Source organism: Panthera leo, chromosome D3, assembly GCF_018350215.1.
Source record: "Panthera leo isolate Ple1 chromosome D3, P.leo_Ple1_pat1.1, whole genome shotgun sequence".
Taxonomy (NCBI): domain Eukaryota; kingdom Metazoa; phylum Chordata; class Mammalia; order Carnivora; family Felidae; genus Panthera; species Panthera leo.
The window spans coordinates 79,283,343-79,571,700 of record NC_056690.1 but is presented as its reverse complement, the minus strand read 5'-3'; the positions used below and the strand labels follow the sequence as shown (position 1 = coordinate 79,571,700).

Genomic DNA, 288,358 nt, shown 5'->3' with positions numbered 1-288,358 from the left:
ACAGCTCATTCTGCCTCTTCTTTCTCCCTTTCAAGGAATTTCTACAGTGGCTTATACGTTCTGTGGGGTAGTAAACACAGGGCATGGTTCCTACCTCTGTGGAATTTAATCTTAAAGCAGAGACAAGTACTTAAAGTCCTTGTCTAGACGTATACACACGTGTGTGTTGTATATACACACACACACATGCACATATGTGCACATATACACACATAAACTACAAACTGTTATAAGTGTTAGGAAGAAAAAGAGAGACCTAATTTATATATTTATTTTTAAATGTTTTATGTATTTTGAGAGACCACGAGTGGGGGAGGGAAAGAGTGAGCGAGGGACAGAGGATCAGAAGCGGGCTCTACGCTGACAGCTGCAGGCCTGACATGGGGCTTGAGCTCACCAACTGGAGATGATGACCTGAGCCGAAGTCTGACACTGAACCAACTGAACCACCCAGGGGCCCCAAGAGAGACCTAATTTAAACTGGGGTGGTTGGGAACAGCCTTACCTAAAGAAGGCCACTTTGGAGCTAAGACCTGAGGTAGTTTGGACCTAGAAAGTAGGAAGGATGAATCCCAGGGAGCGGGAACAGGCTGTAGGAAGGCCCTCAGAGACTGGAAGAAGTCCAGGGTGTGTGTGTGTGTGTGTGTGTACACACACAGTTTGGGATAGGAGTGAGCAGGAGTCACACGGCCATGCAAGGACTCCAGGGTTTTTGCTAATAGAAGAGTTAAAGCAGTGTAGTGTGGTGAGATGGGTTCAGGTTTAAAGGGATCACTCCAGGGGCGCCTGGGTGGCTCAGTCAGTTAAGTGGCTGACTTCAACTCAGGTTATGATCGTGCGGTCCATGAGTTCGAGCCCTGCGTCAGACTCCCAACTGACAGCTCGGAGCCTGGAGCCTGCTTTGGGTTCTGTGTCTCCCTCTCTCTCTCTCTGCACACCCTCTCAAAAATAAACGCTAAAAAAAAAAACTTAAAAAATAAATAAAGGGATCATTCTAACAGGTGAATGGAGAATTGATTTGAAGGAACCAGGGGAGAGAAGTGTTTGCCATAAACATGGAGAAACAGAAGGTGGATGAGGGATTCGCATTCTGTCGGATGGGAGAATTAACAGGACCTGATGACAGATCGGATGTGGGTATCACAGAGAGGGAGGTATAAAAAAATGACTTTTCTCCCTCTAATTTAAGCCCCGACTGCTTAGTGAGTTTCACTTTAGGTGACCTTTCCCCTATGACTATTGAAAAGGGTTCGGAACAAGTCTCCCCAAAATATGCCACTGTAGCATGAGGATTATTTTGAGCTAAGAGCAGTCAAATCCAGCAGGTTCAGGAAAAAAATCCACCTTGATTGCCTAAATTTACACTAGAAAGGGAGCCTGTACCAGGAAGAGAGAAATAGCAGAGATTGTCCTTTACAGAAGAAATTTACTGACCTAAGAGGGCAATCTTTGTTTTTCAAACCTCTCCTCTCTCTTCCAGTGCATGACCTCCTCCCTACCCCCTCTATATCCTCAGCCCCTATCCCTCTCCTTAGCTCAAGATGTTATATAAGCCTCAATTACCTGGCTGCCTTTTGAGTCTACACATCTTTATGGGGGTCCTGATTGTACATGATTAAATTTGTTTTTCTCCTGTTAATCTGTCTTATGTCATTTTAATTGTTTGAACAGCCAAAGGACTTAGAAGGGAAGAAGGGAAAATTTTTCCACCCCTGCACTGTGCAACCTGTCTCCCTGCGAGTCAGAAATAAGCCGCCTAGCTAGTTTTCCCCCTCCGCTGTGGGACCCTGACTGGGAGAGGCAAGTCAGCTCCACAATCTCTGGCAGAATGAATACCTGTAGGGATTTTTAAACTCAAGATCTTGTGAAAATGATGACATAATTTGGAAGTGACTGAAATCACTGTCCGTAATAGCGACTATTCGCAGGTGTTATGTGTGAGGGCCTATTAGAGATATAAAAAGCTTTCTGTTACAAATGTCAATTCTTCCTCACTAAGGAACTGGCTTGAACTCTTAATTAGTGTCAACAAGGAAATGGTTCTGGCCTGGAATTTGTTTCTCCAGGTCTGGGGATATTTTTGTCTATTTGATTGTTTGCACCATATTGGCTTGCCCCAGGACATCTGGGGAGGAATATTCATTTCTTGGCTTTAGGACTCTCAGGAGTGACTCCTTTCTCTGCCTCTGCAAATATGTCAAGTGAACTTTGAAAAATGGGTCTTTGTCAATGGACCTCCACAGGAGGGTTTGTTTCTCTTCGAAATGCTTTGAAAATTTCATTGTATGTTTTAAGAAGTAATCATAGTTAATAAGTATAATAGCGATTACGTACTGAGTGCCAAGAAACTGTGCGAAGTTGTAGACATAATCTCGCAAGGTGGGTGTCCTCGTCCTTCAGTAAAGTCAAATGGCCCGTGAGTGGTGGACATGAAATCTGAAGCCTGGCTGGGCTGGTTTCAGAGTCAGAGCACTTGGCCGAGCACTTGGCCAATGCCTCAGGTAGTTGAGAGAAACCTGGTAACCGGAGCCCTCCAGGCTGATGTTCCCTGGAGTGGCCGCTCTCTGGTTGTGATCTGGGATCCCCGTGAGCTTTGGCAAGGGGAGGGATATTTTAAACCACCTGAAGAGGAAACAGCGACTTCCTCCTTGGCACTCCAACTGAATTTAATCACTTCTGGGCCCAACATCCTGTGGGTTACTACACATCCTCTTTGATTTTCTTTTCCTTTTCAGTATTCCCCTGTTACATTAAAAAACAAATCGTTTTCTCTAATTTCATCTTTATCATTCCCTTTCCAAGCCCAAAGGACAATTGAGTCATTGTGGCCGAAAAAGAGTCAGTGATGCAGTTTTATTGGGGGGGAAAAAAGTCCATTCTGGACTTGGTTCTGCCATGTGATGATTGTTTTCTAATTTCTAATTATGGGTATGATCTTAGATAAACCATTACCTGCTTCTTCACGTCAAAGCACAGTGCCTGGTACTAAACAGATGTATAATCTGTGCTAGTTGGTGTTGAATCCTAAGTAAGGAGGAGTTGTACATTCATTCATTTGGCAAGCATGTGTTGAGGGCCCTCTCTGTGCACGATGCCATTCCAGGAGTGGGGGTGCAAGGATGATGCCGAGATTTCGAACACCCGCAGGCACCTGACTTCGATTCAGTTCTTGCTCTGCTCCCCACACTAACTGTGATGCTGGCAAATTACTTATCTCCCTGAGCCTCCAATTTCTCATGGAACGATTAAGGCTTAATCAGAGGACCTATTTCTTGGGGAGGAGGGCTGAATGAGAGTGCCTACAAGGCCCTTAGCAGAGTGGAAGTGCTCAGTGTCTCCAGGATTATCATGGAAGGGAAGGTCAAGGGGAGGTGGACCGCATTTCCAGTGTAATTATACCAACAAACACACACATACACATCCATGCACGGGAGACAGTGATTTCTAACGTTGGGGAGGAGAAGGGCGAATATTCGATTTAAAATCACTTTTATAAAACTAAACAGTGCATCTTCTATATAACACAAACTGTGGAAAGTAAAGCTGAGCGATGTTGTTGATGTTGGAGATGTGCAGAAGAGAGCAGGGATCTTCAGGGTGAAAGCAGGAGGGGAGGACACATAGCAGAAGACAAATTCTGCAGAGTTCGATTTGGGATGATGGAGTAAAGAATAAGCTAGCTTGAGCTAAAGGCTCTCAGTGTCCCTTGATGTTTCCATGGTAAATGAATCTATGAAAAAAGGGCAGATTTCAGTTTTGATACAAGTGTAAACGGTGCCACAACCCAGCATTAACAGGATTTTCAGAGTGAAAACAGACGTGGCCCGGTGACGCGTGGACAGAGAAGGAGGCTGGACAGAGCCAGTCATGGGACTCGGCCACCATGGCCGTGTTGCCGCTTGGCAGTAACCCAGCAGCCGGTGTTGGGCTGAGGTTTGGTGTGGAGTCCAGGGCAGAGCCTCCGAAGGATACAAGTGCTGGCCAGAGTCCTGGTGCACTCAGCGTGGGGTGAGTGGGTAGGCCTGACCCCAGAGGTCAGAATGTTCCAATAAGCAAGCAGAGCATGACAGCAGAGAATCCGGTGGAGGCAGTTCTCAAAGTCCAGCAAGATTGGCAGCTGACCTCAAAGAAATGCATCAGCAAGGAGCAGGGTCCTAACCTCTGGGCTTGGGCTCAGAGAAGGAGACTGACCAGAGCAAGGCGGGCCTTGTTTACAGACCTTGAACGCCAATCCCTCCACAAGTCAGGTCTATATGGTGGGGTTTGGGACCCGGAACCTACCATGGGTACCTAGAAGTACCCAGACAGCCTCTATTTAAGAGCTTCCTAGATGGGGATGGGACTGGGCCTGTTCATAAGGGTCCGATGTCACTTGCTGTGAGGAATGGAGAGGAGCAGAGGCTGCAAAACACAGAATTCCCCCAGAATTGGCACAAACAAATGCTATGCGTGTTTAATCTTCCCCTTTTCTGGTTATATTTAATTACTACTAGTACACCACATTGCTTTACTTAGTTAAAAAAAAAAACCAAAAAATCCAAAATATGCTATTAAAACTATGTTCTGTATCTAACCAAATGATCTAAAATGTCTGGGATAACCCCAAGCTGCAGTCGATTTTACTGCTTTCAATACATGGAAGTCATAACACCAAGTTAATTTTTTAAAAATAATTTTTATACGTCATCTGCCACAAATTGACAGATTGAAGACGATCCTTTGCCCTTCACATTTTCCATTTTTGGTTTGGAAAGCCATCGCTGCATTGAGGAGTCTTCAAACAGAGCATAGTTGTTGGGTTGGAAAGTGGCCACCTTGGTGATGAGCTTTCCAGTGAACAGAATGCGTTCCAGATTTGAAACAGCCACATTGGAGGTTCCTTCCGGGCAAGATCTGTTTGGAATACACCACAGTCCTGTACGCAGAACCTTCTGTGAAAATGGTGTTCGGTAGAGTTCAAATGTGGTGGGGAGCGGGGTAGGCTTTTCCAGCAATGTCTCCCCCAAATCTGAAGCCACCGAAATAAAAACAGGACAACCACTACTAGCCTTAGACATTTAGCCCTTTATGCCTGCCCCATGTTAATCCCTCCTCTCCTTTGAACAGTGTTGCCTTAATACCATCAAATGTTTGCCCGTCGGGTGGGAGTGTTAGCTCCTGAAATGCGACCAAGTCCATTGGTCCTCCTCTCTTCCTTCCGTTCCTGGCCCCCCCTCCCTGCCTATGTTCCCTGTACGGCAAATGGTCACAACCATCCCCCCTGGGTGTCCAAGTCGGACATTGTCAGGGTCATCCTGCTGCAAGGAAGAATTTTGCTTCCGTGGAAGAGTGTGCATTGTCCAGAGGACACAGCTCTGAGTATTCTGATGGTGCGGTGGCCGGCTAGACAACTCTATAAATGGTACATAGCTGATACATTGCAGAAGAATTCTTCGCTGTAGACGCGCAGATCCCGTTCTGTCTCGCAGAGGGCGGCTGAATTCTCCTCACTGTGCCAGAAGCTAGTTTTGCCTCCATTTGTACATTCATTTCAATATTCCTCATCTATAAATGTGTCTATTTTTCAATTTCTCCCTGGAACCACTTATAACAGCTGCCTGGTTCCTTCTTTATGAGTAAAATAAAATCTTTAACATGTGTTCATTTTATATCCTTATGAGTCATGATTTTACCTCTCCCCACCCCCCCCCCCCCACAATTGTCTTTTAACACTGTCTTTTTCTCAGTCACAGCTTCTCCTTCATTTTATTCACTCGGCACTCTTTTCAAGTGTCTCTAATTTGTCTCTTTCCCTGCAACCAGCTGCTGGCCTCCCAGGTCGTTGGCTCACTGACATTTTTCACACGGATCTGCCATAGCCTCCTGACTGCTACCCTGTCTCCAGCCTGGTGCCACTTCCCCCCCCGCCCCACCCCCATTCTATTCCACACACTATCGTTCCCAAAACAGAGGTCCTAGCCTGTCCATTCCCGCTTAAAACTCCCTCAAAGACCTTGCACCACCTTAGACTCTCGGCTATGCTGTGTGGTCTAAATCCTGGGCCTTTAAGGTACATGGTGAACTGGCCCCTGCCCACATCTCTCTGTCCCCCACACTGTGTCCTCCTCAGCTAATAGGCTGACCACAATTTCCTTCTTTCTTTCTTTCTTTTTAATGTTTATCTCTGTTTTTGAGAGAGAGAGAGACAGAGACAGAGACAGACAGGCAGAGACAGAGTGAGTAGGGAAGGGGCAGAGAGAGAGAGGGAGACACAGAATTCAAAGCAGGGTCCAGGCTCTGAGCTGTCAGCACAGAGCCAGACATGGGGCTCGAACTCATGGACTGTGAAATCATGACCTGAGCGGAAGTCGGACGCTTAACCGATTACTTAACCACACCAACAACTATAGAAGGGGGCGCCCACTTTATTGGTATTGTAGGAAAGGTGAAAACAGTTAATATACACAAAGAGCTTTGAATAATGGCATTGGTTGGACCTGGACAAACGTTGGCTTTTGATAATACGACACCAGACCGAAGGGTAAGGCAAGTCACTGTGATGTCAGACACCCATCTGAAGGGTCAGCCCGCCAGGTGGTGCATGCTTGGGAAGCCAAAGCTTACAAATCCAGTTTGGAGGTTAATGTCAAGGGGTTTATTTTATTAATGTCCGCCCCTCCCCTCAGGAGAGATTGGTCTATTTGCAATTGTCTTTAAAGCAGGCTTTATGACTAGAGTGGGAGCACTTCCACGGCAAGACCAGGTCCCCCAGCCTTTCTGAGTCTTGCTCTACATGCAAATGTACAAGCTCCTGTGTTTCTTCCAGGTTGCTTTCAGTAAATTCCTCGTGCTCTCATGTCACCCGCTTCATCTCTCTTGGTATCCACCCTCTCTGTTGCCCCCTCTTTGGCCCCCATCAACCTTACCACTTGGTCTTTCAGTTCTGGGCCCTTCCTTGTGAACTGAGTCTTCAGGCCAGTGGGGGGGGTGGGGGTAGGGGGAGTGCGCCTGAGTGGTTCAGTCAGCTAAGCCTCCGATTTCGGATCAGGGCACGATCTCATGGTTCGTGGGTTTGAGCCTGGCGTCTGAATCTACGCTGACAGCTCGGAGCCCGGAGACTGCTTCGAATTCTGTGTCCCTCCCTCTCTCTCTGCCCCTCGCCTGCTCACACACACTCTCTCTCATTCTCTCTCTCTCACTCTTAAAAATAAATAAACATTAAAAAATTTAAAAAAAAGTCTTCAGGGACAGGCTGGTGGCCATTGCTGCAGCGGTGGTGAAGAGAAGCCGGACCAGACTTGGGTGGGAGTTTCTGCCCCTTACACTTTTGCCTTCCCTATTTTGCAGCTTGGTTCTGACAGTGAACTCAAGCTGAAGTTGCATCACGATAAAGCCATGTTAACCTCTGCAGCTGCGTGGAGTAGGGAAGTGTAAAGCCCCATTGTCTGCAGCAAAGCATTCGTCGAACACATGATGCCAGCCGCTGAGCTGGATCTGGGGAATACAGAGCTGGTGTCCCAGATCCTGGCTCTGAAGGGCTTGCTCCATTACCTGTGGGTTATGTCATGATCTGAGAGGCCTACAACAGGTTATTTTATGGAAAGTCTTATATCATAAAGTGAGATGAAAAAACCTGATAATTCCACCACTTAGTATCTTGGTCTGTCTCATTCTATTCTGCTGAATTCACACGTGATTATTCTATCACCCATTTGTCCATTTGCCTATCTCCATAATTTTTTTACGTAAATGGAATCCTTATGTATGTATCTCTTATTCTGCAATCTGATTCTTCCATGTAATAATATATCACAGGCATCCCGTAGGTCAGTACTTAGAATGACGCTTCATTCTTCTTGTATAGAACGTATGGTATAACGTACCGTAATTTATTTGATTATTCCCCTTGTATAAAAGTTTATGAGGCACTACAAAATTGGCTTCCAAAAAAATACTAATTTATATGTCTACTGACAGTATATAAAAGTTCCAGTGTGGGGGCGCCTGGGGCTCTGTTACACCTTTGAACTCTTGATTTTGGCTCAGGTCATGATCTCATGGTTCCTGGGATCAAGCCCTGCTTGGTATCCTCTCTCTCCCTCTCTCTTTGCCCATCTCCTGCTCGCATGCTCTCTCTCTTTCTCAAAATAAATAAACACTAAAAAAAAAAAAAGTTCCAGTGTGCCCTAAACACTTAAAATTTTTTCTCTTACTATGAGGAGGAAAGTATTGTACTTTCGATTTTTATTTCTTTAGTAAGTTGCCCATCTTTTCATATATTCTTTTGCCATTTGTATTTCCTCTATCAATTCCCTGTCCCTCTCTCTCACCTGCCCCCGACCCCTTTCTGGGGGGCCTTTTTTCAGGTTTGAAGAAGGTCTTTGAATAGTATGGCCATTGACCTGATGTCTAGTACATGATTCACTATCTCCTCTGGGTCTTTCTCTTGTCTCTTAATTTGCATTTGTTTGACTCATTTTTGTTGTTGCCAGGCAGAATCTTTAAAAAAAAATTGTTATTGTACACTCACATCTGCACATTTTCCTTTATGGCTTCTAAATTGTATGTCTCGTGGTGGAGTCCCCATCCCAAGATCATACAACCTAATACAGAACCTTAAATTTCATATAAATAGGGTGAATTTGTTTGGTTCATCAGTAATATTTTATTAAAAAAGGCCAAGGCCACTGAGTGCCTTGAATTACAGGCAATACTCGTTTGTTAAACGGTCGCATGCCATCCTTTACAGGGAGGGCTCTTTACCAAAACACATCGACTAGATTGAGTTCTCCAGTCTTGCAAGAGCTCTCAGCATTCCCAGCTATGTCATGGGATCTTTTTCAAGAGAGAACAGGCTAAAGAAAAAAGGAAGAAGAAGAAAAAATTTTACATCTTAATGTACAAAGGGTTTATAGATGGCATCTTGCCTTTTTCAGTGCGAAGTAAATGTTGAGCTTCTTGCGTGTAAGACTTCGTTTCTGGTCATCTCCCCACGCCATATCCACAGGTGGTTTGTCTAGGGAGTGTTCTCAAACACAGGAAATCCAGGTGCTGTGTGTTTGGGGATTCGTGGAGGGCAAGAGACCTCTCGGGGAAGGTACCATGAGAAAGCAAGGAGATAGCACAGTTTAGGGAAGTAAAAATTAATGATGGATGAAACTGGCCCATTTTAGAACCACATCTTGGGCAGAATCTAATTCTCCAGCGCCTGCTTCTGTAGCCCTGGTCCTGGCCACAGCTGCCACCTTCTTCCAAATGGCTTCGGCCTTTCTGCTCGACATCATATAGCTTTGGGAACAAAAGTGCCTTTTTGAAAAGCAAACAGCTTTTGTATATTTCATGGCCTTCCTCCTCGGATAGGAGGGTTCAAAATGAACCAGTACAGAAGAGGGAGTGCAGAAGACCTGACATGGCTTGCTGCATAAATTGTCCCCTGGGGCTCAGTACTGCTAGACCCCTGTGCATGGGCATTAGGCAAACTGCCAGCCTTATTGGAGGTGGGCACTGGGCGGCCTAAAGGACATTTGAGTCTAGTCCCCAAGGGGCTTGGGGACGCAGCTGACACTCACTCACTGGTCTTAGCCATAGGTGGGCAGGAGAGGTTTGGAAGTAAAGAGTTCAAGGCAATGAGGGGATCACACAGGATTCTCACTGTCTCCAGGCTGATCTTCCTCCAGCCCAGGACTGCCTTCCCACGTCCGTTTTGAGGCATCATCACAAAGCCTCCTGTACATACAGACTCGCTGTACAATTTTTTAAAATTACAACTTGTGTGTCTATAATTGTTTCAAAATTAAATTGAAAGTTCTTATATATCACATAGTGATCTATCTATCCATATATTCAGGTATATCACGAACTAATACCATCTTGCAAGAACACATACAAATAAAAAGATACACAATAAACAGATGGTTGCCTATCAATGGAAGTAAATAGAGTTTGGAGATAAAGAGAATAAATAAACAGGGGCACGTGGGTGGCTCAGTCAGTTGAGCATCCAGCTCTTGATTTCAGCTCAACTCATGATCTCACGGTTCATGAGATCGAGCCCCGCATCTGGCTTGATACTGAGAGCAGGGAGCCTGTTTGGGATTCTCTCTCTGTCCCTTCCCCCACTTGTGCACATGCGTGCTCTCTCTCGCGCGTGCGCGCGCTCTCTCTCTAATAAATATTTAAAAAAAGAATAAACAAAGCAACAAAGGGCCATTGAGAGGACAAAGATGATAATGTACCATGAACTGATGTGCATAATTAACCCTAACCTTTGCACTTTGAAGTCAAAAAGAAAAATAAAAAGGGAAGGCAGAGAAAACCCATTTTATTTTTTTTAATTTTTTTTAATGTTTATTTATTTTTGAGACAGAGAGAGACAGAGCATGAACGGGGGAGGGGCAGAGAGAGAGGGAGACACAGAGTCCGAAGCAGGGTCCAGGCTCTGAGCCATCAGCCCAGAGCCTGACGCGGGGCTCAAACTCAAGGACCGCGAGATCGTGACCCGAGCTGAAGACGGACGTTTAACCGACTGAGCCACCCAGGCGCCCCCAGAGAAAACCCATTTTAAAGCCCACAGTTGTTTCTGGTTGTGCCTGCCCTCTTCTCCCCTCCAGTGCTGGATGCTTTCTGGAAGAATGATTAGTCTTCCTTAACCATCAGGCCCCTTTCCCACTGTCCCTTCCTCCCCCCAGCAAAGAAATCCAAGCTGGGGAATTGGGGCCAGTGAGTCTCGGGGGTCAGGAAAAGAGTCGGCAAGAAGAAGCAACCACTTTGCTCCCCTTCCCCCAGTCAGCGAGCTCTGTGGCCTTTGGGCCTCAGCTTCCTCTTCTGGAAAGTGCAGGGATTCATCTTCTCCAGGGTTCCTTCCAGCTGTCACACTCTGACATTGAAATTCACTGTGCAACCCTAACTTCTTCAGCTCTCCCCAGGCCAGCAGAACACCCAGGCCCTGGAGCATTGCTGTCACCATTAGTAACGCGAGCCGCAGGGAGGAGCCACCCCCCACCCCCCGCCCCCCGTTTGCGGGTGGTAAGAGTGGACAGGTTGTTCTTTAAAAGGTGACCTCGATCCGTCTAAAACCCGAGGAGGAAACCAAGGGAGGTTAATTTTTCTCAGCAAGCGGCCACCTAGACAGCGTCAACCTTCTCCTTGGCATTTCGGCATTTCTAGGGCCAGTTGAGACCAGTTGGTACAGAAAGAGGGAATTTATTAAAGGGTGTTGTCAAGCTTTTGAAAATCCAAACAGAACCCAGAGGAGGTTGAGCCAAAGGTTGTAGGTTGGGGCTCACAGAGTGAAAGACCTGTTTGTTTTCACTCCATTGAAATACTTGGCTTCTTTTAAATGTACCACTAACAGCGCTTGCCCGAAATCAACTTTAATAGCACATATGTGTGAGTCTCAGCCCAAAGTGCTGGAAAGGCTGACAACAGTTTGAAGAGCAGTTTCCCTCACCAGGATGCGCCAGAGAAGGCTGATCTCCGTTATTTACATTACAGCAGGGGACGCTTACCGTTCTGCGTCACTTAGGAAATAAGGAGCTGGTGATGTTTGAATGAAACAACTTGGATTGTTTGGGGGGTTACTCTTGCCTCATGGAGGCTGCTCTGAGGCGAGGGGATGTCAGAGGGGGTCTCTGCGGGGCGGAATCCCGGCCAGGGGGCTCAGCCTTAGGCCTTGCCGACTTTACCTCTCTGGACCTGCAAAAATGGCCTTGGCTCCAAAGTCACCCCAAGGAAAGTCGATTTGCTCTGGAGGAAACCAATTCAGAGATTAGAGGCACAAGTTCCCATGGAAATTTACAGGTGATAAATGCCCTGCAGGAGGGCACCCTTTTTCTTTCTTAGCATCAACACTCAGATTCAGAATAACAAACAAGCGACATTAGCTGGAGGGGAAAATAAATAAATTAAGGAATTCAAACTGCATTTCTCTCCCAACTTACTTTTAGAAAGCCTGCTTTCAGTATATAAATCAGCACTTGTTGGTGTTTTTGCCATTTAAAAAATTGCAAAAGCAAAACGTGGAAGAAAATGAAAAGAAGTGTCACGTGAGAAAAAAAAGGAACCTGTCACATATGTGTGGCTTTGAACTAATCTCAAGTCAACAGTCTTTAACGCTGCTAGGAAACCTAAAACGGGCGTGTGTGATAGAACGTTTAAGCAAGAATGTGACAAAATTACCATTTGTTTACAATTACCTGAGGAAAATCCTACATCTGCTGGCACACCAGGGGGTGACCCCAGAACTATATTGGCTGGAATTTGCACAAACTGGACCCCACGAATTTTTTAAAAACTGTAAGAAGTCAAGCCCTTAGAGAGATTTTACATGGCCTTCCCCACGACAGTAGAGGTGCCACACGCAACCGGGTTCAGCTGCAAAGAACTGAGTAGGGCAGACTGTCCATAAGCGCACCCATACGTGCACGCACACACACATCCACACGCACGCACACACACATCCACACACACGCACACACACCTCTGCCCCCTGCTTGGCGTGGCTGAGCTGGCGCTGGGTCCACCTCAGTGAAATTCCTCTAGCATGCCATGTGATTTCTCCACGAAAAATAGTGCTTGGGTATCATTAGGAGAGAGCCCCAAACTCTTCAGGTGGAATCAAAGACTCCAGGGTGCTCTGCTCTTCAGAACACAGGTTCTGGAAGCTGTTCTCCTAACTGGCAGAAGAAAAGGGAGGAGAGTCTGTGGTTTCATGGCTTGGGAGGGGCTGCATCCTTTGCGTTCCGCTGGGAAGTGCATGGTGTTTGTTAGCATATCGCCTCGCTGGAAGTCCTGCTGCAAATAATCCTGTTTAACTTCGAGATGGTTTATAAGATAGACTTTCAGGAAATAGTTTGCAAAATGCTGTTGGGCGGTCAGGGGTGGGTGGGTGGGAGGGTTTCCCGGGTTTGCGAACATAACCCCTCCCTAACAAATGGTCAGGTGAGAGCCTGGAAAGAGCCCCGCCCTACTCCTCACTCCCATCTAGGCGAGGAAGCAGGACAGAACAGGAGGGGTCCTGGGAGATGGTATCACATCCGGAGTGATTCCTTTGTAATCGTCTTGAGTAATATAAACTGCCCACTTGAGACAGCAGGTGCCCAGAGAGGCCCGAACACCCGCCTTGGGTTCAGCCCTTGACTCAAGGTTGAGTCTGGAATCTTTGTCAGAAGGGTGGGAGGGGCAGGGCTGAGGCTCCTGGAGGGTGCCAGCTCTTCCCTCTTTGCGCTGGACTCTTCCAGTCTTAGCAGGGAGGGTTTCCCATCTCGGGATTCCCCTCTGTCCTGGACAAACCTGGACAAACCTGGACACTTGGTCACCTTAGCTGTCTCTGGAAAAAGCAAAGCATTCAATCTAGTTTTGAAAAGAAAACACTAACTAGGGGTTCTACTCCAGGGGCTATAAAAGATTGCCTTTATCTTGATAATTCCTTCTCTGCTTATTTTTGTTACCTCTTATCTGTTTCCTGGTAGTAATCTCTTAGAAAGAAAATGGACTGTGGGCTTGCTGGGGCTTGGTAGGGTGTGGTAGCTGGGACTCTGGGCTCACTCTGCAGTTGGTTCAGAGGAGAGGAAACCTCTAAGTCTGGAGTGGCTGATGGCAGCTCCCTGGCTATGTCCTGGGGCTGGTGGGAAGGAAGAACCAGGTGCAGAAGTTGCTGCTGGGGGGTGGGGGAGCCTTCCCGAGGAGCTCCGGGTGGGGCTCCAGTGTCACTGGCCTTTTACTTCTTCCTGGACATCAGACCATCTTCCCCTTTGTATGCTTGGGTGAATTAATTCCAGGCTTTGCTTCATGTCTAGAAGGGAACAATGACCTGGGCCAAAACACAATATGTCTTTAACTCTTCTTACACTGAGCCTCTATTCCTTCCTTCCTTTCTCTCTGTCCTTCCTTCCTTTCTTCCTCTTCTTCTCCTCCCCCTTCCTTCCTTGCCTTCCACCATTTCTATTTTCCTTTCTTTTTAGGGCTCTATTTTAAGAGCCACACCACCTTAAAGCCCGAGTGCTGCTACTGCCCCCTTGTGTTTTGTTGATGAAAAAACTCAGTCCACATACCTGGGGAGAACCAAAGACCTTGGGATGCACAGAGCTGTGAACGGAGCTGCAGAGCTGTTGACCACATCGTACTGGCAAAGAACATACATGCCAGCTGGGGAGACATTTCAGGTGGGGTGGCCCGAATGGCCTCGGGAAGCCATACAACTGTAGCTAACTGAGGAATTCCTTGAGAGAACACACCTTGATCTTGTCTAGCTACAATGAGCTTGTGTGGGTCCTTGTGGTGAGCTCTGGTACACACACGAGGGCAGGGCTATATCTGTATTGTTCAACATTGAATTTTAATGCTTTGCACAGCACCTGGCCCATATTTGTTAGGCTATATGGGAGTCAGATTCATATCACAGTTACATGCATATCATAATTACATATGCACCTATGACAATATTTATTACATTTTTACTACATGCTAGGAACTGTTCTAAGTCCTTTATATGTATTATTTTCTGTATTTGTCACAAACACCTTCTAAATTATTACCCCCATTTTATAAACGAGGAAACGAAAGCACAGGGTGGTACCTTGCCCGGGTAGGCAGCAGCATCAGGATTTGTATCCAGGCTATCTGGTTCCAGGGCACTCTTGTGGACCCTTATGTAACACGTTTTCCTTTTATATATGCATCTACATTTCATCATGGTGCAAGAGTATCTGCCGTTAGCACGATAAAATGCACTTGTTAATCTAGAAAAACGATACATTACGGTATCCTTTTTCAGTACTATAAACTATTCCAGGATTCCTTAATATTCTTAACTACTGAACACCCCCCATCAAATGGCGTGTACATACATGGCAAAGGGGAATGTTCTGAAAGGTATTAATGTGCATTTCTCTGTTGCCTTTCTGAGCGCCAGGCTTTGGCCTAGTTGGGTCTAAGCATCTACTCACCTTGGCTCAAGGAAGGGGGGCCGTGTATGGGACAAGGAGATTCAGCATATTCTAGTGTGATGCAGGAAAAATAACATTCAGCTCCTGACATGCAAATGAGAATGAAGAGACTTTTTTCAATTCATTCCACTTCCACCCTCCCCCCCGCTCTTTAACATAGCCCAATCCTGGATAACCCCACTCAGAGAGTTCTGCTAGGACGTAGACATATGATAGTGAGAAGTGGGATTTATTGCCAGGTAATGGAAGAGGAAAAAGCCTGATTCTTCCAGCCCCAGCGGATGGTGGAGAAGAGGTCTGTAGAACGAGGTAGGAGACCAAAAATGGGTTGTGTATGCCCAGATTTTTGCCTCATCTGGCTTTGGCTCAAGGAAGGAGAGAAAAAAGCCAAAGGCAGAGAAGGGCTCTGTCGAACCAAGATGCTCATGAGGACCCTGAAAATCTCTCCGGATCAATTCTCAGACCTGCCCAGCTCACCCTGGAAAGCAGTCCTGCCGGTAGCACCAGAGAGGGAGGCTCTGGATCGAACTACCTCAGGCTACCAGGATCCCTGCTGTGGGATGCTGAGCTGAGAGTGTGCACATTCCCGGGGGCCACAGTGGTAGGGTGAAAGAACATCAGCGCTGAGGCTGGGATTGCGGAGGTCTGTGGGAGCAGGGGACCACCGGGAGAGCACGCTGATTGCAGGAAAGGCCAGAGGTCTATAGCAGAGAGGGTTGAGTGAACTGGGGGGTTGGGGTGGGGTTAAGCCTGAGCAGTGCTCACACCAGGAAAGACCGGATCACAATTTACATGAGCTGCAATCACACTTCCCCTAAACGTCCAGGTGTCTACAGGGGACAAACTGGGGGAAGCTGAAGCGATCTGAGAGCTGAACACCTTTATCTAAAAGATACCGGACCCTTCCTAAAGCATTGTTTACATTATCAGATTGGATTTAGTTTTAAACCAGTTTGGACATTTACTTAAGATTGTTTAAATCATAGAAGTTGTGGGAGGCCAGATTACTTGTGAACAAAATGAAAATGTATATTTTCTGGGGTGCCTGGGTGGTCAGTTGAGTCTTCAGCTCTTGGCTTCTGTTCAGGTCATGATCCCAGGGTGGTGGGATTGAGCCCCGCATCAGGCTCTGCATGGAGCATGGAGCCTGTTTAAAATTCTCTCTCCCTCTGCCCCTTCCCCCAGTTGCACGCGCGCTCTCTCTCTCTCTCTCAAAAAAAAAGTTTATAAAAAGAAAATGTATATTTCCCTCTGTGCAGGTTAAAGTTTACAACCCCAATACAATACGTACACCCAGGCAAGAATATAAAGGACCAAGCCTCTATCGATTCTTCCGTTTTCACTGGGAGTCGTGTCTTTATTGTCTCAGTTATTGGCTTTGCTAGTATCTGTTGCTGAAGATACTCCACTTCCTGAAGGCAGTAGCTCCTATACTAAAGTAGGAAGCTGTAGTAAGGAGCCATTGGATTGACAGAATAGGCCAAGTCATGGCAATGCCCTTTGGCACAAAGATTATTTTGTGCTAAAGACAGTTGAAAACCAGCAAAAAAAGTTCTTTACTGCCCACTCCTGACTGCCTCAAAATATAAATTTCCCCTTTTGTAAAGGTGTTTCCAGAATAGGAAGAGAGCCGCTCTCAGAGACAACTCTTTTTTTCCCCTAAGTTTATTTATTTATTTTGGGAGAGAGAGAGAGAGAGAGAGAGAGAGAGCGCGCACCAGCAGGGGAGGAGCAGAGAGAGGGAGAGAGAGAGAATCCCAAGCAGTCTCCGAGATGTCAGCACAGAGCCTGATGCGGGGCTCATACATGCGGACAGTGAGATCATGACCTGACCCTAAATCAAGAGTCGGATGCTTAACCAACTGAGCCACCCAGGTGCCCCAGAGACAACCTTTATCGTCTGAGAGACTCTGATGTGCATAACAGGACAACCCTTATTTACCATTTATTTCCTCCCCTTCTTATAAGTTGTTCTCCCCCTACCTTTCCGGAAGCCTAAACCCCTTTTCCTTTGTGTAGCCTAAAATGGTACATAAGCCTCAATTGTCTGGCTGCCTCCGTGTGTCTCGTTTCTTGATGAAACTCTTGTGCCTACATACGTAATTGTTTTCCCTTTGGTTAATCCATCTTTCGTCAATATGATTTGTGGACCCAGACAATGAAAAGGGTTTTTCCTCCATTGCACCCCCATCTTCCAGCCCCCGGCAACCACTATTCTACTCTCTGCCTCTCCAGATTTACCTATTCTAGTCTTTTCGTCTCCATGGAATCATATGATGTGTGGCCTTTTGTGACTAGCTGCTTTCACTGAGCACATTTTTAAGATTCATCCAAGTTGTAGCAAAGGTTGCTGCTTTATTCCTTTCTTTGGCTGAATAATATTCTGTTGTATGGACATACCATAATTTATTTATCCATCCATCCATCAATGGACAGTTGTGTGGCTCTTACTTTTCGGCTATTATGAATAATGCTGCTGTGAACATTCATGTACACGTTTTTGTGTGGACATATGTGTTCAATCTTGAGTATATATCTGGCAGTGGAAATACTAGGTCATTTGAATACTTCTTGTTTAACTTTTTAGGACCTACCAAACTGTTTTCCAAGTGGCTGCACCAATCTTAACATTCTCATGGGCAGGAGTGAGGTTTTCTAACTTCTCTGTATCCTTGTCACCATTTGTTATTGTCCTTCCTTTTCATGACAAATGCCCTAGTGGATGTGAGCAATGTCTCATCGTGTCAAATGTCTTTTCCAAGGTTTCTAATAACTAACCTTTTGTGTAGTTTGCAGACATTTCTAGAAGGTTCTTATATTCTTGGCATTGCTTCATGATCCTTTTTTTCTTCTAGTTGAGGGGTTTACTGCTATATCTTTCATGACTCTAAAATAAACACCTCTATTTAGACTTTTTTTTGGCAAGTGACTACTCACGTGACCCTCTGTATGGAGTAATTTTAATTGCTTTATGGTAATTAAATAGAGAGCTATTTATCTTGAAAGCCCCAAATTAAAGTTACCGCAGGTTCCTAGGATTCCCTCTCTAGTAACATGGGGTAATTTTTGTGTCCTGTCACACTCTGACAGATGTGTGACCAAACCTTACTCTGTTAATAACTTTACTTTTTAATTGAACTTTTACCCGTCACGGGCTGAGGGGCAGGGTATATAGCTGGTTCTGAGTTAATTACAACTGTCATTATTTTTTATTTGCAGTGCCTGAGCAAGCAGTAAAACAGCAAGTTAAGTCACATTTGCAATGGGACCATGACTCAATTAGTGTTTTTGAATAATAGGCAATAGTAATTAAGGCCACGGCAATTGCAGGGACAGCATTATGTGGTCACCTGGCTCTGGCAAAGGCTAGTTTGTAACATGTATCCGGGGAGGGGGTGTGAAGGGAGACAGAATAAACCAGGTGGAGGTTCTCTCCTTCATGATTGTTGCAAACTGGGAATGGAGACTCTTGAGAAGATCTTCAGTAAGTTTTCAACATCCAGTTTATCAACTTCCATTTCAGAAGCTCAAAATTCAACATGAAACTCGTAAGTCCTACCAGGTAACATTTTCAGTCCAGTTAACAGTGGCTATGAAAAGCCAGGTTCCTGAGACTGAAAGCCATATGCAAGCATTAACATGTACTTGGATAACAGGGTGTGCAGGGGGAAGTTAATAGCCCTTTCAAATTGGCTTTGCAAAGCCAAGCCTATAAATTCTTTCTAGCCTAAGAGTGAATGTGCCCTTCGTAAGGGTAAGAAGATTGAGGCACGGCATGGTCATGTGACTTGGGTGTGACCCCTCCCCCCCCCCCTTCATGAAGGGTCCTGGGTAAGGCATCTCATTCTCATTTTAGATTTTAGCTGTTTAATTCACCACCTTCCAAGCTGCAGCTACTCAGACTATATGGACCCTTGCCTCTAGCCTGATATTTTATACTAGTGGTAGAACATCTCTTTATGGAATCAGGAAAAATTTAATCCAAAGGGTGAGACATTATGAATGTTCTGATCAAGAAGGGCTATAGGAAATTGGCCCAGATTAATGCTCTGAGTGCTATTAAAATGGACATCAAACCATCCTTGAAAATGAGGTCACTAGAGGAGAGAGACTAGGTTTGGAGACAGACTACTGTGTCTGAGGGTCATCTTCTTTCTCCCACACGCCTACTTCCTTGCAGTTCCGGTCATCCAGAAGCCCAGACCTTGTCCAAACTGAGGGCAATACAGTTGTTTCGCTAAGTATGCTTCTCTGGGCCATTTGGGGATACTTCCTCCCCCAATTTGCAGTGATTCTATCTGGAATCACTAGGCCAATGAAAACGTTTTGCGCCTCCTCAAAATCCATATGTTGAAACCCAAACCCCAAAGATGACAGTACTAAAAGGTGGGGCTTTTGATGGTGCTTAGGTCATAAGGATGGAGCCTCACGAATGAGATTAGTGCCCTTATAAAAGAGGCTCCTGAGAGGTCACTCACCCCTTTCACTGTGGAAGAACACAGCAGGATTGTGGCTGTGAACCAGGGAGAGGGCTCTCAGACTTCTGGTTCTTAGACTTCTTAGGCTTAGAACCAGGAAGAGGAGGCCTTAGACTTCCGGCCTCCAGAACCGTGAGAAGTAAATTTTTGTCATTTGTAAGCTACCTAGTATGTGGTATTTGGTTATAGAAACCCGGATGGACTAAGCCAGCCCAATGCTTAATACAGATGTGTTATAGGAAGTAAGAGGAAGGTCAGGCAAGGCTCAGCGAAGTGAGCTTTGTGTACAGAGAGTGAGCCAAAGTAGCTGGGGATGGAATCAGATGCCACTGTATGTAAAGATTTTGAGGCGTTAAAAAATTCCAGGCAAGAAAGGAACATGCAGAGAATGATTGGGAATAGAGAAGCCATGCAGGTTACAAAGAAGTTCTGAGTAGCTGCAGGCAAGGCACAGGTAGACCCAAATGACAGACAGAAGTTGAAAAATGGTGTAGGTTTGGTCAGCTTAGTTATTATTAAAAACAACAAAAAAAAAGATTTTATTTTTAAGTAATCTCTGCACCCAACACGAGGCTTGAACTCACAACCCTGAGATCAAGAACTGCACGCTCCACTGACTGAGCCAGCCAGGTATCCCTCAGCTTAGATACTTTTTAAGAAATGTGAACTTGCACTTACCCTTCCTTTATATCTTCCTAGAGTTCAAAAGATGATTGGTTTTTTGACTTTCTGGACTCCTACTTTCTTTTTTCTCTTTCCTTCTTTCTTTTTTTAATGTTTAATGTTTATTTATTGTTGAGAGAGAGAGACACACACAGAGTGTGAGTGGGGGAGAGGCAGAGAGAGAGACACAGAATTAGAATCAGGTTCCAGGCTCCAAGCTGTCAGCACAGAGCCCAACGCGGGGCTCAAACTCATGCACCGTGAGATCATGACCGGAGCCGAAGTCAGGTTGGATGCTCAACTGACTGAGCCACCCAGGTGCCCCTGGACTCCTACCTTCTAATTTGATGTTAGAAATCATTCAGGATTGGGGCGCCTGGGTGGCTCAGTCGGTTAAGCGTCCGACTTCAGCTCAGGTCACGGTCTCGCGGTCCGTGGGTTCGAGCCCCGCGTCGGGCTCTGGGCTGATGGCTCAGAGCCTGGAGCCTGCTTCCGATTCTGTGTCTCCATCTCTCTCTGCCCCTCCCCCATTCATGCTCTGTCTCTCTCTGTCTCAAAAATAAATAAAAACATTAAAAAAATTTAAAAAAAATTAAAAAAAGAAATCATTCAGGATGGAGTGGCTTTATAGTTACTAAAAGAAAGGTCACAAGTGTTTTGCACTGTGGGTTGGAAGGTGGGAGGATGAAGTGATTTTCATACATTTTTTTTGGAGATGGAAAGATCTCCCTGCGGAGGGTAGCAGAATAAACAACCACAAAATATGCCACGTTGACATGAGGGTTGTTTTGAGCTGAAGACAATTGAGAAGAAGGAGATATAAGAAAAGTTCTCCACCTTCCCCCTTTTTGCCTGAAAGTAGGACATAAGTTTGTAAAGGTGTCCTCCCTCCTCTCTGACAGAAAGGACAAAAGATAATCACCAGAGACAACTTTAGACCTTTATCTGCCGGGAGAGGGCACCAGAGGAATCCGCATAGCAAACCTCGCTAACCAGCCCTATCTTCCATTTATTTCCCCATATATTTGCCTTTCCACAGTTTGCCACGTTAGAAACTCAAAGTCCGTCTCCTTTGTCTGTCTTGTCACTTCTTTAAAAACTTACTGTTGTTTTATTAACATGCTATATAAGCCCAAGCTCTAGCCACCCCTTTGAGTTACTCACCTCTGGGTACTTCCATGTGTACGTGTGATGTACATGTTAATAAAACCTCTGCTCGGTTTTTCTCTCGTCAATCTGTCTTTTGTGAGTCTGATTTGCAGGGTCTCTGGTCATCAAATCCAAGATGGACAGAAGGAAGGTCAGAAGGAAAAGATGTTTTTTCCCCTTTCCTCTGCGTGACTTCTCATAGGGGATTTATTTCTCTCTTATGGGAAAGCATTCCTCAATATTCTCTTAGAGACCCTACCATCTTCCACTCTAACAGTTATTTTTTGACAATGGAGTTTAAATGGACAAGTAGATCAGTCTGCTCAGGCTGCCATAGCAAAATACCATAGACAAGGAGGCTTAAACAACAGAAATGTATTGTCTCACAGTTCTGGAGGCTTGAAGTTTAAGGTCAAGGTGCCTTCGGGGTGGTTTTCTGGTGAAGGCGCTCTTCCTGACTTGTGGATGGCCACCTGCTGTGTCCTCACGTGGCCTTTCCCCTGTGTTTGTGTATTGTAGGGGAAAAGGGGAGAGATAGCTGATATCTCTTCTTATAGGGACACCAGTCCTATAGGATTAGAGCCCCACCCTTAAGACCTCAGTTAACCTTAATTACTTCTCTAAAGTCCTTATCTCCAAATACAAGCACAGTGGAGATTAGGGAGTTGATGTACGGATTTTAGGGGAAACAATTTAGTCCATAACTCAATTCTAAGGGTCAACCAACTCTGACCATCTCAGAACCTACCTTTGCTTGTTCTCATTTTCATAATTCTTTCTAGTTGGTCCTAACCATTATTTTAGAGCCATTAAATCATTGAATAAGGGCAGAGGTGGCTCTTACCTTAGTGGTCCTTTGTGTTTTCTGGGAACGCAAAATGGCTGGAGAATTCCTCTATCACCCCTGCTTTCAGGGGATGCAGGGCTTAGTTAACATTCGACAGTATCACTAAAGAAAAGGCCCCTAAGTTGTTTTGGCTGGTCATCCTTATCATACATTTTTGAGCATACGCCCGGACATATTCATTCATTTGATTATAAATTATATACATATACTATAATCCTGCTACATTATATTGCAAAATATACACAAAATACTTAACAATAAACAATAAAATGGTTTTAAGTTAAAAATAAAGAAAAGTAACAGTTTGAATTATTGCTTCCTCCACATCACTCTGGAGAACACTACCCTCGGTTTAGGGTATAGTAGGGAAACCAACAATGAATTTGGAATGACTCATTTTAGATCCCGGTTTTTTTTTTTTTTTTTTTTTTTTTTTTTTTTTTTTTTTTTTTAATCCACTGTGTTGTCTCTTCTGAGTGGCTGGGTTTCAGCAAAAGACCCAGGAGCCTCCAGTTACCTCCAGCAGGCTGAGAATCTTGATGAGCATTGGTCTGCTTTGGTACCAAATACATTTTAGTGAAGATATAAAGAATACTTTCCCTTCCAGTAGAATGAGGGCAGGAGAGTGGTGGGGGAGAGGTTTGGAGGGGGTGGAAAGAAGGGCTGGGAAGTTGTATACTATAGGAAGAGGGCCAGTGCCTTTATTTTTATTTTTAAAGAACTTACTTAGCATTTAAAGCCAAAGCTTACACTTCAGTTATGAAAATTTTGCCATAGCTCCTTGTTGTCACTGACATTAAGGACTGTTAGAAAAGGAAAGTTAAATTTTATTTACTTGCAAATGAATCCAGGCTCCAGTGGATTGAGGATGCAGACTCAGCTTGAGTCCAGTCGCTTGGATGTGAATTAAAACACCCTCCCTGGGGCAATAGATTTTCACCTCTAAGGAACCCAGAGGGAAGAGAGGGAAAAAGCCTGAGCCTCCAGGGTGAAGCATCTATTGTTATGCTAATGTACCATGAACAGGTGTACAACTTCTACCAAGTTTTAGATGCTTGTGGCTGAATCACAGGGAAGGACCTGGGTAGGTTCTTACTAGAGGCTCTTAAAGAATACATATATTTTTAAGTTTATTTATTTGTTTTGAGAGAGAGTTGGTGGAGTGGGAGGAGGGTAACAGGCACAGAGAGAGGGAGACAGAGAATCCCAAGCAGGATCCTGATTTGGGGCTCAGTCTCATGAACCATGAAATCATGACCCGAACTGAAATCAAGAGTCAGACGCTTAACCTACTGACCCATCTGGGCGCCCCAAGAATATTTTTTTAAAAGGATAAAAATCACAACTCTCATGCATATATGAAAAAAAACACATGCTGAAGATTTTATTTAACTCAAACTGGTGAGGTGTTACAACCAGCCCAATGGAAAAGTTAAAAAAAAAAACAAAACACAAAAAACAACCTCTGGAGTACAAGAATATTAAAATGAACATGTACTCCAACCTAGCTTTTACATTAGAAGGGAAGTCAATGAAACCTCTAGGGATAGGACTTATTTTACATGTCTATGGCCAAGAATTATTTTGCATTTCTATCAGTCATAAAAGATTCACAGTTGGAAAATAGCTTCCACAGAATCCTATAACCCAGAAGAGTCCTCTAGAATCTAGATGATGCATAGTTTCCCATGAAAGCACAAATTTGTCCCCATTGCTTTAACTCCAGGGGCCATTGTGAATGGTGCCTACTGGGATTGTGCAGCACAGGGGCTGCTGGGACCACTTTGTCTTCCTGGTGCCTGTTCTCCCCTCCTGTCCCGTTCTTTGGTGTCAGCTGCATCCCCCAAACAGGGCATCCACACAAGAAGACACCCCCCCCACCCCCCTCACCCCCATTCCTGATTTGGATAATATTTTTACTTCTTTTAATTCCTACTACTTCTGTGATACCTGGAGAGAGATGGGAGAAGGAAGATGATGTCGTCTGTTATTTCTTTTCTGCTTCTGTTAATGACCTCTTCCTCTTTCAGAGCTCTATGAGGGGACTAGGGCAAAGAAAAGGAGGAGAATATGGTGCAAGTTTCTCTGTGATATTAGCAGTACTGTACTCATTGTAAACAGGCTGTAGCATATATGTTAGGAAAGTGGTTTCATTTCAGTAAATTAATTTTTATTGCAGTTTCTACCACATATTGGAAATGTGAGTGAGGGCAATTTGAATCTCTCTGAGCTTCAGTATCTAAAACTGATAAAATGAGATGGCTGCAGTAAAAATTTCAAGCTCACTTCCAGTTCTGAATATTTATGAATGTATTCCTATTGATTAAGTACCATGGATCATACATGCAAATATAGCAACTGATGTTCTTACTTTCATGGCTCTTTTCTTTACTGTTCTCATTGTTGAAAAATATTTAAATTAATTTATTTTATGAAATAGTGCATATGGTTGAGCTGCACTTGGGGAGAAGCTGAGCAGAAAGCAGAAAAGGGTTCATGTGTACCATTTTTACACCGAAAAAAGTTTTCAAATAAAATAGCCTAGTATAAAATTGGAAGGATGCTAGCCCTGTTAGCAGAAGTTTGATCGTTTGAACATTGCTGTCTTCTCTGCCCTTTCTCATCTCGACCCCATGTTTTAATGCATTAATATGGGTGTATTGTTTCGGATAACGTTACCACCATTTTGTGGCCAACCGGGACGACATCTTAATAGGGTGCCTGAGGGGGAGAGTGTGGAACTGGGGCAGCTGTGCTTGTGCATAGGCCTTGTATGATATACCATATGAAACTGTTTCAGTTACTTTTACTTCCTTAATAAAAGTTATTAGGAATTAATTAAAAACTTTTTTAATTCTGAAAACACAATAGAAGTTACCCTTTGGCAAGGAAAATTTACATTTATAAAGGGTGTCTTCCTCTCTGTATCAGGAACAGAAAAATGGCTCTAAATTACAAGAGAATTTTTTTTTGTCAATAAAGAAAGCATTGATTTAAATTTGAATAACAAACCTTATCCTTGTTTGCCATGCTTTTCCAAATAACCTCCCCATAACTGACCTCCTCCTCGACTATACTTTTCTTCTTTTGTCTTTAGCTGACCATGGTATTTAGCCTGGAGTTCTAAGCCACTTCTTAGAGTTACTCATTTTTCTCTGGGTATCTCCTATGTATACACGAATTATACGTGTTATCAAACTTCTGCTTTTTTCTTATTAATCTGTCTTTTGTTATAGGTACCCCAGCCAAGAACTAAGAAAGATAGAAATATATGTGTCATGAAACTTCTGCTTTTTTCTTATTAATCTGTCTTTTGTTATAGGGGCCCCAGCCAAGAACTAAGAAAGATAGAAGGGAGATTGTTTCCCTATCCTACACATCAACAACCCTGCTAGATTTATGTAGCCTTTAAGCAAGTCCAAACTCAGACTAGAGCATTTTCTCATGACAGTGCATTAAACTGATCCCCTGGCTGGGCCAGGCAAAGGACTTCAGGATTTCAGAGAAAATGTTGCTGCTTGTTCAAACCCCAGCCTTCCTGACATGGGCAGCATATTTCACATTTCTGATTCAAAATTAAACACTAGATCTCCTTAGGGCTCATTAGAATTGGTTGTCTCTGGGCATTACCTGTTCAGCATTTTGTCTGTGTTCAAAATTTCAGCTTAAGGGGAATTCTCCAAATTTCACAAGACATGATGGGGTTCATTGTTTCAGCAGCCATTTCTCACTGGTTTAGTGTTTTCCTGAGAAGGAAGCTAGCTTCCCTTTCTGTCATGTAATAAAGCATAAGATTTTCCCTATGGGTCTTAAAGCAAACCAGAAGCAAAATTACAATGAGAACAAATATTTGAGAACTCATCTAAGAATTTTTTAGGGAACAGAGGGCTCTGAGAAAAGAGATTCTAAACAACATAAATTGATTAAATGGAAAAAAATTGTTAATATTGTCCTCCTCCTTTATTTTGACATTAGATTCAACTCATGCCACAAGAGGCAGGACATGCTTTGATTTTCCCTAATTCAAGTCATGTTGGGAACAGAAAATAAGATTGGGCACTGACAAAGTGTCAATATCTTAATGGGTGAGAAATAAATAAGTTCTTACGTAGGTACCATGTCTTACCCATCTTTATGCCTGCTGAAATGACAAGCCCAGTCACTTGTACATGGTAAATGATTGATAAAGGTTTGCTGACATGAATTATTAAAGATTGGAGAGTTTTGGGATTAGATGAGTGCTCTTAATGTTTTGAGACAATTGTCAAGGACATCCATGAGGCATTTGGGGGAAAGTGTATTGATTCTTATTTTTAACTCTATTCCTGAAGGTTTGCACATGGTTATTTACTCATCATGGCATAACATCCAAAGACATAGTTCATTTGTCTACTGATTTATTTAAATGAGACTTAAGGAAAGCTTATTCAGTTTACTCCATTATTAATAGGGTAGACCTCTAACATTTTAATGAGTATCGAGTACTGCAAATACTTGGCATTAGCAAGTTATAGAGTAAGTTTTTGAAACAGCCCTGTCTTAAAGTAGTTGAATGGCCAGATCAGTGATTGCTTGTTTCTGTCTCCTATCCAGAATCATTTTTCCCCTCATTAAAGTTATGGCCAGTAAATAGCCGTGCTTCCTACAAAACTGGAAACAGCAGTGTGGGAGTCATGTTTGAGTGAAGTACGTAGCAATATAAGGTGGGTGGCACAGACTGAAATATAGTGGTCACTTCTCCATTCAGAATTTATTTTAATTGTTTTTAGGTGAGAAAACAGATGTGAAGATTTCTCAGACAAATACAGTTTCTTGGAAATACAAATAATCGCTCCCTCTGTTGTGCTCTGGATGTGCAGCGATATTTGCTGTGATAGATCCTGAGCTGACATTACGTTTCCAGGCTGGAGTGCTGGCCTTTTTCACAGCCTCAGAGGAGAAGGAGGCTGAGATTGAATGACTCTTTGAAAGAGCTGACCTTTGAGAATACCACCTTTGTATATAAATTTTAGGTTCTTTAATAACACGGAATGGTCTGTGTACATTAAAATTTGACATTATACATTTGCTGGATATTAGATACCCAAGCAAGGAAGAATGAAGGGATGAATAACACAAGTTAATTTACTTCCATATAGTTTGTAAGTTGCTTTGAGCCATACGAGATGCTCCAATTTACTTTGAAGATCATTCTTTGTGACTCTATTCCCTGCCTTGATTTAATATGTACAAAAGTATGCGCAGTTTTAAAAAATGAATCCCAAGTTTGTAGCACGATTTACTTTTCCTTTTTCCAAGACTCTTCATTCTGAAGAAAATGGGTAAGGCACAGAGAAGCCTACTGTGGAGTTGGAGGTGGGGAAGGCAGGGAAGTGAAAGGGAGTGTGTAGAGAGAGGAAAGATCCTGTAATAAAGAGGGCAAGGAAAATGTGGGGATGCACTGTCCAGAGATGAGAAAGCATGTTCAGGCATGAGGTCAAATTCAAAATGTGGGGCCAGGGCACTTGGATTTTCACATATCCCAGTGATTCTTGATCTTGGATGCAACCAAGAGCAGAGCATTGTTCCTTAAGCTTTCCCTCTAGGATTGTTTGGCAAATCCAGATTTCCATCATATTCATCTCTGCACTTGGAATCAGTCCTATGGATTTTCCTGGGGGCAAGGCAGATCACTTGGAAGTCTGGAGTGGAGTGACCCATGGCTGGGATCAATTTAAGTATTTTTGACAGGACAACAGATTCATTTGTTTTCACGTAGACAAGAGAAGGAAAGAAAATGCCATTTTAATGCAAGATGCATATGTAAAAAGTTGTTCTTGAAGCAGGAGGCAATTCTCAAGAGAAGCAAGTCCCAGTTGGATCTTTGTATAGGTCCTTATAATAATATAGGCCCTTATGATGATGATGATGATGATGATGATGATGATAATAATAATAATGATATAATCTACATTGAATCAGTGCTAATGTGGGCCAGGTACTGATCTAAGATGTTAACTCCTGACTCCTCTCCACAAATCTATAAAATCAGAAGGTATAAATAGGGAAAAAAAGTCAGGTAGTTGGGAAGCTCTGTTTTCTTCTTTAATTTGTTTTGCCTGGAAATTTGGAAGAATCCTTTTCCAAAAATCTGAGAACTCTCAGCTTTCTCAGAAGAGGTCCTGGCAAGGTCTAAATGGCACTCCTCTTTATGAACATTATAAAACATGGTATTTAATATATTAACTGACGTAGTGAACCTGCCAAAGATTTACTAATGTGCCAGAACATTTACCAGCAAGCCCTTAATTACTACTAACACCCCCTCTGGGTTCATGGTATCCTGAAGGCAACCCATCCTGTCCCTATTTGCTATCTCCATTCTCAACTAAGTGGGACACAGATTTTCTTTCCTTTTGCATTGGAAGGGATGGAGGGCTAGAAGATTCTCCAGGGGAGAATCCGTTCCTTGCCTCTTCTACCTTCTAGAGGCTGCAAGCATTTCTTGGCTTGTGGCTACATCACTCCAGGCTCTGTTGCTAACCTCACCTCCCCTTCTTCCTTTTATGTAGTCAAATATCCCTCTGTCTTCCTCTTATAAGGAAACTTATTATATTCAGGGCCCATGTAAAATTGTAGATAATGCAGGATAATCTCCTTAAGATGCTCAATTTAATCACATCTGCAGAAATGTGGTAATGTCCTTATATGGTAACATATATGTAACACTTTGCCATATATGGTAACATTTATAGGCTCCAGGGAATAAGATCTGGATATCATTGAGGGTCATTATTCAGGCTACCATTTTTTTGGTTAACCAAGACAGTTGAATCATCATGTACAGATAGCTACTTTATGACTGGGAGGGTCTAGAGGTCTTGGAGAAGAGTGTAGTAATACGTCCTTTCTTTTTAGAGGAAATCTGGCCAACCCTGAGGATCAGCTCCTGAGCTTTTCCCTAAGTGGACTTGATTCTATCTTTGGAGTCACCTGAGCCAAAAGCAACCCTCTTTTATTATGGTCTTGAACGTGAATAGGTTTCCATTACTATCTGGGGAAGATACACTTTTCCTCTACTCTCTTAAGTTCAGTGCTTGAGGGACTGCAAATTAATCTGACAAAGAGATTAGCAAGAGGAATAAACATATTTAATTACATATGCATGTATGGGAGTTCACAGAGAAATGTGACTCAAGGAGTCAGGCAGAATTTGGGGATTATATACCATCTTTTTCTTAAATGTTTATTTATTTATTTTGAGAGAGAGAGAGAAAAAGTGGGGGAGAGATGGAGAGAGAGGGAGACAGAGAATCCCAAGCAGGCTCTGCACCGTCAGCTCAGAGCCCCACTCGGGGCTTGATCTCGCAAACTGTGAGATCTTGACCTGAGCTGAAATCGAGAGTTGGCTGCTTAACCAACTGAGCCACCCAGGCATCCCAAGGGCTTATATACCATCTTAACAGGGAATGGGGAGAGACAGAGGCCCATGTCTTAGTGGGGAATGGAAACAGGGTACTTACAGAAAAACAAAGGAAGTTTTTAAAAGATAAATGGGCACTAAGGAAAATATTTGGAAGATAGGATAGTTTCGTGGCAATGCCTCTTTCGGTGTGATGCCAACTTCTATTCTCTAAGGAGAGAAAATTAGAGTCCCTCTGTGGAGGGGATTTATGACAATTCTTGGGGAGGCTCTGCTTTTAAGCAGATAAGGGATTTCAGGAACCCAGATGCCTTTGGCTCAAAATAATTTTTCTGCCATGGTGGCTTATTCTGGACCCCTTCAGAGCCTATAATCATGCAGGATTTGATCCAACTCAACGTTCTGCACTTTTGAGTCTTCTGCATGTACCAGATGTGTGTTCCTCATTAGCACACATTTATGTTACATGGAGAGAATGAGCACAATTTTGGGGCTAGTGTATCAGTAGGGCTATTTTTTTTTTTTTTTTTTTAGAATAAGGAAGATGTATAACAAATCAGATCCCAGAGGAGGAAAACCAGGGCAGAGCACAGATTATCTTGGGACTGAATCTGTAATCCATCCTCCAATGTTAGAGAGAGGCCCTTTGTGGGGAGAATCTCTACCAACCTCGTGGGCATTGGTCTTCGTTTGGAGCCTGGTTCCTGCTGCTATGTCCTTAGGCTGCGGTGAACCCTCCGTCATGTCCTACTTTACATCCCTGGTCTGGGTCCTGAGTTGCTTCCCAAACTTCTCTGCTTGGGCTCGCACATCTGATCAGCTCTCCTTGTACACTCTAGCAATTTGGGGGTTGGATTATTCTCGTCTAAAAGTGGACAGCCTTAGACACATAGTTCTCCCTTTTAAACCTTGAAAACATGATCTAGTCATCTTAGGAAAATCATCCATCTTCCTCTGGGAATACCCGACCAGTGAGTCACCAAAAAGCCTTCCAGGAAAGGGGTGGTGGCTGGGTCCCAGGGCTCATCATCCACTGGCACATCAGTTATCCATGCTCTACAAATGAACCAGGGTGGTCTTCAGACAGGAAATAGGATGTCTGTGGGTGGCCCTCAGGAGGGCACAAACTCTGAAGCAGGAAATGACAGAGCAGTGTGGAAGGGATCCAGGTGAGAGTGTTTCTGTGGTCGGGGCCACTGAACAGTCAAGTCTGGCTTCTTCATGCTGCCAGCCCTCCCCCACTGCTTCCCCCCCGCCTCGGTCTAAATTGCAGGCTGTGCCTGTTGCCTCTTTTACTTCATTTTCGGCTCTTGGTAGCTGGCTTCCATTACCACCACTTTATTGTAATGTTCACTCGTCAGCTCTCAAAATGACCCTCTCTCAGTCCCAGCTTCCTTAAAAGCATAGAATGCCAATCATTTTCTCCTTCTTTGAGGTTGCTAATTGTTACAGGTTGAATCGTGTCCCCCCAAAAAAGATATGTGAAATCCCAACCCCTACTACCTGTGAATGGGACCATATTTTGAAACAGGGTGTTTGCAGAGGTAATCAAGTTAAAATGAGATTAGGTTGGCCCCTAATCCAATATGGCCGGTGTCTTTATGAGAAAAGAGACAGAGACTCATAGGGAGAAGGCCACACGGTTTTATTCCCTGATGATGGAGGCAGAGATGGGAGGGCTGCAGATGTGAGCCCGGGAGCAGCACAGCTCACTGGCCACCACCAGAGGCAAGACGAGGAACAGGGCCTCATTCTGATGGCTCAGTTGGTTGATCACCCAACTGCAGCTCAAGTCATGATCTTGAGGTACATGAGTTTATGGGCTCGCTGCTGTCAGTGCATAGCCCGCTTCAGATCTTCTGTCCCCTTCTCTCTGCCCCTCCCTAGCTTGCACTCTCTCAAAAATAAATTAAAAAAAAATAAAAAATAAATTAAAAAAGAGGCAAGGAAGGATTCTCTCCTATAGGCTTCAGAGAGGCCATGGCCCTGCTGAGCCCTTGGGTTTGGACTTCTAGACCTTGGAACTGTGAAATGATAAACTTCTGTTGTTCGAAGCCATTCAGTTCATGACATTTTGTTACTGGGAAATAAACACACTCACATTTACAATATTATAATCCCATGGGGTCCTGGTTCTCTGTCCTTTCTTTCTGGCAAATTCTAACTCTTCCTCTTCCTCTTCCAGGTCCCTAAAGCTAAGTGTTGACCAGGATTTCATATTTGAGTTTCAATTCTCTATTTTGCATATCTGGCCCTCTCACTCATTTCTAACCTTTAGCTTTTATTTCAACACAAGTGAAATGAATTTCAAAATTTACCTTCTGGTCACGTCTGACATTTTTACTTTCTATAGAACATATTCATTCAGCCTGGATGTCCTGCTGCCTTCTTGAACCCATTACATCTAAAATTACGCTAATTTTCAATGACCTCCTCCCCAGTCCCAGCTCCTTCTCGTCCACCTGACTTCCTCATCTGCCCATAGCGCAATGACCCCCCCCGTCTAGTCATCCATATCTGAAATTGTGTATAGGCTTGCTTTGAGTCTTTTCCTCATCGTTTTTTTTTTTTAAGTTTATTTATTTTGAGAGAGAGAGAGAGAGAGAGAGAGAGACAGTGCAAGTTGGGGGAGGGGCAGAGAGAAAGGGAGAGAGAGAATCCTAAGCAGGCTCCATGCTGCCAGCACAGAGCCCAGCGTGGGGCTCGAACCCATGAAACCGCGAGATCAGGACTTAAGGTCAGACACTTAACCGACTGAGGCCACCCGGGCCTCCCCCCACCTCCCTTCTTTTTCTCATCCTTAACCAATTGCCAGGTGGAGGAGAACTTCCAACAACTTTCATCAGTGGAATAAGCACCCACTAAATTCTGCATAACAGACCACACCAAACAACCCTTGTTTACCATACTTTTACTTGTCCCTTTGCATAATTTGCCTCCCCGATCCAGAAGCCCCAAACCCCTTTTCCTTTGTTTAGCCTAAGTTGGTATATAAACCTCCGTGATGGAGGCTGTCTCCTTACATCTCATTTCTTTGTGAAATCCCAGTGCATACAAATGTAATTAAATATGGGTTCCCACCCCCCTCTTGTTAATCCGTCTTTTATCAGTATGATTCAGGGGCTTCAGCCAACCTCAGATGGGTAGAGGGAAAAATAATTTTTCCCTCCCCCCTGCAAAGCCTCTGAAAGTGGATTGCTTTTTCATCTCCATCTCTGTCTTGCACCTCAAGCTGCCAGCAGGTGAATGGGGAGTGGGAGAGCGGCCTCGATTGGCTGTGAGTAGGTGCTCAGCATGAGAAGGGGTAAGAAGGGGCAGGCCTAGAGCCCATGGGGAGGTGAGAGCTCTCGCACTCAGACTTCCTGAGGTTTGAAGGAGAAATCACAGGCGGCTCATCTCCGCAGCCAACCAGCCTGGGTGACATCTTGAAGAGCAGCACTCATAAATTCCTGCTGGGGCTGGAGCCGGTTTGACAAACTGGAGGTTTGGGGTGGCCTGTCTGTTCTTTGGGGGCAAGCTTGGGGAGCCGAAGAAATGAAATCAAGGCCTCAGGCCCTTTGCACAGTTTTTTCTCCACAACTCCGGAAATAGGTACTCAGCTGCTGATTTAAAAACCTGATGATGTCACATTAAAAATATCGTAATTCTCTTCCTTTGATAGTGGCTTCAATTAGCCTGTGACAGCATTGATCAAAAGGTTCTTTGTCCCGATTTTGAAATAAAAATGAGTATAATCTAAATGTATCACCTACTTATTTCTTAGGGGATGCTAATGGATTATTATTTTTAATGTAAACTGGATGTGTTTGTAGTAAGAACCACCCATGTACCTCTGTTCTCCGCTAAGGCAAATAAATGCAATGTTGCCATTGCTTTCTTTTCGTCCGCATGTTTCAGGTTGAGCTTTCTCACCCCAGGGGATGAGGGGTGTGGGCAGAGGTACATTTGGCAAAATTGTTTTGTAAATGTAGATGGGTGTGCTTTTGGACACGGGGATGTTTCCCAAGTTTTCTTTTTGTTACGGATTGGGAAGACTATGTTTCTGAACCTGGGCATCATTCCCACTTGCCAAATGAAAACACAAACAGGCAAACGGATAAACACAATTTTTTTTAAAGTTTAAAGGGAAACAATTGGAAAGTCAGAAGCAATCAAATTTCGGTAATATTTTCAATAAATTAATGGGCTGTGTTTGAGGCAGCAGACACTTGGAAAAGATTGAGCTGACAGATGGGCACAAATAAAGCCACAGGAAAACTGGGAAAGATGATAAATATTATCTGCAGGCCATTTTTAAGCCCCTTGTTAATTAGCCATGCTGCTCCCCTTACAATAGGTAAGCTTATTTTTCTTTTTGCTTTGAAGTTCTTTCATTTCATATTGTTTTCTTTGAAATTTTCTCACGTTTCCCTCCTGTGTTTTTTTTCCTACTCCAAATCTGCTTCAAATTTCAATCCTGTGTTCTGTCCCACATTTCCTGCAGTGAGGTTTTTGCAGGGGAGAAAGCAAGGACATTTCCTTTACCTCCTGTCATCTCCCTAACAATTTTCTTGCTATTAATGTCTAACAACTTCCCAGCCCCGGGGAATACAAATTCCTTTCCTTTTCTATAAATTGTTGTGTGCTGTTCTCACTGCCCATCACTAAAAATACAACACAGCATTATTGATCTTACTCTCCCTCCCTTTTGCCCCCTTAGAAGAATTTTACAAATGAATTGCTTCTGCCCTGTATCTTTTAATGGTTTATATTTTCTGATGTCCAGCCTGGCAGCCTGGCAGGGTCATTTAGCTGAAAGAGCATGGTCTTTGGAAACAGCCAGCCCGTGGTTCATAGTCTCGTTGCTCATATTCTGGTTTTGTCTCTTATTATCCGGATGACCTTGGGTAAGTTCTTTAGGTCCTCTGAACCAGTGTCTTCATTCCAGTGATTCCTACTATCTCATTTGCTGATGAGTCTCAAGGAAATGTGGTGCATATATAACCCAGCACCTCCCTTCACCTCTCCGACAGCAGGATGGCCAGTCACGTGATATCCTTGCTGTCCCTTTTACTTATAGCTCCCAGGTGGCTGTGGAGAGGACCATGGGATGATGCTGGACTCCTCATTCTGTGCAGCAGCTCAAGGGTGGTGGAAGGTCAAAGAGCTGAAATGGAACTCACTGAGGATTTGTCTAATTGGAATAATTTAGATCTCAGCCAATTGCCATCTTTTCAGAGAAGCCTTCCCTGACCATGTGGTCAAAAGTACTTCCCCTGGTCAACTCTCTAATCATCATTCTGCTTTATCATCATTACAACACTCTCCACTATCTGAAATTGCTTGCTAATTTGTATGTTTCCTCATTTATATTTTGTCTGTTTCCTCCACTGAAATGTAAACCCTATGACAGCTGGAAACCTACTTATCTTATTTTCTGTTATAGCCTCATTGCTTCGAGCAGTGTTTGACCAAACAAGGCCCCCAATAAATGCTTGTCACATGAAGATCTCTTGAATGTTGGAAATTGCTCCCCCCCTCCCCCCCCCCGGGATCTATCAATACACGAATGTAGCAAAAGATTTAGTTTTGGCTGGGCTAAAGTAATCTTAGCTGGTTTATTTTTGTGTCTGCATATATGGTGAGCATGGTGAGACAGGTTTCTTTATTAAATTCTAACTGGATCCTAGATTAGCACAGTGATATATCCAATAGTTTCATGGCTCCTTAAGAAATAGGTAGCAGTTAAAAAGTTTTGTTTAATGCATGTGGAGCAATCATTGCTCCACAACTGATCATTCCTCCCTTAAAACACTTTTGGGGCACCTGGTTGGCTCAGTCAGTTAAGCGTCTGACTCTTGATATCAGCTCAGGTCATGATCACACAGTTCATGGGATTGAGCCCTCCACTGGGCTCAGTGCTGGCAGTGCAGAGCCTGCTTGGGATTCTCTCTCTTCCTCTCCCTCTGCCCCTCTCCTGCTCATACATGCTCTCTCTCTCAAAATAAATAAATACACTTAAAAAAAATAAAATCTTAGAAAAAAACCCAAAACCTAAAAAACAAGACAAAACAAAACCCTTTCTTAGCTTGTCTTCTAGAATACTCTTGTCTCTTGACTATTCACCTTCCTTACGAGCACCTCATTTCAGGACTCGCTGTCCTGAATTGGGGGAATTTTATCTCCCAACCTTGAACTCTTCGTATCTATCAACATCACCCTTTTGGTGATTCATCTAGTCACATGACATCAAATACCTTCCTATTTTGACAACCCTCACACTTATTTCTTCAGCCCAGACCTTCAAATTCCACACACCCCATTTCCAACTGCCCTGTGATATCTCTAGTGGGATATTGAAGTTGATTGCATTAATATCCACAGCCTTTGCCCATGAGACTTTACCTTTTCTCTCACTAAAGAGGTAAGGTTTACCTTTCCTGTCACCCCTGCTCAATCTGGGCTGAGCCATGTCGCTTGCTTTGCCAAAAAGATGAGGTAGAATTCATGGTATGTAAGTTCCATGCTGACGCCTCAAGAGGATGTGTGTTTCTACTTATTGTCTCTTTTACTCTTGTGCTTCTGCTATCGCTATGAGAAATACAAGACCAGGCGAGCCAATGTGGTCGCAGAGGATGTAGGGGAGGAAAAATTATTTTCCTCTACCTTTCTGTGTTCTTTTCGCTGGTCTATTGATCATACTGACATAAAATAGATTAAAAGGAGGGGCACCTGGGTGACTCAGTCAGTTGAGCATTGAACTTTGGCTCAGGTCATGACCTTGTGGCTCACGAGTTCAAGCCCCACATCCGGCTTGCTATTGTCAGCACAGAACCTGCTTCAGATCCTCTGTCCCCTTCTCTCTGCCCCTTCCCCACTTAACGCTCTCTCAAAAATAAACATTAAAAAATAGATTAAAAGGAGAAAAGCAAACGTAAATACTTATGTGTGGAAGCCTCACGTGAAATATGAAACCGAAGGACAAGTTAGGCAATTGAAGTTTCTGCGCCACCCTGAGCTAAGCAACAGGATAGGAGTTTGGGGCTTCAAAGGGGAGAAGGATGATTCATGGGACAAGAAGAAAAGCAGAGTTTTGGTAATTAGATATTTGCCCTGCCGTACAGATTGGTCTTACAGATAAAAACACTATCTCTGGTAATAGCTCTTTTTCTGGGCCAGGCCCCTATCTAAATTCTTTCAGTAGCTCATGGAGAGGTAAAAGTTTTTCTTGGATCTGCTGGATCTTGATTGCCTTCAGTTCAAATTAACCCACATGGTAAAGTGGCATATATTGGAGTCACGTATTTTGCTCCCCCCTCAAGGAGGGACTTAGAGAAGAGATTCTCAGCTAAGGAGTCTACACTAAGCAAGACTAGAGCAGATCCCAGCTTACTGGTTATTTGTTTATCTTTTTTTGTGAGTGTCTATTTGAATTTTTTGCCCTTTATAAAATTGTGCGATTTGGTCTCATATTTTTGATTTATAAGAGTTCTTTATATATTCTAGATACAAGTTCTTTGTTAGACATGTGTGTTGTGAACATTTTCTCCTACCCTGCGGCTTGCCATTTTGATTTCTGAGCAGCAAAAAGTTTTAATTTTGATGAAGTCCAAGCTTAGCAATTGTTTTCTTTTCTGGATTTGTGGCCTGTGAGCTATTGAGCTATGAGGTGGTTTGGCATTCACACTATCTAGCTGAGGCAGAACCCTAACAGGTATCTCAAAATGAATGTGTCCAAAACTGGAGTCCTGATTCTCACCCTGTCAACCCTCTGTCAGTCCTGTTCCTTGGACAATTGTCCTCATCTCAGAAAATGCAATCCATTCTTCTGTTGTCAGGTGAAGAAAGCCTTTATTCTTCTCTTCCTATTCCACTCCACGTGCCACCATTAGCAAATCCTATCGGAATCCCTTTCAAAATATACCCAGAATCTGACCATGTTTCACCATCTCTAACCGCTGTCTTCCTGGTCCAAGTGGCCATGATTTGTGCCGTAGGTTTTTGCGATAGTCTCCTAACTGGCATCCCTTCTCTGCCCTTGTCTTGTCATAACTTATTCTCAACACAGTAACCAGAGTGATATTTAAAAAAATTTTAAGACTGGTCATGTCTATCAACTGCCCCAAATCTTTACAAGGCTTCATTGTCATTCACAGTAAAACTCAAAATCCTACAACTCAAAAGACCCTACGCAATCTTTCCCACTTCTGCTCTCTCTATGATAACATCCATGACCACTCTCTCCAGCTGTCATACTGTTGCTGCTGTTCCTGGCCTTCTTGTGGTTCCCTTAACACTCTAAGCAAACACCTGCCTCAGGGCCTTTGCATCTGCTCTCCTCTGTGCCTGTGGTAATTTCTTCTCACATATTTGTGCCTACAAATTCCTTCATTTTCCTCAGCTCTGTATTCAAATGTCTTTTGGGCACCTGGCATTGTATACCTACTTTCCCCCCCCCCCACCCATAATTCTTCCCATTACCTGATTTTTATACATTTGTTTGATATTTGTTTTTCTGTACCTCTTTTCCCTTTACCTTGGCAAACCTTTAGAATATAAATTTTCATAAAGGCAGAGATGTTATTTTGTTACTGTTGGATCATCAGGGCCTGAAAATCATAGGCAATTCAAGAACTTAGTATAGCATATTTTTTTAATGTTTACTTATTTATTTTGAGAGACAGCGCAAGTGGGGGAGGGGCAGAGAGAGAGGGAAAGAGAGAATCCCAAGCTGGGTTTGATCTCATGACTGTGAGATCATGACCTGAGCTGAAATCAAGAGTTGGATGCTTAACCAACTGAGCTGCCCAGGTGTCCCTTACTGATAGAGTATTAATCAGTATATAGCAAACTCTTTAATTTAAGAATTCAAAAATCATATTGTAAAATTTGAAAAATAAAAAAATTCTGAATGTTCTCTACACTTGGAGAATAGTATGTTTACAATGTTGGTTTTCTGGAACAGTCTAAATGCTCAGCAATAGAAGTCACGAGGCCAATGTTGGGTTAGAAATCAGGCATTCCAACTGCATTTTAGAAGGATTTGGTATAATGACATGAAAAATGGTTCCAAATAAGATTTTTTTTAAGTAGAATTAAAAAATGGTATATGTCATGGTAATAAGGGAAGAAATAAGGCATAAAAAAAGGGGAAAAAGTACACTATGATTTTAGAATGTGTATTTCTTAGTAGTGGAATAATAAATTATTTGTCTTCATGCTTTTTAGAATTTTTCACATTTCCTAGAAGTTTATTTTATTTTTTTTTTTTAAATTTTTTTTTTTACATTTATTTTTGAGACAGAGAGAGACAGAGCATGAACGGGGGAGGGGCAGACAGAGAGGGAGACACAGAATCGGAAGCAGGCTCCAGGCTCTGAGCTGTCAGCCCAGAGCCTGACGTGGGGCTCGAACCCACGGTCTATGAGACCACGACCTGAGCTGAAGTCAGACGCTCAACCGGCCAAGCCACCCAGGCGCCCCTAGAAGTTTATTTTAAAATAAGCAAGTCTAGGGGTGCCTGGGTGGCTCAGTCGATTAAGCATCTGACTTTGGCTCAGGTCATGATCTCACGGTTTGTGAGTTCGAGCCCCGCATGGGGTTCTGTGCTAACAGCTCAGAGCCTGGAGCCTGTTTCAGATTCTGTGTCTCCCTCTCTCTCTGTCCCTCCCCTGCGCGTGCTCTCTCTCTCTCTCTCTCTCTCTCTCTCTCTCTCTCTCAAAATAAATAAACATTAAAAAAATTAAAATAAGTCTATTTCCAGTTCTAGTGGCAACTCTATCTTTGCTTTTCCGCTTAAGAAAGAATAATGTATTTTTTTTTCCAAACCACAAAAGCCCCCTGATACCTAGGTTGGTGGTTCTGCTGCCCTCCACTGAGAATGACTATCATTTGTTCACCTGCTGTTCACAGCCACCTGAGCGGAGGAGGAGCGGGGTGGAGGTGACGGGTGTTCCCTGCAAACACAGACGCCCACAGAGGGGGCACAGAGGGAGGGACTTCACCCTCTCGGTGGGGCAACAGTGACCAAAACAGACACAGATCTCTTTTTCCACCCTAAATCCACGGGCCCTCTCAGAGCTGTAGGAGGAGGAAGGTGCTGGGGTAGACAGGGGTTCTGAGTGATCTTTATTCTCTGGGGAGTGTGGGTCCTGCAATTTCTGCTTTGTAGGCATGATACGAGATGAAATCTTCCTTCCATCTTCTGCCTCTGCTCATTGGCCACCCTGGGCTTCCATGCAATGCACCACTTTCCTTTGCTACCCCCAGGGGAAGCAGCCCCGGGGAGTATATAAACTTGAAAACATGAATATAAAAGTACCAATGAAATCTTGGTGGCTCAGTCGGTTAAGCATCTGACTCTCGATTTCGGCTCAGGTCGTGATCTCACAGTTGGGGAGTTCGGGCCCCACACCGGGCTTTGTGCTGACAGCCAGAGCCTGCTTGGAATTCTCTCTCTCTCTGCCTCCCCCCGCCCCCACCAATAAATAAATAAACTTAAACATTTAAAAAATACAAATGCCAATAAAATCTTAATTCATGTACTAAGATGAAAATGTGTCAATCCCATCAAATTAAAAAAATTGTCAATACTCACGTAATTTCAAAGCAAATGGGCAGACTGATTATTGCAAACCTTGTTTACGCTTTTATAACACGGCTTGCCGCTTTGGGTTGCAAACAGAAATTCTAGCCTGGCTTTGCAGTGTCCTCTAAAGCATGCTGTTTTTTTTATGTGCAATGGAACTTCTACAAGTGAGTTTTGTGTGTGTGTGTGTGTGTGTGTGTGTGTGTGTGTGTTTTAACTATGATGCTATTATTTTAGCATTCACTGTTATTATCATGTAAAATATTTTTATGACCCATAACAATGTCACTTAAGTATTCATAAAATAGCAATGCAAGGGCTCAAGCTGAAAAATGTGCCCCCAAATCAATAGCTTTGGAAGGGAAGTTATATGTGATAAGATGCCAAGAAGAAGGGCAAACAACCACAATGAAACATAGTGCCGTTAACACGGGAGACGACATTCTGAAATATTAGATATAATGTCAGGAGCAGGAAAAGCGGGTTTAAAGCAAAAATATGTTACAAGTTGTAAATGTGCTCTGAGAATACATCTGTCTTATTTTATATTTATTCCTTTGAGAAAATTGTTCTTGAATTATGCAGGTTCAAATTACACAAGGCCTTCTGAGATGCACCCTTTGTATGAAATAAGACCTCCCTGCATTTTTATAACCAGAAATAATCCAACTTAAAAAAAAAAAATTCAGCACGGTTTGCCACTTAAATAAACAAGTTCCAAGTTGTCTTTTTAATAGGAAAACTACATTTTTAGATTATATAATCCATCAGTTTGAATTGCTTAGAAAATCCCCATGTGCAAATAGGTGTAAAGAAAATGTGTTTTTGGTGGCAAGAATCAGGTAGTTAATATTTCCAAAGCATTTCGTTCAGACATATGAAGAGCTAAATTAATTTCCTTGAAACGTTGAGGAGAATGCACAGTTATTAATCTAATTCAGCCTCTTGTTAGTGCAAAACTCACTGGAATATTGCAGCGTAATGGTCAGCTGTCGAGATGATTTATGCCACTTATTAGTTTTTAAAGGAGGGATGTTTTGCATTTTTTTTTATTTCCATGTGATAACCTCAGCAGAATGAAATCCCATTTCTAGTTTCCACAGTGCAATAAAAACAGATTTGGCTTTTCAAGTTCAGCCCTGTGATTTGTGTGCGTAGTTTCAATTTGCGATGTGTCAGCCAATGAGCAGCTGATTTAATAACAGTTAAGAACCTCTACTACACAGGAATGACTGAAGGGATGTTTCTTTAGATCAATAGTCTTGCCTGCTTTTACCATGGAAATAAATCATTTTGCCACATGGTTGCCAAAAGGTGAGGGTTTTTTGGATCAATGACACAAACCTACGTTGTCTTTGGAGAGGCTGTGGGGTCTTAGCGCATCAATCAAATCAACTTTAATTAAATCTCATTTAATGGACTATTGCCTAATGAAAAGAACATTTCAAAGGAAGTCAGAGTTGAAGCACACAGGGCCTTTCCCTTCCCACAAACAGCTAACCCTCTAAAAACAAGGCAGCATCTCGCTAGAGCTGGTCTGCAGAGGAATTTCTGAGGCTCCTTTTTTTTCTATTCCTGCTCAATCCTCCCCCTTTTAATTTAGAAAAAAGAAGCTGCAGGCTGTAACCAGGAACCAAATTGATCTTTAATTAAATTTCAATGTTTAAAAATAGAGATCATCAAGAAACTTCTTCCCTTTCCCTATGCTCTTTCATGCAAACATATCTTTTTTTTTAATGTGGTAAAATATATAACTAATACAAACTTGCCATTTTATTTTATTTAAAAAAAATTTTTTTTTAACGTTTATTTATTTTTGAGACAGAGAGAGACAGAGCATGAACAGGAGAGGGTCAGAGAGAGAGGGAGACACAGAATCCGAAACAAGCTCCAGGCTCTGAGCCATCAGCACAGAGCCTGACGTGGGGCTTGAACTCAGGAACCGCGAGATCATGACCTGAGCCGAAGTCGGCCGCTTAACCGACTGAGCCACCCAGGCGCCCCCCCCAAAACTTTTTTTTAACGTTTATTTACTTTTGAGACAGAGAGCATGAATGGGGGGAGGGTCAGAGAGAGAGGGAGACACAGAATCGGAAGCAGGCTCCAGGCTCTGAGCTGTCAGCACACAGAGCCCGACGTGGGGCTTGAACTAGTGAACCACGAGATCATGACCTGAGCCAAAGTCGGACACTTAACCGACTGAGCCACCCAGGCGCCCCCCCCAAAATTTTTTTTTAACGTTTATTTACTTTTGAGACAGAGAGCATGAATGGGGGGAGGGTCAGAGAGAGAGGGAGACACAGAATCGGAAGCAGGCTCCAGGCTCTGAGCTGTCAGCACACAGAGCCCGACGTGGGGCTTGAACTAGTGAACCACGAGATCATGACCTGAGCCAAAGTCGGACACTTAACCGACTGAGCCACCCAGGCGCCCCAAAACTTCCCATTTTAAAGTATCTAAGTTAGCGGCATTAATTACATTCACAGTGTTGTGCAACCGTGGCCACTCCCTATTTTCATCATCCCCGACAGAACCTCTGTGCCCATTAAACAACAAATCCCCATTCTCTCTTTCCTAGACCCTAGTAACCTCGAATCTACTTTCTGTCTCTGAGCTTGCCTATTCTAGATCTTTTACGTAAGTGAAATCATACAATACTCGTCCTCTTGTGACTGGCTTATTTTACTGGGCACAATATTTCCGAGGTTCATCCGTGTTACAAGCGTGTGTCTGGATCTCCTTCCCTTTTAGGCTGAGTAATGTCCCTTCATATGTCTATACCACATTTTGTTTATTCATTCATCTGTTGATGGACACCTGGATTCTTTGTAGCTTTTTTTTTTTAAAGTTTATTTATTGAGAAAGAGACAGACAGAGACAGAGAGAGAGGGGAGAGAGAGAGAATCCCTAGCAGGCTCTGCATCGTCAGGGGAGAGCCCCAGGTGGGGCTCAAACTCAGGAACTGCGAGGTCATGATCTGAGCTGAAAACCAAGAGCTGGTTGCTTCACGGACTGAGCCACCCAGGTGTCCCAATTCTTTGCAGCTTTTTGATTCTTCACACAATTGTATCTTGACGGACATTTCACCCTCGATCTGGAATGCGCATCCTTCCCCTTTTATCTGTTCGACTTGAGCTTGAACGTTGCCTCCTAGGAGAATCCTTGTGCTACTCTGGGCAAAGGCAGACTCTGCTTCACCCATATGCCTGCAGGCCCTTATAAGCCTCCATTGTGGTGGGTTTCGTGCTGCCTTGTGGTTATATTGTAAAGTCCATCTTCCCCAGTGGATGGAGAGCTCATCAAAGCACTGGCATGTCCTGCTGTCCTTTGGTTTCACCACTTAGCCCTTTGGGGGGGGGTAGATGTTAATCAGGGTGTGTTCCTCCTGCAGAAAGCACCCTCCTCAGAAATGGCAAATATAGACCAGTGGCCCACTGAGCTCCTGTCCAAACTGGGCCTGGGCAGGGCTGGGCAGGTGCACTGGTGACTGGGTGGGAAAGAAGAGGCCAGGTTGCTGGTGACAGTCTGGGCGGGCACAAAGGGAACATGGCAGAGGCAGTCAGCCCAGCTGTCCTGCTCCCTCTCCTCAGCCAGTGGGAGGTGGGAGGTGGCTGCCCAGCGGGGGTCTGCATTCCCCAGCTCTCCCCGTTTCCAAGTGGGACCCCGGGACCAGTTGTCACCGGTGGGATAGGAGTGGAAGCGACGTGTGTCACTCCCATACTGACATGGGTGTCTTTAGCACCCTCTCTCTCTTTCTCTGTTATACTTGCTCAAAACAAAAATCTTGATGTCTAGAGGATGACGGATGGGTGCCACAGAGAGAGCCTGAGTCTCTACTTATCGTATGCAGATGGCTGCCTTCCAGATACCCAAGCCAACTTCAGAGCAGCGAGAAGTAAACCTTTATTGCCTTAAGCCGAGGTTTCAGGGTTTACATGTTACAGGAGCTAGTATTACCATAACTACAGACAAACTGTGAAAAACAAGTCCAAGCAAGTTGCTGGCAGCAGGCAGTCCAAAAAGTACAGTATTCCCCCAGAGAGGTAGCACATGATGAGTCATACTGGGATGAGCTTCGGATCCCCCTGCAGTAGGGGACTTGGTGCCCAGCCTTCAGCTGTCAGCCGCTTCGGACACTCGTGGCTGCAGAGAGCCATCCAGACCCTCATAGGAGGCAGAGCTCCAAAGGGGACCTCACGGATGCCCACTGCCCTGGCATGGGCAGGCCTGTGAATGGATAGGATCGTCTTTCTCTTGATTAGGTCATGTTATACCGCAGTGTGACAGGATATCTTGCTATAGCTGACTGGAGGGGAACTGGAAGTCATATACATGTGTCTTGGCTGGTCTGGAAGAAAACAAAGGTCCACAATGTGAGCTGCACGTGGGGCCACACGGCAAGAAAACCGATCTAGACCACATTGTCTAGTAAAGCCATGAGACCCTTCAGAGGTGTATCGGGGGCTATATGCTTGGAGGATGATTGCTAATGTATATCTGGGGGGTGGGGAGAGATAAAGGAAGCTTCCAAAGGGATTTTCATATGTTAAAGAAGACTTACAGGATCCTGGAGGTAGGGCTCATGGCAAGCTAAGGTTGCCTTTTGCCTTTAGCAAAGTATTCACACGAAGGCGGTTGAGTTCCTCGAGGAAGGTCACCCTGCCGGTCCCAAGTACTAGGCATGGGCTGCAAGTTGTCAGGAGTTTGAATTTCTTTCTCCATTTCTTTTGCCTTTGTTCTCCACATCTATTAGTATCAATGTATTTAAGTTTACCCAAAGATATTAGTTGCTAGGGCTGATGTAACACCGTCGCTAGGCTGATGTGTGGTTTGAACAAGTGAACTCATTATCTCACGGTTCTGGGTCCATAATTCTAAGATCAACATGCTGACAGTGTTGACGTCTTCTGAGGCCTCTCCCAGTGGCTTGTGGTGGTCTTCTCCCTGAGACTTCTTGGTCTTCTCTCTGTGTTTGGGTCCTAATTTTTCTTCCCTTCAGGGCACCAGTCATAGCGGATTAGGTTCCATCCTGCTGACCTTATTTTTACCTAATTACCACTTTAAAGACTTCATCTCCAGTCAACAGCTGAGGTGCCAGGGGTTAGGACTTCGACATATGAATTTTGGAAGGACACAATTCAGCCCAGGCTAGAAGCTTACCAGGAGTGTAAACTTTTAGATTGTTGAAATCATGAAAATGCAAACCATGTGGGGTTTGGGGGATGGATTTGGTATATATATACATATATATATATATATATATATACATATATATATATATATATATATATATATGTATATATATTTCAGAATTATTTCTGTCCTCAACGCACATCTTCATCAACTCCTGCAAAGGCACAGCATGGGCTGAGCAGAGCATCAAACTCATAGGGCGCTGTTGGGAGGCAGGCATTAGGGGACAGCGTAATGAGTGAGCGTTGATGGGAAAGTCTTGAGTCAATCAACTTTGGTATAAGCTCCAGACCCAGGTGAGCAGTGGAGATGTTCTCCACACGCCTTCCTTTCCTGTAAACTTTCGTTATAGTCTCTTCCGGTCTTGGACTGTAGAAATGTCCATCACAGCTCTGAGACATTAATGGGATATTTGGAACATTAACAGAATAGAACATCAGAACATTTACATTTTGGAAAATGTAAACTTTGGAAAGCATCCATAGTGTATAATTTTGTAAAGTTCAAGTTTTGTAGGTTCAAAGAGAATGCAGCCAAAAAACCTCAACCATTTTATTATAATAATAAGTCAAAAGTTATGTACAGTAAATGGTCAGGCCTCAGTTTTTGCTCTGTGACCCTGGAAACAATGCTATAAAGCAGATTATTGCAGAAGGAAGGGTCAGTCTTAAATGATTTGGAGGTTACATCCTTATTCCAAAGAAATTATGGACCAGACTAATACATGTAAAGCCACAACATCCATAAACCTTTACTATAATCATATAAGTAGTAAAATTATACTTGATGTCATAAAATAGACATAACTGTACTCTGTATATTGAGTATAAAATAGGCACAAATGTGTTATAGAATATATGTATGTTTTATTAAAAACATAACTTTAGAGGCACCCGGGTGGCTCAGTCGGTGGGTGACTGACTTTGGCTCTGATCATGATCTCACAATTCATGAGTTCGAGCCCTGTATCAGACTTTGTGCTGACAGCTCACAGCCCTCTTTGGGTCCTCTGTCCTCTTCTCTCTCTGCCTCTCTCCTGCTCGTGCGCTCTCTCTCTCTCTCTCTCTCAAAAAAAAAAATTAAAAAAATATATAACTTTACCATATCATAAATTTGACTCATTTCTGATGTGCTAACTGTACTAAACATACGTAACATTAAATTTTTATCTTATAATTCTGGGGTGACTTTGATTTGTGCTTTGGATAGCTCATTTCTCAAAATCTCTCAATAACACTGTTCAAGGCAGGTGGGACTGTCATTTACCGCCCCCCCCCCCCCCCCCCAAGAGATATCTCTTTGCAGGTAACTATGGACGTCTTATTCCCAGCATTGCTCTCAAACTCAACTCTTTTCACTTGGAGCATCTTTCTGTATGTAGAGATAGACTCTGTGAATTTTGATTTTGAGATCAGCTATCTGTGGAGTCCGTTCCTGTTGTCCCTCTTTGTTGCCTCTCAGTCTGACTTCCAACATCAACTGCCATCCAAGTGTGTTTTTTTTTTTTTTTTTTGAAGGTCCCAAACCATACCTACTTCCTATTTCTGGAGCCTCCTTTCACTGTGTGTCTTGTGGGGTCAGGGACGAGGTGCAGAAGGTCCTTCTCCTGCCACAGAGACTGAGGCTGGGCGAGTTCTCTCCCTGCCCTTTGACAGCCAGCCTGAGGGACAGGACTCAGCGTTGGGGTCTTGGTCCCACTCTGCTTAACTGCTGGATGTGGGTGGCCTCACATGGAAAGAGGCACATCCTGTTTTTCCTTGGGAGTCCTGCACCTAGCATGGAGTATCTGCTTACATCTTTTGTGGAATGAATGGATTCTTCCTTCCACCGTCTACGACCAGGAAATCAATGTCCTTAGTTATCAAATCTGGAGAGGTTTGGGAATAATGAGGTCTAACCAAGGCATTCACAGATTTCAATTCAGTGACACTTCTATTTATTAGGTTGTTTCAGAGTTGGGTCTTTGGCTCTATCACACTTGCAAAATTCATCAGAGTTGGAATTATACAGAACAAGATACATTTATTAATTTACAACATGCCTTTAGTACAGCTGTCTGCAAATGGCATTCCCTTCTTGGGCTTTTCCTGGGTAGCTAAATTCAGATCAGAACACCGCTGGGTGAATATATAATTAGACTCCAAAGGGAGCTGTGGGTCCCTAAGGGATATTTGTAACGAGCTATGGTAGCTTAACAGAAATACCTTTATTCTCTCTGGGGAGAAAGAATATTTCTGCAGTGTGAGAGAAGATAGTGCACAGCTGAAGCTTGATTTGGGGGCTTACAGTTTTTGTGTTTTAACTGTTTAATTTTGATGATGTCCTGCCCTCCCTGATTTCAGAAAGCCTATACTGCTCTATCAGATAATGGTTATTTTTACCCTGGCATGAATTCAAATCTACACATTATCTTTCTATGGGATGTCACATTTTGAAGCTCACCTAAAAATATGGACCCCAAAGTGTTGCTTCCTATGGAAGGAAACCCAAGGGTCGATGACCATGGGGGGCGGGGGCAGTGTTTCTTGGTCAGAGGGCAATTCATAAGTGTCACCGACACCATTTCATGTGAGCACATTCCTACCCTGTGTCTAAATGAGAGTCTGTTTCTGCTTTAAAGATCCAGGACTGTCTGTGTGGAGTTATGTAACTGTTGGGTGCGGTTTCCCGAAGAAACACTGACATTTTTCCCAGCTATGTTTTTCTAAACTCAATGAGGACAGTCACTCATATTTGTCTCTTGATTCTTCAACTTCCTAAATGTTTCCACACCAGGGGTCTTTCCTCTCCCTGGAAAACTCTTCCCCCAGGTACCCATATGGGTCTCTCACTTCCTTCAAATCTGTGCTCAGTGTCTCCTCAGAGAGACTTTCTCTCAGCATCAATTTAAAACGGCAGCCCGTCATTCTACTTACCCTGTTTTCCTTTATTTATAACATTTATTATGACCTGCCAGTACATTATACATTTAGCCACTTATTATCTATGTCTCTTGTGTATTAGCTTCTCAAGGGCAGGGGCTTTTGGTTTACCTCTGACTCTTAGCCTGGCACCTAGTAAGCTCTTCCTAAACATTTGTTAAACAAGTGGATGAATTAATGAATGTATTAACCCCAGGTTTGGAGGTTACTTCTCCAGCATTATTCTGGCAGCTGGGCCCATTCTTTTCTTTGTTTTTCACTTCCTCCTTCCTTCTTCCTTCTTAATTTTTTTTTTTCCTAATATAAGCTTTTCCTGGGTCATGGCAACCATTGGGTGGAAAAGGTTCTTTCTAGAATGATTTTCTATGGAACAATAGTATTCTTCATGAATTCTCAATGTCTTCCTTCCCAGATTGTGATCATTTCTTCTAGTGGGTTCTCTGTATTTTTAGGGTCTGCAGCTCTCAGTGTGTTGGTTACACCATCACTCTTCCTATCTGCCTTGAAGGATGACAATAGTGAATGGATTGAGTTCGTGGAGATGGCAGTTATCGGCTCTTATTCTTTTGTAGCCCCAGTGTCCAGCACAATGAAGGCATTTAGTTAAGTATCTCTCGAACGAGTGGATGTGAATGAATGATAGGACCCTGGATTAGAAGACATCTAGACCCGGCACTTTAGGGGTAGAATGCATGGAAAAGCCCAATGCCTAGCAAACTAGTTTTTAAAACGTTATAGATAAGAGTCATTTTCTTTCCTTAATTCAAGATCCTTTTTCTACTGCCCTTATTTAGACAGAAAGGGAAATGAGAACAAATGTACCAAATCATTGTTTTATATCTGATCATTAATTATCATTTATCCAACATATAAGCGTGGTAGTTTACTTTCAGAATTACTGTCGTTATAGCAAATCTGGAAATGTATATATAATAATTTCACTTTCTCCCCAAGTTTATTAATTTTAAAATAACTGATGTACATTTATATGTTAATTTTTTTTTTTTTTTTTTTTAAGATATTCAGTGGAACATTAACTCTCTCTCACCCTGTGTTCTAGTTCCTGGGTTATAATCCCTAGATAGAGCCACAATTTCCGGTTTCTTAGGTAGGCTCCTACTTGATCTCTACACAAACATATATTTAGCTTTTAATAAAAGAAAATGTAAGGGGCACTTGGGTGGCTCAGTCAGTTGAGCATCTGATTCTTGATTTCAGCTCAAGTCATGATCCCAGAGTCGTGGGATCAAGCCCCATGTCCAGCTCGGAACTGAGTGTGGAGCCTGCTTGGGGTTTTCTCTCTCCCTCTACCTCTCTCCCTCCCCCCACCCCATCTCTAAAATAAAAGAAGAAAATATAAATGGTAGCATACAATACTCATTGTCACTCGTCTTTATATTTTTACTTAACATACAATTTAGAGATTATTCCATTTTACGGCAGAGAGCTACCTCCTTTCTTTATCCTATTGTCTACATCTATGATGATTTAATCCTTGCTCCACTGATAGGACTTTGCTTCCAATTATCGCAATTACAAATAACATCATTTTATACATGAGCAAATATAACTGTCGGATAAAGTTCTAGATGGGAATGGTTGGGGTGAAGAGTGAATGTATCTGTAGTTTCTTAAATGTTTTTTTAACTTATTTATAACATTTTATGTTTATTTGTTTGGTTTTGAGAGAGAGAGAGAGAGAGAGAGCACAAGCAGGGGAGGGGCAGAGAGAGACACACAGAATGTGAAGCAGGCTCCAGGCTCTGAGCTGTCAGTGTGGAGCCCAGCGCAGGGCTTATCAGGAACCCTAAGATCCTGAGCTGAAATCGGATGCCCAACAGACTGAGCCACCCAGGTGCCCCAATATTTATTTATTTTTGAGAGAGAGAGAGAGAGTGAGCCTGTGAGTGGGGGAGGGGCAAAGAGAGAGAATCCCAAGTAGAGCCCAACACAGGGCTCAACCCCATGGACCGTGAGATCATGACCTGAGCTAAAAATTAAGAGCCAGATGCTTAACTGACTGAGCCACACAGGAGCCTGTCTTTAAAATTTGTTGTTTAATGTTTATTTATTTTTAAGAGAGAGACAGAGCATGAGTGGGGGAGGGGCAGAGAGAGAGGGAGACACAGAATCCGAAGCAGGCTTCAGGCTCTGAGCTGACAGCACAGATCCCAAGGCAGGACTCGAACTCACAAACTGCGAGATCGTCACCTGAGCCGAAGTCGGACGCTTAACCGACTGAGCCACCCAGGTGCCCTCAGGAGCCCCTCTTTAAAAAAAAATGTTTATTGGGGTGCCTGGGTGCTGTGTGTAAGATCATGTAAAATAGCATTACTAAAGGTCTTCACTGTTTTAATTTAGATAGCATAAAAATGAAAATAGATTCACTTGAAATCTGTATCAGCCAGGATTCTTCAGAGAAACAGTACCAATGGTATATACCAACATACACCACACACACACACACACACACACACACACACACACACACACAGAATTACTTTAAAAACTGGCTCCGTTGTGGGACCTAGCAAGTTTGAAATCTGTAGGGCAGCCCAGCATGCTGGAGACACAGTTTAAGTCTGGAGAGCTAACTGGCTTTACTAAACAATTCAAGAATTGGGCAGCATCCCAGGTAGCAAGAAGAGAGGAGCTCCCGAGATGGTGGAGTCTCAAGGCAGAATTCCTTCTACAGCAAACCTCGTGTTTGTTCGTAAGGCCTTCCACTGACTGGAGGACGCATGCTCCCTTCATCAGGAGTCATCCGCTTTACTCAAAGTCAACTGGTTGTACATCGTAATTACACCTACAAAATACCTTCACAGCAGCATCTAGACTAGTGTTTGCCCCAACAACTGGGTACCGTAACGTAGCCGAGTTGACACATGAAGTTAACCATCACATAATCTTTATTCTCTAGACTTACTTTCCTTAATGTTTCCAGTTTCAAATCTCCTTGAAGTGGGTGGTGATGGTGTGATTTCAGAAGCATAAACCTATGGCGAGAGTGCGGCCACTATAGAAAGCACATGAATCATTGTTTTTCCTGCCAGCCCATAACATCCATAGACATGTCTCCAGAAATAGATGCACTCAGCCCAGTTTTGCTCTGTTCCTCTTATGCTGTAATTCACATGTAATCCATAGTGCTCTGCTCTGGGGAAGGAACTGGAGAGAGGCTTTCTTTAGTCTCCACAGTAACACGGAGGCAATCCATGACCCAGCAAGCGTGCCAACATCAGGACTCAGGCTCAGCAAATAAAGGGGGAAAAGTTAGGGTTTAATGATGGCTTCTACCTGAGCCAGCCTCTGGCTAATAAACCACTTTATTCAATGATGATGACCCCCTCGTCTGACAGCACCTTTCTGTATATGCAGTATGTTTTAGGCATGTGTCTTGACAAATATTCTGGAGCGAGTAACGGGGTTTTAGCTCAAGCATTCCTCAGATTATTTAAGATCTATTTTTGGGTGTTAGTGTGCAGTTATTAGATTGTTTTAGAACTTTTTTATAAGCTGAGATTTTTTTTTCCCTTTATGAGAAGGGGTAATTTTAGTGTGCTGGACATTTTTGTTTTTACCCGCTGTGATGGTTTTGTTCATCTCAAAGTTTAGGAACGTTTAGGCTGTTTCTTTCTAATCCAGTGGTGACCCCCAAATCATGGAATTACTTACTCTTAGGCAAAACCAAACAAACAAAACAGTCCTCCATTAATTCTGAGGGGGAGTTTTGCGTGAAAGGCTCCTAATTGGCTGTCAGTGTTTCATCCGGCCTTATCTTAAAACCTTCTTTCTAATTCTTTGAGGTCAAATAACACAGGGTGGTGGTAAGGGGTGTGTTTACATGAGGGTGTGGAGAGAGCAAAGGAACTTTGGGGAACTGCCATGTTAGTGCAATTTAGGAATTCTTGCTTGGTACAGAGCCAGCCCAAAGAGCCTCCTTTCTTCAGATATCTTAACGATTAATTGCCCAAACAAAAATAAATGAAAGGTGGCTGCTTTCCCTTTCTGATCATGTCTGAGATCTGGAAGCACCTTTCTTCTCCTGTCAGCCCCCTTCACATCACACTGGATGTCCCTGGGAAGGGAAAGCGTCCTGCTATGTCAATTCGTTACCACCTTATTTTAAGCCTAGAACAGGGGAGACCTCTCTGCCAGGGCTGCAGAAACTATTTCCACCTCCTGATGAATCAGTTTCTTTCTTTCCTATAGACAGTGTTCCAACAGTGCTCCCTGAGAATTTTCTAGGGATTATTGTCTACATAATGTACATTGTTGATGGGAGAGTAATTGTTTTTTGAACATCTATCTCGGCTCGTTTAAAACAGATAACACGTTGGAAGTTGGGCATGCCTGTGACCCCGTCTTCCAGGCTCCCCAGCTGTTGGCGCACTGCTTCTAGGCTGCAGGTGTTGGAGACACAACCCCTGCCAGCCAGATGTAGCTGGGAAGCTGGGTGGCGCCGGCTGCGGAGAAGAAACCAGTAGAGGAGGAGAAGCGCCCTCCTGTGGCTGAAAGTAAGACTGTCCACAGAGAGGCCAGCCCAAGGTGCACAGAGGAAATGTTCTCTCTGTAAATATCCTTGCCCACAGGTATAAACCAAGCGAATCCAACCTTCCACTCTTCTGCTTTACCACCTTGACTTCACCTTTCTCAGAGGGAAGAATGACAGATGGTGGGGAAGAAAAAGAAGGGCCAAGGGTATATATTTTTTCCTGTTTTAGCTTTGGTATGCTGGCCTCCTCCCCACTTCACCGTCTTCCAGCTCACTGGCTCATCCAAAGCATCACTGCCTCTCCTCCCCACCTCCGCCTTTTGACCTTCTTGTCCATTATAATTCTTACTCCATTTTTTGCCTCCCAGTGAAATAAGTGGTTCATTCGTCTGCCTTCTCCACCAGACTTTTATTTCCTAAAGAAAAGTGGGTCATATCCTGGCTATGCCTGCATCCCACCTCCCATATTCCATACAGTACGTGCTGAAAACAGGTTCTTAGCGCACTGAATGGCAAGAGGAAATTTCTTGGTCAAGCGAGAAGAGTTCTGTATGATCTGTCTGATTGCAATTTAGGATTGTCATTGTAAGCCAAAAGCAGCAGGCTGATTTTAAATGTTGGTTCTATCAACTCCTTCAGTTGACTTAGATTTAGGCTAAATGTCCTCGCCCACATGGTTTCATTTGAAACACGCATTTTGTCTTTAAGACAGCTGAGTGAATTAGATGGGGTAGATGTTACTCTCCTCATTGTTTAAATAAGGAGAGTGTTCAGAAAGTGCAGGTGACATGCCCAAGGTTGCCCGGACAGTAACTCACAGCTCGCACTTTGTTCTTCTTCCTGCCTTTTGGCCCAGAGCTCTGACCTTCTCAAGTCACATTTCAGGACTCATGCTATCTGAGTAAGTCGATGACCTCCATGTACTTGCCCAGAGTCTTCAGTGAGTTGGGGTAGTTGGGGACCCATCGATTTTGGTCCTGTCCCCAGCCAGCTGGTGACTCACTGAGCACATGACATCAGGCAAATCATTAACCTATGCCTACATTTCAGTTCCTTCATCCTGAAAATAAAGACGACAATAGATGCCGGTGGCTTTGAATCGTGTGAAGATTAATGAGATGATGCAGGGAAGTGCCCTGAGCTCCTGGGATGAAAGGCTAAGCAGAAGCACAAAGTCTAATTATAACTTCTTACCAGTTTCAAAGGAGCCCCTGGGAGGGCTAGTTCTTGCTTCTAAATCTGGACAGGATGCCTGTCTGGGATGCATGCTTCTCTCTCCATGGCAGTCCGGGCAGCCTTCTGCTTCCGCTTGCTTTGACAACTCTCTGCCAAGAGTAGTGCTCAGTCTACCCTCAGATCTCATCAACAATAGAAGTTAAAACCTCTAAAGCCATTGCCCCTGTCTTCCATGCTCACAGGAAGGAGCAGGGGCAAGCGATTTTGGACAGGCTTCAGATAGGGAACTTTTAATTTTCAGGAATGTGGGCGCAGTCCCTAATCTAAGGGCAAGCATGTCATATTGAGCAACAAGAATATAAGGAATCTGCTGGGACCTTCCAGGAAAGATTTTTCCTACCTGGTAAGAGGAAGGTACAGAAGAGAACCCGACCTAGCCCTGTCCTAGGCTTCCTGCCTTCGAACACAGTGTGCAGTGTGAGATTTGCTCTGTTGCTGTCTTGTGAACTTCGGATTTCGGCAATGTTGGCCCTGACACCACTGAGTCACCGAAGCAACATGGAGTTCTTGTTTGTGAGAAAAATAAATCTTGGCTTAGGCCACCGTTAATACGCTTTTCTGTTACTTGGAGACGCTCTTAACTGATCCATGGCCACGTCCACCATAGCATGGGTAAGGTCCAGGGTAGAGTTGTGGATCTCTGACCTGGGATGTTAGTGTAGAGGTTTTGAAACAATGGATTTTACACAGAAAAGCCTTGGATTTACTCATTTCTGCGTTACTTTGACTTTTTTTCTGGTCACTCCCTGCCCCCCTCCCCACTCCCCCACTACTTGTCGATCTATCCTAAATGCAAGAAAAAAGTCAGGGCTAGTGCTGGCTTCCGAGCAATAAAAAAGCAAGCTTTGTCTTTGCTCTCCCCATTTCCCAGCTTTCTCAGCCAGATATTCAGAGCCCTCAAGGTCCCTGACTCTCTATTCTCCTTCTTACCCCCACCACCATGTCTCCTGGGCCCGGCACCCCTTCCCTCACGTCAACACCCCTCTCTCATGTCCTACCTCTTCAGAGCCATAATTGGTGTTGACTTAATGTGTCACCTTCACAGGTGACACTAGCATTTTCACATAGTGTAGAAAATTCTGGGCACAGTTATGAAGGAGCCAGCTAGGATTTGGCACCTTCCCACTGCCCTTCTTCGTTCTCTTCTAGTGTCTTCTTCCTGTTCGACAGGGTGCCATTCTTAAGTCTAAAGGACTCAGTTGCCTTATTTCTAAATTTCTAAATTTCCTATTTCTAAATTTCAGATCACAGATATTATCATCTACTCTTTGGATCCCCTCTCTAGCTCTGTGCCTACCCAGGCACTGTCAGACCCCTTTTCTCTCTAGCTCTACAAAAATCATCATCACCTCAGTGCCCTGATCAATGCTGCCATGGGAAAAAGATGTATTCATAAAGAGGATTTATCTCCCTCAGGTTTCTTGCATTTTTAGAGAGGATCTGGGGGTGGAGGGGAATGCTAAGAAGTTTGAGACCCTTTTGGGAACTCAAAGAGGATAGTTAGCTATTCTACCTTTGTGACCAGTCTGGTCCTAATATGGGTACAGGAACATCCACGATCTAGCTTTCAGTTGATTTTCCCTTGTTTCAGATTTACTGTGGATTAGGGCACGAAGAATTAGCTAAGGTCTTGAACATTTTTTTAAAAAAGCTCATTTATTTATTTTGGGAGAGAGAGAGAACACGAGCAGGGGAGAGGGAGAGAGAGAGAGGGAGGAAGGGAGGGAGAGAGAAAGAGAGGGAATCCCAAGCAGGCTCTGCACTGTCAGCACAGAGCCTAATACAGGGCTTGAATTCATGAACCGCAAGATCATGACCTGAGTCAAAACCAGGAGTCAGACAGGCACTTAACTGACTAAGCCACCGAGGTGCCCCAGGTTTGGAATATTTAGTAACCAGCAGTGGAAAGGAAATAAGAAGATGAACTGCTTGTCATAGAACTTTGAAAGCAAATATAGATTTCCTAACCTCCTCTAGGGAGGAGGGCCATTTTCCTGAGACCCGTAGGAAGCCAGCAGATACCTGGAGAGACTTAAGGGAATGATAAAGCAGCTGAGCTAATTAAAACATCCCCCAAATGCCACAAATTGGAAAGATTAATGGTGAAAGGGGTGCTTCAAGGATCATTTGTTTGCCTGTAAGGGATATGGTTTTGAATGATAAAGTTGACTGGAGATTCTCCCAGGCATTAAATGGTTTGGGGGGAGACCTTCGATTCGTTTTCTCTGTGTGTGAGACAGAACTCTGTGTGTTGGTGGCATTTTCACACAGTGAAACTCAGTCCTCTCAACATTGAAATGTGCTGGTTCTTAAGGTAATTAGGACTCCTTCCCAGCCAGAATGAGAAAACTGACTTTGCCTTATGCCTGGAAAGAAAGTCAAGTATATATGGAAGCCAGAATATATCTTACCTGTGAGCCAGCTCGTTAAGACGAATAACAAATGAATAAACAGAAATTCTGTTGAGAGATGAGGTATGTGTTACACAGTCTTTGATGACTGGCTTTATGCACATGGAATCCCATTTTTTTTTTTTTCAGATTAACTTTTCCTTTTGTTTCTTAAATCTTAGGTTTCTTGTTCTGCCCTCAGTGATTAATGATGTTCTGTTACTTCAAACACCCCAAGCCTGGCTCTGGTGATTGGCTGCTCCTTTGCTTGACTTGATATAATCATTGATGAAAATGGCATTAATGGACCATGGAATAGTTGGCACTGTATATACATGGACAGATTTAGATTGGCTACCAAAGTGACCCAGTTTATTGTTTAGTCATTGGCCATGAAGTGAGCCAACACTAACAGACAGGAATTCAGTCGTATTAAATCACTGTTTAGTATGGGATGAGGGGTGCCGTAAGGGGTAATGTCCAATATTTGTTCTGTGATTTTCTAAACAAATACTTTGGAGGGCCAGGTGCTGTGCTAGGTTCTGAGAAGGTCTTGGAAGAAGGAGTAAAGGATGAGCAAGACATTGCTTGATGGGGTTTATTTGGTGAAAGAGGGGTTTAGTCCTCATGCTCTATTTTACTCCACTCGGGAAGAGGCCTGGAAAGCATCAGGGTTTAAAATATAGGTTTGCGCAGAACTACTGTGTAAAGACTCATCATAAAAATGGCAAACAGGGGTGTCTGGGTGACTCGGTTAAGCATCCAACTTTGGCTCAGGTCATGATCTCACGGTTTGTGGGTTCGAGCCCCGTGTCAGGCTCAGTGCTGACAGCTCAGAGCCTGGAGCCAGCTTCAGGTTCTGTGTCTCCCTCTCTCTCTGCCTCTCCTCCTGCTTGTGCTCTCTCTCTAAAAAACAAACATTAAACAAAATTTTCTTTAAATGCCAAACAGACTGAGGAATGGTAGGAAGTACAGTCAAGGTCACTGTATTATTTTCTAGTGCTGCTATGACCAATTGCCTATTACTGGATGGCAGAAGACATCAGGAATTTATTCTTTGATAGCTCTCGATGCCAAGAAGTCCAAAAATCAAGGTATCGGCAGGATTGGTAACTTACTGGGGGTTCAGAGGGAGTATCTGTCCATGCTTCTCTCCTAGCATCCGGTGGTTGCCTGCAAACTTGGGCTTATAGCTGCGTCTTTCTAATCTGTGTCCACTGTCACATGGCCACACTGCCTCTGTGCCTGTCCATCTCGGGATGCAGTGCTACTCTATGTCTTTAAACATTTATTTATTTTGAGAGAGAGAGAACACACACACACACACACACACACACACACACACACACACACACGTACGCATGCAAGCAGGGGAGGGGCAGAGAGAGAGAGGGAGAGAGAGAATCCCAAGCAGGCTCCATGCTGTCAGCACAAAGCCCAATGCGGGGCTTGAAGTCATGAACTTTGAGATCATGACCTGAGCTGAAATCAGGAGTTGGACACTCAGCTGACCGAGCCACCCAGGCACCCCTAGTTTCTCTCTCTTTTTTAATGTTTATTTTTTGAGAGAGAGAGAGAGAGAGAGAGAGAGAGAGAGAGAGAGAGAGAGAGAATGAATATGAGTGGGAGAGGGGCAGAGGAAGAGGGAGACACAGTATCTGAAGCAGGCTCCAGGCTCTGAGCTGTCAGCACAGAGCCCGAGGTGGGGCTCAAACTCAGGAATTGTGAGATCACGACCTGAGCCAAAGTCAGAGGCTTAACCGAGTGAGCCACCCAGGCACCCTGCCCTAGTTTCTCTTCTTAGAGAAGTTAACAATTTTTGTTGTATTAGTCAGGATAGGCTAAGTTATACTGCACTGATAAGTAACTCCCAAATCTCAGTTGCTTAATACTACAAAAGTTGATGTCTCTGTCATAGGACAGCTCTCATTTCTATCTCGGGCTACAAGCCAGCAGGGGGACCCTACTTAACACAGCCACTCAGAGACCTAAGCAGACAGAGGCTCCACCTTAGAGTAGACTTTAAACATCACTGTAGCTGGGTCAGGGAATGTGGCAATTCCTACATTGACTGGTAAGGCTCCTGCCCATGTTTCATTAACTCAGTGCAGTCACACGGCCAGGTCTGACCATAGAAGGTAGGGAAGCGCAGACCTACTGTGTGCTTGTAAGGAGGAGAAGTGGAATATTTGTGAACAGCCCTAATGTCCACCACATTGAGATGCAGCTTTCTTTCAGCAGTGACTACACATTGACGTCACCATGCTTATTACTTTGGAGAGGCAGAATATACTCCCCCGTGGTGTGGCACTTGGATGAAACCACTAATATGATGCTGAGCAAACTCTTAGAACACGGCCGTGGGTAATAATGCCATTTATAAGCAAAGACTTAAAAACAGAAGGACAAAGGATATAGGGTCATCCCATGAATAGTCTTATGATTAGTATTCAATAATTTAGGCTCCCAAGTGTGCTAGTTAATATAGGAGATATAAAAATAACCTACTGACGTAAGCTTGCAATTTATCTCATCCATCCATTTGGGCCTTATTAGAAAACTTGGCCAAGGACAGTCAAGTAATACAATTAATGTGACCCTCATTTAGATGGTCACGTTTCTCCTGTGTTGGTGTTTTTGAGCCTAGTCTATGTTTGGTGAGGGGGAGCCCATTGAGACTTCTCCTGTGCTGTGAGTTCCTATTTCTGCAAACTGAAATTTCTTTTTGTATGTGTTTTTTTCTCTTTGAGATAAAATGGGAGAGTCCCATCATTTTCTTTTCCTTCACAAGAAAGTGTTTAGACAGGAGGGCAACAGACCAATTAAAGGGGCACTAAAGGGTGATCTCTTTTTTAAAAATGTTTTTAGTCTTTGAGAGAGAGAGAAAGAGAGTACATGGGGGGGGCAGAGAGGGGGGGGCAGAGCATCCAAAGTGGGCTCTGTACTGATAGGCTGACTGACAGCAGTGAGCCTGACATGGGGCTTGAACTCACGAACCACAAGATCACGACCTGAGCCGAAGTCGGACGCTCAACCGACTGAGCCACCCAGGCACGGCGGAAGGGTGCTCCCTAATCAAGGTCTGTTTTAATTGAGCCTCAGGTTTACCAGTGAACTCTAACAGTGAGGATGGCATGGAAATGGAATGAGGAGAAATAAGCACTCAGCTTCCATTTTGAGAAAAAAACTCTTTTTTCCCCCCAAATAAAGGGATTGTACTAGAGCGATTTCTGCTTGTGCTGGTGTATGTCTGCAACAAATAACAGCTTTGAATAATGAACGGTCTCCACGGTGGGAAACTGCCACAGAGAGGCCCTCGATAATGGTGTACTTAATAATTAGAAATATGAGCAGGAATTGACCTTCCAAGTTGGATGTATTATTATTCACTTTACCTGTTCGCTGTCACAGTGGGTGCCGTCACTGAGACTATGACTAAAAACCCTGCTAATGACTTCTCTGCCAAGTCCCATAAATAATCTGTTTCCCCAATGTGCCTGAGGTGTACATGGCATATGCTTAGATCCATGTGGAGTCTGGATGGGGTAAGTGGCTTTGAGTTTATAGAGGATTTGTACCCAGTTTGTAGGTACGGGACACGCTGTAGATATGGCGGCATGCCAGCGTCCTCCGGAAATAGCCTCCCACTCCTTTGAGAGGAGATTAACCTGGGTCCTTGATAATGAAGTCCTAGCCAATGACATCTATTTTTAAAGAACTCTTACATCTGTAGTGAAATCACGCTTTCAGGAAAGAACCCAAGACTGGAACTTCGAAAGCAGGATTGCTCAGTATTTCTCGGATGACTCACGTCAGCTGTCCTCACCTGGCTTCACCGTTCACTGTGAAGGCCAGCCTCCAACCCTCCAGGGCTCAAGGTGTACAAGGGGTGTCGGTAACCAATGGTAAAGAATGCGCGCAGAGCCTATTACGCGTTGCAATTCCCAGAGGGGCCAATGGCCTCAGCATCCGAGGTAAATGTGCCATACATGGCTCCATCTCCTTTTCTGATTCTGGGTCTGTACTTTGCATATATTTCAAGGTGTGTGAAATACTTGGCGTGAAAACACCTGGCACAGTACCTGCATTCAGTAGCTGCTCGATCGCCAGCTGTTTCCTGCTCCCTTCTCTTTCCTAAAGTCTGCAGCTCATCAGCAGTGATGTCGGGCAGCCCGGAGCATGCCGATGAGGGCCTCTGTCCCCTCTTGTGCCATGAATATTCATCCTCAGGTAGCGGCCCTCATTTGAGAATCTCATCTTGCACTGACCATTATGTAGTCCAACAGTCAGAGTCCCAAGAAGTCATCGGCAAACAATGAGGTTTGAGGTTGACGCAGCTAATCGTGGAGGTAAACACCAGGCTGGACAGCCAGTGTCCCTCAGGAGGCTAGTGAAGAATAGCAATTAGGGTGGCTGTCACTACATATGGGCCTGGCAGGGGAACACAGAGGACCGCAGCAGGGGGCCTGGGGTGGCCGGGGTGCGGCGTGAGGCACAGACGGAAACCACGCGGCCCGCTCTTTGAAGGTGAATTTTTCCGCTTCGCGGTACAGCTCTTCCCCTACGTGGCACATATGCTCCGTGTGACAGCGCAGTGGGGGACGCCACTCAGACCATCGTCCTTTTACTGTGGTGCCTGAGGACCGGCGGGCACTTAGTGCTGTTTTCGGCCAGCAGCATGCCTCTCTCCGTTGTGTGCAACCTCTCTGCACCGCTCACGTCGGTGGGGTCACACGAATGCAAGTGTCTCTTCCGAGCCATCTGGTGATTCATTCTTCCCTACCCCCCGCCTGGAACCATGAGAGCTGCTCACGCGCTGCCAAGTCAGCTGACGAGGGCCGCTGCTGCCCGCGGCCTGCCAGACAACGGGGCACCCTCACAGGCCTTCGCCATACACTCGAAACACGTGCAACGGCTGGGTGGAAATCACAAACATCCCACAAAGCAAACACGCAAATTAGTTAATTAATACAGAAGCTGGCGTGTGTGTGTGTGTGTGTGTGTGTGTGTGTGTGTGTGTGTATGTGTTGTAGATCCAGCCAAAATGACAGGATCCCGTAAAGGATGCATGCTTATTTTTTTTTTTTACGTTAAAATAGATCTTTTATTTATTTATTATGTTTTGTTAATGTTTATTTTTGAGAGGGAGAGAGAGCACAAGCGGGGGAGGAGCAGAGAGAGAGGGAGACGCAGAATCCGAAGCGGGCTCCAGGCTCTGAGCTGTCAGCATGGATCCCGATACGGGGCTTGAACCCACAAACCATGAGATCGTGACCTGAGCCGAAGCCCGACGCTCAACTGACTGAACCACCCAGGCACCCCCAAAATAGATCTTTTAAAATGTACTGCATGAGGCTAGTATTGGTTTTCTAGGGAAGCCATAGCTAATTCCTATAAGCTGGGTTGTTTAAAATGGTGGGCATTTATTCTCTCACAGTTCTGGAAGCCAAGAGTGTGAAATCAAGGTGTGGGCAGTGTTGGTTCCTTCTGAAAGTTCGGAGGGAGAATTTGTCCCAAGCTTCCCTCTTAGCTTTTGGTGGTTGAAAGCAATCCTCAATGCTTCTTGGTTTATGGACACATCACTCCAACTATGCCTGTTGTCATATGGTGCTACCCTCTCTGTGTCTCTGTTTCTTTGCCCAACTTTCTCTTCCATAGAGACAGCAGTCATTGGATAAGGGCCCACTCTAATCCAGTATGACCTCATCTCAACTTGATTACATCTGTAATCAAAGACCCTCTTTCCAAATAAGGTCATATTCACAGGTACTGAGGGTTAGGGCTTGAACATATCTTTTGGCAGACACAATTCAACTCACAACAAGGCTCAAACACAGTATAGTTAAAAAAAAAATAGCCCTTAGATAGTCCTTTAAAAATGGAGCTGGGGGTGCCTGGGTATCTCTGTTGGTTAAAGGTCTGACTTTGGCTCAGGTCATGATCTCATGGGTTCGTGAGTTCGAGCCCCACACTGGCTCTCTGCTGTCAGCACAGAGCCTGCTTTGGATCCTCTGTCCCTCTCTCTGCCCTTCCCTGGCTCACACTCTCTCTCTCTCTCTCAAAAATAAATAAACATTTAAAAACATGGAGCTATAATAATGGGACAAATGAGCTAGAACAATTGGATATTGATATGTGAAAAAAAGAAAAAAGAGAGTTTCAATTCAAACCTGCTAAACTATAAAAATAAACTCAAAATGAATCATAGACATTAAAACCAGAAACCATAAAAGTTCTAGAATAAAGCATGAAAGAAAATCTCTGTGACCTTGGGTAGGCAAAGATCTCTTAGAAATGACACCAAAGCACAATCTATAAGAGAATAATTGATGAATTGGGTTTCATTAAAATAAAAAACTCCTGTCCTTCAAAAGACATTGTTAAAGGAATGAACAGACAAGCCACAGACTGGGAGAAAATCTTTGCAAAGCATATACCCGATAAAGGACTTGTATGCAGAAAATACAAGGAAATCTCAAAACTCAACAATAATGAAACAAACAACTCAATTAAAAATGGGCAAATACATCTGGATGCGCCACTAGAGAAGATAAATGGAAAGCAAAAAAATGCAGAGAAATGTTCAACATTATGAATCACTAAGCTGTCAGACACAAGAACCACAGTGAGATACTATAATACTTCTATTGTAATGACCAAAATGAAAAAAAACTGACCATGCCAAGGGGTGATGAGGTTGTGGAGGAAATAGAGCTCTCATACACTGCTGGTGGGGATGTAAAATGATGAAAAGACTTTGGAAAACAGGTTGGCAGTTAAACAAAACAAAACATATATTCACCCTATGATTCCAGCCATTCCATTCCTATGTTTTTATCCAAGAGGAAAAAAAAAAAATATGTCTGTACAAAGACTCATATGCAAATACTCATAGCAGCTTAACTTGTATTGGCCGAAAGCTGCAAACAACATGGATGTCCATCAACATGTGAATTGCTATGGACTGTGTTTCTCCAAAATTCATATGCTGAAGCCCCAATGCTTAATGTGACTATGACTGGAGTAAAGAGGTAACTAAAATTGAATGAGGTCATGAGGATGGGACACTAATCTAAGAGCATTAGTGTCTTTATGGGAAGAAACACCAGAGAGCTCACTTGCTCTCTCTAGCATGTGAGGACACCATGAGAAAGCAGCCATTTGCAAACTAGAGAGACGGTCATCCTCAGCACCTAACCATGCTGGCACCCATGATTTTGTAATTCCAGATTCCAGAACTGTGAGAAAAGTAATTTCTGTTGTGTAAGCCACCCAGTTTATGGTATTTTGTTATGGCAGCCCAAGCAGACTGATGGATGAGTGGACCAACAAGTTGCAGTCTATCTATAATACAATACTGCTTGGCAATACAAAGCAATGGACTACTGACACACACAGTGATCTGGATGAATCTCAAACTAATGCTGAGTGAAAGAATCCAGATCTCCACCTCCACACACGAAAAAGCACACACTATATAATTTCATTTATATAAAACTCTAGAAAATGCAAGCTAGTCTATAGAAAGCACAACAGTGGTTGCTTAGAGTTGGGGGTGATAGGCAGGTGTAGAAAGGGTGTATCATAAAGGGGTGTGAGAAAACCTTTAGGGGTGACAGATATAGTTGATTGTGATTTGGCTTCATGATTGATCGTGGTAATGGCTTCATGGGTCTACATATTTGCCAAAACTTATTAAATTGGGGACATCTGTGTGGTTCAGTTGGTTAAGTGTCTGATCCTTGATTTTTGGCTCAGGTCATGATCTCATGGTCATGCTCTCAAGATTGAGACCTGTTTTGGACTCCATACTGGGTGAGGAGCCTGCTTAAGGTTCTCTCTCTCTTCTCTCTCTGCCCCTTCTCCAGTTGTGTGTGTGCATGCATTTGCACACCCTGCCCCCCTCTCTCAAAAAACCCTTATTGTCTACCTTAAATATGTGTAGTTTATTGTATGTTAATTACACCTCAATAAAAATATATGCTTGTCATACACATACACACACACACACACACACACACACACATGCTTGTTGGGTATTTTCCTGTTTTCTGGAAATATTAATTTACTTCTGAAAGTACTGTGTGGTAGGGATACAACTGAATTTCAGAGAAGAATAATATACCCCTAGGACAAGAATGTAGTCTTTGGAGAGAAGGAGGAGTGGAAGAGAGAAAGGAAATGGTGAATGGAACCAAGAATGATTCCTGGAATAGAGGGAGGAGGTAGGCAGAAAAGGGGAGAGATAATGTGGTTGATCATATTGTCCAACAATGGGCACATTGGTTCTTCTTACACTGTAGCTCTGACACTCTTCCCGTTGAGAGGTGGAGTCTAGGTTTCCTCATTTTCAATATGGGGAGGCTTGTGACTACTTCGGAAGTAATGTTATGTGACTTCCGAAGTCATAAAAGATGATTCAGCTTCCGCCTTTTCTTGTGACGTTCACTCCCGAAATCCAGTTCTGGTGTCGTGGGGAAGTCCAAGCAGCCACGAGGAGGCAACAAGTTGCCAGTTCCGTCAGGTCTGGATGGCCAGCACCAAGCCCAAGACATATGGAGGAGATGGATGAGTCACCCCCAGACCTTGATCACCCCAGCTAAGGTCCTGACATTGTGGAGCAGAGAGGAGGTGTCCTTGATGGATTCTTCCTGAATTCCCAACCCTCAGAATCTGTAAGCATGCTAAAGTCATTGTCCTTTTACACCACTAAGTTTGGAATGTCCTTTTATGCAGCAATGGTCACAAAATAAGTTATTAGGGCGGAAGGGGAAGACATAGAAATAGTACAAGAGAGCTAGGATCCAGCTCTTCTGAAAAATTAGAAAAGTAGTTTTACTGGCTTTTGAGAGTTGCTGCTCTTTTTAATTTTTTTTGTTTATTCATTTTTTTTTTGAGAGACAGGGAGAGACAGAGTGTGAGAAGTGGGGGGGGGGGGGAGAGAGAGAGAGAGAGAGAGAGAGAGAGAGAGAGAGAGAGAAAATGAATCTGAAGTCAGCTCCAGGATCTGAGCCATCAGTGCAGAGCCCGATGTGGGGCTCAAACTCATTAACTGTGAGATGATGACCTGAGCCGAGGTCAGCTGTTTAACCAACTGAGTCACCCAGGCACCCCAAGAGTTGATACTCTTGAGAAGTAGTCTAAGGCTTTCTGGGATGGGAAGTAGCCCTCATTATCATAGGTACCAGAAAAGTGGCCACAGTAGCATAAGTATTGGAGTGGAAGAAACTCCTTCATCGTCAGCCCCCTGACAATCCTTTCAAAACCAAAAATGTGGCCAAACACATGGGGTAGGATTTGTAAGTCTCTTGTCTCTGAAATTTATTTCAGATTTAAGAAAAATTTTGTTTGGGGTTAATGTTGTAGTTAATTGCACATACTATAATTAGTACTCATGATTTTTGCACAACATGAATCACAAGAGACAGATATGTCTCATTAGTAGATCATTTTGAAATTTTTTTCTTTTTTGCATTTATTTATTTTTGAGAGTCAGAGAGAGACAGAGCACAAGGCGGGCGGGCAGAGAGAGAGGGAGACACAGAATCCGAAGCAGGCTCCAGGCTCCAAGTTGTCAGCACAGAGCCCGACAAAGGGTTTGAACTCACCAACTGCAAGATCATGACCTGAGCCGAAGTTGAACGCCCAACGAACTGAGCCACCCAGGCGCCCCATTATTGGATAATTTTAAAAAGGATTCCTTGATGTACTTTTGTCCACTCCCTAGATCAGAACCTTGACCCTTAGAATCAGGCAAAAGCCTCCCAAATCCAGGTATTTATGCATAAAAATATTTAGAGTTCTTTAGCTCCATTACAAAGATGACGAATGGACTTGAGAATAAGCCCATCTGCAACAAGAGCTACTTGTAAAGTGTATCCTATGTTAATGTAGTCCCATGACTATAAATAATATATTATGAATTCTGACATCAAGGTCTAGTTCTGCATCACCAGTGAACTAGCAACAACCTGTAATCAGTGTGCCTGCACTGATTTTGTCTTGTCTGAATTTTGTGTTCAGGATTTACAGATTCTTCCTTGTGTGAACCACTCCATCTTTGTCTTTGCCATCTGTTATGTTGGGATTTTCTACTGTTTTTGATTCAGAAAATTCATTGATAATTTTTATCTGCTTGGGCTCTGGATCCAGAATAATTTCAGACAGTCTTATCAATGGATTTCTACGGACGCTCCTGTTTTCCCCCAACGTGTAAATTATAGGCTAGCTCCTTTACGTTTTAACAAAGAAATGGCTGGATATTTTTACAGCTCTTTTGCCTAACCTGATCACATCCTGCATTCTGTCTGGTGGTGATAATGTTTTCTTTTCAGAGGGGCCAGCATTTGTGGCAAACTGTGGCAGTGGAAAGAGAATTTTAAAACCCATTTGGAGGGAACATCTTTTTCAGCTTAAATTGTGAGCTGAAATGGATCTCTCATTCTGTGCTTCTCTCCCACTTCCTGTATCACACCATTAAACATCCTCCCAGGGACCAGAAGCTCCAGGAGATTGTTTAATCACTTCATGCCCAGTATCATGGGTACCACATTTGCAGGATGTGGGGCATGATAACCTCCCGTGGTTAGGAGAGCAGCTGTTCTCAGTTTTTAACACATGCAATACAAAGTGAAATAGTCACACAATTATCCTCATGGCTAGTGACAGAAAGGAAAAATGATATAGGGGTTAATTTGGCCACATTCAAATAACTGGTATGTTGTAGAGCCTAGTTTGAACACAAGTTCATGCTTTCTTTCTTTGCTAACTTTGTTTATTTTTATACCATTGACCCCGATAGAGGATTATGAGAGCTTTCATAGGAAGAAGGGGTTAGTATGCTGAAGGCTGATGATGCGAATTTACTTGGTTATTAGTGTACCATATAATAGACCATAAAGCACATCCTTCTGGCTCCTGGACCCTCATCAGCCCTCTCACACATTTCTGCCAAACTGTTCTTTATACCGGAAAAGAAATTCACACCATTTTATGGATGGGTTGGCTTCCAGAGCAAGTGGGCTGATAATCTAATCTTCTTATGTTTGAGAGAGAGAGGCCATACACCATAGGTTCTGAAAGTGTGATCTCTGGACCAGCAGCATTGGCACCACCTAGAAACTTGTGAGAAATGCAAATTTCCCCAGATCAACTAAATTCCAATCTGGGGTGGGGGTGGGGGGTGCAGGGAGGAGGTAAGGCCCAACAAGCTATCGTTTAACAAGTGTTCCAGGATGCTGATACCCATTAAAATTTGATATCCATTTCTATAAACAAGATCCACAGAAAACACTTTTGTTCACAATCAACTGCGGGGCAAAGAAAGAAGAATAAAAATATGGTCCCAGCCTTCCGTGAACTCATCCAGTGTTGGTGAGCTGTACCTATTTGCACACATGAATTTGTATATGTTTGATCGACCAACAGAACCAATAGAACAGTGGTAAAAGTAGCCTAGTGGCGTGCCTCCTTGGTGGCTATGTGTAAAACCCTCTCACAAAATGAAAAATACGGGCAAAATTCACCATTATATCATTGATGTTACCAAATCGTCCTTTACTCTTTCCAGAGATGGGGTAATGAAGAGTGTTCATGAAAAGCTTAACGGTAGGAACCACAACGTTCCTATGATCAGCGACTGAAAAGGGATGCATAGCCTCATACTTCTTTGCTGTTGCCTTTGCCTTATGAATCAGCTCCAGCCCCGGGAACCTAAGGCTAGGTCAAGATCACAAAGCCTCCTTTGGGCTCAGCAATTAAACAAATGTGCCATAGACTTTCCCTTCTATTTAGCTTTTATTAAAAGAAGCGCTAGGGTACTGAGATGCAGTACATCATATTTATTACCAAAATTATTAACAAATATACAAAACTTATACATGTAATTTTCTTACATCCATTTATTCTCTATAATACTGATTTTTGTTCAAGTAGGTTATCTACAGTATGTAAACATCCCTTGGATTGACCTCACACAGATTAGGAAAGCCCTCTAACCCATGCTTTTATCAGATACTTCTTTTTATTTGGCTTTCATTTGTAGCATCTAATCTTCACATTTGGCACATGGAAGAGACATCTACAGTGCAAAAGAGGCAGATTTTCTGGTTTCGTTCTGAACAATTTTGCAGGGGCACCGTTAAAGAGCCGAGAGAACAGGGCACTCTAACTTGATGGCGTTGGAGCCATCCTAATGCCAACAACTCTTGGTTCAGCCGTTAAACTTGAGCACAAAGTCAATGCCTCTTCCTTCTCCCATCCCCCACCCACCCATCATGCAAGGCCGATTCGCCTTAACCTTGTCTCAAAAGGGTTAAAAGAAATGCCATCCATCCCAGGACAAGTAGGTTAATTTCACCGAATAACAAGTTTTCAGTGTTCTTTTGTGTGGGTTGGTTTGTGCGGTTTGATGAACCAGCAAAACTCTTAAATGGAGACTAAAAGAAGATTTTTTTTTTTTTTTAAAAGGGAGGAAGAAAGACAAAGAAAAGGATATGAGGAGTCAGACTTTCTTTCACTCGCCACCTGTGTATGTAAGACCAGAAACTCTCAGCGGTGGCCAAGGGACCAAGGCCTTGGCGCGTGGCAGAGAAAAGCCAAGCTCGCCAGTACTTAACCTTGGGCTCCAAGCCCTGGCAGACAGTGTCACAAAAATTGAAACGAAAAAAGGAAAAAGAAAAGAAAGGTAATTGGAGTTACTGCCCCCCTCTTCCTGTGTTTCCTTTTGATTACTTAACTTAAGGTAACCAAGTAAAGCTGATCCAGAGAGAGCTCTCTTCGCCGCTCACCCCGTTCTCGCTCTCCAGCACAGTATTGCTCGTGCGGTCGGCGGCGCCCACGGCGAGCGTCCGCCGAGAACGTCTGGGTTTGGACGCGCGCCTGCCTCCCGGCTTCCGTCACCACAGGGGCGCGGGCCCCTCCGACGCCCCGTAGAGCTCCGCCAGCTTCCGGAAGCGGGGCCCCCAGTCCGTCAGGAAGTCGAAGCTCTGCTCCGAGTCCGACGTGGCCGACTGCAGGGAGCTCAGCGACCCGGCCACGGAGCCGTCCCCCTCGAACATGTACGTCTGGAGGGAGTCGAAGGGCGGGGCCCACAGGTCCATGTCGGCCTCGTAGAGCTTGGCCAGCACGTAGCTGTGGACCGTGCTGCTCACGGCGCACGTCTGAGGCACGTAGCGGGAGAGGCTCTCGATCTCGGGCAGCATGTCCTGCCGCGTCTTGGGGGCGCCTCCCCCCTGCGCCTCCCGCGGGTTCCACATGGCCGCGATGTCGAAGGCCTCGGTGTCTTCCTCGCCGCCGCCCTCGTCGTCGTAGCGGACGATGTTCTCGTGGATGTTCTCCTCGTCGTCGATGATGTACGGTTGTTTCCGGTGCCTCCTCATGGACAAAATGAGCAGCACCAGCACTGCCGGAAACAAAGACGACAGGATATTTACCCGGGAGACCTGGCCGTGTGTGCCGTGACTTGAAATATTCATGACTGACCACAGGTACCGGGAGAGTTCTTTGGGCTGTGAGCTCAGGGACCGCATTTGGATACGTTAAACCCCAGGGTCGGCCTCGTTCTCACCCGTTCTGTAGGGCAGGTTGTGTAGGCACACGAAGCCTTCTATTTTTTCCAAGCGGTCCACTTAGGAGAAGTTGTATATAAAGTCTCGTTGCATTAGCTTATTGCTTCGAAATTGTGTGTTGGGGGGGGGGGGTATGTGTCCAGCCAGCCACCCAAAATACAATCCCATTAACTAAGCACAGAGCCTTGTGGCCCGCCATAGAGTCTATGCCAGGGATCAGGACAGTATACATTTCTCCGATTATAACGTGGAAATCTTATTATGTAGGTGGAATACGGCTTTTTTTTTTTTTTTAACATTAGTATCTAAATAGGATCCTGCTGTGTAAATATCATACACTAATACGTATGCATGTAGACATAGGCTAAGTATGAATCGAAGTCTTAGTCTTTTTATACCTCTTTCAAAAACAAGTGTAAGGGAGCGCTGTTTTCCAATAAACTCTGATTCTTCAGACAGCCTTCCATTAAGGCAGTGGTGGGGACTCTGGCTCCAGGGATGTTCATGGAAGGGAGGGAATGAGCAGTGACATTTTATATAATCCATCATGTTCTCAAAGAAGCACCACGCTGTTAGATGTGCCCTTGCAGATTTGGATAAAATTTTATCCCAACAAACGTATTTTTTTCCAGGATGTGTTCCCTGGGGTTTAAAGGGGAGAGAGAGAGATAATCCCATTGAACTGTTTATCTCTGTGACTGAAAATGTTTTCCAGGAAGTGTGTTGAGGTTTTAGCCGTAGAACTGCTATTGATTTTTTTTTTCCCCCGATACGCTTTGTTGCAGCTTGTGAACAGTAACAGCTTGACAACATTGCAAAATAAAACTGCAGTTTACCAAGGGGGACAAAAGTGGAATTTGGTTGTATGCCCAGTAAGATTATGAACTGACAAAAAAATTTCACAGTAACGATTTAAAAAATTTGAATGTAGAAGGTGCTTTCCGTAAATTGCATTTAATAATGTTCGTACCTAATATATTCCCAAATAGCTTGGGTGACAGAATGCACACCCAGGAAACAATGATATATTCTCGTGTGTTTTCTCTGTGTGCCAGAATACAGCTCATGGACTACCGGATTGTGTGATTTCAGAGAAGTGGACTAACAAGGCCCTAAACAAGTAGGGGCTTAAACTGGGCGTGGGAGGCTGGGGCGTGATCTGGATGGATGCAGGCTGGATGAATGGGATTCTGTGTGAACATGCTCTGTTTGTGGGGTTCAGTAAACAGTTACTAAACTCAGATATTGTTTTAGGCACTGTGCAAAGCAAAAGAGAAACAACACTGATGATTTTTGCTCTTATAAGCTTGTAATCTAAGGAGGTTGTGGGCACTGATGGTTAATGCAAGTCAGGCAGTGATAGGGCCTATCAGAGGGTTCTAAGTGTTGCAAAGAGAATACGGAAGCAGGACCAAGTAATTCTTCCTAGGGGACTGGAAAACCTTCACATAGATTACATTGGGATGCTAGTGTGGTAGTTTAGAAAATGCTAGGAAGCAAAATTAGAAAAGTCTTTGAATATATTCTGGAAAGAATTCTGAAGATAGAGAATTAGGCAGCTTATAGACCTGGTCCATCTTGTATTTGTTGTACAGAAATCTTACTTATATCTTACAAAATAAGGTAAAATATCTTATTTTTTAGGTAATCTGATTTAAATAACAAGTATTGGATAATGCCCTGAAAATCAGATTCTGGGAAACATGGTCCTATTCAACTGAAAGGCTTCCCGGACAGAAGAGAGTCCGTTCTAGGGGTGTTTTTTTCTTTAAGTATTATAGGCACAGTCCAAAGGGCCTATGAGATTTTCTAGGAAGTAGATACATACTGGAGACATGAAAAAAATCCTGTGAAGTCAAAATTACATTTATTTAATTGTCCACAAAGTGTATTTTGTTGACAGATCCACTGCAATTGAATCTTACTCAGTTTTATGAATTATATTTAATTTAGGATGTGCATTCTTAGAAATAAAAGTGCCTAAAACTGTGAGGATTGTAAATAAAGTTGCATAGCTCTGCTCAGTTTAGCTCCTGAAAGCTGTCTATTTATTCCATACAATTCAAAAGGTAAGGCATAATGGGCTTGGGAAGCACAATATAAATTGCTCCTTGCCCACCATTTCTAGCTTGAGAGCCTCTTTGTGCCAGTCTTTTGAAATCAATCTTTCCGTAATGATGGCTTTTTCTACTCTTTGTGGGCAAGGGTGAACTTACAATGCAGACATTTTCCAAACATAGAAGTAGGGACAGCCAGTTTGGAAATTTCTCCTAGGAGCAAGTTCCTTCAAAGGCCTCTTGTAGTTTATCCTGTTCTGCACTCAAGGACTCCCAATGCCATCTTACGGACAATCAAGGAATTGCAGGAAGGTGTTATTTGTCAATGCAGACAGGGAGCGGAAACCAAACAGTTCTCTCTGATCCAGGGATCTGAGGACTTAGAAAAGTTAGTTATTTATATTACTTCTCCCTTCACATGGCACTGAACTAAAACAACACAATCAAACCACATGTTGTATTTGTAAATGTTTTGTGAGAAGCATATTCCATAGACTGACCTAGAAATTCAAACAGGTGCTGATATTTTGCCGTAGAACCTTCTTTCTCTGGTCTGACTCAGTCTCGTGGTGTATAGGTAAACCTGGGATCAAGGGGTTATGTGGATTTCTGAATGTCTATTCTCACTTAAATCCGCAGGGCTGTACTCTTTTTCCTCATAGAACGCTAGGAGTTCTTTCACGTTGAATAATATTACTCTCTTCTGTGTCTGCTTTTTTTCTAAGCAAAACATGTGTGCCGTGAAGTAATTCAATCAGAAGAGTTGGGATACATGCACAGATGCTTTTGTGGTTTCCAGAATTAGTTTAGGTGTTTTGTTGTTTGTTTTTGAGTGTTGAGTTAAAAAATAATTGCTCCAGTAGCCTGATACACAAGGGAGGTGGGTGGCAGCCTCACTGTATGATTTGAGAGGAGGAATAAAGGGTTCTGTCTCACTGGTGCACTCCCACTAGCCTGTCATTGCATCTTTGTATTTCAGCAGCAGTGGCACACCGGCCCCGTGGGCCCTGTGTAGTCTCTGCTCCCCCTTAGATGGCCGTGGTGCGTCGGAGGGGTGCTAATGCCCCCGGAGAGCTTGTTCTCCCAGACGCCCATGGGGTTCACTCTGTCCCTTCTTTCAGGTCTCCGCTCAAAGGTCTCCTTTACAGTGAGGCCCGCCCTGACCACCTTTTTTAAAGCTTATTTATTTTGAGAAGGAGAGAGAGAGAGAGAAAGCATGTGTGTGTGGTGGGGGGAGGAGCAGAGAGAGAGGGAGAGAGAGAATCCCCAGCAGGCTCTGCGCTGTCAGCGCAGAACGCCGTGTGGAACTCGAACCCATGAACCGTGAGATCCTGACCTGAGCTGAAATCACGAGTCTGACGCTTGACAGACTGAGCCATCCAGGCGCCCCTGACCACTTTGTTTAAAATGACGCCTACCCTTGTCTCCTGTCCCCTCAGGATACCCTGTCCCTCTTCTCTGTAACACCGCCTCCGGAAGTTGAGAATGAACATTTAGGAGAAGAGCCTTTACCGCTCAGATACAGAGATACACAGTGTAGGGTTGGGCTGCATTTCACTTCTTGCTCTGCCTCTGACAATTGGCCTTGGGCCCGTCACTATCCTTTTGTGATTTAGCTCCTACTTATTTGAAATGAAGGGGTTAGAAGAGGTGTTTCTTGTATCCCGCCCCAAATTGTCACGTTGATTTTGTGGTGTCAAAATGAGCTTGCTTTGTTCTGAAGTAAGCTTTGTGAAGACAGACATGTGTGTTTTATCAATCCCAGCACATGGAAAGGTATCCTGGCCCAGAGTAGATGCCAGAGAAACAGATGTGCTTTGATCCGGCCAAAGAGGCCACGTGTTCCTTGAAGGAAGGGACTATCTTTGGTCTCTTTCTTTTTTCCCAGCCTCCCTCTGTCACCTTTTCACCGAGCCTGGTGTAGAAGAGCGGGTCTGAACAGCTGTGTTAGGATGATGGCGAAGTAGGCACTTGCGGGACCCCACAGAATAGAAGGGAGCCACCTGCTCACCTAGGAGGACGAAGATGCAGGCCAGGATGGCGATGAGGGCACCCCGGCTCAAACTGACCGGGAGCATGTAGGCCTCGGGGCTGCAGGACAGGACATGGCCGTCGTCGTCACAGCCGCACACCTGGATGGTCAGCGTGCCCGTGCTGCTCAGTACCGGCTGCCCGCTGTCTGCTATCAGGATGGGCAGGTAAAACACACTCTGCTCCTGCTGCCGGAAGCCAGACCTCCTGGTGAGAATCCGGGCAGTGTTATCTGAAGAAGACAGGGATTCCAGGATTGAAAAATGGGGAGAGGGGTAATGGGAGGAAAGAAGCAAATGGAAGAACCGACGAGTGAATTAACTTCTTGGGTTGAGGAAAGCAAGAGCGCAGGGATGGGCTGTGGGATGGGCAGAGAGGGACGGTCGCACATTTGCTGGAGGCATTTAGCTGCAGCCACTCCTGGTTTGTGTGGATCAGCATTTGAATTCAGACACATTGGATTTTTGCTTGCTTCTAGGCAAAACCCTGAGGCCTAGGAGAGAAACCCTTTTTGAGAGTCTGTTTTACCCTTTGTGACATAAAGTGCCCAGGGCAAACTGTTAGACTTCAGATCTAACTGAAATGTTCCTGTGAAAGCTTGATATAAATGAACAATCATTGGCCACTTGTGGTCCCTGTTTGTTCCCGCTCAGCAGGTTTCCAAGGCCACAGGGCTGCTTCGTGCCTCCAGGAAAAGAACGCTGACGAGCCTTCTTGGCTGTGGCAGATTGCTTATTTTTGCCATTTTGGCTGGAATTCACGTCTTCTGCTATTTTCTTTTATGTCTCTGAAACACAGTCACCACCTCCTCCTGTGCTTTCTGAAGAACCTGCTCATTTAGCAGAAGCTTACTTGAAATCCCCTAATCACATGATTAATCACACCCTGTTATCTCCCCCCTTCTTGGTGGTCTGAGTTTACACAATATGAATGTGGTGAAAATTCGTACCTGGTCAGCAATACTAGTTTTTTTCCTCCAGTTTTAAAGGGATTAGAAAATTATTTGATGTGTTTCCACAAAGGTGGTGTGTGTGAGTGTGTGTATTTATATTTATATTTGCCTAATGTAGTGTTTTGGGATCTTTTATTTTTTTAATCTGTGTTTTCACGTTTCCTCGAGTGGGTTTGCATCGTAAGTCATGTATTTTTTGCAAAGTTCAGATCATTTTCCGTAGAAGAAAAGTTTGAGAGATGTGGTAGGACATGTAGGCAGTGACTCTCAAAGCTAATATCGACGTGGATGGTCCTCTGGATGTGTTTTACATTTCACCGGGAAGAGTCTAGAACTACACAAAAACTTCTGAGAGCCTGACCAAAGTGAACATTATTAATACCAATATTTCTGGTTCTCTTTCCCTTCTTGGACATAATGAAGGATTATATTTTTCTACCCTCTTAAATTTTGGCACGTCTACAGGATTTGCTTTTGATAACGATAAATGGGCGAAAGTGATTCCTGTCACTTCCAGGCAGAAGCACGTAGCAGGTGGTATGTGTGTGTCTGTGTTCTCTTGCCTTGGCGTGGCGTTATGCAAGAACGTTCAAGGTGGAGATCCAGGCAGCCTGGGACACCGAGCTACGTGGACAGCTGTCCTCGTTGCTCACACCCACGATCAGCCTTATGTGAGCAAGAAATTAACTTTAGTTGTGTTAAGCCACTGAAAGTTTGGTGTCATTTGTTGCTGCGGCATAGGCTAGCCTATTCTGATGAACACATTGTCCTTTGTTAGCTGTTTCACTTCCTCCTTGCCTTGCCTTTTCATGGTAGCAGTTATGGTTTACTGAGTGCTCATGTGCAAATACTTAGTCTTTATACCCAGTATCTCATTTAATTTTCAACTTTGATGAGATAGTGATAATCTGACCCTTTTGCAGTGGATGGGTTAAGGCCTAGAGAGATTATATAATTTGTTCAAAGTTACTTAGTAGCAGAGCTGGGATTTGAACTCTGGTCTCTCTGACTCCACATAAACATTTCTTCTATTGTGCTGTGTAACTACTAATTTAGTTTAGTGATACTAACTCTAGAAAATTATCCAGCCAGTGGAAATCCCTTCCTGCTTTGGTACAGGCCCCTTTCCTCTTTTATTTCCTTCTCAGTGGAGGAATGTAGCAACTCGTTGCCAACCTGAGGATTAATTAGTATCTCTATCTACTCTACAGCCCACCTACTTTTCTGTTTGTCCAGATTTTGTAGCTAAGTATTATTAATTCTTTTTCACAGTGTTAATTTTGTGTTTCCAGAAACCAAGTTTTTTTCAGACAGAATGCTGTTTTGTTTTTTATTTTTCAGTTTAATCAAGGCTAGGTTGTAAGACTTGTAGAAAGCTTGACCAGAGATGAATTTCATAAAAGTATTATATCATGCCTACTTACACAACATGCTTCTTGATCTTAGAATTATTTACAGTTAAATAAAAAAGATCAGAGCATTGTGTTGCTAAGTCTAGTCTTAGAAGGGGTCTGGCATATAGTAGCCACTTGTGAAGATTTTGTTGAACATGATAATTAGGGCTTTAGTAACCCATTTGGAAGCAATATTTGTTTCCAAGGTGACACAAAACATTTTTTTTTTCTGAAACCGTTCCCAAATTCTAGTTCTACTCTAAATGCTTACTTACTTCATTATTTTGTTTGTAACATAATTTATTGTCAAGTTGGCTGACATATAGTGTATGCAGTGTGGTCTTGGTTTTGGGGTAGATTCCCATGATTCGTCGCTTACATCAACACTCGGTGCTCATCCCAACAAGGGCCCTCCTCAATGCCCATCATCGATTTTTCCCTCTTCCCCCATCCCCCATCAACTCTTAGTTTGTTCTCTGTATTTAAGAGTCTCTCATGGTTTACCTCCCTCTCCCTCTGTCTGTAACTATTTTTTCCCCTTCCCTTCCTCCATGGTCTTCGGTTAAGTTTCTCAAGTTCCACATATGAGTAAAAACATACGATTTCTGTCTTTCTCTGACTCCAGGAAGATACACTTCACACCAGTGAAAGACACTTAGCCTACTCAGTTTCTAATCTTGGGCCATTTGCTTTCTTATCTATCAAATGAGACAATGAGAATCGGAGGGATTAGTAACTTCCTTGAAACCTTAGAAGATTATTAAAAATATCAAATAAAGCAAAGTATGGGAAAATACGTTTGAAACTGCAAATTGTTATACACACACAGTCCTCTTAATAATGCTTTGGGGATTAAAAAGGCGCTACTTGAGGTAGTGCCTGTTGTGTTTATAAAAGGATATCATGTGTAGGGCACGAGAGTTGGAGTCCTGACAGCGGATCCACCAAATCAGATGTTCAATTTTTCATGAGCCTTAGTAAAAGGTACTCATGGGATAATTGTTATGAGGAAATTAAGAGTTCGTTGTTTCTATTGAAGATGTGCTGACTTTCATTTTGGAAAACCTTCCAAGTAATGAGTCATTTCTTTTATAGTCATCATGTTCTAGTGGCTTTTCTTTTTAAAGTATTGGCTCCATGAATTGGTGGCCAAAGTCATCTTTAAGAAAGTTGCAGCATTTTGCTGCATGTTGTTTCCGTACTGAATCTGACAAATAGAGTGAAAGAACGGAGTGACATTTCACTGAAAATGTGGAGAAACGGTGTAATGTATCATCCTCCCAACCCCAGGGTTTCTGCTGTAAAACCAGTCCTAAGGGGGCTAAAATCACTTTTTGTAGGAAGGATTTCCCTGTGAAGCAGATAAATGAATACTTCAAACTTTGATCCAATAAAAATGTTGGGATGTGTAATTGTAGTACTTCTGTTGTTATGATTTATATTACCCTTCCTTCCAGAATTGTTAGAGTGATTTTATGATAGCATGTAGAAGGTTAAAGGAAAGACTTGGAGGAACATTTTCCACGTAAAAGAAAACAGGTTTAATAGTCTTAAGTTTTAATGGCAGAATATGATGGGGGGGTGGAATTAATACTTTAAGTCTCAAATAATTGGTGTTTGAGACTAAGACCAGGCAGGCCTAGTCATGACTTTTTGTTACCCTTTGTTTAGATTGTTATACAGTGACAATTAATATTTTATAATTGGAATAAAAATGAGGCTAGTAGAGCCCAGAGAAGTGACGATCTCTCTCCGCAAGCTCAGACAGAAAGTAGCAGAGTTAGTAACAGAAGGAGTTCACTTGACAGTTTAAAATTTTTTTTCTGATCTCCTTTGAAAATCATCTGGCTGGAGAACAGAAGCCCCTCCTTTTCCCACCTGTGCCCGATGAAGAATGTGCTAGGTTTACAAATTTCCTAGCTGATCAGAGTGCTTACTGGAAAAGAGGGGTCTACAATTCCATTCCAGCTAAGTTGTAGTGGGGAATGGTTTCTAGAATAGGAAACCCCACCTGACTCTTTCTTTTTAAAACCATTCTAAAGTAATAAAGTTGTTTCAGTGCTCAGACTACTCTTTGTGATCCTATATTTGTCCTTTGTTATCTTAGGCTTTGTCTCCCTTTTGTTCTGGGAGCTCTTTACTGTCATCCCCTTTGATGCTTGCCCAGACACGTTCCCTCAGGTTTCTCTCTTTGTCTAGTTCAATTTCTATCTTTCTCAGATTTCCCCCATAGTTATAGAACATACAGACATGGCTGTTATCTGTGGGAAAGAAGGAAGGCTTTTGCCTGTGTGCCTGGCACAGTGTCTCACACAGAGGCAGCTCTCAAACATTTGTCAACGAACTGAAAGTTTCGGAATCAGCAGAGGACATTCTTTTTTTCTTTGATGTTTTGAAACAAAACTTTAAAAGACACTGCAAATGAGCATTAATGTCTTTGCTGCTGCTAAAGAGCAGGTGACCTTTGGCGTGACACTGTTTGCATGGTAGAGTAAACAGAAGTCTCCAGCCCAAGCTAGAAGAGCATTGGTGGCCACCTATCCACCTGGTTACCTTGGTTGTCCCGAATGGTGAAGTTGGGGTTGTTAGCAGCCTCGGGAGCCAAGCTGTAGTAGAAGTGCTGACCGCTGTGTGGGTCGTCTAGGTCCACGGCACTCACTGTCTGGATCAGCTGAGGGGGTGACACGGAGTCATGTGAGTCAGAGTCAGAAGAAAAATCGTCAGGACCCCGTGAGATCCCAAGCCCTAAAATCCGATAGTGGATTGTTTTACCTAATGAGAAAGGCATCCTGAAACTTACCTGGAAACTCTCCATGGCATCACACCCCTCAAGATTGAATTTTGGTCTTTATTATTGGGCCTGAGTACATATTTGGCACATGGTGAATGTTACCTGAATACTTCAGGGGTTAGGCATCAGCGTAACAAATTCTCACACCAACACCAGTGTTTTTAAGCAGTCTAAAGAGAAGACTGGGTAAGAACACTGTGGGATGCCACAAGGCCCTGCTTGTTTCTGTTTTCCATTCTTCTACTTCACCTACTTAACCTCACCATTTGGGTTAATATTTCGGGGTCAGATTGCTATTTTTGAGAAGCCTCTATTGAAAAATGACCAGTACCTAGAAGAGAAATAGACACGTCAACATCTACTGTGTCAGGTTAATGGAACACAGCTGGGAGGGGATGGGTCACAGGGCAGTTGCTTTTGGTTGGCTGGAAGGGGAGCTAGGAAACGTGGAGAGCCCAAGATGTCGGGTGGGATATGTGGAACAGACTGGCGTCAGAAGCAGGGTTTGGGGGCGAGGAGAACAAAAGAAGGGATGGCTTTCTTTTGAGCTCTTTGGCCCAAACTTTGCCTTTTCCATAGTGCTTTTCAAAGTAGTACGTTGCTAGGAGGGTTATAAAGGGCATGGTAAAAAAGCTACTAAAGAAAGCAGTGCAGAATATGCGATTGAAAAAGCAGCAGGCCAACTGGGAGGGATATAGAAAAAGTGTTGAATGGATGGTCACCTTCCTATGTGTTTCCTCTACCAACCAATGCCACAGATACCTCCCACCCGTCTTGGGCCTGAACCTGTAGACTTGACCTTCCTGCTGTTTAAAACGGGTTATGCTTCTCTGCCAGGGTAGAAACCAGAGCATCAAGGGTCAGTTGGCGGGCCCAGGTCGGCTTGCTTATTAGTCTATATTTCTTCCTCTGTAAATTAAGGGGGGTAATGCTACCCCTCAGTATACCGAAGGTTAAATAACAAGAGAGGGAGGCTCCCAGCTGGGGGCCTTCTGGTGGACACTGCGTTGTTCAGATCCCCCTTCAGTGAAGGATTTGATGCCCCAGATTTGTCAGTCTCTTTGAGGATTGTCTCATTTGCTGAGAGTCACCTACTCACACTTACCACATCCTTCCAGGGAAGCCCGCGGCAAATGACTGATGTAGTAGTGTAAAAGCCTGACCATCCCATCTAAACTTGGGCAAGCTAGTTCTAGAGCTCTTTGAAGTCATGCAAGCCTTGTTAGTGGGTCTGCATCACAGCTGGACTTCTCATTTTGCCTAGTCCTGCAAAGTCGTCCTCTTCTACAGGCATTGGTCCCAAGGGCATTCCTTAATAAACATCTTATACCAGAACTCCACTTTTGGTTACGCCTCCTGCAAACCCAACTGGCAGCTGGCCTCTTTTGAACCTAAAGGTTGAAGGAATGGAGTTGCATAAAGGAGAGAGGTTGATTGAGCACTGAGAGATGAACTTGCCCCATGGCATAGCCTAGTGTCAGTTCTGCTCACATATGAGGGCCACCCTACCACCCTATCCCTACTGAGACAAATCCTGTATTTTCCATCTTTCCCACAGTGCCAAACACATAAAGACAGAATCTCCCTCTCTCTCTTTTTTAACAAAACCTACCTCTTACTGAATGTTATAAATGGTTGATTATATATAACTTGGCAAACATAGTTGGGTAAATCATTTCAGAATATCTGACCTGTGAAATCATAAATATATTGGTGAGATGAGGGCCCTGAGGTACAGGACTGGTCCATGATTGGGCTTTTAAAGAATGAGTGAGCAAAGACACTGCCTTGCTGGGTTAGTTTCTGGAGGCTAAATTTCTTTGGTGGCAAATTTGGTTATCTGTAGCAATTGGGAACATAGTGGCCTGCTCTCCTGCCCTCCACTATCCTGACGGGTCAGATTTCCTTCTCAGCCCCACTTGCCATGCAGTATTCTGCTTAGCTGGTTTCATTCTGCCTTTAGCCAGCATCAGGCATGTTGTCTGATTTCTTTGTGGGCCTCCTTCCTGGCTGCTTGCGAGGAGGAAAGCACATATCCCGCCTCGGCGGACACACAGCTGACAACTACCCGACGCCTCTAACCCAAGAAGGCCTGGTTCTTTATACGCCAGACATGCCTACCGAGCTGTGTGCTTTTGAAAAGTCTTCAAAACATGTCCCAGAGCCAAAATCAAGGGGTAGGACTTTCAGTATCTTGGGCTAAAGATGATAAATATGACAGACTTGTAGCTCATGACCTGAACTTGAAGTCACAAATAAATTGGGTTTCAGAGGACTAATAGGCCATTAAAAGATGTATTTAGAAATGTAGAAATGGGAGATGTACGTGTGTGCTCCAAAAATAAGAGAGGTAGTTGAAGTGCTATTGAGCTGTCAGAATACACCTTCTATTCTGAAGACCTTTAAGAAAGTCAGTACATCGTTTCCTGGGGGAGAAGAGGTTAATTTGCTGTGCTGCTAGTCACGTTCTTTATAATAGAGATTAGTAATTAGCTTTGTCGTGTATTATACATTTGTCATGGTAAAATTTTATACAATACAATTTTATATATTTTACTTCATAGGCTATATATGAAATTTTTATATTATAATATAAAAGAAATTATTAAAATCAAGGTCCACACCTTCTCACTCAAAACTCAATTACCACAGCACAGTAACTTGCTGTTTTTGTATCCTGCCTCCACCAGTCTTTGTTCACATGTAGTCATAACTTTATATAACTGCGAGCGGGAGAGCGTATACAGGTAGTTTTGATACTTTCTCTCTTTACTTATAATAACACAGATCATTTGTTACACTGTAAAGTCAGCATTGTAACTTTTATTAGCTGTGTAATGTTTCAAGTCTTCCTAGAAATTCAATATATGTGGAAGTAAAATTATCCTAGACTTGTTGAAAAAATTTTTAGAGGAGTGCTATAGACCATTACACTGAATTTTAAGCAACAGTGGATAAGATGATTTAGATGAGAATCATTGTAGGACATTTTTTTTCCCTGTGGAGAATGTGAATCACTTTTGAGTGAGAATGGTGGAGACGTGTGGACTCAATCTTTGGTGAGTACGGACGCCGATAGCAGTTTTGGTTGTACACACTCGTCAGTTTGTGCAGCAAGGTGCCACTTTCCAGGTGTAGAAGTGAAAGCAAAATCTGCATTTCAGCCAGAAGACCTGAAGTACCAAAGCATGAGTCCTTGCCTTGTAGATAGGTGCTTCATAGACTCATAAGTTTCATATTAAAACTATACTGACCCATTTGCCTCACCACCAGAATCCACAGGACCATAGAATATACTTTGGAAGAAGAAATTAGGACTATTGGGGGTCTGTTGGGTTATAGGTAGACAAGAAAGCATCTTACGGAAGCAGGGCCATGGCCTGTGCTCTGAGGTACAGAAGGGTGGGCACAGGGTGGGCAGTAGCCCATTGCACGCATGACTACATGGCTACTCCAGGCAGAGTTCTGGATGTTTCTCAGTTACACCACTTGGAGTTTGATCAACCAAATTATTCATTTACCTTTAAAAGCATATTTTAAAAGAAGGTACAAATATGTCTCTACAGATTATAGAACTATGGCTGTCTCAAATCGGTAGAAACTTGTTCCTTCAGATTCCTTTCCTCTCAAAATTTACGTGACATGAACAACATTAAGAAAATGGTGTTTTAATTGAGGGAGGAGAGAGAGTGTAGGTATTCTAGGTAACAAAGCATTCTGAGAATAGGGCAGGCAGTCCCCCAACAAGGTGCCCTTTGTCAGAAGTTAAGAAAGGGAGATGGAAAGATACAAGAATAAACCTTCCCTACTGCAGATATTTTCAGCTGTTAGTGCTCAACTGAGGAAAAGAGGACTCTTCTCCTGGTCTTCATGGTCCCTCGCTCCCAGGACCCAGAGCACATATTCCTGTAGTCGGTACTATACCGTTGAGTCACAAGATGGGTAGATAAGTTCAGGCCACCCTGTGAATCAGGCTACCATCAAAGCATTGTTTAGGTCATAAAATGCACGGGGGGCTCCACATGCTTTTCCTAACAGACTGTTGCGGCATGATGCACAGAAGTCGGGGACTCTTGTAAACTGCTAGTTTCTGGAGTCTCAATTTCTTTGAGGGCACATTTGGTTATCTGTAATGGCTCTTTTTTTTAAAAATTTTTTTAACGTTCATTTATTTTTGAGACAGAGAGAGACAGAGCATGAACAGGGGAGGGGCAGAGAGAGAGGGAGACACAGAATCTCTGAGCAGTCAGCACAGAGCCCGACGCAGGGCTCGAACTCACGGACCGTGAGATCATGACCTGAGCCGAAGTCGGACACTTAACTGACCGAGCCACCCAGGCGCCCCAGTAATGGTTCTTTTTATGTGTTGGAGATTAACCAACATACACACCACACAGACTGCCTTACCTGCCCTGCTTTGGCATTTTCACATACAAAAGCTTCATAGAATCTGGGGAATTCTGGAGCATTGTCATTCACATCTAAGACTTTGATTGTGACGGAAACACTTCCAACCTGGGAAGGGTTGTCTAAAGAGAACACAAAGAAGACCAAAGGTGAGGGGTCAGCAGTCCAAGAAGGTGGCTCTTTGCTGGAATGGGTTTTCACCTTGTCAGTCTGTCGTTTTAAAGGAATGGGTAAAGAACATGAAGATGGCAAGATAAATGCAGGGTGTGTGTGCTGCCTAGTAAGAGTGCGGTCAGAACGTAGGCACCTGGGCAAACAAGGGGTGTGTCTGAGAGAGTGTGTGACGTCAGGAGGTTGAGGAGAAGAGTCTGACTCCCAGGGGGTGGTGAGTATCGTAAAACGCGTCTAAAAAAGAGGCTCACGCTTCAGGTTCTGGAATTAAAGACAGGTGAGTTCTGTATTCTGGGCTTGAAAACAGCCCATTTCTAATTGGATGTATACTCTGTGGCATTGCTTGGCTTGATTCCTGTGGAGTAATCAGTTCCTATGGAATAATAATCGAATTATATTTCAGAAGGTTTCAAGCTATTTGTGGGAGTCCAGATAACACTGCACATTTATTTCCGCTTAGGGACTAAGGAGATATTTCAGGATCAAACACACACCAAATCTGTATCTTTAGCCGGGGCAGGAGAAGTTACTCATAATCACTCACGGGGGAGTGTGTCTTTTTGGTCTGTCTTTTGCTTGGCAATGGCACACAAGGACAATTTCACAGCCCCAGGAATGTTCCTGCTGTCCTTTTTTTGTTTTGGCCACATCCCAGGAAGACAAAATAGAAATTATAAGACACGTAAATTATTCTTCCTAAATAGTTTTATGAAATCTCAGAATGCCGTACTCTTTTTTCCTTTCTTTCCCCCAAAGACCTGTGCTCTGCTATATTTTCCCCTTAAATATTTCTATTGCCTATTTACCAAAAGTGCTGACATACTTAAATTTTTTTCCATTATAACCATGGTACTTGTTTATAGAAGGAATCATGAAAATACAAAAAAAAAATCAGGGTAGATAGGATCTACAACCCCACCACCGGCTGTATCCATTATATATGTAATGTTACATATGTGTCCGAAAGTATGGAAACATACACACACATGCATAGACTGCAATTAAGCAAAATTAAAAAGTTGGATTTAGAACTTTTAGGAAGTATTATCCTGTGTCATTGAAATATGCTTTGAAGACATGTATATTAATATCTGCTGATAATCTCATTTTACTGTGTGGTTATAACAATTTACTCAGACTCGTGTTATTAGACTTTTAGGTCATTCCCACTTTCCCCCTTATGTTAAAATAACACTGCGGTAGACATTTGGTGCATGGATTTTTGTTGGTATCTATGATTATTTCTTTAAGAGGGTTATTATAAGTAGAATTCTTGAGGAAAAAGACTGTGAATATTTTTGATAATCTTAATTCAAAACGTACTTGCCCATTTGCCTCTCTGAATGGCTGTACATAATTCTGCCAGTACCTCAGGGTCTGCATTTCCCTGAACTTTTACCATCACCAGGTGTTATGAAAAAAAATTGAGTATAGTAGTAAATACTCCACTTTTTTGTGAAGTTTATAATAAATGTTAATCTAGTTTTTAGTAGTTTTCCATTTTTACATTTATGTTCATAAATCTGTCTTTTATTACTTTCTTTAATGTTTATTTTTGCGGGTGAGCGAGCACGAGTGGGGGAAGGGGAGAGAGAGCATGAGAGAGAGAATCCCAAGCGGGCTCCGTGCTGTCAGCGCAGAGCCTGATGCAGGAATCGAACTCACGAACTGTGAGATCATGACCTGAGCCAAGATCAAGAGTCAGATGCCTAACTGAGCCACTCAGGCGCCCCATAAATCTGCCTTTTAGTGCAAGATGTCTCAAATTTTTGTGTCCATGTTTGTGTGTATGTGTGTGCATAGTAAGGGTGATATATTATAAATGCTGCCTTTCATCCAGTGATAATATTTTATACTTAAGGACAGCAACCCCCTTCCCCACCCCCCACCCATGTGCCACTCTTGCATGTGGATTATTTTGAGCTGAAGGACTTGAAGCCCTGTGGGTTCAAGACAGACTTTTGTCCCTCCCTTAACCCACAGAGAAGAATCTAAATTGGGAACTTTTCCCAGAATAAGGGTTATCAACAGATTTTATTTGAGGGACGCATCTGTATGGTCGGGCTAGCCTCTGATTACTAAACATTTGCTTTTCTTATAGTCCTGTAAAGTGCATTCCTTTCCTTTGAAATTCCAAACTCCTACCCCCTTCTCCGTAGTTCAGAATGACAGGTATAGCTCATTGTGCCTGTCTTTGGAATTTTTATGTCTGTGTGGATTCCCTGTATATACGCCTGTTAAATTAGATTTTCTCTTGTTAATCTGTCTCATGTCAATTTGATTCTTAGTCCAGCTGTACGGACGCTTGAAGGGGACAGGAATTCTTGCCCCCTGACCATACTATTTGTGTGCATTCCAGTCTTATTAAGGATTCAAAGCCTTTTAGGTTTCTCAGGAATTGTCCCTTTCTTCATATAGAAGTCTAGCTCCTTGATTTAAGGATGCTATTTTTGGTATTGCTTTTGTGTAGTGTCTTGTTTTTTATTTTTTATTTTTTATTTATTTAGTTTTTAATCTCTAGCACAGGACTAGGTATATCGGAGATACTCAGTAAGTATTTGAACTAAATGCATTCACTTGCTTGTATAAACCATAATTTCCGTCTCTTCCCATAAAGAATGTAATGCTTGTTCCAACAAGCTCTAGAAATGTCTACATTTTACAATGCTTATATTTTGTCACATTATGGAGAGCAATTTATTGTGTTACTTACTCATTTCCATAGCAAGGACAGTGATATTATGCCAAGAAAACTCCTCCCGATCAAGGGGTCTTGCAGTCATTAGGGCACCTGTTGTAATGTCAACATAGAAGAATCTTCCAGGGTCACTGCTTCTGTCAATGGAATATCTGCAAAAACACAGATTAAATGCGTTGCTTTATTTGGATAAATATACTACAGCATATTTCATGAGAGAACTGAGTGCATACTATGGGAAACATGGTGCAACGAGTTCTGAGTTATGGACACTTAGAAGACTGCATTTGCTGTTTTCATCATGTCCAGATACAATCCCCCACCAACACCCCCCCCCCAAAAAAAAACCCATAAAAAACCAACAACAAAGTATTACTGCTTGAATTTTCTCATTCATAAGTTGAAATAAAACAGGGTACCAAGGCTTAGGGCAGTTTTAAGCCAATTGAAGATCCATTTCAGCTTTTTAAATCTTAATACTGCCCCAAGGCTTTTGGGACATTCTGAGTATCAATCTCTGCATGTCTTTGTTCAAAATGAATTTTATTCACTTAAGTTTTTGAAATGCTGGATTGGAACTGGAAAAATTGTAGTTAGTGTTTCCAGTCCCTATAATTAGTATCACCTATTGAGAAGGAAAGATTTTGCATTAGGTCCTTTGTAAACATGCTAATGACTGATCTGACAAACACAGTAATAGTGTTTAATAGCTAGAGAGTCCTTATTCATGCAATATTTTTAGTAGGGCGAACGAGGTTTGACTGGGTTGCATCATGTAAATAAACTTGGAATTTATGAATTTATGGGGCACAACTTGTTAGAAAATATCATGTAAGTTATATAATGAATGGGATATACAAAGCAGATGTTCCATAACCCAAATGGCTACATTCTTGTTCAGGCAGTGCGCTTCATTGCATTTATCTTTCATGTTCAGTGTCGAGCAAAATTCATCCTTACACAGGAAAAGAAGGATATTTACCTGACGGTTTTAGACCTCTGTAAGGACAGAATGCTTGCCTCATAGTTTGCTATTGTCTGTATCCTTTGAATTATTATTTACCTGGGTACTCCATAATTCCTGTTGAACCTGATTTGGCAGTCTGACCCTTTGTGTTCTTTCACGTGGTCCTTATTTTGGGAGATTCAGTTAGTGTGGAGGGAGATTCAGACATCTGTACGTTTAAAACCCTCCATAATATGTCACCATGATTGAGAACCATTCTTGAGAATCTATGTAGTCCTTGGTAATGGTGAATAATTATAATAGCTGCCATTTATGGAATACCAGATATTTTATAGCTTCTTTTAAAATTCTTATAAAATCTCTAGGAGGTAGGTATTCTCTCAATTAGCAGAAAAGAAAACTAAGAGAAGTTAAGTCACTTTCATACAGTTAAACAGCTAATAATTTGCAAAGGTAGCACATATATATTTATATATGTACATGTAAAAACTACTGTAATATATTGGGTTCAGAATTCTATTTAGAGTTCTCAGCGATTACAGTGTATATCTTAAAGTTGTGGAAACTGGGAAACTGCCATTTTGATGGGACTGATAAGTTTCTCTAGTGCATTGTTTTTCAGACTAGCGTTGAAGAAAATGAAATAGAACATACGCATGCCAGACTGCTGTGAGGGTAAATATTGATGGTAAAACTCCTGTTTCAAATATGTACAAGGGTGTAGATATGTATATATGCACACACACATACACACATATGTATGTATGTATTATGTCATGTATATGTATTATTTGGTAAAATGTTTTCTTCCAAAGACGTATTTTTTTTTTTTTTTCTGTAGGAATTCAGAATGGCTGTTCAGAGATTATGAATTAAAGGGAAAGGTGACCACTAAGGGCTGGAGAAGTTGGAATCATTTCAGTTATAATTCTCCAAGAGTTGGGAAATTTAAGGAAGTACATTAATGCCTTTCTCTGCTTCTGACCCTATTTAATGAACACTTACTGTAGCCAGGCACTGCTTTATACACCTTACATATATTGGCTCATTTAATACTTACAGTATCCCTAAGAGGTAGGTACAGTGTCTTGATTTTATAGGTAGGGAAACTGAGGCTTGGATTGGTTAAGTCACTTGCTCAAGATTGAAATCAAGCCTGGGCAGTTTGGTTTCCGGTTCCTGCTAACCACCACACCATTCCGCCTTACTGCACATGGAAAGTAGGAAATTCTTTAAGGGAACACGGCCTTCTCTCTTCTTGAAGATAGATTAAGCCATGATAGCAAACTATTGGCTTCTTAATAAAGAACCAACAATGCCTAAAAATTTCACTTAAAATTAATTGGAGCGTTTCTTTTCTAGGTGTAATTAGTGATGTAGTTTTAAAGTTCACTATTTGAAGAGTTGAATTTGTCTTTGGAAAAAAGTACTGGTTGGCTCATGACAGTCTTTTCTTCAGTCAGCCATTCAGCCCACAGAGCCATAACCCTGGTGGCGGCTCTCCAAGCGGTAGGCACAGTGCCGAGGCAGCCCCCGGCCTCTATGATGCGCCAGCTTTCTACACTCAGACCTACAGCGCCACAGCAAATGTCACAGACAGTGTAGGAGATGGAGCGACAGAAGTAACTGACAGAACCCTGATGGTACTGCCTGGTGACATACCGAGCAGAAGCACCGCACGCTCGCCTCAGAGAAGCCTTCCTCAGCAGGTGGAACCCCCCCTCCGATTTCCCAAAGCAGAAGCTACTGAATTGCGGCAGCAGTAGCATTCCCTGCCCTGGATGGGACGCTGGGCCAGTTTTCAGGAGGCAGGAGAACAAATTAAAGGTGTAGGTACAGATGGAAAATGGGACATTGGGACACACTAGTGAATTATGTAGGTGGTTTTCCTTTCTCTAACCATAATATTCTCACCTATTATGGGCAGAATAGGCATAATATACACAGACAAAACAGCCTTCAGTGAACAATAACTAGTGTTTGTTGGGCTCCCTGCTTAATGGCTTGGCTGAGGACACACTCGGAATTTGGGAGCAATTTGAAGGTAGGGCGTCAACGAGCAGGCTTGCTAAATCCACACACACACACACACACACACATACACACACACACACACACACACACACACACACACACACCGTAGGAGAGCACAGGAGGGCAGGCTGTTTCCATACCAGCAGAAGTCTATTTCAGTTGCCAAATGGTTCAGTTTCCTGTTTGCCAGAAGTGCCTGTAGCATTTATTAAAAAATTTAGGAGATCCTAAATTGTTTAGGAGATACTAAACATTATATTTTTCATGTATATGTAACTAAATATTGAGATTTAGTTTTGGGGTTTACTAGTAAATCACGACCAGTTTGTATGCCTGAACGTGCCATAGACTTTCTAGAAAGGAGATTATAAAAGTCCTAACAATCTTTTTAAAAAATTAAATGGCCTTTTATCTATAACATTTTAACTTCAGGTGATATATTGATTTTAGGGCAATTTAATATGTGTTTGCTTTTTAGGACTATAAATCTCATTAATTTTAATAAAAATGTAGAAGATGAAGTAGCCAAGGTGCATATAACATGCAAATTATTTTAAAAGAAAATAACTTCTATAGGAAAAAATAAGGATAAAATGAACAATTTGGGGAAAGATAACAGGACAGTAATTTCCAAGTGGGATTATTAAATTATCTCCAGAGATTTGATTTTAAGTGTTTTTGCTTCTGAGAATCCAGGACCCCTGATGTTCTACTTGGGTTTAGGGACCATTCTTTATTGCTGTGAGGCTGTACAAAGAGTCAGGGACCCTAAAGCTAGCAATATGAATTCTCCTTTGCACCCAAAATGCAGAGGGAAAATTACCCCCAGTTCTGATAAGTGGAATCCCTTGCCCTCTCTGCCTGAATGCTTATCTGTTGTCTCCAGGCCTGTGGCCGTCAGGCTGTTCTTGCCAGTTTCTCTCTCAGGACCTAGAGTGCTGCCCCGGAATACGTCCAGTGGACCCTGCTCTCTGCCTCTGGCCGAGTCATTCACTCGTGGATTCCTCCTGACTGGGATCTATTGGAATAGAAAGCCTCTTCATTATCTACCTTCCTGATGCTGACCCACTGATGGTTTTCTTTTTCTTTTTCTTTTCTTTTTTTTTTTTTTTTTAACGTTTATTTATTATTGAGAGACAGAGAGAGACAGAGCATGAGCAGAGGAGGGGCAGAGAGCGAAGGAGACACAGAATTTGAAACAGGCTCCAGGCTCTGAGCTGTTAGCACAGAGCCTGATGCGGGGCTTGAACCCACAAACCGCGAGATCATGACCTGAGCTGAAGTCGGATGCTTAACCGACTGAGCCACACAGGCCCCCCTACTGATGGTTTTCAAAGGCCAGTCATCTGAAGCAGCATTTTCTGTTAGCCAGACAGGGTTTCTTAATTGTGTGTGCCTTACTGCTCCATGGCAGTAGTGGATGTAGGCCTGTTGGTATCTTGCTTTCATTCTACATATGTCTTGAGATCATGACTTCAGTCTTGAATACTGCACATACACTCTAGGGTGTGTGTTTTCTGACTCCATTCAGTCCCTTTTGCTTGTCATTTAGCAGTGTGACTCGTCTAACAGTCATATTTCCAGTGCTAACCATGTGGAAGTCCAGAGTTAGAATCCAAAAAGAAGATGCAGAAGTATCCACTGGGTCTTCTGATTGACTGTTTTAGACATGGGCTCTGATATTTTCAAGCTTGTGTTTGTTTTACTTCTCTCTTCCCCCCATAAAGTTTTATTCTCTGAAGCTTTCCTCACAGTATCTTCCCTAACATGAGTAGGTTAACTAATTGATTAGAAGATACATATATTATATCTATGATATGTTATTTTATCTCTAATATATGATAGATATAATATATATGTGTGTGTGTTTTCTTGCCTTCTGAAAGTATGAATTTACAGAATTTGTTTCATTTATGTTATGGTTATTATGTATCATTTCTGTTGGGGATAATTTAGTTTCACTAACTTTTTCCTTCCTATCATACATTTAAAAAGTTTAAGGTTGAAATATCACTTCTATAAAGTTGGTATAATTTATACTAGAAAGATTAGTTGGCTTCTAACAATCAGAGATCAGAATTCAAGCAAAATCATTTTAGCCGTTTCTGTAATGCCTGAAAATGTGAAATGTTTACTAATTGGTTAGACGAAGCAGATTTCCCCCTCTATAGTTATTCTCAGGAGAGAACTGTCCTCGTTGAACTGAAGAAGCACATTTTAAATACAAAATAGCACTAGGTGAAGGAAGTACCCATGATAGAAAAGGCATTTGATAAATTGGGTGCATTTAAAATGTATTGTCTGCATGCACCAAAGCCCCAGATCCGTTTTACCATGTGGCTTCCACAATGAATGTGACAGATGGCCTCAAACAGCCTTGGAATCCTGATCTTTTGTGTTGAGCTTCAGAGGCTTGGCAGTTGCTCTGGAAGGTTGAGGTGTCAACCTGTCCACCAGCTGTTTGCACTTTGGTTCCAGAACTGATGGGAGGAAATGCCCATGGCTGTAGGAGCCGCTCTCCTCTGCCCCTTGATGGGGAAGCATCTTGATTGGAATCTTTAAGTTCAGAACATACTTTGGAGAGACTGATCTGAAGGCTTGAAATAGAAAGCCCTGTCTGGCCATTCTACATGGGATTGAAGCCTTGGACAGGAGTAGTTTCTATGTTTTTTTCTATAGTGTATGGAAATACATATAGTATACTTTTTTTCTAATCTTTTTAAAGTAGAAAAATGTTCCTAAAAATTGAAAGAGTGTGCCATGATCACTTTTGTATTCCTCACTAAGATTTGACAATTAAAGAACTGTTTTTTAATGTTTATTTTTGAGACAGAGAGAGAGAGAGACAGAGAGAGAGAGAGAATGAGCAGGGAGGGCAAAAAAAGAGCGAGACACAGAATCTGAAACAGGCCCTAGGCTCTGAGTTGTCTGCATAGAGCCTGATGTGGGGCTCAAACTCACGAGCTGTGGGATTATGACCTGAGCTGAAGTCAGATCTTAACCAACTGAGCCACTCAGGTGCCCTAAGATTTGACAGGTTTTTTTTTTTTTTTTTTTAATGTTTTGGTAATATATGTGTCTGTCTGTGCTTTATGTGAATTGGTAGTTCTCAACTGGGGATGCTTTTGACCTCCCCACCCCTTCCTCCTGGGACATTGGTAAACGTGGGGACATTTTAGGTTGTTGCAACTCAGGGGTGCTACTGGCATTTAGTGGGTAGAGGCCAGAGATGTTGCTAAACATTGTACCATGCACAGAACAGCCCATGACAACAAAGAATCCATCTCAAAATGTCACTAGGGCCATGATTGAAAACTAAGGTGTGTGTGTGTGCACACGTGTGCTTTTTGCTAAACCAGTTGACAGTGAGTTGCCGACATAATACTTCTAAATAACGTGAAAAGGCCGTGTTATTTAAACAGGAAGAACTAAGGAGAGTCTTCAGAAGAAGCAAAAGGGAAAAAGTGCTAGAAAATGTAGGAAAGGTGAAATCTGTGGAAAAACCTGATTGAGTTGTTGGTCACATCTGGGTCCTTGGCAGAAATGATCTGTATGGTTGTTCCAATTGCCACATCCTCAGGAACCTCCACAAAATAAAAGCCAGGTTCAAATATGGGGGGCTCATCCACATCTTCCACACTGATGTGCACTGTTGTTGTGTCCTGAAATGGGCCTAGGTTCAGAAAACGCATCTCTAGGTGAGGATTGGCTCCTTCCACTTTCAAGGTGTAACTTTTCTTGCTTTCAAAACTCAGGGGCTGAAAAGTAACAGTAACAGGAAAATTGATTAGCCGTGAGCATGTATGTCAAGGTTCTAAAGGATGGCCAAGATTGACGGCTAGGGGTGGGTTTCCATCCTCATTAAAATGGTGGGAAAGAGGCAAAGGGAAAAACAAGGGAATTTTTCCCTTGTTCTGTATTTCTTGTTCTTAAGGTCATTTTCCACAAATCGGGTAAAGAAGGTAAGGAAGATGCTAGACACCTCAGAGAGTGAAGGCAGCCAGTGTCCTGATCAGGACATCCACTGTACTCTGGGCAGGCTCAACTCTACTGTGCCTCCTCTTTAATCAGCCTCGTTACCTTATCTTTAGAGATACTCCTTTGTCTGAAAAGATGGGATAATTAAGAGAGATTTTGAGGCCAGTTTCAGAATATACATATAACTGAGGCCTAAGTCTTTTCCATTTTCTTCTTAAAAAAATTCTTAAGTACAGAGGCAATAGTGAATTTTACCCCCAAGGAGCTACCATAAGCACCTTACAAGGGTTCTCAGAGCACTGTGTTAGATCAGTGTTTGTGTATTAAGTTTACCATAGCTGTTCTCCTGTAAAATCTCTTTTAAGAACCTAAGTCCATGGCCTCATTTTACAGTTGGAGAGACTGAGACACAGGAAGCTCAGAATACTGGGCTAAGCAGACATGGTTACGTAGTGTCAGAGTGGAAATGCTGGTCTAGATTTTTTTTGAATGTTTGTTTATTTTTGAGAGAGAGAGACAGAGCACAAGTGGGGTGGGGCAGAGAGGGTGAGGGAGACACATAATCCGAAGCAGTTTCCAGGCTTTGAGCTGTCAGCACAGAGCCTGATGCGAGGCTCGAACTCATGAACTGTGAGATCATGACCTGAGATAAAGTTGGATACTTAACACACTGAGCCACCCAGGTGCCCTGCTGGTCTAGATTTTTAAATTCCTCATTCAGAGGCCATCCACAAAACTTTAACTTTGTCTGGTAACATTCCATGTCATACATATAATATTTTTGATGGTTCCTTTTTTTAAAATCTATTCATACCATAAGAATATTTTCTGTCAAAAAAAAAATACAACATTTTAGGGTAGAAAGTGAACTTGAATGGTATCCCTTAAGAACGATCCGTTTATTTTTATGTTAAAAAAAAGAATGATCCATTTATTTTTTTTTAAAAAATATCAAAATGTTTTGAGCAATAATTACCTCAAAACATCACCAATAATAAAAAAAAATCATGGCAAGTCCAACCTTTAAAATAATTACAGTGGGTAGCGAAGCAGTAACTAAAGCTTCAAAGTCACCTGTCCACTTGGCAGTGACTTAAATTTTTCTAACTAAATATTCACTGGCACTTTTTTTCATAAAATATGCTGCATGTCAGCACATTTGATGTTAGAAAGAGGCATGTGTCCATTTAATTAAGTGCTTAGCTTTTGAGAAACAGCAGAAGTGGCTTTAATTAAATTGGGTATTTTCAAATTCTAACAAAACATTGTTTTGTTGTTGTTCCCTTACTACTTGTTTTGCATTTACTTACAACGTACACGTTGTATTCCTTGTGTCCTGCTGTCAGCCATTCCCATTTAAAACCAGGCACCATTTTCACCAGCTTGCCTGTCTCCTTAGTTCTTAGTCAAAAGGCAAGGCTTCAGGGGTGCCTGGCTGGCTCAGTCAGTAGAGCATGCAACTCTTAATCTTGGGGTTTTGAGTTTGAGCCCCATGTTGGGTTTAGAGATAACTTAGTGAATAAGTAAATAAATAAAATGGTTTTAAACAAGGCAAAGTTTTATTAACAGGGAAATCTACCACTCAGATTATATGATAGGAAGGAGTAGTTTTACTTGAAGGAATAGTTTTACCAATTATTTATCTGTGTATTTAAAGTTTATTGATTTATCTTGAGAGGTACAGGGACAGCGTGACTGGGGCAGGGGCAGAAGAGAGAGACCAAAAACCCCAAGCAGGCTGTGCACTGTCAGTGCAGAGCCCAACAAGGGGCTTGAATACACCGAAGTGTGTGATCATGACCTAAGCCAGATGCTTAACTCACTGAGCCACCCAAGTGCCCTACGAACTCATTTTATTTATACTTACTCTCAAAATTTAGATATTCATCTATTCCTGTTAGATTACATTATGTTCTCTTAGAATTCTTGCTTATTGGTAACCCAAAGTAGGCACTGTTGTTTATGGTAGGTTTGAGCTAGGTAAAGTTTGTTTTCCTTAATTTTAAGTCATTTTGTAATTTGGTATAAATTTGTATTATTATTTTTTTAATGTTTATTTTTGACAGAGAGACAGCGTGAGCAGGAGAAGGGCAGAGAGGGAGACAGAGAATCCAAAATAGGCTCCAGGCTCCAAACTGTCTGCACAGAGCCCAATTTAGGGCTCGAGCTCACAAACTGTGAGATCATGACCTGAGCTGAAGTTGGATGCTCAATTGACTGAGCCACTCAGGCACCCCATTTTGTATTTTCTTTTTAATTAAGGTCTAATTTATATACATTCAAATTCGTCTTTTTTTAGTATAAAGTTTTGTAAGTTTTAACACATAGTTATGTTTCCACCGTGATAAGATATGGAACAGTTCCATCACTGTCATTACTCCACCATTGCTCCTTGTCCAGTGGCTCCTTTGTGGTCAGTCCCTCCTACTGGCAACCACTGATCCATGTTGTGTCTCTATTATAAGAACGTAGTAGGGGCACCTGGGTGGTTGAGCACCTAACTTTGGCTCACGTCATGACCTTGTGGTTTACGAGTTCCAGCCCCGGGTCGGGCTCTGTGCTGTCAGCCCAGAGCCTGGAGCCTGCTTCAGATTGTGTCTCCCTCTCTCTCTGCCCCTCCCCCACTCACCATCTGTCTCTCTTTCTCTCTGTCACTCTCTCTCAAAAATAAAAATTAAAAAAAAACATAAAAATTAAAAAAAATGTATAAATGGAGCTGTTCAGGAAATACTTTTTTGAATCTGTTCTTTCACTAGGCATGATGCGTTTGAAATTCATCCATGTTATTTTGTGAATGAATAGTCTGTCCCTTTTTATTACTATTTACTGTATGGATATGGGTGTACCAGTTTATTTATATCTTCTCTACTCGAGGTACATTTGGGTTGTTTCCAGTTTCTGATGGTTATGAATAAAGCTGCCATGAACATTTGCATACAGGTTTTTGTGTGAACATAGATTTTTATTTAATTTGGGTAAAAACCTAGGAGTTGGATTGTAGGATTATATGGTTAAGTATATTTTTAACTTTATAAGAAACTTCCAGACCAATTTTTATTTATATATTTTTGTAAGTTTTTTTTGTTTGTTTTGGTTTTTTTTTTAGTCTTTGTGAGAGAGAGAGTGTGAGTGGGGGAGTGGCAGAGAGAGAGGGAGACAGAGGATCCGAAGCGCCCAGGTGGCTTTGCACTGACCACAGCAAGCCTGATGTGAGGCTCGAACCCACAAATTGTGAGATCATGACCTGAGCTGAAGTCGGATACTTAACTGACTGAGCCACCCTGGCACCCCTCCACACCAGTTTTTAAGTTGTTTTTTTTTTTTTTTTTTTTTTTCACATTTATTTATTTTTGAGAAATAGAGTGAGAGACACAGTGTGAGTGGGGAGGGGCAGAGAGGGAAGGAGACACAGAATCTGAAGCAGGCTCCAGGCTCTGAGCAAATGGTCAGCATAGAGCCTGATGCAGGGCTCGAACCCATGAACTGTGAGATCATGACCTGAGCTGAAGTCAGATGCTCAACCGACTGAGCAACCCAGGTGCCCCTCCACACCAGTTTTTAAAGTGACTGTATCATTTTGAATTCCCTCCAGGAATGTATGAAAGTTCTAGCTGCTCAACATCCTTGTCATTACTTGATTTTATCAGTTTTTCTGATTTTAGCCATCCTAGTGGATATGAAGTATCTCATTGTGGTTTTGATTTCTATTTCCCTAATGTCTAATGTTTAGCAGTTTTTTATATCTTCTTGAAGAGTTCTTTATATATTCTGTATTCAAGTCCTTTATCTGACAAGTGTTGGCAAATATTTATTCCCAACCTGTGATTAGTTGTAACAGTGCTTTTGAAGGGAAGAAACTTTTTTTTTTTTTTAAGAGAGAAAGAGAGAGCATGTATGGGTGCTTGTGGAGGAGGGGCTGAGTGAGAGAAAAAGAGAATTTTAAACAGGCTCCATGACCAGCACAGAGCTCGATATGGGGCTCAATCTCATGACCATGAGATCAAGACCTGAGCCGATATCATGAGTTGGACACTTAACTGACTGAGCCACCCAGGTGCCCTGAAGAAAAGAAACTCTTAATTTTAATAAAGTCTTGTTTATCACTTTCTTATTGGGATTTTGGTGTCATATCTAAGAAATCTTTGCCTGATAAGGGTCAGAAAGATTTTCTTCCATGTTTCCTTTTAGAAATTTTATAGTTTTAGTTTATTACGTTTAGGTAAGTATATGATCCATTTTGAATTTGTTTTTGTGAGGTAGTAAAGTGGTTTCTCTTGCATATGGATATCCAGTTGTTCCAATACTATCTGTTGAAAGGACTAAAGTGAGTTTTTAGTTATTGCTAAAATTTTTTTGGAAATAAATTACCCAGTGATGATTACATTAAGATTGTCTCCTCACTTAAGTAATTTTATGATTTAAAATTGAAAGAAAGCATTGCCCGAAATACCCTAAGCTTTAAGTTGCTCACAATTGATATAGGAATTTGACTTTTGTCCTGAAAAGTTTTTGTACTTATTTTTTAACATCAAAGAATTGTTTATTTCCATAGTCATAATAGTAAATCAAAGAAGAATAATCTTAGAACCCAAGTTCCAAATTCAAGAAATTTCCTAGACTTAGAGCACATAAGAAGAGCCATTATATTCTTGCAAATTGAACCACAAAAATTGGGCACAAAATAGTGATGTACTTTCCTTCAGCAGAATTAATTATTCCTTCCTCTGTTCCTATAGTACTTTGTCATGTTTTGTGGTTCTTTTATTATGGTTCTTCTTTCTTTGTTTTACAAATGTGACCCTGTTGGTTCTTTTCACCAAACTCAAGGGCAAAGGCTAAGAATTAGATTTTTATTCCCCAGTGCCTAGCAAGGGCCTAAAACCTGAAAGGCAGCAAAAAATGTTACATTGAATAGTGCAAAAAAGTTTTTCAGTTCAAGTATTGACGAGTATTGACAAGTACCAGTTGGGTGATAATATACACAGATTTTATGTTACAATATTTCAGTGATTTTAAGGCGTGCATCTTTTCATATTTTGACATTTTGGAAATAGAGTTGTTTCTCCAATTGATGGCATCTTACAGTTGCTTTAGGCCCAGCAGGAGATAGCATGCATGTATTTCAGCTGAGTTCTGCACATTGTTGGGACTACATGTGTTGAACTTTATTACCTTCTAAAATGTCTCCAGAATGATTATACTATGATTTGACAATGAAACAAAAATTGTTGTGTGGGCAGAATGGCCTGGAAACAACAGCAGGGAGTAACTCTGATATTAGTGAAGCACATGTATCTGTGTCAATAAGAGCTTTTTACAAAAAAAAACCGTAAGGAAGAAGAAAGCATTGTATCATTTGAATTGCAAGAGTTTTTTTTTCTTTTTTAAAGTGCAAGAGTTTTTTTTTCTTTTATAAAACAATGATGTGATTTACATTTCATGAGCACCTTAGATTTGACGAAATATGGAAGTTTTGCTTTTTGTGGCCTGCCTAAGAGAAAAATGGACTCCAAACAATTGCTTGTTGTATGCTGGCAGATAGAAGACATGCTGAAGACTGGAGTAGGGTATAACGGCACGCTCGTCTAGAATAAAGAGAAATCTGAAAAATACGTGTTTCAAGTTATCTTTCAAGCATTTGAGTTAAGAGACTGGAAATCAATTGATTGATTACTTAAAAGCCAAAAAGACCCAAGATACTGGGTAGTAATCAGTGTGGTTTTATGAAGACCCAATTCTATCAATTCAACTTAATTTTTCTTTTTGAAAAAGTATGTGCTTTTTAGACAAATAATAGGGCTTATGGAAATAAATCAAAAGCAGAACTTCTGTTTCACTTTTATATGACATTATTAATGACAAAGTAGGAAGATGGGTGTGGGTCAGGCATCTGAGTGAATGTTGTTCCAAAAGTACAGACTGAGCATTCAATAGCCTCTAAAGTATTTATTATATTTGACTTGTCCATCTACCCAACTTATTGACCTCTTTTTTAATTCTATTTTCTATCACTTCCTAAGTTCAGAAGAGAAATCCAAATGACCTTGGCAAAACTGATGCCTATTTTGATTAAATATGGATATAGTTTTAGTAATGACAGTGAAAGATAGTGGTCTATCTTAGAAGGTTTAATCTTTTCTCCACATAAGGGAGCTGGAGAAACAATATTGTGGGGTTCCCTTCAGATACAAAATTGTAATAGTTAGTATTTTTTTAAATAAATGGCCTATAATAAGGTCTAAGCCATATTCTAATAATTTAAAATACACTGATATATTATTATTTTGAATTATCTTATATATTATTTTTTTTTCAACGTTTTTTTATTTATTTTTGGGACAGAGAGAGACAGAGCATGAACGGGGGAGGGGCAGAGAGAGAGGGAGACACAGAATTGGAAACAGGCTCCAGGCTCCGAGCCATCAGCCCAGAGCCCGACGCGGGGCTCGAACTCACGGACCGCGAGATCGTGACCTGGCTGAAGTCGGACGCTTAACCGACTGCGCCACCCAGGCGCCCCAGTCTTATATATTATTTTAAGATACAAAATGAAATTTAAAATATATGGGGAATGCCAAAAGTTCTTTTTCTGATTTAATTTTTTTAAAGAAAATTTTTGCATTAAAGAAACAATAATTCTCCAAATCTTTGAGCATTTACCTTGTGTACAGTTACCAGTCATGGTAGGCAGTGTATTATTAACTCTTTACTTGAGGCATGCCACATCATAGGGGAGTGTTCTTAATCTTATGTCATATACCAAATTGGTATTACCATTTTTAGTCATCTTTTATAATTCTAATGTGTTATGAGCTCAAAGGATGAGAATAAAATACAAAATTGTAATATTTAAATTACATCCAGGTTCATTTGATTATTCTGAAGTTACTACCAGCACTTTACACTGTTTTGAGGTCATCGTGTGCTGGTTTATAAAGATTTCTGGTTGGTGGAATGCTGAATACATCTGTTCTTTTGCTGTGTTTGTATATTGCTTATGTAAATACAGGACAAACGTGAACTTTTCCCTTCTAAATCAGTGTTAATTCAACTCTGGAATAGCGTGTAGTGAAGTTGTCATTAAAGACATTATTAACTTGTGCTCCATTCTAAGTTATGACTTTGATGCTTTTGTCAAGGTCATCGATGATCTCCCTGTGGTCGGCTTTCAATGTTCTCACATGATCTTCAACAGCATTTGTCTTTCCCTTCTCCTGGAAACAGTTTTTAATACCTTCCAGGGTACCACACTCCCTCGATTTTCCTCCTGTTTCCCTGATCTCTCCTTCTAAGTCTCCTTGCTTATCCTTGCCCTTCTCTCTGACCTCTTCATGCTGGGGTGCTATAGGGCTCATTTCACTGTCTTCTCCGTATGTGCCCAGTCCCTTGGAATGTCATTCTGTTGGATTTGCTTTAAGCAGCATTGATATGCTTGTGACTCCCAAATTTATATTTCCAGCCCAGAACTCTTCTCTAGACTCCATATTCCTATAACCAGTAGCTACTACACATCTCCATCTGGGTAAGATGTCCACACTTAATCCCAGTATTTGTCACCACCTGCCTGCCGCCTTCTCTACCTGCAGATTCTCCCATCTCAGTTAGAGGAAGCTCTGTTGTTGCTCAGTTGGTTCTTCTCTTTCTTTCTCATCCTCATTCAGGCTGTTAGGAAATCCCGTTAGCTCTACTTTCAGATTATATCCAGATTCTGACCTTATCTCACCACCTCCATTCCTACTACCCTAGGCCAAGCCACCATCATCTCCTACCTGGATTATTGCTTCTCTGTTATGGTCTTTTTTCCACACAGCCTACAGAGTAATTATCTTATAATGAAAGTCCAGTTACGTCATACATGTTTTGAAGTCCTCCAGGTGTTCCTTGCTTTACTCAGAGGAAGAAGTACTTAGAGTAGCCTGTAAGATCCTATAGGATAAGGAGTATAGGATCCTATACTCTTTATAGGATCCTATACTCTTTATAGGATCCTATAAGTCAGACTGTATAGGTCTGACTTTTTTCGTCTACTAGTCTTCCCCTGTACTCAGCCTTATCAACCCCTTTGTTGCTTTTGAAACAGACTAGACAGAGCCCATCTCTGGGCCTTGGCACTGGTTTTGCCTGGAACAACATTTCCATGCCCATTCCCTGTCTGCAGGGCTCTGTGTGTAGTTCTCACTGAAGTCATTTGTAAGGCACCTCCCAGGGGTGTGCATTGTCAACCTGCCCAGCTCTGTGCTGTAATCTACCCACTTTAAATCTTTGTATAAATGTTGCTTGTCTGTGAAGCCAGTCCCAAACACCCAATTTAAATTTGAAGTCATGTTGGCTTTTCTGATCTCACTTTTGTTCTGTTTTACCCCTCCCCACCGTGGCATTTGTCACTTCCTAGTACTATATTACTTTGTTGATTTATTTGGTATTTCAACTATCTTCTTCCCCTTTTTAGAATGTAAGCTCCACAAAGGCAGATATTTTCAGTTATTTTACTTACTGTCTACATCATGCGTGTAGAGTGATACCTGGCACATAGGTAGATGCTCGACAAATATTTGTTGAATAAATAAGATATCTTAGATGTATTTAAAGTAGAGGAGATGGAAGATTAAATCAATGAGTTTTTGAATTTATCACATATAGAGCTACTAGGACGATAAAATTTCAATTTTTTAAGGTTTTATTTTCCACCCAGATATATCCATATGTGTTTTATGTCACAGAAAAAATTGATTTTCAGAAAACTTATATTCAGAAAACTTGGTAATTTGTGAAGCAAAGGAATTTCAAGTGATAATACCACTCAGTACCTATGTTTGATAAAACTTTTCCAAGACTAATTAGCATCTGTGGATCTTCGAGTAGCAATTAAAAAATCTCTGCATGTTATTTATTGACTCATAAATAATATTATAGCTTGCTTTATTATTTATGGTGTAAAATAGTGAAGTCTGAGTGTTATTCAACTGTAAACATTGATCAAGTCATTAACATCATTAGTGAATTAAGCTACCACAGTTTTTTAAGTGATTAAGTAATGACTTAGGAGAAATGACATAATTATATTTTTATCATCACATGGTACCCTCTCTGTAAAATGATGACACAGCCAGTGTTTACATGTAAGTGAAAGGAGGTTTTTTTTTTTTTAACAAGTGGAAAGAACATTTGTCCGAGGATTTAAAACATTACATACCTCTAGTGTAACAGCCCTTACTGACCTCATATGTATTCCCAGCCTCCATTAACATGATTTGAAAAGAGGGGTTGCCTTACCTTCTTCACAGTTATGATGCCAACTTGGAAATTGGGATCTGTGTTAATGTCAAAGGCATCTGCACCGTCTCCATCCACGATGGTGTATTTCATCTCTGCATTGATTCCCTCATCCAAGTCCTTGGCAAATACTCTACCCACAGTGGAGCTAACTGGAGCTGATTCCAACACACTCATCTGATAATGTTCTGTGAAGAAAGGTCAGAACATGCATTCGTGTAATCTGTTGCTATAAAAAATGCCTCAATAGTGTCAAATCATATCAGACATGCTGGGCAAAATGCCTTCCTCCTGGTTTAAGAATTAAAACTTGAGTTTTACAGAGGAAAAACTGAAATCCATACAGGCTGAGCAAACATTATGAGGTCATAGTCTATACTGGATGTTTGATAAGGAGGGACCAAAATAGCTTGACCTAATCCTAAGAATAGGACAGGATGAGGGGTGCCTGGGCAGCTCAGTTGGTTGAGCGTCCAACTTCAGCTCAGGTCATGATCTCATGGTTCATGAGTTCAAGCCCCACATCAGGCTTGCTGCTGTCTGAGCAGAGCCTGCTTCGGATCCTCTGTCCCCCTCTCTCTCTGTGTCCCTACCCCACTCATGCTCTCTCTGAAAAATAAATGAATATTAAAAAAAAAGAATAGGACAAGATGAAAACAAAAATATTTCTTCTCCACCCCCCTTGTTAAAGTTTCTATATTTTTGAGAGTGGGGGAAGGGTAGAGAGAGGGACAGAGAATCCCATGCAGGCATCACACTGTCAGTGTAGAGTCCAACACAGGGCCTGAACCCATGAACTGTGGGATTATGATCTGAGCCAAAATCACGAGTCAGACGCTTAACCGACCGAGCCACCCAGGTGTCCCCAAAATATTTCTTCTCTCAGTGACTCTACCTTCAGAGTGGAAGGAATTATCTTGCTTTCCAATCTTTCGGTCCCTCCTAATGAACTGTTTCCCCAAATGTTAATTCCTTCTGACAAAGGAAAAAATATTATGATTGCAAAGTATGTATTTATTCTGTTCACACTTGAAATGCCCACATTTTCCTTCGTGGCCTGGCCAGCATATGGAGTTTCTAGCTCTGTCCACTTGCCCATATTTAGTGGGGATCAGTGAGCTCTAAATGAGGAACAGCCACAAAGAGCAGCTCCAGCTACTCTACGACCAGCTTCCAGCTCCGTGTGTTGTCCATCAGTGCGTCCTTGCCCTCAGCCCTGCCCACTGCAGACCTCTGTTGTGTCTTGTTCTCTTGTTCCAGGTTAGAATATCCCAGAAGCCGTCACATCTGTGAGAATCTCAGAGTTGGAAATGTTCTCCTTTTCAACTTGATATTTTGAATTCACAATTAAATTTAGTTCATTTTCATTTTCAAAGAGTTGTGTCTTCACTAACTTACCTTCTCTGGGGCTCAACTTTTTGACGTTCTTCATTATTTTGTCAATCAAAATGTGACTGACTAAATAACAAAGAAAATCACACAATCACATTTTCAGTATGTTCATGGTCTCTTATTCTAATAGGTATTGGCAAGCTGCAGGGAAGCCTGGGATGTAAGGGCTTGAGTTTCACAAAGATTTGGGGAGGTTGATAGCACCCAACCAGCTCACAGCACCCTCCCTTGTACAGGAAAAGAAATAAAGCCTGTTCTTTGCAAATATGAGCCAGGAAATTGCTAAGTTCTGTACTAAGCTGGCAGGCACTTGGATTTCATGATCTCTTTCCATTCTCTTCCACAGTTGTTGAGGATTATTGCAGAACTTTTGGGAAAAACTAACAAGTATTATTCCCACACCAGGAAAGCTACGTGTTCTGTGTTTAAACAAGCGTATACGTAAGATTTCTACACATGATGGATTGTATTAGAAATAAATAGCCTAAGATCTCGATATTCCTTTGTATTTGGTTCAGTTAAAGGTAACTGAGCTTGCTCAGTGTAAAATAATAGTTGTGTCATTTGGTCAACATCCCATGATCAAATTATGGTAATATTTATAAGAAAGAAGGAAAATTGAATTTTTAAAATGAGCAGTCAAGGGGTGCCTGGGTGGCTCAGTCGGCTGAGCATCCAGCTCTTGATTTCATCCCAGGTCATGACCTTGGGGTCGTGGGATCAAGCCCTATGTCAGACTCCATGCTCAGTGTGGAGGGAGAGAGGGAGAGAGAAAATCTCAAGCAGGCCCTGTGCTGACAGTGCAGAGCCTGACATGGGGCTCAAACCCAGGAACTGTGAGATCATGACTTGAGCTGAGATCAAGAGTTGGATGCTTAACTGACTAGGCCACCCAGGCTCCCTAACGACGATTACTTTTATGTATTTACATTTCATCTTCTGTGCAACATAGTCCATGCTTTTACTCTACGCTGGATTCTCCATTATTTTGAAAAAGTGACAACTCAAAATGTTTGCTTTAGAATGGGTGTTAAGATGTTGGCTTGCGGGGCAGGACTAAAACCCTGGTTCGTTCTTGTTGTGTTGTGTGATGCCGTTGTGAAGTTGGCAGGTTTGGGGTGATAGGAGTTTCCTGCGGTTTGTCCAAATTCACACACTTAGGAGCTACATAATAACATGGTTTTTTGCCCTGTTTTCATTGGAGATACCCTCTAGTGTCAAATTTAAAAGCCAAATAGGGTAGTTTAAGGATGTTCAAGAATCTATAGTATATATAGTATATATGTATAGTATAAATAGTATCTATAGTGTACATATATATAGTGTATATAATCTATAGCGTGCAATATGAAACATTCGTGAAGTAATAAAGATAGAACCCACAGAATCAGCAAAGCAGTAAGAAACCAATCCATATGGCATTTCACAAACTGTTCCACGATGCACTGCTCTTCAGTATGGTAGAGCCGATTAGCTTCTCAGCCTACTTGCTTGTGCCATTCGTGAAATTCTTACCTAGTATTCTGCCTTTCTGTTTCATAAAATCTCATGGGGGTCTTTGTGTACACCAGTTGTATGTGAGTATTTGAACTTCTTCTATCTTTCAGAGATAAAGGAGATGGCTCACTTGGTCTGTCTGGTTCAGAATATAGCTACTCAGCTACTAGTCTGGTTTGACTCTGGTTTTAGTTTAGTTTTTTTTTTTTTAACCTGATTTCCCTGGTCAAGTCTTTCACCTGGAATTGTGGGTGCTTTCACCTGGAATTCTCATTTCTCCAACGGCTCCCTTTAGGCATCTGATTCTCAAATTCCCTTCTCCATTGCTGGGCTCCATTCCACAGTTACAGCTCTGTATTTCCACCTTCCTTAAGGACATTCAATCAGATTGTCCTGCTGTCACTTCATATTCAAATCCGTATTTGTCTTCCTCCTCCCCTGCCACTGGTTCCATTATGCATCCTCTATTTCCATCAGTACTACGATTCTTCTCCCTGTCACCCAGACTTAAAACATCGTAGTCATCTTTGACTCCACCCTCTGCCATGTTTCCTTCAGCCAGGAAATCAGGGGACAGAAATCCATGTTTTCTTGTTAGTCCCACTCCACTCCTTCTGCTGTTTCTTTAAGTCCTTATTAGGTCAAATCTTGACCATTGTAAAAGCCCCCTGACAGGTTCCCCAGCTTCTAGCCTCCACTTTTGCCAACCCCTCCTGTACCTGGCTGTCAGATTAGCCTTCTTTTATGTCTCTGTCTTGCTCGAAAACTTTTCAGTGACTTCCTTTAGAAATATAACACATTTGAAACACTGAAGAGCACGTCTCCACTTTTAGGCGGTCTTTGAACATAAAATTCCGTTCGCTACTTTATTTCCAGGTCTTTCTGTTGTAGATATATAGATATATATAGATATATATATAGATATATATCTAGATATTTATCTATATATATATATTTCTTTTTCCTTACATTTCGATTCTACTCGAATGAGTTGTAGGAAAGCAGAGATTTTGTTTGTTTTGTAAACCACTCTATGTCCCATACCTAGATGGTGCCCAAAACAAATATTTTTTTTGAATGACTGAATGGCTTCCCCCTTCTGGAATGTCCTTTCTTTCTGTTTAAATCTTTTATATGTTTCAGTCCCCTGTTGAGGTATCATCCTTCTGTGAAGGCTTCTTAGTTCATTGTGAAAGTTTCATTCTGCACTACTCAACTGGCATGGCAAATCTACTTGTTGGTTAACTTCCTATGAGTTTAGAATATGTACTCCCCAGCTGAATTTTAAGCTTCATGGGGGCAGCAACTGGATCTCAGGTATCTTGTATCCCTCATGGCCGGTGCCATTGCAAAGCAGGTACTTGGTACTCTTATGAGTTGACTGGTTAAATAGTTAGGCTGCTATGTGTTCACCTACAGTTTTGGCTTAGTTTCTCTGTGTGCATTCTCAACAGGGCAGTATTGTCTCCTAGGGGACAAACATTGGTTCGGGGAAGGGGGAGATCTGAAAAAAAAAAATCTTAGACGCTACAGTGGTTTGTAGCTTTCTAAAGTTCACCCCTATCCAACAAAATCTTATTCCTTACTATTTAATTTTATGGGGCAGGGTGCAGGGCATGACGATCAAGGAAAAAAAAAAGTTTAGAAGAGCTTCAGAGAGAGGTGATAATGAAAAAAGTGAGAAACACTGGTATAGTGCCATGGGATGTTGGGACCCAGAAGGGAAATGTTTATGTGAGAATTGCACAATAAATGTATGAAGGGAACCCATGGATAATTGAACTTAAGGAGGAACTCAGACTGCCCTTTTTCTTTCATTTCTGTAATAGGTGCATCCCTCTGGCCTGAGATCTGTATTCTCATTGGTTAGGTACTCACTCTGGGGAAAGCGGGGTGGGTTATCATTGACATCTGAGAGGGTGATGTTGACCGTTGTGGTCCCAGCTAACCCTCCAAGCTGCCCTCCCATGTCCTTGGCTTGGATAATCACTTCATAGTATTCTTTGGCTTCTCGGTCCATGTTCATGAGAGCTGTCCTAATGACACCTGCAGGGCAGAAAAGATTTTGTTTTCATTTTTATTTTTTTTTAAAGTTTTGTTTATTTATTTTTTGAGAGAGAGTGCTCTTGTGCGCGTGCACACACGAGTGGGGGTGGGGGCAGAGAGAGAGAGGGAGAGAGAGAATCCCAAGCAGGCTCTGCACTGTCAATGGGAACAGGCTCAGTCCCACGAACCAAACTGTGCGATCATGACCTGAGGTGAAACCGAGTCAGATACTTAAGCGACTGAGCCACCCAGGTGCCCTAAGATTTTGTTTTTAAAAATAAAACCACAAATGCAGTGTTTAAGATGGGCTTCTAGGTTTCTCCCTTGTGCATTGTTAATATCTAGAGTCGAGATGCAAATCATCTGTGTTTTATTAAACTTGAGGTCAGGAGTCTAGCTTCAAAAAAATGCTGTGCTTAATTAAACAATTGGTGAGTAGGCCCCGTTCCCTCAGGAAGAGCTCAGAGCCCATTTCCTTTGGCAGCATTACCGGGAGAGAACAGGAGGTGGCAGCAGTGTTCTCCAACAGAGTTAGGGACTTGCAGTCTGGGCGGATTTCAAGGGTCTCTGTCTTACCAGAGAAAACTGGGGCTTTGCGTCTGGAAAACAAAGCCTCATATGTCTGCAAATCTGTGATTTTAGATTTCCCTCTTTCAGCTTGCTCTTTCTTCAGCCCCTAGAGCCTTTGTAGTGTGAATGACTTTTCTTTAGGCAGCTCACTCCTAGTCTGCTTTTCCCTGCCTCCCCTATACCTGTAAGCAGGTTTGGAATTCTGATACGCTTTCTTTTCTTATATATCCATTTGGTTTTGTTACATTCTGCTTACCTCTGTGCTTCACTGATTTCCGTGAGCTGGGACATGAAAGATGCTCTGTTGGGTTGTTCATTTTTAACATGCGTAAGGGACGAACTTCCCCAGACAGTGAGGAGCAGCATCACATTGTGATGATACAGTGCCATTTAAGAAGAGGGGTCTAAATCAAAATCCAGTGAAATGTGTTGTTTTGATCCTGCGGAGGATGTGCTGTAATGTTTTATCTCCTTTTTAGCCCTGCTACTTAGAAAAGTTGACTTCTCTAGCACTCTAGGCAAAGATTAAAGGCTTGTTTACTGCAAGTTTACAGCATGACCCTGGGCTAAATAGACCTTTTGCATGCAAACAGAAGACATTGGGAACCACAAACCTGTCTCCAGTTTACTCCTGTAGTGTATATATTGCATTATAGTAACACCATTCTTAAGTGAAATATGCAGCATTTTCCTTTTTTAAAATGCCCAATGGGCACAGCAATAACTATCTTTTCATGTATTTTTGACCTTAACACTAAAGATACCCCCTGGGAGCTGTCAAAATAATGTAAGGTTCCTCTTAGGATATAAAGGACACATTACCCTCTTCTTCTGTATTTTTCTTCCCTGTGGGCATCTCCTCACTACCCCCCCCCCCCATCCATTTGTAGAATTGTTAAAGTTACTGTTTTATAGAAGTCCCTCACTGCAACCTTTTTTCTTTCCTCCTACTAATTTATACTCCTTCACTTTCTACTTTTATGATATAAGTTTCTGAATGCCTGGTTCCCCTTAGGACTTCTGGGAAAAAAAATTCTATCAGGTTGCTAATGGAAATGTATTTTTTCTCTTTCAAATGGAGAGGTGACTTTGAGTGTTCACCATTTACTCTACCTCTGTGACTGTAAGTTTCTTCACTCAAGTTCCTTGCTAATTACTCTTAGGTCTTCAATTTTCTGGTTTGTAAAATGGGAACAGTGGCGCACTCATGTGTTTCATGAGTTCACAAGAATAATGGGAGGCTCAAATATGGTAATGTCTGTGACAGTGTTTCAAAAGGAAGAAAGATTGGCACAAGTGCAAGATAATGAGAGTAGTCAAAACTGTCAGGTAGAACTGAAACAAAACAGAAAAACAAAACCAAACTTCTGTCTTTTCTGCCACATTCCTCCTTACCCATCCAGTTCTTTATGCTGTCCCCCCTGCTAGAGCTTCCCACTCAGTACCTGCCTTTTGGGGGGCCACATCTCATGCTCTGTGCCGTTTCCCCCGCCTCAACAAAACCTGTGTGTCCCAGCATCCATTTATTCTGGCTGTGTTTTCTGCTTAGTGCAGGGTGGCTCAGTGGGAAGAACATCAAACCACATGTCAGGGGACATATCTATAAATAGAAGTACTTTGTTAGGTCTCAGTTCTCAATTTCCTTATCTGTTAAGTGACCAGTGATGGACTGGATGATTCCCCTAAGGCTCTTCATAGTTTCAAAATCAATGATCCTAGTTCTCTAGCAAGCCCAGGTTAATGTGTCAATCCTCTCAGGTCTTTCTGGAGAGATAAAAGATATTCCCTGGGGATAAATTCAGCTGTAGGAGTTATTGAAGGCTAGTGAGGATATACCTTTGTGTAGGCAGGCTTTCTGGCCTCTCCAGTCACATTTGGTACACTGTCTCTACGTAGCCCTGCTCTTACCCACCGGGGCAGTGCTGGTTTCCTGTCTTAATCCTAAAGCTTGTAACAATCTCCTTTGTTTTATACGGTCCCTAGAGAGTCCTTGAAAAGGAGAGTTGAGTTTGCCGTAAGCAGCAGTTATAAATTAATAGGGAATAAAGCAACCACCTCCCACAACTTGCATCAGATACCTGTTTTGGAGTCCACAGAAAAATATGGCTGGCCCTGGAGAATGCTGTATACTACCCGGGCACTGTTGCCGTAGGTTGGATCATCAGCGTCTGTGGCTGTCACCTGGATGACAGAGGTCCCTGAGGAAGAGAGATGATGGAAACCTGTTCAAGTTGAATTGCTAAAGGCCGGATGCAGTCCTGAATGGGCATTTGGAATTGTTACGTTTGTTTCCTTGGGAGCATCCCTTTTGAGGTCAGGTTTCCATAACTCCTATCTGGTGCCTCTCTAGTGGGACAAGAGTTATTTGTGTTTTAAATTCTTAGTAACCAGCAAGAGGAACACAGCCTTTGGGTTCTTCATTGCTCTTTTGATAATACCAAAATGCTTCTTCCTCATGAACCAAACATGTATCCGTCTATCATCTGTCTTTTAAGAATCAGAACCAAATAACCATGCTAGGCTTATTATTACTATTATTTTTTAATATGACTGATTTCAGTGTCTGTGTAGTTTCCTGCCTAAGGACTTGGTTATCATTTTTGGTCCAGTTTTATACTTTGTGAGCTGTTCTGCACATTCTCTCTTTCTGGGTATAAAGAGGGCGATCTTCTGTAGAACTGCTTTTTGTGAGAATCAGTGACTCTCCACCTTACCCACTGGTGACATTTCTGGCACAGTGGCGACATAAGGTCCATCCAGGAACTTGGGCTCATTGTCATTGATGTCTTGGATTTTGATGATGAACTCAGACTCCGGCTCCATAGGCCTGCCTGTTCTCCTGTCTAGGGCTTGAGCCCTTAAAGTGTACTGGGCCCTTTCCTCTCGATCAAGCCTCTGAATGGCGTGGATGTCTCCAGTGGTATCGTCGATGGTAAACACGATGCCTGCACCTTCTCCTGAGAGGATGTATTTGATGGATCCATCCCCTCTGTCCATGTCTGAATGGAGCTGGGGAAACAAACAGAGAAACTTGGAATCTCATTATGGATATGAACAGGTGTTGGAAATAAATTGATTGTCAGTTTGGTCCAAACTTATGACCTCCTTTCAAACAGGAGTAATTTTTTTTTTCACTCAAGTGTTTAAAATGTTGATCTACAGAGAATTATCATACGTTGAACATGATTGTATCAAGGAGCAAATACAGACTGATGAGTAAGTAAAGTTTTTCCATATCACGTTCAGTATCCTAGACTTACCACTATATCTTTAGGTTCTTTTCCCTGAGAAGTCTAGAAAACAGGAGTTCTGGGAAGTATAGGCCCCCAGCATGAGAATAGAAACAAGTATCATAAGGAGGAACCTAGCTTTTCCACTTAAGAAAAAAATGAACAAGCCTAATATTTAAAAGTAAAGTTTTTGACATAAATTACGTTTTTGAGTTTCAAAAACCTGCTGATGATTCAAGTTGCCTGAAAAACTGATGAACTGATTTAAAAATAGGCTGCGGCCACTGTACTGGAAATTGTAAGTGACTTCCAGGGACTCTTGAAACTCTCTGATGCTGTGGTCCTAATCCAGTAATTGCATTCGGTAGGACTATGAGTGCTTGTGTTTCAGGTGTCAACATGGGTTTACCGGAGGTTGTTATTATTTGCATGAATGTATCTCTCTTTGGTGGGACCGTTTCCTGGGCTTGTCATTGAACCACTCAAATCTGTATGTGGATGGGGACATGCTTTTATCTGCCCATCCAAATGTGTTTTCTACTGGATTACTCTGTCTGTAATGACTGATGCACTCTCAAAAGGAGTCCGGGGCCCTATTTTCATAGTAGGCCTAGAAAGACGTTTCTTCTGCATCTGTAATTATAGATATATAGTTCTATGGCAAGAATCCTGGAATTTTGTGTTATCATATAATAAGAGTTTCTCTCTAAAGGGGGCCGCCACTAGGTCTGTGGTTGCCTGGGTTTTAGCACTTTGCACAGTTCAGAGATTTAGTTTATAAATCAGGCAACCCGGTGTTACGCTTAAGCTAGTGGGGCAGATAAATGGGGTCTAAAACACGAAGGCGGTTATAAATTGAGGGCCCTTGACAAAGTACTGGATGTTTGTTAGTCTCAAATTTCTGATATTATAAATGTGGAGAACATCATTAATACTTACTTTGAAGGGTTGTTGGGATCATTAGAAATTAATGGATGTAAAGCACCTGGCACACTGTCTTTCCCATAATAGGAACGCTACAAATGGGGCCGATTATGATGAGGATAGTAATGGTGATGTGCAAAGAGAAAAGGGTCTTAACAGCCCCAATCTTCTCTGCTTCCTTCAAATCTTCAAGAGTTTAGCAGAGATGGCCGAAACCACCTGTTGGCTTTTTTATTATGCACAGTCTAACAGTAAAAGCTGCAGAAGACTGCCTGAAGCATTGCTGGGACAGTGTTACTCTGAGGATTAGGTGGCACAGATACCAGGAGAACACCTGAAAAATGGATTCACGGCATCCTAAGACAAGGGTGGGTTTGGAGGTTGTGGCTGGCTCTGAGGTGATCTCAGATTGACTCACGCCAAATCATGCAGGCAACTGTTTTGCCGCCTAGAGGAATTCAGCTGTGTCTTATCTAGAGAAGAGAAATAAGAGAATAAAATTGACTGAAAAAATAGCTGTGGATTTTTTTTCTACTTCAAGAATTCGATATAGAATATACAATTCTCACGTTTCCTCATACCGTATGCAGTATTATTATTTTTTGCAATCCGAATCTTCTAATGCAGTTAAAAAAAAAAAAAAGCAGAGGTGGCCAGCTCTTATTGTGTAGAATAGAAAGCCATTTTGTTGGGACCTGGCCACAAAGAAATGAAAATCCATTCCATCGGGAGCTGTGTTTCCAGGCAAAGGGATGGAATTGGGCGAAGGAGGACAAGGACCTCAGGATGTTTTTTAACTTAAAAAAAGTTGCTCAGTATTTATATATGTTGTAAGACATGTAATCTTAAGGCATGTGACATAGAACATTTACTTAGAATGAGATAGGTTCATTTAGGGCATGGCAGATTATTTAGGGGGAAGAGAAAAGAATATCTGACATGAAGTACACAGGACTGTTTTGAGGTGTTCTGCGTATTATCTAAAAAGTTTTATCTTATGGTCCTTGAAAAAACTAAGCATGCTCTCTATCATTATAGGCCAAACATAAGTGTTCTGCCTGTGGGGAGAGCTTAATAAATAACAGAAGACTAACATCATTGCTCCTGCAGGGGGTTCTAGTTCCTTAGGAGCCATCCGGCTGGCTGAGGTCAGTATAATCTGGGCTGAACCTCAGATCTGTTCTCTGTTTTTGTCAGTGCTGGGAGAAGAATTTGAGGAACTCTGTATGGTAGGTTCCTTGAAGGCGGGAACCATGTGGCTTTCATCGCAGTGTGGGTTCTCACATGCAGCGAATGCTCAGTACAAGTGTATCGAATGGGGCACGTAGGGTACAGAGTTAGGTTTAAAACATTTTGTGGGATCTTGTTCCCTTTGTCTCAGAAGAGCTAGCAAGCATCTTGCAGGTAGCTTCTGTGTGTGTGTGTGAGCCCGTGTGCAAGAGGGAGAGGAGAGAGGGAGGGAGGAAGGAACAAGAGGCATGATGAGCCTCTCGTGAACAGGAAGAGATGGGGACCAGCGATGAAAGGGACCAGAATCTGCTTACACAGAACTGTTTTCTGAGGAATATCATTGTATCAGTTCAGGATCCAGTCAGGGAACAAAACCTGAACGAGTTATGTTCGCAGAGTGAATTTAATATGGAGGATTGAAAAGGCAAAAAGGGAACATGGAAGTATTGGAGAGAGAGAGAGAGAGAGAGAGAGAGAGATTCCAGGAAACAGCTAGCGTCCCTCTGGCTGGGGGAACAGAGGGCAGCAGTTGGCGCTTCTGGAATCTAGATGTTTGGAGGAGGCTGGGCCTGAGGCATCAGAGGAGGGAGCGCGGCCGCCTGGGGCTGGGGCTTCAGGAGCTCAGTGGACGTGCCCCTATCACGCACATCTCTCAGACTTCAGACTCTGATTTCTGAGAAGGGTGTGCCATCCGGTCGTGCTGCTATTGTTGAGGGGGTGTGGCGAGGCTGGTGCTGTGCTGGGGGTGGGGGAAGCATCCAGGAACTGGAGCCATTTGCTGGCTTCCAGGAACAAGTCCCTTCTCCCTCTTCCTGCCTCTGGTTCTCCCTCTAGTACATTGTACAGTCAGAACCCAAGGGGGAGCTGGTCGGGAAAAGTCTGCGTCCTGACATCACCGTGTGGAGTGTGGTAAGGTGAACACAGAGCCGAGAGACCCCAGCTTCCGGAGCAGCTTGGTAGTGGGCATTCAGTATTAGGGTTTACCAGCCGTAGAAGACACGTTTGGTTGCGACCGTTGCAAACATGAGACGTTGACGGCTTTCCCCGAAGTCACTCAGCAGATTGGCAGTGTACTAAAAATGTGTTTTCCGTTTCACCGTATCTAATTCAACTAACACTGACTGAGTGCCAGCTCTTCTGAAGAAGGTAAGGAGCTTCTGGAATGGAGTTGGCAGCACATGCTCATGCACATCTTGGGAGAACATTCTTCTCCCCCAAATCCAGGCAGAATAAGACAGGTGGATATCCTACTTACCCTCGTAATGCTTCAGTTCAGCTAAAGGAGTAGTGAATGATGGGCAGTCCATGTAGATTATGACAAATCTTGGTTGATATAGGATTTTAAAATCAAGGGTGATTTTCACTCTTTTTTGGTCATCTTTCATAGTGCCTCGTACAATTCCAGGAATGCAGTAGTGCTTCCACTTTGTGGTCAGACAGATGCCGTGGAGCTGTGGACCTCGGCATGCCTTGGAACCGCAGCGTCGTGCCCAGGCACAGGCTCTCTGCATCCCCCTCTTTGCATATGTCAATATAATCTAGCTTTAACTCGACACTGCCTTGTCCCTGGAAAGCCCAGTGTGGGTTTTATAAGGCCATACCAATTACAGCCGGTAATTGTTGCCATACTCCTTCTGAAATAGGCAAATACTCAGGCAGGCTCTCTAAACAGACATCTTCCAGAGCTCAAGGTGACAAACTGAATGCCCCTGGGGGGAGAGGGAGTGAAAGTGGATGCATTCTCTTTCATACCAAAGTGAGGGCGGAGGGAAGTGCCTGGGTAAGTGAATATAAAATGTGGAGGTCACACCCCACTTCAGTGGCTGCGCAGTGTTGGTTGAACAAGGTGGCTGTAGAGATGCACGCAGGGTGTTCTGTGTCCTGGGTTGGGGTAGTTAGGAAAGGGTGGGCACTAATCATGAGTACTCGAGGGTGCTACACAGCCAAGTATTCCCAACGTCAGGAAGCAGTCAGGCTTGCTTGGATTCCCGGTGTCACCCTAACGCCATCGACTCTTGTGTGTATTTCTTAGGGCCAAGTCTCAGGGCAATGAAAAGGAAAACCCGTGGCTTCAGTGTCAGAATTCCTGTTACCTTCTTTGTAACTGGGGGCAGTAAGCATAACCTCTCTGAGCCGTGTTCGGTCGGCTGATTATCGGAAAGTGGTGAATCATACTCGCCTCACAGCGTTGTTCTGATGGTTAAGTGACCTGCTCTGTGTGACTGTGCCTGGCACGTGGTCCTGTGGAAGCCCGGTAAAACGTTAGGTGCCCTCGTCTTTCTGTAGTTTTATATGTCCAGCTCTGTGCTGGGTGCTCAGGGTTGGAGAAGCGTAGGGAAGGCTACAGATGGCATCTCAGTTTCCACCCACGGGAGAAGGGAAGGGGGCTCTAGACTGTACATGCACACAAAGCAACTACTGAATACAAATGTATTTTCCAAAACTTACTTTAGCAGTAGCCATGTATGTCTAGTTGGAAGAAATATTTTACAAATAATGAGTAGCTAGAAGCCTTTGGAATTCTGAATAGATAGAAGATGTGTCCATGATGGCAGTGGCTTTTAAGCTAGGGCCCTGAGAAATCTGGACGTGATTCAGCAGAGAGCTGGTGATTGTGTGTCCTGGGCAGGGAAGTAGCCTGAGTACATGTCTGAGGTAGGGACAGATGCCCTAGGTGTGTGTGTCAGGGTCAGTAAGGAGACCAGCGTGACTGGGATGGGGACTAGATTTGAGAAATCATGGGGGAGGGCCGGGTAAGGGAGAAGGACTCATTTTCTGCAAGCCCTTGAACTATATGCTAAGAGCTCTGATAAGCACTGGAGCCACAACGCTTTCTTAATCAGAGGAGTGACATGATGGAAAGGGTGCTTCAAGGAGATGAATGTCCTGAGTCCTGGGGGGAGGAATGGGAAGATCCTCTCTACAGGGAGATGGGCAGTGGCTGCTTAGTTAATCTAATCATGAGGAGCAGAGGGACCACAGTAATGACAGAGCCTGGAGAGGATGAGGTGACTCTGAGAGAAACTGGCAAGGAGATGCTGACAGGATGTGGTGACTGGTTGTGCATGAGGGATGGAGAGAAAGAAAGTCAAAGCCACAGATTTTGAGGCTAAGAGATTTGCAGCTGCACTAGGCGTGTGCATCCTGAGCTACTGAGTTCCTGTGACGAAATCCCTGCCCACCACTGTTACCACCACTATCCTTACCACTACCGCTACAGAGTAATGGTTGTGAAGATCTTACTCTGGACCAAGTACTGTGCTGAGCACTTTGCATGTATTAGCTTATTTAACCCTTACTGTACCATGAGGTATTCACTTATTAAATGTCTTTTTGAGTACCTTCTATGTGACAGGTGCTGTGTTAGGCCTTGGGGATAAAATGGGAGCAATGTCCTTGCCCTTATTAGAGTCTAGTCCAAAGGCTTCAGACAATGCTCCTGTCAATAAACACATGAATGAGATATTGTGGGTTGTGATTAGAGGTCTGAAGAAAATAATGGTAGTGAGAGAGCCTGACCAAGGGGCCTGCCTTAGAGAATGGTCAAGAAAGACCTAGATTCAAAATGAGCCCTAAAGAGCTAGGAGAAGCCAACCACCGAAGAAGCCAGAGGAAGAATTTTTATTATGGAACAATAAGGCAAAGCTTGGCAAGTTGTAGGAAGTACCAGGAAGCTATGTCTCTGGAACATGAGAGCAAGGGAAAGAAAGAGTGGCCTGCAGTGTGGCAGGAGGCCAGGAGGCAGGCTGGGTCAGAGAGGAATAGCCATGGCAGCCGTGGGGAGGAGTCTGGATGATTCAGAGTACAATGGGAGGACATTGAAGGATGGAAGAAGAGGGACACGGTCTGACTCTCATGTGTGGAGATTGGATTGGAAGAAAGTGTGGGTGGAGGTGCGGAAACTGGTTGGGAGTCTAGGCGTTTGCAAAGGTGAGAGCCGACAGGGGAAGCGGAGGGAGGAGAAATGAAGGATTTGGGGATATGTTTTGGCAAGGGACTGACAGTTTGCCGGTGGAGAGCATGTGGGGGGCAAGAGAAAGGTTTTACAAACTGCGTGATGGCAGTGCGAACATAGGGAAGACGCCGGGGGTGGGCAGACTCGATTTGGGAAGAAAACCAAGAATTCCTTAGCGGATATGCCGTGTTTGGGAGGGCTTTGAGCCATAAATGGGGAGCTATCACGTGTGCAGTGGGGTTTATGAGTCTGAAGCCCAGACGAGCGGTCTGAGCCAGAGATAGAGGTTTTGGATTCATCGGTTTAGAGGTGGTGTTGAAAATCATAGGGCGTGGCAGATCCATCCAGAGCATGAATGTGGGTAGAGAAGAGACCCCAGGCAAAGCTGATGAGATGGACCACTAATTGGAGGGGGTCAGGTGAAGGGAGAAGACCAGCAAAGAGGCTGAGGAGGAAGGAAGGAAAATGGGATTGTGACAATCATGAGGCAGAGAGAGAAAAGTGAGTCAAGTAGGAAGGACTAGTGGGCAGCATCTGAGGCTGTGTTGGGCAGTTCCATAATATGAAACCACAGGATTTGGTAGTAGGGAGGTCCTTGGGGGCACTGAAAACACAACTTTAATGCAGCAGACAGAAGTCAGATCTGAATCCACAAGTGGGTGGGAGTTGAGGAAAGAGACAACTCTTGGGAAGTAGTAGTTCTTTTATTATCCCCATTTGATGTTTGAGGAAACAGAGGCTAATGGGGCTTTGTGTCCTGTCCAGAGTCACTCCGGAAGCAGTTGGTAAAGCTGGGTTTTGAACCCACATGTGTTTGACTCTGAAGCCCATCCACATTCTTAGCCTCTGTGCTAAACAAGTGTTTAAGTTATGATTTGAATGAATTATTTATTTTCTAATTAGGTCCTTGTTTCCCCTTTTCTCTCACTTGGTTGCTTTCACAAAATGGTCTCTGATTAGCATCCAAATAAAGTAAACACAGGAGAAAGCCTGGATTAAAAATGAAATGATGATAGATAAATCAAGGGAATTCGAGTGTAAAGTTTATAAATATATTCATTGATTGTCTCCAACTATTCTAAAGCGCATGCTAGGATCTTCTGAAATGAAGAATGTTTTATTCTTTTTTTTTTTCCATTAAATTTAGGCCCCAGGCAATACCTGTGGAAATGCTTTGGAAAAAAAAAAAACAAAAACAAAAAACCAAAACAAAGCAAAGTAAAAAAAACCCTCCCTCCACTCCTCCCTTTGCATTTCCCAGTTTCTTCCCCATCCTGTTATTCCCCAGGCTGCTGCTGCCTCTTTTGGGACTCGAATGTTTCTCGCAGAGTCCCAGGCTTTTCCTCCAAAATCCAATTCCTTGTTTTTTCCCACTTAGAACAGACATATGAACAAGGAGAGAAATCTTTCCTTTCCTGACTGGTATCTGACAAAGCAAAAATTAGATTTCAACTAGCTGTCAAGTAACATACCGCTAGGTAAAATTGTTCTCAGGACCCAAACATGGGCTCGGTGACCTTTTCATATTCAGTTCATATTCATATTCTCTTTCAATATTCAGAACCCTGATAATGTGTCTATGTGGCCATTCTTACCTTGCCGACATACAAAGGGTCAGTTCCAGTGTACTCTTCCAGAACAAAAAACTGATTCCAAACCCAGCTCCTCTTTGTCCGCGAGTGTGTCTGTGGCTTATCTGACAGGAGCGCTTCTAATTTGCCTGGTGGTGTTGGCGTGCCAGAGAGAACGGTGGTCGTAAGGTCCATCAGTCCCCAGAAGTACAAGGACATGCCAAGTCCCAGCCAGCTCTTTGCATTGCTCATTCTACCAGAAGTCCACATGGGATTGCCAGGTTTTCAGAAAGTAAAGTACAGGATGATAAAGCCACTGGAACTTGAGGGTTTTCCAAATAAAAAATAACTACTACAGTTTACCGGACACTTAGGCTTCTCAAATGAGATCCCGATTCAGGTCAATCTGCTTGAAGTTGACTTCCTGTCAAGTGAAGGAGAACACACTGTGATGATGTCAGTTCTTTCCTGTGGGCTTATAGCAAGTTTTCAAGAAATGTCAGTAAATATTCCGTTCTCTACTCCACGAATTAAAGAGTCATAACATGTTATTGCTTTAGAAATGTTTGAGTAACAAATAATATTTTAATAAAAAGAAGACAACCTATCTAGCTATAATCAGTCGCAAGCCTTTGGATATGGATTTCAGTGGGAATAAAACTGGTGAATAAATTTCTTCTCATTGATATCATAGTTGGAGGGTTATGCTGTATTATTGATTGGCTTGAATTAATAGTGCACTCTTTGAAATATTTATGATCAGGCAGCCTCCTAAACTTTTAAAAATAGCGTTCGCTTCCAAAATTTACAGCTAATAACTAATATTTTCATTAGCCCAACTGCTTTTCTTGGCTCATTAAAAAACCAAAAGCAAATCTAACTATCTTTTTTTGCCACCCACAATTATCTTGTGTCTACCCCATGTTATCGATAATATTAGGAATCTTGGACTTCATTTACAGGCAGCTACAGATCCCTTTCTGACTCTAATCATTCTCTGACCCCCTGGTGGAATCTGAGTTTCACACTCTACTGCTTTGGCTCTGAAGCACTGAGAGGGGCTGCTAATGTGACCTTTCTAGGATTTGAACGGCCAGTTAATCATTATATCACTCACACCAGACTTTAAAAGTGCCATTAGTCACATGCCTCTGTGGGCATGTGAAGAGAGGCTAGCCAACACATTTTTTTCCTGATCTGAAAGAGTCATTTAGACAAAGGGATGTTGACTTCTACCCTGGGGACACCTTTTCATCAGTCAAACTTCTTTTGTTGCTATGAAGTCAGATTAGCTGGTGACCTCACTCCTGGGCTATGACCTCATCAACCTTTTCTTCCTTGACTTTCGCTGGGTGTCATGAAATGGCATAGCCCTTCCACCACTCTGTCAGCACAACCAAAGTAACTTCTGAGGGCTTAATGTTTTCACTGTTGATGTGGCGAACTGCTGTCATCATCTCAGAACAAATGTGTGTATTTGGGGATTTCCGACCCATGTAGCTAAACAATGCTCCATTTCTGCAAGTGGTTTAAAATGTACGCATTGATGCCATCTCAGTTACCACCTTCTACCTGTCATCAGAACTCATTTTAGTGACCTCTCAAATACTCACTGTTGAAATGAACAAAAGAATTAAAAAGATATCTTATAATCACACAATATGCCATTTCATTTCTGGGTAAGAAATCACTTCAGAGAGAACTGATAAAGAGGACAAGCTGGGGGAGACCAGGGAATTTCTGTAATAGAATGGGAGGCTATGGCTCAAGTTCTAGCTTGAAAGGCAGATTGACTGTTAAGTAAAAGCAAGCTAGGTGTACCTTATTTAAGGTGACGTGTTTGTTAATAAAGAACAGTCGTGTGCTAGAAGGTTGCTCACCAAGTATTAGCGGTTTCCTCTTTGGACAGATAGGCAGAAACCCAGTTCCAGGGAAGAAGGAGTCTTGTTCTGGAAGAAGGAGTCTTAACCCGAGGAGATGGATTAATGAACAAAGATTGGTGAGAAACAGCTATGCTGTTTTAGGGGCTTAAAAGATGGACCAAAGGGCATGACCCCAAAAAGCTATCGCCAGAACACTGTGATGCGTCATCACGAGGGGATTATTCCATGTGTTGTGAAGCACAAACCCATGTGTAACTTCCCCAGAGAGCACTAGATTAAGCGTCCGATACTTCAGCCCCTGGTGGTATTTTCATTACCTCTGACTTATTCACTCTGTAAACTTCCGTTCCTCCTATTAAGTAGGGAGGCATAATTGTACCTACTCCACAGGACTACCCTGAGGATCTATCAGCTGAGAGAATGTAGGCGAACGTACTCTGTAAATGGCTGGGGAGCCAGCTGACATTTGAACGACCAAGTGTGTAAAAACGACGAAACTGAGCCTGAACCATATTTCATGGGCACTTTTTGGACTATAATTTTGAAAGGACTTAATGTATATATATTATTTCAGATTTCTATATCTGGGATAAGTGCTATGGGGTAGTAGATTCTGACCCAGCCTAATTCTCTAATAAACAACATTATTTTTTTTTCCATATAAGGGAGCCTAATGAAGGACCAGCTAGCTATTTGAAAATTCTGTAGAACAGAGAAAAATTCTTTTCTGGGATTGCATTTATCAAAGTTAGACTAAACTCAATACACACATACACGCGCACACACACACACATACACACACACATATACACACACACACACTTTATTTAATATATTTCCTTTAATATCTGTGTTTCACATGTATACATTTTGCCTAAGCATTATTTTTGACGATTTTGTATTTTCTCTGGCTAGTTTTAACATCTTGCTTTTGAATTCTAAGTGCCCAAGTGCATACGCGTTTGTGTGTGGGGTTTGTAGATGCCCCCTTGCCTGCTTGGACTGGCTGAATTTTCTGGACAGAATGAGATTTGAGGAAATTTTGAGGGATTTTAAATACTGTCCCTTATATTTTCTCATCTCTTACAGACTACGCATGCATACATTCTTGCCAGTTAACCCCCCCCTGTCTTTCCCTCCGTGTGCTCTGAAGAGCTCAAGGAGAGAAAAAAAAAAGGTGTTCTTTGGAATCTTTGTGATGAATATTTTGTAGGCGGTTCAGCTGCCTCAGCTTTCATCTGTCTCTCCTGCCCACTTTGGCCTCCTACACACGAGTGCAAAGGCCTCACGTTCTTCCCTTTTGCCGAACACGGCCGAGGGTGGATGTTGAGGACCTGTGGAGCCCCCTCGGTGGTCCTGTGAAAGCTCTGGTGGTCCGGGTGCCCCTCTCACGCTCCCCGTCACAGACATGAAATATCAAAGCCCGCTGTGCCTGTAAACTCTTTTGTGTTAAACAACTCGATAGCTGCAGTTGATGGAAAGCACTTTATTCCTGCTTCCTCGGGGGCAGAATACATGAAAAATACTCCCTGCCTAACTTTTCAGAAAGTACAGTCTGGGTTATACAAAAGTTCCATTATCTTTTCATAATTAGGGCTGTTTATACACGTGAAGGGAAATCGGTTCTATCAGAAATACTAACCCATTTTCACTTTTTATAAAAAATACGGTTCTCCTGTTCATGTTTTTCCTACGGGATAATAACAGCAATGGCATGTTTGAAGGTGGGCTGATTTCTGTTGTTCGTATAAAGGAAGAGACTAATATATGTATATTTGTATGTATGGATTTGCTTTGGAAGACCACATATGCCACACCGAGAATACATTAGTGGAAATTGACTTCTGTGTTAAATGAGTCTTTTAAAAGTTTTTCCCCCATCCTGCCTGAAGAAAGCAAACAGCTTGGTAATGAACACAGTAGGAAGAAATTAAAGTTGTAGATAAAGTGTGCTCTTGGTGAATTGTTTATTTCATTACTTAAATTCGTTGTGATATTTAAGATGGAGGGGGAAGGGATGGTTACTGCTTTCTCCTTGAAGTGAACTGGGCTTTTATGGTCTCCCTCTGATGTCTTTCTTCATTATTCCAGTTTTCCTGAGCCTTTCATGGTTAATGGAAGTACTACTCAGTAAAGCTCAAATGACATCTCTGTAGAAGCAGAAAGTCACTTGCCTCTGCCACAGACTCTTTCTATAAAGGGAAGGTGTTTTAATTTTCTAACGTAGCCTCATGCCTTTAAGAGGTAAACATAGATGATGATATTGTGGTTTTGGGGAACTAAACTTCTTAAGCTATCGCTTTTAAGGAAAGAGCCTTAAAAATGTACTTAAAAAGAAAAAAAAGAAACCTGTGAAGATCCTAAATATTACAGTGAGCTGTGACAGTGTACTATGACGTGCATCGACATTGAATCGAAACGCATCTCAGTGTCACAATGCCATCCTGCCTCAATCAGGTGTCTCGCTTGAGAAATATGAGCAAAAATACTGTACTTTATAGGAGTCACAATTCTTCAGAATAGGATATAGGACCCAGAGAGAACAGAGCAGGTGGTTGTGAGTATAAATTGGAGTGAAAAATTCATATGATGATGATATCTTTGAATATGTACAGTTCACAAACAGCAAGATTCCCGTTGTGGAATTCTGTAAAGAAATTACTTCCATTGCTTGTGTCAATGAACTTGTAGCATTCCTGAATCTGGGTGTGTGTGTGTGTGCTACAGACCAAAGTCTACCACTGGGGATGTGTTTTGGAGAAGGTGTGTACTGTGGTTTTGTGTGCTGAAAGATGAGACACTTCTCTGACCAGAAGTCTTTTTTATTTGCTACAGACGTGCCATCTTGTTTCTTCCTGGGCAGTCTTGAATGATAGAAGATTCCTCCCTCTCTTGTGGCCATCAGCATACCAGCTTCCACAAAGCTACCCATCTCCGGAGGCGATCGACCCTCAGCACAGCCAGAAGAGGTTGTCCAGGTACTAGATTTCCCGGATTTGGGTTGCGTTCTCACTTCTATTCTGCTACTCCATGCCTGACTTTCCTCGTGACACTGTCCCCATCCCCAAAGTTAGCATTTCTGAAACAGATACGGCTTAGTGTCAGTGTATACATTTAATGTGGTCATGTTTCCTTCCTTTACCGCTCCAAGAGGCTGTTAATAGATTGATGGTGTGTCTAGAATTGAGGAATTTTGGTAGACCTTTGTTTTTTTTAATAGACCAGAAGTAGAAAAACAAAGAATACTTTAATTTCCATGGATACTTCTTAGAGAAGGTGGTTATCACTCTTGCTTGTTCTAACTTCGCTGACGTGTATCTCGATGAATTCCCATTTCTCCAAGTTCCTCAGAAACTGGAAATCCCGAACCTAACGGTTCAGCAGTTACAGTGTTCACTCAAGCTGTTATCGCCTCTGACATCTTCCTTTTCTCACCGCTGGTTCTTTCTACTCTCATTTTCTTCCCCACAACCAGACTGGTTTATGAGAGGGAGTGCTTTTAAGAAGTTCAAAAATGGAAGCATGGGGCTGACGTGGCTGAGGGGGAGGCACAGGGTAGCTGAACCGAAGAGTTTAGGAACAGTATCTGGTTTTATATGAGGGTGTGTGTGTGTGTGTGTGTGTGTGTGTGTGTGTGTGTCCCCATGTGTGGGTGAGAAGAGTAGAACAAAAAAATGGGAGAAGGCATGAATTATGTAATTAGAAACTGGCTTTGAAAAACCTGATGAGGCCCATAATAAATCCCGCTGTGTGCATCCCGGGTATCTGCTGATGTCCCTAGCTGTAAACTCCCTAGCTCGGGTCACAAAAAAGGCATATACACTTTAGAAGTCCTTTCACAAGAGTTCCTGCCCAATTCCTCCTTGCTTTCGTTCCCATTAGAATCAGTTTTCCATTTGAGGTTGCCCTGTCTTTTCTTTCTGTATCTTCCAAGAATGGCAAATGGATTCTTGCGAGTTCCTTTCACGCATACTTAGTATCTAGTCCATGTTTTAATCCTAAAGGAGTCAGGAAGTTTTTGACCTACTTTATGCTTCCTCCAGTTTTCACTTTTAATCAAGCTAATGAAAGTACAGTTCAGTCCACGGGCAATTTTTTTGACTACTGTTAGACAAGAATGATCAATTTTGATTTTTCAGAGTTGTCTCACATGCTCACTAATTTGTAGCCTTATGTGGCCTTTATAATTGCTTTAATTTGTGCTTGTTCATTTTAAAGAAAGCATGTGTTTGAAATGTAATTCTTCGGCTAAAGTTCTTTGAAAGAAGTTGCAGATAATTGCTGCTTAGTATTTTCTCTTATAACTTCGCTTTTGTACAGAACTTTAGGAAAACAGGACAGTTCTTTCCTGGACCACAGTCTTTCCTGAACTATAAAGATTAATCCATAGGAAGAAGAGTTTTTGGCAGAAGTCAGTGTGCCAAAGTTAAGACTTAATTTCTCAGTTTGGTAAATATTGGATCCTCAAATGTGCTTAGTCGATAGTGGTTTGTGAAGCCAGACAGAACGGAGTTTCAGTTTTAGCCCTACTACTTCTGATCTGTGTGGTCTTGAGCAAGTGGCTTAAACTTTTTCAGTCTGTCTGTCGTCTACAAACTGGAGATCATTGTAGACTCTTAGAGGGTGATTGGCAGCATTAAGCGAGAAAATACATGCAAAGCTCTTAGCACAGTATTTGGCAGATGGTCAAAGCCTTGTGTTTGAAAAACAGTAGGTGCTTAATAAATGTTCTTTTTCCCTCCTTCAAGGAGTTTACAGTTTAGTAGGGGAGATACTGCCGTTAATGCTGGTGGTAGAAATAGTGGTAGGAGTGGGCGTAGGCGTGACAGCATCGCTAGTGACAGGGATGACAGTGTTGTAGCAGCAGGAATAACAGAAGCAGGAACAGCAGAAGTATTAGCGTGGAGTGTTCACTTTATGCCAGCCTGTGTTAAGTCCTTTACCTTCACTTTACCATTTGGTCTTTGCAAGAATTCCACAAAAAGGTATTCTTTTCCTGTTTTACACAGAGACAGAGCATTGTGCTGGGATGGCTCGTAGGCTCCCACCTGCTCTCACAAGAGCTGGTTTGCACATCCCTTTGCAGCTCCTTAAACTGGTCATGGCGAGAGTGTTGACACCGCAGCTCTTGGCAAGTGCGACGGAGAGCGTGAACGGATGCACCTGGGTTCTTCTCAGGAGCGGCTGTCGCACGCGCTTTGTGCATGACTGACTGTGACACAGATCTGTTTGTGAGAAGGCCCGCCAGAGCCCTGGAAACAGCGCTAGGCCAGGGCAGGGGAGGGGGAAATGATGTGCGTCAGTGAGGAAAAGTTTAAGGTAGCATGTGAACTAGACCTTGAAGGAAAGAGAGGAGGGCATTCCAAGTGAAAGAAAATGCAAGTGGCAAGGTGCGGACGCAGGGTGCGGAGGCCCGGCAGGAGAAGAACACTTGAATTTGCATGGAGAATGGGGCCCATTCAAGAGCTGATGAGAGATGAGCAGGAGAGACAAGGCAGAAACCAGTAGCTAGGAGCTGTGGACATTGCTGGGCCGAAGTGTTTTGAGTATCTGTAGTTGTTCACAGTGAGCGATGAAAGGTTTCTGAGTGTGCAGGCGGGCCACTCCGGTCACTGTTTAGTGGGGTCACTGAGTGTGGGGGGGCCCGTGGGCCAGGCGGTTGAGAGTCCAGGGAAACCTGCGAGGAGAACTTCAACCAGGAATCCCGGGTCAGAAAAGGATTGGTGAGGAGTCCAAACCATTGAGGAGGCAGAGTCTCCATCGCTTGTACACTGAATGGATGTGAAGGAATGTGGGTATGGGGGTGGGGAACGGGGCGGGGAGGGGGTCTGAACCAATGGCAGGAAACTTCTGTGCTTCGGCTACAGCTGGAAGTTGGGAGGAGGCATTCGTTAGAGGCAAGGTAATAAAATTGGCTTTAGATTTAGGGATAAAAAATTCATCCTTCTATGCCTGGTTATTTAAACAGGAAGAACTTTCCTTCTCTTTTTAGTCCAAAACTTCAAAGCAGCTTTGGGCATAAAGAACGTGAGCTCCTTCCTCTCCTTTAGAGTGCTTCTCGCTGCTTCCAGAGCTCACCCTGCATCCAGCCCCCTGCTCATGACCCAGGTTGAGGCCTGCTCCAAGTGGCTTCCTGTGGCCGACTTGGTGAAACTGATCTGAAGCTTCATCTCAGCTAGGGACTTTTTGACCTGTCAGCTCCCAGACATTGTTCCCTTTACGTAATATCCACTGTCACATTGGAGTCATGTGTATTGTATCTTTCATTTCTCCAGTGTGGAAGGAATGTATGCAAAAAGGCCAACTGGCTACTCTGCTCAAGGGAAGGAGAAACTTACAGAACAAAAGAAAACAAAATCTCACTGATGTTTATTATTTATTCTGTTAAAGGAAAAGAGAAACTTCTCTTCTAATACAAAACCTCCCTCTCTTTTGGAAAATGATGAATAATTTGGACTCTGTGGACATCTTGGCTAAAGACTCTTTCTAGCTCAGCCTCTCAATGGGTGGTGCTGGGTGTTTGCTTAACCTTTTTGAGGCTCAAATATCTTTTTTAAGGGGTTTAAAGGGTTGTCAAAGATTATCACGATCTAATACTATAGATTAAGTTCTATTTTTATTTTATTTTTTAAAACTTCCTCTGTGTTTCCCATCTCATCTCTTCTCAGAGTGCCTCATGCATCTCCTGTTGGCTCTTCATTATTCAGTCTGGTAATTATTTACTTGCCTCTCCCTTCCCCATGTTGAAAGCTCCTTGAAGATACAGGTAATGTCTTTTATCCCTAGATACTTGATGCCTAGTGCAGTATTTGACACATCCCAGGTGTTGAGTAAATATTAACTGATGCTGATGTGGTTTTTTAAAAGCTGTAAACAAGTATTTAACAGTTTGGTATTATTATTCTTTCTGCTTTCAGTCTTTTAATTAATAGTTCTTCATACTTATCTTAATATCTATTCTTACACCAATGTATTAAGAGGCATGCATAACCAAACAGTATAAAGGCAGAAAAGTCCAGAAAACAGTGAGTTTTTATGCATGATATTTTTGTTCTTGGAGAGCAAATACAGTAAGCCCTGACACGTCAGAAGTGCTCTAGACCTTGGCATCATTTGTTGTAATGCAAAGTTAAGGAATTCTTTGTAGAGATGCTCAGAAACCTTATGAGGGAATTGGGGTTTGAAAAATTATGGTGACCTAAAATTCTGGGATGTTTTTTAGTTATCTGGTTAAAGGGATATGACCACGAAGTTATCTCTGGTGGTTTGGCTTTTTAACCTCTTTATTTTGGGGGAAAGGGGCTGATATGAGAAGATCTTTATTCTCTAATTCTTTTCAAGGTCATCCCCTACCTGTTGGTTTGACAGTCGCCTCTTTCTTGAACCTAGAGTCTCTAGTAGTCCAGTCTTCGCTGTATTTACATTTCCTTTCAAAATGTTTTTATTGTATCTAGTTTGGCTGTGCATAGAGGTCTATGATGAAAATTTCTTCACTGTCTTTTAGAACTGAGTCTTACCATTGAGAAATTTAATGCATTTTAGCAAAATGATAGAGGAAATTAAGAAAAAGATACGGGATTCCAGAGAAAAGAGATCCAACATAGGGGACTAACAAGGAGAAGCCCTAATTAACAGGTGTATCCTAGGTCTAGACACAGAAGCCAGGCCAGGAGAGGGAGGGTACCAGGGGAAAAAATGAAACTGGTATTAGAGGGTTTGAGAAATTCTTGAAGTATTTGGAAAAATTGTTGATGGGCAGGAGACAGATCTTAGGAACATTTGAAAAAAGTGACATGCACATAAAGAAGAAGGGAAAAGAAAATGTTAGGCAGTTTTTAATCCAGAAAAACAAAACTGTTCTAGAAAGAAGGAATTAGAATCTTAATGTACAACTTGATAGGAAACAACATTCATTCATAATAAGGTAAATATTGACTATTCTTTTAATGGAAATTGAAATAGAACTGTGTTAAGAAGGTGAGGGAGAGGAGAATGGGTGGGAATATACTTACTTTTATTTATTTTTATTGTATTTAAATGCTTTTTATTTAAAGTTTATATATTTATTTCAAGAGCGAGAGAAAGAGAGAGCATGAGCAGGGGAGAGGCAGAGAGAGAGAGAAAGGATCCCAAGCAAGCCTCTGCACTGGCAGTGCGGAGCCTGACATGGGGCTCAAACCTACAAACCATGAGATCATGACTTGAGCTGAAATCAAGAGTTGGACCCTCAACCAACTGAGCCACCCAGGTGCCCCAGGAATATGTTTAAAGAGAACTAAATTCTCACCTATTCTACTGGGAAGTCAGGTGCTGATATGTAAAATAGATCTTTCAGGAAATACCTGTGTAAGCATATCACTTAGAAATACATGGGCAAGTATTTGAAGAAACAGCTTCTGGGGTTGCGTTTGGGGATTGGGTTTTGGGATTGGGGCAAGGAACTGCTTTTTCTTTTATCATTAGCCTTCCAGTGCCATCTTGTTTTGTTTTTGACCAATGAAAATAGTTTACTTTTAATAAAATAAAAACTGATTAAAAATTTAAAAGCATTAATAAGCAAAATAGATATTGAATAGAAAAGAAAGCATCCAAACAGATCTTATGGATATATTTTGTATTTTTTAGGACTTAAAAAAAAACCTTTAAGTATTTCTGATATCAGAATGCATCTTCTAACTATGAAGGTTATTAGTACTTACATTATTAGCACTTAGGTGTAAGTGCGTTTCTCCCCCAACCAAAACTTGCAACTATTATATTTCTGGTACCTTTTAATTGTGGTTTCATAGGATCACAGAAGTGGAAATCCTTTAGTACAGGATTTTTCAGAGCTCTGCTCTTCTGGGCACTAGGAGTTCTGGAGCTTTTTCAGGGTGAAATTGCTAGACTCTGCCTCCCTCATCTTTTTCCTTGTCTTTACTACTATATCCTCTTTTCTAGGCTCCATATTAATCTATATTATATGTCTGGCAAGGCAGACTTCTTAAGTAAGTTGGTTAATTGTGGTTGGAAAAGCTATGTCCTGTCCTTCACCATCCACCGTCCACCGTCCACTCTTCATTCACTGGACAGTCAAATGGGAAAAATTAAACCACGCAGGTTCATAGAACACATTAAAAAAAACAAAAAATACTAAGAGAAGATATAGGTGAATATTGCTTTTAGAATACTGGGTTGAAGAAGCCTTCCAAAGGATTAGCTAAGGTCGTGAAGGAAAATGTTAATAGAGTGAACTAAATTATTAGAAATTGTTGTATATTTAATATAAAAATTAGGCAACATGCATGAGAAAACACAGACTTATTATCCTTAACATATTAAAGAGTCTTTATGTTCATTGTTAAAAATGATAATCATTCCAGTAGAAAATGATCAAATGACAACAAGAGAAATTCATAAAACAGCAAATAAAATGACCTATAATATATGAGAAACATTTTACTTTTACAGTTAGCTGAGGAAAATGAGTTATTTTCAGCCTATTAACTTGGAAAACATTAAAAAACAAGCTAACCAATGTTGCTGGGAATGTGAGAAACTAGACATATTGAAAATATACTTCAGATAGAAGTGTAAGTTGACAAAAGTTTTTTTGAAAGCAGTTTTGCAATATGTGTCATGTCTTTAAAATGAATACGTAATTGATCCTAAGGAAATAATTATGATACACATTTTATTTGAATTTAAATATATTTGTATTTATTATGATATTTCTACTGTAGCAGAAAGTGAGATTCATCCAGATTTCTAACAATAGATGATTTTGAAAACTAGGATATATCCACGCAAAGGGTTATCATGCAACTCTGTCTTTGAAGGACAATCGAGAATTGGTATTAAAGCTGTTCTCAAGGGGCGCGTGGGTGACTTAGTCAGTTAAGCATCTGACTTCGGCTCAGGTCTTGATCTTATGGTTTGTGAGTTCGAGCCCCACATTGGGGTATGCGCTGCCAGTGCTTGGGATTCTCTCTCCCTCGCTCTCTACCCCTCTCCAACTTGTGCTCTCTCTCTCTCTCTCAAAATAATAAACTTAAACCAAAAAAATAAAAAGTTCTCAGAAACAGCATTTATTGTCACCTGCTTAACACAATGTTGCCATGTGTGCTTCAATTGGAGAAACAGAATTTGGACATTTCATAATTTTATCAGAAAGTGGGAAATCTACTCCAGAAATACCTCAAAATGAATTAATACCGTGAGTCAAGTTATGTTAGAATTAGCTGATCCAAGACTGGTATTGTCCATTATGTATAGATCTCAGTTACCTTCATAGAAGGTAGTTACAGAAGGCATTGTCTTTAAGCCTGAGCTTCAGTATTCTGTACTCCTCCTCGATACTGCCGTGCCTTGGCTGTCCTCAACAGACCATGCCCAGCCTTGCACACATAGCCACGTGCATGTGACAGGAGTGGTTATTTGATCTGCAGGCTGCAGCAGCAACCTCCCTCTAATTACATGATAGTGATATGATCTTGGGGTGGAGATTGATTCAGCATCCTCATTTTTCTGGGCTAGTTTATCCCCTGATGGTTCTTTGGTAGTGTTCTCTGCTCAGTAATGGAACTACCTTCCAAGCAAATGTGTGAGATGGTCTTAATTTGAACTCTTGAATGAACTCCTTCTGCTCCCCCCAAATCTGATCCAATTAGCCTCTGATAGAATCATTGAATATATACTAAGTTTGTGTTCTTAGGGACATTTTACCATGTTAACAGGGGATATATAAAAAAGGAGATTCCCAAATGGCCCAAGCAAAACTGGTCCAAAGAGCCATCCATCATGGGTTCCGGAAGTGACCAGTGGAGTCATGAGGAATGAGAACTGTTCTCAGTCTAGGATCTTTTGGTCATTTCAGGCTCATCAGAGTCCAGTCTGGTTTTGGCATCAGGGTCACCGACTGGCCTTAGGTCTAGATCAAAAGGCACAAGTATAGCCTCATATAATGAGGTAAGGGAGATCTTATCCCCTGACCCTTCATCGTTTGACCCTGCACTGGATCATTTTGGCACTAATTCCTGTTCTGGCTAGCTATTACTATGAAACAAATCATCTCAAAATGTAGTAGCTTACAACCAGTTGTTTTTGTTAATTTTTGTGGTTTCTGTGAGTCAGGGATTTGGATGTATCTTGGCTGGATGGCTCTGGCATGGGGTTTCTCAGGCATCTGCAGTCAGATGGTGGCTATACTGGGACACAGGGGTCTGGTGCAGCTGGAGGCTGTTGGTGCATCTCTGACTCTTCACACATGTGAAGTCCGTGTCTTCCACATGGACTAGTTTGGGTTTCCTAATGGCATGGTGGCTTCCATGAGAGCATTTGGACTATGTAATGTGGTCAGGGCTCCCATGTGAGGATGTCTGTTCTCAAAGCAGAAGAGGCATTATCTTTTATGGCCCAACCTTAGAATCTTCTCAACTTTACTTCTGCTGCATTCTGTTGGTTATCAGCCACTTCCAGGTCCGTACTCTGGAGGGAAGGGAATTGGACTCCACCTCCTGAAGAGGAGTGGCAAGGCTCCAGAAGAGCCTGTGGGATGAGACATATTATTGTGACCACCTTTAGAAAATATACTTTGCCATGCCTGGAACATGAGACAAGCCATCCAGGGCCACTGAGGTCAGTGTGGAAGAACTTTTGTGATCTCAGATAAGCAAAAGCAGGGTTTTGTATTTGGAAGAGGATTTGGAGGGGGTGGGGGAAAGTCATTCTTTGTCTAACTAAACATATCCATATCCATATTCATATCTAATACACAGGCATCTGGGTGGCTCAGTCGGTTAAATATCTGACTCTTGATCTTGGCTTAAGTCATGATCTCACGGTCGTGAGATTGAGCCCCTCGTCAGGCTCCTCTCTGGAGATGGAACCTGCTTAAGATTCTCTTTCTCCCTCTCCTTTTGTCCCTCCCTGGCTTGCGCACACATACTTGTGTGTGTATGCTCGATCTCTCTCTCTGTCTCTCTCTCTCTCAAAAACAAAAAAACCCCAAAACAAAACAAAACAGAAAGCCGAAAACCAAAACCAAAACCAAAAAACATGTATATAGAGAGCAGGTCTTGTTCGAATGGCCTAGTTACCATGTATGTTGTGATAGAGATGGGTGTATCTAAAGGATGGGTGTATCTATATGAGCTATACATACACAACTTTTGATTATGCCTGCTCAGGCATAACAAATAAGGAAATATGGTTCTGACTCCTTAGTACCGAGTGGCTGGAGAATTGTTATCAATTGATTATTCTCAACTTTAGTACAATGACAAGTAGTATTTTAAAGGAGTAAGTTCTGTATAGAGTGTTTAATATTCATTTGTATTGTAAGGATATCTAAAGTCATGATCACTAAGCACTGAGATTTTACCAAAGTGGAACAAATTAAAGAGATGGTGGAAAAGGACGTGTCTTGGCTTTAGGCATGTGGCTCTTTGAAGAAGTATTAGAATATAAACAGAACAATAATGAATAAAATAAAATCTGGTAATATCTGGAAGTAAGAGCTCAAAGAACAAACATAAGATTGATAGGTCATAGTGGATACCATTTCCTCCCAGTTTGACTCCTAATTGTTTCCTCTCTTGGGTCTCTTGCTCTGCTTACTCCAGTCTGTGGAACGAATGGCACTTCCAGCCATCCAAGTAGGAATCCAGAAGCTATGGTAAGATTCCTTCTGTCTCCTCTCCAACTACCCCAGTAAACTTTCAAGCTTTCACCACTGTAGCAGCCTCCTAACTGGTGTCCCTGTTCTAATCTGTTCTCTTACTAGCCAGAGGGATCTTACCAGGTCACTCACCTGCTAAAAGATCTCTAATGGCTCCTCATTTCTTAACTGATAAAATCTGAACTTCTTGAGGAGGTACTCAAGGACGTAAATGATCTGACTCCTTCTACCATTCTAGCCTCTTTTCCTGTCCCTTCTCCCCTCACATTCGCCCATTAAAATAAACTACAGACCCTATAGTTTAACACCTTTATGATTTTGTTCAAACAAAAGTGCTTTTTCCAGGCCCTTTGTTTGGCACCCTCTCTTCCAGGAAGTATTTGTTCATTATGAGGCCTGTCTTTTGTGCCCCCATACCACTCTACTCTGTCCATTTCACTGGCACAGCCCACATCAGTCTGCTTTCGCCACTAGCCCATGAATCTCTGAGGGCAGCGGCTGTCACCCCTGTGTCTTCAGAATTAGCATGTGTCAGCACCAAGCAGAAATTTAATAAAACTTGGAACTGAATGAAATTAAACAAAAAGTGAAAGATTCAGCAATGTAGCATTCTCATTTCAGTGAGAATTGTGGCACTTGTATGGCAATATTAACAGGGAAGGGTTCTGAGGATCCACCAGGTGGGACTAGGATCCTCACCAGAACTTTCTCAGTTTCTGACAGGGACAACCCGAAGGAGACTGTGGAGTGAGGCTGGAAGCTTGGATCAGATTCACCAGAGTCCACAAGGCTCTAAAGATGAAGCCTACAGTGTCCAAGGAAAGGACAGCTTTAAGGCTAGAGGAGAGAATGTCAAGGTGCTGCTTAATTAACCACATCCACATTTTAGAAACTCATTTCCACTGAAGATGGGATCTCCTAGGAATCAGGAGCAGGGAACATGGCCTTAATCAGTAGAGGAAGAGATTTAAACAAAGATTTCCAGACAGTGAAGCTTATGAGCTGGGACAGATTGCTTATGGAAATTGAGAAGTCTGCCCTTTTCCAGGCGGGGGGAGAAGGCAGGGGCAGGACACTGCAGGCACAGAGGCTTTCACAGACTCGAGTAGGTCTGCCAGAGGTGGGGATGGAACCAAAGGGCCTTAAGGCCTTTTACAAATCCCACAAATCAGGGATGTTTTCAAATGCTGACTTTACATCATAGTAAGCATTTATAACATTTCACTCATGTTCGCCTAGAAGAAATGGTGAATTTGTGAGCATGCAGTGAAAAGAATTAGTGGTCTTTCTCTAAAGTGTAGTTGGTTGGTGATGATGCTTGATACTAGCTATTTCTACTTTTACTTGCTTTAAAGTAACTGTTAAAAAAAAAAGTTTTTTTCCTTTTTTATAAATAACTCGCTGATTGATCTCTGGTAACACTTGTTGCAGGATAGGATTGTTAGCCCTGCTGCCTGGAAAAATTGTGTGTCTCCTTTGCTTTTATGCTGGCACTTTTCTGCCTTTCTGATATTTAAATACCATATAGCAGTGCCACAAAGATGTTCAAATGTTACCAGTGGAAACTGCATTAGCAGTTGAAATTCCTGTCTATTCCTTCTCTGTGTCGGTAAAGGAATTGGGTTTCTTTGGAATGGAAAATGCTCTTATATATCTCTTGCAGAATTTAATTTATTCTTTCTTTCTCTTATAATCCCTTTCATTTGTTTCTTCTATGTAGTAAAGAAACATTCAAAGAAACCCATATAAACTCTACAAGGTTTTGTTCTCCTACCATAAGGCTAAGAATAGCTTAACAAGAAGCAATCCACATGCTTTAATCCACATGAGGGAAAAAGATTTTGTAAATGTTTCTCTTCAAAGCACCAAAACTAAATGAAGGTTAAGGGAGGAGGCTCAAAAGAAAGCCTTATTAATGGAAAATACATTTTGATAAATCAAATTGATTTTAATCTTAATAGTACATTTAAATAATGGAATTGGTTAATAGTATCAAATTAGGATTAAAGAAAGGGATAAAAATCTCTTTCCACAAGTTGCTTCAAAACAAGGCATTCACTGGCTGATGCCATATGATATCAATCTGATTATACTGTACACAATAAAGCATCATGCCCTGTGCTAAAATCCTGCTGGGAGATGTATTTAATCAGATGCCTTTGATATGACTTGAGGAATAGTTACTGTGGACTCAAAAGAATCCGAACAAAATCTTTAGCTCCTGCAGTCAATCTTAATCCAGTGTGGATGCTAGGTGTCTATACATACCCTGTCGTAATGCACTCTCAAACATAAGCACGAGCTAACTGGTTGGACTTTCAGATTTGTCTTTTCAGAAGCCACAGGCAGAAGTTTGTTTTGCTTAATAACATGTTCTACAACTGACTGTTCATTCCCAAGCTTATCACAAATCAAGTCAAGATAAAGATTTTCTGCTGGCAGGAATTTTAGTGGACCCTGGTGAGTACAATTAACAGCCACCCGATAATAATTTAAAATTACTATCTTAGCTCGCTTTGTTTGGCTCCCACAGGAACTAAATCAACACTTTCACTTCCCAAGACAATCTTTCTGTGTCACTGGCCAAATTTAAACCAGATTTTGTGAAGCTATGTCATGGAAATCACAGACGGCATGAAGTTTTACAACTTACTTTTCTCCTTCTTCCTCGGAGCGCACTATTTTTGCGTTTTCCTGAGCTCGTCACTTTAGTTGTGGAGTTCGCGTCACGCTGCCAGCTCCCACTCTGTGTCAGAACACCTTAAAGTGGTCTTCCTTCTGCCGTTTGAAATTGGTCTTTAAATTATAATCAGCTCTGAAGGAGGCTGTTGGAGGTAGGGAATTCAGTCCAGCAACTTGGAGGGCAGAAGGCAGCTCCCGGCTAGAGCTTTCTTTCCCCCTCTGCCAGTGCCATGGGGTCGGAAGGCGTCTCTGGGGGAGGAAGGCCCAGCCAGCCACAAGTTGCTAACGCACCCCACACCACAGCTCCTTGGGACGGGAAGGAGAACAAAAGGCATCACTTATGTTAGGTGATCAGCGGCAAATGATGTGTGGGGGTGGGAGGGAGCCTGGTGTACACAGGGGAGGGGGGCGGCAGTTGCCCTTGTCTAGATGGGGGAAGGACAAAGAATGCTGTCCCTGAACATTTGAGGCCCTGGGGGATTTCTTCACGGAATCAAACTGCAGAGGACGATTAGCAGCCTTGTACAGTAAGAGCTAAAGTTTTTTGGACATGTTGGCCTCAGCTGAAAATACCTAGTGGCTACTTACGTATAACACCTATCAGCGACTTACGTATTTCAGAAAGATAATGGGAAGGCTAACACATTGCACGTCTTTTCCACTACCGTTGCTCAGTGTTTCCAGTAAGTACATGCAGTGTGTCTCAGCCGAGCTGCTCTTTCACATTATTGTTAATTAAATAATACTCCCTAAGAAATCTGTCATTACCGGCAGCCAGGACCGGGTTTGTTTAGTTTGCCTGGGGCTATTAATGTTCTAACAAACGGGCTCTTAATTGCCAGAAGAGGTAATTTCTTTGGGGGTTGTAGTTCACTTTTCCCAACAATTTTATGGTATATTTTCTATCTGAAACTTTTTCCTTTTTGTTTCTCTGTCTGGAGTTCCACAAGGCCAGAGGGATCTTTCTCTAATGACTCATCCATTGAATTAGCCATTCTCCGTAATGGAAAAAATGCATGTTATTGAATCTGTAATTCCTCCCCCCCCATTTCCATTATGACTAAAGAGAAGCAACTAATAACGGATTTTAAAATTAACTTAATTTTCCCTTGCTCATTTCATTACTTATTCTTTGAAATAAGTGACTTTTGCTGGGAGAAATGATTTCTGGTATGTCGCAGGCGCAACTCTGACATTATTTCTTGTCAACTGTTTTTCTAGTAGACAGGAGTGGTGGATGGGTAGAACAATTATCATTAGATGTAGTTGAAAGGGGGAAAGAGGAGGGCATTCGGCCCCAGAGAGGAACATGTGCCGTGGCCTAGAATTTAAAGTGACCTTATCTTCAAACATTTTCTTTCTGTTCATAAGCAGAGAATAAGGACAAATATTAAGAAAAAGTCACCTTTTTTTGAGTGTTATAAAAGCCTCCATATGCCATTTCAAAAAGAAGTGCTATTTCAGCCTTTTCTTAAATGACCTCTTTTTCATCATAATATAATACATTTTTTTCACCTTTTGACCGGTACTTTGGTTTTCTAATAAAGCTACATACTTATTTCAGAGGAATTGCACTTTAGAATGCATCTTGGTGGTACTTCATCCAGCAGTTTCATTTGGCTGAATTAATGTGCGAGCGAGAGAGGGAGAGGGAGAGGGGGAGAGAGAGAGAGAGAAAGAGGAGAGAGAAAATAGAAGAAGCAAGAGACTCATGTAATCCAACCTCTAAGCATAACTTTCTTCAATTTCACATTGCAGTATCATTATAGTAACCTTTATGTGTGATAAAAGCATAATTTGGCTGGATAGTACTAAAACATATATATCCACATTTTATCAGTGATTTACTGTCCTGTGATCAAAATAGTTTCCTTTCTTCCTCTTCGCCAAGTTCACATTTTGTTGTCTGGTGTCACTTGATAATCTTTCATTCGCCTTCTCCCCCAACCCCCCTGGCTCTTGTCTCTCTCTTTTTCCCATTAAGATGTGAATGGGTAGGCATCTCAGCCAATATGTCTATACATGGCTGAATACACTTGGAGAAAAGCAGGGTCTCCCTTTGTCTGGACCCTGGATGGCTGCGTGTCATTCCGCACCAATGGGCAAGGCCTCCCTCACAGTAGGAACTTTGCAATAATTGCCAGAACAAATTGAGCTCAAGCTTATCGGTTCCTTTCCTTTTTCATTTGGAAAATGGAGGGACTGGGAGAACAAGGCCATTTTTGACCAGTGACAATACAGTGTTGAAATAGATTGGATACAGCCAGTGCCCAGTCGTATTGCAGACAACTGTCATGGGATATATTGTATACAGGGACGATAAGATGTGACCCCACAATTATCAAGCTGAGCTGTGTTTTCCCACACACTCTGGGCATTCCACTCTGTACGATCGGCATATACAGCAGTTGGCAGGGGAGTGAGTGGAACTTCTATATGGACAGTTGGCAGAGGCGAGCAAACACAGATGCGACTGGTTGGTGCTCGCGTTCTTTCTGCATGTAGTGTAGACCAGCAGGGGCAATACTCAGCTTGCTCTGCACTAGGGAGCAATGAGAAAAACGGTCTTTGGTAAGAAAGTTGAATACAGGGGAAAGAAATTCATTTAAAAGTCGATTACATATTTTTTTCCTATGCAGATTTTTAAATCAGAATCTCCGTGAACTATAAATGATATATGATTTTCATTGTATTTAGATACATTGATATCTGATATCATATATCATATATGTTGTCTGTAGTGTATCTAGATCCTGCTCTGTGTTTGGTATATATTTGTGTGTATGTGTGTTTGTGACTACATGTTTTTATGCATTCATTAAGTCCACAATACATGGATGTGGTTGGAAACTATAATGTGCCTATGTAAATGCAAATGCAAACATGCAATAGCCGAGGTGATTTTCATTTATATATACATATATATGTATATATATATATATAATATGTGCATATAATGTATACATACATATACATGCACATATGTATATGTGTATACACACACACACACACACACATATATATATGTATATTCATACTCCAAGGCTTGATTCTAAATCTATAAAGTACCACATGTTCCCTTCCAGAAATCTTTCCACCTTAACGACAGACTATGGTTGGGCTTGTACAACCAGGACTGTGTACTGTGTTGTTATTACAGGTCAGTTGGGAGGCAGGGCCTTTGGCAAACTGGGCGGCCAGCCTGGTGTATCAGAACTGCCAAAGCAGTCAGGCCACCTGTCTATGTGACAGCCCAGCCTATATTTTTAAAAATATTGTTATTTAAATACGTTGGAAGTGTGTGTGTGTGTGTGTGTGTGTGTGTGTGTGTGAGAGAGAGAGAGAGAGAGAGAGAGAGAGAGAGAGAGAGAGAATTCCTATTCAGTGGGGTTAAGCTTTGCTCAGCTGCTTTCAGAGCAACTGGAGGAAGACAAGACAAGGCGCTACGGCCAACTGGATGGCTTTCCATCTGCCCTCTGCTTTGCTTGGAAGTAACCAGCCAGACCAACGGTTTTCTCTTTGTTCAGCTTTTTTTCTGATCGGAAGCAGAGGCTGACATGAAACAAACATGGCATTTCTTTTTGAAAATTGGATTCTGAAATTGGCCTCATCTTTCCAGAAGCACAGCGCTATTGCAGTTTCTTCCCGGTTTTGTAAATGTCATAAACAGTTTGCATATAAAACTCCAGATTTGGAGGCAGTTACCACACTAGGTTTTTGCAAGTTTTTTTTGGGGAGGTGTTTGGTTTTTGGTCATGAAGGGATGTGCTGTAGTATAATGAATGGAAGTGGTTTCCCTGTACAGAGATGAAGAAAATGGGGCAACAGATTAATGATAAAGAACACGTTTGCCAGCTTTTTATTATCACTTTTAAAGGAGACACAGTAAAATGTGAAGTCATGCAAATGTGGTTTCTTGAAGAACTTCATTAGCATCACCCAGAAGCTATAGTTTACAATAAATGGCCACCAGGGCCCCCATAGGTCATGGCTTGTGGCCAGCTCAGTGCAATTGAAGTGATGCTTACTGTAAGGCGCGTCCCCTGGACACGATGTATGAGGTACAGATGACAGTACATTATCTAAGCCAGTTGCACTGTAGTGATTTGAATTCGGAAGACTTTTAATGGAGCAAGCAGGGGGAAAAAACCTACTAGAGGAATGCAGTCCATTAAGGTCACCTGGCAGAGAGACCAGATATGCTTACGTTTAAAAGGAGAGGTAAGAAAAGAACATTTTGAGAAGAGAGCTCCCAGTATTCTTTATACTGTGCTCTCCTCCCCCAAACACACACACACACACGCGCGCACACACACACACGTGTGTGCACACACCTGTGCACACACCCCCACACACAGGCGTGAAGAGAGTCCCTTCACTCATAACACCTTTAACATGTCTTGGTGTCTTGAATCTTTAGGAGATACAAGGAAAAAGAGCTGTGTTTGGGTGAAATAAACATTGGAGAATCCTGGCAACTGAGACCGCCCTTTCTGTTCTCCACGCATGCAGTGAAAAGGCGAGCCATGTGATTTTAACTCTGGTTTACTTTGAATTTGGGATGGAATTGTGGCTATTCTCACAGACACCGTTAGGGCATATTGACTTAATAATGAGAGTGATCACTGAGAAGAGCCACGTGCTATGGACAGGCTCAGATTCTCCAGAGGAGGCAACCTGACGTGACGTGCAGCAGGATCACTTGGGTGCTAATTTACAGAAGTAAATCTAAACCCAGTTCTGCCTGATCCCACAGCCCGTAGTGTTTCTCCTGCTAGTACTAATAGCTAGTATTTATTTAGGACTTACAGTGAGCTGAAGCCATTCCCAGTGTTTCACTTACCATGACTTCGTATTTGTATTTATTTCAAAAAGTAATTCATTACTCTTCAAATGGTGAAAAGAACTGCTTGTTTGCTCAAGGGGACATGGCTTTATTCAGCTTTGTATTGTCTAGGTGATGAGGATGCCTGCTTTTTAGGTCAGATCATCATGTATCTGGGTGGGTTACTGAGCTTTTCTGTAGAATTAGAAAGAGGATAGTTTTTATTGATTTCACACTCACAAACATCCCCTTCCATCTGTTTTCTGGATGCTTTGATCTCCTATGCCATTCAAACTTCGTTTCATTTCAGTGTTAATTTTTAAAATGAGCTCTTAAAATTCACCTGATTTGATAACAAAATTCAAGGCCATTAATTCTTTAATTCTTTCTGAACATTAAGAATCATTTTACTTCCCAAATACGAAAATTTAAAATTTTGTTTTAAATAAATGTCATTATTTAAGACATAAATGTCTTAAATTTATAAATTGTCATTTCTGTTCTGCAAATCTGGTAAATCTAAACAAATCTAGGATTCTTATTGCCATTTCTGTTTTGTTTTCTTCATCGTGAGAGGAAGTAATGTGTGTTACTGGTGAAAGGTCCGCACAGAAGATGGGGGTGGTGCCATTCTTTGTAATAAAATGGTGGCTCTAAGTATCAGATGCCAAGTTATGGTTGAGGGAAGCCAGCAGGCTAGAGGATGGCTCCAGTCAGTAGATTTGATGCTGTTCTTTAATGTTTATGCTTGTTTTCAGTAGCCATAGGAGGACACGTGGGGGGAGTAATGAGTGCCAGTGCCTGTTGACAGTGACCCTATTTTCAATTTCAGGTTTTTTTTCAAATTCTCTTTTATTTTCGTGTTTAAAAAATTTTTTTTGAGAGGGAGGGCGGAGAAGGGGTAGAGGGAGGGAGGGAGAGAGAGGATGGGGGAGGGGTGGAGGGAAGGAAGGAGGGGGAGAGAGGGAGAGAGAGACAGAGAATCTTAAGCAGGCTCTGCGCCCAGCAGAGAGCTTGATGCAGGGTTCAGTCCCACGACTGTGGGATCATGACCTCAGCCCAAACCAAGAGTTGGATGCTTAACTGACTGAACAACCCAGGCACCCGTCAGTTTCAATTTTAAAAAATATCCGGTGATGTTTTTGGGTAACCAGGCCAGTGAGCATCATCGTGAAATATTCTGTAGGGTTTACTTTGGAATTGAAGTTGTTTGCTATTAGAAGGCTTATTTTGAAATGATCGATTCCATCTGTGGCTGTGATCAGTTCCTAAGTTAATTACAAATGGGACTTATTACTATACAGAGATAAATACTGTTGAGGATTTCCTAAATAGGTTCAGTGGTTCCACAGACTTTTTAGGAAGAATAATTCACATCCAGACCCTGATGGAGATTCCAAGTGGCTTCTCCACAAGCTCAGCTTTGACTTCCTTCAGCTCTGTGCTTGGGTTATTAGTGTCTTCTTTCATGTTGTAGGGGTCTGGCTCTTCTTCACTCTGATGCTAACGTTTCCTCCTCGTCTCAGATAATTGATAAATGGGTGTGGTTGTTTCCAGCTCCCAGGTGGCATCAAGCCACTGCTCATGTTCACTCTCCACCAGTGTTTTGATCAGGGACCCTAGTGAGGGTGGGTGCCTGTCAGCTCCCGTGGCGTGCTCTGGCTGGTGTTCCCAAACTGCTAGGGTTACACAGCGTATGAGTCAAAGCATCTAGAACATGGATAGAAGGGCATATTCCTGGAGGTCGCCTGGTCTTTGGTGCAGTGTAACAAGGACAGAGGGAGGGGGTGTTGTGTGGAGGTTGGTGGGGCATATTAGGGTTGAGGGGTGTGCCTGGTGTTAGCACAGGAAGAACAGTGAGGAAAGTGGTATTCTGCACTGCAGGAAGGCGTTAAACCTTTTTTTTTTTTTTTTTTTTTTTTTTTTTTTACCTTGTGAAACCACTAAACTGTTCTTCTCTCAGATGTTCCTTTGCATGTTTTTGGAAAGTTAGGAAGAAGAGTTGCCCATGCTGCATAAGCAGAAAAACTCTGAGCTTATATAAAGCATATAATGATGTTATCAATAAAATAAAAAAAAAAACCCGAAATTACCATAGTGGTACATATTTAATTACGCACGCTTCTCACTGTGCTATATGGTAATAACGGCAAGCAAATCACATAAACAGTGTAGCTGGTGTTACTTTTAATAGGGAAGGGAACTAATATTTATTGAATTCCTAATATCTGCTGGGCTCCATGCTGGGTGCTTTACATATGTTATCTCATTTAATGTGTAGCTAAACAAGGCATTTCCAGGGTCCGGCGTAGTTGGAGGAGGGAGAGGTTACACTTCTCGGCCCTTGGGAAGACTCGGGGTTCTCTTTTCTTTGGCAAGGCACATGCTGTCCCAGTGGTTCAGGGTCCTTTGCCCTCTCCCCAGTTTGGGAGTTTGGACTTTCTGGGCCCTAGAATCTTAGCCACAGTTGGATGCAATGAGGACACAACTCCTTCTCCCTATGCCCTATCTTACCTTCAAGTGTCACCAAGGGCCAAGAGTTGACCCGGCAGCCTGTGCTCCAGCCTCCAGGTGGAAGTTCTGTTTGAGTGCAAGGAAGCAGAACCTAAAGCGACTCCTTCTCTGAGTTTGAGGCAATGTGAATAGGAAACCTGCTGCCCATCCCCAACTCTTGCCATCTCCTTCTCCCCCATCAACAGCCTGATGGAGGGAAAGGAAGAAAGCCAAGCGGTGTGCTTTAAGAGGAGACCCTTCCACCTTTACCTCTCTACGCCCTTTGACATATGTTTACTGGCAGTACCTGATATGTTACTACTTAAAGTATGCTTTTTTATTTTTTAATCTTTTGGGGTTAGGGAATTCTTCGAAAGTCTGATAACATTCTTGACTCTACTCCCTAGAAAAATGTACCAGTGTTTACACTTCAAGTGAAAAGTATTTGATTCAGAGAGTCACACAAGCTGCCAAGGAAGACCTCTGGGAGGATGGGAAGGAGAGGGGTGGTAGGAAGCATGGATCAACCACTTATTCTTCAGCAGGGCTGTTTTGTTCCTTTGCCTACCTGAGATGTGCTTAAGGTGACAGGAGCTGACGGGAGGAGGCAGCTAGCAGTGGTAAGAGATCATTTTTAAGTATGAGCTCCTGTGGGAGAAGGGAGGCCCAACTGGGGAAGGTAGCGGGGCTTATAGTGAAGGCCTCGGAGGGCCGACCATCAGCATGTGCAGCCTTGCTGTGCGAAGTGTGGCCCATGGGCCAGTGGCATGGTCATCACACAAGGGTATGGTCATCAGCCAGACGCTTGTCAGAAACACAGACCCCTCCCTGACATACTGAATCAGAATCTGCATTTTGACAAGATTCCATGTTCAAGTTTGAGAAGCATGAGTGCGTATTGAAGGCACGAGGATAGGACTAGGGAGCGGGGGTTGAGATTAGAGGAAGCTGGCAGGCAGGACAGGTGCCCATAAGTACACCTTCGCAGGAATAGAAAAAGAGCTCACACAGGGGAAGAGACCATGGCAAGGGCCCTTAAGTGGTACTCCAAGGGGGAATGTGGGAATATTCAAAGTCTGGGGAGGAAGTGATGTATTTAAATACAGGGACAGAACTGTAACAACAAAAAGTTGTTTACTACAATATGTTGTATCACAATTTAGTGTGAATTATGTTTTCTAAGCATCCAACAGGTATCGAAGATTTGTCATGCTAAGTGATTTATGGTATTCATGGAGTAAATGACTTTAGGCAGACTGCTATCTCTTCCCCTTGATGAATCTTTTGAACTTATCATTACCTTGTTTTCTTAAAACCTATGCCACCCAGGCAGATGAGCTTCTGAAAAATCTCAAGGGTCTTAAGTCGTTAGTTCCTATCATTGGCACAACCATCTCTGACATGCTCTGGATGCCCTTTTCTCTTTTCTCAGAGAACCTTTACCAAATACTTGTTGGACACATTACATTAGCATCTGTTGCTTGATTTCTAACTGTTCCTTTGTTTTGTGAAGGCAAGTGTAAAGCAGTTATAATTTTTGGAGCAAGGAGAGAGAATAAGGCTATGATTTTGGTAAAGTTAGAGGGAATATTCCCTGAGAAAATGCTAACCACATGTTCTGGGTTGAATTGTGTCCTCTCCGAAAGATAGGTTGAAGTCCTAGCCCCTGGCACCTATAAAGTGGCTTTATTTGGGAATAGGGTCTTTACAGATAGAATCAAGTTAAGATGGGGCCATTAGGGTGGGCCCTTAATCCAGCAAGACTGATGTCTCTATAGGAAGAGGGAAGGTGGTCCTGAGAATGTGGAGGCTGTTGCCAAGAACTCCTAGGACTGCCAGAAGCTGGAAAAGGCAAGGAAGGATCCTCCTGTAGTGGTGTGCAAGGAGCACAGCCCTGCCAGAACCTTGATTCTGGACTTCTAGCTTCCAGAACTGCCAGACACAACATTTCTGTTGTTGTAAGCCAGCCAGTCTGTGGTTCTTTGTTATGGCAGCCTAGGAAGCTAATATACCATGCTTAACTATTTTTCTATAATGAATGATCATTTTTATCTAATTTTGAATGAGGTCATTTAGTTTTGTCTACTACTATTTGAGATGGAATAATCATTACAGTCATTAAAGAAACTAAAACATGTTCTCAATTAATACTAAATTCAAACCCCCTACTTGTATAGAGGCACCTGTATAGTTTTTATATAATCTGTGTGTGCTGTGGTTGAATTTACCTTTTCATGAAATGCCAAAATGGCTATTTTACTTTTTTTAAGTAATTTTTTTAATGTTTATTTATTTCTGAGCTAGAGACAGAGCGCAAGCAGGGGAGGGGCAGAGAGAGAGGGAGACACAGAATCTGAAGCCGGCTCCAGGCTCTGAGCTGTCAGCACAGAGCCTGTCGCGGAGCTCAAACTCACAGACCACAAGACCACAACCGGAAAGTCTGAAGTTAACTGAGTCACCCAGGCTCCCTGGCTATTTTTCTTTTAGATTTAAAAAAACTTAATTGTGTTATCTTAGTGGAAAAAATGTAAGTAACAGTGTCTTACAACTTGTCAGCACTTACTATCTGAGATACTCTAAATAATTTTGATTAAAAAATACTGAAAATATATTTACTCCTAAATCAGTAAATTGTTTGAAAAAATGAAAAACAAGTACTTAAGTATTGTCTGATGTCAGCAGCTGATGGTATCTAAGATGTCTCCTCATTTAAAGAAGTGGCAAAAACATGAGAAAAACACAAATGGCTAAGGAAACTCAGCAAAGCAGCTAATGCAGTAATAGACTGTATGGCCAGGGGGGTGTCCAAAATCTCAAATTTATTTTGAGACCAGAGGCAGGTAATCTGACCCTGCAGATTACCTTCAGGGAAGGATGGTGTGGCTGCCCATGTCACTCCCATGGATGACTGTCAAGTGTGAAGGCCAGGACTGTGTCAGACCCAAAGAGGGCAGCCGATCCTGAGACCCCATTAGCTGGGTGAGCACAGCCCTTTTGGTGGTGGCTGCGTTTATGTTACAACTTCCCTGAACCGCAGGGGGTTTCTGTGACTGGCTCGTCCACTGAAATTAGATGTGTTTGGGATCCTGCGACACCTCCCACTTTTTGTCACTTGTCTGAGGGAAATTTAGCATATGTCTGTTGTTTTGAACTCAGCGCCAAGAAGACTAGTTATAAAGGTGCTCAGGGGGTTTCTTGCAAGACAGCTCTGCGATGTGAGTATCGTTGCAGAATTATATCAAGGTCACTTGTATTTATTTTTTTTCTAAACAGTTTCTTGACTTTAAAATGCCTTTGGAATTTCCAACTCAAAATTCTAATCCCTTTCAGTGAGCTCAGTCTCTATGCAAAAGTTGCTTCCCGCCTGCCAAATTGAAAGCATCTGGATGGAATACTGAATTTAGGTCATTTTTTTTTTCTTTCCAATTTGTCCTTCTCTAGAAGAAAGGAAATCAAATCCAATACCATCACGTAGAGGGGAGGGTAAAATAGTTCCAACAAGAGCTTTTTCTTTCAACAGTTGGTTGGACTTAAGTGTGTGACACTTTCCCGCCTCCCCATCTCTACCTCTTCTGCCACTGGATCTCAATGGCTCATTTGATTTTTAAAGACCTGCAGCTTTTTACTTTCCATTATCTCTATAGCACCATTCTCCACTGAGGGGAATGACTAGAGTGTTCCTAGTTAGTTCCTGAGGGCAAGTCAACGAGGACTCGCCCATCTTCCCAGTGGAGGCTCTGGTCCAGGTACAGACGAGGCTTCTCAGACTTGAAAGTACATTGGACGCACAGGAGTCCTTTAGGGTCTGGCTAAGGTGCAGATGTTGTTAGGTCGGCCTGGGATGGGGCCTGGGCTTCTGCATTGCTGAAAAGCCTGGAGGTGCTGTGAACAGATGCTAGTTGGTGGACTGCATCTGGAGTAGCTAGGGGTGGCTCCCTCTGGGGGTATCTAGCTTTACTTGGCCCTGTCTCTCTCCCAACACTTAGAAATTTCTGGGCTTGATACGTTGAGTGCATTAGGATTTAGCACATGGATGTAATTCCACCATTTCCCCTTTCTGCTTCATTTCGTTTCTCTCTCTCACTAAAAGCACAAATTGTGTTTGAAAAATTAGTGCACACAGAAACTTGCCATTATAGAGAAAACATTTTTGACTGTGTAGAGAGAGGAGAAACAAGGAAAGATGTCTATCTCCAGTGAACCTATATTCTATCATGAAAGAATTTAGAAAATAGTTGTATCAGAGGTGATAGTTTCATTAGTATTTACTTAGCACTAAGGTAAGTAATAGAATGATAGCAGATTGAGGCATATTTAATTTTCAGCTTTCCAAGTGCTCTAAATAAAAGAGATTATAATAATATGACCAAAGCTGTTATATCCACAGCAGCACTTAAGACTGATAGATATAATGTTCCACTTAGGAGCTATCATGGTACAATTAACTGAATGGTATTAAAAAGAAGTTTCTTAAAACACTTAAAGTTGTGAAGCAATTCTGAAATAGATCTGTGCTTCTCAAGTAAATACAAACAAGGACTGAGTCATTTTAGTGGATAATAAAAGAAATCAACAAGCCCAATTCTAGCTCCCTGTGGATGAGATTTAAAGCAACAAATCTATGCTACTTTATGCAATTAACATAAAATATACTTAAATTTGGAAGATTTACCCTGCCATCACCTTCCCACACAGCAAACACAAATCCCAGGCTAATTTGCCTTCATTAATTCACATACCATTGCAGGGCTGACTTCTGCTCTCAGATGCTTATGCACAATCTACCTTCAAGTTAAGTTACTGCATATGGGCCCTTTAGCTTCTGTTCAGATCCTGAAGGAATCACAGGTTACAGACATCATGAGCCTTTCAGCCCGATTCTGCAACCCTGAGGGAGTCTCTATTGATGGAAGCAGAATCAAAGAGGTTTGTGGAGGACAGTTTTTTTGCCTTTCGTCTGGCAGAGCTCAGACCCAGATGCTTTGCTCTGAAAGGGAGGGGGCTGTGGCAGGCCTCGTGTGGGAAGAGATACTTTCCAAGATGTCTCTTTGACAGACTACTTTCCTGGCCGTCTCTTCCCCAAATATTGCAGGAATGGGCCTAATAAATTAGGATCGAGGGCCAAATAAATCATGAATAACCTAAGGTATTTCAGAATTCTTTTTGAAAATGGGTATTTAGAATATTTTGCCATTCTCCTTAACTAAGGAAAACCCTACTCCAAAATAGAGTAAATAATAGGTGATATATTGGTTCAGTATTTTACCACAGTAAACTAAGAGGTGGCATGGGGCAGAGGGAGGAGATGGTAGAGAATGAGAAGGCAACCAGACGGAGAGGGTCTCATACCAACAAGGGAGACAGAAGAAGAAAGAAACAAACATGGAGAAGAGATGCAGAGGCAGAGGAAACACCACAGAGCAGAAAGACATTCTATTGTTTATTGAAACACTTATGCTCTTTGTGTGTTTTCTTTAAAGTGTTCAAAGCAAGTCTCATTCCTTTGTTCACAAAAAGAGTAGACTGAGAACCAAGGTGGTTCATTGGAGAATCTGCATTTTAAAACTCCATGTATCATACAGAAGAGAGGCAGCAGTGGGAGGCCAACCAGGAAATGGCAGTGGATGGCTATGCATTGGGGACTCTGGGCCTGACTGGATGGAGAGGGGGAAGGACATGAAAGGACTGAAGAATCCTCAACTTACTGTTTTCAGTGTGGTTTGGCTCTAGAAAGAACTCAATTTTCACCCAAATACTTAAGATCTTGCCACATATGTTACATATTCTGTATTCAGTATTTTTAATAATAGCCCCAAAGGAAAAAAAAAAACACCAAACACATTACTTTGTCATCATATTTGATCCTTCCAACAAGTCTGTGAAGTTGATGATACAGGTATTAATTCTGAGACCATCTAGTCAAAAGGCAGGTAAGGAAACAGACTGGGGATTTAATTGCTTGGGAAAAGTGACCTAGCTAGGAAGGAAATGAGTAATAATATTTATACTGGCTGAACATGGGCATTATGATATTTTGGGTAAGTAATTTAACCTTTCTGTGTCTAAATTTCCTCATCTGTAAAATAGGGAGGATAATAAGAGTACCCGACTTTCAAGATTCTTGTCAAGAGGAAATGAAATAGTACAACAAGCACTCAGAACAGTGTCTGACAAACTCTTTAAGTTCTAGATAAATGCTAACTGTTATTAATATAATTATTATAATTTTCCGGTAATTACTAATAGCATTAATAATTATTAATAATCAACAAGCTGTTCCGACCAGGCTTTCTGGATATACAGCTACCACTCATTTCAGTAAGCTATGGGTAGGCAACTGCTAGAGCATCAGTTGATAATCAGAGGTCACCATCTCTCTCCAGTTTCTGGGAATGCTTCAGAGACAAGATTGCTGTTGTTTACAGGGGAAGAAAGAACAATTTCAGGCAGACCAAGGGTCTGTTTTGGAATACGTTCTACCAGAAATAGCTTTATTAATCAAGGTTTTTTGTTTTTGTTTTTAATGAGAATGTACATGATAGCTTTTTTTGTTGTTGTTTGTGTTTGTTTTTTTTTTAATTTTTTTTAATGTACTTATTTTTGAGAGAGGGAGAGAGAGAGAGAGACAAAGCATGAGCGGGGGATGCACAGAGAGAGAGAGGGAGACACAGAATCTGAAGCAGGCTCCAGGCTCTGAGCTGTCAGCACAGAGCCCGATGTGGGGCTCAAACCCATGAGCAGTGAGATAAATAGTTGAGCCGCAGTGACATAAATAGTTGAGCCGAAGTCTGACGTTTAACCAACTGAGCCACCCAGGCGCCCTTGTTTGTTTATTTTTTGATGATTACTTGATGCTTTAATGTCACGTTAAGAGCATTTTCTGACAGGCCTGAAGGTCACCTAACTCTCTAAGTCTAGAAAATTACAATTTAGCACAAAATTAGTCATTTTACAAATCTGTGAAACCAATAAAATGAAACAATGTATATCCACCTAAACAAGACAGCATGATTTTGGTTTGTACTGCCTTGTAGGATCTTTTTTTAAAAAATTAATTAACTAATTAATTTTTAAATTCACATCCAAGTTAGCATATAGTGCAACAGTGATTTCAGGAGTAGATTCCTTAATGCCCTCAAGTGGTCTTTTTTGTAAAGACAGACTGTTTTTATTGCAAAATGTCTCCCACCCAAACCTTGTGGCTAAAATTGTGTTGCTCTCAAGACATGTCCTCCCAAACCTTGGTTTTTGTTTTTTAAAAAGTTATGTTATTACACATTTCTGTTTAGCCATGAATAGTTTTCATATTAAAAAAATTTTTTTTAAATATTTACTCATTTTTGAGAGAGAGAGGGAGAGACAACACGTGAACAGGGGAGAGGCAAAGAGAGGGAGACACAAAATCCGAAGCAGGCTCTAGGCTCTGAGCTGTCTGCACAGAACCGGACGTGGGGCTCAAACCCAACAACCGTGAGACCATGACCTGAGCTGAAGTTGGACGCTCAACTGACTGAGCCACCCAGGCGCCCCTAGTTTTTATATTTTAAACATATAAACAGCTCTGTTAAAATAGATTAGAAGTTTTTCAAGCATTGAAAGAGATTTGGTTTGTAGATGCATGAGAAGTGCATCTAGTGGTATTACCCATGAATAACAAATAAAGACAGGAATAGGTCTGGAAAAAACTCAGAGAGGTATCCACCAAATCCCATGGAGAACACAGAATACCTGGGCCAAGTCATGCTTTGCACCTGATGACCTGAAAGAAGGGAAGAAAAAGTTTGCGCTTACTACCATCAAATGCACTGAAATCTATTATCTTGCAACTATGTGGATTCCACACCCACCAGGGACCAAATATGAGGGATGGGGCTGCCCAAACTATAGGTTAGAGGGTTGAGGTTAGCAACTTCCTGTGGGATGAGGCCAGTCCAAGCTTATTAAATAATAGGGTCACAGGAATTCATTTTTGAGAACTCTGTGGGGGTAAATTCTGTAGTGAAAAAGGGTCCAGAATTTACACTTATGTCTTCCTGTTTAAACATTTTCCAGTAATTTATGAAAAACTCTTTCTAAAAGGGATGCTCATCATTGAGATGATGTTAACTGTGCGAATTATGTAACAAGTAGTAATTTGAGATAAAATGAAAATTAAAAATAAAATTCAGTGGCATATTTTTGATGCCATTTAGCATGGAACTGTGATTGTTGTTCTTATGGGTAAAATTGTGGGGTTGGTTGGTTTGTTTGCTTGTTTAGCTCAAGTTCTCATTACTACATTCCCACATTTGACACATAATTGTATACTTGTAGAATCTCTTAGAAGATGACTACGTGGCCAAAAAAATATTAAGGGGATAATAGAACCTTCCATTGATTTTATAATTAACCATATTGAAGGAACCCCAAACATGGAATAAATTACTCAAAAGCTGTGCCATTTTAAGATGATTTAAATATGTATATTCACATTTAAAAAGAAGAGTTGACCTCTTTTCCGAAAAATAATTTCATTAATGGCTCCAGAACCTTTATCTTGCAAACTGTCCTATTAAAAGTTTTACCCATATCAATCATACTTTTTAATTAACTACAGACTTTATTTAGGTTTCCCCAATTTTTCCACTAATGTCCATTTTCTATTCCAGGATTTAATCCTGGATCCTACACTGTGTTTAATTATCATGTCTCTTTAGTATCCTTCAATCTGTGACAGTTTCCTGAGCTTTCTTTGGCTTTCATGATACACTTTTAAAGAGTACTGCTTAAATATTTTGCAGAAGGCCCATCAGTTTGGGTTTGCACGATACTTTCTCAAATCATACCTTTTAGTGTAACTCTCGTACTTTCCTAATGGAAATAGAATTAGGAGCTAGAGGCAACCTTAGAAACCATGTTATTGATTAGTCTGAATTCGATTTCATTGGCCGAAAGCAAGTCCTCTGCCTCCAGTTTAAATGGCTTCCCCCAGATCAGTTACAGGAATGGAGTACTCCATTCTCTTACCACACACCTGATCCTTTTTCAAGGCACCATGAAAATGGTGCCTCTAACTTCGTCCAGTGAACACCTTAACACATGGGGACCCGCAAACCCTGGTGATGCTGTTTATGCTCTTGGGACAGCGTTCACATAGAATGTAGCCCTGGGGGTACTGATGAGTCCACCTGGACTGTTTATAAGTTGATTTGAGGTGGCTTATAATAAAAGAACAGATAAAATATGAGATCCTACAGGATGGTTGTTTGGATATAATGTGATTGGCACATGGTCCTGATGCTCTACCCAGATCTTGTTTTTAGAAGTGGGTGGCTGAAGGGCAGACATTTTTATTTTGAAAGGATGAGGTAGGAAGTGACTCCTCTCGCTTGAAACTTTCTCATTTCATTGTATACAGTGCATGTTGTCTTTACATGTCTAATAAATGAAAACACAGTTTTCTTCCCCCACCTCCAGCACCTCCCTGCCCTCCAGTACTGGAAGGCTGACATGAAATTTACTGATTTGCACTAATCTTGCAATTCACAACTCTGCATTTTATGTAGAACTTTTTGGATTTCTACTTACTGTGGGGTTTTGCTATAGTTACCAAAACAAAAGACAAGCCAACAGAGTGGGAGAAATGATTTTGCAAACTACATATCTGACACAAGACTGGTGTCTAGAGTACATAAAGAATTCTCAAAACAAGGTAGTAAGAAAAGCAAACAAATTAGAACATGGGTAAAAGACAGGAAGAGACATTTCACCAAAGAAAATATACAGATGGCAGCAGATAAAAGGTGTTCAAAATCATTATCCATCAGAGAATGCAAATTAAAACCATAATGCAACAGTACTGTTGACCGTTCAGAATGGCTGAAATAAAAAAAAAAACGTGGCAACACCGAATGCTGGTGAGGATGTGGAGAAATTGGATTACTCATGCATTGCTGGTGGGATTGTAAAATGGTACAACCATTCTGGTAAATAAATAGTTCGGCAGTTTCTTAAAAATCACTAAGCATGCAATTACCATACTGTCCAGCACTTGCACTCCAGGGCATTTCTCCCAGAGAAATGAAGACTTATGTTCACACAAAAACCTGCACATGAATGTTTATAGCAGCTTTATTCATAATAGCCCTCAAACAGAAACAACGCTGACGTCTTTCAGTGGGTAAATGGTTACACATACTGCCATGTCTACACCATGGAATATGCCTTAGCAGTAAGAGAACCATTCATCTATGTGATAACCTTGGTGAATCTCAAAAGAATTATGCTGGGTGAAAAAAGCCAATCCGAAAGGTTATACACTGTAGGAGTCAATTAATAGAGCTTTCTTGAAATGCCAGAATTACAGACCTGGAGGTTGGACCCATGGTTGTCAGGGGCTAAGGAATGGGTGGAGGCAGGGGGGAAGTGGGTGTGCTATAAGAGGGCAACATGAGGAATCCTTGCTGTGATGGAAATAGTCTAGACCTTGACCATATCGATTTCAGGGCCCTGCTTGTGATTCTCTACTTCAGTCACCAAGTTACCATGGGGGATGGTGGGAGGAGGTTCTGAGTGATACACAAGATCTCTCTGAACTATTTGTTACAACTTTAGGTGAAGCTATAATTATCTCAAAATAAAAAAGTTTAATTTAAAATAGGATATAGCCAGACATTAAAGAAGGGAAGGGTGGCTACTTTGTCCTGAAAATATTTTTGTTTGCATTTTTTTTTTAAATCCATGGATACTCATGCATTATTAGTGCATTAAAAATTACCAACGGGGGTGGGGGAAGAAGAATGTAAAGCAGTGTGTGCATCTTAACTAAGAAAGTGTTAGGGGTGCTTGGGTGGCTCAGTCACTTAAGCATCCGACTTCAGCTCAGGTCATGATCTCGCGGTTTGTGGATTCAAGCCCCGCATCAGGCTCTGTACTGACAGCTAAGAGCCTGGAACCTGCTTCAGATTCTGTGTTCTCCCTCTCTCTCTGCCCTTCCCCTGCTCACTCTCTGTCTCTCTCTCAAAATAATAAATAAACATTAACAAAAATTAACTAAGAAAGTGTTAAGACATAAAACTTGGCTTTGTGCTGCTTTTCAGTCACAGCCAAGAGGGAAACATGAATCAGTTATATAGCTGTTAAGCAGAAGGACAAATACAGGTAATTCAAGGGCTAGTGCATATGTAGGGCTCATATTATTTTCATATTCTACAGAATAGAAAGGGTAAATACTAGAGGTGGCATATTTGTACCTGTTTGTGCATGGTACAAATGAAACATCTGTGCTTTAATTGATATTACGAACTTTGGTTGGCTTTCTAGAACTCCCTTCCTAACAACTCATACTTTTCTTTCTATAAGAAAGGAAATTTAAAGAAAATAACCATAATCAGTTTACTAGAAGGGTGGTAAAAAATGAGCAATGATCCAGCCATCATCCTTGTCAGAATTGGCTTGCAACTGTTCTTTTAAACTTGGTTTTTCGTGGAAGAGTTTTGCAATACTTGTAACTAGTGGCATATAGCATGTGTGATAAATAATTTTTTATTTCCATGCATATTTTTTAAAATTTCCACGTATGTATAATTAACATACAGTGTTATATTAATTTCAGGTGTATAATACGGTGATTCACCATTTATATATATTATTCAGTGCTCATGTGATAAATAACTTCAAAAAATATGTAAAATCCCACATATGAAGTACATAAAAACCAAAAATATAAAATATATAGAGTTATGAAGACTAGAAATGTATAGGGAATATATAAAGCAAATGCTAAGATTCCAACAATATAAAATAAGAGCTGAATGAAAGGAGATTACTGGTGTACTCTTGGATGGGAGGTTGAAAGAGATTTTTAAAGTTCATCTGGTATAGACGGGTGGAGAAAGTAGGGTGTGGATTTGCCCTTCCAGATACTTAATGCATTTTATTTGTTTTTATTATGTTTGTATTGAAGTATAGGAAATACACAGTATGGTATTAGTTTCAAGTATACAGCATAGTCTAAATGCATTTTAAAGCTATGATTTAATCATTGAAGTACTAAGACTGTAAATACAGAAACATCAGTGAAACCATGTAAATTTCAGAAATAGCCAACTACGTGTAGGAACTGAGAATAAAATACATGTGGTATTTCAGTTATTATAAAGGGAAAGTTCCCCAGTACATGAGTCTAAACAGTAATGTGCCATTAAATGTTTAACAACCAGCTGTTTGAAAAAAGGTATGCAGATATACATACGCACATGTATTTATTATGGGTTTTCCAGTATAAAGGATGCATAGCACACAGCTGACAAATAAAAATTCACAATTCTCTTTATCGGCAGTAAGTGTAATTCAATGTAGTCCGTTGTTTTCCTCATAATGCTTTTCCGGAATTTTTTCTAACTTTAAATCTGTAGGCATGTTCAGTCATGATTTGACAAAGGGAGCCACACCTCAGTCTGCTCTTTTCCTAATAGATTTATTGCCATTAAATCTGATATGTGGCTTATTGTTAAACTTCTTCTCACCCTCGTATAAATTTTTAATTAAACTAAAAACTCTTTCAGCTTCAACACCAAATCAAGCCCTGATTGATAGCACTTGCTGGTTTCCAAGGTAAATACTCCTACCACGACCAGTTTCAAAGCTACCGACATAAAGTCACTGAGCATGGAGTTGGGAAGAGATTGGAGAAGCACACCACAATATATTATTTCCCACCTCCAGATTCTGTGAACGGTGAAATAAAATGGAGTCACTGAGGTCACGGGGTTTTAAAATGGAGCCGAGAGGCCATTAGGGACGTGGGCTTTATGCACGTCCTCACCGGGTGGAACTGTGAACTTCTGAACCGGGCCAGACATTCCAAGGACACTGCAGGGACATCTGCCACTTGCTACAGTTACAGGCTTTTGCTTAGTGATAGTTTTAGCAACCAATTATTTAGCCAAGATTAGTTTTCTGCCACCAACACCAATCAAAATTCTTTGTAAACAACGTGTACAAGCGTTCCCTTTTGTTTAAAAAAAACCCCTGACTTTTGTTGCCTAGTGGGACACCGTTTAGGCTGTTACCTGAATCTGTGCTCCCTCAATTGTAGTTCTGAGACCCTAAATGAATGCTTTTGTTTTATTTTAGTTCTGCCTCTTTTCTCGGTTGACAGTATGATAGTCATAACTGACTTTGAGAGCATAGAGAATACTAAAATTTAGAAAAATACTTGGGAAGTAGTGCAGTTGCAGTATTTGTTACCTTTGTTTTAAATAAAATTTATTGAATTGCAAGTTTACATAATTTTTAAATAATGTCTACCTTTTACAACTGGTTCTCACAATTTCTGAAAATTCACCAGTTGGCTTTCACAAGATGTTGGGCTCTTTCTCCTACGCATCACTGTCCCTAAGACAGAACCACAAAGTAGAAGATTTGAAACTTCCAGAAATATTTTATTTTTATTTTTATTTTTTAAACGTTTATTTATTTTTGAGATAGAGACAGAGCGTGAATGGGGGAGGGTCAGAGAGAGAGGGAGACACAGAATCTGAAACAGGCTCCAGGCTCTGAGCCGTCAGCACAGAGCCCGACGCAGGGCTCAAACTCATGGACCGCGAGATCATGACCTGAGCTGAAGTCGGACGCTTAACCGACTGAGCCACCCAGGCGTACCACCAGAAATATTTAAGTCATAGAGTTGAAAAAAAATGAGATGTAAATAACAGAAGATGGATTGATTGCCTTCCTAAAAGGCAGTTTAGCCATACGTATCAAAATAAAAGATTTACCAATTCTCTGACCAAACCATTTCACCATTTATTCATCCATTAATTCAGCAAATTTATTGAGAACCTCTTATGTGCCAGGAACTAAGAATTAATTCTATAAGTGTAGAAAGATGCATAAGATAGGAAATTTGCCACAATGTTTTTATTTTTATTTATTTTTATTATTTTTATCTATTATTTTTAATATGAAATTTATTGTCAAATTGGTTTCCATGCAACACCCAGTGCTCATCCTAACTGGTGCCCTCCTCAATGCCCATCACCCACCCCCCATCAACTCTCAAGTTTATTCTCAGTTTTTAAGAGTTAGGGAGAGAGCCAAACCACAATGTTTTTATAGTAACAAAACATTGAAAAAACATAAATGTTTGTCAACAAAGGATGGGTTAAGTAAATGATGGTTCATTGACACAATGGAATACAATGTAAACATTAAGAATGAAGGGGTGCCTGGGTGGCTCAGTCAGTTAAGTGTCTGACTCTTGATTTTGGCCCAGGTCATGACCTTGTGATTTGTGGGATGGGGCCCCGTGTTGGGCTCTGCACTGGCAGTGCAGAGCCTGCTTGGGATTCTCTCTCTCTCGCTCTCTCTCTGCCCTTCTCTCGCTTTTTCTCTCTCTCAAAGTAAATAAATAAACATTAAAAAAATAAAGGAATGAATCTGTAGATAAATGTTTATTGAAATGGAAATATGTCTGTTGTACATTTTAAGAGCAAAATTAGTAGGTTTTAAGAGTGTACATCGTATTATTCCATCTTGTAAAAAGTAATTATGTCTCTGTACATGTGTATATATACGAGGAGAGAAAGTCTAGAAAGATTTGCACAAGTTACTAATAGAGGCAAATATTTCGATTCTGAAGGCATTGTTTTGTTTTTTTAATCTTTGATTATTTGTTTTATTTAATTTTATTATTGATATGTAATTAACATGCAGTTTTATATTTGTTTCAGGTGTGCAATGTAATGATTCAACAATTCTGTACATTACTGCATGCTCATCACGATAAGTGTACTTTTGATCCCCTTTGTTTGTTTCATCCATTTCCCCATACACCTCCCCTGTGGCAACTACTAATCTGTTCTCTGTAGTTAAGAGTTCCATCTTTTCTTTGTTTGTCTCTTTTGTTGTTGTTGTTTGATTTGTTTCTTAAATTCCACATATGGGTGAAATCATATGATATTTGTCTTTCTCTGTCTGACTCATTTCACTTATCGTTATACCTGCTGGGTATACTCATGTTATGGCAGATGGCAAGATTTCGTTCTTTTTCCATGGCTGAGTAATATCCCTTTGTGTATATACACCATGTCTTTTTTATCCATTCATCTACTGATGGACATTGAGGTTGTGTCCATATTTTGGTTGTTGTACATAATGCTCTACTAAACGCAGGGGTGCATATATCTTTGTGAAGTAGTGTTTTCATATTCTTTGGGTAACTACTCAGTAATGGAATTACTGGATCATATGGTAATTCTATTTTTAATTTTTTCTGGAACTTTACTATGCTGTTTTCTGCAGTGACTGCACCAGTTTGCCTTCCTACCAACCCATGAGGGTTCCTTTTTCTCCACATCTTCACCAACACTTGTTATTTCTTGTCTTTTTGAATGAGTGGTTTTATAGCGAGCATGTATTACCTTTAAAATTAAAAGTAACAGTGAAATTCCTTCCATTAAAAATTATTCTGATACATACGTCTATCTCATAGATGAAACCTGTTCAGGGGAAAAAAAGGCTTTAGACTGGGAACTGAAAGTCTTATTTGGGGTTCATAATACCTTCTCTCTAGATCTGTTTCAAAATACCCATAATAAAAAGTTAAAAAAAAAAAAAAGAGGCATTTGAATTTCAGTTTCATTTCATTTCTGACTTTGATTGAGATAGTTGTCCACACTGAGCCTTATTTTCCTTATCAAGAGGCAGGATCGACTGTATTTTAATCCATACTATCCACTTAGTCACTGAGTGATTTTGAGGCAGTTACTCAGATGATCTGTTGTTTGGTTTCCCAATCTGAAAAATAGGGATGATGATGATGGTAATGATAATGATAAAATAAATTTTGAAGGTTGTTGTGGGGACTGAATGAAATAAAATGCTTGACACCCAGTAAGTATTCATCAAATGCTAGTTGCATCTACACTGGAATAATACAACAGAAATGCAGCCTGAGCTAAGTTTTCTTCGAGAGAATAGCTAATATAATTTATTTGTCTCATTTCACATCTAGAAAAGAGATAATGGAGGATTGAATGCAAGACTCTTGGTTTTGACTCATTGAAGAAAATACCTCTTCTGTGTTCAATTATCTAATATATTTTCCTATTTTAAAATCTGGGCTGTCATATTAAACAACGTAAATATTTCTATATAATTTTATTTCCAGAAATCTCTATTCGATCATTGTAATTCTTTATTATTCCATTAACTCAAAACAGTTTATCGTTGCCTTGCTTGATATTCTCTGTAAATGGAGGTGATACAATTATGCTATTTTAAGTAATTTAAAGACCATGTTCCCTACCACCTATCCATTTGTACGGTATATTATTTTGTATGCGTGGCTATCGGATGCCAACACACTGCCTGGTCTTTTAATAGAGAGCCATTAGCCATGTGAGGATCAGACGCGATGTATGTATTAATGATATATTTTAATTTAACACATGACAGCAGGGAAGGCTGAGCGACAGATCATATTTAGTTACAAATAAGGGAAGAACTCATTGCTTAGGAGTGTTCAAGTCACAGGTGAATAGCAAAAGGTTTTTATTCCTTCCCTGACAGAATAAATTTATCTCCTTAAAAGTCACCTTTATGCTTTCTACTTATCATCAGGAAGGCTGCATTCTGTATTTCAATTTTATGTGGACAAGACATTAATTTTAAGTGAAAGACATTGTTCTGTGCTGGAATTAAATGAGGTCGTTATTGGTTTGAGTGGTAAAGGTGGGGGGTTCAGGCTCATGTTTGGCTTTAATGAGAAAAGTGCTATGTGAATATGGTCCTCTTGACTTTCTTGGCACTGAAAGCAAAGTAGAAGTGGGGCAGCGGAATTGAAAGCCATCCGTAGCCTCTCTGTGTACCTGGTGTCAGGGTGCATACCCACTACCATCAGAAAGGGGAGTGCAGTCTAAGAATATATCCGTTCTTTCTTGGTGAAGACATTGGTAGGACTCCGTAGGATTGATTTTTAGATAGAGCAGCTCCAAGAGCAGGAACGTCTGTTGTTGAAAAAGGGACTTCAGAGGTCGCCTAGTTTAATCCAAAGTCTAGTCCTTTTGGCAATAGCGTCTATCCATTTCTTTCTTTTTTTTTTAATTTTTAAAAAATGTTTATTTATTTTTGAGAGAGAGACAGAGAGTGAGCAGGAGAGAGGCAGAAAGAGAGGGAGACACAGAATCCAAAGCAGGCTCCAGGCTCTGAGCTGTCAGCAGGGCTCAAACTCACAAACTGTGAGATCATGACCTGGGCTGAAATCAGATGCTTAACCGACTGAGCCACCTAGGCGCCCTGCATCTATCCATTTCCTAAACACCCCTAGAAAGAGAGAGATTTAGCCACTTCTCCTGGTACAGAAATGGCACCCCATTGGCAGGAGAGAGAAAGCTGGCGATTAGATAATGGTGAATATTTAAAACCACCTTCACTCGTTCCGTATCTGAGAGAAAATAAATGAGATTTTGTTCAAATAAGGCCAAGAAGGCCAGTTCCACCCAATTCAGGGAAGGCTCTGGATGATTTTAGAGGAGCACAAGCTAATTAAAATTAAATAGCGCCTAGTCCTTTGGTGGCCTCGGCCACGCTTCCTGAAAGGGAAGTTCATATAACTTTTACTTTCTCACTTCCCATTCTCTTTGCAACCTAGTGATATTTGGCTTTGCCTTTTCTAATCAATTGAAATGACTTTTGAAACTCACCCAATGTGTTTTTGCCCACTTGGTGGACACTTTATAGGCTTATATTATTTAACCTCTCTCTTGTATTCGAGAGAGGAGGAAGGTTCTCAGAAGTATTCCGGAATACATGGTCTCCTGTTACTCCCTTAAATGTTGTGATGGGGGAGGGCTGGGCTTTCTGTAGCTTCCCCTCTAAAATCAAGGGAGGTGGAGTTGGGCTCAACACACCTCTAGTCTTCTTTTCTCTTTTGGTTTTGATATTTAATGAGCGTTAGGCCAAGCACTGTGTTCTGTGCTTTACTTATGTTATCTGATTTAATGCCCTGTGATATCAGCAGGAGGGAGATAGCATCACCTTCCATTTACAGATGAGAAGACAAGTTCAGAGAGGTTAAGTATTTGCTTGGGGTTATGTAGCTAGTAAGACATGGAGCGTTGATTTAAACCAGCGTGGAGCCCTCATCAGGTACAGAGTAACAGAGGACTCCGAGAAGGTGCTCTCGCGGGCAGGAATCCGCTGCTCAGGACATAGGCTGCAGAGGCAGGTATAATCTGAGGGTAGAGTGTTATTGGGACGAACAGGCAGGCTTATGTATGTGTGAGAGCTGGTGAGGAGGCTTCAGCCTTGCTGTGTGGAGAAATAGAACAGGAACTAAAGTCATGATGTGAACTTAGATTTAAATCTCTCTTCCCAAAAGAGAATTGTTGGTTTGTTCATCACACTTAATAACGACTAAATGTCTGTTCACCCCATAGGTCATGGACCTTGCTCACCTTTTTTTTATTGCTGAATCTTTGACCCATAATACAAAGGCAGTTAATGATCATTATTGAACGTTACAAACCCCTTTCCTCTTGAAATTCTCTGACATCTATGAAACCACTGTCTCCAGGTTTTTCTCTCGGCTTATTGGCTGTTCCTCACCAGTTTCTTTATGTGTTCTACTTTTTCTTGACCTTCTGGTGTTTCCCAAGAATCTACCCTTAACATACATGCCAGTCTACTGTATTTATGTTTCAGAGGTTATAAACTCCACCCAGCGGCATTAGCCAGCCTGTAATTATTGCTTCCAAAATCTCTAGTTTAGTTTGAATTTCTTTCCTGAACACGTAGCTCTGTGTCCAACTGTTTCCTAGTCTACTCCGCTTTGGAGTCCTGAGGGCACCTCAGATTCAGTAAATCTAATATGCCCCAAATGAACACACTAAGCCTCTATATTCCAAAATTTGTGTCTCTCTGTCTGTAGATATTTTTATTCTAAAGGGAAGGTCTAGAGCTTTCATTAGACAATTTGAAAGTTCCATGGCTCAAGAAAAGGTTAGACCTATTGTGCATTCCTCCTTAAGATAAAACTCTTTCCCGTGGATCATGATCCCAGTGTTTGGGACAGGTACTTCTGTGCAGACTTACAAATCCCAGCCGTTGTAATATTTCTCATCTCAGTCTCATGCCCTTTGTGTGGGGATAACACAATCACGTGGTTTACATATGCCAACTTGCGCTGCTGTGGTATCATTCATCACATGCTTACCCTCACTTCTGCTTTTATGACTGGCCTTCCTGTTAGCTTTGGGCTCCTCTGTTAAACTGAAAAGAATTGAGGCAAGGACAGACATATCCCAGGATATGAAAAAGGGAAAAGCTTAAAGACAGAGTAGATAACCATATCAAGTGATGCAGAAACAGGAAGGAAAGTGAGAGAAGGGAGAAGGGAATTAGGGGGACTAGGACGTCATTGGTAACTTCTGAGTAAATAATTTGAGAGGAATTGAGAGAGAGGAAGACTGATGTCAAGGTGATGAAAAGGGTGTAGATAATGAAGGGGATGTGAAGAATTAGAAGATACTAGAAGGGGCAGCAGTGAAATTCCCGACTATGGAGCTCAGACTGAGAAAGGAGGACTTGAAGAATGTGGAAAAGGGGATTAGAGTTCTTGATGGAGAAGGTCAAGTTCAGGAGCAGTAAGGTAGGGATAGAGAGAGAGAGAGAGAGAGAGAGAGAGATGAGGGCAGAAAACAGCTTAAGAAGGTGAGCCCCAGAGTCAAAGTCTTATGTTTGATGCTGTCTTCAGCGATGCTGAGCTGGTTGAAGTGCATTATTTTCATGGCTAGTTTAGAATGGAGATGAAATGGGTGAGAGAGTGTGGGGCGGTGTGTGTTGGTATTCTTCTCAGAAGAGGCGAAGTTGAAACACTTCCCCTTAAGTATGGGCTTGTCTCAGTGACTGGCTTCTAATGATGCACTGGGAGTGACGCTGTGTGGCTTGTGAGACTAGGTCATAAAAGGCAGCGTAAGTTCCTGCTGGCTCTCGCGTGGGATGCTTGCCTTTGGAGCCCAGCTGCTATGCTCTGAGGAATCCTGGGTCACGTGGAGAGATCTGTGTGAAGAGGCATTTACAGTGTGACCCAACCCTTGCCTGGGCTGAGATCCAGCCCAAATCCAGCAGCAGTCTGGCAATCCTGGAAGGGAAACTCTGGAAGGCAGGTCCTCAAGCCTTTGATTGAGTTGATCACGCCAGGCTGATGCCACAGGGAGAGGAGCCTTTCCTGCTGCACCCTGTCCAGATTGTGGATTTGTGAGGAAAATGTATGATGATTATTGTTTTAAGCCACTAAATCTGGGTGGTTTGTATGCAGCAACAGAAAACTAGAGTAGGGTCTCAGCAAGGTACTCAACAGAGATGTTTCTGTATGTCAGTGTGGTCTGTCCAGAGAGCAAAAATGTTGGACACTGGGTGATCTGAGTTCAAATCTTTGACCACCTCTGTGATGTGGAACATTTCTGAGCTCCATTTGTCCTGTCTTTAAAGTGGGGAAGATATGGACCTCAGGGATTACTGTGGGATTTGGAAATAATTGGTATAAAGTCCATAGCTGTTATATGATAGTTATTAACAAATGGTAGCCATTCATTTTATTGTTAGGGAAGTCTGGGAAGAGCTGGGCTTTGACATCAGTTTTATTTGTCTTACCATCTGGTTCCATTGCTGACTAAATGTGTGGCTTGGGCAAGTTATGTAACCTCTCTGAATCATGTATTCTTCTTGTGTAAATGGAGGATGCAACCTCTTTGCAGGGTTGTTGGGGATTAGATCAGTGTATGACAGATTAGCAATAGCGTAGGGAGTGACTGACACAAGGTAGGTACTCAACAAGTAATATACTAATTGTAAGTATGATAATTTGTATGATATCCCTGAATTACTTATGGCTACTGGCAGGAGTAGGGCAGACTAGAAAATTCTGAGACAAGCACTGAAGCCTTGGAGGCAGTTGGAAGAAGGTTCTAGTGAGGATAATGATGACGTTTTGGGAATGATATTATTAATAATTAATGTAAGTTTCAATAGAAGAACCTTTTGAATGATAGTAGGATAAAGACTTTTAAAAAGTATTTAGAGCAACCCCTTTGTTCTACTAGTACTAAGAATTAGAAGAAATAGGCTTAGAAGATTAGAAAAATAATGAGTTTCTAAATATTAGAAAAGGCCACAAAACTTCACCATAATGGGTCTGCAATTATGAGAGAACAGGAAGGCCAAGAGGCTGAAAGGAAAGTAATATGATTGATGAGCAGGATTAGTTTAGGCATTGTAGAAAAGAAGAGGAAGATTTAAATCCCTCCATCATTCAACAGACATCTCATGGCCACAGCTGTGTTCTCTCTCAACATTAGCCACACACTTGGGCTGGCACAGGACTTGAGGTCCTCTGCTGGCCCTCCACCTGTGGCTGAATCTCTCCCAAACTTCCTTAGACAGGAAACTGTTCTTTGCTCAAAAGATTATCAATCAGTAATTTACTGACTCAGTGTCTGGGAACTGGCTTCTTGAATTCTTCCCGTATCTACCAACTTCAGTCTTTTTTTCGAGGATCTTGTCCTTTGAATATTCCGCATTCCATAATTAATGGCTATTGAGCATCTCTTTTGGCCTGGACATAATAACAAGGTATACTTAACAGCTCCTGAGAGGGGTATATGTCAGCCTCTGGAAACATTAAAATTTTTTTTAATGTTTATTTTTGAGAGAGAGACAGAGACAGAGACAGAGACACAAGAGTGCAAGTGGGGGAGGAGCAGAGAGAGAGGGAGACACAGAATCTGAAGCAGGCTCCAGGCTCTGAGCTGTCAGCATAGAGCCCAACGTGGGGCTCCAACCCAAAAACCGTGAGATCATGACCTGAGCCAAAGTCGGATGCTTAACTGACTGAGCCACCCAGGTGCCCCATGCCTCTGGAAACATTAAAAAAATTTTGTTTTTCGTATCTAATTAGCATGATCTGTTCACCTGTCTTCTGTACCTTTGCTATAACATCATTCATTCATCTGATATTTACTGAGTATCTACTATGTACTAGCCATTGGTCTAGACCCCCTATCTTCTTGGAGCTTGTAATCTATGGTGGGGGTTTGGGAAAGGGTGGCATTGATGAGGAGATAGGCCACAGAAGCTAGACAATAAACAGACAAATGCCACTAGAAAGAATATCCATGACATACAGTATATCTTGACCAGCTACAAGCCCAAAACGCTTATGTGCTTGAGAGAGCGCAGGTGTTGGGTGTGTTAAGAGAGGGGAAGCTTAAGTGGCCTGGAAGGCTGCCTGCCATTCTGCCCACATCGTACACTCAGAGCCACTGGAGTACAGGCAGGTCCTGCTTCCCTGGCTTTGTCTTGGACCATCCACAAGCAACTTTCCAGACTCTTCTGGAGTTATCCTGTCTCCTTTCCATCCCTCATAGGGTTCTGGCCTTCAGGGAGCCAAGGTATGGGTCCATTCAAGTCTCTCAGATAGGCCCATGGAGAAGGTCCCTGAAAGTTTCTCCAGAGGGTAATTGCTACCCAAAATGTCACCTACAATGTGATAAGGAGCTTGCGCCAGAGGAGAAATCAGTGCCCTGTGTCTTCTATAAAGAAAATCTCACTATGGAAAACATGTCAGCTGAACTACATGGTTTTCTTAGTGGTTGACTTGATTTACATTCTAATGTTGGCTCCCTGTTTTGTCACAGATTGAGAACAAAAAGCTCGTGGACAGGTCTGAGGGCCACACTTTAAGTAGCACTGCTCTACAGTGTAGACTGCAAATTAGGGAACTGTTGTACTGTATCTGGCCTGCAGATATGTTCTCTTTGGCCTGCACACAGGTGTCAACATTTTAAAATGGAAAGATTTTGCATAAACTTCCACATTTCCAACCCCTCTTAGTCATGCCCTTGTCTTGTGATCCTTCAACATCTGATGTCTTGGGGTCCCATATTCCTACATGATAATACTCAGATGAAACTGAAAGTGACCATCCCTTTTATATTGAGGATGTACCTTGAGGGAAACCAAGGGACCCATTTGGCCCACTTTGTTTATTTTTGTTGCCTGATGGCCCCTAGAGGCATTTGATTTGATATCCCCTAAGAATCATGGGGGTCACCGAACGAGCATGATTGTAGCTCAGCCCCAGGAAGGAGAAGGAGGGGATTGGGGTGTGATTTAAGATTGCCTCTCCTTTTCCTTCCTTTATTGTTGGATCCATTGATGGAATCTTCTCTCGGATCCTCCCCATCATAAAATCACTCAAAACTTGTTGTGTTGAACCTGCTGAGTGATGAGATTGGGAGAGGAGGGTGGAGGAAAGGTGAGTATGCATATGTTCTTTCATGCACAGCAAGGCCACAGTGCCAATCTGTCAGGCACTATTTTTCCAGGAACCTGGGGAGCCATTAAATCTGTAGACCTGAGAGCAGACCAGGAAGGGGTAAGAGGGTGTCTCAGAGGCACAGCCCTGTGCACCTCTCCTAACTGCTCAGAGATGAATTACCATTAGCCTTCCCAAGAGAGGAGGTTATATCAAAGTCTGCTTTAGAAACTGCCTTTTGGTTTTCTGATGGTTCAGTGATCTTCTTGTTACAAAGATTCTCATTTCACTGCTCCCTCTAATCCTTACAAATTTTACACAATGGTTTTTGATCTGACTTCTCTGAAAGCACACACTAGTCTTCAGTTTTGGTCAGCTTTCTTGTTGCCAGCTTTTCATTGGTTTAAAGCCTTGACTGTATTTTCTTGTGCCATATAAAGTACGCTGATTGAAATTGGGAATTACAAGAGAGTACTTGTGATGCATAAGACTTGATTTTGAGTAAGCCTTCAGTTAACCAGCCTTGGGTAAAGTTCTGGAAACCACTGAGGTGTTCTAAAACAGAAACCTTGCCTGGCAAATTCCCAGGACCACATTAGCAGCCCTTTGCTTGGTGCTTTCTGAGTTCTGTTTGCATTTTGTTGTTTTTAAATTTATTTATGTGGTATACAATAGCATGAGATTTTATGGCTCCTGAGCTGAGAGAGATGGATGCTGGGGTCATCACTTCTTCAGTCTAAAGACAGTTGAATTTAGAATTTTAAGCAAGGAATGGTGGGTGAGAGAATATAAAAAGAACAGAAGTATGTAAGTATATAAATGTAAAATATTCTACAATGTAAACAGAATAGGAATGTTGAGGAGGCACAAAAAAATAAAGGAGGAATTAAAGTTGGGTGCTGTTAAATAAATACTTAAAGGAAGTTGGCTTTACAGACAGTACTGGGTCCTATTGCTATCAGCATATTTTATGGGCACAAAAATCATTCAGTGTTTCTTTGTCTCACAAACTTCACTGTAATTTATTGGACACCTTCGTGTGCAGAGTTTATATTTATTGCTTATTTGGTTCACCTAATAAAAAGAACAGATGGTACCTGATGAGCCCCAGCCCTTCATTTGGTTCTTTCTGAAGTTCTGCCCTGCCCTGCATCTATATCTCCTGTAATGTGGCTGTAGCTCCTCCCATTAAGGGGTACAGTTGGCTTCCTCTACTCAGAATCTGGGTGACCTCATGATCTACTTTGGTCAGAAAGCAGCAGAAATGGCAGTGGCCTCAAGCAGAAGTCCAAAGGATACATTGTATGCTTTCTCTTTCTCTCCAAACTCAATTATACGATGAGAACAAGCCTGGTGTGGTGGAGGGTGAGAGACCTTGTGGGGCAGAGCTGACTAAGCCTAAGCCCATCTGTGCAGCCAAGCTCCCAGACATGCTGAAGAGTCTAGCCAAGATCAGAAAATGTTCCTAGCTGGCTTGAAGCTGACTACAGATGCATGAGTAAGTTTCATTGAATTGAGCTGAAACTGGAACCATCCAGCTGATGATAGTCTTATGAAAAATAATAAGTGGTTCTTGTTTTATGTGTTTTGTGTTGCTTTGTTATATAGAATGGTTGTGGCAATAGAAAAGTGATATAGAGGGTGGCCTCGTGGCTCAGTTGGTTGAGCATCCGACTTCGACTCAGGCCATGATCTTGCAGTTGATGAGTTCAAGCCCCGCGTTGGGCTCTGTGCTGACATCTCAGAGCCTGGAGCCTGCTTCAGATTCTGTGTCTCCCTCTGTCTCTATCACTCCCCCACTCACACTCTGTCTCTCTCTCTTTCTCACATTAAAACATTTAAAAAATAAAATGAATTTTTAAACATCTTAAAGACATCTACCGTCAAAGAATAGGATGGGAACTTGGAAGGCACTAGGAAACTAGAATCTTTAAAATGAGGACATCCATCCATAAATATTTGAAATATTAAATTCATTTAATTAATGAATCTAATAGGTTCCCAAGATGTAAATGCTCAGCAAGGGGCATCTGGGTGGCTCAGTCGTTTAAGCGTTTGACTTCTGCTCAGATCATGACCTTGCAGTTTGTGGGTTTGAGCCATGTGTCGGGCTCTGTGCTGACACCTTGGAGCTTGGAGCCTGCTTCAGATTCTGTGTCTCCCTCTCTTTCTGCCCCTCTCCCATTCATGCTCTGTCTCTGTCTCAAAAATAAATACAAACATTAAAAAAAAAAAGTGATACAGAGAGTATGTATTAGTCAGCTTTGGCTGCAGTAAAGCTGTATAATAAACAATTCCCAACACTTACTGGTTTACAATATTTCTTTTTCCATTTTATTTTCCTCCTAGGTTTGAGGTTGGCTGCTTCAGGTTGAGGGTAGGATTCAGGACTGTTTCATGTGTCCCTCATTCTAGGATAAGGGCTACTGTGGACTTGGTTTTCTCATGACAGATGGCAGAAACACAAGAGTCAAACTAAAACATGCAAGCAAATTTAAAGTCTTTGTTTGACCATGCCCACTCACATTCCACTGTGTAAAGGAAGTCACATAGCCAAGCCACAAGTCAGTGTGGCAGTGTGTAGCTTACCTGTATTGCTGGAGGCCCAGCAGAGTCATATGGCAAAAGAAGGGCGTGTAATCCTATTACAGGAAAATGATGAAGAACTAGGAACAGTATTTGAGCACAGGGAGAACTATTTAGAAGGCAAAACGGGGCAACTGTTTTCTGAAGTACTTGATGAAACTCATTTACGCAACAGAGAGTTTGCGGATGAAAAAGCCAAAACAGCCTATTAAAAATTTGTGGCAATTAATATGCTAGGAAGAATATGGAATTATTATTATTTTGAGATATACATTATTTGGGGCAGGAGTGTGCCAAAAATGTTTTCATTGTTCTGTTCAGCCACCCTGTCAGTTCCTCTGTATGTTCACAGCATTTTGGGGGTTATGTGGTGTTTCTCCTCCTTTCCATTTTATAACTTTATCTGCTTCCCTTTTAGTGAGGTTCCCTTGGGTTTTACAGTGTTGTAGAAACAGGAAAAACCAGTATAAAACTTTTTTTTAGTTTGAACCGTAAAATGAGTTGCAACAACTAAACAAGAGAATAAATTCATTTTATTATAGAACTGCAGGACTCTACGTCGCACATTATAGGCTACACAGAAAAGTGCTTGAAACACCCTATTATATATGGTATGTCACCTGTGTCTTAAGAGGTATGTCACATTCTTCCCTGAGAGTTTTAGAATCTTGACATTGTTTTTTGTGGTTGATTGTTAACATGGTTTCTTCCACTGATAGGTCTTCCTTTGGATGCTGCCACTTTATTATTTAGGAAGTAGGGCAGTCACAAAATACTTTTTCTTTGTTAAAAATGAATATTTACCAGTATCTCAGTATCTACAAGCATGTATGAGAAAAAAATTTATTTGAAGTAGCATTTTGAAAAAAAAATTGAAGTACCGTACGTATTTTCAGTTGGTTTGCCCTCTGGATTTGTCTTTTAAAGGTGCCCTCTGCCTGCCTGCCTGTCTGCCTGTCTTCCTGTGTCAAATGTGTCAAAGTCCCTCTAGCGGGAGCACGGGAGCTTGGGGGTGGGCCAGGGACCTCTCCAGAGTTAGCCTCCCCCTCCCCTCTCTTCTCTGATTCAACCCCTGTCTTTTCCTTGTTTCCCTCCTCACTCCTGAACACATACGGCGCCAGGGAAGAAAGGTATTGTGTCCTCAGGAGCAGCGAGCGTCGGAGGAGTCCAGGGGAAAGAGAGGGAGAGATACAGGCAGAAGAGCCCTCCAGGGTGGAGCGGTGGTGCTGAGACCAGAGCACCAGGAAGAGGTGGAGACAGGCATCTGCAGGTGTGAATGTGGAAGAGGTGGAGACCTGTCAGCTGAGCCGAGATGCTCCTGTTGGGGGTCCACTGATGTGACTTTCTAGCTTCAAGATACTCCTTCTCGGTCCTCCCCGGGACCCAGGTCTCCTGGGCTTGGTTGGGGCGCCTGTGCCAAGTGAAGACGATTCATGACGTTCTACCTGGAGATGCGTTGTGTTCAAGGTCTCATCGACCCTGCCCCGAAACCCAGTGTGGATAATAAAATGAGCGGAGAGTTCACTGAAGGGAGAAAAGAAGTAGTAGCGGTAGATTCTGCACCGAATAGTTCCATGGAGTTAAAGAATGCTGGAGCTGAAAGGAACCTAGAAACTGTACCGTCCAACCTCTCAGTTTATAGATGAGACTGAGGTCTGGAGTCCCAAAAAGACTGGCTTGCTCTAGGTGGTGTGAATACCAGGGCCAGTAGCAAACCCAGGCTCCTGGCTCCCAGGCCAGTGCCCCTGGCCCAGGACTTGCCTTCTGCGTGGCCCCTTTGAACCAGTTAACGATTTCTGTGCAAGGAGCAATCGGGGAAACGTCGCAGTTACAGTCTGTGGCATCAGCAGGGTTAATGAATCCTTTCAACATGCAGTCATTTTAGTGTGCCTATTCAGCTCTTCATTTAACAATATTTAATAATGTCTATTGTAAGTTCCGTATATTATACATAAGCACACAGGGCCAATAATATTTTATGCATTCTCATCAAGAGTGAAATTGTAAGGGCCATAAATGGCCTGATGGAAGAGGACGATGAGCACGGCGGCTCACAAATCACGTCTCCTCGGCTGAAAGAGCTGAGTGACTGTGGACATGAATTCTTCCTGTCTGACAGGCCCACAGGGAGCCACCTGCCAGCTGGGCAGAACATATAAAGACATCTACCATTCATGTTTCGTTCTGGCCAAAGGATGATGGTAGCCAAGGAATGTTTGCCCTTGCTGCACATTAATCTTTATTGCTTGCACGTAGTGAGTATAAATAGTAACTGTGGAACACTTACTAAGTGCAGGACTCCATGCCGAGTACTTTTAATTAACTCATTCATTCATTCAGCTTTATTCGCTGATTCATTCACTCATTCATGCATTCAACTGTTATTTTTTGAGTGCCTACTCTGTGCCAGGTCCAGTTCTATTTTTTTTCTTTTATTCCTCACAGTAACCTTAGGATGTAGGTACAGATGCTTATTCCTCACTTACAGCAAAGGAAACCATTTAGGTTAAGTAAAAATGTCCCCAAGTCACGCAGCTATGTAGTGTGTAAGACAGGATTTAAACCCACAGGCTGAGCTTACTTAACCCCCAGCTATACAGCCTCTCCCACCATCAGAAAGTCACTACGCATAACACAAAATGGGAAAAGCCTGATGATAATTTGTTTAGCCAAGGCTAATCTTGAGTGTGAACAGAGTTAGAGTTGGTAGTTACCCATTGTGGTACCATTTGTCATTCCTGGGAGAATCCCACGTCCCAAATATTTCCCCCTTAATTCCATAGTGCCTGAATCCCACAAATAAAAGTGCTTTCTTTTACATTATTACACAGATGTCTTCAAAGAGTAAATACGACATCTACCCTCAGTTCAGACTTTCTGTTAAACTTAAAGCTGCGTTTCTAGAAGTTTTCTAGATGTTTCATAGGCATCTCACGTTCAAGTTGTCTAAAACTAAACTTTGTCACTCACTTGTAAATGCAGATCAAAACAACAAAGAGAAAGATAGTACTTCAGACCTAGTAGGATGTCTAGAATAAAAAAGACAGACGATAACAAGTGTTGGTGAGGATATGGAGAAATTAGAACCCCCCCCATGCATTGCTGGTGGGAATGGAAAGTGTTATAGCTGCTTTGGAAATGAACATGGCATTTCCTCAAAAGGTTAAACGTAGAGCTGTCATATATATACCCCAACAATTCCACTCCTAGGTATATTCTCAAGAGAATTTAAAACATGTGTCCACACAGAAACTTAGACATGAATGTTTATAATGGTATTAGTCATAATAGCCAAAAGGTGGAAACAACTCAATTGTTGGTCAACGGATGACTGGAAAAACAAAATGTGATATAGCCACACAATGGAATGTTCTTTAGCAGTAAGGCAGTATGAAGTACTCATGTGTGCTGCAACAGGGATGAACCTTGAAAACATCATGCTAAGTCCAAGAAGCCAGTTACAAAAGACCACATATGATATGATGCCATTGATCTAAAGTAGCCAGAATAGGCAAGTCTGTACCTACAGAAGGTAGATGAGCAGTTGATTAGAGCTGGTGTAGGAGGTATGTGGGAATGGGGAGTGTTCGTTGGCTAACGTGTACAGGTTTTCTTTTGGGGGGTGTTTAGAATGCCCTAACGTTCATTGTGGTGTTGGTTGCACAACTTTGCGAATATGCTAGAAACCATTGAACTGCACAGTTTGGATGAAGTATATGGTATGCAAACGTATAAAGCTGTTGTATCTATTGGAGAAAACTGAGCTCATTCCACCTGTTCCTCATTCTAGGATAATAGCATCCTTACTGTGTTCCATGACTGTTCTGTGTATTTGTTGCAAGGGTTAGCTTCCTATTCATATTTGTCCGCCTGCATCCAGCAACACGCCTGGACCATATTTGACCCACTTCATGAGGTAAATTATCCTGAGGAGGATAGTAGCATTTTCCTTCATGCCAAGGAGAACCAGGACGGGAGGAGATCCCGGGAACCTGGGAGAGAAAAGAGCAGGGTATGTACTAATAGGAGGTACTGAAGGCATCCTGCCTACGTCATGGGTTTGTCTATAGTTGGCCTGGGTGTGCTAGTTGAGCTTTGCTCAAGGTCATTGTGTTTTTTTCCTCAGTCCTTATTGTGGACACCCAGGTATTAGTGTAAGAGCTGTGGAATGGTACAAACATTGGGATGAATTCAGTAACTGTTTACTTGATGGGTCAGAATGTCCCCACACATCATGGTTTTCACTTGTGTTTTATCCATTTTCATCAGTCTCAGCTCAGTAATTAGTGAACTGCGGGAGGAAACTGCATGACACGCGAAGACTGAGAAGGCAGGGGCTGATGCTGGTGAGTGCACCGGGCCAAGTCCTGCAGCAGGCACAAGTGGCTGAGGATGGGACTTCCGTGCCAGTCTGCCACCTGCTAGCTGTGTGGGCCCTTGGTCTGTGATGTAACTTCTCCAGGTCTCAGTTTCCCTGTGTGTGAGACTCAGGTCATCATAATGCCTCCGTCACAGGCGTCGGAGGGGATAAAGTGAGGACGGCCCGTGAAACACTTCGAACAGTGTGTGGTGCTCAGTAAGCCCTTGATAAATGTGCTTTATGTTGAGGGATCCTTTGAAGACCCTTTCTTCACATAACTTGTAAACCAAAAATGGAGTTCCATGCCACATTTTATAGTAATTAACCTTCACATCAGTTCAGCAGGCCTTTATCATTGCCTGGAACATTAGGGACTATGTTAGCTGTCCCTGTTGGGGACCTCTAATAGATGAAATGGACCAGTTAACTGACAGGAAGATTTATATCATCAAGCCTCCATTAATTGATTCATACACATCCTGGGTTTTTTTTTTAAATATACAGAGTGTGATATGGAAATATATTCAGAAATGTACGGACAACTTATGAAATGTATGTCCTAGTACAAAGGGCTATTACTGTTCTGTTGGAACCCTAAGAGTACAAATACATATGTGTGTCCTCAAATAATTAGGCTGCCCAGACTACTCTCTAGGGAAAATCTAGTCACATACTGAGGAACTCCATACCTTCTCTTTGTGTTGTATTGATTCTACTCCTGAATTTGTTTCCAGGGTTCCGTTCTCTAGGAGTAAACAGAAATTACATTTCTCTACTGTTTTCTGGTTTCTTATTTCTCAATTATGAAAGCCAACACAGGCCGAGCCCCCGCTCTTGAACAACACAAACAGCAATAGCAACAAGCAAACCACACTCCACCACGTAGAACAGCAAATGGCAGAAGAGGCAGTTGCTCAAATAAAGTTACAAAAAGACCACCTTGAGTTCAGACTTCAGTGATCAATACTAGCTTAGGTTGTTCCTTGGAGCTCATTAGGCCTCGGGCTCAGTCCTGGCCCTGAAGGTGTATGTGGTTTGAGGAGCTGCTGCTCACGAGAGCAAAGGGCCACCAAGGACACCTTTGGCCCAGCCTTTTTACCACTTTGGCCTATTTTCCTGTGAGACTGAAAAGAACAGCGATAATTCACAGGGAGTTTCTAAAGTAGTGGTGACGTATCATGTCCAATAATTATCTTTTAACATATACTTTCCCTCCTTATAGTACAAAATAAAAATGCAGTACAAAGAAGTAAATACCAACAATGAGAATGCAGATCTATATTTAATGCCAGAGTTCTGTATTTTATTGATCAAAGCGCCAGGGTACCCAACTTGGAATGTTGGTATGATCTCATGTTTGACAAAACACATAAGTAATACCCGCCATTTATTCAGCACCTGCTCTATATTTGGCACTGTGCTAAGTGATTTACACATATTATCTTGTTTTATCCCAACATAAACAATAATATATATTTTAATAATAAATAATATACCATTTATCCCCATTTTACAGATGTGAAAACTGAGGCTTAGGTTAAGTGAGTTATTCAAGATCACATGTCCAGTATGTGTGAGAGCCAGAAAACTCTGGACTCCAAACAGTGGTTTTTGCACATTGGTATACTGCCCCTAACAGATATAGGTTAGTAATTGTTATCTATGAATGTGGAATTTTTTTCTTTTAGCTTATTTGTATTTTCTAATTTTCTTCCATGAGCTTATTTACATAATAAATAAAGGGGGGGGGGAAGTAAGTTGAACCATAAACAACTTCCTCTTTGCTAAAACAGAAGGAGATAGAGGGAGAAAGGGAAGAAGGGAAAGTGATAAGAAAGTAAAGTAAGAAAAGAGAGGAAGAAAAAGGGAAGGGAGAGGAGGGGGAGTGGGGATAAAGGAAGGAGGGGAGGAAAGAGGGAAGAAAGGGATTAGAGGGAAGGGTGTCTTCCTAAGGTGGCTTTAGGAGATGTGTGTACATGGCTGTGTCCCATTGTGTCCCTTTGAATGCAGTCCAGCCCAGAGGACAGGAGCAGAGGAAATGGTCCTTCAAAGCACAAGAGCGTGGGGAAGGGACCTCCATGCATGTCGAACACTTTTCATTCCAGATGTGGAAAGTTGGGTATTACAGTACAAACTGAGTTGTAATTTATATTGAGACCATATCTTCTATAAAGTGTAGTTGTGGCAAAATAGTTTGAGTGTTTTGGCAGAAGACTATTGACTACCCCCAAAACTTGCCCCGTTTAATTTTCAAGGTATATTTTGGGCACCAGCAGTGGAAAGGACCCAGTAAGGACTAGCAGCTGGAGTGGTAGTGCAGTTATGTGGGAGAACACAGAAAACATGAGGGCAGCAGTGGGACACAGTAGGGTGACCACACAATTTATCTTTCTAAGTTAAAGGGGTTCCCATTAATCGTTAGTTGGGACAGCAGACATAAATTAGAACTGTCCCTGACAGCCTGGGAAGTTTGATCACCCTAGAGAAGCCAGATAAATCAGAAGAGTCAAGAAGCCACAAAAATCAGATAAAAGACATGAATATAAAACACAAAGACAAATGTTTTTACAAGTCCAGCCTCGTTAGAAATCAAAGAAATTAAAATGACAACAACAAAGATGTTTCCTTTCACTTTTCAAAATGGCAAAAATCATTTTAAAAAGAATAGATGTACCATTATATTGAACTCCTGTATATGCCAGGTACTTTCTACACCTTTTTCTTAATTTAATAATGTTTTTTAAAATGTTTATTTATTTATTTTTGAGAGACAGAGCGTGAGCAGGGGAGGGGCAGAGAGAGAGGGAGACACAGAATCCGAAGGACCCAGGCATCCCTAAGTTTTATATTTTAAAATAGGTTAATATTTATAGAAAAGCTGCAAGAATATTACAGAGAGTTCTCATCTACTCTGTACTCAGTTTCCTCTTACATTACTATGGGACCTTTATCACAACCAATGAACCAGTATTGATAAATTATTTTTAACTGAAGTCCATACTTTATTTGGGTTCCTTTAGTTTTTACCCAATACCCCTTTCGAATTCACGCTGTCACGTTGCATTTAGTCATCACGTCTCCTTAGTTTCTCAGACTTCATTGATTTTGATGACCTTGACAGTTTTGAGGAGTACTGGTCAGGTATTCTGTAGACTGTTCTTCAGTTGGGTTTGTCTGATGTTTTCCTTGTGGTTAGACAAGGGTTACGTGAGTTTTCGGGAAGAAGACCACAGAGGTAGAGTACCATTCTCATCACATCATATCCGGGATGCATACTGTCAACATGGCTCATCACTGTTGATGTTAACCTTGGTCAATTGATAGTATTGTCAGGCTTCTCCACTGTAAATAACTCTTTTCCTCCTCTTTGCACACTGTACTGTTTGGAAGAAAGTTACTATGCAGCCCCCGTTGAAGGAATGGGGAGTTCTGTACCACCTCCTCGAAGGTGGGGTATCTACATAATGATTTGGAATTCTTCTGCATAGAGAGCTGTCTCTTCTCCCTCATTCAATTACTTTTTTAATCATTGATTTATATTAGTAATGGACTTATGGATGTTTATGTTGTACTTTGGACTATAATCCAATACTGTGTTACTTATTTTGTTGGTCAAATTGTTCCAGCTTTGGCCGTCAAGAGCTCTTTCAGGTTAGTCCCTGTGACTCTCTGGCAAGCCCCCATCATTTGTTTTTTCAGTACTTTGTTACTTTCTGGACTGTTAAGATGCTCCAGGCTCATCTTGTCTATTTAATGCCCCAGCCCCAGAATCAGCCATTTTTTTCAAGAGGCCCTGGTTCCTTTTCCTGGAAAATGGTATTGGAAACCAAGATCTGGGCCCTCAGTGTGCTTGTTGGTACTGGGGTGTTGTTACTTCTAGGCCTGCTTGCTAGGGAATATGTGTATGTACTGCCACACATGTACCTGTGTATCTCTAATTACTTCTGTGTCTATATCCATCTGTGTATTAAGCTAAACATGAACTCACACTTATGACTGATTCTCATCTAGTACTGCATGGTTCATTCTAGCTTCTCACTTTGCTTATCTGTAGCCTGTCATTCCAACAGTGAGTGACTTCTGTCACCCAGAATCCACTTCCTTCTACTCAGTTTTGGTGAGAGTGCTGGAAAATTGCCACTGTTGGTGCTGTTGGTGGGAGTGTTGGTATAACCTTTGTGGAAGGTGATTAGGTAGAATATGTCAAAAGCATTAAAAATGTCAGCTGGTCAAAGGTCAGAGTATCAGTTCAGCCTCCAGTCAGGAGGGAGGAAGACAAGGAAAGTAGGAGCAGATTCTCCAGGTGGGAGGAAGGTGGCAGGAGTGGGAGGCAGAGCACAGACTCAGGTCAGCAGCCTCCATTCTCCTTGTGCTCAGGTGAGAGCCAAAGCTTCCCATCAGCCTTTGCCCGCAGACCTGTTGCCGACAGTAATGGGGAAACAAAACATTTGATGGGTGAATGCAGCAAATTCAGTTCTTGATCAGACGTTTTCTGGAAATTTAAAAAAGAGGTTGTTCATGGTTTACCTCTGAAAGCGGCTGACTGGTGGTTGTCGAGAACTCATTTTATATACCTTTCACTATTTGAAATAAAAAAACAAAAAGATATACTATTCACAGAGAGTTTACAATCTAGCTACTGTGAGATTTATTCAGGTTTATTTATTCAACCTGAAAAACAACTCAGGCATTTTTGTTAAAAAGAAAGAGAGAGAGAGAGAGAGAAAGAAAGAGAAAGAAAGAAAGAAAAAGAAAGAAAAAGAAAGAAAGAAGAAAGAAAGAAAAGGATACCTAAGGGTGAGGGGTGAACTGAGAGCCACATATTCTGCGATCCTTACTGAGCCTTTCTGATGCCCTGTGGTCACAGCGTCTGTGCTGGTCACCTCTGTCGTTGTAGCTTCCTCACAGTTTACACGAATGTTACGTGGCACAAACATAGGTTCTGAAGTAGAAGGCATCTATAGGCTGTTTTTCACAGTCTCAGCTACAAAGGAACAGAAGTCTGTTGCAGTAAGAGAGAGAAGGGTAACTGATTCCAAACAAGAAATAACAATTGTAAACTATCACTGTTTATCTGAGAAGGGATTAGTGAGGAATTACTTCTCAAAATGAACTCCCCCAAGCTTCTCTCTGCTCTTAATTTGATAGGCATGTTGCTAAGACTTTGAAGGAATTGCTGAGATGATGGTGCCAGTGAGAATCTGGGGAGGAGAGGCTGTCTAGTGCACTGGAGAGAAGAGAAGGGGAGCGTGCTTTGCATTTCTTCCAGGTGGTTTGGGGAAGATGAGTCAAATTTGGAAAGTGCAAAAATAATTTAAGTTGTGGCTGCGTCTGAAGAACAGGCTTTCCCTTCAAAGCAGAAGTCGTGGGAGATGTTAAGTTGGCTGGCTATTTATTTGAGCAACAAACACACTAATTGCAATTATTTGGAGGTTCTAAACAACTGAAAGCGTATCTGAAAGCTAACTTTTAGGTAAATGAGAGCAACTGAGAGAGCAGATACAACTCTCTCAATGCAATGAATTAGCATTGAAAAAATGCAGTGCATTGTGACTTTCCAAAAAGCCCCCTTGTTTGCCTGTGTGTTGCAGAGAAGTCACTCACTTGTGATTCTCTGGACACCTCCATATCTCCCAGAGGTTCAGATAAACCAGCATCACCACCTGGATTCCCATAGAACACCAACAACGCCTGCACTGAGATCTGTTACCAAGTATCATGTTGTGCAAACTTACTGAAGTTGGGAATCCCTGTGGCACAGACAAGTGGTGATCGTTACAAAAAGAAAAGGGGAGGGGCTTATTGTTTAGCCACAGGCATATTCTTGAATAGGTGTTCTACTGTATCAGCCATGTCCGGAGGACAGGCGGGTGGGCCCTTTAAGGGTCCATGTTAGTAGAAAGAACTAAGGGAACTGTAGTAATTCTATCTTGCAGGGAAAGGTGGAACGCACATCTCAGAGGGCCTTGGCTTGTGCCCGGGAGGTGTGGTGATTCTGTGTAGAGTTCATCAGTGTCCTCCCCACCATAGCCTTTTCAACTAAGACTTGAGCTCTCTACAGGGGAAATGAGACCAGCATGGTGGAAGAAGGGTAGAAGCTAGGAGATTTGACATAGTGAGATGGAAAGATCAGCCTTGATGGTGCCCCTGTTCAGTGATTGGGAAATGAAACTCTTGACCCGGTAGCAGAACCCTCAGCATTGAACGCAGGAGACTCTAGTGGCCTCAGTTACTGAGCTATGGCTTACTTATATGCGATGCACAAGACATCATCACAGCGAACCAGATCAAAGAGGGAGGAAAAGGCCAATGATATGCCATGGGGTCAAGAGGATTAGTGACAGGGTACACATAGACACCTTCTGGGGCCACCCAGACCTCGTTGGTAGTAATGTTAAGGACAGAGAGCCAGAGTTGTTGTAGCATGGATAATGCGAGGGCCCAGTTAATGCTCTTACTTGATTGGAAAGTCCATGTTTATACCACCCTGACACCTTCCTGTCCTACTCAGCTGGGAAAAAGGAAGACTTGGGAAACAGATATCATTCCTTTTATTCCTTGAAAGGTGTAGAAGAGAGAGAGTAAAGCTCTCACAGCTTTAAATGTCTTCGGCACTTGTGATAATCTTGTATCATCTGAGATGTATTTTTTTGTCCTCCCATCGAGAATCCAAGCTCACGGAGCGGGTGTATCTTTATCTTTATATCCTCTGCATGCGCTCCAACACCAGAAACAAAGCACGTGCTCAGCAACTTCTTGTAAATGGATGGAGGGTATCTAACCTAAAGCAGGCACTTATGGTGCTTTATTTGGGTTGAGTTTTAACCTCTACTGAAACTGAATTTTTGCGGAGAAGGGGGATACCTGGACATCTTTTCAAAATTGGCCCTTCACATCCATGGAGCTGGAGTTTAGAGACCATCAGAATAGCACCGCAAGAAGCGTGGCTGATGGACCGATCCTGGGCCTTGGACTGTTCATCGGTTTGCGATAAGTACATTTGGAAACTTGGGGTAGTTCGACATTGCAGAAACACCTAGTCCTGGGGTCATTCTTCCAGGACTTCATACTTGTAGTAGTTTTACAGTAGTATTGGTTTCTGAAGGGTTAAAAATAAGAGAAACAAAAAGGTCTTTTTTTTCCCATCTCAAAGTACACATTTGTAGTTTGGTGCTCTGCCTTTTCAGAGAGGCACCTTGGTATAAACATGTGTCTTGGAGGAAGGCTCCCCAGCTGGAAGTCTGGTTCCTCTGCTCTCTAGACGAGTGACCGTGGGCAGATTACTTAATCTCTGTTCCTCAGTTTCCTCTTCTGTAAAATGGGTTATGATGATGAGAGAATGTTTAGTACCTGTCTCCTGAGGTGGTTGTGATGATAGAGTCCACACATCTAAAGGACAGGGCCTGCCACGTAGTGAACGTTGCACAGCTATTGGCCACTATTACTTCTGTAGATGAAAAGCAGACTCAGAGAAAGCGTGAGAGTTGCTTGTGGTTACAAGGCTACTCAGAGAGACCCCTGGGTCCCCAGACATCTCCACAGATTGTGCCTTCTCACTATTCCCTCTCTTTATCCCAAATCTGTCCCTACCAACCACGACAATGTTCTCTGAATTCTTACCTGCTCTTCTCCCATTCTGCTCTGGCCCCTCAGCTCTCTGTGCCCTCTTCACACTGTTTATTGTAAAACACACCTCAGTCATGGTGGTCTCAGTAGCATCCCTGCCTCCCTGACCTCGCCAGAATTGCTGCGCCCCTGTGTCCGGGGGCCTCACCTTCTCTGCCGGAGTCGTCACAGAGATTACCTGGGGTGGCTGATGTCTTGACAGAGTGCCCACTCTGCCACTTAACAAAACCACAGGGATGTGTCACAGGAACACTGCAGCAAAGATGAGCAGTGACTACAAATGTTTATGAAAATGATGACTGATTTTCCTGCAAAGAAAATGAATCACGCAATATGCTGCTGATGCAGGCCATTAAGTCAGTCCTTGCGGGACAAGCAATATTGACCTGTCATGGAAAGAACAGTGGGCGACAATGGACAAGATGTTTTAATTCTCATCAGACTCTGCCCGTATGAAAGAACTGATTTACTCTAAGACTGGTGCTGGAGAGTCTTCCTTAGGTTTTGTCAAAAAACACAGCAAGCAAATTAAAAAAATCTGCTCCTTTGCCCATTTGCTAGGCCTATTTAAAAATTCTATACTTTGAGAAGATAAAGAACACCGTTCTCCTCCCATAATTCCTCTCCTCCTGCAAGGCTTTAAACAACCCTTTTCAAGCCCTTTCTAAATCTTATGTCCTTGGGCCTCTTGTACGTCACACTATATTTCTTCAAAAATGATTTAGTGAGGATTTATTGTGTGCTGGGCCCTTTTCTAGGAGCTTTATATATGTTAACTCATTTGATCCTCTCAGCCGCCCTGGGAACTATGTTCTCTTTATATCCCCATTTTAAGTTGGGGCACAGGACGATGTGGGGCTGGTGGAGAGAATGTGCTCCTGTCGTGTCTGCAGGGGGGACCGTGAGAGAGATGCTGGGGTGCTGCTCATGTCTCTGTCCCTCAGCTGCTCCTGAGGCCCCTACTCCCTCATTCTCTGTCTCCTTCCAACCTTCCCCCTTGCCTGAGAGCATAGCACTCTGCTTTCTGTTCTGTGGGGGCAGTGGCAGGGTCATCACTAGAAGTCCTCACCACTTTCTGTCCATCTCCCTGTGCCTGAGAACAAATCTGAATAGTGACGTTGGGGAAATTGTAAATACAGACCCTACAGTCTGATGTAAGCGTCCCTAGGACTTTGGCTTTCTCCTCAGAAATACAATCCTGCATTTTCAGTAAGATGTTTTAGGTGGGAGGAGGAAAGGGAGGGAAAGAGAAAAGGACTGTTGAGTAATAAGAGATATTTTAGAAGCTCTGGAATCTAATTATTAACCCTATCTTTGATTAGCTTTTCATTGCTTGAACAGAAATTGGGGTGAGACTATTGAGGAATTTCCCAAAATGTCTTGTGGCCAACGGCCAGATTCTTATACCATTTCTTTTATGGTTAGAAAGCAAAAATACTGAAGCAAGAAGAAGCAGTCTGTGATTTAAAATTATATAAACACCAGGTAGGTTTTTATATCAGGTTGGATTCCAATATTATTCCAGTGATCCTAAGAAGGCTACCTCAAAGCAGATGTCAAAAAAATACATTCAAAGACTATATTGACTAATTTGAAACCAGTGCTATTTGACATTAAATAAAGTTAGTATATACAAAAGTCTAGATGGGTGAGATCTCAGTAATCTCTGTATATTTCATAAGCTTCCATAGTGTGAAAGATATTGTATTAAAAACATTTTTTTAATTTTTTTTTTAACCTTTATTTATTTTTGAGACAGAGAGAGACAGAGCATGAATAGGGGAGGGGCAGAGAGAGAGGGAGACACAGAATCGGAAGCAGGCTCCAGGCTCTGAGCTGTCAGCCCAGAGCCCGACGCGGGGCTCGAACTCACGGACCGCGAGATCGTGACCTGAGCTGAAGTCAGACGCTTAACCGACTGAGCCACCCAGGCGCCCCTTAAAAACATTTTTTAATGTTTGTTTATTTTTGAGAGAGAGAGAGAGAGAGAGAGAGAGAGAGAGAGAGACAGACAGACAGGGTGTGAACAGTGGAGGGGCAGAGAGAGAGGGAGACACTCTGGGATCTGAGTTGTCAGTGCAGAGCCTAACGCGGGGCTCAAACTCACGGACCGCGAGATCGTGCCATGAGCCGAAGTCGGTCACTTAACTGACTGAGCCACCCAGGCGCCCCAATATTGTATTGATCGGGAAGGGCATCTTCTGTATCCTAGAGCAAGTGAAGTCTAATCCAGACACAAATAATAGTGCTAGTACTACCATGCTGCCCAACGCCCGGAAAAAGAAGATTTTTACGGTTCCAGTTGGCTTCCCATTTAGTAAACGTTGTGTAAGATGGCAGGCAAGAGTTCAGTGTCTCTAGCACACTGCTTGCAAACATGAGTTGAAAGACTCTGACACGTACTTGAGTTTGCATTGGAGACAGTTCTGGAGATTGTCTTGCCCGCCATTTGTTGATGAGCATAGGAAGACTGGGCTAAAAAGGGCATACTTGCCAGAAAATAGGAGAAAGATAAATTGGAAAAAAATTACAAACTTTTAGAAATGATTAAAATCTTTGAAAGTGAGGTCGTTATCTCTGTACATATGTTACATTCTTTAATTAATTTTGGTACTTGAGGAAACAAGCACTGTCAGCTTGAAAGAATTTAACGTAGCATTTAGAAATGAAATACAGACAACCCATTTTCTAGCTTTTGGAAGTGAAATATAGACAATTTATGTTAAGTAACAGAATTTTACAGCATTTGAGATTTATACAACTGGTCACAGAGCCTTGAATTTAAGGATTTTTACGAGGAGAAAAGGAAGAGCAGAGCCTGGGGAGTCTAGAACACATCATGATTAAGCAGTGGCTCTTGCTAGATGTTACAGTGTAGCACAGATGTTTTAAGTTAGAAACAACAAGCCACTTCCAGAGAGAATCAGTGTGGACTTCAGAGATCCTCACACATGTGATACGTCATGCTCAGGGGAGTTGGTGTAGAGGGAAAACTGACCTTGGCCCTGGTGGGTAAAGCAGAGGTCGTTGACATACGGATTAATGAGATTGTACTGTCCAAGTATTCACAGAGTAGTGGATTCTCCACACCAAGGAGTGAGTCCTCAGACATACTCAGAGAAGCTCAAGATGGAGGGTCTGGTGTTGTGTCACACAACGCTGAGTGCTCTGACGGAAACTGTCCTAGTAGAACTGACCAGAGGGACGTTGGGAGTCAAGGCCCTCTCAAAACCATTTTCCCTGTGCTCCCAATACCTCCTTCCTTTGTTGCTCTGATGCTGACTGGAGCCTGCTGACCTCATCTTTCATGGTCCACTCTTCATGCGATGCTTGGCCTGCTCAGCATTTGCTCCTGGGCCTACTTCTCCCACTGGACAAAGCCATTGCATGTCCTCTGGGTTTGCTGGTTTAGTTTGAACAGCTGCCTGACTTAACGTTGGCTCACATGTTTTTGAAAGTAAAAACTTGATTGTCTGTTTTATAATTTTGCTTAAGATGGATGCTGTGGGTGATCATTGTGTGTAGTAGGCAATGCTCATTGTGATGTTGGATACAAGGAAAGAACACGAAGCAATAGAACCAAATGATAATTCTACAGTTGTGTTTTTAGTTAGTAAGCAAGCCAGTCACCTATCCATAAGACTTATCCTAAGCTACAAAATTAACAATTGTATTTTTCCCTCTCTTTTCTCCTGCTACTTCAGGAAAGTTAACTTGCCTAGAAGAAGGTAAAATAGGGTTGTGAAAGTTTAAAATTCACAGAAAACATTTCCTCCTGTGCTGTGTGTTAGTGTTTAAAGACTCGGGGCGATAAATAAGCAAAAGTAATAGAAAAACACATCGCTGTCTGCAAAAGAATTCGCATCTGACTATAGTGAAAAGCAAAATATTATAATTATTGCAACCTATTTTCCCTGCTGTTTCATAGAGTAAATTTATGTTAAATAGATGAGTCTTGGGCAGTTTTATTTATGACTTTTATGCTCCTTCACATTTACTAGTTATATCTATAAAATATGGACATTTACATAGCTTTAGGAATATATTCATGTATTTGGTATATATTTATAAATATTTTAAGTATGTATACATTTATTATATATTTATATAAATATAACTAACAATGCATTTTTGTTCTCATTTATGATATATGCTATGAATAATTTCTGTTAAATCTCATGTAATCAAAAACTCACAGTGTGATGATCTTTTTTTTCAGAATCTTGGCTCCCATGCTGGGTCATATTATTTCTCTGAGATACAGAAATAGTTTGAGTTTTTTAAAAATGTAATTTGCAGCTATGTAGTTTTCTTCTAATAACAGCTTCTCTCAGAAACACAGAGCAAGGGTCAACAGAAATTCCTGGCTGACTAGAAAGCAATTAGAAAAATTCCCATTAATTTGGCTATTAAATTTTTGCTTTTACTTGTAGCAACATTATTTTTTTTCCAGTAAAACACTAATTTCTAATTCAACAAATAATATCAAGACAGAGGAGGAAGAGGTGGAGAGGCAAAAAGAGAATTTGAAAAGCCATAAAGTAGCTTATAAAAAAAACCAACCCAGTAGATTTTCTTTTGACTAGCAGCTGTTTTTCCCTTGGCTGTATCAGACATGCTCAATAGAATATTCTTGAACGAGAAATGAAATATATGTTTAATTATATCTTTAAGCTTATGTAGGAAATCACTTTTCTGTCCCACAGAACTAAAGACCCACTCATGTTAATTTAACATTGTACTTCATGAATTATTTTTATATTACCATACTGATTAAGGTCATGAATGCCTGGACCTAAAACCATGTTAATCCCAAATCAATATGCTTCTTTTGTTATTTTAGATATTAAGCACAGTAAGCGTGGTAGTGTATAGATTTTTGAAAAGTGCCTTGGAAAATGAGCTCATTTTATGATATGGACTATTAAAAATTGAATTTGTTACTATTCAGATGAAAACTCCTCCTTTTTTTTTTTTTTTTTTTTTTTTTTTTTTAAACACACTGACACCAAAGAAGCCAAACTCGATTTTTTCCCAGTGGAATTGTCAGTTTTATGTTATTACCATGTGCCCTCTTGATGGTCTACATGATTAAACAGTGACAGACATTTTGGCCTGATTGCCTGAGACTCAGATCTAGACTCTGGGCTTACCTTTTGGAATGTGCAAATGGGATTTTTGCATCTGGTGATAATAGTGAATTTGCAAAGATAATAGAAGGGAGTAATATGAATTTCATTAAGTGAAATTTATCTTCATGTTCATTGGATTAGATTACGCTTTTAGAACTTTTTAACGTTCTGAGTTTACAGTCTTCTGGATGGCCTCTGTTTTTCTGCTCTGCTGCGTTTTCTAACAAAAAAATTCTTGAACGTTTTCTTAGACACCATTTTGGTTATCTCACCGCTGTTACTGATGATCAGATAATGCCAAACTTAATCACTAGTTAGCCATTTAAGTTTGGAAAGATCAAGTAATACCCCTCACCCTTTGTTTTTTTATAGTTGGCATAATACTAGAATGGATTATCCAATAGAAGTGTTGGAATGCTCAGCAAAGGGTGTGGTGATGACGTGGACTAACAGGAGCCTTCAGTCCCTCACCAGACTGCAGGCTCTGTGAGGGAGGCATTGTTTTGTTTTGTGCACTGCGGGGATTCTAGCCCTGGGACAGCACATCTCACCTAGATTTCAATAAATCAACAAATTTATTTCAATAAATCGTTTGAAAGAGTGAATAAAACAAATCGGGGCAATGCAAACTAATATCAGTTCCTGTTTTGATGTTTATGTTACAACTTTGGTAGATTGTGGGATACTATACATGAAGTATACCTAGAATTCAGCAAGATATGGATGAATTTGTATGTTATGTCTTCCAGGGGAAGAGACAAGTATATGTTAGGTCACAGGTTAGTTATGTCAGAGCCTGGCCAGTGGTCACTCAAAAAACAACAATTGAAAAAAGAAAATAGTAGCCTCTGGAGGAAAGCTGTATGGTGTGTTGTGCTGCTTCTACTTAAATCTTCTTCCTAGAGATGAGTGAGACATTCATAAATTAGGTGACGGCAGACTTACAGTTCACAAAGAACACAATTGACCTTTAGAATAGGTAGAAGGTAAAAAGATGAAACATTAGAAGAATAATGCAAATACTTAGTAGCACCTAGGTTCAAAAAGTACAAAAATATATAGGCTGACAAAGATGGAATTTTCCTGTAGTTAAATACCTAGTGTAGATTAGACTTGAGACGTAGTTGATTGCAAACTGAATGCAAACCAACAATAATCTGATACGGTCACTAAAATGTAAATGTGATTTGGGCTGCATTAATACATGATTAATCTTGCATCTGTGGTTCATGAAACCTCTGACATTGTATGCATATTGTACCTATGTGTTCTTTTCTTTCTTTCTTTCTTTCTTTCTTTCTTTCTTTCTTTCTTTCTTTCTTTTCTTTCTTTTCTTTCTTTTTCCTACCTTCCTTCCTTCCTTCCTTCCTTCCTTCCTTCCTTCCTTCCTTCCTTCCTTCCTTCCTTCCCAGAAAGGGTTCATACCTTTATTAAGTTCTTAATGAGAACAGTGATTCAGAAAGTATTAAGATCTACTCGTTCAGAGGAAGATAGGTAACAGTCTTATTTGTATGTAGGTCAGGTCAAAGTATAGTTGTACCATTATAATCAGTTCTTGGAACTACATTTTAAGAGTAACCATGATAAAGCATCTCTGGGAGGAAGCTAGGATAGTGAAAGATCTGAAAATCATGACCTATGAAAGTAGGATTGGGGTACCTGGGTGGCTCAGTCGGTTAAGCGTCTGACTTCGGCTCAGGTCATGATCTCACAGCTCATGAGTTTGAGCCCCATGTCAGGTTCTGTGCTGACAGTTGAGTCTGGAGCCTGCTTCAGATTCTGTCTCCTTCTCTCTCTGTCCCTCCCCCACTAGTGCACTGTCTCTCTCTCTCAACTATATATAAACACTAAAAAAGTAGAAAAAAAAAGAAAGGATTGAAGGAACTGGAAGGCTAGGCTTGGAAAGAAAAGATTGTAGAGATATTACATGACTTCAAAAAAAGAAATGGTTGTTTCAGATTGGGAAAGGAGATATATACTGACAGTATCTAGTACTGGAAATGGAGATTCTCGTAATTGGGTCGTGGGTGTGAAATGGTCTGGTTGTGTTGTACGGCAGTTTGGCATGGTTGCTTTTTTTAAGATGCACGTTTATTTCTAGGTAATTTAGGGGAAGTTCTGTGCACAAGTGCATGTGCAAAAGTACATAGACAAAGAAATTTATAAGGGTATATACTCTAGCAGTTTTATTAATTTCCCCAACTTGGAAATAACCTCAGGGTTTATCATAGGTTATATCCTTGATACAACTATGGAATACCATGCAGCAGTTAAAATGAAAGAGACAGATGGATCTACAGGTTCCAATATGTAAAATATTAAGATTTATTAAGTGAAAAAATAGCATACTGAATATAATATGTATGTATTATAATGTATGGAAAAGTCCCACAAAAGTGATATCTTTCCCTATGTGCGTAAAGAGAGAAAGATCTGGAATAATTCATAATAAGCTGACAGTAATGGTTCCCTCTTTGGGATTCAGGGAGGGTCAAGGGGCTTCTTATTTGCATAAATTGTAATTTTTACATAAAAATGTATTCAAGTGGTTTAAAAAATAAGAATGAATAATAAGTGGAAGTTGTAAATGAATAAAAGTGAGTAAAATTTTAGAGGATTTATACATGGAGAAATGGTTAAATTCCTTTATATAGTTTCAGAGAGGAAACAGGCTCAGTTGTATTAGGCTTATTTTAATTCTGTGTAAGGAAGCATTTTCTAGGATTAGAAATGTTTTAAAATGGAATTGGTTGTCAATTATTGGCTCCATTCTCATTGGAAGGGTTGAAACAGAGCTTAGATAACTATTATTAACTATTCCAAAGATGTTCTAAAAAGAATCATCCTATTCAATGGGAAAGATTAGTAAAATAATTTTCAATTTTGTGAGCTTATGATTCTGTGGCTAGCTAATGTCTAAGTGCCCTTTTGGTTATATATTCTACCATTCTAATTTAGTTCTTGACTTAGCAACCAGTCTCTTATCTCTCCATATCCTCAGTTTACCTCTATAATCTTATGTCCTTTCATGATTTCTTCCATGCCCAATCTTACCCAAAGTATGGGAGGCACCCTACTGGTTCAGGAGGTGATTTTGATTTTGAGTGCTGCATAATGTGGCATTAAAGCCCAACCTTTCCCAAAGTGTGGGAGGCATACCACTGGTTCAAGAGGTGATTTTGAGTGCTTATGTAAATACAGTGTTAAAGAATATTGAATCACTGAATTATCAAATCAGTGGGGGGAAAACAGTTTTTTGCCCTTTTCAGTGCTTTTGATTGGAGTCAAGGAGAAAATTGTTAACATTTTTCTTGTACTTGATATTTTCCTTTTTTAACCAAGTGAGAGAAGGTTTTGAGCTTTGAACTTCAGTTACCAGCAAATACAGATCTATAGCAAAGTAATATTATTGTTGTTCTTCTTGAATGTATTGTGATTACTCTCTGCTTTTGGTGGCTATAGCATAAACTACTGGTTACGTACCCAATATCTATTACTCCCTTCTCTCAAAAAAAAAAAAAAAAAAGCCAAAAAACCCCCACCAAAAAAAAGAAGTAAATTTTGAATCACTGACATAACTAGAAGAATCAGTTATATTTGCTGTATTGGTTTGTATTGGCTCTTTTCTTTTTTTTTTTTTAATGTTTATTTTTTTTTGAGAGAGAAAGAGACAGAGTGTGAGTGGGGGAGAGGCAGAGAGAAAGGGAGACAGAATCACAAACTGGCTTCATGTTCTGAGCTGTCAGCACAGAGGCCGATTGCAGGGCTCGAACCCATGGACGGTGAGATCATGACCTGAGCCGAAGTCAGATGCCCAAACCGACTGAGCCACCCAGGCGCTCCGGTATTGGCTCTTTTACATACCCACCTAACATAACAGCAGCTGAAACAGGTAAGTGTCTCATGCAGTAGCCAAGAGATAGGAAGTCTAATCTTAGCTATGGCAGCATCATAGTAATTAGGGACCAGTATCCTATTTTTCTGCTTTGCCTCTCTTTGCATGAGTCCTCTGTTCTCATGACTGCTTACTGGTCCCTTCAGCTGTTGCCCTTCCATCCATCTGTAGGAGAAGCAGAAGGAAGAAGGGGGCTAGGGCAGAAAGTGTGCAGCCCTCAGATGAATAAGCACTCTTTACACATCCTTCCTGGATATCACACCTGGCACTTCTGCTTTTCTCACTGGCCAGAATGAAGACTCATGACCACACCTAGCGGCAAGAAAGGCTAGAGTTTACAGTCCTTGAGCTGTCACAAGACTCTCAAAAAGGATGTATTATGGTACTATTTCATCTTTTCTGATGCGTGTGCACCAAAATTTACTTGATTCAGATGTGCTGTGTTTTAAGTTTTTATGAAACTTTAAATAAAAATTTTCATTATATCTTTATTATTATGTAAATTATTTGTAAAATGATTTAAGGGGCACCTAGGTGGCTCAGTTGGTTGAGTATCCGACTTCGGCTCAGGTTATGATCTCTCGGTCCGTGGGTTTGAACCCCACGTCGGGCTCTCTGCTGACAGCCTGGAGCCTGCCCTCGGATTCTGTCTCTCTCTCTCTCTCTCTCTCTCTCTCTCTCTGCCCCTCCCCTGCTCATGCGCGTGCGTGCGTGCCTGCGCTCTCTCTCAAAAATAAATAAACTTTAAAAAATATATAGAATTAGAAGACCCATTAGACTCAGATGATAAATGATGATAACTGTTTTTCCTGATGTACTGAGGGTTAAGTAGAAATAGCTAGTTAGATGATAAATATTAATAAAAATACTAGATAATAAAAGTGCTTGAATATAGTAAAAAAAAATCACAAGTTACTATTACACATATGGTTTGGGAAGCATCACATCAAAAACCTGTTTTCTTTATTCTGACTTTGACTTCTTAAATGATGTTTTTGTACTCTTACTGATATTTTTCCTCTATCAAAATTTTTTTACTGTGAGGAGTTACTGGTTAATGAGTATGGACTTTCAGTTTGGGAGGATGAAAAAATTCTGGAGATGGATAGTGGCGATGTTTGCCCAACAACGTGAATATACTTAATGCTCCTGAAGTGTATACATATACATATATAGATGGTTAAAATGGTAAGTTTTATGTTATTTATGTTACCACAAATTCAAAAAACTAAAAATTAATTTTAAAAAATTTAATTAAATTCAAACACAAATTGCCTTCCACAGAATGCTTTCCTTAGTGACTGCTTTCATTCTTACTCATGCCTTTAGTTTGGGTGTTCTACATATTTTTGGGCAGGATTGCTATTATGTGGATATTGTACTATATGGATATGCTCATAGAAGAAAGCAGAGCGTATAGAATCCGAAGTCACTCATTTTGACACTTTTATACAAGGCAGCCCGTGTCAGTTTGAGCACACTATATTATATTATTTTCAATTAATTCCAATCTATAATTAATATCTAACTAGGCTAGCAAATGATTAAGTACTCTGATTCCCATTGTTCTTTTGGAGCTACTGTTTTGCATAATGTGAGGCTCATAGGCCTACAATGTGAGGGTCATATATAGGGCTGAGATGAATGGATTTTGCTGAGACCTTCCTTTGTGTTTCTCCAGTTTCTGAGTCAAGCTGCATGTAACAAGATTCTGAATTCTTACACTTGAATGTGCAGTCTCCCAAGACCCACTGGGATCCAGGCTTTGCATCTGTTCCTTACTTGTCTGGTTTCCCACTGCTTTAATTGCATCCCACACTATTCATATTATCATTCACACCTGCATCTGATGATGTTTTATTTTTTAGTTTCCAGAATTTGATGGAGGGAGGGATCATGAAGTCCACAAGAATTCTCATTGATAAGAATTCAGATAAACACAATTTTTAGTAAGACCAGTAGGCATAAGAACCACAGAGTGCATGGAGAGAGATGCATCCATGTCTCCATCAAAATTAAGTTTCTCTTGATCTGCTGAGGTTTATTATGAGCAAGTTTCCTAATAAGCTGATTTTTCTTAAATATACTGCATTATACCAGGATGCATAGAGTTTGCATAATAAACTGTGACACAGGAAAGTGTTTTATATGTTCTCTTTGAAATTTCTTTCTATTTGTATGCCTAATGTTACTGTCACATTTCTAAGTAGACTCTAGTTTTTCCTAGGAAATTGAGATGCCTTTGTGTTCTATTCATTGCAGGGATTTTCCTGCAATTAAAAAAAAAAAAAAACATTTCCACCAATGGAGTCCTTTCAGAACACCTACAGAGGATATAAAAAATATATTGTAGTGCATTGTATTGATGTCAACAGGACTGTGTGTTTTCACCCTGGTGTGATGTCAGAACAATGCAGGGCATCTTTCACGGCGCCAGCTCAGTGGAATAAAAGACCCATTCAGGGAGAAACCCTGGGATGGTCACAGTTTTTAGGAGTTTCTATGCATGGCCACACAAGCTTAAAACTTTAAATTTTTCTTACAGTGCATTCTAGTCTTTTCCCATTGCAGCTGAACTTTCCTACTGAAAAGCGAATATTTTTATATATAGCAGCTGAAAACATGTATTCATTCTTTGGTTAAAAAAATAAAAAATAAACATTTTTCTGTGGAATGATTCTATCCCAAGGCCAGCATTATTAGCACATTTTATTCATGCTGCTTTCTAAAACCCCTGGAGTTAAGACTGACAGCAGAATGTGGACTCCACAGATCCCACCATACAAATTCCCAAACCCCCCGTCTAAGGGATTGACAGATGTGAGTGTGGATGGTACTACGGATGCTTTGGAGGTGAAATTAAAACATCCTGTATTTCGACGTATAAAGTAAACGTAAAGCATTTCATTTTAGGTGGAGGTTGGAGAGAAAGAAAATGAAACACTGCCTTAAAGTTCAGGAATTCTTTTCCTGACTCTTCATTTTGTTGTTCTTGGTAAACTTTTATTCCTCCAATTACAGAATTCAGTTGTGAATCGTGAGGAAATGGGAAAGTACAAATAAAAGAATAAATTAAGCTGCTTTGCAATGCCTTTTCCTGCCCCACCCAGAAATGTCCATTGTTGATATGCTGCTGTGTGACCTTCCTTTGGAGTGTATATGTGGCAAAATGGGTCATACAGAACAGGTGGTATTTGTAACCTCATTCTGATCTGTGTATAACGAACCCTTTCCTATTGTTTCTTAAGTAAATATTGTAAAGCATCGTTTTTAATGACTATAACGTATTTCATCATAAATGAACCATTTGTTTTAAAGTGATAGTTCATGACACTTGTTTTTTCAGTTTTTTTGTTTATTGTAATTACAATTTTTTTTTTTTTGATTCTACATCCCTTTTCAGCTGAGTCACTATGTGCCCTTATTCCCCAGCTGATGAACTCTTGTTTGTTTTCCTGTTATAAACAAAACTACTATAATCATCTTGGACACATATCTGGTTGCGCATGTTGAGAGTGTTACATAGTATAGCTTTATGTTAGAGAAATGTCTGAGTAATAGGACGTGTGGCTTTTAAAATTTTAATATATATTGCCAAATAAAAATTTTGAATATATATTTTAATACAATTTAAAAAGTTGTGCCAATTACACCCCCCAACAACAGTGTCAGTTTCCATTTTTCCACATCCTTTTGAGCATTACAAATAACAAAATATTGCCAGTCTTACAGGCAAAATTTCATTTAACTTGATTTTTATTGCCTTCCTAATTCAAAAGGTTTTTTGCAATGTGTGTCTACTATTTCCGTTTCAGTGAATTATTTTCTGTTTGAGTCACTTCTGTATATTTCTATTAAATTAGGTCTCTTTTCATTGATTTAAAGAAACTTTAGACCCCTTTTTAAATATGTCTGGCAAATGTGCTGTTTCAGTCTTTATCTTTAAACAATTTTTTCGTTTATTTATTTTTGAGAGAGAGAGAGACAGAGCATGAAAGGGGGTGGGTCAGGGAGAGGGGGAGACACAGAATCCGAAACAGGCTCCAGGCTCTGAGCTGTCATCACAGAGCCTGGGGCGGGGCTCAAACTCACAAACTGTGAGATCACCAGCTGAGCAAAGTTGTACCCTTAACCGACTGAGCCACCCAGGCACCCCTAGTCTTCATTTATCTTTTAATTTTACTTGTGGTAATTTTTTTGCCATACAAAAATGTTTAATTGTCCAAATTTTAATCATTTCCTGTATGACTTCTAGGTTTTATGCCTTTGCTGGGAAAATTTATAAAATAGTTTCCTGTGTTTTCTTCTAGGGCTTTTGTGTTTAGATATTTAATCCATTGAAATCCATTGAAATTTGTTTTTGCTTAATGGTATGAGGAAGAAAACCTTTTTTCTTTTCCTAAAGAATATCCAGTTGTTTCCAAACTATTTCTTTTCCGTACTGTCTTTTGCCACTCATTTCAAATGCCAGCTTAATATAAATGGCCATATCTCTTTGAATCTCTTTCTCTGTACCTTGTTCAGATAACATACTACTTTAATTATTATAATTAAATAGAATGATATATTTATATTATTATAATGTATTTTGCATCTGGAAGGAAGGAAAAAATATTACTTACTTACATGAAATTGTTGGGTATGATTTTAACTCATGGTTTGAGAGAGTCCAGAAAAGTTGCACCAGCTTATATACTCACTAACAGTACATGCAAATACTTATTTCACTAATACCGTACATATGTGTTACATATGGTTTACATATATTTTTTAAGTTGCCAATGTGATCGATGAAAAATAGTATCTGAAAACTTTATTGTACATCTCCTTGATTACTAGGAACGCTGAATGCTTTTTATTCAGTTGTGCAGTTTTACAACTGTTTTTCAATATTATCAGTCAGTTAAATGTGCTCATGTTTCAATAACAGCCTTATTAGTCTTGCCTTACTATATTAGTTAAGACATTAGTCTTGCCTTAACTATAGAGAGCATAGTGGTTGATCCAGGAGCAGGACAATTCTGAAACCAAGAACTGAAGAAACCCCCTTCCTACCACTAGGGCATCAAAGACAGTAGTAGCCAACCTTTATTCAGCTCTGTTCTGAAAGCTTTATATTCTATGACTTATTAAATCCCCCTTGCACCACTGTGAGGGAGGCATTATGTCAAACCCCACTTTCTAATGAAAAACAGGGGCTCAGGTTGATACACAATTTGTCAAGGCCACATAGCTAGTAAGTGGCTGGGCCAGGGTGGGAACACAGGTAGTATGACTTTGGAGTCCCAGTGCTTCCGCCAGAGGGTCTCCTGAATTTGCCGTAATTTCTCCAGGACAGCCATGGGCACTTGCTGAAGGAGTCTGTCCCAGAGTCAGGACAGCAAAGACAGAAACAGTTGCCCATCCCTTTAAAAAGGTAGGGCATTATGGGGTGCCTGTGTGGCTCAGTCCGCTGAGCAGGTAAGCAGCTGACTTTGGCTCAGGTCATGATCTCACAGTTCGTGAGTTCAAGCCCGCGCTGGGCTCTCTGCTCTCTGCGCAGAGCCTGCATTTTAAAATGCCCAAAATGCCGTGGAGGCATAGCATAAGTTTCCTGTGAAAAGTAGTAACATTCTCGGTCTCTGTGAGAAGGCATCCTCATCTGGAAGGGGCAGGTGGTAATCGCTGTACTTACTTATTTTTTTAAAAGTGCAGAGTAGAGTGTTACTGCTTTATCTGATTTCATTCGTTGATTTTTAAGCTGTAATGTGGTGGGTGAAGAGCTGATCCTAGAATGAGAAGCGTTAGTTCTGTCATTTTCTTAACTAGTTTTATCTTTTATCCACATATACTGATTTTGTGAAGTTAAAACTAGTTAAATTTTAACTGACGCCGTGTAACTATCTGAATAAAAAATAGGCAGGTGGAAGTTTCCTTTTGGCTTCCATAGTTGGCTAAATGAAGAGGAAGAAAGGGTTCGTTTGGGTTTGGGTTATCCCTCTTTTCTTCCTAGTTTGCCATCTAAAGTTTAGAGGTAGTTGGGGGAAGTGGAGGGAAAGAAAACGAATCTAAAAGTAAGTAATTGATAAGGAGCAAGTCTTATGTGTGCAGGTGGTGCCTTGTGCATGGGTCTAGAGTAGGGCTGGAAGTATCTGCTTCTGTATCCACCTGTATGAGTAATAATATAGGAATCATATATTATATGATTATAATTATATGATCATTATAACATTGATCAGTGCCCTCTCCTAATTCACAGGCAGCTGGATTTATGAGATGACATCTTAGAGGAGAGTTTGGAACCACAGATCTTCTTGCCAAAATCCTGGGTCGCCCTTAGTTCTCTTACCTGAACAGATGGCCTGCTACAACAGTTACTTACACCAAACTCCTAGAAATAATCCCCGTTATTGTGACACTCAGGAGATCTCCAGATACTGTTGATTCTGTCTCAAAAATGCACCTTGATTCCTCATTTTCTCCTTCTGTGCTGACATCATCTTCAAACTAGAATCTCTTGCCTGGGCTTGTTTTCATTAGCTTCCTAACTGGGCTCACCAGTTCTGTCCCCACCCCGCTCCCCCATCAGTGTATTCATTCAGTAGCCTAAATGATCTATTAAATTAAAAAAATAATTTTGGAGTAATTTAAGACCTATAGAAAAGGACAAAAATACTGCAAAGTGTTCCTGTGTATTCTTTACCCTTCTTCCCCTAATGTTAATATCTTACATGGCCAATGATAGAAGCCAGGAAATTAACACTGATGTAGTACTATTAACTAAGCTAACAAACCTTACTCAGTTTTCACCAGTTTTCCCAAATAATGTTTCTGGTCCAGGAACCAGTACAGGACCTCTCATTACATTTTGTTGTCCTATCTCTTTAGCCTCCTGCAATTTATGATGGGTCCTCAGTCTCTCTTTGACTTTCTTGACATTTTTGAAAAGTACTTGTCAGTTCTTTGGTAGAATGTTCCCCAGTTTAGGTTTGTTGGTTGTTTTCTATGATTAGATTGAGGTTATGCATTTTTGGCAAGAATGGTCACCAAAATCATGTTGTGTTCTTCACAGTACATCTGTGAAGGGGGGCTAAATGTCTTGTTACACATATTAGGTCTTGTCACAAACCTTCAGTGGTTTTCCATTTCTCTGAGAGTAACATGCAGACTCTTCAAAGACCCTGCCCAATCTAGTCCTTATTTAATTCATGCCTCATGGAAGGGCGAAAACAAATGAAAAATCGGGGCTTGATTCTCAGTGTTGAAAATAAGGGAAGAGACGTCTTTCCCCTCCCTAATCTTAGAACGTTGACTTTAGAAACCTTGTAAGGTCTTTTTCTCTCTGCTTGAAATGTATGTAAATCTTTGTAAAAGCTAAAATAGACTCTTGCCATCTTGAGGACCCAGGACTGTGTTTCTCAGGGACCTGGGAACCATCTCTTTGAAATGTCACCATTAAGGAAGATAGAGCCTCCAACTACCTCCCAGTATCTGTGGGAGGATAGAACCTCGCTGTAGCGGGTGCCTTATTCCAAGCTACAAAGCTATGTCTTGTTATAAAGAGAAGTTTATTTTTCCTTTGAATAAAACCAATTAGTGAACACAGATGGTCACCCCAACTACTGAGTAAATTTAGGAACAACTGTGTGACAAATGGTGCTGTCAAGTCCTCTTACATGACTAGTTGTTTCTCCTGAGAACGTGTATGTAGTGGGTTGTGTCTACTTGGCTACGTAAAGGGATGAGACGTCTTTCAGTCTTTGGAATCTCTTGATGGATCGCTTGTGATGGGTGTCACATTTTGGCTTAATGCTTCTTCAGTAATAAAACTGTTTCTTTCTCATCTACATTTGTGGAGAGGTTTCCTGGTTGGAGAGATTCTGTTTTTATTTCTATTTCCCCAACACTCCTCTCCATTAACTCACTCTGGCTTTCTTTCCTGTCTTGAAAAATGCCAAGCTGTTACCTGCTTGAATTTCTGCTTGAAACCCTCCACCTTCCTGTACCTCTTTATAAAAGTGGTTCTTTCCATTCTTGACTGAGCTCATATATAATATCCCTAAAGAGGCCCTTCTGACTACCCTACGGAAGCCACTCCTTCCATGGACTGTCTATCACATCATCCTGTGTATATCTTACAGAGTACTGAACACAATCAGTACTTACTGTGTTTATTGATTGGTTGACTTTTTCATAGTGTTTCCCTCTACTAGAGTATACAGCAACAGGAGGGAGAGATTCTCCTCACCCCTAATCAGTCTGTCTAGTTCATAGCTGAGTCCCCTATACCTAGAACAGTGTCTGGCACCTAATAGGTACTCAATGAATATTTGTGGAACAGAATTAATAAGATGGGCATGATCAACAGATTAGGGTGGTTATATAATGAAGATGTACATCTGCTTTTCTCGCATTTCTTTTCAACTTGTAGAGAAATCTTAACAGACTGGTTTTAGCAGTGTTTGTATTTGTTGAGCATCTAAAATGATTATATGGAGGAAGGAATACATGAATACACCTTCATACTTGAATAAAAATAGGCATAAATCCTTGTTTTTCAAATAGGAAAATCTACAATGTTTAAAAAAAAACCAACAACCACTCAAATATTTTAGGAAAGCTTTCATGTTAATTTTGGCTACAGCTGGGGCTATTTGAATTGTAGCGCTAACTAATTGGCCGGTGTGAACATCAATTAGTCCTGAATAAAGAGCAGGAGAGGAATGCCAAGAGGGAGGAAGTGAGATTCAGATCTGTAGCAAGTCTTCTGGGAATCTTCACATCCTCATAGAGGAAGCCTTAGGGGTTATGCTGACATTTGAAGGAAGGCTTAACATAGTGTTTCTCAAACTTGAGCATGCATTGGAGGGCTTTTTTAGCCCTGGTTGCTAGGCCCCACCCTCAAAGTTTCTGATTTGGTAGGCCTGGAAAGGGGCCCACGAATTTGCATTTCTAACAATTTTTCAAGGGATGCTGCTGCTGCTGGTCCAGGCCCTGTGTTTTGAGAATCATTGCTTTAAAGTGTTGCTCGACTAGAAGAATTGATGGAGTTTGTTTGTTAACAGTCTTTTGGGAGTTGATAATGCCTTAAAAAAATTGAACAAATGTTACATTCTTTTTAATTGCCAAGAAAAAGGGTCTCTTTTTGCATGTTAGTCTTTTTAGGCCCCCATGTCTATATTTGGGTTCCTACTTATTGAGTATGTACTAGTTATATGCATCTTTTCAATTAATTGTTATAATTATGTACAGAGTTAAATATTATTATCTCTATTTTACGCAGGAAGAATTTAGGCTTCAGGATGGTTTGATTGCTGCCCAGTTGTTCAAACCTAGTTAGAGATAAAGCTGGAATTTCAACAGGGCCATCTGACTTCAGGATTAAGCCTCTTTTCACTATGCTGCTTCTCAGCCAGAAAAATTCAGACTAATTTTAATTTAAGACTAAGTGATAACACCTTGAGGTGTTACATGGCTGAGGAGGAAATTACTCATTAGCTTGAGGTGAGCCTGATCTGATATAGAAGGTTGGTTAAGATAAAAAAAAAAAAAAAGAAAAAAGAAGAGTTCCAATGTGAAGTACAGCATCTAGGTGTGTTAGTCAGGAAAAGTGGCAGACTTGCTTACCAAGAGGGTTGGAGTATTTTAAATGTTTATTTATTTTGAGAGAGAGAGAGAGAGAGGGAAGGAAGGAGGGAGAGAGAGAACCCCAAGCAGGCTCCACCCTCCGTGCAGAGCCGATGGGGGCTCAGTCTCACAACTGCGAGATCGCAACCTGATCTGATACCAAGAAGCAGACACACTGAACTGATTGAGCCACCGAGGTGCCCTGAGAGTTGGAGTATTTTAAAGTTAACTCTAGCGAAACACTCATTTTCTATGAGTCTGAGTAGTTTTTCTAAGTTGCGAAAACAAGTTGACCTTTTTTGGTCTAATTGCCTATATGATTCAATGTATTTTTTGTCAAGAGACTTTGAAACCAAAGAGATCTTCCATAATATCCCAGGAATGCATGGAACACCTTTGAAAATCTCTGACAAACTAATAACATAAGAGGCAAATGACTGAGTTCATAATTGTTTCCCCTTCTCTAAGCCAAAATTGATGGCCAGTAGGAAGGCGTTGAAAGGCAGTACACACTGATGCTATTTATAAGGTCTCGATATTTTAGACTTGTAGAGCACCATTCATCCTGGGATTATAAAAGTGGTTGTTAAAATTTATACCATATTAGTCTGATTAACACTCAGATGGGTAAAAATAAAGGATTGAGGAGAAATATTTATTTCACAAGGGTAGGGACTTTAATATACAGAAAGCTGCATAAATCTGCAGATGTTCTAATTAGATTCAGCTGAACTGCTTCAGAATGCAGGATAACGTGGATTTACTCTGCCAACAACTAAGAATAACTTTTCTGATGCAAAAAATGTTCAAGTTTCAATATTGAAACATAAAATACCCCAGCCCAGGGGATAGATTCTTTTCACATCAATTTCTTGATTGGCTCAGATTCTTCCAGCACTTAAGTTACTTCTTTATTATAAGTCTTAAACGGAATTCACTAAATGGTACCCTAATGATACTCTTCCCAGGCCATAGTACCTGTAATCCTATTTTCTGTTAATAGTTGAACATTAACCTTAGATCACTAGAATACTGTCAAGCAAGTTATCCACACGGTGCTTAATTTACAATCAGGGAGTAGTTTAGGCAATGAGAAAATCTGGCTCTCAAAGAGGATGGCATTAAGGAATCAAGGGATGTATTTCACAGGATATTTTTGTCAGTCGATTTCCATTTTTTTCTTGAATATATGTCATTTTTTAATCTCAGGAAGTTATTTCTGTGTGCTGGCAGGGTAAATCTATGTCGTTCTGAATTTAGAAGTAGTTCAGCAAATCTAATCAGAGAATTTGTTAGGGCCCAAGTTATAGGCAGGGTGGGGCATGAACCCTTCTCCAGCCTGGGCATCCTGTTGGACCCCTAAAGGCCTGGAGATCCCTTTGGTGTCAAACTTCAAAACATTCCTTCAGTATCAGAAGGCTTTATACTTCCAGAGAACCTGGCTGTCAGATCCAGCCAGGCATTTTGATTTAACTGTTTCAGCTCTCGGAAGGCCAAGTAAAGGAGAATGTTCCTTTTCAAAGGATGTCAAGGGGGAACAGGAGAGAGGCTGTATCCAGAACCTCCTGTTCCATCGACAGCCCTTTAGACAAGCCAACCTTTGGTCAATATTCTCTCAGTTTTATTTGATAAGCCAACCTATTCTCCTTAATTAAAATGTTGGCAGGCAGTCTTCATGTGAATTTATGCCAAGGATTTGTTATAATCTCCTTGTTTTGTGATTTCTCATTTTTAATAGTGGAAGAATAATTTCATAGACCCTTCTGAAGGAGAGTCTCTGTAAACAACAATTTTATCTCCTTCATAATCTTTTTGGATCTCTGCATATTTGTGTGGAACAAGAAGGATAACATTGCCCAAATATGCTATTTTAATTTATTAATATAAACAATATAGTTGTGAAAGGCATTTGCAGGAAATTGATTTGAAATAGATGTTACCATGGCATAAGCATTAGTTTGCAACATTCGAAACAATGAACATAGAAAATCAACATTATTTATAGACTTACCAACTACCTATTACCGTAGAATCCAAGTCAGGAATGTTATAAAATATGTAGACCCATGTCTCTCATTTACATTTAACCCTTGGCTGTCCAGTATCATTTGTTTCCCTGTTAATCCTATACATAAACTGATAGGAAAAAAAAAAAAACAAAACCTTACCAGTGATGTAAAAAAACAAACAAAAAAACCAAAAACCAAAACTCGTCGCTGATGTAGAAAAACCAAACAGTGCCTATGACATGAAAGGAACTTGATACATTTGAGATCCCACAGCCTTGTCTGTACCCCCTTCTCATTTCTTAGGCGTTTCCTTTCTCTCCTTTCTTCTATCGAAGGGTAAGTTGGACATAAAATGGATGGGATTAGAGTAAGCTTATTAGAATGCTTAGCAGCGTATCATGCAGGGAAATATTGGCAGATGAGTTTCAACATGGGTAAAATGAGTACAAGAATGATTAGTGCCTCTTCTCATTCCAAGACAGCTTTGTCTATTACCATGCGCTCTGGAGATGGCAGCTGCAGGGGTGGCAGAGTCTGATATGCCAGAGCTAGGAGATGTTCCAGGGAGGGCCCGCTCCTCACCGCCAACCAGATGTTCTCAGCCCAAGAAGGCCAGTCCCGCAACTCTCAGGATATGTCCTGATGGCAACTGCTTCCTCTTCCCATGAGTCAGGCCCTGGTCATCTGCTTACAAGCTGTGATCTTAATTGTTCAGTCTTTTATTTACTCAGTTCCTATGCAGTGTCCTTGGGGCATCAGAGACTGACCTTAGGTCATCCCTGGATTGTCAGTTTTCAGATTTATTCACCAAACTAGGTTTCTGTTGGGTAGCTGTCCTAGCTGAAAATACACAGTTTTGCCTTTATCGTGTGCTCTAGGATAAATAGCTTGCTTGTTTGGTATTTCTAGACCAAGGACCTCTGGCCCCAGTGAACTGAATCTGAGAAATAAAATAGTTGATATTAGAGTGATTTGTGTACTTGAGTCTGGTACAAGCACTTAGAAACAGCCAACATGCTTACAGGAAGAGAGAAGAACAGAGGTTGTCTTTGCCTCTTCCAAATTAAGGCATGACACCCCAGTAGTGGGATGTCCTTCCAGTCTAGGTTCTACACTTACTCTCTTTCTTTGTTCATCTTTACTTGCATATAATCTCAGGTATGTGGTACATATCAGAGAAGAGAGTCCAGCTTTTGCCTTGAAATCTTTCACAAGTTCACCAAACAATGAGTTTTTAGATTACTATCTCACTGACAGTATCTACCCTCATGTTAAACAGTATCTATTTCACTTTGTACTGTCTAGCCCTGACAGTCTAGATAGGGTTAATGCTCATTAGGAGAGGCTAGAGAGGCCTTGGACCTTCTTTGCTGGGCAGTGTGATGTCACAGTTTTCCAATTGCGATGGAATTTGGAAAGAGGTTGAGACCACGGGTCGGGGAGAGGGACATGCAGTAGGAAACAGCCCTATTGTCCCCTCACTTGGTGACAGTCTCACAGTACAGCAATACATTCAGCTCCTGGGATAAAAGCAGGTGTTTTGCTTTAATTAAGACCAACAAAGACTTCTCTGTTCTCAATAGGCTTATATTTTTAGACACTAAGGTAAGGAGGAAGAGAACATTATCCCATTCTGTGCACAAAACTAAAGATTCAGCATGAACTGCATAATTAAGAACTGAAAGGGGGAAATGCAATTCAATTAAAACTGACAGAATAATACACGGAATCAATGGCTTTATTTGGTGTTTAATGGTGATACTGTTTTCATTTCATTATACATGAGTCATAACCAGCTTTGCCTTAGTTTAATTGTATTCCTTACAGAGGAAACTGAAGTATGCAATTTGCAATAGACTCATCAATTAAAAAGAGGCTTATTTAAGATGATCATAAATTGATCCCCAAGACTGAAACCAGTATGTTTCCATTCCAATATATCACTTTACTGGAATCATGAACAATTTTGGACAGGAATGGAGAGAACCATTGGGAGGGGAGATGAGGAACAGTGTGCAAAGGATAAAAAGCCTGATTTCCATGAAAAAAAATAATCATAGTAAGTGTGTTTTCCAGTGGAGAAAATGATATGGCAATATATTTTTGATCCAGTGAGCTGAACAAAACACGATGAGATTTTAGGTTGGAGAGGAAATGCTAGATTGAGCTGCCTGTATAAAATGAATCATGGTATTGGCACACAATCAGGTGTAACAGGGATATAGCATTTCTATGTGTGGCCTTATAGCCAAAGGGATTTTAAAATTGGGGTGTGAGACCCAAGAAAAGCAGAAAGGAGAGAGAAGTGTTACAAGTTAGGCTACTTGAGTACGTCATGGAATTAGTGGTGGAATAGAGAACATTTTGCTCTTAGGCACGTTAATCACAGAAAACATCTCAGATGTTCCATTCAGTAGAGTTTCATCCCACTGCCGGTGCTCTGTGAATACAGCCTAGGACTCAGCATGAATTAGCAGTGAATGCTGAATGATTATAGGGTCAGAATCCGACAGGTTGGTCATAATGAAATGTGTCTGTCTTAGGTCTTTATTCCATTAGTTGCGTGGATCAAAGTTGCATTTTCCCCATGCTTGACTAAATTTCAAATGTGCTGTCTAAACATACGGACTCTCTTTTATAACAGCTGTGCTCTCAAGCACTGATAATGGATTAGGGCTGGGGAAATAGTAATTTTTCCCCTAGTCAGAGAGTCAAGGGGACTACCTTGTTCTCCTTGGGTGGTGAGTGCTAGCTACCCAGGACTTACTTATGTGGGCTGGAAGCACAGCCTCCTAAGTCCTCTACTTTCTATTATGAGAATGATCTTTCTGACTGGCCAGTGCTAGACCAACTCTTATGCCAAAAATTCCTTTATAATGACCTGGAGTGGACAGTGGGAAAGCAAAGGAAAGAGCCCTAAAGCCCACAAAGCAAACAAAACAGGAACACTCGCACTTTTCTTGATGTGGTAGATAATCTTTTTTTGTTTATTTATTTTGAGAGAACAAGTGCACATGAATGCATCAGCAGGGGAGGGACAAAAAGAGAGGTGGGGGGGGGGGAGAGAGAGAGAGAGAGAGAGAGAGAGAGAGAGAGAGAGAGTGAGTCAGTCCCAAGCAGGCTCCACATTGTCAGTGCAGAGCCTGATGCGGGGCTCAAACTCACGAACGGTGAGATCATGACCTGAGTGGAAATCAAGAGTCGGATGTTTAACCTCCTGAGTCATCCAGGCGCCCTGGCTGTGGTAGATAATCTTAAATTGATACTAGAGCCTCATCTTTAAAGATCATTTTTGTGTCTTCTTACATACTTTTGGTTTTCCTTTTATTTTTTTGGACGTTGAAAAATGTCAGCATGTGGAGCAGCAGAAAGGTTTTCAGGTACTTGCATGGATTATTCTTTGAGTCAAATACTTGACTCAAATTTTGATTACATAGCCATATATAGAAGTAAATATGTATCTATAGATATATTAATTTCATACGAATGTAAGTAATATGGAAGATATATTAATTTCACACATATGTAAGTAATTCTAAGTAATTCTAAGACTGGAATTAAATTGCTCTTACTCTTTTTAGGTTCTAGAATTATTGTTGGCAAAATTACAGTTTTTGTAGGATGATTAGAAAACAAGAGCTATCATTTGTAAAGCAGGTAAAGCTGTGAGGCTGTGGTTAAGTAGGACATGTCCTGTGTATGATTTGTATGCTAACTGTGACAAGCAAACACTGACCCATTCAGACTTTCTTCTTCATTCTAGCTGAAAACAGCACTATTCAATTGCTAGACAACTACACAGGTTTAAGATGGCCTTTGTTGCTATGGAACAATGAACTTTTCTGCCCTTTTTAGGATTCAAGCAAATGACCTTGATCTTGTTCACTGTGGTTCAGCTAGAAGAGCAAGTAAGTTCAGATGACATGTTTGGACCTGTAGCCCTCATTCATTCATTCATTCATTCATTCATTCATTCTTTTTTTCTTTCATTGATCTCTACATTCAGTAAACATGTTTTGAGCATCCCATATGATTTAGGTATTATACCAATTGTGAGGTAGTTTGTCTAATAAACACTTGATAGCACTTACTGTGTGCCAGATATTAACTCATTCAGTTGTCATGACAACTGTAGGAGATATGTCTCCCTTATTTTACAGATGAGGAAACAGAGTCACAGAGAGGTTGAGTACATGCCCTAGGTCACACAGCTAGTAAGCACAGAGCGGAGATTAGGACCCAGGCAGGCTGGCTCCCAAGCCCAAGCTCCTCTAACTCCAAGATACAGTCTCTTCTCACCTGGAACTTACAGTGATAGGTCTATGGGAAACAAATGGTAATGGAGAATAACAGGTAGCTGCTTAGGGCGATCAGGGGAAATTGCATCGAAGGGGGGAGGATTTAAACTGAGGCAGGAAGGATAAGAAGGAGGCAGCCAAGGTTGAGAGAGTATTCAGGCCAAGGGAAGGTCAGATGCTCAAGGAACTCAACAAGGGCCAGGGGGCAGCCAGGTAGGTGCTCCTACCAGGGAGCAGCCAGGTAGGTGGGTGCTAGTTGCCTCTGGAGGGGAGTGAGCCAGAACAGGATTTGAGACAAAATGTCTGGAAGAAATTTTATGAGACAGAGAAAACTATTCACGTAGATGAGAAAAATATTTCTTGGAATATGGGGTGTTTGAATGGGGATGGGAAGTATGTGGAGAGGCAGTTAGGAGGACAGAGATGTACGTGGGTCCTGGAGAAAGTCTTAGGGGTGTGGCCAGTCACTGAGAAACTCCCAAGATGCTGAGATCCGGGGCCATCTGTTCCTATGCCCTGGGTTGATGCCCAGGGAAGGCACAGTCCCTTTCTCAACCAGAGGAACTGGCAGTATCTTAGAGCCAGACAAATGGGGTCATGGATAGCATCAGAGAGACTCTGGTGTCCCAGCGTGGCACCAAAGCTAGAACAGTTCCCGAGTCCCCAGGAACACAAATAGTGGAGAGAACAGCCGGGATTGAAGGAATCACGCAGATAGTCATTAGGAATGTCTCAGGAGATTTTCTGTAGCTGAATGGCAAATGCAGTCAATAATGTCTTGCTACTTGAGAAAGTTTTCCCTTCTCCCCAGAAAGTTAGGCTGATCTCAGGAAAAGGCAGGTTGCTGAATGCTACGGATTAACTTCTGGCTCCCTTCACAGAATGGAGACTCAAAACAGAAGTGGAATAATGTAAAAATAAAGTTGATCTCTTGCACACCCGAGTTGGCAGAATGAGGCTCTTACTCGCTTCACATGGAGGCATCTTCCAGGTTTGGTAAAAATTCACCTGCAGCAAATATTCACACTGTGGGTTGATTACAAACACTGGAATTAAAGCCATATCACTTGGAGGCAACATGTTTAACTGTGGGAGAACCATCAGAGAGGAGGTCGCTGCTCAGAAGTCACTGTGGATTTTGAAAATAAAGGTGGTCTGTGATGAGGCAAAGCTTGAAAAAGCACAAGTGAATGTTTTAAACCCTCTGGGCAGATAAAAGGTAGTTTTCAGAAGAGAGGATAGGTGAAGCCAGTCAGAGGTTTAAAAACATTAAAAAAATTTTTTTAGTAAATTGAATTACTGGTGTTAGGGAGAATACCTAGAAAAGACGAGTTATGAAAAGGACTTTTATGGCTTCTAACTTGGACTGTGGTCTTTCTAAAATAAACTAATAGTTATTCTTTTAGCAGCACCAGCTAAAGTGAGAGTACTGTTCTTTAGACAGATATGACTATCAAAATAAAAGTGAATTGAATACCTCCTCAGTGGGGTTTGCTTCTGATTTGCCAGTGATCCTGCACCTGTGCATATGTGTGTGCACGCACGTGCGCGCGCACACACACACACACACACACGTGCAGGCATAGGTGGAGAGAGGTGGGAACCAGGTTTCACCGTAAGACTGGTGCACGGTCTCAGAGGGGGATAGTTTCCAAGACTATTGGAAAAGTACACGTTCTTTCAAAAAAAAAGTTTTCATTTGCTTTTATAAAAAGAAATGAACACTTTTTCATAGACTGTCCCTATAACTAGATCCCACATCTAGCAATAGACACAAATAGGTTGTTTGGGGGAGGGGGAGTTTCAGGAAAGAACCTGGGAGTGAAGGTCAGGCTTGGAGGGTTCCCATTTGCCTCTTGAAACAGACATCCATTATCGAGATTAATGACTATGACTTGGGTTGAACTGGGAACCAGCAGTCAGAGACAGCTGCTCATGCATCCAGTTGTGTGAGAGTCAGCAGAGTCATGCCTATCGGCATATTTAAAAGGAACAACCTTACTGTTGTATGGATAAACTAATGGGAGAGAGGGAAGTATTTTAAAATGCTACACCCACTGTGCCAGTTTAAATGGTTTTATAATTTTCTTTCGTAGTATTCACCTGGTTGAAGACCAGCATGGAGGGGAATATGCTAGTGGCAAGGGAAGACGGGGGAGACCGATGCATACTGAGAATGGCATCCATGGGTTGTCGTGGGAGGTGGTAGATGTGTTAGAGTGAGAACACTTGCACAAGTCAGCAGACAGGTTGGAGGTTGTGGTCAGAGAACTTTTTAATTTCAGAAGTTGGAAGTGGTACACGTTTTGGAGTTGATGAGGTTGGGATGTGATTAGGAGCATTGGTGGGTCAGATAATGTTGAGGAGGAAAGGTCGTTAGAAGTAAGGAGATCAAGGAATCGAATGCCAAAGTTGGGGTGGGTCATCCACATGAATGTGGAAGGCACCAGGAAAGAGGACCACCAGTAAGGTAGGGATGAGGACAACTCAGACCTAGAAACTGATACAGCAGAGGCTAATACTTATTCAGTGTGTACCGTTTTATAGATGAGGAAAAGGAGCCTCACAAAAGTTGACCGACTTGACCAAGTGACACTGCTAGGGTCAGAACTGGTTCTCAGACCTGGGCAGTCTGGCTCCATTGCCTACATACCTAACCACCTTGCTTTGCTGCATCAGTGAATGGTAAGGTGACATGGCAGGTAACAAACAGGGAGCCAGTGGGTATGGTGGGAAACTTCAAGAAGCAGGAGGGTTTACAAGGGGAAGAGAAAGTAGTAGTCTTGGGCAACTCGAACTCTTGGCTTGGAGACAGGACAGGCACAAATGACAAACCATCCCCCACTTAAGAAAGTTGCAGGTTGAAGGGTTGCCTGGGTGGCTTAGTTGGATACGTGTCCGACTTTTGATTTTGGCTCAGGTCATGATCTCGTGGTTCATGCATTGGAGCCCCGCATTGGGCTTTGCAGTGACAGTGTGGAGCCTCCTTGGGATTCTCTCTCTCTCTCTCTCTCTCTCTCTCTCTCCCTCCCTCCCTCCCTCTCTCCCTCCCTCTCTCCCTCCCTCCCTCTCTCCCTGTCTCCCTCTCTCCCTCTCTCCCCCCCCTCCCCCTCTCTCTCCCTCCCCTCCCCCTCTCTCTCCCTCCCCTCCCCCTCTCTCTCCCTCCCCTCTCTCTCTCCCCTTCTCCTGCACATGCTCCCTATCTCAAAATAAATAAATTAAAAAAAAAAGTTGCATGTTCTAGACAGCAGTTCCTCCTGGGAGCACACTGTTTTCCATTAAGGGAGGGAAGTGGAAGGAGCATTTTATGGAAAGGTAAAGCATATTGGAAGCATGTAAGAAGGTGAACAGATAGGCAGGGTAAGGGGGTGGTCAGATGACCAGACTGTAGAGATGAGGATTTGGTGAGAATGGCCAAGTGGGCTTCGTTTCTAGCAGCCGTTGTGGCAAACACTTCTGGAGTCCCCAGGGGTTCATTTTTCTAACTGCCAGTGAGGCAGCTGTTGGTAATGCAGTGAGTGGGTAATTCTTTGCTGGGGCTGACAGAACAAGGAACCCCAAACTGGTTGCCTTAAGCAACAGATATTTATTGTCTCATAGTTCTTGATGCTGAAAGTTCAAGATCGCGGTGCTTGCAAAGTTGGTTCCTCCTGAGGACTATGAGGAAGAATCTGTTTCAGGCCTCTTTCCTAACTTCTGGTAGTTTGCTAACAATCTTTGGTGTTTCTTGATATGTAAAAGCATCGTTGAGATCTCTGCCTTCATGTTTGCATGCTGTTCTCTGTGTTTGTGTCTGTGTCCAAATTTCCTCTTTTTATAAAGGTACCAGTCACAACGGATTGTGGTCCACCCTGTTCATCTTAACTGATTCTGTCTGCAGCAACCCTAGTTCCAAATATTGTCATATTATGATTAGGACTTCAACATGTGAATTTTGGGGGGACAATTCAACCCATAACAGTGGGTGTCAGGGGCATTGCTCCCTTTTGGCCACTCCCATTCATTCAGTATCTGTTCTGAGCACCTGAGCATTCAGGACACTTTACTAGGTATAGAAGGGAATATACTGATAGAATGAAACAAAATCCCTTGCTTCGGGGACCTGGAGTTGGTGGTGGTAGAGGGAGTGGGTAGAGTATGAAAAACTCAGATAACTAAAAGCAAAAGTAGAACCTGGTAAATGCTATATGTGAGATACAAGCAGACTGTTACATAAATTAAAAGATTGTTTGAGGGGCGCCTGGGAGGCTTAGTCAGTTAAGCATCCAGCTCTTGATTTCGGCTTAGGTCATGATCTCACAGTTCAAGGATCTCACAGTTCAAGGATCTCACAGTTCATGGATCTCACAGTTCAAGTTGGGGTCTGTGCTGACAGTGCGGAGCCTGATTGGGATTCTCTCTCTCTCTCTGCCCTTCCCCTGCTCTCACTCTGTCTCTCTCAAAATAAACTTAAAAAAAAATGTTTGAGAAGGGAAGTGAAGTCTTGCAGCTAATTTGGCTTCTTTTTTATTATATGCGTATAGAATCTCATTTCGAGAAGTGACAGATGACCTGCTGTGAAGGTCTACCTACCGTAATTCCACTCTTTCAGATACACTGTGTATATAAATAGATTTATAGATCTAGTTTTTACTATGTCAAATGCCTTTGAAATGCATTATTTAAATATTTTTATATAACTGGTCAGGAAAAAGATTACCTGAGGTTGTAAACACTGCGGAAAATAATGTTTAAAAGAAGTCACAGACATTTTTATCCAGAAAAAAGTGATGGAACTGTTGACTAAATATTGACTATAAATCTTCAGCCACCCACTATCCACAGGTGCCAATCTGCCTACAGTTATACACAATTTAGATAATATGTTTTTGATGCCAGAATACACAGGAAGTTTCTTGAATCCTTTAAAAATAAAATCATTAACCATCTTGAGCCACTTTGGTCTTCTTCTCCCTTAATACCTTTCATCTTCCTAAGTGAGATCAGAATGACCTAACTGGGACAAATGCGCTGAGCTCTATGCTTAGGCCTGGATTCTTTATTGAACTAATAGATGAACATTGATTATTGCCAGTGCAATTCCAAAATTTAAAATTGAGCTGGGATCTATGGACTGGAGTGTGATAGCCATGGGAGCAAAATGTCTGCCCCGAGTTTCATAGGTGGTTAGGGGTGGGTGGATTTGATGGGCATTTGGTGGTGTATGGGGTGGAAAGCTAAGAAAAGAGAGAAGATGAAGAGGAAATTAGTCTTCTACTTTTGGGTTGATAATGAAATTTTCCCAAGAAAGTGAAACTGTCCTGGGAACTGTCTCAGGGCAAGAATGAGTGAGAATTAGAAATCTGGAATCATCGATTCAACCTTTATTGTATGCAAATGGAAAATAGAATTGGCTTTGTTATTGACAACATTTAGGACATCAGGGCTCTGAGTTAAAGATGGGCCTGGTTCTTGGCATCAGAATTCCTCAAGTCCTGTAAACTTGACCCAGACGGTGATCTTGTCACTGGAGATGAATTTGCCATCTCGTTTGTGGCAGTGAGGAGCAATAACCAGATAATGCATCATTGAGCCTCTTATTTGGGAAGGATAAATAGTAGGAAAAAAACCCTTTATGACTTTTTTTTTTTAAAGAGACTATTTTTAGAGTAGTTTTAGGTTGATAGCAAAATTGAGTGCAAAGTAGAGAGTTCCTCTATGACTCCTGACCCCACACAGCTTCCCCCTTTTATCAGCAGGAGTGACAAGTGATGAACCTACATTGACACATCATTATTATCCAAAGTCCATAATTTACTTACTGTTCACTTTTGGCGCTGTATAGACAAACGTATAATGACATGTATCCATAATTATAGTATCATGCAGAGTATTTTCATCGCTTCAGAAATCTCTGTGTTCTGCCTCTTCATCCATTTCTCCCCCCAGCTCTTGACAATCAGATATTTTTAGTGTCTCCATAGTTGTAGCCTTTTCTAGAATGTCATCTAGTTGGAATCACACAGTGTGTAGCCTTTTCAGATTGGCCTCTTTTACTTAGTAAAATGCATTTAAGTCTCCACATCTTTTCAGGGTTTTATCACTCATTTCTTTTTAGCCCTGAATAATATTCCATTGTCTAGAAATAAAACAGTTTATTTACCTACTGACGGGCATTGTGGTTACTTCCAAGTTCTGACAATGAATGAAACTGATGTCATCATCTGTTTGCAGGTTTTTGCGCAGACCCGTTTTCAACTCCTTTGGATAAATACCAAGGAGTGTAATTGCTAGATTGTATGTTAGGAGCGTACTTAGTTTTGTACAAAACCACCAAACTGTCCTTCAAAGTTGCTGTACCATTTTTGTATTCTTACCAGCAGTGAATGAGAGTTCCTATTGCTTCACATCCTGGCCAGCATTTAGTGTGGTCAGCATTGTGGATTTTGGCCATTCTAATAGGTGTGTGAGTGGGAGTACCTCATTGTTTCTGTTTGTATTTCCCTGATGACATATGATGTGGGGAATCTTTTCATAAACTTATTTGCCATCTGTATATCTTCTTTGGGTGAGGTGTCTGCTTACTACTTTCATGGTTCAAAAATTTGTGATGGATGTACACATTTTTTTTATTTTTTAAATTTTGTAAATATTTATTTTTGACAGAGAGAGACAGAGCGTGAACAGGGGAGGGGCAGAGAGAGAGGGAGACATAGAATCTGAAAAAGGCTCCAGGCTCTGAGCTGTCAGCACAGAGCCCAACGTGGGGCTTGAACTCACAGACCCAGAGATCATGACCTGAGCCGAAGTCGGATGCTCAACCGACTGAGCCACCCAGGCGCCCCTGGATGTACACATATTTAATTATAATAATCAAGAGGTGGTTTTAGCTCTTGATTTTAGCTCTAATGTTTTTTTTTTTTTTTTTTTTTTTTACTGATTTTCAAGTAACAGTACTGAATCCTCACTCTCTCCTTTCTTTTTCCCTCCTTTCCTTCTTTCTTTCATAAGATAGTTCAGTGCCTAATACATGGCAGTCTCTAAATGGTATCTAACATGTGTCAGTGATATATAATGATGAAGAAAATAGACATGGCCTTTGTCTTCAGCCCTTGGAGGGAGATGGATAAAAGTGATATAGTCTACAAATAATTATAAACTGGGATAAGGTGATCAAGGAAAAGGAAAGAGAACTATGAGAGTATATTATTTATTTAGCAAGTACTAGCTATGAGAGTGTAGGGTGGGTGAGAAGGTTCCAGAACAAGTGCAAGGGACCAAGATTGGAGTGGGCCAGGGGTAACAAGAACTGAAAGAAGGCCACTGTGCCTGGGGTACCTAGAGCAAGTGGGAGGGAGGCAAGAGAGCTGGAGGAGTAAGCAGGAACGAAATGGGGCAAGGGGTACACTTTTTCAGTGAGCAGTAAGAGAACCAGATGTTAGCATTGTGGAACTGTCCCCTAGCTGCCTGTGGAAATTCCATAGGATGCAGGCTGGGGCAGGAAAGAGAAGAGCATGTTAGCTTGCAGCAGAGTAGTGATGGAGATGAAAGAAGAGGATTGATTCGAGAAACGTTTAGGAGGTAGAACAGTTTTGTAATCTACTTTCTCCACTGGACATATCGTGGATATCTTTCTACATTTCAAAAATGTAGATCCACATAAGTAGATTTCCATTGTAGTTCTTTGTATGGATCAATAATGACATATTCAATAATCTCTTATTGATGGACTTTTTTTTCAATTATAAATGACTCTGCAAAGAATATCCTTTATGTATTAATTGTCTGGTTATTCCCTTAATGGATATTTTACATTTGATGCCAAAGTAACTCCCAGAAACTCTATGCCCATTTATTCTCTCATAATAAGTGTGTAAGAATTCTGCTTTCCATTCCCTTGCGAACCCAGTGTATTGTCAACATTAAAAAAACGTTTTTTTAATGTTTATATTTGAGAGAGAGAGAGAGAGAGAGAGAGAGAGAGAGAGAGAGTGAGTGAGTATGAGCGGGGTAGGGGCAGAGAGAGAGAGAGAGAGAGGGAGACATAGCATCTGAAGCAGGCTCCAGGCTTTGAGCTGTCAGCACACAGCCCGACGTAGGGCACGAACCCACGAACCGCGAGATCATGACCTGAGCTGAAGTCAGACGCTTAACTGACTGAGTCACCCAGGTCCCCCTGTATTGTCAATATTTTTAATGTTAGCTGGCTATGATCACAGTTACAGAAAATTAAGTGTCTTAACTTGTATCCTCTTGATCACTGATGACACCGGACATCTTTTCACGTGTTTACTGACCATTTATATTTATTCTTTTGTGAGTTATTTATTTCCTTTGCCCACTTATCCATCAGGCTGTTCTCCCTGTTGATTTGGTGTCATTCTTCTGTAACCCCTTTCGTATGTATATGATGTTTGCTCATGTTTTGTTTGCATTTTAATCTTGCTGACGGGATTTCCTAGTTTACTTTTTGTTTTGACTATATTTTTTCACTTTTGAGTACTTGAACCTGTCATCAGTCAGTGCTTTACTTTATGGGTGCTAGCTTTGCTGATATACTCAAAAGGGAGTCCTCCCTCCAAGGCTGTAAAATTATTTTCCAGTCCTTATTTTATACAATGAATTTGGTTGGAATTTGATATGAGGAATAGGGAAGCGTTGACTTATTTTTTTAGCAAGTACTAGCTAGCCAGTTGTCCCAAAACATTTTAATTGAATAACCACTGTTCCCCTCCCTGATTTGAAGTGCAGTCTTTTTTATTCACAAATCCTCAGATATATTTGAGCTCAATTCTGAACTCTGTATTCTTCTTCTGATCCCTCATCCTGTGCCAGATTCACGCTGTTTTAATTACTGTTATTTTGGAACACAATTTTCATATTTGGTAGTGCAGTTTTGCTTATGTTATTCTTCTTTGTGAGATTTTCCTAGTTATTTAAAAATATTTATTCTTGAAAATGAATTTTAGAATTATTTTGCCAAATTACTAAAATATCCTTTTGCAGTTTTGGTAGGGATTGAATTACATTTGTAGATTACTTTTACTGTAGCATTAGGGGTCATTACAAATTTTTTCAAATAGTGATGGTAGTGTTTTGATTTTGGAGCAAATAATACTTAGCATATATTGTGACCCATCCTTCAGAAATATATGAGAAATTGGCAAGCTATATGTTATGTAATTCAGTAAGTCACTCTATGGCTCTACATGATTTATTCATTCAATAAATATTTACTGATTTTGGTATATGGTAGCTGCCATTCTGGGTGCTGGGGATGCAATAGCGAACAGATAAGATCTCCTTTCTCATAGTCTTGAGAAGAGAAACATTGGAGTTTGCCTTCTCCGGTAGATGTGTGTGGGGGGTAAGGGTGGGAAGGCTTATGATAGCTACAGATAACTCTTTCCAAAAATACTTGGCTTTCTTTCCTAAAAAACTGAGTTGGAGTTGATCATGAGGGCAAAGGTTTTGTTTTGTTTTTAATATGGGAGACATTAGAACATATTTATCTGCTGCAGAATGATCTCTAGACAGGGAGAAAATAAGTATACAGACAAGAAAGGAAGTACCTGCAGGTTCCAGTTCCCTGAAGGTGAGAGTACAGGAAATGTACTTCCCAAATGGAGTGTTAGCTTTGAAAGAAGGAAAGAAATTAATAAGAGGAAATTCAGGGAGGATGGGTCCAGAAACAAGGAGATTAGTGTTTATTTCACTACTGGACTTAGAAGTGCTTTTGGATAGGCAATAATTAAATTTATAATATTTTGCCTGTTTATTCATCACTTCCAGCAAACAATGGAATGTCTTGTTCCAGTGTTAAGCTGAGGCATCATAACTTTGTTTGAAATGGAATTATATTCAGTCTTTAAACCAGGGCTTTGAACAATTTCCGGCACGTATCTGGCACTTAATATTTATTGAGTAAATATGCAGATTAGTGAATGAACTAATTTATATGGTTTTATTGCCAAATAGAATTTTCATACTGAACAGGTAATGTCCTATCTCCCATATACACTTGCACTTCTGTGTCCCTACGTAATGTGTATTTAACTCTTTCATGTGGATAGCAGAGAAGGCACTGGGCTTGGGGACAGCTCATTTGGGTTTTCTAATTTGCACAGCTGCTTTCTAGCTAGTTACTTAACATTGGAGAAGTTATTTAGCTTCTCTGGGTTTTTACTTTTGTCATTCTAATATGAAGCAATTGGGATAAATCAGTGGTTTTTCAATCCTTTTAAACCATTGGGCATTTTCTTCAAATGGAAGCTTTTCTGGAGCCCAAAATGTAAAGCAGATAATCTGGGACTCATCAGCTGAAAATGGAGATGTGAGAGAGTGAACCCTAATCCGTTCACAACAGTATCCTTCATCCTGTTTTCAGTATTTCTGAGTCTTGTTAGGGGTCCCCAAAGGGAGCAAAATCTAGAAACCTAATAAGATTATTTCTAAGGTCTTTAACAATTGCATAAGTGATGAATGTACATTCTCATGTGATTTTTAATAATCCTGTGAAGTAAGGAATACAGTAAAACCTTGGATTGCGAGGAACTTGTTCTGCAAATGTCCTGCAAGACAAGCAAACATTTCTAATAAATTTTAACTTGGTAAACGAGCACGTAATATGAATAGTATCTGACACCGAATGTCACTTGATATGACAGCCAGTGGTTCTTCTCTCTCTCTCTCTCTCTCTCTCTCTCTGCAGGATTGTGGTGATCGTATCCCATGCTCAGGCCACAGCATTTGGCAGAAATCAGTGATTTTTCAGAACTCTGGGAGGTGCCCACAACTGGCACTAGTGTATTTTTTGTCACTTCAAAGCACCTATGGTGCTTTTCAATTACAAGAGGAAGCTTAGGAATGTTTTGCTTCATTCTAGGTCATTGGATAGGTACCTTGTTAACGTTGCAGGAAAAGAAAAAGATTCCATTGAGTCAATAGACAGCAGTGATTCTGTTAGTGATAGTGAAAGTTGTCCTGCACAATAACCCTTCTTGTCTCTCTCACACCAACCATGAAGGTTTTCAAAGGTAAATGGAGGTTAATTTATTTTTCTTTATATTTTGTATTTTCTTTATTATTTTGTATTATATTACAGTATTGTAATCATTTTTACATGAATATTTTTGGGTTGTGGAACGAATCATCTGAGTTTCCGTGATTTCTTATGGGGAAATTCACTTTGATATATGAGTGTTTTGGATTACACACATGTTTCCGGGAAGAATTATGCTCGCGAACCAGGGTTTTACTTTACATAGTATTATTATATCTTTTACGGGTTTGGAAACTGAGGTTCAGAGTTTATCATTTGCTGTAATCTCTTTATTGGTGAATGGAGGAACTGGGATCAGAGCCCCAGTCCTCTGTTCCTTGTTCTGGCCGTCCTTTTGTTACTGTCAAATGATTTCCCCCACTGGCTTTATGTTAATTCAGTGGAGTCTCTGGTTAAACTATCTGAAAGGATTTCTGCCAGAAACCATTACTGTTTACTTATATTACAGTTCACATGCTCACATATGTCATAAAGCCACTTAAATGTTTTCCTAAATATTGTTCTACACCTGCATTAGCCAAGTTACAGAACCTTTAATCAAATAGCTAAGAAATAATGAGCTGTGAGGAATCATTATAATTTCTCAACAAAAATCTTTAAAATGCAAATTAAATGAATTGACTGAACACTTAAATCTGTTTAATTTTGAAATCAGTTTCACTTTTTAAAATAATTTCCACTTTGAGACAGACGAAGCACATAGTTTTAATTTGAAACATATAAAACTGAGAAATCCATTTAAACCCAAATGCATATTAAAGACTTCAGAGCTAATTGAGATTAAATACTGGGTTGGACTAGGGTGACAGTTTGGGTGGCCACATCAAGTAAGGACTGTCTCCCCAGATTAACTGCCCTGGCATGTTCTGGATTTTCATGTCTTAGCTTTCTCATGCTGACCTCTCCCTTGGAATGCACTTCTCAGTCAGGTAAAAATATTACTCATCCTTCAAGGCCCATTTCAGAAGCTCCTTTCTCTCTAAAGCTCATGCAGTGTCATGGCTCCTCTTCCTTTTTGGACAGAATTAATCTTCTTCTTTCCCTCGGGGCTCCCCTAGGAGCTTTGCAGAGTGTGGGTAATACTCTTTACATGGTCATATAGCCAGTTGTAAAACTCCGTCCTCCTTGCTAGGTTTTAATTTCTGCAAGAGCAGATAACATTAAGCATTTTTAAGTGTGTTTTTTTCCCTACTGTAACGGTACTGTATACTCAATGAGAGAAAATTTGGAAAAATTATAAAACGTTTAAATTAAAAAGAATTAATTTCATTGATCCATTGCCTTAATACAACCAGTGCTTAGAATCTGAAATAATTCTCTCTAATGTTTTCCTCATTATGGACAAATAAATGTTGACTTTAGTCAGGTAGGCATTGTTGATGCTAGAAGGTAGCGGACGACTATAAATCTATCTTGTCTGACTCTCGATGTCCAAAGTAGTCACCTGGCAGGCATATATTTATGTCTATTCTATGTCTCTCTATATATTATTTTATGTATATTTAGACTAGAGAGGGGAATTTGCTCAGAGTATGGACAAGCTTGTCTGGAAAGCACTCTAGAAAGTCAAGAAAGCATTATGTGAAGGCACTTGACTCTGAAAATCCCATCAAGAAATTTAGCAGAGGTGAATGAATTCCAGCCTTTGGCCAAGTGAGAACCGCTCTTCATTGAACTGAGGAAATGGACATGTATCCCAAAGGAGGAATGCATGCTCCCGTAGGTTCTCACAGTTAAGGGTCTGAGGGTGACTGGGACAAGAACCATGACTCAGTGGCAGTTTTATCATCATCACGCTTAGGAGCACGTTGCTTACACTTTGAGCACAGGCCCTGGCAGTTGTTTACCTCAAGCTCTACTCCATTTCCTGCTTCTTTTGGCACAACCGATAGTCCGCCAAGGTTATGAAAGCCGGGCCCCAGAACAGCGAGAGAGGTGTGCTTGCCATAGGAACCACACTGATGGTCAGTGGTATTCCTTTAACGGACATCGACAGTGTGATGGGGGCTGTCTTATTCGCAGAAGCTGAGTGCACGTGTCCACGAAGATGGATCACGACTACTAGAGCTCCTGGGTGACAAAACTTAGTCTCAAGTTTTCCACCTGTAGGATACCGTTAGTTGAGACCCTCTTGTTTTTTTATAACATTTTTAAAGAGTATAACATCTGTGCAAGCTCCTTGTAGAGACTTTATAAAATGCAGAAATGTATGAAGATGTAAATCAAAGTCAACCATACATCTACCACGCATAAATAACTACTGTCAGTGCTGTCATGTATTGACCTTCAGTCTTTTTCTGTTAATGTGTAGGTACACAATGAGTGTAGTATTATATATAAATATGCTGTCCTATTTTTCATTTAACTTGAACTAGCTATGTTTTGATACAGATTATTTTTAAGTTAAGGGAATATTCAAACAGCATTTAGAAGTTAGCTTAATATTCTGTCATACAGATGAACTAACATTAAGTTAACCATTCCTCTATTGTTCCATAGTCCAGCTGCTTCTAGTTATTTTCAGTGTTATATAGAACATTTCAAAGATTGTCTTTTTGTAGAAGTTGTACAAATTTCTAAATATTTCCCTAGGGTAATTATATAATATAGGGATTATTTGAATAAGAGGTATGAATTGCCTAAGAAGAGTCTTTATTGATAAATGTCTGTCCAGAGAAGTTTAGACATTTGCTATTCTACCAGTAATTGTTCCAGTACATCCTTAAAAAAGTTATATTAAAAATGTTTGCTATTCTTGATAAATATAAACAGTAACTCACTTTTAAAAATTTAGGGGCGCCTGGGTGGCTCGGTCGGTTAAGCGTCCGACTTTGGCTCAGGTCATGATCTCACGGTTTGTGAGTTCAAGCCCCGCGTCGGGCTCTGTGCTGACAGCTCAGAGCCTGGAGCCTTTTTCAGATTCTGTGTCTCCCTCTCTCTCTGCCCCTCCCCTGTTCATGCTCTGTCTCTCTCTGTCTCAAAAATAAATAAACGTTAAAAAAATTTAAAAAAGAAAAAATAAAAATTATACCCTTTAGATTACTAGTAGTTGATAATTTTTTTTTTGTATATTTTTCTACTTGTGTCTTCTGCATAAATTCTTAATGTATTTTATGTGGGGTCTTAATGTTCTTAGTCATTGATTTCTTGTTTGTCATAAATATGATATTGCTTGTTGGTTTAAGGTAGATATAGTTTATAAGATTAAGACTGTTGCCTTATAGTTTTTTTCCTTTCCTTTCCTTTCTTTTCTTTTCTTTTCTTTTCTTTTCTTTTCTTTTCTTTTCTTTTCTTTTCTTTTCTTTTCACTTAGAATATAAGTAGTATATCATGATGAGTTAAAGCCTGGTTTTGGAAATAAAGTGTTAGACAAATTCTTTAATGTCTTCTATTAGATGTTAATTAAAAAATTTTTTTAAATGTTTTTTTTTGAGAGAGAGGGAGAGAGACAGAGTGTGAGCAGTGGAGGGGCAGAGAAAGAGGGAGACACAGAATCTGAAGCAGGCCCCAGGGTTTGAGCTGTCAACACAGAGCCCTATGTGGGGCTCGAACTCACAGACCGCGAGATCATGACCTGAGCTGAAGTTGGGCACTCAACCGACTGAGCCACCCAGGCACCACTAAGCCTTAATTTTTAAATGGAGTTCTGTGATGCCATCCTCTGGATATAGTAATGAGATGGTTAAAGAAGATAATATACCTAAACCATAACAGAGGGTCTGGCACACAGGAGGTGTTCGATCAATATTAGCTATTATTTTTACTTATGTTAGGAAAATGTGGGCATTTTCTGAAACTTCTTTTTAGTATATCTATTGAGCAAATGCTATCAGATTTATCTCGTCTACTAATAGATTCTTACATTGATGCAGTAAAGTACTCGGCTGCAGTGGAATGTTATTTTTATATGTTCTCAAATTTGATTTGCTCCTAATTATTTTTTTAAAGAGTAAATATTAATGTTGGGCTTTTAATAATCCTTCAGCTGGAAGTTACCAACTTAATCAATTGATTATTTGGACTTAATCCCTAAATGCTAAGAGAATCCTGAAGATTCTGCAAGAAAATAAAATCAGTATTTTAATTATTTATGTATCAGATATTTATTTAGTGCCCACAACTGAAATCGAAAAATGTTGTCAGGTAATTTTGTTGGCCACAATGGCCCAACCACACTTTTGTTTGGCTTTTCTAAGTTATTGGGAGTAATTAAGTGAGAAAAGATGGCACACTTTGCAGGGCTCCCAGGTCCTACTTTATGTTTCTGTGGCTCAGGGCTGGCATTTTTTTCCACCTTCAGATTTGTTACAAAGATTGAAATACTGAAGACTATATGAACTTATTGTTAAAATCAGACTGAATCAGGACTTCTGTTTTCTTTCTCCTGATGAGATACAATGAAAAAAATGTTGAATGATGATGATAAATGACTTTAATCTGCTTTTGGACCAAAAATGGAGTGCAGCATTATCCGAGTGATTTATTCTTTTAAAAAATCTCTAAAGTGAACATACCTAGTAGTCTGACATAATATACTGATAAAAATTTAGTAAGTGGTTTTCAACCATTTTTTATAAAAATGCAGAAGACTCCTCCCTGCTTGTCTCAATTGAGAAAGTAGGAATAAGTAAATTTGTTTTGTGGTTTCTTTTCAGAAAAGAGAAGAAGTGCCTCTGTGACAGATTTGTGTGCGAGGTAGGGAAGCCTTGTTCCACGATCTGGCAATCTCACAAACCGCAAGGCTGGGATCTTTATATCACTTAGAAACTTTTGAATCGAGTCCAGCTCTTTCCCACTGGGGAACGTCCACTTAGGCTGGGCCCTCCCATGGCCATGCTCAGAAACTGCTTTCAAAAGAGCCTGTCTTTCTCCCTGTCTCTCTTTTCAGTTCCGCAGGCGTGGGGGAAAGAAAAGACTTCTTTTAATGTACTGAAAATAACATCCACTTAAGAATTCTGAACCTCAGTGTAGTATCTCATTTTTCTGGTACTCTTGGTGGAGTTCCAGACACATAAATATTTCAGATACCTAAACTTTCCTACCATAAGCACCACACCATTTTAAGAATATGACTTTTTGTTTTTTAAAGTTTATTTATTTGAGAGAAACAGAGACAGTGCAAGTCGGGGAGGGGCAGAGAGAGAATCCTAAGCAGGTTCCATGCTGCCAGCGCAGAGCCTGATGTGGGGCTCAAACCCTCAAAGCCGTGAGCTGAAACCAAGAGTCAGAGGCTTAACCGACTGAGCCACCCAGGCACCCCAAGTATGTGACATTTTTGATTGAACTGATTATTAGAGGTATTGCCACTTCTCTTTAAGAGCAGAGGGTACAGGGCATGATATTTCATGCTTCAGTCTTTCAGATAAGCCTATTGATAATACCGTGTTGTAATAATAAAAGCGAGTGCTTCTGTGGTCACTCCCTGTGGGTCAGGCACTGTTCTAAGTCTCCTGCAGCTTCAAGTTATTTACTTCCACTTTCATTTCCATACAGCCCTATGCCATAGGAATAGTGATGGTGTTCATTTCGCAGAGGGGAGACTGAGGCGCAGAAAGGTTGAGAAACTTGTCTGAGACTGAAAGGTCACCAGCAGAAGCGCTGGGGTTCAGACGCATGCAGCGGGGTTCAGAATCTGTGTCCTTAACGACCACATGGTGCTCCCTCTGCACCTCTTGTGGTGCTCCCTCTGGGCCAGTGAAGGCTGTTTGCTTTGCTCTTGTGCATTTGGAGTTCTTCCATCTGTATGCGAAGGGGTCTCCTTAAGCTTCCCTGCTGTCATCTGCTATTTCTCTCCCTTTTCATCCTTTCTGCCTTTCAATTTGCTGCTATTCGTTGGATTTGGATTTGGGAAATCAGAATAAAAAAGCTTATTAGAATTGCATATTGTCACCACTTATAAACTTAGTGTGCTGCTCTCTTAGGAGAAAATTGTGTGAGCAATAGTACATGAATCTGTCTGTGGATTTTGTTTGTTAATCTCTGCAAGTCTTGGTTCTGAATAAGGAAGAAAATCCAGCATTTGTAAGTGCCCTGGTAACAAGGACAATACTGATAGTTATTTGTTGAGTATCTACCGTCATTCTGCACTAGATGCTTAACCTCTGTTTCCTTATTGCAAACCCTTGTCGGCTCCTAGAGTGGGGCATGAGCTCCCCGTATTCACAGAAGAAGGAAGTAGGTCTCTGAGAGGTTAAGAGACTTAACCAGTTTGCACCCAGCTAGTAAGCTAACACTCAGGTGTAGGGCTTGCTGACTTCAACGCCCTTGCTTTCTCATTCTGCCCTTTTGCCTTAGGTATTACTCTGTTTTCTTTAGCGTACATTATTGCAATTTAAATAATCTTACTCGTTGGTAGCTTAATTACGATGGTGTGTTCAGACGCGTGCTTTGAAGTGTGGACTTAGGGAACAAAGCGGTCTGAGGCTTTCTGTTAGAAACAGTGTAAGAAATTTTTGAAGAGTTGTTTTAAACATCATTCAATCGTGTTTGTAACCCCAACATATATGAGACGATGGATTTCGATGTGTCTAAACTCTGGAAGTCCAACTTGGCATTGTTGCTGTGGGGCATGGGACATGGATTAGGGTGAGGAAGGGGGAATGGCCAGCAAGACACGAAGCCAGGAGACATTTTGGATGTGGAATGAACAGAAGTTTTGACCTATTGGGAAGTGGTAATGACAGATGGGTCAAGAATGACTTTCGGGGCCCCTGGGTGGCTCAGCTGGTTAAGCATCCAACTCTTGATTTCAGCTCAGGTCAGGATCTCATGGTTTGTGGGATCAAGCCCTGCATCGGGTTTGCACTGACAGCTTGGAGCCTGCTTGGGATTCTCTCTCTCTCTCTCTCTCTCTCTCTCTCTCTCTCTCTCTCCCTCTCTCTCTCCCTCTCTCTCTCCCTCTCTCTCTCCCTCTCTCTCTCCCTCTCTCTCCTCTCTCTCTCCCTCTCTCTCCTCTCTCTCTCTCCTCTCTCTCTCTCCTCTCTCTCTCTCCTCTCTCTCTCTCCTCTCTCTCTCTCTCTCTCTCTGTGTGTGTGTGTGTGTGACATAATAAATAAACTTAAAAAAAAAAAAAGATTTCAAGTTTGTAGTTAATTTGAATTTGAAAGAGATCTTACGGCCTGAGATGTGGAATATAACAGATGGAATGACTTTTGAGGGAGAATGTGAGTTTTATTTTAAACATTTAAGGGTGATGAACTTGAGGGACACACAGGAAGAAGTGCCTAGCAGAAATCTGATAAAAAGGCAGAAATCTGATTATCCTCATAGTTAACAGGGATTCCACAGGTTCCTGATGAGCAACTTGGTGTTTTTGATGAAAATGGATTGTCATATATGTCAAACATTTATGGATTGTCTTCCGGTATTCATTCTTCCTTTTGCCTTTCTTGAAAATACTCAGATCTACTCTAGAAAACTCGTCTTTTTCATTCTCAGCCAAGCTCTTTGAATGGGGCTAACCTACCCTCTACTTAGTAGATAGGCTTTCAGAACTTAAGCTTACCACCACATGCATCTCCTGACTCCTCAGGATTAGTTTTATCAATTAGAATGCTTTGAGCTGCAAGTAACAGGACATCCGAGTAAAAGCGTCATAAGGACCGGGAGGTTATCCCCCGCAGCAAGATTTCTGGAAGAAGGTGGCTCTAAATGTTTTCCCGTGACTCAACAGAGTCACTCTCTAGATCCACCTAAGACTCTCAGAGTCACAAGATGGCTGCCACAGTTCCAAATACCACTTCTTTATATAAAAACATGCAAAGAACGGTAGAGGGACTTATATTTCTTTGTACTATTAAAGGGAGAAATCTTTTCCAGAGGCCTCAAGTAGACTTATCTAAAGGTTCTCTTGATCAGAATTGCCTGGACCCTAAACCAGTCACTGGAAAAAGTAATGGTGTTATGATTGACTTAGTCCAATTATGGTTTATTCCTTAAGACTGAAGGCGTGCCCCCACTTCCCCGAGCCCATTGCTGCTTCATACTTGAACAAAATCAACGTTCTGTTATCGAGGAGGAAGGGGACAACAGCTATCGAATAGACAACATAGAGTCTGTTGGCTGGGGCCTGTGATTCAGTAGACACAAGTAGATCTTTGCAGGGCATCCTTCTGGCTCTTCCAAGAGACCTAGAAACGTCCTCTTTCTGTGGACTCTGTGATAGGTGGCTCTGATATCTAAAACTGCTGCCGCCACTACTGTTGCTCTGGAGACAGTTCACCTGAAGACAAAGACAATACACAGAGTAGGACACAGCTGTGAGAATCACAGCACAACATAGTGGGAGCCTTGATTATATGGTGGACGTTTGGATCAAGCTATAACTAAAGCTGATTCTACCTCAAGGTGTCCAGTTGTAGGAGAAAAGCCATTCTCTGTTTTTACTTAAGCCATGTTAGGCTAGATCTTTTGTTACATGCAGTGTGAATAATTTTTATAGTAAAAGGGGTGGGAATTTGAGCAATGAGGCCTCCTGTTTCTTTTTGTCCTAATGAGGAGGGAGTCTTGATATCATTTTCAGTTTAATAGTGTTGAACACGATTGGTAAAATTCTACTGTGTCTTTTATCTTTGTAGCAAGGAAATTTTTTTACTCCAGGCAACTAGAGGGACACCTTTCTATTTGAAGAAGGCAGTGAGGACAAGATAGCAGTATTGCCCCAGAGACAAATAACTTTGAAGTTCTGGGAGAAATATAAATAAATAGACCCCTCCAAAATCTCCTGTATTTCGTGAATAGAGCAACACCATTTTTCATTTTCCCTGCCCAAATGATTCTTCCAGATAGTACTCAAAGTAAGCTGCCCTATCCGAGATTAAATGAGGCATTCATGACACATACTCTTAAGTCGACGATCTGCTCTTACTAGGCCTAGAAAGTGGTGCCTTACTTACGGACACAAATGTCAGTGTCTCATAACCTCTTATTTCACTCTAATCATCTCTGTCCTCTTCAAACAGCTGGAAACTTGATAATATTTTATTTTTGTCTTTTAAGAGTGATTTGGTTTAAAATAAGCGAATAGGTAAGCAAAAAGTGCTTTAAGCCTGCTTCTTCAAAATGAGCAATGCCTCTGTCCTCAGGGGCTGTCAGATTTATGCCCTTAGATGAACAATAATTACATTAATAACTTTAAGGGCTAATTAGCATTTTACAGTAAACACATTGTTCATCAGACTAAGGGGAGGGACGGCTGTATCCTTTCTGCAGAATAATTGCTTTTCAAAATCAGAGCCCATTTATCTTACTTCAGCGATACATGCCACCAACTGACCAAGATGTACCTCTGTGCTGATTCTTCCTGAACCCCAGTCTGGTTAATTCTTACAACAGAAAATGCAGAGATGCAAAGAGGAAAATATGAATTAACTTTAGTTTCCACTGGATGAACCAAAAAAAACCCAAAAAACAAAACAACCAAACAACAACCAGAACCTTGTCATCTCTTCTTCACATACTTCACCTTTACCAGTGCTTTTCTCACTTCCTTTTGCTGAGGTCTTTATATGACGCGTTCAGTCTGAGACCACACTCCCTCTCTGCTCTCCCCAGTCTCCGTGCAATGCTGGAAATTGCCATGGGGACTTCTTTATTGCAAGTCCTGGAAATACACTTTGATTTCACTTTAGATATTGCAAGCTCAGAGCTAACTGTGGATAGATTTAAGAAGACTTTTCATCAGGATATTGACGCTCCTCCCCAGAAGCCCCCTTTTGGAGGTTTTCTCTGCCTGCAGCCACTCTCAGTACTTCCCTTAACCCACGGTTACAGCAACTCCAAATCGACAGTCTTGTCAGAACGAATGATCTAAAATAAACATCCTCTTGTCTGCCTGCATTACTAATCCTGACAAGGATGCTTCGCCTGTATCAACCCTGAGCCGACAGTCTTTCGAAGCACCCTGCTCATTGCTGTGGTCCAGCAGCAGATGGAGGGCAGACAGAAGGCCTGCTGATGGCTCATGACCTTACAACCCAAATGAAATCATCAAAGGACACCCACCTGCTTTCTCCCTCCTGGCAGTCTTCTCGGTGGTAATAGTTATCTCATTTAAGCAAAACCCTTGGAGTCAGTCAACAAATCACATGAGAACAACCCCAGCAGTAACCATTTTATGGGCAAAGACACTAGATAAGGGAGAAGAAGTAAATTTCAAGTCCACGGTTTTACAGTCTAGGCTCCCCTCTGATGTTTTCTTTGCTACTCAGAGCGCTCTAAAACTTTGATATCTTTGGGATTCATACTGGGCACTATCTAACGGTACCGACAACTATCAGTTAATAATAGACATTCTGTCTCTTTGGTCTTCGAGAATATTTTATAGGTTTTTTTCCTCACTCTTATTAAGCTTTATACTGTGAGCCTGAAGAATACAAAGAGAGGAGTTGCTAAGTTTGTGTATTCTATATCTTAGAACCAGGGAAACCAATGCAATACTATGAAGGGATTTTTCTATTCGTGTTTTAAGGTTTGGTGTCTTCTATAAAGCTGTTAAAATTCGACGTTACCGTTTTCCAAAGAGCCTTAACAAAAATTTTGAGGGAGCATAGTGATGCTTCAAAGCTGTTCAAATTGTATGTGCCTAGCACAAATTAAGTAGAAATTGCTTGATTATTAGGCTTATCTGATCAATTAAAATAGCCGATTGGAATAAAAGAAATCCACTTTTGTGCCGTAATTATCTGAACCGATTGTCTGTGTTACACTGTGAGTCATTATCATTTTTATACATCATTTCAAGAGACACAGCCTAAAAGCTTTCAAATTAGGTTTTTTATAAAGGAAAAAACCTAACTGTGGATGTTATTCTTAAATTTTCATTTTATATCATATTTATCTAGGCATCTCAGAAAGTCTTTAATACCATGGGAAAACTGAGAGGGAGAAAAAGAAAAGGCCACCATCCAGATTTTTCACAAGACCTTCTTAAATTGCTACATGTCCTCTCTTAGACTGACTATTTGCAGTACATATTCTATTCCTGGTAAGTTGCCCTGAGTGTCTCCTATTAATTCTGCTTAGAGTGTGGTTGTTTCCTTAAAATATATCCCAAGTCACACGTAAGCTCAGGTGCCGAATGCCAGGCCTTTAGAAATTAAAACAACAGCAACACAGAACTGTTTGCTTCATTATCAACCTGATTATTTTTGTCATACTTGATATAATTCGGAACTTTTACTAAAGACAATAAGGACAGTCATCAGCCTTGAGTGCTAACTTTCTGTGTAACTTGACTGGGCTACAAGGTGCCCAGATATTTGGTTAAACAACATTCTGAGTGTGTCTGTTGAGGGTGGTTTTGGGTGAGATTAACATTTGAATCAGTAGACTGAGTAAAGCAAATTACTCCTCCCATTGTGGGTTGGCAGGTAATTCACTGAGGGCCTGAGCAGAACAAAAAAGCTGAGTAAAGAAGAATTCACTCTGCCTGTCTCTGAGCTGGGCCATTGGTCTTCTCCTGCCTTTCCGAACTTGGACTAGGAAACCCATTGGTTTTCCTGGGTCTCCAGTTAAGTGTAGAGCTTGCCTGGGACTTATATAGCCTCCATAATCACAGAAGCCAGTTTCTTATAATATATACATATACCCTATTGGTTCATTTTCTCTGGAGAACCCTGCCTACTACATCAGCTTGCCAAAATCAACATAATTTTGAAAATGAAGTTATTTTCTAATCTTACTGTGTTAAGATTTATTTTTTAATATTCAGAGAAGTATCTAATCTGATCTTGATAGAATGTACCAATAGTGAACAATCTGCTGTTTAGCATTTTAGTCTTTTCTGATGTAATAGAGCCCTATTGACCCTTGGGAATCTGCAAGGAAGGCAGGGACATTAAAGTGTGTGCTTACATTCCCCCATAAACATGTTCAATTTGGCAGAAAGTACAAATTTCTCCTGTTTCAGCAGACCCTTCCTGAAAGGAACACCTCATATTTCAAAAAATGTAAACTAAACAATCTACTATTTGTTGGGACATAGATTAAATCTAATCTGAAACACAGTAAATGACCTACTAAGTGCAGGTTTCTGAAGTGAAGAATAACATAGATGCAGGATGTAATTTCACCCCCCACCCCAAATTGAGAGCCACAGTCTAAAAACAGATAAATGGCAATGCTGGGGAACCCATAGGAAAGGGCTCCAATAAGTACCTGCTCATTATCTCTCAGTCTCTCAGTGTTGTTCTTCCCTTGTTCCATTGTAATAGAGTTTACCTGGGTACCTGATTGCCCTGTTAGAGACTTCATTTCCCAGACTCCCTTGCAGGTGGATGTGGCTATGAGACTCTCTTCTCTCCAGTGAAATGTAAATAGGTGTTACCAAGTGCATCTTCTACAAGCGATTGTTTAGAAGGAAATTATTTGTTCCAGACTTCCTTTTCCCACTTTTCCCATGAGAACCACAGGCTGGAAAAGGGATATGGGGCGACCTCAACTTTGACTATGTAAATTCTGTGGCTTCCAAGTTGGAAGGAATGTATGTCTCTGAATGACCTCATGGAGCAGTGCTGCCTCACTTTCTATATAAAAGGGAAATAAATTTCTATTCTGTATTTTTGTTGTTGTTGCTATATCAGCTTAGTCTTTATTCAGCCTTGCTAATACAACTTACTGGCTTTTTAAAATGTTCACTTATTTATTTATTTTGAGAGAGACAGTGCGTGTGTTGCATGTGTGGGGGAAGAGAGAGAAGAGAGAGAAGAGAGAGAGGAGAGAGAGACAGAATCCCAAGCAGGCGCTGTGCTTTCAGTGTGGAGCCTGATATGGGACTCAAACTCGCCAACTGTGAGATCATGACCTGAGCCGAAATCAAGAGTCAGATGCTTAACTGACTGAGCCATCCAGGCGCCCCAGTTTTTCTTACTGAAACCTTAGCAGAATCCCTAGGTTTACCTAGTTGTTCCCTCTGATAATTCTCCTCCATAAATAACCAACTCCGTGCCTGCATACGCACCTATTCCTCACCATTGTTGCTCTGATTGCTGATCTTTTGGGGGCTTTTATACCCTAAAATAGTTCATATGTTATACGGAAAACCTTGTAAGTTAAAGCTACACTCCAAAGAGACATTTGAGACATGGACATATACTAAAGTTATTTTACTCATAAAGAAACTGTCTGCAAAGTATGAAGCTGAAGGCTTAAGGTTTTTAGCATATTTATTTTTTCATTCTCCTGTCTCTGTCTCTCTGTCTCTCTCTCTGTCTCTCGCTCTCTCTCTCTCTCATGAGTGGGCACACACACACACACACACACACACACTCTCAATCTGTGTATTTTAATAATAATGAGTTAGAATGGCTAATCACAGGGGTGCCTGGGTGGCCCAGTCGGTTAAGTGCCCAACTTTGGCTTAAGTCATGATGTCACAGTTCATGGGTTCAAACCCCGCGCTGGGCTCTGTGCTGACAGCTCAGTGCCTGGAGCCTGCTTCAGATTCTGTGTCTCCTGTGTCTCTGTCTCTCTCTGACCCTCCCCCACTCACACTCTGTCTCTCTTTCTCAAAAATAAATAAACATTAGGAAAAAAACCCCAGCAAATCACAAATTCAATAAGAGGCAACTTTTTTTTTTTTTAAGGAAAGATCAGATTGGAAAACTTAGTTTTCAAGAAAATCAACACCTAAAAAGCTACGCATTTAATGCTAGAAATCTATCTCTTAGATAATGCCCAAAATACTACTGGTAGTTTCAGGGAAAGTGACTTTCTCGTGGGAAAATAATAGATGAGTGAGGATATTTTATATCCAAATGTAAACCAAAACCTGTAAAAGTGTATAGGTAAAAATTCAGCATAGGTATACAGCCTTGATTCTTTTTCTTTAGAAAGGAATTGGTTGGTTTTTGTGAAAATGCCACCTTTAAGGAGTTGAGTACCGCTGCCTTTGTCTTTTACACATTTGATAGGAAAATCAGAATAAGGAGCCAACTGGGCTGTGTATAATAGATCTATGCATTCCTTTGACCTGTGAACAGGATCTGCTGGAATTGACTTGGAGGTGAGCTGATTTCACCCTTTCACACCACACCTCACAGAGAATCTGGATGGCCCTACTCTGTTTTAGGAATGGAGAGCACATTGTCAATGTGCCTCTATGAAACTTCTTTTTAAAAATACTTGCAAGCCAGAACCACACTCGAAAACTTTATTATATTAAAAAAATATATTCTATCAACAGGGTGATATTTGGTATCAGGTCAAAAATATGTTTATGTGCATTTTATGATCAAATGAATCACATTTTCTGTAGATGCTTTTCTTAAGTCAATAGGTAACTCTTTCCTACTTCCTCCAGATCTCATGTGAGGCCAGACTACTTATCTGTTGAAAAAAGAGAGGTTACAGGGTTACAGAAAGTATTTATTGGTTTATGATGAATTTATATATTACTTGATTTGTATATATTTATAGATATTTGCTAATAAATTATGCAATATTTATTCTACACTATGGGTTCAGTCATTCTTAACTAATCTCATGTTTTTCTTGTCTTTATAAAGGCTTACATTAAAATAGCCTCTGTATTATTGCTAACGACACCTAAATTGACTGGACAATACTGATAAATGATAAAATAGGATGCATTATTAATAATAACAATAAGACCAGAGTGGATAGACCAGGAAAGTAGAACCTTCTAGAAAATGCATAAGACATGTCTTTTCACTTGTGCTTGCTTTGTGTAGACAGATCCCTACTGACCTAAATCTGAAACTGTGAGGGCATAGTTAAACCTTTAATAGATAACTGGAAGCCAAAACGTTCAAGTGCAGGAGAATCTAAAAACTCAAAGTATTTAGAATGGTTTAAAGAGAAAATTTCGCATGGGTTTAAAAGAGGGTGGGTAGATAATTTTGTGTAAGATGCTAATTGATCTCTTTAGTGTTTTGAAAACCAGTTGCAAGCAAAATATAAAAATATACCTCTCCAACGAGGAGTTCAACTTTTTGGAATTCTAATATACACTAGTGTACTTCTCTATACCTTTTTGAAAATAGTAATATTTTTGGTTACAGTTTCTGTTCAAAATAAAACCTAAAGTTTTATGGTTTTGCTTTTTAGGTTGAAAAGTTACATTTTAAAGAGTTATGGGAATTTCCCTCCATTTGGAACAGACCATCTTTTTATTCTCGGAGAAATATAAAATATACAATTGTGGAATATTCCATTATGGTGGATATTGTTAGTTATGCAGATATAAAGCAAATACCAGCCCTTTACTCTCAGGATGTGTTGACAGTGAGGCAATTCAATAAAGATGCTTTATACGGAAGTGTTAAGAGTTGTGTTAAATAATGGAGATTTGCTGTATTATTTATGCTTTTATGGAGTAAAGTTGGTGAACTTCCCCCCAACCCCTGACACACACACACTCTAAATTTAAATACAGATACTGTATGCTTGAAAATTATGATTTGAGCTAGATAGGATTGCGAGGTAAGACAGGGCTCAGAGAGAAAGACACATCTGATTTTCTTGTCACTTCATCTTAGGGAAAAGATTGTAGCAGAGACTGGAAGACAATCAATTCGGATTGTTTGGGAAAACTGTACTCACGGACATGGGCTTTTATTGTCTGGGCCCTGGTGCCAACTCAGTCCCTAGTCTTTGAGGACATGGTTTCCCTTGAGAAGAATAGCTGTCTGGGAGAAAGGTTAATGTCCTCAGACACGGAGTAGGACACAAAATAGGCCTTGGTTTGGGAAGGGCAACTTCCTCCACGTCTGACGGGGTCTCCGTTGGTCCCGGGTACCGAGGCAAGGAGGTGGCTTGTGACTTCCTGGAAATGGGTTGTTCTGGTCCTAGCGGGTCTGGGCTCCCGGCTTTACAAACAGCCATTTTAGTAACAGTCGTCAGTTACGTTTTGTGTTACATTTTCTTCCATCATCCCTACACTCGGTTTCATAAGTACTGCAGCGAATCAGAGTCTGTCCCATGCTTTGGAAAGAGCAGCCAAGGGAAGAGCAGTCAACAACTCAGCCATGGTGGCAGCAGTTGCTGCCACGGTATGTCTGATCAACAGAATGGCATTCCTTGTGGTGAGACAGAAGTCCCCATGGAATCTGCCAAGGAACTCTTAAAGGCCTGAGAAATGGTAGGAGAATCTGATGGGGGCAAATTTCTGGCAGTGAGGTAAAGGACTCTCACGTAATAGTAATTAGATATAAAATAAATATCATCTGCTAGGGTGAGGAATATATGGGTTTTATGTACAAGAAAAGTAATTCATACTGGAGAGCATTAAAGTAACAGAACAAAAATACCAAAACCCTAGAGCACCAGAGTTAGACAGGCTGACTTGGGGCAGGATAGAAGAAAAGACAAAATCTTGCCTTTGAATTACATTGTATCAATGAAGAGGGATGGATTGATGATGTAGATTCGGTCATGGGATCATCAGGGACAAGGCTCAAGATGTGTAATGTGATGTATTGGGGGATGTTGCAGTCTAAATCAAGGGTTGGCCAACTTGTTCTGTAAAAGGTCAGATATTTAGGCTGTGCAGGCCAGTCAGTGCGCCACAGTGGTTCAGCTTTGCAGTTGGGGCACAAAAGGAGCCGTAAATGAATGAGTGTAGCTGTGTGCCAATAAAGCTCTATTTCAGGACACTGAAGTTTGAATTTCATATAATTTTTAACGTCACAGACAGTATCCTTTTGTTTTTTCCTAACCGTGTAAAAATGTAAAAATAATTCTTAAGCTGCAGGCTGTATAAAAAATAAGCAGTGGAAGTCAATCAGAGAAAGACAAATACCGTATGTTTTCACTCATGTGTGAAATTTAAGAAACAAAACAAACGAGCAAAGGGGGAAAAAAGGAGGGAAAGACGAAACAAGAAACAGATTCTTAACTATAGAGAAGAAACTCATGGTTACCAGAGGTTAGGTGGGTGGATGGGCGGGAGAAAATAGGCGACAGGGATTAAGGAGAGCACTTGTCTTGATGAGCACCGGGTGTTGTATGGAAATGTTGAATCACCATATTGTACACCTGAAACTAACATAACACTATGTTAACTGTATTGGAATTAAAAATTTAAAGATAATAAAATAAGCATAAAATTACTGTAATTTTATGTATAATTGCTAATGGACAAAATGCTTAATCTTCAAATCATAGATGAGAAGACTTAGATTAAAACTTTGATTTTAATAAAATAAAGTATTATATAGACAAGTATAGAAAAATAAGCAGTGGGCCATAGTTTGCTAACTTTTGGTCCAAATTAGAAGTCCTTGATGGGGCAGATATTGTCCCTTAGGGAGCATTTGGGAAACTTTGGGAGGCAGTTTTTGTTTTGTTTTCCAGTTGAAGTCTTTCTAGAGCATTTATATATTTAAATACATGGTATTTTATTTTGAAATATTTTTCTTTTACTAACGAGGTGCTATCAAATTGGAGATGAGTTGACCATTTGAATGGATCAACAGATGCAGAAAATCTTTTAGCATGAGTGTTCTGTGCAACAAACAGAACAAAATCTAGGACATTGAAATTATGGGGAAAAGCAATCCTGAGCAATTTCTGGGGAGCTAGGAGAGACCAATGAAAATTCATAGTATAGTACCCATTATTTTAAATTTTAAAACAAGTGAAACATCTTTGTTATTTATCTTTATTTAGTGTGCATTATTTGTACATGCATGTTCACACATACCCAGAAATACCTAGTGAATGAAAGTATAAAGCCTTGTCTAGACTCTTTCCTGACTATGACTTCCAACCTCATCTTTTCTGCAGTGATGGTTTCTCAACTTGCAATTTTACTCCCACAGGGATTTTTAAGAACATGACCTTCAAGTATGAGGAGGGAATGACTGGGATTGAAATATTGTTCTTGAAATCAGTACATTTCTGAGTAGCCAAGCTGTTTACAGGTAGCACTCCTCTGCTGGAATCATCTAGAAGACATGCTGACTTCCAGTAGTGTGTATTTCTGTACTGTAATGAAATAAGGGAGACCATTTGGAAAATGTAAGGCCAATAATCATGTTTGTCACAAATTTAGCTGTAGGATATAAAAAGTCATTCCTTTCTAGCTCCTAATGAGCTATTTTCTTTTGGTCATTTATTAGCCTTTCCTGAGACTAAGCCCTCTAGGCAGCTGTCAATCATTATTGTGTAATGACACATAGGGCATCGGTATTTTTGGAAAGAAAATACCTCATTTTTCTCTTTAGTTCTGGTGAAAAGAAGTTTTTTTCTTCTTATATCCAAGGAAATGTATATTTTATATCCATGCATATAAATGGATTACAAAATATGTGTGACCTCATTTGCCTGAGTCTAGCCTCAATTTAGTAAATGTCATGTTCCAATAATATGGATAGCAATCCCAAAGAAGGTTGTAGTGATTCACGATACAACACCTATAACACGACAGACACTATTTCATTATCACCAGTTAATTTTTTTTCAGTAGGAAACAAAACCCAAAAACAAGCCAACCAGCACTAATGAAGAAATATTGCCCCACTGCTCTCTCTTATCAGTTACAATGGAAAGCACTTTGATTAATGAGAAGTGCACAAATACAGCAGGTTAACTGCAGGTTACTAATTCCCGTATTTTTTCAAACTTAGGAAACATGAAACAAACATGGTCTCTCTTTTTAATGAGTATTCCTTTCTCTTAAAATTCATTTTTAATTCAGAAGATCTTTTTGGAGATCATGACCCTATCAATAAAGAGTTGTATTAAAAGGACACTTTTGTCGATCCGTAGATTTTATCACCTATCAATAATTATTGCTGGAGCTACCTGCCTCATCTAATTTGTTTTTCTAGTGGGAGAAAAATCCCACTGTTACTTTAAAAGAATGTCCTGATTATGGTTTTCAAGTTAAAAATTGGTCTGTTATTGTTCTTTTGTTTGAATCCAAACCCAAAAGTAGATACTTTTTGATATTAATACACTACTGGAGCAGTGAATATTTCAAAGAAAAATCTAATAGTGGAAAAGTAACACTGTGATCATATAACATCAGTTATGAAAACTATCCTGCATTCAGTAGGTATTAGACTCACCTGGACCCAAAGCATAGACGTACCCACTCTTAAACGATTTGAATTACCAAGTCAACAAGACCCCAAATCTCGTTTGGAAAAGAATATGCCAGGCAGCAAGCATGCCATCAACCTTAGAGCCTCCTTGTGGACAACAGTGCTATGTTCAGGACAGGAGACCCTGTGTCATTTTATTTCCTTAATACAAAGGGCTTACGAAGAAAACCAAATGGACAAAGCAACAGAATGAGCACCCCATAAGTTTTAACTATCCTCATGAAAACAGAAATCCTTAGTTATAAAAATTCACAATTGAGAGACAACTCTTGGAAATGAGAATTTAAACATAAGATTTACATCCTTTTTAAAACATATTACCTAAAACCACTATGTCTGGCATATAACCATTAACATAGGGGCTGGATCCTTTTTAAAAAGAGAATACTTAATTTGAATATATATTATGTGTAGAGTTATAGGCTCCTATTAAATGTATATCCTACAGGGGTGCGTGGGTGGCTCGGTTGGGCGTCCAACTCTTGATTTCAGCTCAGGACATGATCTTGCAGTTCATGAGCTTGAGCCCCGCGTCAGGCTTCGCACTGACGGCATGAAGCCAGCTTGGGATTCTCTCTCTCCCCCCCTCTTTCTCTGCCCCTCAGCCATGCTCTCAAAAGAAATAAATGAACTTAAAAAATATATATATCCTGTAACTAAAGAGATTAAAAATCCATATGGTATATTTCCTTCTGATTCAAGGAAGCAGCGTGGAGTAGAACATGGGCTTTTGCAAGTCAGACAAACTTGAGTTCAGATTCCAGTTCTGCCCTTAGCAGTAGTTTGAGTTTGGATAAATCCTGTAACTTCTCTGAGTCTGCTTCCACATTGGAAAATACTACCTACCTATCTTGTAGTGTTATTTGAAATGTATGTATCTGTCTCATGCAGAGCAAACCTACAAAAATAAGTAGTGCTCATGCTTTTTCCTCTTGCTCTTTTATTTGAATCCAAACCCCAGGTTAGAGTTTTGACAGAACACTGCCAGGTCCTAGGAACTATTTGTGTTTTATGACTTATTTTCAGTAAAATCATTATTTATTATAAATTAGGCTTTTACAGTATTAGATGTCAAGCCCAGCCTTTCTGTGGGACTAGTAGATTAGCTTGGAGCTAATCTGGAACTTATGTTTTTTTTCTGAAAAAGAATTAGTTCCTACTTTATTTTTTCTGGGATGGCTTTATGTGAACTCCACATCTTGGTTATAAATTTTGACTCCTTCTTGACCTTTGAAAAAAATTTTTCTTTCTTCTCCACAAGAACGTTTTCAGAAGTAATGTTTATTAAATGGTATAGTCATACTTTAAATGCAATTGGTTACTAATTTGTTTTTAAGAGATAGAGTATGTAATACTAACATAATCAAAATTTTTAGATACTATCTGGTTTTTAGGTATAATACTATCAACGTAAAATGGAAAGTCATCTTCTAGAACTTTGGAAATGTCCACACATATTTAAATTTTTAAGTTAAAAATGTTATATATATTACATCTATGTTTATAATTTCTAGAATTATCTATTTAGCCCTAAAATGTGTGTTGGCTCTATATACGTTTATCAGTTGCACCACCCCTCACTGAAATAGCAGTTTTTCCTAATAGTCACCATTTATCAATCTTCTAAAATGTCTCCAGAATCAACATACAGCAAATATAACAGATTTCTTTTTTTTAATGTCCCAGGAATGTATTTTTTATTATTTTATTTTATTTTTAATTATTATTTTTAATGTACATCCAAGTTAGTTAACATATAGTGTAATAATGATTTCAAGAATAGAATTTAGTGATTCATCACTTACATATAACACCCAGTGCTCATCCCAACAGGTGTCCTCCTTAATGCCTCTTGTCCTTTAGCCCCTCCCCCAGCCCACATCCCTCTAGCAACCCTCAGTTTGTTCTCTGTGCTTAAGAGTGTCTTCAAATATACCAGATTTCTTAACAAACAAAACTTGACATTAAATAAAAAGGATGAAGTGAGTGTGATCAGTAGAATAATGCACCTCCCCCCCAAGACATCCATGTCCTTATCCCTAGAATTTGTGAAAATGTTATTTTATATGGCAAAGGGGGAATTAAGAAAGCAGGTGGAGTTAAGGTTGTTAATTAGCTGACCTTAAAATGAGATTATCCTGGATTATCCAAGTGGGCCCAATGTAATCACAAGGGTGCTTGGGTTGAACTGGGCCTCCGCCCCGCCATTCATATGTTGAAATCCTAATCCCTGTTACCTCAGAATGTGAACCAATTTGGAAATAGGGCCTTTGCAGAGGTAATCGTAAAATGAGTTTGTTAAAGCGGGGCCTAATCGACTATGACTGTGTCCTTTTAAGAGGAGGAAATTTGGACACAGGCAGGTAGAGAGGGAAGACCATGTGAAGACACAGGGGGAACGTGTCATCTACCAGCCAAAGAGAGAGGCCAGGAGCAGATCATTCTCTCTCAGCCCTCAGAGGGAGGATACTGCCAACACCCTTTGTCTTGGGCCTCCAGCCTCCAGAACTGTGAGACGATACATTTCTGTTGGCCAAGCCACCAGTCTGTGGTACTTTGTTGTGGCAGCCCCAGCAAACTAAAACGGGTCCTTTACATGTGGAAAAGGGAGGCAAAAGAGTCGTAGAGTGGTTCCGGGTGAGCAAGACTTGACCTGCCACCGCCGACTCTGAAGATGGAAGGGGCCATGGTCCAAGCCTGCAGGCGGCACCTAGAAGCTGGAAAAGACAAGGAAGCGGTTTCTTCCTTAGAACCTGGAGCAAGGAGTGAATGCAGCTCCACCTTGACTTTGGGCCAGTGAGATCCATCTTGGGGTTTTTTGTTTTTTGGTTTTTTTTGTTTGTTTTTAAAGATTATATTTTTAAGTAATCGCTATACCTAATGTGGAGCTCAAACTTACAACCCTGATATCAAGAGTTGCACACTCCACTGACTGGGCCAGCCAGGTACCCGAAACAATGATTTTCTTTTCATTTTTTTTTAAATAAGCTCTAACCCAACATGGGACTTGAACTCACAACCCTGAGACTACATGATGAGACCCATTTTGGAGTTCTGAACTCCAGACCTAGAAGATATTACATGTGCATAGTTTTAAGCCACTAAGTACAGTTGACCCTTAAACAACATGGGTATGAGCTACATGGGTCCACTTATATGTGGATTTTGGGGGTAAATATAGTACAGTACTGTACATGGGTTTCGTTGCCTTATGATTTTCTTACAGCATTTTCCTTTCTCTAGCTTACCTTATTATAAGAATACAGCATATAACATACAAAGAATGTATTCATTGACTGTTTATGTTAGTTGGTAAGGCTTTTGGTCAACAGTAGGCAATTAGTAATTAAGTTTTTTGGGGGGAGGTCAAAAGTTATTTGTGGATTTTTTATTGTGCGGGGATTGGTGCCCCTAACCCCCACATTGTTGAAGGGTCAGCTATACTAATTTGTTACAGCAGCTATAGAAACCCTATACTATGAGTTTAATTTCTCTTAGGTATGAAATCTGATTTCCTTGGGATTCTGTTTGACTTCCTTTTGTTCTGGTTTTATCTCGTGGGTTCAAAGCTTTTGGGCTCCTTTCTCCCTGTCTGCTATTTTAGAGAACATGTAAAACATTTTTAAAGGAACTTGTCATACTTCTCTTCTCCCTTTCTTAAGAATTGCAAACTCTTTTAGGATATTCCCTTGCTCCACATAACAGGAAATGTTTTAGAAATGTGCACCTTTTCTAAAAAGGCTGGAGAAGTCCTTTATAGTGAGACATACAATAGACCCATTTTTTTTTTTAATGTTTCTCTTCTTCTCTGAAATTACTTCACAATCCTGGGTGTACCTGTTAAGTCACACCACAGATGGCCATTAGTATACTAAGAATTAGGAATTGATTTTACCTGTTTGAGTCCTAATATATTCATTTTGTATCCCCACAAGCCTCCTCTGTAATTCCACAGTTTTTCACAGTAATTTAGCATTATGTAAAGTAACAGTTAATAGAAAATCTTGAGGTAGACTATAACCATGCAAGAAGAGATTTTTTTTTTTTTTAACACTCTCTGCTTTGCTTCACTGTTGGAAATGAAATTAGAAAAAGGAATTAGGAAAAATTGTGTGTGTATGTGTGTGTAGCAACATTGTAAGTCTCCAAGTAACACTCAAATTTGTCCAGAATGAGGTGTATAACAAATGCTTTAAAAATTATAATTAAGGCATACCTAAATCAGAGATGCTGGTTACTCATTATAGACTACTTTTACATTAAAAATTAAGAAATAGAAATCTCATTATTTTTGTAACTTATAGCAGCTGCTGTTCTTTAAAAAATATCAAATACTTATGGACGTGACCATTTCTTCAGTGTATATTTAGGGAAATAAGGCCACATTCATTTTACAAACATTAACTTTTCTGAACGACATAAATGATATACATTATAAAGTCTAAGGAAACGTGAAATGGTCACAAGAAGGACACGAGGGGAGTAGAAGCCCTTTACTTTTCTAACTTGGAAACACATCTTCAGTATTCGCAGTGCTTACCACCGATGCCGACTCCCCTAATGATGTTGGTTTAGACTCCTTGCTTCATACCAAATGGCAGAATGTGAGTTTGTTTTTCTGTGGCCTCTGACATTTACACAAGAAATGAATAATATCTAGGATAAGAGAATTCAGGAGGCTAGTTTTAGAACCAAATGAAATTTGAGAATTTAAGTATTACAGATTAACTGATGAAGATCTCACACTAGCCCATATTTATGAGTGGTCAGTATAAGGATCAAATTAGATAATGTATGTAAAATCCATAAGAGGTTTAAAATGGGTATTGTTGCAAGTAGTGTGTGTGTGTGTGTGTGTGTGTGTGTGTGTGTGTGTTTTGAGTTATAAATGTAACAAGAAAACTCCAGTATTTCTACCCAAAATTTTATATCTAAGGAGTTTTTAATGCTTTAAATATTGAACACATAAATCCTCGAGTCAATTCTGTTCTGTAAGAAGACCACAAGACTTGTAATGTCTGGGGTGTGGCCAAACACTGTGTCATGTTGAAATATGATTTTTACTATGTCAGTAGCTTATAAGGTTGTAGACTCCATGAGTTCCAAGGAAACATTTACCTGGGAAGAGACTCGATTTCCAGGAATCTGTAAACCTATTATAACTACAAGAATTTTTAGATTTGGAAAATATAACATCTCAATTATGTAGACACTAGCCTCATCTTTCTGATACATACATGAGAACCCAATAGTCAGTTTAAAATGAGGAGGGTAGTTCTGAGTTGTCAGGAGAGAGTTCAGAAAATTCTTTGATTACAACTCCTATTTTCACTCACTGGACTCTTTTTACTCCTGGGACTATCACTGGAAATCCATTACTATGCCAGGGCACCTGAAAAAAACTGTAGTGGTCTGGTTTCCCAGCAGATTAGAAGTAGCCAAAACTCCAAGACATGTAATAGGAATTTAAGAACCCACAGGGTCTGGGACCAGTTAATACAGACGCAAACAGTTCTGCAGTCCTGAGTAGGACCCGAGGGAATCTCTTACAGTCCTGCTCAGTAATGGTTATTCATGATGACGTCATTGAGAGAGTCTTTGAAAGCCCTGCAGTGGTCATGGCAAGGGCGATGCTGACTCAAGGTTAGTGATCATCTACTCTGTGCCAAGCAAAGGTGAACAAAGCACACTTCCTGTTCCTGAGGAGTGTACCATCGATTGATTGGGGTGGCAGACAAATGTGAAAAGATGTGATTTGTAGATAGGGGGTTAAATGCCCTGAAAGCAGAGGCAAAACACTATGGAGGTACATGCATTTCCTAGATAAGAAAATGGGATTTCTATTCAAGTTAAAACAGTAAAACTAGTGTAGATAGTTTTACTAAAGATCGGAGATGTAAAATGTCAACTCTGGCTTGTGATTTAGAATGACTTATTTCCCAGATATTCCCAAAAGCTTGATCATGTTTTTGTTTCATTGTTTTGTTTTTGCCTAATAGCGAACTAGTTATAAATATAACTTAAGGGAATTTAATTAAACTAATGACAGAGATGGCCATTGTGAGTTGTACCAGAGATTCAGTTGTTCTAAGTCATCCCTGACACCATCTCACTCCGGCGCCTGAGTGTTCTCAACTACCCTGTACTGTGTAAAGATGAGCTTTTACTACTGGGACTTTCTTTTCCCTCTCTCTCCCTCCCTCCTTCTCTCCCTCCCTCCCTCTCTCCCTCCCTCCCTCTCTCCCTCTCTCCCTTCTTTCCTTCCTTCCTTCCTTCCCCCATTCCCCCTTCCTTCTTCCTCCCTCCTTCTTTCCCTCCCTCCCTCCTTCCTTCCTCTCTCCCTCTTTCTGTCTCTCTCTCTCTTTTTCTCCCTTTTAATATTTCATACAGTATAAAGAATCAACCAGGGGAGGGGACTGTCTATCTCATTTCATTTGGGTCATGCAAGTTAGACACTATTGAAGGCCAATTTTTTCCTCTCTAAGCTACCACCAGCTTTGATGTAATAAAAAGCTGTTACTACCATCCAGTGGGATGAATTCCCTGCCTCTTGTTTTAAGTAAGATAAAATAAAATTTTACAGACCTCCTTCATAAATCCACAATAAGTCATTATTCTCTCCCTGACATGTAGCACAAGCCCAGAAAATAAGCATCACATTAAGCCACATGGATACTTAAGATTTATGCTCTTTCAGCCAGAAGAACAAACATAGTGAAAATGTATTAAAGCATGGATCTTATTTATCAATTAAAATAACATTAAATGCATTGAAGGAATGCTATGGCTTTATTTTCCTGATGTCTCTTATTTATCTCGTCTTGGTCTTAGTTCTTATCCTGGAGGAATACTTCCGCGTCCCCATGAATTCGCTACAATAGAAAAGATGATATTACAGCATGCTTGTTACATTATTATCTGATGGACGGGTAGAGTTCCTTGTAGGAGAATTTTCAGGTCCCATAAAAAGTACAGTGCCCAGTAAAGAGAGTCCCACCCAGGCTTTTGTAAATAGCTTCCTCAGTGTGCCTGCGGCCTCACTCCATCTCATAGCCACTGTTGCTTACTTTCACCCCAAATGGCTCCTGGAATGTTTTAAGTATGTTCTTTTTTTTTTTTTTTCTAATCACCCAAGCTGGATTTTAAACCCCCTAAAGAGAAGACCAAATATCTTTTTGTTTTCTCCACAATTCAAGCACAGATCCAAGTATGTTAGGGGAGCACGATAAACACTTGTTAATTAATCATAAAAGGTGCATCTGCTCTCTTTCATTTCTGCCCCTTGGATCATGGAGATGGCAAGAATAAGACATAAAACTTCTCCAGGGCATTTAAATCTTCAAAGTCTCTTGTTTCAAAGGCTTTACCTTCTGTGAAGGTTAGCGAACTATGATTTTGCCCCTAATGCACTTCCATCATTAGCCAAAAGCAATGACATTTTTGAGGAACTCTGAATAAATGTATTATATATGCATATATATAATATAAATATGTATGTTTGAGCAAAGACTATTCTGTGTTACCACGATCACTTAAAATTCTTGCTTCCCTTGCTCTCAGGGCCCCCTTTCTCCTTTTTTTTTTTCATCAGCATTGTGCTTATTGTCGATATGTTTAATTTCCTTATTTTGATTATTTACCATCTGTCTGTCCTAACTAGAATGTAAGCTTCAAGAGGGCTGGGATTTTTGCTTGTTTGTATTTTTCACACTAGGATAGCCCTTGGTGTGCAGTAGGCACTCAATAAGTAACTGTTGAATAAATCAACAAAAGAGGCTGTGCTTATAAGTGGAAAGGATACTGGGCCAGGCGATGTATCATCTATCATGCCTGGCTCTGTCTCATAAACAAATTTATAAAAAAGGAGAGCGCAGATAGAAACCAAAAAAAAAAAAAAAAATACGTATAGCACTGATACGTATTTTTAAATTTTTTTAAAATGTTTTTGTTTGTTTTTTTTTGAGAGAGGGAGAGAGAGCATGCGTGCGAGTGGGGGAAGGGCAGAAGGAGACAGAGAGTCTGAAGCAGTCTCCAGGCTCTGAGCTGTCAGCACAGAGCCTAACACAGGGCTTGAACTCACAAACCGTGACATCATGACCTGAACTGAAGTCGGAAGCTTAACTGACTGAGCCACCCAGGTACCCCAATAACAGTGATATTTTTAGGTCTGTCTTTCCCATCCATATAATATGAGGAAAGGTATATAAGTTGTGGATCCTTAAAATCTCTGCCGTCATTAAAATCATCCATAAACAGAAAATAATTTTTAAACATTGTTGAACCATGCCCTAGAAAAATTATAAAACATTTCTTCCTAATGTTGGTAGATTTTCTTAAATTTTCTAAAATCTCATTTATTTTTGATGTTTGTGTATTTATTTGGAGAGAGAGAGAGAGAGAGAGAGAGAGAGAGAGATAGCATTAGTGAGCAGGGGAGGGGCAGAGAGAGAGGGAAGGAGAATCTCAAGCAGGCTCTACACTGTCAGTGCAGAGCCTGACACAGGACTTGATTTCATAAACCGTGAGATCACCAACTGAGCCCAAATCAAGAGTCAGATGCGCCACACGGGTGCCCCTAAAATTTCATTTTTTAAGTGGTAGTTTTGAGTTACAGTAGGAAAAAAAAAGTCTTTCTTAAAATAAGAGGCCACAGGTCATGGTCCTAGGTCTACCTCAGACTTGCTGTGTGACCTTTGGATTATTCACTTAACCTCTCTGGAGATGAATTTCTTCTGTAAAATGGAGATTAACAGTTAGCAAGGTTGCTGTCAAGTGTTTGCTACCAAGTGAACGTTTGAAAAACAGAACGCTCTGTGCAACTGTAAATTAATATTGTAATTATTATTATTGTAGGTCTGAGGATAATCTTGGACAGGCATCTCAAACCATCTGTGCTGATAGGCTGGCTGGTTTTATTTTCTAATCTGCTATATTCTGAGGTTTTTATAGAGCACAATCAAAAGTGACTTGATAGAAAAATGAAATAAAAAATACACAAGCCCAAATTTAAAATTTAGAATTTATTTTTAGATATAATAGACAAAATATTTCTCTGCCAAATTGCTATAACTTGAGCACTTACTCCCAATTTCTGGGAGTTTGCTGGTTATGGAACACTAGCTGACACCCAGGTGGCCTCACATGGTTCTTCTCATTTGACTACTGTCATCAGTGAGTGACTGAGCAGAGAGGTGTATGTAAAGAAATGACTATTTTCTGTTCTTAGTTCCAAGGTTGTTAGGTTTTCTTTTATGTATCTATCTCAAGAGGTTAAGTGACCTAAAGAGATGGTAAAACTCATAAACAAATTTATAAAAAAGGAGAGCGCAGATAGAAACAAAAAAAAAAAAAAAAAAGCACTGTACCATCTTCTAGGAAGACAATGTTCTCCTTTGTTTGAAAATTTCATTCAAGCGCACAGCACTGATAATGCCGGAGTCTGTTCAGTCTGGTGTAGGGGATGCCCTCGAGTGCACGCGTTTACCTTCCTCCCCTCAGCTCCTTCTCCAAGCTTCTGTTACTGCCTTGCAGCATGCTTCCAGCCGAGGAGAAAGGTAACCAGGAAGCAACGGCAACAAGTGAGTGGAGCTTGCTTTTGCGAACTAATTGAAATACTTACAGTCGCCACACAGGGCTTGTTAGAAACGTCCAGAGAAAGAAAGAGTCTGTCCGAATGATAAATTAATTGTCCACCTTACTGATACAGTGCCAAAGACACAGACTGAGATTTATCATGCACACTTGCTGGAAAATTCTGAGGCATAAATTACGGTAGCTTCGACATTGCTAACACAAGTGTGGCAAACACGATATGATTTCTACAAATTGCAACTGACACAAGAGAAAGTTTTGAGTGTAGAAAAGCATTCGCGGCTTTGGTGGCAACTTAAAGAAATGGTCTCCCACCATTTCTTTCTCTGCACCCAGCCCTGGGGCAAGTGGGATTGGATTGGAAACGTGTTGGATCCTTTTCCCTGGCTGTGCTTTGGAGCTCTGCTCCTTCCCCCTGGAATGTGTCCACCTTAGTTACCAGGTAAATTCTCATTCATTCTTCCAATGTCATCTCCCTTCTGGAGGCAGACTCAGTGCCTCCGGGCAGAGCTTGCAGGGCACCTGTCCCCACAGTGCTTGGCACAGCCTAGCTGCTCAGTAAATCTGAGCCCTCCGCTCTCCACACCCCCTGCCTAGTACGCCTTCACCACATACTTACCGCTGGGGGTGGTGGGGGCTTGTGTTCTGTTCAAGAGACTGAGCACCTCTGGGGCAAGGGTGATTTCTTTCATTTTACATAACTCCATAAATGTTAGTGAATAAGGGCATTCATACCCACACGTACATACATATATACATACCAGGCTGGGTTGTTTTCTTTTTTCTTCTGTCCAACAATCTATTTTCATCACTTTTGGGGAACAGGTTTAGTTGTCAAGGCCTGAGCCATATCCCTCCCTTTTGCCCATTAAATGGTTTGGGGTATCTTTTCCGAAAGTGTTGCCTATGGGTCACCTGCATCAAGATCACCTGGGGAGCTTGTTGAATGCAGGTTCCGAGTTCCCCCTCCCACCTATCAAATATGGAGTCTTGGTTCAGCACTCCTTTTACTTCCAGTTAGTTCCATGCTCCCACCCTTATTCAGTAAAGGTAAGGTGAAAGAAGAAATGATTGCATTTTCAATAAACTCTCTAGTGACTCCGGCACCCCCTAAAATTTGAACAGCTGCTCTTTCTCTGAGAGGTTGCTAGCATTTATTCTGTAATCTCCTGAAAGACTTGATCTCATTCAAGGGATAGCTGCCCTGTCTGTTGTCACTCTGTACACAGGGATGGACCCAGGCCCCGTGCTAATCCAGGGACATCGACCAGGCAGCCTGGCACTTACCCCAGAGTCAGGCTGCCGGCAGAATAGCTGTAATGACAGAAGGGGTGTGATCACCAGGGACTGGAACCCACTGCCAGAAAGATCCGTTTTAGTTCATCTATGGGGAATAGCCTTCGTTATCACACATTTCGCTGCTCTGCTTGGGGTATCCAAATGTTCTTGTCTCTTTAGAAAAAAAAAACCCAGGATGGGACGATTTGGTGATATATATATATTTTTTAATGTACCATGCCTCAGGCTTCTCAAGAAGAACATAGTTTCAGCACTATTTTTACTTTTACTTCAGATAATCCGTGCTCCCCACCCTTATTCAGTGAAGCTAGAGTGAAAAAAAAATGAGTTCTTAGAAGATTGGCCTTGAAAAGGTTCTCATTTATGCCCATGAGGGAAAGGGAAAAAGATTTCTAAGCTGGGTGCATTTTTTTTCTTTTTTCCTTCTTTCTTTTTCGTTTCTTTTCTTTTTTTCCTACTCTCCTAGCTTTTTGTCCCTGCAGCAGGACAAATGAATGTAAAGGAAAAATCTATGTCAAAAAAAAAAATCTTTAGAAGCTTTGAGAATAATAAATGTTAAATCTCCGGGATAAGGAAAATTGAGTCCCTCTGTAATGCTCTGCAAAAATGTATTCTAGAGGATGCAAAAAGAGATGGAATAGGAAAGTCACGTTAAAGTCATTTACTTATCCACCAAGTTTTGAAGCAGGGATAAAAATCAGACAGTCAAAAATACCTGTATTCGAAGATTTGGAGATTTCTCTGATAGTAGAGTGTGAAAATTGAATGTCTTGATTGTTTACTTTATAATGGATCTAGAGATGTTTGTGAGAAATTGTTTAAAAAATATGCTCTTGGACTTTAAGAAAGAAAAGGGTGCAGGATCAATTTTGAATAGTGGTTCCCAGAACACAGAAAGAGTCACTCAGAAAATGTGAAAATACTGTTCATGGCCCAAATATTTAGAATAATAAATAATTAAGAATGTTTAGAAATATTAAGAATAAAATAATTAAAAGGCTTCTATATGATAGGGGAACCAAAAGTCCAATGCATATATCAGACAATTGGAAATCATTTCCTCGAGCCAACACATTTTATGACCAAGAAAATCATGCTTATAAAAGCCAACTAAGCAATATGGAAATTTAAGAAAACATGAAATATAATTAAAAAATTCAAATAGAATCAAGCACCATTTTGCTATTCATTTCAGAGTCAAAGACAAGTGAGTGAGAACGCAGTGCAGAAAAGGGTTGAAAATTCGGGATAGGTCAGGAAGTCCATTGATCCATTCATTAAGTCAGAAGAAGACTCTTAACTCAGCACCTGCCCTGTGCCAAGTGCTGTTCAAGGCACTGAATGTAGCAGAGAGAAGAGAGGGAAAACCTCATTATTACGAGGTTATATTCTAATGGGTGTAGACAATAAGGGCATAAAGAGAAACAATAAAATATTTCAAATATCAAGACATGCTATGAAGAAAATAAACCCATTACAACAAACATGAAACAAAATAAAAGATGGGGAGGGACTGGAGATGGGGTGGATTGTGTTTTCAAGAGCGTCAGATAAAGCAGCCCACAGGAGTTAACATTTGTTCAGAGGGCTGAATGATGTGAAGGCATGACCCGTGCAGCCATTTGGAGAAAAGAAGTTCAGCAAAGGGAACCATAAGTGCTAAGATCAAGAGACGGGAAGGAAGAAGAGGTGTTGGAGGGACAGACAGGCTAGGATGGCTGGAGCATGGCGCATGGAGGGAAAAGATTAGGAAATGAAGTAAAAAAATCACAACACTTGATTTCCTTGTGTTGCAGTCGCGTTGTGATACTGTCTTGAACAAGGAGATGATGACTACCGCGTGTGGATCCTGGGGAAATGATTGTTTTTCTGATTAAAAGTCACAGACTCTGTTGGCATGCAGTGTTTTCATCCTTCCCTTGTTTCTCTTCCTGCCTGCCTGGAATACAGATGCAGCGCCTGGAGATAGAGCAGCCGTTTTGCAACTATATGCAAGAGCCACATATTAAGGATGGCACAGCAGGGAGCCAGGGAGAATTTGGTTCCTTAATGACCCTGTCGAGTAGCTATACCAGCCCTGCATTGCCAATCTCTAGACTTGTCGTTACACGAGGAAAAAATGAATCTCTTGCTTGGGTAAGGGTAAAGTGCTTACATCTCCTGCTCGTTGAACTGTTACAGTGTTTAAGCCATGATAGCTGGGTTCCCAAGACATGCAGCTCAAAGTGTAAGTGGTCAGGGGCCAGGTCAAGCAGGGTTTATTATCACAGTAAAGAATTTCGCACTTTATTCTAACTGCAATAGAAAATCTTTAGCCGCAGGTTTTAAGCAAAAGAGTGGTACCATCTAGTTTGTTCTTGGAGACTATTCTGTCTGTTGTACGTAAATTACATAGCAGAGAGGCAAGATGGAAGCAGGGGGAACAGTTAGAAGGCTGTTGCAAGAGATGATGTTGTTCCTCCTATTTGTGTTACAAGTATTTTGGTATAGTTATGCCTTCAAAGGTTAGATGTTGTCATCGTATTACTAGCCAGGCTGTTTGACAAGTTCCCAGCATCTGAGAATACAGGATTAGGGGCTACTCTTTGTAGCGCAGACTTCAAGGACTGACTCGTCAGCAGTACATGGGTACTTGGGTGTCTCCTTTTAGCTTCCAGATGTTGAAATGACGAGAGTTAATTAGTGGTTATGTACTCTGTCTCCCTGCCTGATTGAGCTTCTCCTCACCGTAGTGAAGTCTCCCTCCACCTTATTTGTTTCTCTTTTTTTGCTTCCCTTGCTAGGGATCATTAAAACATTAGCCAGAGCTGTCCGCCAAACTAATTGAAGGCCACCGTCCTTAAGGATCATCCTAATGAAAAACGCAGGACTTAGAAAATTGATCAAATTGGGTTTCTTAACTGCCTGTGAATTGCTGTTAGCTTGGGAATTAAAATAAGGACCAAAATAAAAGGATACAACCCAGATTATTGATTAGAACATTGTTTTCCCTACCTAGGTTTCAGAGGAAAGTAAGTATTTTCCTAAGAGATAATATGATTTTCATTTTAATATTCTATAATAGGTCAGTAGAAGTCAGATTTTGTTGAAATAATATTTTACTTATAAACACCTAATTACAAATACCTGATTTCAAGTTTAAGGAAATATAATCTATGTGAGAGAAACATTAAAAAAAATAAGTAAAACACATAGGTGGAATAATGCTATGTAGTGCCCTAAAAATGTCTTAGAAGGAGGAAAGATGGATTGTAGACACCTGCTACACATTGTGGAGATCCAAGAAATAAGTGACAGCTCCAAAAGAATTCATTTTAATTATCAATGAGAACTATATTTTCAACGGGTTTGAGAAGCCATAAGTGTTTCCTTCGAAACTTCTTTGTAGCATTGCAGGATGTGAACGCTGGGGAATTGGAGTTCAAGGCTGTCCCTGTGGACTTTGAGAGCTGAGGCCACTCCTCCCACACACCCCCCTTCCCGGGGCATCCCAGGGCAAAGAGCTGTTTCTGGAGTGAATGAGAAAATGCACGCAGAGGGTATGGAGGGCCAGTGGTTCCAGGGCTGGTTAGCAGGGAGCCTGGACTCGGCCCCTCTTTTCTGCTTTCGGTCTAGAACAGTAAAACCTGGAATTGTGAGCAACTTGTTCTGCTAGAGTTCTGCAAGATGAGCAAACATTCTAATAAATTTTAACTTGATAAGCGAGTGATGTCTTGCAATACGAGTAGTACGTGACACAGAATGTCACTTGATCACAACTGAGCCAATGGTTCTTCTCCCTCGCTCTCTCTCTCTCTCTCTCTCTCTCTCTCTTTCCCTTGATGCAGGATTGTGGGTGATCATCTCCCATGCTCAGGCTGCGGTGTTTGGCAGAAATCAGTGATTTTTCGGAACGTTGGGAGGTGCCCACAACTGGCACTAGTATATTTTTTGTCACTTCAAAGCACCTATGGACAGTCCTTTGCTTTTCCATAGAAGCTTTAGGAATGCTTTGCTTCATTCTAGGTCAGGCTGCCTGCAGATACAGACCCGTTCCTCTGCTGCCTTATTGCCAGTTACGTTAAATACAGTAAATGGCAAGAGTTTATTAATACTGCACTATAGTCAACATTCACGTGGATGTATATAATGGCCCCCATGCAGAAAAAGGTTGACAAAAAAAGGCAGTAAGAAGAAGGAGATGATTATGGTGAAGTTAAGGAAATCGAGGAATACAAATGAGGTATGTGAGTGGCCAAAATTGCAAGATTTTATACGGAGTGTGTGTCTGCATCTCATCTGCAGAGGAAGAGGAGAAAAAGGCACGGGAATCCCTCACTTCACATGAGATTAGGGAGATGTGTAAAATGTGGGAAACAGTGCGAACTTTTGTAGAAAAGCACCACCCGGATAAGGCAAGCGATGAATCTGTTTAACAATAATGACATGTCACATTTCCACGAAATCCTCAAAAGGAAGCAAAAACAAGTGTCGTTGGATAGGCTCCTTGTAAAGTTGCACGAAAAGAAAAAAATTCCACTGACCCAACAGACAGCAGTGATTCTGATAGTGATAGTGGATAGTTAGTCCTATCCAATAACCCTCCTCTCTCTTGTCTCCCTTACACCAACCACAAAGGTTTTCAAGGCTACATGCAGGTTAATTTATTGTTTTTTATATTTTATATTTTATTTATTTTCTATTAATTACAGTATTGTAATCATTTTTATGTGAATATTCTTGGGTTGTGGAACGAATCATCTGAGTTTCCATTATTACTTCTGGGGAAATTCTCTTTGATATACAAATGCTTTGGATTACAAGCGTGTTTTCAGAATGAATTATGTTTGCAAACCAAGGTTTTACTGTATGACTCTTTTCTCTCTTTCCGTCAGTCTTATGCTGTGACCTTTATCTGACTTTTAGCTACATTAATTTATGGGGCTTTTGTCCAATTTTTGGCCCAAATATATTCATATTTCTGTACATAAATTCCACTAGAACAGACTTCCACATAAATCTTTATCTTAATTTTATGTGGGTTTGGGAGTGTGACATTATCTTCTTCATTTTTTAAGCATCCATACTTATTTTTGTCTTTACTTTTTTTTTTTTTTTTTTTTTTTTACAAAATCTGGGCACCATGTTCTGTCAGGATTTTACCAGGATTTTGTTGGCCCAGTTGCCATAGATGAATGGCAAGTACTAGTTAGTGACCACCATGAGCTGGAGGCTTCCTTCAAGGTGACATTTTCAGAAGAAAAAAAAAAGTAATATAAGATTGCTATATGTGTTCTTTCCTTTTGTTTGAATCTGAAAAGCTAGCTTCAAGTCACTGTTAGTCTGTTATGTATGAGGCAGATTTTTTCTGGACCTCTGGAGTCCTTATGTAACAGTAAGGAAGATACTATATCCAAATTTTATAAATTCATTTATAAATGAATTCTGCTTATATTTATATAAATCCAAATTTTATAAATTCATTTATAAATTAATTCTCCTCATATTTATCTAACATATACATACATTGTATTTCTACTTATATTGTGTTTTCTTCTTTTTTTTTGGAAAAGATGTGTTGGTTCATTTATTGAATGCTGAAAAGAGTAAGATGATTTGAACTTAAGATATTTTATTTCTCATGTTAGCATCATGAATGAAATGGAGTGATATGGTCTGAAATTAGATAAAATTTAGTTAACATATTCACAGATTTTTAAATATTAGTTCATTCTTAATCTGGAGGACTTTCTCTAGTGACAGTGTAGATGTGACCTTCCATGGACAGAGTTCCATCCACCCTGATGAGCTCTGAAGAGTCCCAGTTAATGCCTGTGTGTCAGCATAATTTTTTACAGCATTCCATTTCACTCTGAAAAGTATCCTCGTTTGGATGAGAAGTTATATACCTACCCTATTTACCTGCAGCATTTTTATCATATCAACTAATGCTTAGGTGACTCAGACCTAGGATAAGATAGCCCAAAGCATGCCAGAATGAAAAACTGAAGGTCTTGATAAGCTGAATAGATAAAATAGAAGAGATAAAATGTATTAGAATTTAATGGGGTGTGGTGGGGAGGAAATTACCTTTAGATCCCCAAAAGTAATTGTCTAAGTACAATATGAAGGGAGTTGAGCTTAAAAGCTGTTCATTCAAAGAAGACCTGGGGATTTTAATTAGCCAGAGGCTTGCATGCTGTTTGGCAAGAGTGTGATGTGGCTAATCACACAGCAAGGAAGGTAGTGGTTCTATTGTCGGAATAGTGCTGGACCCACACCGTCCAATAGAACTGTCTGTGGTGATGGAAATGTTCCATATCTGTGCTGTCCAGTATGGCAGTTACTAGCCACATGTGGCTGTGGATAGCACTGGAACTATAACTAGTGAGCCTGAGGAACTGAAGGTTCAATTTCGTTTAACTTTCACTAATGTGAGTTTAAAATTAAATGGCCACATGTGGCTGGTGGCTACAGTACTGGACAGTGTAGGTTAAGATCGAGAGAGATCTCAGTGGGGGGTGGGGTTGGCAAACTGGGGAATGGCAGTCGAAGGGTATTTGATAGGTTGTGTGCCTGCGAGGGACCATTTCGGTCAACAGTGCAGAATTTTAATGAACATTCAACTGAGCGCAGAGCACTGGGGTAGACACTATAGGGTATTCAAAAGCAAGTGGGGCTGTCCGTGCAGTTACAGATCTTATAATGTCTTACTGAGACCAACGGGAGCACAAGTAGATAAGTCATTAGTGTTGGTATTGCAACATGAAGTCCCTTTTTTTTTTTTTATTTTTTTTATTTTTGGGACAGAGAGAGACAGAGCATGAACGGGGGAGGGTCAGAGAGAGAGGGAGACACAGAATCGGAAACAGGCTCCAGGCTCCGAGCCATCAGCCCAGAGCCTGACGCGGGGCTCGAACTCACAGACCGCGAGATCGTGACCTGGCTGAAGTCAGACGCTTAACCGACTGCGCCACCCAGGCGCCCCATAAAGTCCCTTTTGTGGGAATCTAGGGGATGGAGAAGTGAATACCAGCCTATGGATCTGAGAAGGTTTTGTGGAGGGAGTGGTGGGCTTTGAAGAGTATGTCAGGCTTGGAGAGAGAGAGATTAGCATCAAGATGAGAAAAGGCCCAGGGTCAGGAAAGAGTAAGACCGGAGAGAAGAATGTGTACCAGTGGGAGGGAAAGCTTGTGTGGAAGCAAATGGTGGAGAAGCTAGTGCCTCTCTAAAAACTTCGGGCTTTGTTCTCTGGACAATTAAATGAATATTTCTAAGTTGGAAATGGATGTATCGCACCCTTCTTTTGTAGGGGCACAGACCATGGAGGTGACTGGAAGCGAGGGGCAGCTGTTAGTAGGGTCACCATGAAATGAAAACATGAGCAGCAGATGTGGGTGACCAGATTGCAGGCTGACTGGGAGACGACACTGCCCTTTGTCCATTTGAAGCATCGTTGTAACTAAAGGGATGAGGGTTATTCCATGTAACACGAGAGGAGCAAAGGTTGCGCTATATGAAGGCAGATTTTGGATCAATCGACTGAGTAAATTTCTTCTTTTTTAAAATATTTATTTTTTGAGAGAGCACAAGTGGAGGAGGGGCAGAGAGCGGGGACAGAGGATCTGCAGCAGGCTGTGTGCTGACAGGCTGACAGCAGCGAGCCTGATGTGGGGCTCGGGCTCACGAACCTCGAGATCGTGACCGGAGCTCCACCGACTGAGCCACCCAGGTGCCCAAAGTGAGTAAATTTCTTACCACGAGAGCTTTTGAATGGAACAGATACCTTGTAAAATGGCCAGGAAGCCCTCACCCACATAAAGGTTTTGTGCTGGGATTAGAGGGAAGCATCCAGCTGCCTTCCGGATTTTGAAATTTCAAGGACTGGTCAAAATAAAGCAAGAGAGGAGCTGGAGTTGCTAACTTTTAGTTTTGCCAGGTGAGAATATTAACTCTTCCCCCAGACACGATCATCTCATATTCATACCATTTTAGGTAATAAATTTCATCACCACACTCCCTGCTCCCCAAATAGGAAGACGATAATTTAAAAATAAAGAATGGCCCATTCCCAAGGAAAGACAGTGGCCACCCTGATTTGGCTCTCTTGCTCATCTCCCCTGTGATGTGTGCTTTGCATCTCTGAAAACTTTGGCCTCCCTGTAGCCTGGCCAGTGCTTAATAAGCAATGATATTTAAGTTGAAATAACAGTTAGTGTTTGTTTAAGTCTGATAGGCAGCTAATGTGGTCCAGCAGCCAGCGTAATTATTATTTCTCAAATTTAGGTTGGGAAAATCACCATTGTTGCAACAGTATTATGATAAGCCCCCAGGAATTTGACAGAACAGTTACAGAAATGAGATGGTGGTCCAGGTACAGAATGATGTAATAATTAGTACAACAAATGTCATTTTTAAAGCCTCCAGAAATAGACAAAAGAGAGAAATCCCAGCCACAAATAGTTATCACAGAGGGCAAAACTTTCCCCTTCTTTGTTATCATAAGTCGTGAAGCCTCGTTGATGCATATTTTATCACAGCACTCTTGCCATATGTGATCTGAAGTTTCCGAGCACATCCCCAGGGACCACGGTTACTGATAGAGATAATCAAGAATTCCTTTTATGCTCCTCTCAACACCGCCACGGCTCAGATTGAAATTAGCATCTTTTACAATGAAATACCAGTTGCTGTCACAAACAGACATGACAGCTGGGGAGAGAGGCCTGTTTATCCAGTTATACTCGTCACGTCTTCAGTTCATTATGGTTTATTAAGATGTGTACTGTAAGCTCCTGAATGGCGAGACATGGAGTTTTTGCACAATGATTGTCATTTGAGTAGAGGCATCGAGAAGCTGTTCTTAAATAGGGCTGTGAGGGGTGATAAAGGTCAAAGATCAAAAAATCATCATAAAAAGGCATCTGCTCTAACTGTAATTACTTATTCTCTCCAAACATGTCTTTCTAAGATGGTATTTTCTCACTCTTGTAGTGTGAGATATTACTTTCCAGTGCAAAACCATTTGAGAGGAACTTGGTAACCGGTACTCAGCTTGCATTAAGTACCTACTATGTTGCAGGAACAGTGTTAGATGCTTCTATGTGTTCTCTCATGATACATAGTGATGACGTCAATCTCATGACATGGGTAGTAGGAATATATTTTAAAGAAAGATGTCAAGTTACTTGACCAAAGTCACACAGCTTATACATAGATTTGAGAATTCTAAACCTGCTGCTTTAAACAATTTTTTAAAAAATATTTATTTTTGAGAGGGAGAGAGAGGCAGAGAGAGACAGAGACAGAATGTGAAGCGTGCTGCAGGCTCCAGGCTCTGTGCTGACGGCACAGGGCTTGAACCCACAAACTGTGAGATCGTGACCTGAGCTGAAGTCAGACACTTTACTGACTGAGTCACACAGGCGTCCCACAAACCTTCTGCTTTTTAAACTATCCTGTACCACTGAAAAAACTGTTGTGTGTGTGTGTTTTGAAACAGTCATTTTTATTGGCGATAGGTAGTAAAGAGGACTGTAGTCCCTATCTTCTTCTGATAGTATTTGCAGTTACCATTTATTGTGTTTCCTATGTGTTAGGGAAGGTGCACAATGTTTTATCAAATATAATGTGTATATTGTAACAAATATATAAACAAATATCAAATGTTTAATCAAATATAATTCCTTTGAGATTGGCATTATTACTCCCACTTTTCAGATGAGTGAACTTGCTCAGAGAGATGAAGTTAAATTGTCCAGGAATTTAAGTAAATATCACTGGCTCAGAAAGAGTCAGGAATAGTGATCGAAAACCAACCAGACTCCACTGTCTGTGGCTTAAACCCCCAGCCAGTGCTCCTGGAGCTCATCAGATAGGGGGAGCGACACCCACATTCCCAGAAAGTGGAGTGGGTTATATATGATCCTGGGACCAGCAGCAACCATACTCAGGCTGTCTGGTTCCGGAGATAGTGCACTTGACCATTATACAGCACTGCTGTGTTGTATCTCCTGAGATTTGTTAAGGGGTTTGCATTTCACGTTACAGATAGAGTGAAATTCCTGACAATTATTTGGTGTTCTCCCACCCCCTTTCCCCATCCCCAGTGCCACCAAACTAGGTGAGTTTATCTAAGCACCAAGATGCTTCCCAGTAGTAAAGAAAAAGTTGGGAGCTGTGTTCACGTGCTGAAGAGTCCCATTTCTTTTTCCTGGGCATGTAGGAAGAGTACATTTCTCAGTCTCCCTGCTGATAACTTGGAGTCAAATGGTAGGGTTCTGGTTGGTGAAAGGCAGTTGAAAGTGACATACACCACTTTATTACTAACTATAAAACACTCTGAAAGACCCTCCCTCTGCACTTTCTGCCTTTCCTCCTCCGTTGACTTGAAGCAAAGATTTCTGCCCTTCGGTGAAGTAGAACCAAGAGATGGAAGCAGTCTGTAAATTTTGGAGTCATTTCTTGGAGGAGAAGCACTCAGACCGACCGCCTGATAGGAAGCTGAACTGTGATGTGAAATAGACTACCGTCGTGTTAAACCACTGACATTTGGTGTTTTTGTTATAGTCGCTAGAAGGTAGTGTGCCCTAGGTACTGCAGACAGTAATAGTTCTGAGCCCTCATGGTGCACCCTGTCTCTTTCCAACACATAACACGGTCAGACATCCACTTATGGTTCCTTTTCATTGACGAAGGAATCTTGCTTGGACTCCCCCTCTCAACTGGAGACTCTGGGAGTCTAGTCCTAGAACCGGAGGGATTATTGAAGGGAATTCAGCCTTGGTAGAAAGTCACGTGCCTTCCTGGAAGAAACTGAAGGTTTGGAGACCAGCAGTAATTTCATGCTGGGAATTTTAACAGAAATGACAGTGGCTAGAACATAAAGCCGGCAGACTAGAGAGAAAAACCTAGATTCTTCGGTATTTCTTAAGACTAGACAGAAATAGACATTGGTAAATGGCATGAAATGCAGTGGGCATCTGATCAGTACAGAGGCACTGTGGGGGGTTGTGGGGGATGTGGGCGGGTGGCATGGGGCCCTAGAATCCAGTTTCAGGTTAGGCAACTACTGTGTGGCCGCTGTGAGTTACTTCTACTCAGTGGGTTCAAACAGTATTCAGGGGTCCCTTAATGCTTGAGTCAATCTAAATGTGACAGATACATTAATAAGTTGTATTGGTTGAAACATCACTGTTATGGTACAAATGTATATATTCTCCTCAAATTCACATGTGGAAGCCCTAACTCCCCCTCTCCCAGTGTGGCTATATTTGGAATAAGGAAGTAATGAAGGTTAAATGAGGTCATAGGGTGGGGACCTGATCTGATAGGTCTAATGTTCTTAGAAGAGACACCAGAACTCGCTCTCTCTCTCCCTCCCCCCAGCCACACGTGCACAAAGAAGAGATCACATGAGCACACAGTGAGAAGGTGGCCATCTCAATCCGAGGAAGGAGCTTTCCCTAAACACTGACTCTGCTGGCAGCTTGATCTTGTACTCCCAGCCTTCAGAACTAGGAGAAAATACATTTCTGTTGTTTGAGCCACCCCGTCTGCGCTGTTTTGTTGTGGAACCCCTATAGACTAATACTCCACCTTTGGCTCTGATTCTCTAGTCATCCATTTAAATCTTCAATTTATGTTAGTTTATAGAGATAGGTGCCAAATTACATTGTAGCAAGCTACAATGTGATATTGACCAAAACATCCAATTTTAATATGGTTTATTCTCTCTCTTTTTTAAATTGTTAAATGTTTTATTTATTTTTGAGCGAGAGAGACAGAGCATGAGTGAGGGAGGGGCAGAGAGAGAGAGAGAGAGAGATGGGGGAGGGAGAGGGAGAAAGAGACAGTCTGAAACAGGCTCCGGGCTCTGAGCTATCAGCACAGAGCCTGACACGGGGCTCGAACTTGGGAACAACGAGATCATGACCTTGGCTGAAGTTGGACGCTTAACCAACTGAGCCACCCAGGCGCCCCTGCTCCTCTCTTTTTTTATCACATGCATGTGGCAGTTTAGGAGTTCATATAGTACTTTGGCCTAATTTGGGATGTTGCTGCATTTGGCTTTTAGGCTTAGTTTGGAGAGATATGGCTTGAATGAGCATGTGCTGATTCTCACTGCAGATCCTCTAGATCCTGAATCTATAGATACCCATGGAAAAATAATTGCCATTGTACTGTGTAGGAGTGAATATCTAAAAAGTACATGCTAACAACAGTGAAAAGGACACACTTCTTTACATGGCAAAAAACAGAATGGAGTCATTATGGAATCTGTAGGAAACATTCATTAAGAACTTAAATTCCTTCTATATGAACCTATTTCCTGGATAGCTCATATTCATGCATCTCAACCTGGGAAGACAGATTCAGAGACAGTGTTTTAGGTTCAACTTATAAATGAGTATTTTAAACTGCTAACAGTTAATGAATTTCTCTGGGTTTCCCTGGGAAAGTGCCAATATCTAGGACCTAATTCCCCCTGTTCATTTTGCATTTGGGCTGGATTTGCTAGGAGGCAGATGGTGAAAGTCAGAAGATATTTTAGCAGGTAGGGCACGGAAAACAGGTTTGCCAAAATACCATGTGGTGCCTGGAATTCAGAGATGGAGACATGGTTAGTTGTTCTGGTAATTGCTGAGTTTCTCAAGGCCACTTCTAAAGAGTATACCTTTCAACTCCTGCAGTCTTCAACCTTTAAAGCACAGCCCACATGACATTTAAAAATAAATTTACTTTCCCCAGCACATCACAGAGCTACACCTAGATTCCAAGGAGCAATATCCCCTCTCTGCTTTGAAGAAGTTATTACTCAGGTAAGAAAATACACACCTGAGCCACCCACCATCACTGGTAGAAACACCGTCAAACGTGGTGCACAAACGTAAGTTGTACAGGGAGAACAACGGAAGCTTGGGGATGGGCAGAGAAATCTATGGCTAATTGAGTTCTCATCCAGGAAGAGATGTTTGAGTCATATTTTGGGGAAAAGGATCAGAGATAGTTCCAAAGAAATGTGGTTTCCTCAAGAGGTGGGAGTGACATGAGCAAGATTGTGGTAGAAACAGTTCCTAAGAGTGGAAGAGTGAGGAAACTGACTTAATTGGCAGGGAAAGTCCATACTTCCTTTTAAAAACATTTGTTGAGATCTAAAATGTCCCAAGTAGACCAAAATAGTGTGAAATCAGTTGCAGCCAGAAGGGTGGTTGGCAGATGGTGCTGAAAACATGAAATAGCACATGTAAAACTAATTTGCAAAGGCAAGGCTCTATTCATTCACCCAGCAGGTAATTTTTATTTATTGCTATAGTCATCGGCTGATGAAACTATGTTGGGTTCTTTAACTGAATGGAACACTGGAGATAGGACAGTTGATAATAATTGGTCAAAAATACATCATGAATTTTCAGAAAACAAAGCAACATGTCCACCTGAAAGGGAAGAAGAGTGCTGTCTATGAATTTCTCAAAGTCTCCAGAGAGCAACATCGGGAGTCCCCCCACCCCTCCTAAATTATATTGAGAAAATTCTATGGAGGCCATGTGAGGCGAGGGTTAGGAACAGATAAGATATAATGTGGCTGCTACAAGGAAAATCATTATTTCAGGTTTATTGACAGCATCTCATCTCCTTAATTATAGCTTTGTTGACAGCTATTCTCTTTGCATGCACAGAATCCTTTTGAAACAATTCATATTTCAATTTGCCTTGAAACCAGAGAATTGTTGAAGAGAGGTGGTATTTTGTTTTTGTGTTTCTGATAGTGGTAAACAGTCTGGGATGTCGGCCTGGAGTTGTGGGGCAGAAACTTCCTAGGTTAACCTTCTCAGTACCTCCTCCCATTCCTTGCCCTCTGACTCATACATTTATACAATCACCAGAGCTCTAAGGGAACAGAGAGCAAGAACAAGAATATAACTGATGGACCATCGAGTTATCTGGCATACCCAGCATGAAGTAAGCCCAGCACTAAGTTGGGGAGTATGGCCCACCAGCACCCCAAGACAAGTAGGAAGTTGCTGAGCTAAGAGAGGAGGTGGGACAAGAGATGTTTTCAAGCTTGGGCATATGGACTTCACTTATGAAACTTGTCTTTCTAAAAATTGAGCTCCAAAAAAAAAAAAATTGAATTGCTAGATAGCAGGGCATACCTGTATTCAAGTCAAAGGCCAGAAACACTTCCCCAGTCAACTGTAAATGATTTGGATCATTTACAATTTTCACATAATCTTGACTTCTTCAGTTCTCTCAATCAGCGTAGATAATGATCATTGAATTAAACTATTCAATTAACCTCGAATCTACCTAGATTCCCCTTTTGGCCAACCCTCAAAGAAAAATGTCTGTGTCAAACTTGCATTTTATTTTAGTATTTTGGTGTTCCTTGAAAAATTCTACTTACACTCATAAATAAAGAATACTTGTCAGAAGCTACGCTTTTCAATTTTTTAAAAAACAATTTTTTTCCAGGCTCCTTCCATAAATTGTTTATTGTTCAATATGGCTGTGGCTTTTCAATGCAGTTACTTATTTTTGATGCCTTCAATTTGGTTTAAATATTTCTTTTTCCCAGCACCAAATGTATGAAAGGTTTCTTTTTATCTCAAAGATGCAAGAGTTCTCTTTGGTATCTTCCACTGGACATTAATAATGGTGGGGTGGGGGTAAAGGGAAGGTAACAGATCTCTTTAACTTAGAAGCTGCTTATCATAATGAAACAAATTCCTAATAGTGCCACACTTTCTCTTTACCCTTGTGATAAATAAGGCTGTGCCTTAGTGGTCCTTTTCTCCCCTCTACGTCACATACTTCTACCCCAAAGAGTCCCCTAGCCAGTGACTTCTAAAGGTGTCTGCATGGCCTCATGGGCAGCAACTTTCTTAGAACTATGAATGAAGGGAGAGATTAATGCCATATGACTTTTGACAGCTATTGACTCAAGAAACTGGGAAGTCCAAGGTCAAGGGACCAGTAGCAGCACTTGCCCAGTACATTCCTCAGTGTTCTTAGGATGTTTCTCTCTCAGGTCAGTTCCTGGTTTATTCTGTAGGAAACCCCTGAATAACCAGTCAGCTCATGAGTGACCGGGGTGTGCTTTCATATGGTTTCATACACTCTGTGCTCCACACTGCTTTGAGTTGTAGAGATGTTTCCTGTGACTCATGTTCATTTAGGAGACATCTTCGTTCTTGATTTAGAATATTTCCCACCACAAAGTACATTGAGAACACTCTTTTTATAAAGGTTTCCCCCTGTGGAATAATATAAAAACCTAGGAGGAAATCCGTGAATAAAACATGAGTGTGCTCATCTCTGTTCTACATCACTAAGTCATATGAACATTCTTAAAGCCACAGTTTGACATGGTGCAATGGTACCCTCATGAGTAAACGTTACAGTAAGAGGCTCAACAAGGCAGTTATTTTAGACATGTGCTGGGTGGGCTGTAACATATAGCGCAAGGCTCTTTTTTTAGCAGCAGATGACCCCTGTCATCGACAGAGGAGGCACTCTGTGAGCCACAGGGCCTAGCAAAGCCTTCTGCCTTTTGACGAAAGAGCCGCCTGCAGAGAGCTGCGTCCGATGCCATCTTCAGTCCTGTGATAAGTGCTTGGGCCCCTTCCTACAACTGCCTTTATGCTCTGCAAGAATGAAAAACCTGCAATTATGGACTTCAGTTCACAGTGAAGTGCATAGAAGCACCAGGGCAGCAGTAAGTTTAGAAAGAGAGTGCTGAACTATGTTTGAAGTCTTTGGCTGATTATTGTCTGGAATGGTGAGCAGGAAACAGCATTCCCTGAGAATAGGAAGTTGCCAGGTGGAAATTGCAAAATGGAAGTTCTCTTTAAGAAATCAGAGTCACAAATAGGCTGAATGCAGGGCTCTCTGGCAGAAGAGGTTAGACCTTCTCAGGATCTTTTTTGCCATTGAAATAATAAAGGCATTGAAAGTAGTTTTAAAAATCAGTTTATTTTTTATGAAATAGCCAGTAAGATAATCATAAAGCAAAAGATAATCCAACAAGATAATTAGGATCAGAAGAGAACACAGTCTCTAATGATATAACTGTCTAAAAACCTTGGCCATGAGAATTTCCTGAATTTGTGGAAATCAAAGTTATCGATCTTGTTTTTATATAAGTACTTTTAGCCTGGAGGCCTGGGTTCTAATTCTCTAATTTACAAAATGGTATCTAAAATGCTATTGCCAAGTCTTTCTTCTGTAGATGCTAAAAAAAAAACCACAAAAAACAAAAAAAAAACCCTAAAAACCCTGTTTTGCTCATTTACTTAAAGTCAACCCATAGCAATATGCACTATTTTGAGGGGACAATATCATGGATAATAGAAAACAGCAGATAATTTTTTAAATGTTGTATTTGAGTCTTTGGAAAATGTTTTAGGTATTTGCATTTAAATAGCCATATGTCTCAAACTCTAGAAATTGCCAGCCTTTCAAACAAAATAGTGTATCCCTGTTAAATGGATGAATCGGTATGCTGTATATTTATAAAACAGACTTTATAACTTTGGACTGTCAGTTTCAAGTAGTAAGACTGGAATCAGTAGCTGTGTCATCTTGGATAAGTTACTTAACTTCTTTGTGACTCCCGTTTCTTCAGTTGCAAAGTGGTGATGATACCAATCCTTACATTATGGGGTTCTTACCAGGAATAGTTTGACAATATGGGGAATACACTTTACAGAAGCCTTGGCACACAGGAAGTGGTTCTTATTCTCTATGATGATACATGGTAAGGTTCCCTGTCCTTATTGTATTGCACTTACCCCTATAACTCTAAATATCTGGATTAGAGATAACTTAGATGTTGCTCTTACCAGAATTATACTGAGTAGTTTACAAGGTCAATAATAGCCCATAAGAAAGAGTTCATATACACTGAAGGGGTAGAAAGCACCCTGGAGAATGTCTGGTACATTCTCCCATCTATTTGGGCTCAGACTTCTATAGGCCAGTCATCAGCATGTTTTCCTCTGATGACTGAGAGCTCACTGCTTCCCAGGGGAGCCCATTCCAATATAGGACAATTCGTCATTAGGAAGCTTGTCATTATGCTGGGATAAAATTTGCTTCTATGTAGTTTCTATTCAGGGGTTCTGGTTCAACGGTCAGTGGCGACGCAGAATAAATTTAATTTCTATTTTACATGAAGATATTCCAGATACTTGGAGATGACTATTCCGTCTTTTCCATGTCAGGTCTTTTCTATGTTGGGTCTGCCATTTTGAAGACCTTCAACCATTTCTCTCATCTCAAAGGGCATATTTTTTAGCATATTTTGGGCATATTTGGGCATATTTTGAGGGCAGTGGCTGTATTCTACAGATAGGACTCAGGTAGAGTGTGGTGAGTAGAACAGAATGAGACAACTCAGGTGCCAGGGTGCCATTCACCCTTCACATGCTTTATCTTTCTCACAGGCATTTGTTCATGTGACATTTCAACTTCTTAGCTTTGTCCCATCCTATCAACCTTTTTGATCCCATTTCTTCATCTAATGTATCACCTTTCCCTTCTGGCTTCATTAAATTTACAAATATGATCAGCATACTGTCATCTGCACATTTGTGCCACGGATTAAAATAACTTGTAATATGGGGCGCCTTGGTGGCTCAGTCGGTGGAGTGTCCTGACTTCACCTCAGGTCATGATCTCATGGTTTGTGAGTTCGAGCCCCGCATCAGTCTCTGTGCTGACAGCCTGGAGCCTGGAGCCTGCTTCGGATTCGGTGTCTCCCTCTGTCTCTCTGCACCTTTCTTGCTCGCACTTTCTCTCTCTCTCTGTTTCTCTCTCAAACTAAATATACATTAAAAAAATAAAATAAAATAACTTGTAATACATGCCAACAGAGGCTTACAGTAGAGAATTCAAAACCTATACTAGATTAACCATAGTTTCATTCATTTATTAAGGAAGTATTAAAGAACTATGTGCTCAGCATGATGTTGCATTCAGGTGGTAAAAAGATGAACAAGAGAGTTCCCATCCCTGTCCTCCTGGTACTGGAGTCTAGTGGAAAATGTATTCATTGGCGTTTGGGGGCACTGTGGCTTAAAATTTTTCAACCATTTCTACCAGTCTTTGTTCGTACAAAGATATAATTACAGCACGGTCTTGATCACCCAGTTTGGGCCCCAAAGGAAATCGTTTAATAGGAAAAGATACTAATAAAGACCTGTTTACTTAATAATTTTTTCTCTCAAAGTTTTGTCTAGTATAATTTTGGAAATCATCTATAATGTGGCCAACATAACTATGAGAATTATGTATATTATTATTTGGAAAATGGATGCCCTACCCTTAAATTGAAAACGTGTGCTTTGGTAAGCAATGCATGGAGGTTGAACTTTGCCCAAGCCGGTGGTTCTCTACCAGGGGTAATCTTGCCCAGCAGGAGACACGTGACAATGTCTGGAGACATTTTTGGTGTTCACAGTCGGAAGGAAGGAAGCTACTGGGATCTGACAGATAGAGAGCAGGGATGCTGCTGGGTATCTTATAGTGTACAGGTCAGCTCCTTTCTCACCCCTCCAATAAAGAATTAAGAGTTATCTACTACAAATGTCAGTAGTGTGGAGGCTGAAAAATCCCGTGCTAGGGGAGGCAATGTAACGGGAGCTGGAGAGTCCGGGGTTTGAAATCTGCCCTCAGTGACCACTTAACCTTGTGCCTCTGGTTTTGCATTTGCAAAATGAAGATGGTAACAATGCTGTCTTCACAAAGAGGACTAATGAGGTCATGCATGCGAAATACTCTGTGTAGCGTCTGGCACAGCGGCAAGGACTGAAATAAATGGTGGTTATTTTTATTGTCCTGTTTGCTTTCTCTGTGCATACTACGCATTTTAATTGACACAAGCGAACTACTGTATATATAGATGTACCCAAAGAAACGGATAGCACTTCTATATCATGAAGAAATCTGTTGTTTTCTTGTGTTTAAAGAAACAACCCTCAGCAATTTGATCTCCAAATGTTCACCAGCCCGTGAATCGGATGATAGCCTCTGTGCTTAGCTGCCTGAAGTATTCCAGGGAGATGCTGAACTGCCAAATGGATTAATTTTTTAATGAGTACTTGAGGATTTTATTTCCAAATACCAGTATACCTCCCATTTTTTAGACTGAAGTACATGTTCCGAGTGTTATGGAGATGAAAGCATGGCTAAGGGTAAAGGTAGATAAAACTGGAAGACCTGAAAACTACCATATTAATGAAAATGTATTTTGACTGCTAGATACTTTTCGCTTTAAATACAGTTTGTAGTGATATTAATGATAGTACAAAAATTATATTTAATATTTATTTATAAGATGAACATCCTTGCCAATTGGAGTGCTTCCCAGTTTGTATAAATTAAGGGCACAGACTTAGATACTTATTTAATATCCAAAAAAGTTTATAAGACCCATGCTCTCAAGCGTGGCTTCTTCTTTCAGTGGTGTGATGATGCTGCCTTTGCAAATTCATACTCCAGATGAGGCCTTGGACGTGGAGAATCAAGGGATTTGAAGAAGAGGGAGACCAGAACTTGTATTGTTCCTTGCATTAGAAAATGAAGAGAAGGCAACATATGGGCTTGTGTGTGGGTGGGTAGAGATGGCTATAATGTCCAGTTGGTTTTTCCTTGACCTTAAAAGGTGGCAAATCGGTGATGACTTTTGGACTCTACATGTCTATTCAAAATATCTGCATGGAAAAAGATCTTAGATACAGAGATTGAGTGTTTATTTCCATCTGTTCTGATACTTATATCAGAGCACTAATAATTTTTCAAATGAAAAAACATGGATGTGGTTGCCTTTAGAAATTACTTCTAAATGAAGTTCCTTTAGCCAGTTTTTAATTAAATGGCTAAATGAGATTACTTCTATTCATTGAAAAACAAATTATGGTAAGTTCATTGATCATTCATGATATATACAAATTAACCACGATTATTCATAATATATACAAATTAACCACATATTAAGAGTTGGTTAGGGATTCAAAGACATTGGCTTTATAAAGTAAAATAAAGTGATAATGAATATGATAGTAAATGTACACTCTTCCTTCAGGAAAATATTATGTATACAATAGCTTTAGCCACAGATTTTTATAAATATGTCTAAAATATGTATATGCTCAGGTACACACTTAAAACGTCTATCCAACAATTTATATCAGCTACTATTTAATAAACTGTATTGTAAGTTGGGGGTGAAAAATGGAAACCAAAGTTTGGATCCATGCAAAGATATCAGCTAGAGAAGGAGAAAGCTGTACTGTGCATCTTTTCATGCTATTTTGACCACAACCTTAACTGTAATCCTAGTAAACAACTCTCTCTGGGAACAAGGGGTAATTGAATCTTCATGCTAATTCTATCCTGGTTTTCTCTTGACTACTAGCTCCCAATTATGCTAACATATTATACCACCTACTGGTCTCCAAGAAAACACCAAGTCCATGGTGTTCATTCCACTAAGGTCAGACCTAAAAGGAAAACAAACAAACAAACAAACAAACACAAGGCTGCTGATTTATCTATAATAGACATTTTAGTTCCTTACGGGCACCTGTTTTTGATTTGGTATTCAGTTAACATTGCTGATTTTAGTTACAAATTAGGTGCAAGGGCAGGTAAGTGTGAGCGTATTGGCCACAAGTAACTTTAATGGAAGTTTCTGTCCTTACAGATGTTGAACACGCTATTGCAGTTGCATGGTTGGGTTTGACCAAATGTCAGATAAACCTCAGTGACAACCAGAAGTAGCCACTGCCCCTGGCAATGGAATTATTATTTTATTAGTAACCCTTTAATTAGTTGATGCGGGAGGGAACATGCAGCCATTTAGTCAGAATTGATCTGATGAATACTCAGTACTTCAAGGGTGGAATTTGTGTGACTACTTGTTGGGAATAATAATCATTTGGTGATGGGTCATCTTTATTATGAAGAGATACCATGCATTTTTAACGACTTATGTAGATATGCATACAATATTTAGGTAAAACTCAACAAAACACCAACACAAATGGAAAGCCTTTAAAGATTTTCCCTCTTAGGGGTGCCTGGGTGGCTCAGTCCGTTAAGCGTCCGACTTCAGCTCAGGTCATGATCTCATAGTCCGTGAGTTTGAGCCCTGCGTCGGGCTCTGTGGGGAGAACTCAGCCTAGAGCTTGCTTCAGATTCTGTGTCTCCCTCTCTCTCTGCTCCTCCCCTGCTCATGCTCTGTTTCTCTCCGTCTCAAAAATAAATAAAAACATTAAAAAAAATTTTTTTAAAGATTTTCCCTCTTTTCTCACCTCCCTTATATCCACACCAGAATGAACTTGCCAATAATTATTACTGTTGGTCACAGGCATGTCTTGCCCGTTTAGAGAAAAAATTTAAAGTAACAAAGTATTCAAGTACAGTATTTCATATAATATTTTATAAATTCATCTAACTTGGGAATTTTATTAATTCTATTTTATTTTCCTTATAAAAATGAAATCAACATATATTTATTGAGAATCTACTATATGTAAGATTCCAGCTATGAGCTATAGAACTATAAAGAAATATCTCTTCCATGCAAGAGAACTCTTTGCTCTCAACACGGTCAAGGCATTAGTTGGAATAAACTCCAAACTTTTAATTAGATTGTCAAAAATTCTTAAATTTTTTTAATGTTTATTTTTTGAGAGAGAGGTAGCATGCACTTGAGCGGAAGCCAGGGAGGGGCAGAGAGTGAGGGAGACACAGAATCTGAAACAGGCTCCAGGCTCAGAGCTGTGCTGAGCCAGATGCGGGCTCGAATTCCCGAACCTTGAGATCATGATGTGAGCCAAAGTCGGACGTTTAAGCAACTGAGCCACCTAGGTGCCCCTAAACATTGTTTAAAGTAGTAAAAACACCCCCATTTCAGGTAGTGCTGTGCATGTATTTGAGGTTTGTACTTTGTATGGTATTTTATTATGTAATTGGCCTTTAGCTCTGGAAGAAGAAATGAGCGGTATTGTTATAACTTTACTTTGCATATTTTAAAAAGACCTACCAGTTTATAGTTTCCCTTACTCTTTTATTGCAGTTATTAACTGATGCATTCCCATACCAAATGTTCTTTCTTTTATGATTCCTTAAACTTAAAAAAAAAAATTACATATACCTTGAGGGGAATTGGGCCGTTTCTAGTTTGCATTGCACTTGAGTAATGCTTTGAGCTGAATATTTTTAGGGTTCTAAAATTAAGTGAATCCATATGTAATTAGGAATGTTCTTAACTAGACAGTCCTGGTTAGCAGGAGATTGGCAGGTTATTCTGAAAAACTATTTAGCGAACCATGAGTAGCAATTAAATGAGAAAAGGCTAAATTTCTCTTTATAATGGGTTGTTGCCATAATTTAATGTGGCAATATGATTTTCTATTTTTAATTGCTGTAGACAGTGCATTTCGTAAAGTAGATATTGTCATCTGAAAGATAGAGTTCCATAATTTTGTACCACTTACGCTCTTTAACACCCAGCAAGTGTTCTGCCTTTGCAATCCCTTTTGATTCGTGATGGGTAAAAGAAACTAAAGGTTGTTAAAGATAGTTTTGTACTTTCCAAATTGAGAACAAATGAGTATCTTGGAGAAATGAAGGATTTCTTTTTATGAGACTTTATGGCCTCATGTAATTTAGTATGCTTATTTTATAACATAGTGCTTTTATTCGCAGAACAATTACACTTAACATTGACACTTAAAGATGTTCCTTTTTTAATTAGAATAATGAGAACTTTGCTCCATCTTCCATGTCAATATGAGGATTCAGGGAGGGTTTAAACCTAATGAATACATGGTTCTTCCTCCCAGCCCCCGACACCAAGTACTTAATGCTCTCTACAGTCCCTTACTCATTTCTTTTCTGCAGAAGTCATTTTGGAAGGAATTTACGACAGTGCCATCTTTTAGTAAATACCAATAAGTCACAGTCTCCTGCCTATAATAACTGTAGATGCTCAGCTGCTTAAAATCACCTTTATCACTTCAAATGTTTTCTTTTGTCTCTAAATTAGCATGAAAACACAGAGGAGGCGATTTCTTCAGTTAAATGTGAAAGATTAATCACTAGGCATTTTGTTTCACAATAGAATATAATTAAATGTCAAAAATGGAATATTTACTTCTTAAACTTTAAATGTCTGTGCAAAGAGTGTTGGAAGAGCACAAAAATGTGGTGCTCTTTGCCCATCTTTTGATTGAGCGGCTGCTAAGGTTTGCACCTAACTAAGGTCTAGTAATGGACACCGGGATTACCTAATGTATTCATTACTGCTGTGGTTCCTCAGGCTGTTTTTAGAAGATGCCACATTTTATCCATAACCAGAGTAGAACCTGGAGGGGGGAAAAATGGCAGCAGTGGCTCGTAGATCCAGTATTCCCAGCGTTCTGGGCATATGAATGTTGCCTTTTTTTTTTTTTTTTTTTTTTTCCTTCCCTGAAAAGGAACCAGGATTTCCAAAGTACATCACAGTGAAACAAGTGAAGATAGAAGTGATGTGTTACTTGTCTATTTCGCCCTGCTCTTATTTTCGCTGCTCTGCACTAGTGATTCCAACACCACCAGATCAGAATGAACAATTAACTGTCTAATTATTCTGGTCACACCAGCCCACAATGAAATCTTTATTCCGTGTTTACAGCAATCTTTGGCAGAGGCTGTCTTGCTGTTTCTAAACTAAGAAGAACTGCCCTTTGGCTTCTCTCGGCATCAGCTGCCTTGGTTTCAGCCTCGGATGCCAATAATCAGACTTCTTTTTCTTCCAAAGTGGACATTTTTTTTTAGGGTGAAAAGACCTATTCTCATCACCCCCCCATATATTCTGGCTGATTTATGTTCTGGCCACTGCAGCTCTTCCTTCCGTATCTCTTTACATTTTTCCTCTCTCCATAGAACACCACCAGGCAAAACCCCATTTTAAGTCCAAAATTGTAAAAAATGCTTAACCAAACAGTGCTCACTACTATGAGGGAAGGAAAAATACAACTACTGGTTTATGGGTAGAGGGAAGTCAAGGAAATCCTTCCTGCTTTTCTCAACTGCTAATTTTCTAGCTCAAAAGGCATTCAATAACTTCTCCACCAGGGGAAAACATACCCACTTTTCAGGGGCTGTCTTGATTACTTCCAACTATTTACTTAAATTTGCCAACAGCTGCACGTCTTTGAGAAGCTTCAGAACTTGGGGAATATTTACAAATATATAAGAGGCTGAGAGAGTATGTCTGAATCTCTTTGACATGGCAGGAGAAAACTATTGCACTGTACAGCCGGGGAGAGAGAAGTTAGGGCCGATCCAAAGACAAGAGAAAGGTCATACCTTCACCAAAGGGAGAAGGAAAAAGCACCTCGGGTAGCCCTCTTTGGACCAACTGATGGAGCGCCCTTCCAGAATCTGAGAGCAGATGACTACCAGTGCTGGGGTCCGCTGCCCTACACTGCTCAGCCTTTTTTCCCCAGAGGAACATTTCCCTGCTCTGCAAGGATGATAGCATCTTTTGTCCCCATTCCAGGCTCCATACCCTATGTGATGGTTCCCCTAACAACCCTTGGATCTCGCCTCTCAGCCCCCAGCACTTACTACATTCGCACTGCCTTTCCCTGTGAGAACTGGGTCATTAAATTTTACAGGGGAGAAAGGTAGAAGGGGGCGTTTCAGTAGTATAAACACTGATTAAATTCCCGGGCAACTCTCCCCAAATGAAAGATAATTTTTCTACAAGTATGCACAAGAATGTCAAGAATGCTAAGTCATTTTTATGTTTGTACTTTCCTTTTCCATTTTAATTTTACACCGCCACATGGCACACATGCTAAAAATGTGTCTCCGTAACCTGCAGTGTAGCAAACTTTTCACAAAACGTTAAAATCCCATATTTTATAGACTGTCCTTTCCCAGGATGCTCCCAAGCATTTTCTGGATACAAAACTAGATCATCTGACGACAACTGTCCCATTAGAAAGGCATGGCTACTCCTGCATTGGCAAATAGGGAAAATCAGAAGCACTGGAAAGGAAAGGTCACACCAAAGTCAGTGGTGACAGCCACTCAGTAGACTCTGAGAGCTTGGTTTTCCAATTCATACTACTTCTCACTTGTTCTTCATTTATCTCTCTTTTTGCTCTGGCAGGAAGGGATGTGGCCAGTGAGGAGGCCTGACCTCATCTCCTGTACTTGGCTCAACTCTGACACGCTGTTCTCCCACACTCTTGCCCTGTTTTCTCCGCCATCGGCTGGCCAGCTCTCACCAGGGGCCAAGCCAAGAGGAGCCAACTGCTGGTGCCCTTGTGGCCGCCTCCAGGGTTGGGAACCGAAGCCTGCCCCTGCCAGGTAGCATGTCCAGTGGGGCTTCGAGGGGGCACACTAAGATAAAAAGTAATTTCCAGATTGTATAAAGACACCAAAGGAAAAAGCTGGGTCAGGTATGGGGTTCACAGCTGGCAATGACCCCAGGGCTCCCCAGCCAGGGAGGGCTGAGGAAGGTGAGCTGATGGAAGTACAACGTCCGTCTATAGGATCGGTGCGATCACGGCATACAGTTGTGTCTTGTTGTTTTTGTTGCTTTTAAGTAGATCCAGTGGCTGTGTCCCTGGCCCCACCACAGCTCTGAGGGGTAACTTCCTTTGGTGGGAAGACATCAGCGACTAGAAGGGATCAGGGGAGGGCAGACCCAGTTTCCAGACTTATTAACAATCAGAAGACAAAATACTTCCTGGTGGTTGTGCCAAAAACAACAGCAGCAATAGTAACAGTAATGACAATGGCGAAAAATAATGGCACAGCAAACCCTGAATCCACCGGACGACCAACATCCGTCTCCCCACCTGCCCGCCCCACCCCCCCCCCCCCCCCCCCCAACCCCAGGTGTTCTGCTGCCAGCCCTCTCACTCATTGCCCGGTCTCCGCAGAAAAAAAGGCTCTGGCGCTGCCTCCGGGCTGCCCTCCAGGTTCCAGCCCCCACCCTCCGCCCCCACCCCCACCCCCGAGGTGGATAGCCAGGCCGAGTCTCCAGCTTCATCCTAAGTCCAGCCCACAGTCTGTCCTGTTGCTAAGGGCGGGCTGGGACTCCGCGGTCGCGTTTCTTTTACAAATCTACAACTTTCACCCTATCCGACCTCCTAGCCGCCCCCCTCACCCCAGCTCTCACCACACGGCAACCACAACGAGCAAAACCCAAACACCCCGCGCGCAATTCAGAGCTTTCCCTGGGAGTGTCAGGGCCCGGAGACAGGAAATCCGGGGAGTTGGCGATGTCCGGCAGGTGGCGGGGACCCTAGTCACCATCACATTTTCCTCCCCCGGCTGAGCTCCAGCGGGGGCGCGGCGAGAGGCGCGGGCTGCGATCGGCCCCGCAAGCGCCCTAGCCTCCCCGAAGCCTTGGTCTCCGGTCCCCCTTCTGGCGCGCATCCCCGAGTTGGGGACGCAGCCAGCCCTCCTCGTCCATCCGCAGCCAGAGGGAGGCGCCGCAGCCCTCGGGGCAAAAGAGGGCGAAGCCGGGTCCAAGCTCCCCCGCGAGACTGGGGTCCCCAGTCCCCGTGCCCCGGCGCGCGCAGCCCTCGCCACGAGCGCGCCGTGTCCTCCGTCTGCCCCGCCGCGCCCCAGCTCCCCGCTCCCAGAAAACAGCTCCCCAGCCCGGGCAGCCCCTTTACGTCCCTTTCCCCCAAAGTCCGAGGAAGTCCAACTCCGACCGGCCCGCAGGCTTGCCGCGGCATCTGCTACCCGCGGGGAGAAAACGGCGCGGAGCCGGACCCGGCGCAGCGCCGGGGAGGGGGGGGGGGGGGGCGGCTGCCCGGGGCCAGCGGGCTCTGGGCGCCCTGCGCCGGCCCTGCTTCCGGAGTCTGGGGACAACGCGAGGGCCCCCACCCGAGCACCCCGCTTTACCTGGCACGGCCGGCGACTCTCCGGGGACGTTCGGTCCAGACTCCTTCGGGGCGGGCGTCCAGCTCACATCGCTGCCAACCTCGCCGGGCGGCCGGTGTCCCGCTGGGTCCCTTCGCCCCCGCTTGCGACGTGCCCCCGCCCCCCACCCCCCGACCCCCTCTATCAAAAGTGTCACAGCTTTTCTGCCTTCAGATCTTTCGCAAAGTCCCTGCGCGGTCGCCGGGAGTTGGGCGGCAATGCCAGGCGCGCCAACCCCGCCGATGCCCTGCCCCGCCCTTCCGTGGCCCCCTGCGCTCTGCCCGGCCGGGGAGAAGAGCCGCCTCGTCGCGGTCACCGTCCCCGGAGCGCGGCGCGCGGTCCGCCTCCCCTCCCTCGCGCCTTCCCTAGCCCGAGTGGCTGCCGCCTGCCTGTGCCGCGGGTCCTCATTCCCCTGCTCATGAATATTCTGACAGAGGCTAATGCCGTGGAAGTAAATTGAATTAGCCAATTGGTGCCAGGAATGTGCGCTCCTTCCTTCTGAGGAGCTGTCTGGAACCCCACCAGATGAAAGCAATTAGAGTCCGGTTGGCACCCTGTGGTTTAGAGCAGTGAGGGGCAAAATGGGTTAATTCTTTAAATGCAGTTTAGATACCACATTTAAATGTTTAAACTCCTCTATTGGCTGAGAGAGTAAGGAAATGTTGGGAGGAAGCAAGAAGAAAGGAGGTGGGTAGTCCTGGGGGGGGGGGGGGCGTGTATCTACCCCCCAAACTCCCCCTGAAGTTGAAGTGACTTATTCTGAGTAGATTATGGATTCCAGAGAGGCAGTTAGTGAGAACAGGAAGATAGGCAAACAGGATCAGAAAGGGATGAATAGCAACCTAGGTTTAACCTTGACCTTGAGGATACAACAGACCTAATTTTTAGGAGGAGGAGGAGTGAGGAGACATGGCAGATGAAGAGGAAAGCATCTTATCATTTACTTTTAAGAATTTCTCCAAATGCTCTCATTTTCTTCCTTTGTCCTCCTAGCAAAACCACAGAGTGTTAAGTCTTCGGGTGAAGTAGAGATGGGGCAGAGTTACCTTAAAGGTCAGTAGTTCCCAAGGAGGCTGAGCCCACCCTCAGGTGAAGAGAGCCTTCTGAATCACACAGTAACTATGACCAGGCCATTCCAGAAGGCAACTTCTGACTATAGTCCAAGCTTCTTGGTTCTGGGGCCAAACAGACAAGGTTGACAGGAGAGACAGTCTCTCTTTTGTCCTGTCTCCAGTCCTGGAATTTCAAGTTCTTCACAAGTTACTGACTGAAATTTAGTTTTAACCAGCAGGTAAAAGGGGCAATCCCTGCCCAGGTCTGCATCTACCTCTCTCTCTCTCTCTTTACAGTCTTCAGGTGCAGTGCTTTTAGGGTTTCTTCCCCCTTCACTGATTTTCTAAATACAGAAACTTATTTTGATTGAGTTGATTGGTGAGTAACTGTTTTTCTCTTACTTGTGGCCAAATGATCTATGAGTATAAACAACTGATAAAAGTATGTGTATAAGTAATTGACAAAATTCCCAAATGTGCTCCGATGGAAGTAAATATCCTGGTTAAGGCAATTATGCCATATTTTAAGTAGGTTTCAGCAAGGCCTAGAATTGGAACTCACAGTTATAACAGCAATTATTATTACAGCAGCCAGTGTTTATTGAGAACGTGTTCTGTGACAGGCATTGCATCAGTCATCTCATTTAATCTTTCCAACTGCTCTGTTCAGTATACACTATTGTTTTTCCATTTTAATAGATGAGGAAGGTGGCTCAGAAAGATAAGTAGTGTGTCCAGGTCACCTGACATATAAGTGGGGAAGATGAACTTTGATTCAAAGCAGCTAGGGTCTTCAGGTCCCTAGTAGCCTGTATTGCCTTCTTATCTAAGAAGAGGGCTGGTGTGCTGGTGTTTGGTTGAAGTGATTTCTCCTTAGTGATAAATTCCTTACCAACATTTAGAGAAAAAAACCAAAAAACAGGTTTTTTGGGGGGCGTGGGGGCAGGGAGGGATGGTATGGTTAGTTTAGTGTGTTACTTTGATTGGGCCACAGGGTACATGAATATTTGGTCAGTGTTATTCTGGGTGTTTCTGTGAGGGTGTTTTGGAGGAGATTAACATTTAAATTGGTAGATTGCTCTTCCCAGTGTGGGTGGGTCCTATGTAATCAGTTGAAGTCCTGAATGGAATAAAAAAAGCTTATCCTCCTCTGAATAAGAGAATCCTCCTGCCTGATGGCCTTGGAACTGGGACATCAGCTGTGTTTTGGACTTACCAGCCTCCAGAACTGCATGAGTCAGTTCCTTATTATTTATCACCTATTGGTTTTGTTTCTCTGGGGCACCCTGACTAATACAGATGGATGCATTCAGTAAATACTACTATTTGTGAATTTCCTGTAAATGTCTGAATATTTCTATCTACCAACACATACTGTCCAGTATACAATAAATATACATTTTTTTTTACTTAAGATTTCTGGAACGATTATTAATAAGGGAGGAACAATTATATATATATATATATATATATATATATATATATATACACACACATATATATATATACATATATAAATATTTTAAATGAAATATATATAATTATATATATATTACATAAAAGCTTATATAAAATATGTAAAATATTTTAAGTAAAATATTGTCTTTAAAGAATTCAACAATGGATCATAATAGGTTGGCATAAAGCAAAGTTTATAGATATATGAGGGGAAAATTTTAATATTATAATATTAGGAGTAAAAATAATCAAGCTAAATCTCTGAATTCAACAGTTATTGAATACCTATTAAATGCAAGGCACATTTCTATTCAAACATTTTCTATTGAAGTTCACAGTTAAATCAGTTAAAACAGTTGAGGGTCTGCCATACTTTATGCTCTGAAACTTTGGGCAGTTTAAAATGCTTTGTAAAAAAAATATATACGGTTTTATCCCTGTATTAAATATTTAAGGTTGACTCCATCACGATTTTTCCCTTACAATGCTCTGTTGGATCTTTCTTTCATGGAGAGTATCCTCTTAGGATCTAGAGGCAACATATCCCAGAAAAGTCTTCAGATGTTGGAATGTTTATTTATATGAATATGTTAACATGATTTTAGGGCCCATAATATATTATCAGGATGAGTGCTTTCCATATGTCCCCCAGGGTTTCAGGGGACAGTGTTGAGTGAGGACCACCACAGTCTGAGGAGGGACACTGGGTTGGGAGTGTGGCACAATCCTGGGCGAGCCATTCGCTGTTGAGTTAACCAAGTTAGCACCTCTGCAAAGTGGAAATAATAATACTGTATTAATTGGGTGCTCAGTGATTTACAAAAGCTCTCCCATATGCTGTCTCAGTCCATTCTTCTAGTAATTCCATCCTCCTTGTGAATTCAGCATTGTTACCCATATTTAATTGACAAGAAATATCAAGCTCACAGAGATTCAGTATCACTCTGAGCTTCTCCTAGGAACAGATAGAATGGGGACTTTGATCCAGTGACAAAGTCACCTTCTCAGTGTAGCCATCTTTGACATCTCCCTCTGCCCAGCCTCCCTCCCCAACCATAAACACACACAGACACACACACACACACACACACACACACACACACACTTTTTTTTCCCAATAGAAATACAATCCTCTCCTTTGTGCTCCCTGAGGATGTCTAAGATGCACAGAGAAATAATTAGAACACAATGTGTTGTCTCTACCACTAACCAAAAGCAACCTGAAATCAGGAGCCTTGTCTTAATCACTTTTGTATCCCCAAATTTAGCTTAGTGGGAGACACTCAGGCCACCAACACTAATTCTGCACCCTTCAGAAAATGTGTCGCATTGACTTTCCTGGGCTATTAGGATTAAATGGAATAGTTGGCAGGTGCTTGGGAAATTTAAAAATACCGTGTAATGATATTATTATTATTGTTCAAAAGTAGATTCAGAAATAAATATAGTAACTTTAGCCTTGACCTCTGGCTGATAAATTCTATGGGTGAGAAAGCAGTTCGATCATTTTTATGTCAGCTACTGTTATTTAGGACATGGATGGATAACACTTGCTCAAATTATAATCATCTGGTTAATAGTAGTACTAAACTGGCCCATTAAGCAAGAAGGTATTAGTCTGGGAAAGGTGAGTGAGTGAGTGTGTGTGTGTGTGTTTGCCTGTGTGTAATCTTTGTGCAGTTTTAGGGTGTTTTCTGTGAATGAGAAGCTTCAACTGCTGGCATAGCCATATTTCTCTAAGGAAGGGATCTGCTTTTTTCCTATGGAATGATCTTTATGAAGAGCTCCCAAGGTCACAGAGCTAATGACAGGAGCTTGGGTGTTTGCCTCTTGTTCAATGTTATTTTTGCTACCCCACGCCGACCCTGATTGGCAAGCACTGCCCATCCGGTGTGGTTTATGGTTTTACAATTGAGACGAGTGATAAGCAGCTCAATACCTCGTTATAATTAGTCTCCTGAGTCAGCTAATACCCTTCCAGTGCAATTCCATGATCTAGATTATCAGATTTACCCATTCAAGATATTTTTTGGATTTATAATGATAATTACTTCATAGAACTGATAACAGTGACACATTAAAAACACTTTCGTGGAGGGGCACCTGGGTGGCTCAGTCAGTTACGTGTCTGACTCTTGGTTTCAGCTCAGGTCATGATCTTGTGGTTTGTGGGTTTGAGCCCCACATGGGGGGCTCTGTGCTGATAGTGCAGAGCCTGCTTGGGATTCTCTCTCTTCCTCTCTCTCTGCCCATCCCCCACTCACTCTCTCTGTCTCTCTCTCTCTCAAAAATGAATAAACTTCAAAAAAAATTTTTTTTAATTTAAAAACACTTTCATGGCTTCATAGCCTGTCTTAAGTATTCATTACAGAACAGTTGTTATATTAAAAACATTCACAAAGTCAACAATTCTTGTTCTTTTACAAGTTCTGTATTCTCTGCAGCATTGATATAACGGGTCAGATGATATTTCTATACTGATTCTACTGAGGCCATGTGCAATTCTGTGTTACTTTGCTTTTGTTTTTGCGTAATGTACACATATGATTTGTCCTTTGAATGTGTAGGTTAATCAGTGACTTTCAGTCATTCTTCAATGGAATTGGTTCCCTTACGCTGGATGTCTGTCAGTTCCTGTCTCTTTCACTGTGTTTGTGACGACGGTGCAGGCAAACACAGCCCACCAGCGTCACCTCCAAGGAGAATGAGCTGTAGAAACATCCGGCGCTTGTGACAACACCCTGGACGTTGACGCTGCTGTTCCATTCAGTTGAATCTGACGAACTTGAATTCAGTATCCTTGCTGTGGGCAAGGTGCTGTGCTAGTTGTTATAGGTGTTTCAAAGAGAAATAAAACCAGTGACTGCTCTCAAGGAGTTTATCATCTGGGAGAAGGGCCTTGATATTTAGCAGAGTAGAAGATCTAAGGCAGAAATGGATAGTTTCTATGAAAGGATAAAAAATGAAGTGCTGTGGGAGGCCCAATTAGGGATTTTTTTTTTTTCCAGTGGAGATAGAAGAATGCTCAACGGAAGGAGTGATGGTTGGTGGGGTTCCGAAGACTGGACGTTACTTGGAAATGGGGGAGGGGGCGAGGGGCTGTCATTGGTCAGAGGGAGAGGACTGAGAAGGCACAGGGCGAGTTTGGGGGCCTGCAATCAGGCTGAGCACACATGCAGTAAAAGGAGATGCACCTAGAAGGGTAGGTGGAGCCCAGAGGGCCTCGGGCGCCAGGTGGAGAGACGCATATGCTGTAACTGAGGCCAGGGGGAAGGTGTGGCTTTGGAGCCAGGGTGTGACAAACTGCAGCTGCGTTTATATTCAAGTGTGGAGCCTTTGGAGGCGGGGGGGGCTGATGGACTGGGGACCAGCTGGGAGACTTGCAGTAGCTAAAGCAAGATGTGCTAATGGCCTGAGCCAGGAATGTGACAATAGGACCTGAGAGGGGGCGAGAGGTAGAAAAGCATCATGGCAGGCGCGTCACCATTACGTTGAAATAATGTCTTGTTTCTGCCTGTCCTAGATCTTTCTTTCTTTCTTTCTTTTTCTTTCTTTCTTTCTTTCTTTCTTTCTTTCTTTCTTTCTTTCTTTCTTTCTTTCTTTCTTTTAAAAAAGTTTATTTATTTTGAGAGAGAGAGAGAAAGCACGCGTGCGTATGCATGAGTAGGGGAGGGGCAGAGAGACAGCGAGAGACTGAATGTCAAGCAGGCGTGGCGCTGTCAATGCAGAGCCTGACGGGGCCTCGACCTCCTAAGCCGTGAGATCCTGACCTGAGCTGAAATCAAGAGGTGGATGCTTAACCGGCTGAACCACCCAGGCATCCCTGTTCTTTCTAGATGTTTCTTACCTCCACAACTTTCCCTCCCCCCCCCCCCCATGCACACACACACACACACACAGGCACACTGTGTGTGCACACATGCACACACATACACAGATGAGCAGATATGCATATACACATGCACATTTCCATACCCACGCACACACACGCATACGTGTGTGCATATGCAACGCTCAGACAGCGAGCTCTTCGAGAGTGCAGTTTGCAGTTTTCCCTTTGTGTCTCGGTACCTAGCACAGTGCCAGGCATTTTGTTGGCACTAGATAATTGTTTGCTGAATGGAATAAAAAACAATTGATGTGGGGCGTCAGAGAAAATGAAGAATTGCAAAATATTGATTCTGGCTTGTACTGGAGTTTGGTAGGCAAACTATGAAAGTTCTCCTATGTCCCTTATTAATTGGCTTTGGAATAAAGAGCATGTCTGGGGTTGAAGATGACTTCTGATTATAGAAATGTCTGAGAGGATGAAAAAATCTGGTGGAGCCGATCGCGGGTACAGTTGGAAAACCTCATGGCGAGAGCACATCTCCTCTCTCAGGGCCGAGCAAAACTCAGGTGAACTTCAGGGCATTTTATCAAGGTTTCCTTTTAACTGTAGAGATGGTGTGCTGGGCATGGTCCCTCAAAGGTGTTTCCATTCTAATCCTCAGAACCCTTAACTACGTTAGGTTACATGGCAGAGTGGGACTCATGATGCTGATTCTATGAGGGGGGTTATCCTGCATTATCCAAGGGGGCTCAGTGTAATCACAAGGGCCCTTAAAAATTTTAAAGGTAGACAAAAAAGGCAGAAGCAGAGTCACATGATGTGAGGGCTTTACTGACTATTGCTGGCTTTGAAGATGGTGGAAGGGGCCATAAGCCAAAGAATGAGAGTAGCCTCTAGAAGCTGGAAAAGGCAAGGAAACCTTCTCCCTGGGAGCCTCCAGAAGGGAACACAGCTCTGTTAACACCCTGATTTTATTCCAGTGGGACACATGCCAGACCTTTGCCCTGCAGAACTGTGAGATAATGAATTGGTGCTGTTTTAAGCCACTAAATAGGCAGTAATTTGTATTAACAGCGATGGAAAACTGATCCGGAAGGATAACCAGCCTGCTTACACTTTTGGATTTATTATCGTATTTTAGGGAACGTGGTGCCCCAGAATCCATGAGCTATGTCTTGTGTGATGTCTTAGATTCAACCATAGAAATGTGTTTTGTTCTAAAATTCCAAATCTTGGTCTGAATATATGTGACCGCATTAGTGGTGTGAGGTCAGAGTGTATGTTCTTTGATTATGTCATACTGTGTGCAGTGAGGACGCCGGTGGTTTTAAATTAAGCTTCCTATGCAGTCCCTCAGACTATTCATAGATGTGACACTAGCATCTCAGGAGTTGTGAAACACAGTGTGAGTGCTCAAAAATCACAATGCGTGTCTGTAACCTTGTTTGAGTCACCCTGTTTGTGCTTTGCGGAAATCAGACAATCAGGTTTGAATTGTCGTGTTTATAATTCATTTTTTAAGTGGCATGTCTTTTGAAAGAATGCATTTAAATAATTTTTTTACATTCGTTATTGTTATTTGTGTCACCGATGTTATGTGAGATGATTAATAATTAGAAAACGTAAGTAATATAATATTAAGTTATATTTCATATAAAACCATAAGTAACCGAGTGGGGATTTCTGTGTCCTAGCAATGTGTGGTTTTGACTTATTATTTTCGTTTTGATGCTTTATCAAAGAATAAATGGCAGGAAAAAATGCTTGAAATATATTCACTGTTAAATTCGCATATACACACTAAGCATGACACATATGCATAATAATCACTTCTTATTCGTAACAAATCCTTTAAAAGCTGGGCAAGGTACATGTTATTTAAAAATACACTAATTCCTAAAATTAGCATGGACTATAAATTAAATTTTGAGCCTCTGGTAAGTAAGTCCTCACATACAGATAGATTGCTATGAATTTTGATATTTAACTAACCAAATGTTAAGAGAACATAAAGCAGCCTAAAAATAAAGTATAAAATAGGATGACTAATTTTATGTGGCGAGGTTTTACAGACGAAGGAAACTCAGTTTGCAAGTCCCTTTGTAAGTAAAGACTATTTGTTATTCTTAACATTATTCTGAAATCCTTATACGACAAATAATTGCAAGAAACATCTCTAAATATGCTTATTGATAACTTAGCAGAGGCAAAGTTGTAGATGATTTAAATGAGAGGATTAGTGCTGTATTACACTGGAAAATTAATAGCCACTAATTACGTATTTTTCTTTCATTATAAAGCATTAAGAGGGGCGCTTGAGTGGCTCAGTCGGCTAAGCGTCTGACTTCGGCTCAGGTCATGATCTCACGGTTCGTGAGTTCGAGCCCCGCGTCGGGCTCTGTGCTGACAGCTCAGAGCCTGGAGCCTGCTTCGGATTCAGTGTCTCCCTCTGTCTCTGCCCCTCTTCCACTCATGCTCTGTCTCTTTCTGTCCCTCTCTCTCAAAAATAAACATTAGGGGAAAAAAAGCACTAAGAAAGCACAAGCAGGAGAATGTGATGGCTAAGAGGGCGCCCAGGGAGTCTCACCTCCTGAATCAGAGTCTTGGCTCGGCTACGACCCAGTGACTTAGAGCAAATTATTCAATCCTGTTGTGCCTCCGTTTCCTCGTCTGTAAAGTGGGAGTAAATAGTACTACTTGCCTCTTCGGGTTCTGATGAGGATGAAATTAGAGAATCTGAGACAATTGTTTAGCACCCTATGGCACATAGTAGGCAACATTAAAGATGACCCACTGTTATTAATAAGAGTTATAAATATCCATGTGTTTTTATGCTTTTTAATGTCATATTTGTCCAGAAAGGAGATTGAAATATTTCCTTTATATAGCTTGTACCATTGTTAAAATGATAAGACCACAGAAGTTTTTGAATATAAGGGATCTTGGACATGGTCAGATCTAGCCCTCTCATTTTATTATTGAAAAAGCTGAGGTGTAGAGCATCAAAGGAACTTGTCCAAAGTCACACCATTTATTCTCTCCATGTTCATATAGGGTGATTCTCCTTTCTGTGTGGATTCATGGAGCAAATCAGCTTTACAGAACTAATTAGTCTGATTCACACTCTTGCCAGTGGGAGCAAACTTTGTTAGTGTGGGGCACACAGGGTGGGGAGAGACAACATCGTGGAAATTGAAATGTTTTTCACACAAGGGTGGTGTGCATGGAACCGTCCCACTGAGAATATTTGGAGAGGGCCCCCTTGTTTCTTACAGGAAGAGTGGGGTCGTGAATTTATCCGTGTTTCTACACATCGAACGGCCCCCCGGAAAGTTCTTCGTTTCTTTGGCTTGCATTTTCTCATCTGTAAATCTGACATCTGACCAAACTAACTCCCAGGGTGGTCAGGAGGTCAAAACAGAGTCAGCTGTGAGATACAGGAGCCAGAATTTGCAGATGTGACTTCAGCTGTGAAAGTGGTCTAAGATGCAGACAAAGGCAGAGCTAGGGGTGGGTCTGATTCTTACAGCCGCTTGGGGTCAGTAATCAGCACAAGTCCCCTGTTCAGTGATGAAGGATTTTGGATATGACTTGTAAGCCTGATTAGAGTCAACCACAGCGTGAACTTGGTGGGGGCCAGAGACAGCAAAATGTGAAAGAGCTGGGTGAGGGTGAAAAAGGTACAGGAACAAGAGACTGAGGAGGGGAAAGGAAGTGAATGATGTCTGTTTTGCCTTTCACACAGTTCGTATGTAGTTAGGAGTGAAATAAACAGAGAAGTAAAGAAGGTCTAGGAAGTCTGTGAAAGAAGAAGGGAGCGCCATAACGGTGCCAATCAAAGTGTGTTTGCGGGGAGGATTCTTTTCACAGGAGACAGGAACACAACAAGAGACTATTATGTGGCTGGGCACCCAGACTGTCAGTTCAGTTAGGATCTAGCAAAGGGAAATAGTTTTCAGTAAACCAGATTTTTCCCTGTAAGAAGCTTGATGCTAAGCTTCAGATCAGTAGAGCGAATGGATTCATTTTGGAAATCTTATGGGAGAACAAGGGACAGGACTCTTCGAAGAAGTTTGTTGTGGTTTTACTTAGGACTAAAGATGTTGAAGACTAAAGATGCTCACCATTCTTTCCAGAAATAAAACACCGGGATTGAAGCAATCAGGGCTTCTTTTGGGGTGGTGATATCTTTTGGAAAAGAAAAAGACATATTTGGGGATGTAGAACCATACCCCAGGGAAGATGGAGTTAAACCACATTTTAGGGGTTTTTTTTTGTTTTTTTGTTTTTTGTTTTTTTTGCCTAAAGTACAAAGTACTGTATAGTTTGTGTATGGGAGAGCTGCCACTGCTGACACCACCAATAATCTAGCATTTATGGCCCATTTACTATGGGCCAGCATTTGCATTTATTATATCATCGAAACTGCATCGCCAGTGTTGAAGGTGGCTACTGTTATTATCCCCACAGATGACTCTAGTGAGGCTTTGAGAGGTTAACTGATTTTACCAGAGTCCAAAGACAAACATTACTGGTACAGTATAAGAAATTACTTCAGTAAATATGCTGTTAGAGGAAGTCTTTCAGGTGTGGAGAACAAGGGCACAGCAATGATCTCTCTATATTGATGGTGCAGCATCTTTGTGAGGAAGAAGGGAGCACCCTGCCGCTGTCTGAGAGGGCAGCTCAGAAGGAGTCCGGAGAGGACAGAGCTTGTGCTATCTGCCCTTATTGAGGCAAGGGCGCCACCTAGAGGTGGAAGGTGGGATAGTATGAGGGGCCACAGAAAATGGGGGGAAAATGCAAGGTTGATGTCCCGAGGGAAGAGAGGGTAGTGAAAGGCAGGCACAGACCAAACACAGACAAGCTGATGAGCTGCCAACAGTGTGGTGAAGAGAGCTCCTGCTCAACAGAGGAGATAAGAGTTGATTGCCCCAGAAAGGACAGGTCTGCAGTGGAAGAAAGGAAAGGAGGGGCCTTCGGCAGGCATGACCCGGAGAGATCAAGACAGTAAAAGTGATTAATCTGTAGAACATGGGACCTGAATCCCAAGGTGAGAATAAAAGAGAAGAGAACTATGATATTCCCTGGAAGAAACAGAAGAGGGAGGAAGCCTTGGGAACCTAAGAAAAGTCAGCTATGCCTTTATACAATGTGTAAAGCATGTAACTCAGAAAGGTAGGAAGCCATGGAAGCTGGCTCCTGGAGGCAGCCGTGATGGGCAACACCAGGCAAAGGTGTGGAATAAGGACAGGGTTCAATACCATCATTCCTGCAGATTAAGAAATTAGATGTGTGGTTTTATAACACTTGTCAATAGGATGAAGTCTATGGTGAGAGGTGGGTTGGTTAGGTTCAGGGTTAGGGTTAAATCAATGATTGTTCTAAAGGGGTATGAAGTGAAATCTGTGGTGGAGTTCACATGATAATGAACCTCCACCAAGGAAGAAAAAGGTCAGGTTTGTAAATATATTGAATAAGGAACTGTATCTCAGGGGGAAAAACATGATAGAATTGAAAATAAACAAAGAGTGCCCAATGGAGGTGACAGTTTAGTCAATGTGGGGATATAGATTGAAATCTCTCTCTCACTCTCTCTCTCTCTGCACATGCACACTCTCACAGCCACAATAATACTGGTTAATGTGGCCTGAGTGCCTGCAATGCTTCAGGAGCTGGTTTCACAGTGTCGCATCCACTGACTCATGTCTTCCTCCTGGTAACCCTACAGGGGCAGCTATTACGATTCTTTACAAGATAAGGGCACCAAAGCCAGACAGGTAAAGTCACATGTGCCCCAGGCTCCACAGGGAATAAGAGGTAAACAGGAATTTGCACTCCAGGGCTCTGATTCCAGAGCCTCTGCCCTTTACCCCTACCACGTACTGCTTCTCAGTGCACACCTACGTGCTTGTTGCAGGCCAGAATGCGTTACCAAAATGATGAATGAGCCCTCGACATTGACCGACGTGTGTATCACAAAAATATAAATTGCGACTGCAAAGTGAGCAGGGGTCCTTTTGGTCCTGTCTTATTTTTGGCTGTATTTGCAGGGTGATTGTATTTGTTCTCAATAGCTACACAGCAAATGATCCCAAACTTCGTGGCTTAAAACAACATATATTTATTTCAGGGGTTTTTAATTTTAATTTTAGTTTTTAATTTATTATTATTATTATTATTATTATTTATTTTTGTGTGTGTGTGAAGGCTCAACAGTTGCAGGGTGGGGGGGGGGTGTTATTTGTTTGTAAATGTACTCCCAGGGGCTACTGACAGGCTTTGCTACGTCGCGACTTGGGCCACCCTTTCTAACATGGTGGCTGGCTTCTCTTTCTCTGAGACTTTGTCAGGACATGACGGCCGACTTCCACCAGAGTGAGTGCTCCAGATGGAACTGGCCATCTTTTAATAAACTCACCTCCCTCACTTTTGTTGTGTTCTTTTAGTTAGAAGCAAGCTGCTGAATTGAGCGCCCCCACTCAAGTGAGAGGATTACACATGGCTTGAACATGAGGAGGTGGGATCATTGGAGAACATTATGACTGCGGCCGTTATCATACCCCCTTCCTTAGTAACCACTCCTCTTTCTGTATCTCCAGCTCCACCCTCCTCTTTTTCTCTTTCTACATTGACGGTGGCCTTTAGGATCCTTTAATAACTTCCCTTTCTGCTCACCCCTTTGCTGTGTCCTTATATGTCTCCCCACCCCCCACCCCCCTAAACTTTGTATCCTCCCTGGTCAGTATTCTACATACTTATGGCTTCAAACATATACTGGGTTCCTTTTATGTCTGGCTCTGACCTCAGTCTTGAGCCCCCACCTGATGTGGAAGAGGACATCAGCTACCTCCATTTCAGCCTCAGTCTGTACTTTCTAATTGATGAAGTTCGTCTTTCCAGCTTATCTCTTAACTCAGGCAAAAGACCCCCGGGGGAGCATCCCTTGATGGGAACCAAAACTAGCTCCTCAAGCAATAAGGTCTCCCTAAGCCTGCAAGACCCTGCATGACTGACCCCAATACAGTATTGGACTTGACCTTCACTGCCCACCTGCACATACCCACCGACCTTTGCCCCCTGTGTTCCTTAGATGAACCTGGAAGTATTTTCAGCACTTTGGAGATAGTCATTACGATGCTTGTCCACTGTCTTTCTGGTGTTAGTGTCACAGAAATAAATTCCTTTCTTGTTTCACCACCCCTGGCTTCTCTGCCTTTGGATTTTGTCTTGGTGAGTAGCCAAACCTGGTCTGTTTGGGACTCCTGGAGGCAGGTGCTCTTACACCCTTGTGCCCTGGCTACAGATTCATTGCCTGCTGGACAGCCTAGCCTGTCCCGTGGCCAGTTGGCTAAAAGAAAAAAACAAGTCCATCACCCACATTTTCTCAGCCATTACTTTTCTCTATCTCAGAGAACGGTACAGCTGTTCACCAAGTTGTACGCTCAGAAATCCAAGAGATGCTCCTGGAATGCTTTCCTCTCAGTCATCCTCCATGCCCAGCCAATCATTATGGGCTGTCCCTTTTAATTCCTAATGATTTTTTGAAGTTACAGCCTCTCCTATCCTTACAAATGCTATCTCAGTGAAGGTCCTCATCATCTCTTCCTTGGGTTATTAAAAAAGTCTTCTTAAAGGGCTTCCTATCTACGATTCATCCCCTCTCAAACCAGTTTTCTCCAAAAAGCAAATCTGATCAAGTCCTTTTTTATAGAAAACTATATGCTGGCTCTCCAACACCTACAG

The 288,358-nt window shown here is 41.5% G+C and overlaps 1 protein-coding gene and 1 long non-coding RNA gene across 3 annotated transcripts; one reads left to right on the top strand and one right to left on the bottom strand.

Annotated features, from left to right (window-relative positions):
• Positions 1–68,689: 68,689 nt before the first annotated feature.
• CDH20 (cadherin 20) lies at positions 68,690–119,371 on the bottom strand. The gene is made up of 11 exons (XM_042910539.1): positions 119,026–119,371; positions 110,806–111,100; positions 110,170–110,289; positions 107,354–107,521; positions 102,587–102,774; positions 92,840–93,093; positions 86,350–86,486; positions 83,466–83,587; positions 78,821–78,938; positions 73,902–74,153; positions 68,690–69,667 (listed from the first exon to the last, which is right to left on the bottom strand). The coding sequence occupies exons 1-11, from the start codon at positions 119,269–119,271 to the stop codon at positions 69,162–69,164; spliced, it is 2,406 nt and encodes an 801-aa protein (XP_042766473.1). The 5' UTR covers positions 119,272–119,371; the 3' UTR covers positions 68,690–69,161.
• LOC122203589 lies at positions 69,226–232,627 on the top strand. Of its 2 annotated transcripts, none has more exons than XR_006195259.1 (9): positions 69,226–69,323; positions 123,720–123,862; positions 127,553–127,595; positions 133,487–133,539; positions 134,256–134,399; positions 135,865–136,002; positions 228,236–228,378; positions 231,305–231,396; positions 232,461–232,627. It is a non-coding gene; the product is annotated as an uncharacterized LOC122203589 (long non-coding RNA). The 2 variants fall into 2 exon arrangements; XR_006195258.1 differs by lacking the exon at positions 69,226–69,323 and adding an exon at positions 69,481–69,752.
• Positions 232,628–288,358: the final 55,731 nt, after the last annotated feature.

What these genes read in the sequence shown, in the direction of transcription:
- CDH20 (XM_042910539.1), bottom strand. Translation starts at nt 119,271, where the DNA reads ATGTGGACTTCTGGTAGAATGAGCAATGCAAAGAGCTGGCTGGGACTT. An exon ending in AAAATGCCAAAGCAGGGCAG is followed by an intron (nt 78,939 to 83,465) that starts GTAAGGCAGTCT and finishes TCACCCCCTCAG; the next exon opens with CTGATCCAGACAGTGAGTGC. An exon ending in CTGCATCTTCGTCCTCCTAG is followed by an intron (nt 69,668 to 73,901) that starts GTGAGCAGGTGG and finishes TGTTTCCGGCAG; the next exon opens with TGCTGGTGCTGCTCATTTTG.